Source organism: Microcebus murinus, chromosome 13 (assembly GCF_040939455.1).
Source record: "Microcebus murinus isolate Inina chromosome 13, M.murinus_Inina_mat1.0, whole genome shotgun sequence".
NCBI classification, from domain to species: domain Eukaryota; kingdom Metazoa; phylum Chordata; class Mammalia; order Primates; family Cheirogaleidae; genus Microcebus; species Microcebus murinus.
Genome location: NC_134116.1, coordinates 64,172,645 through 64,461,002, shown reverse-complemented (window position 1 = coordinate 64,461,002; position 288,358 = coordinate 64,172,645). Strand labels below are relative to the sequence as shown.

Genomic DNA, 288,358 nt, shown 5'->3' with positions numbered 1-288,358 from the left:
ACTGTCACCCTGTTTGATTCTCCATAATTGCCACTTCAGAGCCTCGCAGCTGGTGGTCATAAAAATTCTTAACTTTCTCCCTGCAGCTGGTGTCCATAAAGATTCTTAGCTGTCTCCATAGATAACATCACCTTTTGAAACCTAGAGGTAGTTTCTGAGATATCTTCCAGGTCCTGCATTCCAGTGGAATGACTGACCCATCCAGACCAGCAGTGCATACCAAGGAACTAACTCAACTGGTGTTGTGACCCCACCCAAGAACCTGGTCAGCAAAGAAGACAATTTCTCTACCCCTATGGTTCTGCCCCAAACCCAGCCAATTAGCAAATTCAGTCACCTCCAAACTGTCTTTAAAAACCCTGTCTCCCAAATCCTCAGAGAGGCAGATTTGGGAAATTTCTCCCGTCTCCCCACCTAGTGTTTTGCAGAATAAACTCTTTCTCTGCCATACATCCTGCTGATTCAGCATATTGGCTTCTTCTTGGGCAGTGGGCCAATGAACCTAGCTGGGCAGTAACAGTAACTATGTGTATTAATTAGGTAAAGTCTCAGCAGCCATAACAAAGAGACACACAATGCAAAGGCATAAATAGAATAGAAGTTTATTTCTTCTGTTAAAGGCCCAAGGTGAGCACTTCAGGTTGGCAGGTTGGCAGGGTGGCTCCATTCCATGAGATTCCTCAGGGTCCCAGTTTCCCTCCTTGTCGTTGCTCTGTTCCCTCGGGCATCCTCCTCCTCTATGGGGCTCAGCTGACTCATTAGCCACCTGTTTTCTATTTCCCAATAAGATGAAATCCCAGGCAAGTGATTTTTTAAAAAAAATTAGATAACGCTAAAGTTACCTACATCAATTTGCTCACAGTTCATTGGGGCAATTTAATCACACGGTCATACTTAGCTACAAAATTGGCTGGGAAGCCCATTCTCTAGCTAGGCAGTTACATGCACAAGAAGAAGGGGAGGAGAGATTTGGGAAGAACAACTAAGCCTCTGCCACTCTGTTATTGGGACAAACACTAGTTATCAACGGTTACTTGGGCATTAGTAACATTTACCAATGAACAGCCAGTTCAGAATGACCAAATCCTTCCCAGAAAAATATTGAGTTCTTGTCACTATGACACTCAAGTACTCTAATTTCTGAAGCACGGAATGTCCTAGAAGGGCTCTACTTATCTGTCAGGGCTCAAGGACCAGTGCAGCAAGACTGAGGGAGGCACAGGGGTCAGTAAATAATTCATAGTTAATATCTTTTGAAGGCTCAATTCTTACTGTCCTTCAGGTTGCTTAGCTGATTTTTTTAAAACGGCTCAAGATGGGAGGAAAATGTTGCCTCCCAACCAGGTTGATTTGCCAATGCTGGCGAAGCAGCCAATAGGCTGAGTCAGCAGGGTTTGTGGCAGAGAAAGAGTTAATTCTGCATAGCACCAGGTGGGGAGACAGGAGAAATTTCTCAATCTGCCTCCCCTGGAATTTGGGAGACAGAGTTTTTAAAGACAGCTTGGCAGGCAAAGGGCTAGGCTATTGAGTCTGCTGATTCACTGGGTTTAGGGCAGAACCACAGGGTTGTAGAAATTGTCTTCTTTGCTGACCAGGTTCTTGGATGGGGGTCACAAGACCAGCTGAGTCAGTTCCTCGGTATGGGTCGCTTGTCTGGGGAGGTCAGCCGTTCCACTGCAATGCAGGGCCTGGAAGATATCTCAGAAACTACCCCTAGGTTTCAAAAAGGTGATGTTATCTATGGAGACAGCTAAGAATCTTTATGGAACCACCAGCTATCGGGAGAAAGTTAAGCATCTTTATGACCGCCAGCTGCGAGGCTCCGGCCTGGCAATTATAGAGAAACAGGGAGACAGCAACTAATTTTTATCACTATTTTTAGCTAGGCCTTTACCATAGTTCTCGCCTTATACTCCATTATTCTAGGGCGGTTTCACAAACTGGCAGATCTCCTAAATTTTATGCAACTTCAACTTTAGTAATGTGTGCTGCAGAGACAAGCCCATGGGGTAAAACAACAACAACAAAAGCCCAGATAGGAATCCAATCTTTAGATAGGAAATTTTCTACTCAAACACTTCTCTTACTCCTTTTCAGGTAGAAATGCAATCAAGAGCAGGTTATACCTGCACAGCCAACGGAGAGCCTGAGAACAGACTGTCGGCCTCGGCTGCACTCCCTCCATTCCCAAGGATGCTGCCACAGGTCCTAGGTGTTTGGGGTTCTGCTCTTTTCCTTAGAGTTTCTCCCACGCAGTGGCAACACTTCCCTTTGCAAAGCCAAGGACACCCTCAAGTCTTTACAGTAAGTGGAGCCCATAAGCGGAAACAATTTGGGGTATGAAGCTCCCAAAATTATTTCTCTGATCACCTACGTCAGAAATTCTGCCATCCCGGTCTCAGTGTCTGGGGAGTTGGAAGTTTCAGAAGTCTTCAAGAGACCCCTGTTAGGTAAAACTACATCCAGGAGAGAAAAAATGTCATAAGCTGATTGTCCTAGGCCTTGGACATCACCTCCAGAGCTTTTACAAAACTACAAATTCTTGTGTCCTGCTCCTCACGTGGTGTAAGTCAGAATCTCTGGACTGGGTCCTGGAATTTTCTATCTTATTTTCAACTTTCCAGGTAATTCCATGCCCAAGTTTGGAAACCAGGGACTTATGCCATTCTCAGTTAATCATTCCTGAGCAACTGAGAGTTGTTTTGAGGGGTGATGATTCAGGTGGGGAGAAGGAGAAGGAGAGAGTAGGAATGCAAAGATCTGGAAACCCCATGGAATGGCTCAAAAGACAGACGTGGCTCCTTCTCAATTTTGCTTAGCCTTGACCTGAAAATGGCTATTTGTAAAACAATATACAGGACTTCATTAGCTCTCATCTCATGGAAATGTCTGATCTCATTCTCTTTCTAATCACCAGGAAATATTATGTTACATTTATTTTTATTTTTTGTTTTCTTCTAATTTGTAAGATCAACAGAGCATGGGTATTGGGGGTGGAATAATCTTCTGAATTCTTGGGGGAAATCCTCAAAAAGCCTTGGTCACCATCCTCATTTCAGGCTGGGGACAGGACTTCAGGCAGAGGTGATTGATTCCCCAGGGACAAGGCTGAAAGGGCAAGGCCATGTCCGGCACTCTGCAGCTCCCTTTGTCTGTGTGTATCAGACCTTCAGAGCAGGGATCTTTCCCTCACATCCAACCTCATCCTTTCTGCTTGATATTCAAGTCTGTTTTCTCTGCAGCCTGGAGAGATGAAGAACAGCTGCTTGGGGACCTCCCAATCCCCGAAGCTAAAGAATTCCCCCATTGACATTATTTTTTTCCCAAATGAAATAGCTCTGATTTCCATAACCTTTCTTATGGTCTCATTTCCTAGTCCTTTATTTTCATAGCTCTCCTTTGGATGTAATTCTTCCAACGAGAAGCAAATCAATGCCAAATATAACCAAAGAGTTCGTTCCTGTTTTTTCTATGACATTCTCCAATTAACATGACCATCTTCGTTTTTAAAAACAGCTTTGCCTGCTATTGCTGATTTACATTCAATGTGTGGTCCCCATGTTCTTGGGTTATTGGGGGAAGTTATTTGTACAGAGAAAATATTAATAGCTCCGGGGTAAAAAAAACCGCGACCTGTGTTCTAGACCCCATTTTTTTCACAATTAAACTGTAACTTCTTTTTTATTTATTAAAACATATTTGGGTCTGTTTGTTTCATCTATAAAGTGAATCAGATGGACTAGTTGACCTTTAAATTCACTCCCACTCTAAAATTCTTATTTCCATTTATTTTATTTTGATTCGTGTCTGATTTCTCAGTAACAAAGCAATCTGAACTCCCATGTAAGAGTGATACATTTCTCATAGCTGACTCACTCTCAAACCTATAATAATCATTTCTATTATATCATGCCTGCCACAGCTTTCCTACTAGATCAAAAACTTCTTAAAGGCAGGACCCAAGGAACTATATGACTGGCTTTAGCACAGTGCTTTACCAATAAACATTTGTTGAATGAGACTATGCATGAATATTTAATGTTCCTCTGCCAACTCAAGAGTAACAATTTTAGGACTAGGAAAAATGATACTAACAATTTTGTCCTCTGTGCCCCTGTAGTTCCACTTCTGCCCCCTCTGGTGAGATGCCTATTTACACTGGCCTCATGTGGATAATCTATTGTATGTAGACATGTCCACCATGGGATAGGTAACTGTGCATAAACGAGGTTGTCTTCCCCAGGAGAAATTACGAGACTTTAAAAGATTTGCAGTACAAAAAGAAACTCCAGACTGCAGGTTAGAAACAAAGAAAAGCTAGAAAAGCAGAGAAGAGTTTGAGTTAAAAAAAAAAAAGAAGTATTTGAAACAAGAAAAGAACAGATTTTACTGAGCAGCCTAAAACCAAGAGATTAAACTCTGCCCAGAAGGTTGAGAAGAGAAGTGCAATATTTGGACTCAAGGAAATTGGCGAGAAAAGTCTCCAAAGCTAGACCTTATCAGCTGTGGGCACCTGTGATTTCCCAACTTGTAAATACTTTGAACTTCTATTGACTCGCTGCTTGAGAGAGCCCATATTACTGCAGACCAGAGAACCAAAGGCCATGGTGGTGTTGCCATGGTGACAACCACGAAAAAATGGCACAAATTGGAGTCAAGGGGGTACATGTGAGAGATTGGAGGGATTGGAACCAAGAGGTCCAAGCTCTGGGGAGGAGATTAATGATGAGCTGACTGCTACTCCTACCTCCAGCCCAGAAAGAAGACTGGCTTTTGGCACAGCTAATCCACTGTTGACTGTTCTTATTATCCTCTTGCCCTGGAAGAAATCTGGTAGGCATAATTTAAAAAAAAAAATAATTTGCAGTTTATTTTTATCTTTCCTAGGTCTTTGATTCAGTGCAATAGAATCTGATTTGGACCAAGACAACCAGAACTCCATAGACACTGTAGACATGTATGTTCCTGAAGAGATCACTGCCCCCTGCCTTCCACGAGCCAGGAATCCAAGTGTGACCTCCTGGCCAAACCAATAAAGTTTTGTATATAGAATGAAAATATGTTATGAGTCCCAGAGTCACACTCCACACCCCATCCCCCTTGTTTTTACTCATATTGAAACAATTTGATGCTGCTTCTAGATGAGTTAAAAGCCAAGGACTCTAGGGAACAGAACAATAAGCACCCTTTTATCTGAAGATGATATGATTTTATTCTTACAGGCTGAGAGTGGCCTTCCAAGAAAACAGTCTTTGTGATCTGGTTACTTTCAGAAAGAATGGTCACAAATTAACTATTCTAAGACCAAGGACACCATTTCTGGTAGCCACCTCCCAACTCTGCCCAGGCTTCTGTCTAGGCAAGGAGTCAGTGGAGCCTCTTGCTATAAGTATGGTCTCTGGGGTCGCTCTGCTTGGTTCCTGCTCTTAGTAGTTGGGTGACATTTACTTAACAATTCCTGGTCTCAGTTTTTTCATCTGGAAATGGGTTAATAATAATAATAGTTCTTACCTCATAAGTTTGTTTTGAAGAATGAATGTGCTTACATGTAAAATGCTTAGAACAGTACTCAAGAAATGTTAACTATTTATGTGTGGCTACTAATCCCACCCACCAGATGATGTTGCCCATTTCCAAGATGTAGTTGTTAATCTTTCAAGAAGCAAAGTTCAATTACTCAAAGCCAAGCATTCTATAGGCATTATTACTGTGTTGTTTTTGTTTGGAGTTTTTGATTGCTGTTGTTTAATGATCAATATGGACACTTAGTTATATCTTTTTAAAGTGCTCCAAGGTTAGAATTATTGTGGCAGTGCTCAATAGTATAAAACTTGGGAATCCCTCTCATCCATTTGTCCTTGAGTTGGTGAACATCCAAAATAATTTCCTGAGGACACTCTTGGCCCTGCCTTCCTTGATTCAACTCAGAAGGGGTGGCTCCTACTTAGATATCACCCTTGTCTGGTCCCTAAATTTTTATAAAGTATACCAGTTCTACCCCAGACTAAGTTTTTAAATATATGGTTTTATATTAAACTTGTAACACAAAAGAGCTATATTCCAGATATTTGTCAGAGAGTCTAATTTCTATCATATTGCTGCAAGTTATAAAGATATCAAAGTCCTGCTGAGAAAAATAATATTCATAGAGGATTGTGTGTCTTTCCATTCTCGTAGGTCAGTGATTTCCCAGATTTTTATATTTCACAGACTGGTTTTAAAAAAGAATTTTTATGATGGTTACTGAATAGGTTGCTAACTTATTTTACCAAATAAGGATGTAACAAAAAGATAGTCTTTTAAATTGAAGTTTTATGGAAATTTAATTTTATGGAAAATTCCCGGCTCACTGCACTGGTTGTTTTTTTTTTTTCTTTTTTACCATGAATCCATGAAAATTTCATCCCTGACTGCCAGAATGTTCTTGTGGATAATTTATAACTTATCCCTAGATGAATCCTGATCATTGGAGACTTCACATCTGGGATGCATCATTGTGGATACCTACAGAAGTGCTTCTACTGGATTGTACTTTGATCTAATGCCCTTGACTAAATGAGAGTGTTATGGAAAAGGGCCTTGGAAGCTTGTCACTTCATTTAGTCCAAAGCTGTTGCATAAACGTTATTGTTTACATTATCCGATATTCTCTCTTGGAAGACCTGCTGGAGAAACCCCACTCTGGTCTTAATAACAGAAGCAATTGGACTTATCTAAGCAATGAATTTACTGTTTATCTTCTATATTAGTGAATCATTTTACTCTCCCTTTTCATACAATGCACTTGAAATTTTTAACTCAACTACATGGCTCATCTCTAATAAGAACATAGAATTTCAAGAAATGTAATTCATATACTCCTGGCTCCCTCCTATGCTCCTACCATCATTTTCCCTTTGCCTCATTTTTTTTTTTTACCTGTTTGACCTTGCTATACTACATATTTCTTTTTAAGCTATCTTGAATCCTTTCTAGAGCTACTAGGGATGTACTTAAGTATGTAAATTAGTCAACACAGGCCCTCCTGTGACCTAGATATGGCTTCATGAGGACCCCTAGCTGCCCGGGGAGGGTGGGGGCAATAACGTATTTTGAACTTGTCTGCACAGATTTCCCCATGCTGCCTGGACAGAACCTCTGCGTTATGTATCCCATGAAGATGCCAGCAGCTGCTGCTGCCCTGCTCCCTACTATGACAAGAGCCACCAAGGCCTTACCTTATGCGAGTGAAGTGAGAATTTTAAGTGCCACAGAAAAGCCAGTAGGAAGAGAAAGGCCATTAGATCAGGATTTGTTCGACTGCAGATCCTAACCAAACTGTTAGGAGGTTGTGAAATTAGGACGAAACTAATACTTTTTGAAATAAAAAATTTCAAAGTCTTATGGAAATGTGGTTTTATGGCAAATAATGAAAACAAACATCAGAGTGCATTGTATATAATAAAAGTAAGGATAAAACTTTGGTTGTGTGTGTGTGTGTGTGTGTGTGTGTGTGTGTTTGTGCTCGGTTGCAATGAAAAATATATTTCTCACTGTGGCTTATGAAAAGTGCCTTAAATGATACCACATAAGAGAGTACCTTCTATCTAGACATCAAACAGGCCTTTTTCCTGCTCATACTCAATCCTTGCTCAGAAACTGTATGACACAAAATGCCACAGAGCACATAACCACTTTCCTAGCAGAATGTCTTCTCACTGATGTCTTCTCATTAATAAGATTTTGTGTACTGTGTTGTTCAGGGTTTTTTAGAAAAACAGAACCAACAGGATGCATGTGTGTGTGTGTGTATACATTTATTTATTTGAAAGAGTGAGAGAGACTGAGATTTATTTTAAGAACTGGCTCACACAGTTATGGAAGCTTAGAAAGTGCAAAATCTCTCACCAGCAAATTGGTATTAACTGATCAACACGTAAGTGGACACATAGGAATAACATCTATCAGGTGTGGGGCAGGTGGGGGAGGGGATGGGTATATACATACATAATGAGTGTGATATGCACCAACTGGGGGATGGACACGCTTGAAGCTCTGACTCAAGGGGGGACGCGGCAAGGGAAATATACATAACCTTAACATTTATGCCCCCAAAATATGCTAGGAAAAAAAAAGAAAAGAAAAAAATAAAAATAAAAGAAGTATGAAAAAAAAAAGAAAGTGCAAAATCTGCAGGGTGGGCTGGCCCGCTGGAGACCTGGGGAAGAGCTGCAGGTCCAGCCCACGGGCAGGCTGCAGGCACAATTCCCTCTTCTTCATCAGTCTTTTTTCCACTGAGGCCTCCACCTGATTGGATGAGGCCCACTCACATCGTCACAGGTGATCTGCTTGACTCAAAGTCCAATGGCTTAAATGCTAAATGCCCCCCATTTGAGCAGCGCTGCAGAGAAAGGGCTGGCTGGTCAACCCCTTCTGGCCTTGGAAACAGGTGACAAAGAAAGAAAGAAAGAAGTGTTGATCTCATCCAAAAAATACTGGCACAGAAACATCCAGAATAATGTTTGATCAAATATCTGGCCTCAGGGCCCAGCCAAGTTGACACATGACATTACCATTATATGCCCCTTAGTTTATTTTTTTATTTTAGCATATTATGGAGATACAAATGTTAAGGTTACCTATATTGCCCATTCCCTCCCTCCCCCCTTTGAGTAAGAGCTTCAAGCATGTCCATCCCCCAAACGTTGCACATCTTACTCCTGGTTGTATATGCCCATCCCCTCCTCCCCCTCCCACCGTCCTGACACCCAATAAATGTTATTCCTATATGTCCACTTAGGTGTTTCCCCTTAGTTTAGATTCACAGAGTCGAAGAAAAATAGAGGGTTTTGCCCAAACTACTCAAGTTCCTGTGGCTGTGAAGAGCGGGTTCTGAACGGGCTGTGCTGGTGGTGCGCTGGGCTGGCCCCGAGTGACTGTTGACTGTGCTCATCTCTTCCCCAGTCTGTGTTTAGTGGCATCACGTTGGTAGCCAGAAATCAGCCACAGAGGAGTGTTTACACCACAGAGATGCTGTAAATCTGGTGTGCAGTGGGTGGGTGGGGTGTCCCTTGAAGGGCTGGCTTACCATTGACCTACTGGGCAAGTCATCTTTCCAACAATGTCCAGGGCGTAATTTGGTTTAACCGGCAGCCATCAAGTCTGAAAATGGAATATTTCTAATTCTAATAGCAAAAATAAAGTTTACAAAGTTCTGAAACATACATAAGTTTCTTTCTTTTTTTTTTTTTTTTTTTTGAGACAGAGTCTTGCTTAATTGCCCAGGCTAGAGTGAGTGCCATGGCGTCAGCCTAGCTCACAGCAACCTCAAACTCCTGGGGTCAAGCAATCCTCCTGCCTCAGCCTCCCGAGTAGCTGGGACTACAGGCATGCGCCACCATGCCTGGCTAATTTTTTCTATATATATCAGATGGCCAATTAATTTCTTTCTATTTATAGTAGAGACGGGGTCTCACTCTTGCTCAGGGTGGTTTTGAACTCCTGACCTCGAGCAATCCGCCTGCCTCGGCCTCCCATGAAACATACATAAGTTTTTTAATCATACTTTCCAGCTACCAAAACAAACATAACCAATACCGTTGATCGATAGTAATCCATCATGCTGACTTTTCAATATGTCATATAAATAAATTGATCCACACAGAGTGAGCATATACACAACTTGTTTTCTTTTAGAAATAATTATCTAATTATCATAAGGATGCAATGAACAGGATCCAGACTAATGGGAAACTGTATAGGACGTAAGATCAATTTCTTAACAAATACATTTCAAGGATGAGAGACAGAGAAAGACAAAAGGGGAAAAAGGAGGTGAACCCAAGGATTAAAGTGGTGCTTCCCAAACTTCAGTGTGTACACCAGAATCACCACAGAGGGCTGCTTGGGGAGTCCCAACCCCAGACTTTCCGAGTTGGTTGGTCTTGCTGATGCCGGAGAATTTGCATTTAGAAAGAAGTTCCCAGGGGATACTGATGCTCTTGGTCTGGGAACCACACTTTGAGAACCACTGGATTTGTGAGATTTGTGAGAAAAATTTACAAATTACAATATATGGATCCTATTTGGACTGCAAAAAACTAAATAATTGGGACAGTTTTCTGACTTTGCTGATATTAGGGATTATCTTTCTTTTCTTTTTAGGCATGGCAATTGTCATCTAGTTTCCTTTTTGTTGAAAAGCACTTATATTTTAGAGATGTATGCTAAAACATTACAGATGAAATGATGCGATGTCTGTGACTTACTGCAAAATTGCCTGCGGGGTGGTGGTGAGCGGTAATACTACAAATGAAACGAGATTGGTCAGAGTGCTAATTGTTGAAAATGGTTGATAGGTATATGGGGCTTTATTATGTTATTCTCTCTACTTTTGTGTGTTTCATAATAAAAAGTTTACAAAAATAAATAATTGAACCCAAATCCTTTAAAATGTCCCCTTCATGTCTACAGAAACAAGTCATCTTTCTTTTTTAATCACTTCCCATTATAAAAAGAAAGGCAGAGGTACCATTCATAAAAAGGGCAAAGCCTTCATTGATATGCTTTTAGCCAGAAAAAGCTCTAAATGTGATCGATTTCAGCTGTCAAGGATAAAGAATGGTTCCAGCACTGCCATCTGTCAGAGTGCACGTGGAAACATCTTCCGCCCAGTGCAGACACTGCCCTTCCTCTTCCTCACCTCTTTTCTGTCCTTCCCAGCACCCTGTCCTTCCCTATGGTAACATCTAGGAGCCAAAGAGCCTGGAGGTTGCTTCCCGCCAATTTTCAAAGCCTGTCGGAGGGAAGCACCCAAGTGTAGATGCTCCTTTGTTCTATGAATCACAGCTGAGACTGAGTCAGAGTTCCAAATACCTACCAATATATGACAAATACTCAAAACAGGAACAGGAGGACGAGATGAAAAGAAATTATATCTAAACAGACAGTGGCTTTTCTTTGTATGAGTGTGTTTCCTCCTGCCCCTGAGGTAATGCCTGATCACTGCATTTTAGAACCAGAGGAAACCTTTAGAATCTCTGTACTCCATCCCCTCCACTTAACAAAAGAGGAAATTAATACCTAGATAAGCCGGATGACTCAGCCAGAGTGAAAAAACTTGCTATTGACAGAAACTTACCTGAATTTTTAAAACATTCTGGTTAAATGAAAATAAGAAAGGAAAGAAGGGAGGGAGGGTGAGAGGACTGACTCACAGAACAGCTGATTTCAGCAAAGTTGTCCATACAGTAACATTTGTAAATAAAATTTGATGTACCTGTTGGTTTTTGTTCTAAAATTGGAAATACAGTTGGGGGGTATATTAATGAGCTCAGTTGAAAACAGTTGGTGATTCAAGAGTTAAAGAGGGAGTCTGGAATGCCTCTGCTATTGGGCTATGGTACTAGAAACCACAGGACTTGGGACACTTTTCAGCCAATAAAAAACAATGACTACATTTGTAAACACCATGCACTAGAGACTTTAAATGCCTTATTCCTCATTCCATACCTTGTCCCCATGACAACTGTGCAAGGTAAATTCTACAGATCTCCTCATTGTGTAGATGTGGAAACACAGGCTCGGAGAGGTTAATAAATCACTCAGGTTTATACAGAGGGATGGATCTAGGCTATCCTCTCCCATTCTCACTGTTAATACCTTTGCTAAGACCACTGGTACATTTCTCCAGGTTGATTCTGGCAAAGGAGCCCCAGGTGGAGGAGGTGGGGGGAGGGGAGGAAGGGAAGGCCGAAATGCAGTCTAGACCTTGCTGATTAAGTATTGGGCTGCTTCTTTCTGGAGGAGGCAGCTTCTTAAAATCCACACAAAGACACTTTTATCAGCCAGTGGTGGCCTGAAGTCCTTCCCTAGCCAGTTCCCATGGCTTGTGAATTCTTACTCCAAGGAGGCAACAGTCCCTGAATTTTGCCCTGTGTCTGAATTGCTAGTTGCCCAACAGGACCAGAAATGTCATCGTGCATGCATTTTTCCAATAGGGGCTGCTATAGACTGTGTCATAATGATCAATGTTGCCTGGGCTGGGGTGGGAATGGGCAGTAACTCTAAGTGGGCATGAAGGAACTTGTTGGGTTTATGGAAGTGTTCTAAAACTGTAATGAGGTGAAGGGTGCACAACTGCAGAAATGTCATAGAAATAATTCAACTGTTTATTTATAATGAGTGAATTGTATGTGTATATATATATATATAAATTATATTCCCATAAAGCTAATTTTAAAAATGCCGTGATCAGATCACCGACTCCTGAAGTTGTAGTCATTCTATCAAGTCACTCTACAAAGATAAAACATGCCCAAGAATGAATAAGGTCATGATATAACTACGTCGCTGTATGGGATCTAGAGGTTTAAACGTTAGAGCTGGCTTCATGGGCTTAGGAGTCCTGTGCAGTCACACAGAGCCCTGAGCTCAGGACCCTGCCCTAAGTCAATGACATGTTGCCGTCCATTTTGAAATTCTTAATGATCTCGTCTTTGAACTTGTGTTTTGTCACTGAAGACCAACAGGACAACGAGGCATGTGTATTCGCAGAAGAGACACATGCAACAGGTGTCCACATCTTGAGCATTTAGTGCTCAACATGTGTCCCAGGAGCACAGAATTCCAGTGACCCACAATGTGTGGGAGTTCAGCAAGATTCAAAGCCAGTGTAAGGTGACTGCGTTACTTCCACCACTAAGTAGGGGCAAGTTGGGGAATGACCAGCCCCCAAGAGGCCATACTTTCTATTTGAAGCAGAACTTGCTTCAAATGCAGACATAAGGCAGTGGCACTCTAGTAAACACAAATGACCAACAAGTCCTAACATTCATTTCCTTCTCGTCTCATGTTACTTTCCTGCATTAGCCAACCACTTACCATGAAAATGATGACATCAAAGGAAAGAAAAGGTAAAGCAACCTATAGTTCCTATTCCTTTCAATCTTTCCCTCCTTCTCAGTTAACTGAAGGTAGAAGTGTTGGTACAAAGTGCCCAAGAAGTGAATGAAAACAGTTGAGTCAGTTTTGTGCAGTATTTCCACTGTTCTAAGAATGAAGTACATATGCATATACGAGCTCCGAAATGCAAACTGTGTTATCAGTGATTCCACCCACGTGAGTTAAATGCTTTTACATGTGCATTTAAAGCTGATGCTGCAAGAGATAAAGATGAATGGTAAATTCATACTAATTTAAAATTTTATGTTTTTTTCTTTACTTATAATGGTATTAAATAGCAAATAAGAAAACCACCATAACAAGTTGAAAGACTATGGAAGAAAAGAAAAAATGTTATATTACAGTACCTGTAACAGCACTTTTTTCCCCCATTTTGAACAATGGGTACCACATTCTCATTTTGCACCAAGCCTCACAAATTCTGAAGCCTGTGCTTTTAATTAAAGATAACTGTTCAACCTCCTCATTTTACATATGGCAAAACTGAGGCTGGAAGAGATTGCACGGCTTGACCAAGGTCACAGCTAGAAGCAGACCCAACTCCTTCTCCCAGGCCAGTGGTCTTTCTACCCTTCTTGTAGCTGTTAAAAGTCCCAAAAAACAAGCTGGCTTAAAACCTGGAATTCCTATGCAGGATTTCCATTCAGCAAGTTCAAGGATTGACCAAATTAGACATATTTGCTGCAAATGGCTCTCAGAGGCTTTGAAAGATGGCATTATGGAATTTTGTTTTAAGCAAGGAAAATATGTTTTCTGAGCCTAGAATTTTCTCCCATCACTAGAGAGCTTAAATAGATTATAAATACAGCATAGAGAGTATTCATGAAAAAGCATTACAGCTAAATGTCTATTTGTAAAGCCAGCTGGCTACCAGTTAAATTTTTAAACGAAGGAAAAATAATAGGCTTTATTTATTTATTTATTTATTTATTTATTTAAATGAGCAGAGGAGGGCCTAGGTCCTGCCCCTTTCTGGATTATTAAAAGCTCTGGGCCTATAATGGATACAGGAATCAAATGACCACACTGGACAGCAAGATCCTAAAAACTTGCTCCTCCTTTGATGTGAGCCACAATCTCGGTAATTGTTGATAGAGAAGTAAATACAGCCTGCCCTCTAGTTTCTGAATTCACAAGTAGTAATTATTGTAAGCAAACTCTTAACCACCTTCAGAGAAATCTGTGTTTAAAATCATAAGATGTGATATGCAAAAAGATAAAATAAAAACCTAAACCAATCTGGTTTGGGTTAAAAAGAATCTTCTTGATTAAACGTGTGTCGATGATTAAATCTCCATGTCGCTCTTAATGCTTCGAGTCCCCTCCAAATGTGGTTTTCTCGTTACCTACACTCTAGTTTCCCTTCTTCCTCTACCCTCTCCTTCTGCAGGGCCACAGAACCCATCATCAGCTCCTACAAAGTGGCTGGTAAAATAAACACTAAGTTTTAGGGCCCGGGTGCAGAGAGGGAGTGACAAGCATAATTATTACAGCTAACATTAATTGAGCTCTTTCTATTTGCTGGACACTGGGCAAAGAGCTTTATGTTCATGATCTCAATGAATCTTCACGACAATTCTGTAAGGTAGGATTATCCCATTTCAGGATGAGAATACAAAATCACAGAGAGGTAGGAACTTGCTCCCTAAGTCACACCAAATCTGGAATTCAAAGCCAATCTGACATCAGATACTGAAAATGTCTGTGCATTTATTTTTCCCTTCCCCTTTGCCTTTGTCTTCTTACTCTTTTCCCCATCTTGCCCGTTCTCAAAGCATCCCGATGCTGAGACGTGGTTCATTCAGCCAGTCAACTGTGGATGGTGATAAACTGAAAGCACTTTATCTAAGGGCCACCATTGGGCAAGGTCTTTGTGGGACTTAGAAAAAGGCACCCTCCTTGGAGCTGATACAGAACAGGATGGATTTACTCCCATTCTCCACTGGGTGTCCTGCGGCTGGGCACAACCTCTTTGGTGTACACCAAGACCCTGAGCTCACCCCAGTCACTTTGAGTAATGGTCGTTTGAATGTCCGATCATTTTGTATGACAGTGATATGCTGATACTTCATGTGATTACTCATGGTCTATTATGTGTTCCCGGGAGGATAAACATGTCATTAAATGGAAATATAAGGTTATTCAGCAAATTCATAGGCTTGTTTCCACAGTCGTTTCTCTGAGCCCCAACTCCCAGGAGATCATCTGAATAAAGAAAGGAGAGTTGGGTGCTGTTGAACAGACTCATTAAGCTCAATAACCCTTAATTGGCAGACACGCAGGAGAAAGTTCCATGTGTCTTATATATTAGTGTTCCTGAGAGGGAACAAAACGCAACCATTAGGGAAATAATTCGAATCAATAACACTTTGCCTGAACACGATACAAGCCAGTGGGTAAAGATGAGAACTAAGTCTGCTTTCAAAACAATGTCCTGATTCTGACTCCGATGGTAACTTTCCCATCCCGTCAAGAACTACGCTGCATTCAACCTGCCTGAATCTCCATGTAGCCATTACCATAGGAAACTGAGTAGTTTCCTTTGTTGTGGGGGAAGCCTTCATCACTATAGAAGTCTCTAGAATTTACAGCAGGGAATCAAATATTTCCGTTCACTGAGAGGACAAAAAAAGAAGCTAGCTATTTGGTATGGCTTGAAATTCTAACATTTCCAGGCAGGCACAATACATATTCTCATTTCAAAGGCAGATTGTTGATATTCATATATTAAATTATATTAGAATCTTGATTTTTCAAGAAGTAATAGGTCAAGCTGTCTTATTACACCAACAAAATTCGGCAGACTGCCAAATCAGTGCTTCATAGTCACAGTGGACTGTAGCAAGTTTCCTACCAGCATTAGCCCTGTGAGACCAGCAGCCCTTTTGAGGCTGAATCTCAGAGGCCCACATCATAACAATGGCTGCCATTTTGAATGACATAAACTTGGACTGTGTACATCCTAGATCAGAAAAAACCCAGGTGAACCATCACAGCGTGCTAGCCTCCAGTAACTGGATAATAGAGCTGTAATTTAGTCTGAAGTGTGTATGGGGAGAGTTCCTGGTGGGAATCTGAGCCTCGGAGAATGCAAAGTCAACTCGCTCTTAATAGGAAGTCACCTCGGTGGCAGCAAATCCTCTGTAGTAGCAAGTTTCTTTCAGGATATACTGTGGTAAGATTAAAGAGAAAAGTTTGCGAGGAAAGGAAGCAAGTGTCAAACACACAGCAGATTTATTTTCAGGATTATGTAAAGCACAAAAATAAAAGGACTTCCACCGTGCAGTGTTGTCATGGTTACCTGATCTCTTATCAAAAAGCAGAATCAAGCAGGGAAGGGAAACCTAGAAAAGGCAGTAACCAGAGAGGCCTGCACCTCCACAAGGGCTTTTCATCCAATTGAGGTTGTTTATGAGGGTATAAAATAAGAGATGACATTTTGCTGTTCTAGATAATTTTTAAAGGAGGTTATTTTGCTATGCAGAATAAGGACTGCATTCTGCTGCGCTTTCTAAAACATGAAAATACGATGGCTAAAACATCATTGTTCACTAGAATTACTAAATGAACAGAAAAAAGAATGCACCTTTCAAATTTCCTTTCAATGTACTAAAAATAAAAAAAAAACAATATTTTCCCAAACTACACATTTAGTGTATAGGTTGAGTTATTTTCTTAAGAAAGCTTCATTTTTCTCCTCCCAAATATTTTAGAGGATTTTATTTGGAAGCTACCAGTGTAAAAGAGATATTGGCAAATTCTTTTTAGAGATTAAAAAGAAAATCCCCTTGGTTTCCAGTTTGTAATTAGCACAGAATGGAGGACAATTTGCCACTTCTGTCCTTCCCCCAATCACCTCCTGCCTCCACAAGTGCCACTCCCTAAGTCACCTCCCCTGACTCTCATAAACCACTGTCCCGGATAAACACTGCTGGGCAAAAGCTCTCGCTTTTCCAAATCACAGTCCTATTCTCAACCCACCTAACAACAGCTTGCAAACTGCCCTTCTCTCCAGTGACAGGTAGTCAGAATATGGACAAGGCCAGTAGCTTGAAAAGCTTCTCCCAGATTTGGAGAAGGAATGGAAATTTGACCCTATTTATTTCATCTACTTGGGAAAGAGATTTGGGGGGAGAAAGCAATAAAACTCACTCATTTCTTTAACAGCTCAGTCTCTGAATTGCTCCCACTTCTCATTTCCCCTGCTAGAAAGACACTAAGCCTAACTGGGTAAACCTTGCAAACGGGGCAAACAAGCCTTAGACACACAGTGACTTTTGACTTCCCTGGTAAAGAAAATGAGTGCTCGTTGAGATGCTACTATAAACTAGACATTATACTAGCTGCATTAGATGTAATATTTTGTGTTATAAAATAGCACCCCTGTGAAATAGTGTCCTCATTAAATATGAAAAGTCTCCGAGAAGATAATAACTTGTGCCAAGTCACAAAGAGCTTACTTCTAAACTCATTTATTGCACCGCCCAACACTAGAGAAGGCAGAGCACGAATTGGTTTTCATCCAGATTAATTCTACTCTCCATGAAATGCTTTGGAAATTTGCAGAATTTATCTTCCAGTTTTATCATTTACATATTAGAACACATTATTTTAGTTTACATCCCTTAAATTTCTATTTTGTATTGCAATTTGTATTTTCTATTTTTTGTGTGATTATGTGCATAGACAGGCTTATTAAAGAGAAAAGTTACATTACCAACAAACATCCTTTCAGAATAGTAAAGAGGTATCTCAAAATATGTGTTATATAAAGGGAGGCTTTGAGTCTAAATTGTTACTCCCGGCATAATTGAGAGTCGACTCTAATTTGTCTTTAAAATTGAGATGCAAGCATTTCTCAAGTCTAAACAAAGAAGTCCTTTTTACTAGCTTATAACTGTAAGTTTCTTAAAATAAATGAAGCATATTTCTAAACAGTCAATGACAAGGGAGAAGAAAGGAAAATCCAAATTTACTTGTAAGGTGATATCCCTGTCTTTTTGCCTGAAAATCAATTTCTTCGATACATGAACTACTCATCTCTCAAACATTTATTTAGGGCCAGGTACTGAGCCTAGGGCCCTTGGCTCAGGGAGCAAGAGGGTAGACTGTAAAGGGAGCAATGATTTCAATACTGGTGCTATGCACAGACCTAGAATATGAAATAATTGAGGCTTCATGTAGCCACTAGAGAATGGGACAAGAGGTGGCATCTCATGCTCGTTTCTGAGTCCCATGCAGCCAAAACTGTGATAGAGAGATGCCCAGGTTATATTACTTGAAGAGTCTCTAGAATGCTAGCATATTCTCTGGAATATACATTCACTTGGGAATTGCTCCTCCAGGAAAACCTGGACTTTGGCTATTTTAACTAGCAAGCATGTGCAACTAACCCACTTTTTCAGTCTTATGTGTAATACAGAGATACTGCCCCTTCCTTCAACTCTTTTGGAAAGAAGAGCTAAAGATAATACCAGAAATAATAAATTCTCCCCCATCGTTCCTTTGTTATTTTGGATCTAATATCGTTCAACAAATGCCCTTATTCAACATGTATACAATATAAGAAGAACTCACAGGATATCTCTAGAACTAAATTGACTTCTCAAAGTTTATTTCTTTTGACAAGAAACCATGTTTTAATGGAGGAAAGAAAATTTATGGGGGGAAGATGAGGTTTCAAATTTTATTCAGGCTGTATTTTTACTAGAAACAGTATTGTTTTTTCTTTGTAGAATACCAAAAGATTAAATTTCATATTTCAATTTTTGTGAAGACTTGAAGATCCAAATCCAACATTAAATGTGTGTGTTTGACCCCATATCCTCCTTATATTAACAACACAGCTTATACATAAGCGTGAAGCAATACACAACTACCCACCACCAGCACGAATGATACCTGGGACTTAAATGCTGTAGAATGGACTTCCTTAATATTTTTAGTATATTCAAATAGGAGAGAATATTAGAAATAAAATGTGGGTCACAATAAGTAGTGAGAATGAGATTAGTCTTTAATAATCTCTATTTTATCCAATTATGGATTTAGACCATTGTTCTGGGCTCTGTCCTTACTGAATAAAATCCAGGTGTTTAAAATTGAAATGTAGAGGCTGTATAATTATTTACATTTAGGAGCTTTTAAAATAAATTCATTTTCCATAAAAGAGGCAGCATGGAGTGAAAAAATTATAGATTAAACAAAAACCCTATCTGGTATGTTTTCAAGGGATTTGATTAGGATGGCCACATCAAAGAACATTTAGTTAAATGAATATAAAATCTTCTTGGGTCAACTGGACAAATTTTAGATAAGCAGTAGCAATCACAGGGTATCCCTGTGACATTATTGGAATACAGAGAAAGTTCTGTGTAGACTGAGTCATCTGAATGACTCCTTCAAGGGCACCTCTTCTTACCCTAAGAATTCTCCCCTTTGAAACTGAGAGGCCTTAAGATCAACGTGAAGTAGTCCAAATGATTTATCTTAAGTGACAAAACAAGTTATTCCCTACAGAAACCTGCTAAACACCCGGTAACCTATTGATGAATTCAGGATGGGATCTAAAAACCTCTAGAACTTTCTAAATTCACCTTAACCATGGAAAATTCATGCTTTGGTGTCCTCCAAATGTGCTCTTTTTATTTTCTAATTGTGAAAACTATGCAGACTCAAGTATATGAAGAATGACCACAAAATAATGAAACCAATTGTCATGCATGGCTCACATGCACTTAGTTCCTATAGAGATACATGGTTATGCTGATATAAAACTGAGAACAAAGAGCAGTTTAAAAATTAATATATTTATACCCTATCCTATTCCAGAAAAGATTTGAAATAGTTTATGACAATATATATATATATATATTCTTATAACTATTTTGTATAAATATATATTCAGTTGACACTCAAACAACACATGGGTTAAGGGCACCAATCCCTGATGCAGTCAAAAATCCATGTATAACTTTTGATTCCCCCCAACTTAACCTACTACTGCCTGGAAGCCTTACGGATAACATAAAGTCAACTAACACATATTTTGTATGCTATATGTATTATATACTGTATTCTTACAATAAAGTAAGCAAGAGAAAAGAAAATGTTATTAAGAAAATCATAAGGAAGAGAAAATCTATTTGCTATTCATTAAGTGGAAGTGGATCATCATGGAGGTCTTCACCCTCATCATCCTCTCATTGAGATGTCTGAGGAGGAGGAGGAGGGGTTGGTCTTTCTTCCTCAGGGATGGAGAGAGACAGACATTTAAATAAGCAATTAAATCACAACATATTGACTATTATAGAGTACCATTAATAAGGTATAGTGCCTCCATAAATGTTTCTACATGACAAAATCAAATTTTGTTTTCTTTCTCTTACTGTTTTGTGTATTTTCCAGAATCCAAGATCAACATGCAGCATGCAGTCCAACCAACATTTTTACTGTGGAATCAGTAGCACCCTTGTAACAAGTACCATTGCCCCAGGCATAGCCAAGCTTTCTGTGTTCCTGCCCACACATCTAGGCATCCTCTTCCTGGTCCTCTCCTTCTATCTCTGCCACCCCTCACCCCTGTACTTGTCCTTGAGCAGTTATATAACTGCCCACTTCAACTTGGGTGAAGTGCTAAAGACCTGAGGCCAAGGAAAATCTGTGATTTGAGGTTTGGGATTATTTACTGGGATTCTCGGCAGGAGTCTCATGTTGAAGGGAAAGAGAGAGACACTCAGGGTGGCGGGGGGTGAGGGGGTGGGAAGAGGGCTGAGTAATGTTGGCTCTGGATCCTTAGGACATGAGGAGCCTTGGGCATACGGGATGGAAGCGACACAATGGGACCAATCTTTCTAGTTCAGCATCACAAGCCAATAATAATAATAATATCTGTCTGATGCTTCATAAATGGCATGTGTTCAACAGTAAAGCAGGTTTATCTCAGGTGTAAGACAATTTCAAGGTCAAGAAGAAAGCTTCTGGGCTTTCTGAGTAAATCTCCACTGAGCTTCTTGATATCATATGCAATTCCTTTAACATAGGGACAAAGTTTTTTGGGTTTTTTTTTACCTACTGTAGCTAGAAATAAAAGTCTTAAAAATGTAAATGTGAAGGAGAGGTGACACATTGGCATTGATTTGCTTCAGTCAGCATGCAAGTGATAAGTATCAGGAGCTTTCTCAACTCCCTACTCTGTCCTGCCTCCTAAAATAAGAATGTACTAATAGTACTTTTTGCATCTGTCCACTTGCCCATGCTCCCTAGACGCCAGCCCCCTCTGAACCTTGATGCGTCAGTCACCCCTCTGCTCTCCGATGTTATCAGTCTCATTCATTCAACATCCTAAGTGCCAAGCACTGTCCCAGGCACCAGGACACTGCAGTGGATAAAACAGACAGCAATCTTTGTAGTAAGGGAAAAGATAAGGCATGGAAGAGGCAATTAAGTGTCAAGGAGAGAATGATGACATTTTAAATAGGGTGGTCAGGAAAAGTATCCCTAAGAAGGTGAAATTTAAGCAAAAACTTGAAGGAGGTGAGGGAGGACACATTCCAGGCAGAGGAGCCAGTGCAAAGGCCCTGAGGTAGGACGTGCCTGGAACAGCACGTGTGTGCCCAAGAGAGGGACATCAAGAAGGCCAGTGAAATGAAGTCAGTGAGACCACGAAAGTCATGACAACTGGCTTTTACTCTGAGCAAGATGAGAAACTACTGGAGAATTTTGACTACAGGAATGATACAATCTAAAATACATTTTAATAGGATCATCCCAGCTACTATGCCGAGAATAGATGGAAGGGCATGAGGATGGAAGCAGGGAGTCCTGTTAGTAAGCTGATGCAGCAAATCCATGTAAAACATGCTGGTGGCCTGGCCTAGGCTCTGGTCACTAAGAAGTTAGCGATGGGAGTAGTATGAAGTGATCAGATTCTGGATGTATTTTGAAGGTGGGGCCAATAATATTTGCTAATAAATCAGATGATAGGCATGAGAATAAGACAAGATTCAAGGATAACTCTGAGACTTTGTCAACAGGAAGAATGGGGCCGCTGTGTGCTTGGAGGAGGAAGGTTTTGAAAGTATCAGGCTCAGAGGTGGAACATCAGGAGCTCAGTTTTAAATGCTCTTTAGACATCCAAGTGAGATGTTCAGTAGGCAGGTGGATACATAGTCTGTAGTTCTGAGGAGTGGTGGGGACTGCCATTTGAAGTCATGATATTGGGCAAAATCACCATAGGAATGAGTATAGGTAAAAAGGACCCAGAGGGCCAAGTACTGGTCTTTGGAACAATCCAACCTTTAGAGGTTGTGAACATGGAGAGGACTCAGAGAAAGAGGAGAAGTGGCAGCCACAGAAGCAGTATAAAAACTAAGCAAGTGTGGCATCCTAGAGGCCAACTGAAGAGATTATGTCAAGAGAAGGGACTGACCACATGGGTTAAACCCTGCAGACAGGTCATGAAAAACAAGGACTGTTCACTGACTATTGAATTTAACCATCTGAAAGTCCCTGATGACCTTGACAAGGAGGTTTCAACAGAATGGTGGGCACACCCCTGTACCCCACCACCACTCACTGGGGTTAACTCAGGAGAGGATGAGAGATGAGAAATTAGAAACAACTAATAAAGAAACTTCTTTCAAGGTGTTTTGCTAAGGACCAACAACCAGGAAATGGCTCAAGAGTAAAATGTAAGTTCAAGATTTTTTGTTTGCTTGTTTGTTTTTAAGATGAAAGAGATCTTAGTGGGTTTGTATGCTGATGGGAAAGATCTAGCAGAAAGGGAAAAAACTGATGAGGCAAGAGAGAAAGAAAAGTGCCGGAGCATGGCTTGGAGCAGACACAAGTGATGGGCTTGAATGGGAAAGAAGGGACTGGCCTTAGCTAGCAGTGTGGACAGTGACCCACCCTTTCCACTGACTCTTCCCCCTACACTCTTTTAGCATCTTTTGTCTTTCCTATAGCAAAACTAAGTGCAAAGGACTGAATGTGTCCCACAAAAACTCATAGGTTAAAACCGAATACCTAATGTGATAGCATTTGGGCTGGGTCCTTAGGGAGATAATTAGGGTGGAGCCCTCATAAAATGGGATCAGTGCCCTTGTAAAAGAGACTCCAGAGATCCTTCACCCCCTCTTCCATGGGAGGACACAGCAAGAAGTGGCCATGTATGAGCCAGGAAGTGAGCCCTCACCACAGGCTGTCATAGCAGCCTGAACAGACCAGGACAGTGTTGCTATAAAGGAAAACTTGAGGTTGGGTAATTGATAAAGAAAAGAGGTTTATCTGGCTCACTGTTCTGCAGGCTGTACAAGAAACATGGTGCCAGCATCTGCTTCTGGCGAGGGCTTCAGGAAGATTCCGCTCATGGCAGAAGGCGAAGGGCAGCCAGTGTGTGCAGATCACGTGGTGAGAGAGGGAGCGAGAGGGAGGGAGAAGGTGCCAAGCTCTTTTTAACAACCAGCTCTCCGGGGAACTCTCAAGGGAACCTACAGAGCAAGAACTCACTCCTTAGGATGAGGACAGCACCAAGCCATTCAAGAGGGATCCCCCCACACACACCCAAACCCCACCTCCAACACTGGAGATCAAATTTCAAACATCCAAACCATAGCAGATAGTAAGCAATTTTCAATTGCATCTAGTTGTGCTCTATGTCTCTCCTTCCTTCTCTTAAGAGTCTGGTGTCTTTAAAACATTGTCCAAATTTGTTCTGCTCCTTTGGTTCCTTTTCAATTGTCAACTTGAGACAATCTGGCTTCTGTGCCCTGGAACTGCCATTAGTCAAGGGACTGTTTTCTATCTTTCTTCCTACTGAACCCATCTGACTATTGACTATTGTTTTCCCTTCTAGAAATCCTTTGCCCTTTACTGCATTGGGTACCTCTGTTTCTGGGCTAGCCTCTTAGACCTTTCCCCAGACTCCTGCTTCTCTGCCTGACACTTCAAATGTTGAGTGCTCTGTTGGGTTTTCTCAACCACCTTCTCATCTGACAAAAGAATATCACTGATGTCAACCCAGTGGAGACTCCAGAATTTCCATCTAGGAAGAGCTAGGAGATCTGTCTTAATGCTGAGTTTGCAGAGCAGGCTGGCCTCTTGGACTTGCATTGTCTATTTGTTTAGGGAGCCTCAGGGGGTAGTGATCCTCCCCCATCTCCAGTCACCCTTTGTTCCTGTGCTGCCAGCGCTTAAACTGACACTTACACATGTGGCTGTAAGTACTAACGGCACAGTATATTTTCAAGGGTCAAAGAAAATATTTGAGAAAGGAGGAAGGAAAAGAAAGGCAAAGGAAGGGAAGGAGGAAAAGAGAGAGAGGGAGAAAAACTGCAAAAGGAAATGAATAAATGTTTAATAACTGCCTACACATCATGTCCAATGTCAATTACAAATTAACTCATATGTAAGTCATATCTTGTACATAAAGTATTTTAATATATTTTTATTCACTGTGAGGAGGAGCCTCTGAAAGTAAGAGTGATTAGGGTCTACCAAACAGTTATTTACTGAAAATCCAACCAAAAACTTCTTCCTGAATCCCACACTCTTCCTTCCAGTTGCCTACCCAGCCACTCCAATGGCCACAGGAATCTCAAACACTACACATCCCCAAATAAAATCGCCTTTCTTCCCCAATGTGCTTCTACAGTTTATGGAATAGAAATGGCATGGGCTTGAGTGTCAGCCATTTTTTTAGCTTCAAATGTCAACTCTTTGAGTTAGCCACTTTGTGGAAAATAAGAATGTAAAACAGGGTTTTGCCATTTACTAGGAATTGCATTGCAAGAAGGCAAGGAAAAGAGTGCTCACCAGCCAGAGATGTGAGCACATGAAGGCAATAAACTCTGGTGGGGGCTGTGACAGAAGGTCATAGGATATAATGAAGAACAAGAGAAGGACAAGGTCAAAATTGTCTTTGGTGAGAGAACTGGAGGGACTTCTCCCTCCAGGGAGAAAACCCCTCCAGGGTAATAGTAGAGCTTTGTCTAGAACAAGAATGCAGCCCAGGGGAGAGAGAGGAGGAGAGGGGAAGGGGCGGAGCATTAGCAGGAATTAGCATGGTCTCCCAGGACCATCTGCAGATTTCTGGGCACAACAGAGGAGATTGGGAGAGGGGCTTGCATCTGGTCAGGGACGATGGAAGATCTTATTTACCTGGAGCCAGAATTTTTATATTATCCTGAGGCTAAAAGGGAGTCACAGAGGAAATTCAAGCAAAGAACTAAAAATGATCAGATTTGCACTTGAGAAAAATAGCTTCGGCAGCCACAAGGGGGATCAATGAAGACCGGATTGGAGGTGGAGAGAATCCTAATAGACTACTGCAAACATCTGGACCAGAGGTGATGAGACTGAATTAAGACAGAAGCAGGGAGAAGGGAAAAAAAGGGCTAGTTAGGGTGGTGTTAAAGTCTGAACCTAATGTGGGACAAGAGGAAGTTGGACAAACAGGACTCCTGGGTCCCCGGCTCAGAGGCTCATCAGGCTATTGAGAGGATGGAATGGAGTAATGTGTGCCGACACGTGGGAGAAGCTCGGTAACATGTTCCTTTCCCTCGATTTTCTCTCTGGGGCTGGCAGCATCACCTACCCAGCACCTGAAGCCAGAAATGTGGGAATAATTCTAGTCTCTTGTGCCCTTTACCCTCCACATCCAGAGTCACTCAGAATTTTAGCCACTGAGTGACAAAAGGGAGGACAGAGACCAAAAGAAGGAAATAATCCTCATGGAGTTTGCAATTCACCTGTGACCTGAGTTTATGGTTTGGAAGCATGGGCAGCCTTGGTTCCAGGTGCTTTGTGGCCTGCCCACCTCCAGGGCTTGCTCAGCAGTCAGTGCTGGGCAAGTTGCTACCCCACCAGCTGTCATGGCGGCCCCCTCCCCATCCAGCTGGTTCTCTTCCCAATTCCTCAACTCCATTCACTGGCCTCTAGGTTACCATGTGCTTGCTTGGCTAGCTGCCTAAACTAGAAATAAATCTGAAAAGGTTATCCATCCCCTTTTCCCAAGGGAAAGGGTTAACAAACCAGATTTTAAACAGAGCTGAGTACAATCTGGGGTTGTTTTTTGAGGAGGGGGTGTTTTATTTTTATAAATAGAAAAGGCAAAATTATGGGGACAGAAAACAGTTCCATAGTTGCCACGGACTAGGGTGGACAGAAGGGGGTTTGAGGGAACTTTGGGGGGTCATTGTAATGTTCTATTGCTTTGTTGCAGGGTTAGTTACGCAGTTGCCACTGTTTTTTTCAGAAGACATGAAACTGTATACTAAAAAGCATACATTTGACTGTATGTAAATTATACATCATAAACCTGACTTTAATTAAACAAAGGAACAAATATATAAATCCATAAGTAGGTAGCAAGGGCTCAGGAAATGTTTGCTAAGGTGCTAGTGAAGGGTAGTAATAAGGCATTAGCTACCGAGGCTGCAGGGAAGGTTTGCATTTTAATAAAGGAGTCTTTAAGCTGGAAAAAGCCTTTAAGGCCCCAAGAAGTTAGTCTCTAATAGGATGAATGTTTTTCAAATGCAAAGTATTTTATTACAGTCCAGAGGGAGTGTTCTAGATGAAAGGAAAGGCTAGTAGGAGAGGCAGAAGGCAGGAAGTAAGGCCACTTTACCTGTTTCTAAATGTACACACCTCAGAAAGGAGGTAGCACTCTAAGTAAAGGTGCCCTCTTCTTCCGCCATTTACCCACCATTTCCGTCATGGGCTTTCCAGGATTATTGTCCAGGCCCACAATGTTTGATTCTTATTGGAAAAACAATCGATGTGGACCAAAGGTAAAAAAGTACTACATTTCAGTTCAGATTGGAGAATGGGAATCAGTGCCTGGTGGTGCCCAGCAGCTGGAACAGGGGCTATTTAAGGTCACCCCAAGCTGAAATCCGTCCCTACTCCATCCTATATGGACCAAGCCAAATGACCAACTTTCTCCTCTCCTGTTCACCTGCCAGGCAGGTGCCAGAGAAGGAGAACTGCTGCCAGCCTCCTTCTCCCACTCAGGTCCGCTGACACCTGGGAACCACCTGGCTGTCGTGGAAAGGGATAGCCTGTCCCGAGTTTCTACACCGACCACTCTCCGATCTTACAATACCAAAGCACCTCAGTTTCCTTCTTAATTCAAATTCCTCCATCTGACAGGACAAAGATTCTCTTTTATAGGCCACTCAGGGAACTAATTTCGTTCTAAGCCATTCAAAGCCCAATATGTCAAAGTTTTTATTTTTCTCCTGTCACCTTGGACACTTTTCCCCGTCTCATTCCCCGAGAGTGCGTGTGAGCACCTGTTTGAACCGATGAGATAGCATCTGTCATCCTTGGCAGCAAAAAGTGGAGGAATGAGGAGAGTGGGCAGAGTCACTTTTCGCACCTGCCCCTGGCACTCCACCCTGGAGGGAGGTGGGGGCGGGGGTACTGCTTTTTCCTCTGGTTAACTTCATCAGCGTTGCCAGAAGTGTCCATTCCTCACCCTCCCTGGGTGGTCGTTTAGGAGAGGGAGGCGCCTGACTGCTGACCCAGGCCCCTCCACAACGGAACCCTCTCTCACAACGGAACCCTGTGAGTCTCCCTGGCACAGCCCTTCTGGGGCTTTGTGAGCCCCTTCCGCTACTCACCCCAACAGCAACAAAACACAGGACTCAGCCTGTTAATTGCTTCCTTCCGACCCAGAAGGTAGCTGGTTGACTACACCTGCTGAGATTGTTCTGCCTTCTGCCTGCAGAGTTGATGAAAGGGCTGTACTTCTTTTGAAGTTCAATAAGAGCTAACTTTTATTGAGTGCTTACTATGGGGTCAGCCAGGTTGGTGCTAACCTCAGTTGTGTCAGTTAATCCGCATGTGCAAACTAAGCAGCAGACAGGTAGCAGCTAGGGAGAGACCCAGCTGCCAGTGACACCCGTGAGGGACAGATAACCAGGACCACACTAAACTCTGCCCTGAGCAGCTTACTAGTCCTCCCCACCCTAAATCCCAGGCTGTTCTATTTGGAATTAAGTAAGACCCAATGATGGGTGACACCAAACGCACTTTACTAGTGTCCAGGATGTAGGGAACTCTTCTAGAAAGTTCTGCTGTCTGCATAGCCGTGTGATTGTATGGACCTACAAAATCAAGGAAATGAAATTGCATAGGAAGGAGTCCAGGGCAGGTTACAGACTGTGGTGCTCTGTTGCCCAAGTCTCTTATTTTCATTCTTTGAAGTTGGTAGAAGTATAATGCTTTAAATGGGCCATGATAATGCAAAAAATTGCCACTGTAATAACTGTGAATGTTGTGTTAGGCATTTCTAAAATGGTACTTTTTTGATTGTAAAATTAAAACATCCTTAATGAAGGAAATGCAAAAGAATTAAAAACAAGTCTTATGTATTTTTCTATCACCCATAGGTAACCTAATTAACATATTGGTGGGTTTCCCTTCAGTCTCCTTTCTATATAAATATGTATATATTTTCTAAGTGGGATGTCTGTGATATAAAAATACTTATACCTGGGTTTTCATTTACTTAAATGTTTTGAAAATACCATTTTTAATGGTAGCAAATTATTCAATGAACAATAATTTATTGAACCCTCTCCCCAAAGTTAGACCTTTGAGTTTTCACCAGTTTTTTACTGTTATAAGAAAAGTGATCTTTCTCATTATTTCCTCAAGATTGTTTATCAGAAATGGAATTACTGTGTCAAAAAGAACTTCTAAAAATTTTTAAAACATTTTTTCCTATATATAGTTTAATGTTTCTGAGTATTAGTATAGTTCTTTATATGATTTGATAAAGAAAATATTGACCTTATGCTATTAATAAATATTTAATATCAATACATCCTTTTTAGCTTTTGATGGCTAAAGCTCTCTTGGTACAATTATCCCATTGACTTGAATGAACAAATCTTTAAAAATATAAGAAGAGGCCGGGCGCTGTGGCTCACGCCTGTAATCCTAGCTCTTGGGAGGCTGAGGCGGGCGGATTGCTCAAGGTCAGGAGTTCAAAACCAGCCTGAGCAAGAGCGAGACCCCGTCTCTACTATAAATAGAAAGAAATTAATTGGCCAACTGATATATATATAAAAAAATTAGCCGGGCATGGTGGCGCATGCCTGTAGTCCCAGCTACTCGGGAGGCTGAGGCAGGAGGATCACTCGAGCCCAGGAGTTTGAGGTTGCTGTGAGCTAGGCTGACGCCACGGCACTCACTCTAGCCTGGGCAACAAAGTGAGACTCTGTCTCAAAAAAAAAAAAAATATATAAGAAGAAAAAAAGAAAACAGCCAGAAATCATATCCAACTTTGCATGGTATTAGATGTTTGAAGGCTTCAGAAAAACTTCAGTCAACTTTGTTATGATTGAAGATAAGGTCTTCAGGAATAGAAAAAGATTTTTCCCCCAAATTAGGAATGTCATAATAAGAAAAAATAAATGGAAGAGAATGTTGAATTTGAAGTGAATGTTAAATTTGAAGAGATTCTTGAATTCTTGATGCATTATTTTCTAAAAGCTTTTTAAGATGTCAGCTTCCTGAGGTTTTTATGTCCTCTGCTGCATTTAGCAGACCAGGTTAAATGCGGATGTTAAAGACTGCCAGGAAGAACATAGTGCTTTGATGAGTCACTGTACTTAACCTTCAATGGTTAGGGAGCCAATTATAAGCTGTGTAGACACTTTCTTTCCTCTTCCTAATAGGTACCCAGATTTATACTCATTGAACATCTCCTTAGGACTTAGAGCAAACGTGGGCAGAAGACATGAAAGAATATAAACCTCAGAGCTATCGATTTTGTTATAGTCAACACTAAATGAAGCAGGTTCTCTGCACGACATGGGCAATACTGATTAATAGCACCTACTACCCTGAAGGAACACAGCTGGGTGCTGCAGAGGCAAATCAGTTTAGGCAACAGCCAGCTGGCCCCACAGTGCTGGGAGGCCAGGCCAGGGGAGACACAGTATCAGCAGCTGACTTTGGAAATAGTAGCAATACCCTCCATATACTTCCCACTTAGGTAATGTATTCTATAAGTCTCAAAGGGTCTTCATATCCGCATGGTCATTTAGACCTCTTGACACTACAAAGAAGTAATCACCCATGTTCCACAGACAGGAACACAGACCTCAGAGAGTTTAAATGCCTTGCCCAATATCACAAAGCCTGTGAGCAGCAAGACTAAATATCAAAGCCAGATGTCCTAATTGCGATACTTGTGAGCTCCCCCACTGCCTTCTTACAACAAAATTTTATTGAATACTAACTACTGTGTGCCAGATCCTCCACTAGACAATAGAGGATGGGGGGAAAAAAGCATAGATCTTTTGTTCAACGAGCTCAAGACACATCCATGGGGACAGACACAAACTGAAGCTGTAATGCTAAATGACAAAGTCACTGCTGAGCTATAAATGGTAGGAAGGCACTCTGGACTTCAAGTGTAGCCAAACTGTTTTACGAGGAAGCAGCCACTTATGTAGTGGTAAGAAGGGACTTTAGACTTATCATGTCTTCTCCCTTCCAGTTCTTGCCTTAAACTCCATAACTATACTCTAATTTTTTTGATAGTACAACATGGTAGATTAAGAACTTGGGCTTTAGGTCAGACAGGTCTGGGTTTAAAACCTGGCTCTGCCTCTTACTAGCTCTTAAGCAAGTTGACCTTGAACAGGTGGCTAGCCCACATGTGGCCTTCTACGTCCTTAAGTGAGGCCTGCTGACGGAATCAAAATTTTACAGAATAAATCTTTTTATTCTTATTAATACATTTTTGTTCAACTTTTATATTTATCTTATTTTATTTTTAAAATGAATGTATTTTTTTTTCTAAAACCAAAGAATAAAATAAGTTTCAATAAAATAATCCTCCCAGAATGACCGGCACAATTAGAACATGAGTAAGCCACAAGGGCTAAATTGATGGCTGCTGGGCTCATGATTTTGTTCTAACTTCCCCCACCTGACTGGCGCCACTGTCGCACAGGGCTGATTGGCAAGAGTTTATGGGGGTTGAGTACACCCATCTGTTATCAGCTTTTGACAATGGTGCAGTGTTTCTGTTTGAAATGGAATTTGTAAATAGTTGCACAGCTTGACAGTATTTTTTAATTCTGTCTGCTTAACAGCCCATCATGTCAAAGAAGACCAAGAGAACACTGAAGGAAGAGAACAGATTTTTTAATGAGGATTGGGAATTGCAATATTATCTTGTTTCTGCTAAAGAGAAGATGATTTACTTGCTTTGAGATACTACAATATTAGCATTAAAGAAATTCAATGCTCATCAGCGTTATAACACTCATAAGGATCACAAATATTTTAAATTAGAGGGATAGGCACGAAAGGTTATATTTCAGAAATTAAAAGATGAAAAGCAAGGGAGGGCGGAGGGAGAAAAAAAAAAGATGAAGAGCAAAAGCAAAGATAATTCTTTCAAGCAGCAATAAAACCTGGAAATAATGCCACTGAAATAACTTAGAAAGTGGCTTATATACTTGGGAAAAAAGGGAAGCCATTTGCTGATGTATAAATTGTGAAACAATGCATTGTCAAAGTTGTAGGATGCCTAGACCCTGATAACATTTAAGTACAAACAACTGCCTCTTTCAAGGAGAACCATAACTGATTGGCAGCAAGAATTAGCCTTCAACTTAACAGAACAACTTCATGCATTACTTCAAAAGGAAGTATGTATTATTCAATCACTTTGGATGAATCAACTGATACTACTGACTCAGCACAAGTTTTATACTTCATTCTGGTCATAACAGAAGATTTTCTTTGCTACAAAGAGTTACTTGCTTTGGGGTATTCTTGCCAACAGAACATGGGGAATAGATATCTTCAACAACCTTCAAGGGAAATGTCCTGAAGTTGGACTGAATTTGGTAAATTTAGTGAGTGTATGTACAGATGGTGCACCTTCCATGACAGGAAAACATGAAGGGTTTATTGCACAGGTTTAAAAAAAAAGTATTAACAGATATAGATGCTCTTATTTCTTTTCATTACATCTTGCATCAGCAAAATCTCTGTGCTAAAGCTGCTATTTTAAGTGACACTTTGCAACATGATATAAGTGTTGTTAGCTATATTTGAGCAAATGGAACATAGCATCATCAGTTTCATAATATGCTAAAGTTGAGCAATGAGGTATTCAATGTGGATTTGTCATATCATTCTCAGGTGAATTGGCTATTGCAGGGACAGGTATTAGCCAAATTTTATCTTTGTAAGAAAAAGTAGTTAAATTTTTATGAAGAACAAAATCAACAATGTAAATTATTGAAAGAAGATATCTATAGAAATGTAGCATTTCTGTGTGATATCATGTTAAATCAAAACAATGTGAATATGTGTTTGCAAGGTAGAATAAAGTCTATATATGATATGTGGCAAAAAGTTCAAACATTTTGTAAAAAGCTATCTTTTATTCAAAAAACTCCCAGGCAGAGCACCCTGCATCTCCCAGGCCCTCCCAGCTGCAACATACATTGATGTCTATGCATTGGAAGAAGTAGGGACTATTCTAGTCTTTGCAGACTGGCTTTGGCTGGGATCACCAGTCAGAATATCCAGAGATACTGGGCAGGCCATCTGGTATGATCCACATGCAAGGCTGCTGAGTCCTTGGGTAGATTCCCTTGGATCTGTGGGGTTGAGCCTGGAGTCTGGAACCTGGGGCTTGAATTTGTTAGGATGGACCTGTTGACTAGATCTATAGGAGCTTACCTGGAGCCTATATCCACAGGAACTTGCCTGAAGCCTAGATCCACAGGGGCCAACATGGGACTGGGGTGAGCTTTGATCCTGAGTCTGCAAGGGTAGGTCTGGTGCCTGGTGCCATGGGGGCCAGCCTGGTGCTGGGATGGGCCTAGAGTCTATGTCTACAGTCCTACATCTATGAGGGCCAGTCTGAAGCCTGGGTTTGCAGAGGTAGGCCTAGAGCCTCTGTCCACTGGGCCTGGCCTGGCTCCAGGGTTCTCTGGGCTCTGGTTGAGAATGAATAAATGAGTAAACATTTTTCCTGAGACCCTAGCCAGTAAAATACAAAAAAAAAAAAAAAAAAAAAAATTTAAAAAGGCAAAGGTTTGTAAAGATAGAAATACAACCATCATTATTGGCAGATGACATGATTATGCACATATAAAATCCAAAAGAATCTACGAACCATTAGAACCAATAAGTTAACTTAACAAAGTTAAATGGATTCAAATTTAACATACAAAAATCTATTGCATTCTAGATAGCACCCAAAAGGGCTAATTATATTAAAACATAAAACCTTCTACAGTAGTGTCAACTACTGGAATCACTCTAAAAGACATATGAGACATCTATACTGAAAGCTACGAAACATTACTGAGAGAAACTTTAAAAGGTCTAAATCAATGGTAGGATAGCTCATAATTATGAACTGAAGTTGTGATTATGCCAGCTCTCCCCAAAATTGATCTTTATATTTAAAACAATCCCAATATCAATCCCTGTAGGATTACATATATATACATAAATTGACAAGCTGATTCTAAAATTTTTATGGAAATGCAAAAAATTGAGAACACAAAAATCATCCTGAAAAAGAAGAATAAAGCTAGAGGACTTATACTATTGAATAACAAATATCAAGACTTATTTTGGGGGAGGAAGCACGTGGCCTGGGAGAAAAGGCGTAGAGTTGCTGTGGGGGCGCCTCCTGCCCTTCCTGTCACTTCTAGTCCCTTCCACCTGTCTTTGAGCTGCACGAAACACCCTGCATTCCTTCAACAAATCACTTTTCTCTCTCTCTCTCTCGTTTTTATTTTTATTTATTTTTTTTGGGACAGAGTCTCACTCTGTTGCCCAGGCTAGAGTGAGTGCCGTGGCGTCAGCCTCGCTCACAGCAACCTCGGACTCCTGGGCTCGGGCGATCCTCCTGCCTCGGCCTCCCGAGTGGCTGGGACTACAGGCATGCACCACCATGCCCAGCTAATTTTTTGTATATATATTTTTGGTTGTCCAGCTAATTTCTTTCTATTTTTAGTAGAGACGGGGTCTTGCTCTCGCTCAGGCTGGTTTCGAACTCCTGACCTTGAGCAATCCACCCGCCTCGGCCTCCCAGAGTGCTGGGATGACAGGCATGAGCCACCGTGCCGGCCCTAAAAAGGTTTTTTCTTAATGGGAAGAATATTACTAACCCATTTTATTTTATTTATTTATTTATTTTTTTTGAGACAGAGTCTCACTTTGTCGCCCAGGCTAGAGTGAGTGGCGTGGCGTCAGCCTAGCTCACAGCAGCCTCAGACTCCTGGGCTCAGGCGATCCTCCTGCCTCGGCCTCCCGAGTAGCTGGGACTGCAGGCATGCGCCACCACGCCCGGCTAATTTTTTCTATATATGTATTAGTTGGCCAATTAATTTCTTTCTATTTATAGTGGAGACGGGGTCTCCCCCTTGCTCAGGCTGGTTTTGAACTCCTAACCCTGAGCGATCCTCCCGCCTCGGCCTCCCAGAGTGCTGGGATGACAGGCGTGAGCCACTGCGCCCAGCCCATTTTAAAGAATATAAATGACAGGTAAAGGTAACAAGTCAGCTAACAAGCACTCAGCCAGAAAATTCTCCAAAGCTGATACAGAGGAAATAAAGAAAGAGAAGTGGCCGGGCCCGGTGGCTCACGCCTGCAGTCCTAGCGCTGTGAGAGGCCGAGGCAGGAGGATCGCTCAAGATCAGGAGTTCGAGACCAGCCTGTGCAAGAGGAGACCAGCCTGTACTAGAAATGGAAAGAAATTATCTGGACGACTAAAAATATATATAGAAAAAATGGGCCGGGCATGGTGGCGCATGCCTGTAGTCCCAGCTACTCGGGAGGCTGAGGCAGGAGGATTGCCTGGGCCCAGGGGTTTGAGGTTGCTGTGAGCGAGGCTGATGCCAGGGCATTCTAGCCGGGGCAACAGAGCGAGACTCTGTCTCAATATAGAAAGAAAGAAAAAAAGAAAGAACGAAGCACGGGATTCTGTGTGCCTGGTACCCAGCTAGGCGCTGTAATTAGACTATGCCGCCACCCCTAGGTACTTTCCGCATTGCAGGCATTGCACCTGGGCACTTACATGTTCCCTCCCCACGATGCTCACAAGCCGTAGGTACTCTCAGCGCTCCAGTATCACAGGGGGAGCTGAGCTTAGAGAGATTGCAAATAACAACATTCATAAATATAAACAGCAGAACTAGACCCAACCCCACATCGACATACACGGCAGGCACGGCACACATGACAAAGTGACCACAGCCCACTGTCGATGATGGATCAGATGAGTGGACAGAAAAGCAAAACCAAAGCAGCATGGGGTGGGCATAAAAACTCACTTCCAAAGAGAAACCGTTTCACTCGGAAAGAGTTACAGCTGTGGAATTTGTACACGGAGAGACTCTTCCCGGAAGGCACCTATTAAACCCCCCCTTATTTCGGATACAGGGACACTAAGGAGTGGAGTCACCCAAACCCACACAGGCAGTTAATGACAGAGCTGGGGTAACAACTCAGGACTCTGACTCCCAGGCCAGAGTGCAAGAGACTCGCACGAGAGGTGACTCGGGTAATAAATACCATCTTATTCAAATAAACCTTTTCCCAACAGGTCAATTTTGTTTTACTCTTAAAAATACTTATAACAACCAAAGGGGGGGGGGAAAGATTTATTTTGAAGTTCTAGTAATTGGAACAGTGTGGTACTGAGACAAGAATAGACCAATGGAAAAGAATAAAATCTAAAAACATATAAAGTTACCAAATTTAAAACAAAGATTACTCTGTACTGCAGTGCAGAAAGGAAAAATAGTCCTGGACCAATTGGATATACATATGGAGAAGAAATTAATCTTGCCTACTGTCTCACGCCCTACCAAAAACAAGAAATCAATTTCAGATGGATTATAGACCTAAATGTCAAATGATTTAGCTTTTTAAACAACATAGAAAAATATCATCATGATAAGCAAAGATTTCTAGGTAGGGCACAGAAAGCACTAGCCATAAAGGAAAAAACTGATAAGTTGGACTAGTGGAAGAACGATAAGCCGTTGAGATCTAGAGTGTTGGACCAGAGCAGGAATGGCATGTTCGTGGCTTGATCAGAGGCAGATTTACTTGGAAGCTAAGAAAGCTCAAGTTTTAGGGCCCTTCCTTTCCACAGGCCTTTTCTAAGTCCCTGGCAATCTGTTCATATGGTAAAAAATTTTTACGAATTGTACAAATCTTAGGCTTCGTACATCCTGGTTCCCTCCCGGATGGGGAACCTGCAGGTGATGCTGGCTGCAGTCCCTGTTCCTGCTCCCTGCCATTCTGCCCCACTGAGCCTAGACCCAGCCTCCATTCACTCTGAGCTGCTTGCAGCCACTGCCAGTCAAGCAGAGTAGGCATCCCCATCTATTTGCCATCTTTGCAATTTCTTTTGCCCATAGTTGGGACTGATGCAAAGACTGCCAGCAGGTATGGGGTAAGAGGCTTGGAGAGAAGAGAACTGTGGCAGGCGAAAGAAGGGAGATAGAGGGGGATAAAGACTCTCTCCTTGACCAACTTTGGCCAGGCTCCTCTGAGCCTGCTTCTCAATCATACCCCAACCTTTGGACCCCCATTCCCATTTTTGCAATCCCCAGTTTTAGCAAAAAATCCTGCTGGGTGACTTTAGCAAGATTCCCCACCTTTGATATCTAATCAAATTCCTTACTCCTGGTATCCAGTCCCCCTAGCCTGCCTTCAATAAGGACCTTGTCATGAGTCCAGCCAGAGCCACTTGACCCCTGGTATTTCCTCTTAGTGATTTTCCGTCCACTGACCCTGCCCTGCTCCTTGGCTATAAATCCCCACTTGTCTGTGCTGTATTTGGAATTGAGCTCAGTTAGATACTGAGTCTGTTTTCCCCCTGCTGCCACAGTTTGTTTGTGTTTAATAAAATTTATCTTCACCACTTTAATGAGTGTCCAGCTCTGGTCCTCTTTGACAGGAGTCAGGCAGGACCTGACACCACCAGAATTCTAGAAATGCTTGATTTGGCTGTGACAAAACAAACTCACATGCAGGACTGAATGCCACTGATACCTAATTATCATTCAACACAATACCAATTACATATATTACTATGAAACACACGGCCAATTAACTCTGACGACAACCCTGAGCTTGCTGGAGGTGGAGTCCTCTTTGAGGTCCTGCTCACTCACTTTGGTCACCCAGTCGTAACTGTCAAAACAGAGAATGTTGCTTTCAAGCTACTTGTTTAAAGTAAGCTGTGTTACTACGTTGTCACAATTCCCACGCGGTGCTGGAAGTGATTCATTTTCTCGTTAGCGTGAGCTATATATACTCCAGAAAAATGAGTTGGCATTTCTAAGAATACCTGATAGAAAAGGACAGAAGATTTTCTTTCTCTTCCTGTCATCTGAAACTCTTAAATCATAGACAGTGCAACGTGTAGGAAGCTAAAATACATACTCATGCTAGAAGCACCTGGCACAACAGGGTTGGGTTTGGGTTTGTTTTTTTTTTTTTTCCTGGTATCAAACAGTTAGTCTAACTCTGAAAGAATTTTCTTTATAAAAATAAGACAGTGGTTGGATATCCTTCATCGTGCAAGCCAACAAAGAATTACTAAATACCTAAAACAAACACAGTTTCTTCTTTCCCTTGAAGCTTGTTTTTGATCCTTTGATTGAAAATTTGGGCCAGATAAAAAGGAAGCACCGTGCTACAAGTCATCACCCACAAAATGTTTTCTTCTCTCACCTCACAGCTGTAAATACACCTGGGAAAGATGAAGAGGAAGAGGTGGAAGAATGACTTTCTAAAAATCCATCCATTTAAGTGATCTGAGATGAACCAACAGTCACACATGTTAAAAATACAATTCCCATCTAAGAGCGTTCCCTTTGTGGAAATTGGAATTATGGGAGAATCTATGGTAAAGACTTTTGGGGTGGAGGTGGCTGATTTTTGTCTTGAATACAGCTCAGTTACTGGAGTGCAACTGGGTTTGGCTGGGGAAGAGCAGTGAAATCCAGTTCATATTCTCAGGACAGATCTCTCTAAAACAGAGGCAAGAAATGGGAGATCAGCAGGAAACATCAGAACAGCAAAATAGATTTTACAAAATACATTTACCTACTCCAAAGAAATACACCCTCACTGCTGCCAAGCTTTCTTAGAAGTTAAATCTTAATATATTCAAACAAGCTTGATGACTGTTTTCTCAGCCCAGAGATTAGAAGAAGCCAAGGAGAAGGTCAGGAAGGGAGGGATTCTCAGAGAAAACACGCGAACGATCTTAGAAAGAGAGAGCTAATCACACAACGTAAAGAGAAGAGATAGAAAAATAAAAGCAAGCAAACGGAAAAAGACAGAAGCGCTCAAAAACCCATAACAACCCAGGTTATTTGGTGTGGGGAAAAGGCCCCACCTGCTTCAATAGCTTTGCAACTGTGTCAAGGCAGAAAGCGATCGCTAATAACAACAACGTGACCCTAGATTGGTGAGATAGCAATGCCTGTTGCTAACACAAACTGTTCTTTGGTAAAGTCAGTGTGGAAAATACTACATTAAATGAAAATAAACCGGTTTCTTTACAACTTCTCCTAACCCTTAAGATGCTAAGGTATGTCATGACTTTTCAAGAGGGACATAGGAAACATAGTGTTTCCTAAACTTTTTTGACCACCAAACTTTTGTTTACTTTTGTTTGGGGAATACCTCTCAGGATTAGGTTAACGGGGAACACTCGCTGGGAAATGTTGAACTAAGTTTTCAAGAAAAGATTATAGTGTTTGTATCAGGAACAGGGATCATGAATTTTAGCAGGATTTCCACCTGTATGGGACATACTTGGCTACTATACACCAAAGTTTCATGCTCCTCCCTTCCACAGTGTAGAGTTGTCACTGAAAGTGGGTGAACAGCCAGGGAGTATATTTCTGCCTGTCTCTCTACCCAACCTTTGCAATTTGGTGCAGCCACGCATTAATAATCAAATTAATAATTAATGAGTAATCAAATTAATAATTGAATTAATAATTAAGCCAAAAGAAGGTGATGTTCACCAGTGTGAGCTTCCCAGTAACAATCCTTTGTGTTCCTTATTCCTCTGCTGCCTGAATGTTGACATTCAGGGTGACCTTGTAGCCTTGCATAGAAGATGGCAGAGCCTCCACTGGATTGAGTCCCTGCATGACTGTGTATAGCAGAGGGCTCCCCTACACACACACACACACACACACACACACACACACACGCACACACACACGCACGCACACTACCACAACCACTGCCTCTGCTTGACATACAACTGTGCTGGATTATTATGTGAGTATGAATTAAACTTCTATTATCTTAAGCCCTAAAATGGCTAAGGCAAAATGAGGTTGGTGTTGTAAATGGTAACTTGTAGTTAGAGCTATGTTTTGGGTAGGGCAAGGGCCACAGCTGCCCTAGGCCCCATGGTGATACTGCACCTTACACTTCTATTTTGGAACATCATTAAAATTCAAATTTCAAATTTCTGTCTTGAATAAAGATAACCCAAGGGATCTTATAAAAGATGCTAACATGGCGAGTCCTTTCAAGTGTGATTATCTTAGGAGCCTGTACCAACTGTGTTGCCCAAGGCGCCTCATCCTTTAGAAAGACCTTGACTTTAGTTATTTGGAAAACCCATCGCATTCTCTGGAAGTGTCAGATAAATTAAGTTTTTGGTAGATATGCCTATTAAATTTGCAGTTATGCAAACTCCTTGATCTCTGGAAATCTTGTTTTAGCAACACTCGATTCAGCAAATATTTATTGAGCACCTGCTATGTGTCCAGAGCCCCAATCATCAAACAGTCAATATGACAAGCGACTTGAAAGCCACATCCCTAGGCTAAGCTGGGAAACAGGCCACATTCACCTGTAGTGTGAGCACTAAAGCATACATCTTTGTCCTGCCACATGGCTGCCCCTCTACCCACTTCCCAACTTCAACGACCTGTAGTACAAATGTGTAGCCTCTCAAAACCGTGCCCAGCATTCCAGATCAGTGGTTCTCCAGGTGCAGTCCCAAGATGGCAGCATCAACATCACCTGGGAACTTGTTATCAATGCAGGTTCTCAGGCCTGCCTCTTTACCAGACTCCAGGCCCTCTGCATGGGGTAGTTGAATTGCAGCCTGATGCCTCCCCACAGTTGCAGAGATCATCATCTGGACTTCAGTAGGGGCAGTCCAAGGGAGCCGATGGGCTGGCGGGACCATTTCCAGGCTGTGCCTGCTCACCAGCTGAGACACACTTTTTCTACAAGAGCCACTGATGGCCTAATAGCCAGAAATGCTTAACTGTGAACCAAAATGATAATAATTTTAATAATAGTAATAATAAAACTATTTAGCATTTGTTAAGAGTTTTCTGTGTGCCGAACACTCTACAAAATGCACTTAGGTACTCATGTAAATTCTTACAACAAACTTCGCATACTGTCGCTATTTTACAAAAGAGAAAACTGAGAAGTAGAGAGAACCACAACCTGGAATCCTCAAGCCTCCTTTTTGACATGGTATCCAGTGTGGGTAACTTCGGCTGTCGCAGGTAAATAGAGTGGTATATGAAAATATCAGCAGAGTGAACCTTAAAGCAAGCTTCTCAGACCTGCATCCTGGAGGACAGTAGCCTAGCCTCTCTCCTTACTTTTGCGGGGCTTGAAGTTACATATAATGCAAATAGAGGCTCACATACCCTATGTCTAAATATTTTAAAGTTACAAAGCAAACTAGCAGACTGTTAAATAAGCATCATCCTACCCTGGCAAATATACTTTCATAATGACTTGGAAGGCCAGGTTCAAATTTAGGTTTCATAGATTTCACAGAATTCTGTATTGGAATTTGGTGGTGGGGGTGAAATTGTTCCCAGCCATTACTTTTCTCATTCTATCCTTGGTTCCAGACAATACCAAGAAAGGCACATGGGCTCATGTGTGGATACACACCCAAGTTCTGTCTCCAGACTCCTGCAAACAGCTGGCCTTTGGCCACCTCTGGGCTTGGGCATAAGGGAAGTCCTCTCTTTAGATGACAAATCAGAAGAGAAATTTAAGTAGGCCTAAAGCATGGTGCATAAAGGGACACCATGATTCTGGGTGGGAATATCCCCACGGTCCTGTGGGAAGGGGCACAGCCAGAGGAGGGCCATATTGGAGCCTCTAAAGCATCAGTCCCAGGGCAGGGGCCTTTCCTGCTTTATCTAAGGACAGTTCTGCCCACACTCTCCCTCAGATGCTCTGAGAAAAAAGGATGCCTATTCAAATACGTTTAAGAAACACTGGATATCTCACAGCCCTCTTGGAAATTTATAGTAAACAGCACAGTATCTTAGTCAGCTCAGGCTGCCATAAAAAAATACCATAGACTGGGTGACTTAAACAACAGACATTTATTTCTCACAGGTCTGGAGGCTGGGAAGTTCAAGATCAAGGTGCTGGCTGATTTGGTTTCCTGGTGAGGACTCTCTTCTTGGCTTTTAGATGGCTGCCATGTGCTCTTGCAGGGCAGAGAGAGACTGAGAGCTCTGGTCTCTCTTCCTCTTTTTTTAAAATTTTATTTTCTTTATCTTTAGGTGGGGTTATATGTGATAATTTAAAATATTCATATGATTTTTTTTACTTCAAAATGTTAAGGGGGTACAAATGTTTTTTGTTACACAGATAGCTTTTGTAATGCTTGAGTCACAACTGTAAGTGTGCCTATCACCCAAATAGTGTTCATTGTATCCATTAGGTAGGGTTTTGGCCCTCCTCTCCTCCCCCTCCCCCTGCTTGATTTCCACTGCGTTTTATGTTCCTCTGTGCACATATGTGCTCATCAGTCTCTTCCTCTTCTTATAACAACACTAAACTTGTCCTGCCCCCACCCTCACAACCTCATCCAAACCTGATCACCTCCCAAAGGCCCTAATACCGTTATATGGGAGGTGAGAACTTCAACATATGAATTTTGAATGGACACAAACATTTAGTCCATAACATACAGTAAATTCTCTGAGAAGGTCTGATGCAAAGGAATTGGTATAACTTTAACTCAGTATTATCCACACAGATTTATTTATGAAAAAAATCTTTTGCAGTTTGGTGGCTCTTTCAAGGAAAATACTAGTATTTTTGCTAAACCCCTAAGACATTAGATTAGTCACCACCTTTGGCTGACCACAGTTTATTCCACCAATATGACACCTCACTTCATTCAGTCTATAGCCTTATACCTGCATGTGATAAACACCTTTTAATAAACCCTAGATCTAGATATTCTTGTTATTCCCTGACCTGTCCTCCTAAAAGTTGTCCTAACAATTTGCACAATTCCTAGAGTACCAGTCACATTTACTGAATTAATAGCTGCCATGTCACCCTCAACAACCAAGCAGGTGATGCTGTGAACGACTTCTAAAAGCAATCAATAAGCAAGTGGCTAAGACTCCATAGAATAGATGACTCAAAACAAGTCTCTGGGTTCACTGTTCTTCTCCCCTTAGTCTCCTACTTTGTCTTTCTTTCAATTTGGAGATATATACAGCCTCCTATGTAGATTATAAATGAAAAATTCAGGAAGGCAGAATTGAAAATCAGATAAAAGCTATGTTTTCCTGTAACCTAAAACAAATTCTTTTTTTTCCCCTTTTTCCCACTTAGCATTTATAAAATCCACAAGAGGAATAAGAGGGGAAGTATTACACAAAATCCCAGAGAAGGGTTTCATGTTGAAGAACAATCATAGTGCGTACTTATGTTTACTAGGAAAAGCATAAAGGATTCCCAGCAGGCTAATCCTAAAAGTTAGTCACTATGAATTCCAGTTGAAGCCATCTCTACAGCTGCTCTTATTCCTCTGCTGAAAGCTCCCAAGGGTTTCAGCTACGCCGTTGCTGTGGCGACTGCTGCAACCACTTGCTCATTTCAGCTAAAAAACATATTCAAGTTGTCAGCCTGTGCCACCAGCTGACTTTGGCTCGGAACATTAAGGTCACTGACATTGCCTTCTCAAAGCATGTTATCAATCGAACACACTGCAGTAAGAGAAAGTGGAGACAGAGCTGCTGTCTAGGCCAGGAGCCAGTCAGGGTCTCAGGGGATGACAGTGGCCTTGGTCATCTCATTTAGAGTCTAATCCTCAACTTTATGGCCAAAAGGTCGGTTCTGTCATTATACCTAGAGACAGTTGTTGGGCTCTATGGTGCCGAGTAACATTAATCAAATTCACAAAAGAATAATATATAAAATAGAATATTTATTATTTTTCACTGAAAATATAATCAAGAGTTCTAGAATTCCCATGTACACTGGTCAGTAAATTCTCTGTGTGATGCCTGTGAAACAAATTCAAATGAGATAGTTGGCCTGTGTTCCCAGAAGTTTGGGAGACCAAGACAGGAGGATCACTTGAGGGCAGGAGTTCTCTAAACAAAAATTTAAAAACTAGCCAGGCATGGTTGTGTGCACCGGTAGTCAATCCCAGCTACTTAGGAGGCTGAAATAGGAGGATTGCTTGAGCCTGGAAGTTCAAGGCTACAGTGAGCTATGATCATGCAACTGCACTCCAGCCTGGATGACAGAATAAGACCCTGTCTCTTAAAAATAATCAAAAGCAAAGAACAGGCCGGGCGCGGTGGCTCAAGCCTGTAATCCTAGCACTCTGGGAGGCCGAGGCGGGCGGATTGCTCGAGGTCAGGAGTTCGAAACCAGCCTGAGCAAGAGCAAGACCCCGTCTCTACTATAAATAGAAAGAAATTAATTGGCCAACTAATATATATATATATATATAAAAAGAAAAATTAGCCGGGCGTGGTGGCGCATGCCTGTAGTCCCAGCTACTCGGGAGGCTGAGGCAGAAGGATTGCTTGAGCCCAGGAGTTTGAGGTTGCTGTGAGCTAGGCTGACGCCACGGCACTCACTCTAGCCTGGGCAACAAAGCGAGACTCTGTCTCAAAAAAAAAAAAAAAAAAAAAAAAAAGCAAAGAACAGAGGGGAAGGTTGTATCATTATCTAGGAACCAAAGGCAGAGGAATAAATGAGACCATTTATTCTGTGGCTGTTATCATGAAACCCAACAACTCCAACCATTTTCTACGTTTTTGCAACTACCTGCCTTTAGACAGGGCAAAAACCAACTAACTCAGCTACATTCTTAGACAGACTAATATGATATGGCCATACTCCTCTGAGTTTATAGCTTGGATGCCTTAATTTAGCTTTAGCTATTTCTCAATTTTTTCCCACTTACAAATCATTGCTTTAGGATATGTCAGTTCTATGGATGCCTGGTGTCAAATTGACTTTTCCTAATGTTCCCTTTTGTTCAATTTTGGGGACGCCTGTATCAAATACAGAAAACAGTTCAATGTTTCAAATATTAGAAGGAAAAACAGGAAGACATTAAGAAGAAAGACTTAGTACCAGTTTGATATTGGACCCCTATGAAAGACTTTATTTTTAATAGTTATTATCATATTTTAATATGTCCTAAAAGATGAACGACAGTCACGATTGTGATCAGCAGAATTCTAAGTTGGTCCCCAAGTTTCCCACCCTCTGGTGTATAGGATCTGTATGATCTCTTCCCCTTGGGTACAAGCAGGATCAGTGAAGATGATAAGATATCATTCCTATGATTACATTCCTAATTAGTTGACTTTGAGTTAATTAAAGGGAAAATTATTCCTGGTGGGCTTACCTAATCCAGTGAGCCCTTAAAAGAAAATGAAACAGCAGAGAGATGCTCTACTCCTTGCCCGGAAGAAAGCAAACAGCCTTGCTGTGAACTGCCAATGGAGAGGCCATGACACAAATCATCATTGCAACATTCATACCTCCTCGTATTTCCTCTGTGTCCATTCTTTCAAAGAACCTACACTCTATATGACACAAGAAAAATAAAAAGATTCTCATATGTCATTGGAAAGGGAACACTGAATCTGTGGTTATTCTGAAAACATTTTTTTTAAATGCTATGCTTTATCATATTTTCTTCTAGAAACTGCTAGATGCCAAGAAAGTTCAGGTTTTCCTATAGGGTTGTGTCTTTATCAATAAGCCTAGTTAAGACAGCATTCCATAAAGGATCGCTGCCTGGTATGACCCCTCTGGATAAGTAAGACGTGTACAGAGACAAGTGATTTTTCTGAAGACAAACAGAGTATTGGTTGATAATGATTAAAGCCACATTCAGAAACGAGACTGAGATACATTTCACTCTAAATATTTATATGTGTCTGTCTATGAATAACAAAGACTAGGGAAGAGATTCTGATACCGTTCTCTGGTTCCCCCAGGAATTAACTGGTTTTGGTCCAGACTGGATCCCTCCTGTTCCAACCCCAGAGGTCCCCTGGTTGTCTTGCCCCTCTGGGTGTCTTGCTCATGCCATCTTCTGTCACACATGCTGGCAGAATGCCCACTTTTTATTTCAGAGATCATGATGCTAACTTTTTAGTCTTTGCTCATGCAGTTGGCCAAGATTCCATATTTAAGTGCCAAATCTTTGTCAGTTGCTTTCTGGGGGGTCTCAGCTTCTTATCAATTATGCTTCACAAAACACTAGCTGCCTTTGTCCTTGTGTAGTGAAAATGAAAAACCACTTCTCCCTCTAAGGACATTGAGGTAGCATAATCATCCCCGAGGGAAGACAAAGTCCTACTTTTCTTCTCCCTTCCATATACAAAGACTCGTGAGAGAGGAAACCACTTGAAAGTCTTTGATCCTATGAAAATAAAGACTGTGGTGCTGCTTGGAGTAGCAGGACAGATGAGTTTAGCTGAGAAGCTTAATGAGTTATTTCCCCCAGCTCTCTGATATGGAGCCCAGAGCTGAGTTTTGGGCTAGGGGCAAGAAAGAACCAAACTCCTTAAAATACTACAGTGAGAGGGAAGTAGAACAACAAGAGTAACAAGTAGAGTAACAAGAAAAGAGCTCAGTAAGATGGTGAAAAAGAGGCCTATGGAGAACAGAGCCAATGAGAAATTTGCTTTAGGAGGAATGACCAAAGGACTCCTAAAATCAGGATTAATCAAGAAGAATATAGGAGGGAACAAATACTTTAACCAAGGTGAGTTATGAGAATCAAGCAGAAAAAAGGGAACAAATGCATGTGCTTGGAAAATAGGCCTTTTTGTGCCCATTAGACTCCAATCTTCACTGTAGAAAGTGTCCTATATTTTAGGAAATGTGAGCTATCGAGAAGAAATTTGAAAATGCAGTGCTGAGGTCATTTCATGTATTTCACCTGAAAACCTTCACCAAAATCTGAGGGATTTTTTTAAAGGGGGGGGGGGGTAATCATGAGTTACCCATTGACTATGATGATACTAAACTTATTCTCTTATCATGCCAATATTTAAATGGTAGTTAACTCATTCAACCAATAAACACATACAAAACATCCAAAAATAAATAAATAAAATCAGGATTAATCAACATGAGTTTTACATTGTTTGCTGTGATGTAACCCCCCCCCACCCCCCGACTCCACTGCCTTGGATGGGGGGAGCTCTGGAGGGTGAAGGAATCTGGCAGTTTCTAATGTGGCATAATGTTCAGAGTAGGAGACAGAAAACTCACAGAGGATAATAAGAAGAGTGGTGAAGAAGATTTCAGTCAAGGCAGAAATTTTAATTCAGAGATGACTTGAAATATAAACCCTTAAGAATCTTGGGTGATAATTCAAGGCTGCTGAGACACCCCTCATAAGCAGGATAGGAGCTTGAACTATTTTAATTTGAAAATTATAATGGAACAGATGGGCCACTAATGCTGGAGGACTTAGGAAACCCCCAGATCGTTGGTATCTGCTTAAGCAGATGGACCCACTTGTGTGATGTTGCAGCTCTCAGCCCACCGCCCTTGTCTCAGCACCTGTGGCTGCGGTTTCTCCTGCAGGTACAACACCTACAGTGGCAAGAGGCGGGGGCAGTGCAAACTTCTTTTGGCAGGAAGAACCACTTTTCTCGCTGAGAATGCCAGCTGAAAACTAAAACGTGGTGCAAGATGGAGGATGCCGTGTCGCTCCCTGTCCATCACCAGACATGACCCTGGCCGCAGAAGATCAGGAGCAGCTCTCGTGTTCAGAATCATCGTTCACTCGCTGCAAACCCAATCATCATCCAATTCAGACATCGTCAGTTGGACGAGAAGAAGCCCCTCTGAGGGCAGTGGAGAGGAGGGTCCATACCCCTGGCCTGAAAGCCCATGCAACACAATTTAAAACTCTCCCCACACTCTCATCTCAGGTAATGGATGATGCCGACGTGAACCCATTGCTCCCATTAGGCCTAGTGGGGCAAGCTCTAGAATAGCACCACCAAGCATTGCTCTTCTCTTCATACCTGTCTTAATACCCTATACACTGTCAAACTCCTTTCCTATAAGACTTCTAGGGGTGTATTCATGGAGCAGTGATTCTGAATGATCCTGTACTTAGAAAAAAAAAGACACAGATGCAGGTAATAAAATAATAGAACCTCTCTCTGAATAACCCCAAACATGCGCCAAGCAGACTAGACAGTAAACTTCACGAGGGCAGAGACCTTAGGAGTGTCTGGTTTGCCATCGTCTCCCAGGACCTAGCACAGTGCCTGGCAAAGAGTCAGGCCCATGATGACTCCATCTCTTTACCAACCCTAAATGTCAGGCTTCATTTGCGTGGTCTGATCTCCAGTCTCCTGGCTGTCTCTGTCTCCCTGAAGATGCCCAGGACAAGAGGCTACACAGCCGCCCTAGGCCACTGAGTCATCTTCCTATCAGGAAATTGTTTCTGCCTTAGCTAAATAGGTAGGCAATTTTCTTCCCATTTCAGACAGAAAACCCAAGTTTAAAAAAGATTAAGTGAATAGCTCAAGGTTATATGCAAACTCTGGCCCAGTTAGGAATAGAACCCAAGTGATTCTTAATATTCAATCCTATGGTTACTTTTGCAGAGGAACCCATCTTTGTAATTTACAGATATTGGTCCCAAATCGCTCACTGAAAATTCTACCTAAATATTGAAGGCAAAATAGCTTTATGTATCCAATAGAGAGAGTATATATAAAAAGAAATTTTTCCCACTTGAGGAATGAATCACTGTAAAGAACATTTGTTCAGTTGTTTCATTATAAAATAAGAGCATTCCTCCCGGCTGCCACAAAATCCAAATGCTCCATTTTGTTACTAAACAATCCTTTTAACATCAAGCCAAAAATAAGTCACAATGTTAACACAAATGTCTTGCTAGCCAAAGAAAAGGATTTGTGCCAAATTTATCAGAGTTAGAAGGAAATTGTGTCAGACCTATCTGTCTGTGAGAAACTTTCTATTAGATCACCAGTCAATAGGATACCAGCATCTGCTGATGCCTATTCAAAGACGTGAGTAATAACAGACAGCTTTAGAAAATACATTTTTCTTCCATAGTTAGCAATGCATGACTCACTAGAACTCTCCAGACACTATCCTGCATGAATGACTCAAAATTCTACCAAGGACAGAGCACAATCAGTTCTCTCTTCCTGCGCCAGGATTTCTCGTTTCAATTATCACTGATTCGTTAGCTTACTCCAAAGACAGAAAATCTTGGTCCGTTCTCCTTCCTCTTTCCAAAACAGTGGTACATGTTTTAATATAAAGATAATTATCGGAGTGCTGCAGAAAAATAGAGATTAAACATTATGGTGAAAAATACTGAAAGCAATCTCCAACTGGCCCAACTTTCACCATTTTGGCAATGACCTTGGTTAATTTTCTTCTGGAATATGGACCAGTGAGTAGAGGTTGTTGCAATGTAAGAAATACTGTATCACATCAACCCAAGAGCCTGCTCATCCAAATCTTCAGGAGCCAATAGCGGTAACAAGCATATTTTGAGAAACAGTTAATTACAGAGGCTTTGTTTCTGTCAAATAACTGTTCTCCTCAATAATTACAATAGTCTCCCAGTGAAGGGCCACACTTCTAGGCTCTTTCCTTTCCATTCCATTCCTGGTGTTCCATCTCCAGATTAATTTTCCTGAAGAATTGCTCTGATTATGACATTAGCTTAGCATGGTGACAAAGAGCACAGATCTCAGAATTAGACCAGCTGGCTTCAAATCCTGGGCCCATCAATTAAGTTTTTAACCTGGCCATGCCTCAGTTTTCTCATCTATGACATGGAATTTGTAAGATGCTTGTATAACTTTTCTTTTAACTCTGTGTTAAAAATGAGTATGTATGGGCAGGCGACTGTAATTCCAGCACTCTGGGAGGCTGAGCCAGGAGGATTGCTTGAGGTTGAGGTCAGGAGTTCAAGACCAGCCTGAGCAAGAGCAAGACCCCATCTCTACAAAAAATTAGCCAGGTGTGATGGCACATAGGTAGTCATAGCTGCTTGGTAGGCTGAGGCAGGACGATCGCCTAAGCCCAGGAGTTTGAGGTTGCTGTGAGCTATGATGATGCCACTGCACTCTAGCTGGGGCAACAGAGCAAGACTCTGTCTACAAAAAAAAAAAAAGAATATGTAAGAAAATGGAGCATTCATGCTTAAGAGCATAGGCTCTGGAGTAAGACCTGGAATTAAAATCCTGGTTCTGCCATTTAAATGTCTGTGAGACTATTACCAGTTATCTAATCCTGTGTAACAAATCATTCCAACACTTTCTGGCTTATGACAGCAATAATTATTTTTTATATTTCAGAGTTTCTATAGGTCAAAAAAGTTGGGAGCAGCTTGGCTAGGTGATCCTGGGCACAAAGTCTTTTATGTCGTTGCAGTCAGATATTGGTGGGAGCTGCAATTATCTGAAGGCTAGAGTGGGGCTAGATGATCTACTTTCAGGGCAGCTCACTCGCATGGCAAGCTGATGCAAGGTATTGGCAGGGAAACTCATTTCCTTTCCACGTGGGCTTCTCCACAGGCTGCATGAGTGTTCTGCTGACTCGGCAGCTGGCTTAACCCAGAGTGAGTGATCCAAGAAAGCAAGGAAGAAGCTATGATGCTTTTATGACCTTACCTTGGAAGTTACATACCATCACCTCTATCGTATCCTACTGGTCATGCCAGCCACCCCTGATTCATTGTGAGAAGGGAGTACTCAAGAGCACTAATGCCAGGAGGTGAAGATCATTGGAAAATGACTCCCACAAAGACCTTGGACAAGGTTTTTTTAACCTCTTTTTTATTTTTTAATTTTAGCATATTATGTGGGTACAAGTGTTTAGGTTACATATTTTTCCCGTGCCCCCCTCCCCCCTCGAGTAAGAGCTTCAAGAGTGTCCATCCCCCAAACATTGTACATCTTACTCGTTGTTGTGGTTGTATATACCCGTCCCTTCCTCCCCCCTCCCACCCTCCCAACATCCAATAAATGTTACTCCTAAGCCTTAGTCTCCTTATTTGCCAAATACAGACAATACCAATATACTTATTTTGCAGGGTTGTTATAAGAATTGACAAGATGATACATGTAAAGCACTTGGTACATAGTAAGCACCCAAAATATATTACTAATTATTATTGTAATCCAGTAACAGTGAAACTATTCCAGTGGCTGCCATGAGGAAGAAGGTGTTGTTTGAGGAACAGACAAAATTATAAGCCCCCCACACACACATACCTTCTGCCTGCCTCATTCTTACCTCTTCCAGTTGACTTCATTTTATCTCATATCTATTAGAGTTCCTCATAAGACTTTCATGTAAAGAAAAGATTATTCAGTTTTTTAAAAAAGTAAACCACCATTGTTGGTCATTATTTCAAGCAGTAAGAATTTTAGAATAAATATGTGTGTGTATCTATGTAATTTCCATATAGATAGCATTGCCTGGCTAATAGAGATACAGTGTAGCTGGAAAGCAGAGAACATCAGATTGCATGAGATCACCTAGTCCAGTGTTAAAAACCTTAAGGCTATCAAACCACTCATATTCCACAGCAATCAGATGGAAGCCCTGACATTTGAGATTGCTGGGTGAATGCATTAAGTAAATTCCTGCACATCCCAAAGGTTTATTCATTCACCATGGTATTTATTCAAGCATCTATTTTGTGCATGCACTGAACTAACTGCTGGGTATATAGTAGTGAGCAAGAGAGATAGAGCCCACCTTCCATCAAGCTTATATTTTTTGTAAAGGAAAAGACATAGAATAAACAAATGAGCACTGTCATTTCAGGCAGTGATAAATGCTCTAAGAACAATAAAACACAGTGATGTGGTAACATACCTGAGGAGTAGCTAACTAGGGTAGTCAAGGGAATCTATGAGGAGATGGTATTGGAGCTGAGTTGTGACTGATGAGAAGGAAGAAGCCATGGAACTGAGAGAGAAATTCATAGATGTGTAGTAACACAGCAACTTGGGAAGACTGGGCCCTCAGGAAACCTCATTCCAATGGAAATCTCACTATTTATTAAAGTCTCTGAAATTTGGTTTGAATGATATTCAGAATAGACTGGTTTCCCTTTGATTATGCATTTTCATGAAGACATTTGGCTAAAGTTGCTGGCCACAGCCAAAATTTCTGGCAAAAAAATTGATGGAATTGCTAATAGATGGTGTGGCTAAGCCCAATGCCTCCAAGCTAAAAACCAGCTCTGAATCTGGGCCACTCTGGAAATATCCTAGCATATCTAGAAGATCAAGTAAAGCCTATGAAAACAGAAGTTGGTACACTGAGAACCAAAAACAGGTAACATATACATACTTGTCTACTTTCCTTAAGACTTTTCAATCCTTATTTTCACCACCAACTAATGTACTTAGAAAGGTAAGGAGGGGAGGGTTTTGAGGGAGAGAAATAAATGGAACCCACAGGTCTTAAGGAGGAAAGAAGAGAGTTACAAAGTAAAATTAAATTATGTTAGAGGTGGAAGAGACCTTAGAGATGGTCTTGTCCAACCCTCTCATGTAATACATGAGCAAACCAAGGCTCAAAGAAATTAAGCAATTTCCAAAAAAGTATATAGTCAATGGCTGTAAGCAGCTGTCTCACACACCAAATGGGGGGATGGCTTGGGGGAGGGTATTCAATTACTTCCCAAATAGCTTGGGCTCCATGTAGGGTGAACAAGGACCTCTCCATCCTGAATTCAGGGAATGCTCCAGCCCCACTTCCCCCTCCCAGCAGGTAAGATGCCCTCATCTATGAGAAACTCCTTCTGAAACCTACTGTCCCTAGAATTGCAATGATGATAGCTTTCTTTTACAAAGCACCATTGTGGTATTATTTTATATCAGTCCTTCCTCCTTCACCCATTTCTTTCTATCTTCCTCCTTCCTTCCTCCCTCCTTCATTCTTTTTTTCCCACAAATATCTATTGAGCGCTTGAGGATATACTAATAAGAAAGACGAATACAGTCCCTGTTTTAAGAAGCTAGCGTACAGGAGGAAAATAAGCAATTAAGTCTTCCCAACACAGTTGGACAAGTGCTGTGCCGGGGAAGTACTGGGCATTACGCAACTGCCTGACCTGGTCCAGGGGAGGGTGGGAATGAGGGAACTCTCCCAAAGGCAATGGCATTTAAACAGAAGACAGAAAAGGATGGCATGTGGCCGGAGGGTTCTAGGTAAAGAGAACCACCCTTTCGAAGGCCAAGTGCAAAGCAAGTCCATGGCCCATTTCAAGGACTAAAAAGAGCTTAATGAAGCAGAAGTATAAGATATTAATACAAGAGGGCAAGTGGCAGGATATGAGAGGTTTAGACTGGCAGGTATCAGTGGAGTGGACCGTCTGGTGACAGTGGGGATGGAGAGAAATGGAGGGATAGTTAGGGGACAGCATTGATAGAACATGGTGATGAACTGAAAACAGGATAAAATCGGGGATGCCACCCTGGTGTATGGGATTGGCTGGATGGGGGGCCCATTCACCAATCTAGGAAACCAGCAGGAAGAGCAATGTTTTGGCTTGTTGAGGCTGGGGGTGGAGACGGATTTGGTTTTGGCCAAATTGAGTTTCAGTTGCCTGTGAAACACCTACATAGAGAGTGTCCAGGAAGCAATTGGACATAAGGGTAGGAAGCTTAGGAAAGAGATCTAGGCAGAAATAGATTCGTGAGTCATCAGTGTACAGCTGAAGATAGGTCCGATCACACAATCCCGCCTGTGTTTAGATGAGGGATCTGAGACAGAAATGTGGAGTAACTTGCCCCGGGCCATACCAGTAGGTGCAGAGCAGGGATTTAGAGCTTCATCTTCCTGACTCCCACACCTGTGCCCTTTCCATGGGGATTTGCAGCTTTAACTATGTGCTCTGATGAGGAGTGGTAGGAAGGTGTTGTAGTAGAACCATGCTCTTTTAATTTTCATTGCATATCTCTAGTGAGAATATATAGAGAAATACAAATACGTCTTATGTGGGTGGCTACATACATTTTACAGCTTGTGCAGCCACCAAACTGCCTGCTGACAAGCAACCAGCCATTCACCCTTGTCCTTCAGATACACCAACAAGAAATCCCTGTTAAACTGAAATAAATCTAGTAACATCTTCTAGATGTTCCCCTCTTGGTCCTGTAATCTACCCCAAACAGTGCAAGGTGCCTGCCAGGTATGCCCTTCTTTTATAGGTACCTGGAGCCCTGTGACTGTTCCCTGTGTTACCCAAGGAGTCTTTGTGGAAGGAAGCAGAAGACATCAGTGTGTTCATTGCACCAGTACTGAGAACCCAACCAGTCATTTGTGTAGCAACTTCTGAGTTTGCTGAGCAAGTAAATTAAATGCTTTTAAAATAACTCTATACTGACTACCAAACAATGACCAGAAAAACCCTAAGAGTGAATTAATCATTTAAGCTACATTATTTTATGGTCTTCAGGACATAATGGAAAACAATGAAAGTCTGTAGCTATCAATTAAAACTCTGGGAGTACCACCAGGAACTTCCCAGGCACATGGTGGTTGGCCCACTTCTTTGTTCAGTAAGCATTTCCTGAGCACTTTCTGTGATATCAGCTCCTCTACCCCTATAGTTCCTTCTGGTCTTATCATTTATGTTTCTCCATCTCAAGCCTACGGAGCTTTTCCCCAGACCTTTTAAGATCAAGACTTGAAGGGTGAGAAATTTAGCATTGTTAGCCCCTTCGTTCCTCCTACAACTCTTAGCCACACTGCTAAGCAGGGAATTGCTTTCCCTGACATTACATTCCTCTTGCTCATTCCCTGCCTTTCTGATGGTTTCTTCTCTGCCCCTGTCATTGATAGCCCTTCTTCTTTGTGTCCTCTACATAAGACAGGTTCTTGCTTTGGGTCTATAATATTTTTCTGAAGTCCTTACACTTAATTCCTTGATGATCTCATCAACTCTTCCCTTACCCCAACTCAGCTTTAACTATTTGGAGATGACTTCCAAATCCACATCCCCAGTCCTGAACTTCAGCCATATATTTTTAAATGCCTGATAAATATTTCTTCTTAGAAGTCCTACTAGCCTCTCTAAAATGATTAAAAACGTGGCTTCTTTATTCCTGATAATAGGCCACCACGCTCCAACCCATCCAGGTGGGAAACCTTGGAGCCATGGCACCATTCGTTTTAATCTTCTTAACCTCCTGAGCCCACTGTCTAGAGAGTAAAGTCTAAACTCTTTAGATGATATTCACAGGTCCTCACTATCTGGTCCCAACCTACCTTTCTCACCTTATCACTTATATTTCTCTCTTCCTACCTACCTAATCCTTTCACCCTGCTCTTCCACTTTTGTTGTACCCTGGATTATATTACTGCTGTCTCTTTCATTTCCATATCTTGTCCCTCATCTTAAAGGACATTTCTCATCACAACCTTTATCTTTAACTGTTAGGATAGAGCCCATTCTCAGACCCATCTCAGGTACCATATTCCCAGAAGGTGGTAAGTTTCCTGCAGCATGGGGCACCTGTGAGAGAGGAGCTGTCTTTCATGTCCAGATGCGCCCTCTCTCACTCCCCAGAGTAATCCACTACCTATCCTGGAAAGTCTGCCTCTGTAATAACTCGTGAGTCCATTCAATTTTCTTTACCTCCATTATAATACTTTTGTCCAAGTTACTACCATTTTTCACCCGGGCTCCTAACACAGCCTTCTACCTGACCTCCTGGGTCCTCTCCTGCCCATCTCCAGTGCGTGCCTCACCATACCTGTAGAATGACTTTTCGGAACATGGATCCAGTCAGGCCTCCCCTTCAGGGCCTTTCCACAGTGCCCGAGCACACAGCTCTTGGTGCTCTAGATTCCCCCTGCACCTCCAGCCTGTCTGACTTTTTTTCAGTGAGCACTATCCCCATTCCTGCTATGCGGCCATTACACCTTCTGTTCTCTCTGCCTAAAATTCTCTTCCCCTTCCACGCTGTTCTCGCAACCTTCAGGACACATCTCAAATGTCCCTCCTCCTGCAAAGCGTGTCCTGCCTATCTTCCCCCCCACTGTCAGTGGTGTTGTGTGTGGACTTCCCCTCTGTGGACCTTCTCCCGGTTCATGACAGGCGCTCCTCAATTTACGATGGGGTTTTGTCCCAATAAACCCATTGTAAGTTGCAAATACTGTAAGTTGAAAACATGCATTTAATACATCTAACCTATTGAACATGATAGCTTAGCCTAGCCTACTTTAAATGTGCTCACAGCAGGTTATCCTACAGTTGGGCAAAATCATCTAACACAAAGCTTTATTGTATAATAAAGTGTTGAATACCTTATGTAATTTGTTGAATACTGTACTGAAAGTGAAAACCAGAATGGTTGTGTGGATACTCAAAGTATAGTTTCTACTGAATGCCTGTCACTTTTCCACCATCATAAAGTCGAAAAATCATAAGTGGAACCATCATAAATGGGACTGTATGTATTTTACTATATATTTCTATTTTTTTATTTATGTCTGTCTTCTCCACTAGATTAAATGTTCCTTGAAGAAAGGGGCCACATCTGGTTCGCTCGCCATTTTATTTAAGCTTTTATCCTAAGTTTCCAACAATGCCTGGACACAGTAAGAGATACTTTATAGATATTTGTTCATTGAATGAGTGAATTGTTACTCTCTACCCTCAGATTTCCTAATTATTAATAAAATGGAATCCCTACTTTATACCTATTTCCCTCTAGTAATATTGACTATGGTTTTCTGAAAATAAAGGTAAGAATTTTTAATCCACTTTGGTTAACAGGTTGTGTGTATACAAAAACAGCCATAATTTCATGCTCCAGCTTTTTCTTTTTAAAAAAATTATTAATGGGCAAAGAAAACTGGCAAAGAGAGGGGAAATACAGGTGGGTGGTGCCAATGAGGTTAAGGGAGGTATATGTTTTGACTTCACAGTGGATAAAAATCATTTATATGTCTTTTCCTCATCCCACACAACACTAGGTTTCAGAAATTGGAACCAAACTAGGCACTAACAAATGTGATGTTCACAGGTCACAATGAACATTTTTTGAAGTGCTTTTTCTCTCAGTCAACCAATTTATTTCAAAGCTCTTACTGAAAATGGTGTACACTGGGTTTTAAACTAAAAAGTTTCAAAATCTTTTTACCTTGGAAATTTCCATGAAAACCAAAGATAAGAGTGAAAGTGACATTGAGTTAGGAAAAACAGTCAATGCAAATCCAAATGCATTGTTCTCCCTTGCATCTGGCTCTAATGAGCAAAGAAGGTACATGCTCAAAATTCTGCCTGTAAACTTTCCTGTTCAGCTGTATTGAATTCCACTGATTAGGACCAAGAAGATGCGAGGTGGTGAAGAAGTGGGGAGAAATGGAAAGACCATTAGATTAGGTGGCAGAAAACCAGAATTCTAGTTTTCAGTTCCACCACTCCAACAGCCATTGGACAAAGCATTTAACCTCTCTGTAAGTTTCAAGAATTATAAAATGGCAATGATGAAGCTTTGGTTCAGCAGGGCAGCCTAAGTACATGTGTTTATCTCACTCCCCTTCCAGACATCCTGTGGATTGACCATAAATATGGACGAGAGGAGACACATCCGTAACAGTCCTGAGCACTGAAGACTTTGAAATGGCTTTGTGTTAAAGGAAGAAGTCACAGCCCAGGACCCATCCAGAAGACTGCAGCAAAGATAGGAGTTGTTCTTCCTCATGGGACTCAGGAGAGCTCCAAGCCAGAGCTAACAGATATGAGAGTGGTAGTAGGCTAAGGATGGTGGTAAGTATAATTGATTAAACATGCTCTATTGAACAACTAACTACACAGATTTCCTCCCTCTTTGTGAACTCCATATACCCAGAGAGGCTGGCAGAAGTAGAGTCAGCAGAGGAAAGTTATACTAGCTCCCCATAATAATAACCTAATATTTTATTCATAAATATAAATGGAAAGACAGGATTATTCCCATTTGAGGGGGAAAAAAAAACTAACAGCCCAAAAGCAAGAGACCAAGATGAAGGTAAAATTGCAAAAACCTCCCAGAAAGTAGAACATAACTTTAAGAAATTCTTAAAAGAAACTAGGAAAACAAAAAGTTAAGAACTATGGAAGATAAATCTAGGAGAACCACTGTGCATCTAATAGGAATTTCAGAAAGAGAGGAAACACAAGAGCTTTAACAATTAAAGATATAATTCAAGAAAATTTCCTGGAGCTAAAGAAAGCCTGGAGTTGTGAGAATGAAAGAGCCCACAGAGTGCCCAAATGGATGAAATTTCGGAAAACCCAAAGAGAAAAAAAGCTAAAAACTTCTAGGGAAAAATAATACATTTCCTACCCACCCAACCCCTCAGAAGTATCAGACTGACACTGGATTTTTCATCAGCAACCTTAGAAATCAGAACACAATGCTGAATTGCCTTTGAAGGAATGAGAAGAAATTATTTTGAAGCTATAATTACATTCTTGGTCAAATTATCAAATCATAAAGTTTGTATAAACAGATTGCCATACTTGTTAGGACTCAGAAAATATGCCTCATCAACACTTCATTATACGTTGCTAACACAAAAAAGAATCCAAGAAAGAAGAAGATGTATGATACAAATATTAGGTGATCTAACCCAGGAATGAGATAATTAACCACTTCGGTACCTCGCTCATGGGCCGCAAAAACTTGCCCACAGCCGGCACTCATAGTCCACATGATAGTCTGTGCTGTGGATTGACAGCGAATCCGTTTTGCTCTTGTGTGATGAGGAAAGCTTTAAAGCACTGAAAGCTTGTTTTACTTTACAGGCAGCTTTATGAAAATAACTATGATAGCTCCTACTAAGGACTTGTTAAAAGGTCACAAATTCGTAGTAACTTAATAGCTGAACGTACACACTGCAACTGCACAACTGCAGTTGCAACTTACACAACTGCAGAGATAAAAGCAAATGCTTTTGGCTGTCGACTAAAGTGGACACTCGGCTGTGCACCTTCATATCACCGCTGTCGGCTAAAGTAGTCGCTTGCGTTCATCAGTGGCTGTCCATTATAGTCAACGCTGATACCGAAGTGGTTTAAAGAAATCCCAGTACTTTAAGTGCATCTTATACCTAGGAAGCAATTGACTTCATCAGGAAGTTAGAAGATTCTAAGAAAAATATAATTCAAGAAGAAAGTGGATTCCTTTTTAAAACACAGTGAAGTAAAAATAAAATTATATAATCATTAGTGATTTGGTGAAAACATGTGACCTTATATCTGTCAGTATCTTAGGTCGGGTTTCTTAGCAGAGGCTGAGAAGAGGATTCTTAAATAAGTGATTTATTGAGGAAGTGCTCTTTGGAAAAGGAGGATGAGGGAAATAATTAGAGCAGGAAAAAAGCTAAGCAAGAATTCGATTCAGCTGACTATGAACTGTACTCTGACTCCACAGGGCTCTAAGGATTGCAAACTGAAGCAGGGAATGGGTCCCATCTTGAGACAAGCTGGTCTATTGCACCCCACGGCAGTTATCAGCCATCAGCAGGCTTGTATGGAAAGGAGTAACTTCCCTGGTGAGGCAGCTTCAATTAGGCCAAGGGCAATATTTTGCAAAACTGGACAGCTGTGAGCTGTCAGATGCCAACAATCACTGCAGCTGAGGCATGGCTACAAAGTGAAACAACAACGTTCATTACAAGAAAAAAAAAAGTCAGGCAATTTTAAACTCCAGGAAAAACAAAAAGCTGTATGAGAAAGCCATAGATCCAAATGTGAAGCCAATTGCAACATTGCAGTGTAATTTTGAGCAATCACTGTTATGTGGGAAAAGTTGTCTAATTTGATTTTGATGCTTGAAATATTCTCCTTTGAATTACACAGGTTTAGTTACAAGACTACATTTTCTCCTTTATGAAACTAATCACTAATTAGAGTAAAAAATATTTTCATAATCATATTAACTAAGTATCATGTTTTAATTTTTTTAGAATTAACTTGTAAACAAAGCATGTAAGTCAATTATAGTTACAGGACAGAAGGCAAAATTTAAAAACCTTAACAGTACACAAGTAGTGGTAGAGCCAATACAAGTTAGAAATAAAAAGGGGAGCTACAAGGTGGAGGTAGGTATAAGAATAAAAATGTTTCATCTTCCATAAGCAGAGTTAATATTAATATGTATTTTTTCCTAGAGTTGAGATGCCAAGAAATACAGATTTAAGCACTATGTTATTTAATATTATAAAGATATCTAATAAAAGAACTACAAAATAAATATATAGGCCGGGCGCGGTGGCTCTGGGAGGCCGAGGCGGGTGGATTGCTCGAGGTCGGGAGTTCGAAACCAGCCTGAGCAAGAGCAAGAACCCGTCTCTACTATAAATAGAAAGAAACTAATTGGCCAACTAATATATATAGAAAAAATTAGCCGGGCATGGTGGCTCATGCCTGTAGTCCCAGCTACTTGGGAGGCTGAGACAGAAGGATCGCTTGAGCCCAGGAGTTTGAGGTTGCTGTGAGCTAGGCTGACGCCATGGCACTCACTCTAGCCTAGGCAACAAAGCGAGACTCTGTCTCTAAATAAATAAATAAATAAATAACCAACAAAAATTTGAAGGAGAAACATAAATAAGCTAAATTTATCATCTTTCATAGAAAGAAACCACTAAATTCTACCTGTCTAATAAATCAAGAAATAGCCACATGGTTATTATTTGATGTTATAGAGATAAATACCAGAAGAGGTGAAATAGAAACAGTTGAAAATGGTTACCACTGAAGAGTGGTGTGGAGAGGGGTATAGAAACAGTAAACTTTTCATTTTAATTTCTTAACCTTCTTATTATAGGATTTTTTTCCTGTCCACCACCATGTATTACTTTTGTAGCACTAATAAAAATGCTAGTAAGAATACTTTCCAACCTATCCCATCAAGTAATTAAGAGAACTAATTAAGATAATGTATAGGAAAGCACTTTGAAAAGTCTGAAGTGCTAAGATTAATGTGAAGTGTTAGGAAGAGGGCAATCTTAGGCAGTTCAAGATAGGGGGAAGAAATGTAGTGCTATTCTTGATCAAGCCTCTCTTTCTAAGGTGCCAAGATCCAAATTAAAAAGGAAGCTGTCCCCAAAACGCTGACTATAAAATATCTGAAGGAATAAATGTGCTGAGAGAAAGTATTTGGAAGAATGACAACAAGAAAATTTAAATAGTAAGTGTTGAGATAGAACTATTGGGTTTCCATCAAATTCTTTCTCCAAATCAAAAACACTATGAGGAACCAAACAGCAATAGTGAAGCTATCATCTTAGGAAATGCCATATCAGAAACATTTCTTGTTAAAATTTGTTATCATATTTTAACTTATTATATCCTTACATCTGAAACCATCTTCAGATACCTTTTGTAAACAGTCTCAAAATTAGCATCCCACATGTTTTAAGAATACTGTGTTCTCATAACTTCTTAATTAGACAGACAGTTCTGATCAATAGTCCTGTTAGGGCTTCGAAATAAGATTGTTGACTCATGCTTCTGTATCCTTTGCAAAAAAAGAGAATTTCTCAAACCAAGAAACCATGTGTAACACTTTGTTGTCTCTCTAGTGCCTGCTTCAGGGCCTCCTAGCACATAGTAGGTGCTCAATGAAGGTTTGGTAAATGGATGGATGGATGGATAAAAAAATATATAGAAAAATGGTTTTTTTAGTTCCTAACGCAAGCCCTTGGTTTGTCCATAATATGCAACAAAAATCTGGAACTGTCTCTGAGCCATCTTACCTGTGTTATCACGTGGCAATAGGGGAGAACGTTGACCCCTTGATAAAATTGTCCACTAGAGCATTTTGGGAGAACAACTGCATTGTCTGCCCTTACTTGAGACCTTTTGGAATATGGCCTTTAGCTGCCAATAGAGATGGGTTCAAATCCCACTCTGCCAGTCGGAACCTGTGTGACCTTCAGCAAGTTTCTTAAATGATCACAACGAGCAACCAACAGATACTCAGGGAGGATATAGTATTCACGTGCTGTGTTGGGTGCCTGCCTCCTAGAGACTCATCTGAAAGAAGAAAATAATGGTACCTACGTCAGACAGTTGTCATAGTGAGTTACTAAAATCATGTATGCAAAGATCTGGGCACGTGGTAAATTTTCACTACATGGTTATTATTGTTATTATTATTATTACTGCCAACATACAACAGCTTTCCTAAGTGACCACTATATACAGTCACTGCCTGCAGAGTGGGGTCCAAAAAGATAAGCCAAAGAAGGAGCTCACGGTCCAGTAGGGGACATCAACATACTGCTGGGCCACCTTACTGTGTGTCCCTCTCCATGTGCTCCAAGTACAAGCTCTTCTAACTTTCCATCCTGGATACCTGTTAGTCTACTGACCAGAAAGAGAAAATACATGTATGGTAGGAAGGTGAGATACAGAGGTCCTTGTACTGAATTCTCTCCCTACTAAATGTACTGAGGGGCCAAAAAAGAAAGTCACCTCTGTTCCTCCATGGTCCCTAGCATGTGTGTCCCATAGAGTACTAAGTGAATATTGGTTGCATGGCCCTAAATTAATCCAGGCAAGAGACTGAGCCATGGGGGACAATCTAGAAAGTAGCGGTAAACAGGCTCTGGTCTCAGTAATTCCCAATAGAAATGGCATGGGAATCCCGTGAGCCTGGAGAAGTCATGGTCTGACCATGGGCACAGGGGTTCTGATTCTACCAGCCCTTCCCACCCCCAGAGTTTCCCCAAACAAAGAGGCTGGAAGCAGGTTCTTATTTAAACCATCAGACTCAGGATCATGCAGCCCTTCCACCCTGGCTCTGACACACTGAACCTGGGAATCCATGGCCAAGCCTGAGGATGTGCAAGTGAGCAGGGAAGTGTGACCCTTTGGTCGCAGACTCCACCAAAGGCACCACTTTCGAGGTCTTTAAGGGGCAAAAAAGATCCACTTCTGCCCCCACAACTGTTGAATTCCCTTCTTCCTGGGTGCCATAGTCTTATATTCTTCAGAATGCGTGATATGACAAGAAGAACAGCGAGATATGGCAAGAAGAACAGCGACATCGTCCTACTGGAGTTGCCTCAGTTCTGCGCTTTTCCTAATCACATGGTAAATATTTTCTCCCACCATTTTCCTGAACTCAGACTTCGTTTTTTCAAGAAGGAAGATAGCACCAAAAATTGGCAGCAGACTGACATCATCTTATACCTAAATTCAGTTTCTTATGTCACAAATGTTTTATCTTTAGCACGTTCTTTTTATTTAGGGAAGAAAGATTGAAAGGACTCAGAAATTGAATGTGCAAAAATTTTGTGATTCTGTGAATTACAGGGAGTGCATCAGAACATCCTTCCCCTTGTGTTTATTTCTGACCTGGGCTTGGAATTAAACATGATCCACGCTTCCGCGCGGCGTGCTTCATTCCAACCCTTATCACACAAGCTCAGTAGCAATGTTCCCTGATTGTCCAGCACCTCCGCTGATTAAACAACGAGGATCATTTTTTCCTGGCCCTGTAATGATTTTGCAGTAAAGGGTAGAATTGATTTCAGGGCTATGACTCAGGGCTTGGTACAATATTGGCCAAGAAGTGGGTGGAAACAGCCTCTAGCACTCTGGAGATTTCTGTACCTTGTTAGCAGCTAAAAATACGCATGTAACCAATTATGCTAATTTAAAGAAAACATCTAAGTATTTAACTACTTAGCCTCTTCTTCTTAAGAATCTTTAAAGGATTAAGTAGCTCGCTATATTAGTATTCTTCGTTCAGCCATTTTGTGTAGAAGAAAGTGGGCTGGTATAATTAATAAGGCTTTTTCTTTGCAAGCCTACTGTGCATCCACCTCTGAAAAGGAGGGCAAACAAAAGAAGCGTAAGAACTTAGTCATGCCTTCTAGAAGTTTATAACCTAGCTCAGAGGGCTGGAAACAGATTGTTCATCAAACAAGACACTCCAAAGGAGTGGTCCAGATGGCCAGTGCCACTGGGGCTCAAGAATGAAGGTGACATGTCTGATGGGACAGAAAGGGACACCATGCTAGAGAAGGGGCATGACGCCAGTTGAGCGCAGCCCACCCTGGGTCACCCAACCACTGGGGGCTTCGGCGACAAGCCCCTGCCACTGCCCCCGCCCAGGGATGGGAGGGAGTTTGCAACAGAGCCTCTGCCACCTGGCTGTCCCTTTCTTCAGCTACGTGGAAAGAGTTGCCAGATGCAACACAGAATAGAATTCAGAAGCACCATCCTGGTTCTCCCCTGCACCTCGCTGCCTGTATGTGAAGACCTAACCTCAGCACTCAGGCGCCTCCGTGATGTCGCCTCCACCTGCCTTTCCAGATGTTCTTCCCGATAACATACCTCCCAACTCTGTGACCTTCAAAACCAGATTCTCGAAACCTTCCCTGTGCTTCCTCAACTCTGTGTGTTCAGGCTCAAAGTCCTCTCTGCCCAGAAGAGCCTTCCATGTCACCTTTCCCCGTAGAAATCATACTTCTCAAATCCCACTTTCAATCTTCACAACATCTTCCCCAACTCAACCCCTAAGCCACTGGCTTCCTGGCTAAAAATAATCTCCCTCCACCAGATACTCCAATAGGATTTTGTTTGTAGTTTATGTCACACGTTTCACATTATACCCCATACCGAATTCTCCATGAATGTCCTTCTCTCCCCACTAAATTCTTTGAGGAGCAAGAAATTGCCTTTTACAACTCTGCCCGCAGTTTCTTAGCATGTTTCTCCATAAAGGGTGCTAAGTAAATCTTTGCTGTGTGGTACTAAATTAGTCCAGACAAGGCGCTGAGCAATGAGGAACCATCTGGAAAGAGGGGATAAAGGTGGCTCTGTGCTGTCAATAATCTATAGCAAGGGTCCCCAACCTATGGTGAGTTGTATAATTATTTTGTTATATATTACAATGTAATAATAATAGAAATAAAGTGCACAATAAATGTAATGCACTTGAATCACCCCAAAACCATCCCCCCGCTCCCCGGTCCATGGAAAAATTGTCTTCCATGAAAATAGTCCCTGGTGCCAAAAAGGTTGGGCACCACTGATCTACAGGGAAAACGGCATGGAAATTTCAAGGCCTGAGGGTGGAAGTCATGGGTCAGAGTCAGCTGTGCTGCTTACCAGTTCCCTGACTGTGACCAAGTTATTTGAACTTTTGGGGTCTCTGTTTCCTCCTTGTGAAACAGACATAGCAGCACCTCCTCCAGTGTTGGGAAGACAAAACAAAGCACAATGTCTGGGGGAATCTGCCCAAGTGTGAACCTTTGTCATCTAGGACTCTAGGTTGATGGAGTAGGGTCACAGGTCCTTTGCGTCCCCCACAACTTGGTGGAATGTTTATTATATGAGAGTTCTTCAGACTCTTGTTATTTGCGGGGAAGCAATGTTGTTCTAGACTGCAGGGGCAGAGAGGTTGAGCTCACCATACTCCTTAGTCCATGGCACACACTATTATCATTGGTTGTTGCCAGGCAGCTCTCATATTCATTCATTAAGTATTTATTCATTCTCATTTATCCCCATTTCCTGTTCTCACTCTCCTCCTTGCTCCTGTATTTTGTGTACCTTCTTATAAAATTTGTCTTGTTGCTTTGTATCCACATAGCTTTAATTTACTTAAGTGGTATTGTGCTAAGGACTGCATTCTATTTCTTTTTCTCACTTAGCACCATGTTTTAAGATCAATCCATGTTGTTCTCTACACATTTGATCCGTCTCACCCACCCATTCCCCCAGGTATAGATGCCTAGATGGCTTTCAGGTTATCACAAATACTGCCACAGAGAACATCCTACACATGTTCTTTAATGGATTTATGTGAAAATTTCTCTGAGACATACCCAGAAACTTAGCACTTGGGTTTTAGATCGTATATCCCAGGTTACCCGGATCACCCTACTGATCGTTAATAACACTAATTGCTCATGTTACGTTAGATGTCATCCTAGGCAAAGGACATACTAACTAATTGGACTAAGGACAGCCAGCTTGCCCTTCAGCAGTAGTTATCAGTTTTGGCTGCACGCTGGAATCATTTTGGGGAGCTTTAAAAAAGCTACTGTGTGGGTTCCACTTCCAGAGATTTGGATGTAATTGGTCTGAGTACGGCCTGAGTGCCAGGATTTTAAAAGCTTCCGAGGATACTAACGAGCACCCAAAGTTGAGAATATCTGCTCCACTGAATGATCTTGACCAATCTACGTCTCCCATCTGCAGGGTTTTCATACACCCACATACCCACTAACGCTTGGCATTACCCACCTGAAAGCACTTTGTAAAGAGTAACTCTCTAAAGAGCAGGTTTTACTGCAACTTGTTCAGTTGGCCATGACAAGGCTTCAGTGATTCACTCTGATTTAAGACGCTGCTTGCCAGTGAGATATTTCACATTAGCAATGATTCTTTTATATAAGCAAATGGTAGTTGGGTGCAAAATAAACAGAGCTTGGAAAATGCTTTAAATTTTCATTGCAGACTTGAATGTAGATCTGTATGGTTTAGTGCAATCCTTCCACTCAAGGGAAGACACTTCTAGACAGCACCCTTGGCCCATCATTGTGTCCCCAAGCTTGGAGATGGCTCAGACAGGCAGGAACAAGGTCTGGGTGACTACACCTTTCCCTGGCCCTGCCAGCTAACTGCTTGAATTAAGAAGTAATTGCAATTAAAAGAGTATTTTTTTAAGTTGTTTTAAAATGGCAAAATATAAGTAGTAATGATTTTAAGTAATATTTTGTAACATCATAAAATCTTATAAGGAATTAACAGAGCTGGATCCTTTCAAAGGAAAGTTTCAACTACTTTAGGTGGCAATCTTTCTAAAGCTTTTCAATTCCCTGCTGTTTATGAAAAAAAGAATTTGACAGGAAAATTGATAAACTATCTTTTAGCAGCACTAAGGTCTAATAATTAAAAATAAAAAGTCACATTGTTCTATCATTTGTTTAATGTGAATAAATAGCTGGGAACAATTAATAACAAACCACCTTCTAAGAAGAGCACAATGAACTGAACTTAACCTTCTTTGCAAATGACCCATCCTCACCATTATGGACATCCATGCAATTAGTTTCTATGCAGAGCTGACTACGGTGTCCCCAACTTCTTTGCCTTTTCTCTCCATGGTCCCAGACTGCTGTGACTGGAGCTTCTAAGACCACTTCTAGTTTTTCCTAACTCCTTCCATACTGTCAGGATTCTAGCCATTACTTCATACTACTCCCAGCAAGCCTGTCTGAAAAAGCCCCAGATTCTAAAGCTTTCCCTACTAGCCCCAGATTCTAAAGCTTTCCCTACAGCCATCCCACATGGCTGCCACTGATTTGCTTTGTCATAATGATGTCTATAATACTCAGAAAGAGGCTCTGACTGAGAGGCAGGATGGATCTTCAATAAGCAGAGGAATTTTGCAATAAAACTTTTGAGTCCTCAGAGACCTCTGTTGACTTATTACCTGGTCCCCAGCTATGTTCTTAAACGATAGGACTTCTAGCTACTGGGTTCTGGATAGAAAAGGCTTACAATAGCATCTTTGGTCAGTATAATATATTTTATGACAGATAAGGAAGGAAACATTTTCTTATTTATAATTCTTGAGCATGTTCATTTAGTACTGGGAAATCTTTTTATAAGAAAAAAATAAGTTTGCATGCTGTTCTGTCTGTCTAAAAGGTCCTTCTCTCCTTCTCTACCTGACAAAATCCTACTTGTCTTGGAAGACCCAGGCCTCAGTGTCCCTTTTCTTGGGATATTGTCCCTGATACTCCCTGGCAAAATGATCTTTTCTGCCCTTCATACACCCAAAGAATGGAAGTGTCTGATCAAATAAACCATGAGCTATTTGAGAGCAGGAAATACATCTTGTTCATCCTTGGATACCCAGGGACTGACATTTAGTGCTTAAAACTTTTGTAAATGAATGTATGTATTTTGGAATATTCCATTTTATGGCCATCTTAGGGGGTGGGAAAGATGTATAAATAGTTGGGGGGGAAACAGGCAAGAAAGAGGAATAGGCAAGAGAGTGGGAAGATGGAAGAAGAGTGGGGGAAGAGAAAGAGAATTTGTGAATTTTGGAGAGGGTTATCTAGAGAGGACAGTGAGATCTGATAGGCTCTAGAGCAGAGGTCCTCAAACTTTTTAAACAGGCGCCAGTTCACTGTCCCTCAGACCGTTGGAGGGCCATTGGAGAGTGCGGTGCACACATTCTACACATGCGCACTGTGGGCCCAGGATGAGTCGGCTGCTAAACAGGACAGGCAGTGGTGGCAAAAACTCCCAGCAGGCCGGATAAATGTCCTCAGTGGGCTGCATGTGACCCACAGGCCGTAGTTTGAGGACGCCTGCTCTGGAGTGCTGGATGACCCACTCTTATGGACTTCCCTCTTTAAGCCATACATTTCAGAATCTGGTTTCCTTTCCTACCTCTGTCCTCTAGGATGCTAATTAGCTTTCAAAAAATTGTTCATAATCTTTCATTTTTCTTAACCTTAATGCTTCAAGGTTATTCACCCATCACTCCTACTCTCCTCACTTCAAACTTCAAGTCTCTTAGCCTGCTCCATCTATGCTATCATCAGAATAGCACAGTCAGAATGCAGGAAACACTTCTGTCGTCAGAATATTTCACATCGAGTGGGAGGGAGCCGTTGTTTAAGGACTTGTGATTTATCCTTGATCAGAAGAAATGTGTCGTTACCATCACCAGAGGAGATAAGTCTCACATAATTCTTCGTATTCAGTATTTAATAAGTTATGTTTCTTTGCTTGATAAAAGCATAGAAAGGAAAAGGGCAGAGAAGAGGATGCAAAGAGCTTATTTCATATCATCTCTAAAATTAAAAGGCAAACAGCAGGGAGTCACAGATAGCGATCTGGGATTTAAAGAAAGAAAATACCAAACTTCTGAATTCCATGCTTTCAAAACTGATTTATTCACCGTGAACCAATCTTGCAATTCATTAGCTTCACCCCAGAGAGAAGACTGAATGTCAAGTCTTTCCCTGACCTATAAATAATAGGTGCCACTTGCTTAGAAATGAAACTTTGTTAGAGCACAATAACAAAGCGAATCAATATGATTGTTACAAAGCTAAAAAAAATAACAGGCTAAGTCCTGGATCTTTGGGGAAAGGGAAAGATTTTCAATTCCCTGCTGTTTATGAAAAAATAAATTGACAGGAAAATTGATAAAGTATCTTTTAGCAGCACTAAGGTTGAACCAAAAAAAAAGTCTAATAATTAAAATTAAAAAGTCATATCGTTCTATCATTTGTTTAACCTGAGCGAATAGCTGGGAACAATGATACTACCCCATAGGTTAATCATGATAGTGAGCCATTAGGTATGGCAAAGTGAGTTCACGACAATGGAATGTGAGTAGAATGTGTACCGCTTCCAGGCCTGTCCCTAAAGACCTGCCATGCACAGTCTTCCATGCTCTTTCTTTATCCCTGCTGTGATTGGAATGAAGATGACCATGGTGACTTGGATGCTACTTGTTCAATACGACAGATCCTCTGCCAGCCTGAGTCCCTAGAGAAACATGCAGAGTAGAGCCACCACCAACCAACTGGAACCTACACCCTGCTCTGTTACATGGGTAAGAACTAAACCTCTATTTCTCTAAGCCACTGTATTTTGGATTTATTTGTTAGAGCAGGCTATATTATCTATCTATCTGTTTATATGTTTTATTTCTTTCTTTAAAAGTTTTCATAAAATAATATCAATTGCTTGGAGAAAAAAATTGTAAATGCAGATAAGTAAAAAGAAGAAAGAGGAAATAAAATCTCATATAATTAATGTAATGAGATGCACTATTATAAGACAGAGATCACACACTATCATTTTGCAAGACATTTTTTCACTTAAAAATGTCATGCACATCTTTCCTTCTTGTATCATTTAATACTATTGGACCACGTCATTTTTAATGGATGCATTATAAGTTACACTGATCACTGGAAAGTTGTTACAGTTGAATGAATAGCATTATTTCTGTTCATAAACTAATGAATCTAGAACATTTGCTAAGCAACAGTTATTCTTAGAATGATTAGACCCTGGACTAATAGCACAGGTGACCACATGAAAAATTGTAATTAGTGCTGGTACATGAACTGTTGGTATTATAGTAGAAGTTAAGCTGCTATAATAAAAAAAAAAAAAAAAACCTCATTGTCAGAATGCAGGAACCATTCCTGTCATCAGTACACTTCAGGTGGGGTTGGAAAGAGCACTTATTTAGGGCCTGTGACTTCTTGATCAGAAGAAATTTGGTATCATGCCCCAACAAGTCCAGCCAGCTTGGCAGTTCTGCTTTAGCCCACAGGAAGAAGAAAAGTCCAAAGTAAGCAATTTTTTTTTGGCAAAAGTTGCAGACTTCCCTTCTGCTCACATTCCAATTGGTTAGAGCTTAGTTGCCTCATCAAATGTAGCTTTAAGAGCATCTGGGAAATGGAGTTCAAACAGGGTAGCCTTGTATTCACCAAAACTGCATGATATGGAAGAAGGAAAGAAAGGATTTGGGGGGAGATGGCAATCTGCCACATGATCCAAAGTTAGCACAGTGTGCGAAGTATAAGAATAGGAGCTCGACCTCAGTGGTTCTCTAATGCTTACTCCCACCGTGGCTAAGTGTTAGCCATGTGACCTAGGACTGTGACTGATTATCAGTTTGCAAAATGGAGACATTGAAATTCACACACTTGTGATGGAAATTAAATAAGTTAATTTATACAAAGTACTTTTAAAATGTTGACTGTAACTACTTTATATCTACTGTAATTATTTTATATTCAGCATCAACAGAAAATTGATGGCATGTGGCCATAAGAGAAAAGTAAACACAATACGCCAAAGAAGCAAATCCTAAATAACACTAAATATAGCATAGTGGTCAAAAGCACATCTGTGGAGCCAGACTGCCCAGGTCTGGATCATGATCCTGCCACTTACTAGCCACTTGGGTAGATTAGGTTACTGCTCTGCTTCATCTGGAAAGTGGAGATTATAATTAATATCTACATGTAGGGTGGTTGTGAAGATTACATGAGTTAATGTAGAAAGTGTGTAGCACAGTCTAGCACATATTAATAGCAAGCACTATATAAATGTTAACTTCTACCTATCTTAAAGGTGCATTGCCAAAGAAAATTAACCAGTATTTCTACAAAATCCATATATATTCACCAGAGTCTTTGCAAGTGACTTACATTTGCACACATTGGTGATCACACTAAATAGCACACCAGTGTTGTTCCTGTTCCCCAGTACTAAGGCTCTGTGCTTTCCAAAATCAATCGATTGGTATTCTATAACATAGGAGGTGGGAATACATTCATCACCCAAATTGGACAGGAATTGCATCTGTACCCAATTTCATTTTCTTTTGGAGTGTCATGCATGTTCTCATACATCTTCCTTGGTTCCGTAATACAGGATTCTGAATGAACAGAAGTGTCCTTTCAGGTAATTAATTTGTCCATAGAATGTCCCTGGTGATTCTGCGACTTCAAGATTGAAAGCTATTCTCAGAATCCAGAACTGAATTAGGCCATGTCTTTCTTTTCTGTTATTTTAAATCAATGCATCCTTGAATGTTGATATATGCTAAAAAGCCCTTCAGTACAATGGCTACATTTTAGTTGCAATTAAATTTATCCATGTAAATCAATGATAACTTGTAATCAGAAAAAGAAATCAAAATAGTAAGAACACCTACATGAATGTCAGATTCTATCAATCTAGTCAATGTCTCTGATATATGTGATTAGCTGGTGGACTCTTCTCGCTTTTGTGGAGAATTGCTTTTCTAGAAAAGGTGCCATAAATTAAAATTATGTGAGTTGAGTATTATTTTTCTGCAGATTTAAAGTCCTATTAGGGTATTAAATTCTTAATCAAATGTTCAATGTCTAATTTTTTATTAAAATATACCTAAAGACTACATTTAGTTGATTATGGATGATATACCTATGTAATATTTAATGCCATATGTCAAGTTTTTATCTTCTGCGTAATTTCTGCCTTATTTCATTGCATAAATCTGAAGATGAGGGAATACCTTCATAGAATTCAGAAGGGCTGTTACTTTTTATTTTAAAACCTTTTGAGACTTAACAAAAAGTCACAGAAATACTTCATGGAGTTCATATGCCTTCACCCAGTTTCCTCTAACATTAACACTGTGCATAACTGTGCAATTATTAAAAACAGAAAATTGACATTCATACAATTAAATTAACTATTCTACAGATCTTATTTGAATTTCAACAGTTGTTTTACTAATGTCTTTTCTCTGGTGCAGTATCCAATCCAAGATCCTACACTACATTTAACTGTCATGTCTTCTAGTCTTTACCATTTGGGACAGTTAGTCGATTAGGTAGAACATAAGACAGTACTGTCCCTCAGTTTGGATTTTTCTGATGTTCTGTCATGACAGATTGAGGTTATGCATTTTTGGCAAGAACACCACAGAAGTAAGACCTTCCTGGATCACACTAGGAGGTAGATGATATCTACATGTCTTAGTGTGGTCATGATTTTAATTTTGATCACTTTATTAAAAGAATTTCTGCTTGATTTTCCATTATAAAGTCATAATTTTCCTTTGTAATTATGAATATCTTGAAGGGGTAGATATTTTAAAACTATACAAATACCTGTTTCTCATGATAATTTCACCTATTAATTTCAGCATCCATTGATGGTGCTCACCTAAAACAATTTGTATATTGGTGTTTGCCAAAGAGTGACTTTTCTATCATTCCTTCCATATTTTTTATTGATATTCTACTTTAAGGATGAATGGTCCCTTTTCTCCTGCTTATTGTTTATTCAATTATTTATTTATATCAATATGGACTCACATATTTATTTTATGTTATGGGTTATAGCCCACTATTATCATTATTTATTTCATTGCTCAGATTGTCCCAGAGCCACGGGGGGGGGGGGGCGGGGGGGGGGGCTCCCAAAAAGTTTGAAGCTTTCACAGTTGCTTCTAAGGAGACCTACAGGAAAGACCTAAGACCACTTGAGGGCTTTTAAGAAAACTGACCAAGGGATGTATCTTGCCATTCTCTTGCTGTAGCAAGCACAGATATTAGAGACAAAGGTTTTGGATTCTGTTCAGAGTTGCCTGAGGGACAAGACATTCATCTGTGTGTTTACTGCCATAAATCCAGAAAGTATTATCACAGGTTAATATCCTTTGGAGTTCCTCCACTCAAACAGACAAAGTCACTTTTTTCCCTTTGGGGAAGGCAGATTCTCCCATAGATGAAGGAGTGTCCAGTTGCATTTCTTATTCTTATTCCTCTTCCCTGAGTTAGAAGCTCCTCCCCAAAAGGAGCATTGTCAATCTGATCAGAGACTAAATACAGACTGGGCTGTTTCACTATTAGTCAGGCTTACCATGCCTCATAAAATACATATGGCCATGGCCTGCTTCCTTCTGCCCTTGCTGTACCCACAGTGCACTGGCCTGTCATGTTTGCCTCTGGGGCAGCCTGGCCAGGGCCTATCTCAGGTCTGTTCTTTTCTATTCCGGACAGCCACAGACTCTGCCATTTCATTTTCCAGTAGAGATGAATCAAACTCCTTGTCGGGCCTCCCAGGCTAAAACATATTCAAAAATATAGCTTTTTATTGGAGAACTCCATTTTGGAGAATATTGAGTGCTTATCCCCCCTGGACAACATAGCAAGATCCTATCTCTGGGGGAAAAAAAATTTCAAATGCTGGGAACTAAGTTATTTTCCTATTTCAGGAGTCCACAGATTTTTCTGTAAAGGGTGAGATAGTATATATTTTAAACTCAGTGGACCATAGTCTCTGTCACAACTGCACAACTCTGCTGTTATCGTGCAAAAGCATCCATAGATAATTGTATAAATAAATGGCATGGCTGTGTTCTAATTAAACTTTATTTGTAAAAACAGGCAGCAGGGTGGGTTGGCACAAAGCCTATAGTGTGCTGATTGCTGTCTTATTTTGAAGAGGAGGAGGTTGAGACCCAGGGAGGTTAAGTAGCTTGCCCAAGATCAGAGAGCTGGTTCATGGCAGAGCCATGGGTCATGGGTCCAAGCCAATTCTTGAGTCTGACTCTTAATCACAAAATGACATTGATATTTTTGAGTGAATGAATGAAATGATGACATAGAGATAAACCCAAATGATATCTTTGGTATGAATTTTCTCAGAGCCCACAGGCAGATGCTAAATGTCACAATGTACCAAGAAAACACAATTACAATCCTGAATAAGACTACATTAGTTTCCTATTGCTGCTGTAACACATTGACACAAATGCAGTGGCTTAAAACAACACAAGTTTATTATCTTAAAGTTTTGGAGGTCAGAAGTTCAAAATCACTCTCACTGAGCTAAAAGCGAGGTGCTGGCTGCATTCCTTCTGAAGGCTCTAGGTGAAAATGGTTTCCTTGCCTCTGCCACTTCCAACGGCCACCTGCATCCTTGGCTGCGGCCACCTCTCCCATCTTCAAAATCTGCAGCATAGCACCTTCAACATCTCTCTTCTGACCGAAGACAGTTTTGAAGCTGCTTTCCCTTTTACCACGCAAAGTAACATTCACAGGTTTGGGGGATCAGGATGTGTGGACATCTTGGACAGGCTAGGTTTTCTGCCTCCCACAGAGACTTGTAGGACAAAAGCACCAACTGACCTGGCACGCTTTCTCCTCTCATGTCACCTCATAACTTAACCTTCTGCAATTTGAATGAAAGCAGAGCCAACCCCATGGCCAATGGCTTTATGCATACACATGTATAGCACAAGCCACAGTCAGAGGAAAAATAAACAAAACTCTTTGGGACGTGAGATCAACCAAAAATAAAAAAGTGGGTCACCTTATCCTATTCTGGCCCCCCAAAATAAATGAAAACTTAAGACTTTCTTTTATAAAACAATATTATTAAAGTTTGATTTTCCCCACCAAAAAGTTCAGCCTTGAGGTTTTCAATGCTGGTATCGTCAGTTGGTATCGGTGCCAGTTTGGGTATTCTAGGAAATGGGTGTTAAGACAGAATTAGGGGCACAAATACCTATTGAGGCCAATGCCTGTGAAGGATTAAGGGGCAAGGGAGCAGGAGGAGGCTGAGAGAGGCTTCAGACCAAGACTCAGGTCCGGTACTTGTGAAAGGAGAGGTGGCAGGAGAGGGGACTCTATAGAAAGGGGCTCAGGCTTCAGGACAGCTCTAGGAAAGTGTTAACCAGGGCTATAGGCAGCTCCAGAGAAAAGATATCTCTTTAGAGGAGGTCTATGCTCAGTCTTTGGCCAGGAGCACTGCGGGAGAACTTGGCCTTGGTGTGAACGCAGATCCCAACGGTATGGCAGAGCCAGAGGCTATCCACCAACTACTTTATAATGACAGGTTCTCTTTTAAAGGGAGGTCTGAGCGGCACACCTCCATGACAGCCATGATGGGTCACAACTTCTGTGGCCAAATTACCATTTGTGGAGATGATAATTATGAGAGAAATTTCCAATCTTCAATCCTCAAGAGACTAACTGTAATGTATATAATCTTAGTGATACTCAGGCTTTTTTTTTTCCACTTAAATACTTGGGTTGGTTTTTTTTTTTTTTTTTTAATTGATGAGCCCATTCTTCTAGAACCTTCTTTGTGAGTTTCTTTGAAAGTAAGCTTATAGCTTTCCTAAATGGTTTTATCTCAGAATCTTCCTTTGACATTGTTATGGTGATGAAGAGGGAGGGAAGGTGGGGAAAAAAAAAACTAAGAGAAAACTATGAAAATATTGCAATAGATTAAGGAAATTTTCACTTGGTTAAATGTACTTATTTGAGGTGGGCTTGTTATAGTTCTTGTTCCTTTAATGCCATCAGCGCCATGAGGGAAATGTTCTCCCCTAAAGATCTCTGAGCTGAACAAACTGTCTTCTTCACTTTATCCCAAGACTTAAGAGGCTGCAGGTCTGCCGGGGCTCCTGGTGAATATGTATTTATGCCCAGCTTATTCTAAAGAGGACTTGACAAGAGGATGAGATAATCAGCATATGAATAACTTTTAAACTAAAAATGGTCTGCAAATGTAAGGTTTTGTGGACAATCAGTTTAAAATAATGCACTTCTGGAATGGCACGTTCAGGAAGAAGGTTGGCTAGAAGCACAGCTTGGAGGAAGCCGGAGGAGTGGTCTCCCCCACCTCTAGCACATTCTCTACAGGTAAGACACATTCCTTTCTCTGTAACCTCGCTGTACTTTGCAGACTGCCTTGCAGTTGTAGGTGCTCAGTACCATTTACCAAGTTGAGTTCTGTAGACCAGCTTCTCTTTTAAAATGGTAACCTTAAAATGATGGAAAGACTTCAGAAGAAACAGTATGAAGTACACAATGAAACATCAGAAGACAGACCAGGAAACAAACAGAAAAGAGATTAAAGGGTTGGGTTTTACTGGGGACGTCCCCATCAACTGGCAGCACCCCATTCCTTCTCCTGCATTCCAGGCTCCCAGGGCAACTTTGAAGAATGAGACAGGCCAGAGTGGCGTGGGCAGGATGGGGGCAAGAGAGGTGAATGGAGAGGTGGTAGCTTAGGTATTCAAAATAATTGGGAAGGGACAGGATGAAAAAGGATATAGAAAAAGGGGGAAAGAGGAGGGTGTGGGGAAACAAAAGAAACTGCTAACTTGACAGTTTTGCCTTTGTTAGCAACCTCCTCTCAAGTCTTAAAATATCCCTTTGCCTGTCACTCAGCTCACCTGGGCAGAACCACCTGGGTACTTAATCTTTATTGGTAAAACAGAAAAAATAGAAAAGCATAAAATACTATGTTAGTCAGAGTCCAATCAGGAAACAGATTAAAATAACTAAATTTAATGCATCAAATTTGTTAACAAGTAATGAAGGAGGCTAGGAATCTAACCAGGGAACAGTGAAGCAACCCAGAGATTAGCGATAACAGGAAGTTGCCACCACCTCTAGGCTGGAAGGACAAAGGGAAAAGACAGTGTCTTTACAGCCTGGGGCCAGTGAAACTAGAGCTGCTCCAGACCTGTCCTGTGGAAACTGGCCAGATGCAGCCACTGGTGGAGATATTGTCAAGATAGAGAGAGACATATAGGAATGACACTTATCAAGTGTGGGGCAGATGGGGGGAGGGGATGGGTATATACATACATAATGAATGTGATTCGCACCAGCTGGGGGATGGACACCCTTGAAGCTCTGACTCGAGGGGGAAGGGGGGGGAAGGGCAATATACGTAACCTTAACATTTGTACCCCTATAATATGCTGGAAAGAAAGAAAGAAAGAAAGAAAGAAAGAAAGAAAGAAAGAAAGAAAGAAAGAAAGAAAGAAAGAAAGAAAGAAAGAAAGAAAGAAAGAAAGAAAGAAAGAAAGAAAGAAGAGAAAGTAGACCTAATTTTAGGCCTTACATCATGCATGGACAAGGGTTAAGCCATAATTTAAATGGCTTGAACTCAAACAAGTCAGACTTGGAATACTAAACTCCAGTACAATAGTCCCCCTCTTGCCTTATCTGTAGCTTCTCTTTCCATGGCTCCAGTTACCAATGGTAAAAATGTTAAAGAATAAATTCCAAAAATAAACAATTCATTCATAGGTTAAAAAAAAAAAAAGACAGAGAGAGGGGGAGAAATATCCTTGCTTCTCCTTCTTGCTCTTCTATCTCCCTCCACTGTCTCCCCCAGGCCAAACCCAGTCAGAAACCAGCTGACAAGAAGCCTGGGGAATGTAGACTTCAGGAGTCAGCCACCTGTGCTACAGAGCAGGACAGAAAAAGGGCAGGACAAACAAGTCTGGTACACACCCAAGCACTTGTCCTGCCCAGCTCCCAAGAGCCATCTGTGATAGTTAATTTTATATGTCAACTGGAATGGGCTAAAGGATGCCCAGATAGCTGATAAAACTAAATTAAGAAGCTCTACCCTCATCAAGGTGAGCAGGTTTCAACCAGTCTGTTGAAGGCCTAAATAGAACAAAAAGGCAGAGGAAGGGTAAATTCATTCTCCCTTGAGCTGAGACACCCATCTTCTCCTGTCTTAGACATCAAAGCTCCAGGTTCTCAGGCTTGCAGACTCCGGTATGAACACCAGAAAACTCACACATACGCACACACGCGTGTGCACGATTCTCAGGCGCTTGGCCTCAGATTGGGAGTTACATCATCAGCTCCACTGGTTCTCAAGCCTTCAGACTCAGACTGAATTACACTACCAGCTTTCCTGGTTCTCCAGCTTGCAGACACATATCCTGGGACTTCTCAGCCTCCACAATTGCATGAGCCAATTCCCATAATAAATCTCCTCTATACATTTATATAAATCCTATTAGTTCTCTTTTCTCTGGAGAACACTGACTAATACACCATCTAAGTAGCTTATAAGGGAAGGGACTGGTTTATAGAAGAAGGGATTGTCCTGCAGACACACAAGGACACACAGGTTGGAAGTTTCTTCCTCATGTGGCATAGCTGCATTTTCAATAAACTAGCGTCAGAGGAAGCTACATAGCCTGTGAGAGGACCATAATCCATCTTCTCTCTACATGAACAGATTGTCTTTACAATGCTTCTTTGAAAGTCAGTGTGGTTCATGACTTTGTGATCATTCTTCCAAAGAAACAATATTATGTAATATTCATTTGCTGAATAAAGACTTAGAATCCCTCTTAAACCCTAATATATAGTAACTATATTTTCCAAAGCATGGGATCTTTCAAAAGAAGTAAATGCCTCTTCAGGATTTCAATCAATATAAGATACTAAAAATATTAAAAGTCTCAAGGATAATGGAATAAAATATTTGAAATTATACAGTTCTCGAAAATTTTAAATTTAAGATTATTGTACCAATATTACATTTGCTCCTGAATTCTAAGTAGATCAGGTGTCCATAGGAAAATGCATTGCAGTCCAATTCAAAACACCATAACACGTCTGTGTCCCATAGGAAATTCACCATGGGAAGTATTCATTTTTTCACTCATGATTTAACCAATTTCCTTTCTTTGCCTTTGTCTCCCTTCACTAAACCAGATTTTTTTCTATTCTGCAGTTCTTTAAACCTTTCTCTGGCAGTTGCATGAGCTAGAGATGTGGGTTTTTTTTTTTTGTTTTTTTTTTTTTTTTTGAGACAGAGTCTCGCTTTGTTGCCCAGGCTAGAGTGAGTGCCGTGGCGTCAGCCTAGCTCACAGCAACCTCAAACTCCTGGGCACGAGTGATCCTCCTGCCTCAGCCTCCCGAGTAGCTGGGACTACAGGCATGCGCCACCATGCCCAGCTAATTTTTTATATATATATCAGTTGGCCAATTAATTTCTTTCTATTTATAGTAGAGACGGGGTCTCGCTCTTGCTCAGGCTGGTTTTGAACTCCTGACCTTGAGCAATCCGCCTCGGCCTCCCAAGAGCTAGGATTACAGGCGTGAGCCACAGCGCCCGGCCGAGATGTGGGTTTTTTATGTTATTACTTTTTTATTATTTACTACTTATTAACAACCTCAATAAAGAATTTGATAGAACCTCTGGAAATCCTGTTAATGTCTCTGAAAAAATACATTAAATGATTAGCAGTAGATCAAAATGATGTGTTGGTAGATTTCTGAAAGAATCACAGAGAAATGGAAGGAGATTTTTGAGTAATGGTTTATCTTCTCCAGATTATAAAATTCAGGAGAGAAAGCCATTCTACATTGCACAGATATGCCTCAGTGTGTAACAACCTCCCTACCAGCAGGGTAGACTGGAAAACAATTCCACAATTACAGAGCTTCTGTGATATATTCAAGCTTCTATGATATATTCAAGGCTCTGTACTTAGCACAAGGAACACAAAAACGAAACAGTCTGCCATTCAGAGATCTCCACAGTGGACTCCCAATGGCTGCGTGTGAATCAATGTCCCAGGTCCTATTTTAACTTTGTAAGACATTTACCATATTGCCTTGTTCAAGACAATATTTATTGATTTTGATTGATTAGATCCATAATCCCATAATATCCAATAGAAGGCTAATTACCCTGCTTAATAAATATTGATTGCCTTAAACTATTCAATGACATCAACAGTTCATCATTCTAAAAGGCACCCAGATATGGCACTGAAATGTTTAAAAATAGGGACGGATGGCTCAACATCTTTAATGGATAAGAAGGAACTACCTTTCTCACTCTCCTTGTTGGTCCACCCTTTATCTCATCGCCAGAGGAATGTGGAAGAGTCTATGCTTGGGACCAACTCTACTCTATCCCGCAGTGCCACACTCCCAAATTCTTCACAAAAAGTTACTAACAATCAAACACTCTGGGTGTGAGCAGCGTGGTTCTGCTGGGAAGAAACTCAGAAGCCAACTGCTACCTTACTTGTGTCATTGAAAATTACTGCCATCCTAGAATTCTACACCCAGAAAAACTATCTATCAATAATGAGATCAAAATGAAGGCATTTTCATACTAATAAAAATTGAGGAGTTTGCCACTGGGGGGTTCATTAAAGGAAATTCTAAAGGCTGTACTTCAGGTCAAAAGAAACTGATTGCAAATGGAAGAAATGAAGATCAACGAAAATGGTCAATATATGGGTAAATTTAAATGAGAATCATATAAAACTATAATAATATTATCATATAATGTTTTTAAACAAAACAAGAAAGAATTAAAATATTTGCCACCAGTAACATATTGGTCAGGAGAGTTAACAAATGCAGTTTAAGAATCTAAAGTTTTCATATTACTTAGAAAGAAAGTAAAGATAATAATTTTAGATTTAGAGAAGTTAGGATTCACAGTATGATATCTGGAGTAAAAAACACTGAAAGAATAAAAGTGATCGTGTAACTGTTATTTCAAGTCCACAGAGAAGGAGATGCCAAGACAGGATTAGAAATGCAAGAGATTTGCTGGGGAAGATGCCAGTGAAGGATAAAGGGGAGGAAGTCAGAGAAAGTCGGGAGAACCTTCAGCCTGTGGTGTCGGCTGACACCTGTGGAAATGGGGGAGGGGGAGAGGGGATTGGGTGGCATCCAAGCTATTATTTGCCGGGAATGTGTCAGGACAAGAAGGAACAAATACAAAGCCAGAGATGAGAGAGAGCTCAAGAAACACTTCCTGACCTGTAAAGTTTCCAGTGTAGCAGAAAAATCATGTAGGGAGCACAGAAAGAGGTAATGAATAGTGAGTGAAGTAGGAGGAGATTGGACAGGTCGGTAAGGGCATGATCACAAAGGGCCTTGCATGCCATCCAGGAAGGAGTTTGGACTTTAGCCTGAGTGCAATGGGAAGTCATCGAGTGGGAGTTTCTGAGAAAACAGTATGTATTCAATAAATATTGGAGCAACTACAACATGCCAGGCATTCTGTAGTTATGTCAGAATGAGACAGACACAGACTCTCTCTTTCGTCAGGATTGTCAAGACCAGGGGATGTAAGTTTTTGGGTAGGCCCAATCGGTAGCTACCAATTGGGGAAGTGGGCTTACAAAAATGGACCAGTGTAAGTAAATGAAGTATAGGGCCCAACCAGTGGCAGAGGGCCACAGGGTGTCAGCAGAGCCTAGACTAGGGTAAGGCAAGCAAAGTACCCAAGGGCCCAAATTTAATGAGGCTTAATCTTACTCAGGCTCATGCAAGTGCAGGATTGACACCTGAGAATGAGACCCTCCTTACATTTTTCTTTAAATAATACCTTTATTAAGATATAATTCACATGCCATAAAGTTCATATTTTAAAAGTGTGAACTTTAATTTACAATATATTCACAAAGCTGTGCATCCATCACCACTATCTAATTCCAGAGCATTTGCATTACCCCATCCATACTCCCCCAAAATTCCTGGCAACCACTAATCTATTTTCTATCTCTATGGATTTGCATATCTAGACATTTCATACAAATGGATTTAGACAACATGTCTGGCTTCTTTTGCCAAATGTAATGTTTCCAAGATTCGTCGAGGTATCGATGCTTTATTTCTCTCTATTGCTGAATAATGTTCCATTGTATAGATATATACCTTTTGTTTATCCATTCATCAGTTAATGGACATTTGGGTTGTTTCTACCTTGTGGCTATCATAATATGAATACTGCTGCTATGAATGTTCACAGACACGTTTTTGCATGGACATTTGTTTTTAGTTCTCTTGGGTATACACCTAGGAGTAGAACTACTGGGCCACATAGTAACTCTGCTTAAGTTTTTGAGGAACTTCCAAGCTGTTTTCCAAAGCAGCTGCACCATTTGACATTACCACCAGCAATGTACGAGGGTTCCAGTTCCTCTACATCCTCACCAACACTTTTTATTTTCCTTCTTTTTTATTATAGCCAACCTAGTTGGTGTGAAGCGCTATCACATTACAGTTCTGATTTTCATTTCCCTAATGCCTAATGATGTCAAGCATTTTTTAATGTGCCCTGACCCGCACACCAACTCAACCATCACCTTGGAATGTAAATAAATGAGGGAGATAAAACATCTCCTTCCCAATTATGTAGGAGACTCTGGGCATACAAAGTCTCGTGTCTCTCCTACACCCAGGAGGGGCTTAAACTCCTCCTAGCAGAAGTTCAAAATTGATATATTTCACCAATATGAAACAAGCATTCTTAGGTTTTGGTCACAGGCTCTGGCTTATATCAAAATCATCTTATAACTTCATTTACTTTACTGGTTACCAGGAGAAGTCTCAGGATTTCGTTAATAATAGCTTGCCCAGAAAGACCCTTAGAAAGGATGCCTCTTTAACCCTTGTAACTGGAATGGTTAAACCACCTTTTGCTTGCACAGAGCCTCTTCTCAGACACAGAAGAATAAACTTGGGCTTTTGTTTTTGTTTTTCTGGGTTGAGTTTAAATGTCAAATATTCTCCATGCAGACAAAAACACTTGCCAGACTATCAGGCTAGCACGGTTAAACTTAAATGTTCACATGTGATTTATTTGGTAGCAGAGTAAATTACACAACTTGTTTATATCAGCCTTGTCAACAGCAAAATGAAGCCATTTACCAAAAAGCCATATTGATACAGGATGCTTCTGTGGCACAAGACTGAAATCTGACTGAAAGATACCAAGAAACACCATCTGTGTTATGATTTATGACAATGCTAGAGAAAGGCTGTTAGACTCCTTTGCAAATACTAAATGCATTGCAGGCTAAATGCAGTATTTGGTACTGCATTTTATTTTTGAATGCATTTTAAGTATACCTGCCTCTGAAATGCATTGCAGTTTCAGGGGGAAAATATTTTTAAGTCTGATTTGTTTTGGATGAAGACAATCATGGGAAAGTTAGACATCAGCTTATTAAAACTTAAGCCAACATTCAGAACAGTTTAATTACAGGGAATCCTTGCAATTAGATCCTGTAGAAAACTTATCCCTGACTAAAATGTTTCCATATTTTGTTCCTTATATTTAAGGTCAACTTCATGAGCTACAAATCTATTATGAATCACTACATTGGAACAAATGTATCTTAAGTTAAAAAGAAAGAGATCCACTTGTAATTAATGAGGCATCAATTAAATTTGAATTTTGCCTTTTAAAAGAGTTTTATCACTCTAAATTCCAAATTGCATTTTTCTTTACTATTTTCCCTTCTAATTAAGCTATTTAATCCTACCTCTTTCCAGATTTCATAATTTCCATCTTTGTAATATGAATTCCAGTTCTTACAAGTAGTAACCACAATTCTTTAAAGACTGTTGGTTTTTTTTTTTTTTTTTTTGAGACAGAGTCTTGCTTTGTTGCCCAGGCTAGAGTGAGTGCCATGGCGTCAGCCTAGCTCACAGCAACCTCAAACTCCTGGGCTCAAGCGATCCTCCTGCCTCAGCCTCCCAAGTAGCTGGGACTACAGGCATGAGCCACCATGCCCGGCTAATTTTTTCTATATATATTAGTTGGCCAATTAGTTTCTTTCTATTTATAGTAGAGACGGGTTCTCGCTCTTGCTCAGGCTGGTTTCGAACTCCCGACCTCGAGCAATCCGCCCGCCTCCGTCTCCCAGAGAGCTAGGATTACAGGCGTGAGCCACCGCGCCCGGCCAAGACTGTTGGTTTTTAACACTGAATTTCTGAGTCAATGGCTACCCCTACTAAGGTTATAATTATTTTTAATGGTTTGTAATTAACTTTTTCTTTAATTCTCTCATTGCTTTGCTTTTTCAGAGACTCAGAATAGTAAGAAAATTGAAGGCAAGAGAGTCAAACAGGGATCTGTGTGATTGTCCTGCATCTCCGAACCCACCCTTCCATTCCCAGCTTTGTGAAGCTGATGTCCAGATCCTGCTAACCACATTTCTGCGTTGCCAACCGGCTCCCTGGCAGACTTTGCAATAAGGTTTCGCACTAGAGGGAAACTGCAAGGCTGGAGACAAAGAAGGGACTTGCACTTTCTGTCTGCTTGTTCTTCGCTTCTTGTCTGCTTCTGGTTCCTGTGAGCATCACTCTAGCACCTTAGCAACATAGATCTCTTCCTGTAGCAGCAGTTGAATCCAGTTTGCAATTTTCCTAGTACTTGAGGGACCAGCCTCATTCCATTCCCTCAGAGACACCAGCACCTACCACTCAGTGTCCCCACCTCAGAGTTCTGGGTGTGTCAGCCCCACAGGACTTCTCCTTCAAGTTCAGACACATCACATGAGTCAAGCTAAGCCCCCTTCCTAGAGGTCTGTTTTCCAGCTCTGTGGGGGTTTCCTCCACACTTAGGTTTTAATAATTCCAACTTCTTTCCTTTGATCATCTAGCCATAGATGGTAGCTCTTCCTACTATTGGTACCTTCGTGATATATCAATATTCTCTCTTTGCCTCTTCAGTTACCTAATTAGCAATTTGATGCTTAGTTGATAAATCTTTCTGATAAATTATATCTGTTAAAATAACTGGTGTGATTTCTATCTCCTGAGTGGATACCAACTAAATATGAATTAGTGCCAGGAATAGTTCCAGGAACAAAAGAACATTTTAAACTATGACTTGGAGATTGGTATGGTTGTGTCCTTAGGCTTGAATGCAGTGCTAAACTACTTGACAGTGGAACACGGGGACTAGTAATTGGCATTACAATTAATCAAATTATACCTGTTGTTGGTTATGATGACTTTCTTAACAAATTAAGTATTTTGGGGAAACCAGACATTGCTTCCCTTGACTATTAATGAAGTAATGCTGCTGTGGCATTGAATGAATTCTTCTGAGTGCACTGGAGCACTGACAGAATGAAAATTACAAGCTCAAAACTTTACACACTCATCTTAAATTACAGATTAGCAGAGATTTTCTATTATAGCCCTAAAATAATCTCTTATTTCTTATAGCAGTGGGACCAATATTGTTGAAAGCCAAACACAAAATTTAACTATACAGGTTGCAGGATTACAATATAAATGGAATTCACAGCTTCTCTAAGTCTTTCAGGTAAGTTAGGGTATTGATTAGCTAGGAGTGAGACTTGAATGTTTGAATGCCCTGTAATAACCTCATCTGAGCCAATTACCTTACAAGGTGACACTCTCCTGAAGACTTACCTGAATACTTCTTGTTGCCACCCTGCTCACAATGAAGATCAGATCTCATCATACGCAAAGGCGGAAAGTACATAGTCTGATCTTTATAAACCAAAAGAAGTGCGAGATTTGTTAACTATATTAATATAAACCTGGAAAAAAATATGTGAGAATGCAAACCAGAAGGTGGAAGATAAGCCCCATGAAAATTCAGGGACCCATCACCTTGGTAAAATTTCTGAGTTCCGATGATCTAGAACATGTCAAGATAATCTTTCCGAGGAGAAAAATGAATTGTATGATTCACCACCCACCACCAAAGAAGTAGCACGACACTTGGTGGGCTGGCCTTTTTTTTGGGGGGGGGGGGATTTTAAAAGCAACTTATCACTTTTTGGTGTGCTACTTCAATTAATTTACCAAATACATGTAAGATTGTCAGTTTTGAGTGGAGCCCACAGCAGGAGCAGCTCTAAAGCAAATCCAGACTGATGGGCAAGCTCATCTTCCAATTGGGTTTTATGACTGAGCATTTACAAGGGAAATACTGTAAAATGAAGTTACAGGCCAATTTTATTCAAGAGTATAGATGCAGAAATTAGAAACAAGATTTAGCAAACTGAATTCAGTGATATGTAAAATGCTAGCATATATGCTCCATGAAGGTAGAGATTTCTGTTTGTTTGTTTTTTCTCATTACTGTATCCCAACACCTTAAATACTTCCTGTAACATAATGGGCATTCAGTATTATTATTTGAATGATTAACTAACCAATTTATATCTATCTCAGGAATTCAAGGGTGGTTTAACAACAGTAAATCTAGAAATGTATTTCACCAAGCTAACCAATTAAAGAAGAACACACATACAATCTCCTTATTAGATGCAGTAAAAGCATTTGATAAAATCCATTACCCCTTCATTAAAAAAGAACTTTTTGGCAAACTGCAAAACAATTTGAAAATAGAAACAATCTATGATAACAAAGAATAAGGAACTTAGGAATAAGGCTAACAAAAACTCTTTAAAAACTTTAAGGAGAAGGCCGGGCGTGGTGGCTCACGCCTGTAATCCCAGCACTCTGGGAGGCCGAGGCGGGCGGATTGCTCGAGGTCAGAAGTTTGAAACCAGCCTGAGCAAGAGCGAGACCCCGTCTCTACTATAAATAGAAAGAAATTAATTGACCAACTAATATACAGAGAAAAAAATTAGCCAGGCATGGTGGTGCATGCCTGTAGTCCCAGCTACTCGGGAGGCTGAGGCAGAAGAATTGCTTGAGCCCAGGAGTTTGAGGTTGCTGTAAGCTAGGCTGACGCCATGGCACTCACTCTAGCCTGGGCAACAAAGTGAGACTATGTCTCAAAAAAAAAAAAAAAAAAAAAACTTTAAAGAGAAATTTTAACGTGTTATTGAAGACAATGTAAAAGACCTAAGTAAAGGAAGAAGTCGTTCCCCAAGCACAATTTTAAGACTAAATATGTTGAGGGTCCCCCCCTCCACTCTATCCATCTTCGCCCCGGAGGACTGTTGGGATTCCCATAAATTTGGAGTGACATAAGCAACCCAGATTGGTAAAAATGCATTAGGGTCTATGAACACTATTCATAAGTCCTCACTGCTGCAAGTCTCAGCAGCCCCTCAAAGAGCATATATTATGCTCTCGTGGTAAGAACACAGGTTCTAGGACCAATATGGTTCTTGCAACCAAAAACATTGGAGGAACGATTAATTTGCATAATATCCCTTCTCTGCCTTTCTTCTTCTCTTTTTAAAGGTAAAAAGATCTCCCAAGCAACAAATAAATAAATAAATACATAAATAAGGGGAAGTAGTCATTCAAGTAATCACAATATTGATAAATTAGAAATTCAACCTGACCCATAAGTACCTCACCTGTAAGCACCTTACAAACCTGAAGACTAATTGTTAATATGCTTTGAGTGCATACCATGTGATAGATCTTGCACTAAGTACTTTGCATGTATTATCTCATTGAATCTTTATAATAATCCTATGAATAGGTAATATCACTCTCTTAATTTTACAGAGGTAGAAACTGAAATAGGAGAAAGAGTTATTTAACTTAAAGACACACAGGTAGTTTATTAGTTTCCTAGGGGTGTTGTGACAAATCACCAAAAATTTGGGAGATTAAAACAACAAAAAGTTACTCTCTCACAGTCCTGGAAGCTAGGAGTCCAAAAATAAAAATGTTGGCAGAATTGGTTCTTTTTGAAGGCTCTGAAGGGACAATCTATCCCATGTCTCTCCTCTAGCTTCTGGTGGCTGCCTGCAACTGGAAAATGTGTCACCCTGAACTTGTGTATTATGCTATTCCGAATAACCCTGACTTTACCACTATACAAAATATACTGTAACAGAATCCAACTTGTACCCTCCAAGTCTATTAAAATTTTAAGAAAGGAAAAAACAAAACCAAAACAACAACAAAAAACAAGTAAGGTCATACATTCTGAGGTTTTAGGTGAATATTATCTTTCAGGCAACATAATTCAATCCAGGATCGCTAATGAGTAATAAAACCAGAGATTCAAACACAAATCTGTTTGACTCTCAAATTTCAATCTCTTAGCCATAATGCTATACTTCTCTTTTTACCAAATCTTATGTATAGTAGATGCTCAATAAAAGGTTAATAGCTGAATGAGAATTAAAGAATAAATACCATACTTGGACAGTCTGTTGGAGTGGGCTTTCTGGAATTCACTTTATAGTCACTTCTCAGAAGACTACTTCTGAGTAATCACACTGTGTATAGTTACTATTCCTTCTAAGAAGATGTCACTAACTTGCCACTTCCTCCTTGTTATTATCCTCTTTGATCCTTCACAATCTGTTGTTTTAACAGCAGAAACCAAAGGCAAATTACAAATTCACTCAGGAAAGAATTAAAGAGAGAGGTGTGGTCTGAGAGCCCCACTAATGATGTGAAATCAGTCAGTCCCGGGCTCATTCCCCTGATCAAAAGGCAAAATTAGCAGTCACAGGCTTTTCTCAGTGTCCCTGTGCTTAACTCTCAAGTAAACCTTGGACTGTAACACTAATCCACTTCTCATGTTTTCCAAGAACTCTCCAGTAGAATTCCCGGTATAAGAAGGTAGCAGGGTCATAGGCGTCCGTTTCTTTGTCATTTAATGTGATTTGATCCCCCAGGGTGTTTCTGAGGTGGTTAGTCTTTCAAATGTGTGTCCCAGAAGTATAAGGGCATGGAAAAAGAAGGAGAAGGAAAAAACATTGCCATGCCAAGTATTTTTTAATTGAAAAATGTGGTAATATGAATGATGAATACAATATTTGGGATAAGATTTCCAGTGAATGCTCTCAGCTCTTTCTTTTAAAAATTATTTCTAAAATCTACATTAAGAAAGATTTATGCACAAAACCATTAATTGTGTGAGATTACTTTGGTTTTGATACATTGAATAGTGTATTTCCATAGTCAACAAGGTAAAAACGTTTAAGAGTAAATTCAGTGACTGTATGTTATTGTAAACTATCTAATTGTAATATGACAAATATGATCAGGATGACAACAGAAAATTATGTTTTAGATATATTGCATGGAATTATGTTCTTCTAAAATTATCTGTTTACCCTCCTTACTCCCACAAAAGCAGGCCTAGAAAAGGAAGTGTGGGTCAGAGTTAGGGGTGGGTTGGTTGGTTGGTTGGTTTTATCCATTATGTCAAATTTTCCAGAAACTTTCTATTTCCAACTTTCCCATTAGAAAGTAGACAGTGATACCTGAGAAGTCAAGGTCCATATGTTTTCAGGACACTTATGCAGGTATTTGCATTAGAAAAAAAGGTTATTAATTTCACAATCCCACCACTCCAGAGCATGGAAAACTGGCTATCCTGAACTGGTATGTTGTGCATGCTGAGAAAACTCTGGGTCTTATTTACCTAAGAACTTCACGCTTCCTCCTTCTAACCCTAATCATCTTAGAATGGCCTGGCCTTGGACCCTAGTTCCAGCTTCCTGTTCATCCCTATCACAAAGTGCCATGGTCTGAGGATAGCTTATATCCAAATTCACCCATACTTTAGCACATCTGACTACTCATTCTCCTTCTCCTTCACAGAATTCTCTTCCCAAGCCAACTCCTTTAAGACTGACATTCCACTGGATTCTGTCCTGGCCTTCTCAGCCTACTGTCATAGGCAATCTCATCCAATGCTATGGCTTAAATCAGGCATTAGTAAAGTATGGGTCACTGGCCACATCTGATCCACTGCCTGTTGTTGTAAAGTTTTATTCCAACATAACTGCACCCATTTATTTATGCATTTTCTATGGCTATCTCTGCTACCCAACAACAGCAGAGTCTAGTTATTAGACCATGTGGTCTGCAAAGCCTAAACTATTTACTGCCTGTGCCCTAACTTCACCTAGCTGGAAGGGAGACTGGGCAGAAGAAAAATACAGGATCAAGATAAAAAATCAACAAGCAGGCGGTGAGTTCAGTCTTTGACCTAAAAATCGAGGCTGAGGTTGAGTAATCAATGTCTATGCCAGTATGCCACTTGAAGTCACTCAGAAGATTCTCAAGTTTCTTTCTGGCCCCAAGTGATAGATAATCCTTAAAAATGAGGATGAGAATATAGGTACAGGAACAATTTTAATGGTAATGAAAGATAGAAAAATAATGTGTTTGGCTTTGGGATTTTTTTCCACTGTGGTACCAATGGGATAGCCAATTTATGTCCAGAAAAGAGTCTGATGTGCAAAACTGAAACTCAGGAGGAGTGTGAGGACACAGATTTGGGAGTCATCACTGTTCATGCGATAGCCAAGTCCTAGACTAGGAATGAGATCAACCAACAAGCATGTGTAAAGTATATTTTAGCAAGCCCAGGTAAAGAAGGCCAAGGTAAATTAATAGCTTCCCAGGTGTAACCCTAACTCACTAATTTGGTAAATGCTCATACTGCTTAAGAAAAGAGATAAGGTAATCCCCAGAAGAAGACAAGAGAACTGTGCCCTAAGTGCTCAGTGCCAGGGATCAAATGCTAAAATCTTTGTTGCTGCCGTAGCTGCTGTTGCTTTAGCCAACCAACCTTGTAACTTGAGATAGTTTGATAGGAAGATAAGTAATTCCCCGGTAAATTGAAGCTATGTAGACCATTGATTTATATAAAGTTCAACATTCATTCTCAGTAACAAATTCTTTTATTTGAATTACCTGGATAACCCTTTTGTGCCCACTAAATAATTTTCACCAGATAATTTTGTCTTGGCAAATATAGCTCAATTAAGATGTGTTGTTTACATGTATATGAATTGGGTTTATTTTGTGAAATAAACTTTTTTATTTGGGGATGATTTTAGATTTACAGTAAAAGTACAAAGACAGTATAGAAAGTTTCTGAACACCTGTCATGCAGTTTGCCCTAAGCTTAACATCTTACATTACAGTAGTACATTTGTCAAAATTCAAAAACCAACATTGGTGCATTACTAGTAACCACACTCCAGATTTTATTTGGATTGCACCAGTTTTTCCACTAATGTCCTTTTCCTGTTCCAGGATGCCCACTGCGGATGCCACGTTGCATTTATTCATCAAGTCTCCTTAGTCTCCTAGATCTGCAACAGTTTCTCAGTCTTCTCTTATTTTTTATAACCTTGATGGTTTGGAAGAGTACTAGGAAAGCATTCTGTAGAATGTCCTTCAATTTGCATTTATATGATGTTTTCTCATGATTGCACTGGGGCTGTGTGTCTTGGGGAAGAATGTCACATAGGTGAAGTGTCCTTCTCATCACATCGTACCACGCATGATACCAACATGATGTATAACTGCCAATGTTAACCTTGATCGTTTGATTAAGGCACCATTGCCAAGTTTCTCTGTAAAGGTATTATTCTTTGGAAGTGAGTCACTAAATTTAGCCCACATGCAAGGAAATTAAGCTCCACCTCCTAGATGAGGGAATATCTACTTACATTATTTGGAAGTCTTCTTTCAGGAAGATGTGTCTCTTCCATTTATTTGTTTATTTCATTATTTATTTATGTCAGGATGGACTAATGTGTATTTATTTTATACTTTGAGTTGTAATTCAATATCATGTTTGGCCAGTGGTAGCTCTTTCAGGTTGGCTCCTTTGTCCCTTCAACATGCCCCTGTCCTTTATTTACTTATTTATGTATTTAGCACTTTCTTGCTTTCTGGCATAGATGTCTCAAACTCATCTTGTATTTTCTCTCAGGAATTCCCCACATATTTTTTGCTATTTAGGATAAAGAAAACAGTTTGGCAGTTGTTTGAAATGTTAAACATATGGTTATTGTACAATCCAGCAATTCCATTGCTAAGAGAATTGAAAGCATACATCTGCACAAAAATGTGTACATGGGTAGCAGCATTATTATAATAGTCAAAAAATGGGAACAATCCAAATGTCCATCAACTGATGAATAGATAAACAAAATGTGGTATGCCTAGGCAATGGGAATATTATTCAGGCATACAAAGGAATGAAAGACTGATTCATGCTACAACACATACAAACCTTGAAAATATTATGCTAAGTGAGAGAAGTCCATCATCAAAGGCCACATATTGTCCTGATGCCATTTACATGAAATGTACAGAATGGGAAAATCCATAGACATAGAAAGTAGATTAGTAGTTGTCAGGAACTAGAGGGTGGGGGAAACAGGGGGAGACTGCTAATAGGTCCAGTGTTTGTTTTAGGGTAATGAAAATATTCTAAAATTAGATAGTGATGATAATGGCACAACTCTGTAAATATACTAAGAACCACTCCATTGTATACTTTAAAAGGATCAATTTAATGAAATATGAATTACATCTCCATGAAGCTATTATTTTAAAAAAAGGAAAGAACAAAGTACTTTATATGATCACCCTTTGGACATCTAAGGTCTTCATCAATATATAAATGTTTTTATATTTTCAAGTAAATAAATCTTTAAAATACTAAATGGACATGGCAATAATGATGGAAACTGTTAATTGAGTACCAACTATATACCAAGTTGCACCACATGAAATTGCTAATATTTGAATGACTTTAAGTTACAAAACGGTAATTTTAAGTAAATATCTAACTGAAGTTTATGGCTTTGAATATGTGTAATTTGAAATACCAGAAATGTCCCACCAACTAGGAAACAAGCCCAAGGAGATTGAGTTGCCTAAGATCAAACGATGAGTACTTGGTAGAATTTGAATTCAAATCCAAATCTGTCTACTGCAAATGCTGAGTTTATTATATTGGTCCACATGGGCTCCCACAGTAAATGAGGCTCTTGAATTTTACATGTAATGATATACCCATTATATTTTTTAAATAGCTATATGAAAGTATACTTGTTTTTAAAAGGGAAAGGGAGAATTGGAGTAAATTCTTGGTAGAGCTAAAATCAAAGCTTAGTATCCTCTGATTTAGACTTTTCAATTCAGGTGTTTCTGTATCTCTCATACTGCAAATAGTCCTATCACCTCCAGGTAAACAGGACTTCCCATTTATAAATCTTTGCCTGTTTTCTATGACAAGAGAGTGAAAGAGGGAACCCAGAAACTTTATCCAAAACAGAAACAAACAATCAATGATGCACAGGTTGATTAAGATTGTTCACTTTGAAACAGCAAAATGCTTTTAATATTACTTGATTTGTTTCTAATTTTATCTCAAGGTTTCTCTACCCCAATCTTGTCTTGCCAAAAATTCTTCAACTTTCATGTGTGAGTGCAAACATTTTAATTGCTAGAATTTTTTTCTCCTATGTCAGTTTCCTCTTTTATTTGATGCTTTCTTATCTTTCTATGCCTAATTCCTCCAATTTTCTCTATTTAAGAGTTAGCACAAGTCTCTAGCTAGTGTTAGTTGCATTAAATGTCATATGAATGCTATGAAAAAAATAAAGCTAGACCATATCAGCAAATGTATATTTAAGGTTGATTTTTTTTTTTTTGCTTGTTTGCTTTTGTTGTTTGGTTTTGGTTTGAGGTTTGGGGGATTTTTGCCATTTTTTTTCCAGGGGTAAGGATACATGGCCTTACGGAGTATGAATGTGTATGTTTGGAAGAAGATAGAAAGGAAATAATAGCTCTCCCACCCAACCCCCACATTTCAATCCTTATACTGTTTTATTTTTCTCCTTAGAACCTAACACTATCTGACATAATATTTATTATGTATTTATCTTCTCTCTCCCCACAACCAGATGAGAAGTCCATGAGGTCAGGGTTGTTTGTTTCCTATCCCTCTAGTGTTTAGAATAGAGTCTAGTCTATAGGAACCTCTCAACAAATATTTGTCAAATAAACAAATGAATTAATAACAATGGAACAAAAGAAAACAGTTATAGTAAGAAGAATTAGTGGTCTTTCCCCCTAAAACAACAACAACAAAAAACCTTTTAAAGTTATTGCACTATTGTACTTAACAGTAAATGATAATCACAAAATAAAAATGCTTCTTATTCCTCCTGAAAATTCTAAATTCTATGTTGACAGCCTTTGCAGCTGACTGGTCTGAGACATGGGAGGAGGTAGAGATTAAATGATTTACCTAAGCGAGGGGAGCAGGCGTGGGGGCTCCTGGGCAGGATGAGTGGTAAAGGGAGGCCAAGAAAAGAGGAGCTCATTTGACAAGAGCATGGAATAAATTTTCTTTCTTTTTATCCCCCCCTCTCCTTCTTTCTTTGAAGCATAGCTGATTTCTTTGTCTTCAAAGTAATGGTGATAGTTAGAAAAGACATTAATTAAGAACAAATTCTGTTTTAAACAGTGTGAGTAGATTGCAGCCCTGTTTGAAGAAATCTGTGGCCTTTGACTAGGGGAAGAAATGTTGCTGAATGGCTGAGGACGTCAGGCCACATGTTCTGAGCCAATTAGATTCACTGAATGTCCAAATTGTAGCAATCTCTAGTTAAATAATGAGCTTTTCCCCACTAAATAGCCTCACTGCCACTTAAAGACAAATTCCTTACTATTATGAGAATTTTTTTTTTTTTAGTAACTATAACCTGTCATTCACCGAAATGACATCTTAAAAAGTCAATTTCAAGAATCACCTTGGCTGTCACTCCGGCTCATAAATCTTTCCAAATCCCTTTAGAGCCAGCTTGAGAGCACAACCTCACACAATTTAGGATATGTCAGCTACACCTGTTGCCTATAAAATGTGGTTTATTACAACAAATACAATTGTAAACCTATATACCCCAATGCTGCTTTTATGGCAAGAAGCAAGCACCCTTGACTCTTGTATTCGATCCCTAATAATTGTCTTGAACAACACACAATGTTCCATAACTCTCAACATGGCTGCTCTTGATTCCGGTGGATCATAAAATATACTTTTAGGAATCGTGGCTTTCCTAAGATAAACCATACTACCCACGAAATGATTAAAAATTAAACAAAGCCATGACAACCTTTAAAAGACCTCCATTTTTCTCAAGTAAGAACACAGGTTCTCTCCCACACATGTTTCCTGACCAGATTACAAATCTACTAATTATGTCCTGACTCCATAAATCTATCTCCTTTCACTTCAGATGAATGAATTATACTCATTTCATCTTAAATGCTATAGAGATTTGCTCTACACAGTTAAATTGATGCCATCATTCTCCCCAGATAGTCACAATAATTTACTTTTGTATAACTCGTCACAGTTTGCAAATTCCTTACACATAAAAGTTTTTGCCTTAACCCATGATGGAATACCTATGAGTTCTGTTTTATTAGTCCCAGTTTTACAGAGGAGGAAATTTAGGTGCAGAGAACTTAAGTAACTTGCAAAAAGTCCACCAGTGACCAGTCTTTTATCCATTTCTGCCTCAGAAAGCGGTATCGTTTGCCAGTAACTTCAGCGCTGTCTGGTTTCTGACCAAGGCCAATAGTACACATGCATTAGGAACCACAGGCACTAACTAGTAGGGCCATGGAGGTGGTCTTGCTGCAGACCTGAGTCATTTAGTCTTGGCATTCTGATGCCTTCTGAACTGCCGCTCTTGCCTAACCTCGGTACTAGCCCTGACCCAGTCAGTGGCTTATGTCTTAGTTAGTTCTCCGTCTGGCAGTGGAGCTGTAGTGAAAGGCCAGCAATGCTTATCTTGGCTTAAGACCTATCGACACATCTAGCCTATGCCAGCTTCATGTCTGTAGCAGCTGGACCCAGTACCCATAGTACTGGCTGGAAACTTGCCCCTAACCTATAGAATTCCCTTACAACTACGACTTGCTGAGGCTGACACTTATCTGCACAGAACAAGGCAACCTCTGGAGAATCCCACCAATGTGCTCCAGATACCAGATAAGGCACGATCTAGATGAAACCTATGGAAAAAGGCCAACCACATAAATACTTCTTAGAAAGCAAGCTCCTACTGTACAATACAGAACAAGTTTAACCTGCTTAAGAATTGATTATCAAAACCCAAACTTGCTCTCAGTCATTTTGCTGGAGGAAAAAAAGCAAGCAAATAATAGAACAACATGTTCTTAAGAGATCACCACCTCTTACTGGGATCTTTCAGGCATACCTATATAGAAGAAGAAAATTCTCTGTAACAGTTAGGATTAGGTTCAGCTGTAGCATTAAGAAACTAAAATTAATTAATAGTAGCCAAAACACAAAATATGTTATTTTGTTAGAAGTTCAGAATGGGTATCACAGAACTGATATGAAATCCATAAGAATTTACTGCAAGAAATAAAAAAAAAGAAATAAAGAGGATTTCCTAAGGAACCTGAACTCCTTCCTGCTTTTCATTCTATTATCCCTAATGTATAGCTGTTGTTCACATGGATCAAAATGGCTGCTTGAGCTCCAGCCAACACTTGTACATTCCACTTAGTAGCTAGAAGGAAAGGGTCAAGAAGAGTGTATATCAAATCTTTTAAAGACTTTCCAGTTATCATGTATGATGCTTCCACTTACATCCCACTGGCTAAAATTTAGTTACATGGCCACATCTAACTGCAAAGGAGGCCAAGATTTAGTCTTTATTCTAGGTAGCTACGTGCATCACTGACAATTGGGTTCTATTACTGGATAATAAAAGATAAATGAATGTTGGAAGGCACTGTAAGGTTTTTGCCACATATTCCTTCCTCAAACAACTGTGGGAACTCTTCCTAAGGCAGGGAGATTCCTTCCTCCACCTTCCTCCAGAACTCCTTAACTTACCCCAGTATCGTCTCCCTACCCAAGTCATGCACCTGGGATCCACACAGTAGCTCGCAAATGCAACTGGGCACTCAGCTGGCTGCGAGTAAGTCTCCTGAGGATTCATTTAAAATACAGATTCTTGGACCTCAAACTTTTGAGATTCTGATTTAGTGAATCTGGGAAAGGCTCCTGAAAGCTACATCTTAAAAATAGAAACAAAAATCTCTAAATGATGTTGGTTAATGAGTATGCTCAACCTGTAAATATTCATCAAGTTTACACTTACAGTATATTTACATATTTATAATATACGCATATATTTATAATATATGCGTTTTTTCTTTACATATATTATGCTTCGATAAAAACAGTTTTTTAATGTTAAAGAAGATTTCCAGGTGATTCGCTTGCACATCAAGCGATGGGAGCAGACTCCAAGGGAAGAGGCTTGACCAGGGCTTGATGCAACCCGGTTCCTGGAGTCAGAACCTTGGGATAGGCTGTTTGCCCTCGCTGGACTGCCAGGGCAATGAAGGAAGGAAGCATTCATTTATTCATCTATCATATCAACAACTGACACATTTAGGAAAGACAATAGGAAGGTGTGAAGTGGAATGTAATTCCATAATTTTTTTTTTTTAATCTAAATTCATCCTACTACTTTTCAGCGCCTCAGAAGCATCCTAGGATACATTTTGTTTATATTTCCCTCTTGGTTTCTCCCTTTCTCTTCTGGCTTCTCCTAGCTGCTTGTTTGAGTCTACCTAACACTGGGAGAGAAACTGGTCATCATCCTAAAAAGTGAAGGAAGTAAGGGAGAGATCAGATGGATAGGAAAACCAGAGCTGTGGGAAGAGAGATCCTGTCCACCCACGCCAGTCTACCTCTGCCTGTGAGGGAAATCAATGCAGCCCTTGTCACCACAGGAAATGACAGGAAAATACAGTGGCACAGGGCATTACATCAGGAATTATGGGCTCTATTTCTACTTGAAGTGGCAAAGAAGGCACTCTAAGAAGATGCAACACAACACAGGGCTGTCTTGGAGTAAAAAATATTAGAAAACCCCTTTTAACTGCTAGTGTACTGGGCATAGACAAAAATTATCTCACATTCCACCAAGCCTTGCCTTTCCCATTAAAAATTATGGGTGGAGATGTTTTGAAATACTTGCCTATCTTATCAACCCCAGCAGTCATAACAATTTTTACCTTAGATCTATTTGAAATGTTTGCTGAGGGTGCAAATGTTCCCTCTTGGAAATGTGCTTGCTTTGAAAACAATGCCAAATGAAACAATTTTCTGTACATATAGAACATTTTATTTTGAGAATCTTTGCTGATGTATGCAGGGTCTGTGCAATGTCAAGAGGCATATTTAATCAAACATCCCTGGGAGAACAGCCTAGTACCATTAGCCTCATTATACAGATAAGAACACTGAGATCTACACAGGTTAACTAGAGGATGCAGAATGCTTCCTAACAGCAGAGTTTTCTAAAAATATTACCTGCACAAAAAGAAAAATGTGATCTCTTATAGGCAAGAGAGTAGGAAAAAACAGCCCAGAGGTGAGGAGAATTTATATTTCTGTTTTGAAACTTTTCATGGCTAATGTCAAAGAGCACATTGTTCTCCTGAGCCATGTACAATTTTCTCACCCAGTATTTTGGGGAATTACGCAATTTCATCTCCAGAATTCAAGCAAATTAGATGTACATCCGTGGCTTTCCTCTGTGGAGTATAAAATACTAAGAAAATTCTGGTTATGCTATTGCTATCTGTATCATGCATAATAAGCACACTGCTGATGGTGCCAGATCCCATACAAACTTAATAAATAAATTGCAGGAACATAGCAACTCTGGTTTCTTCATTCATCAAACATTTATTGAGTAGCAGCTCTGGATCAGTGTGCTAAGCCTGGATATAACGATAAATAAAATAGCCCTACCTTCCAGTAGTTTACAATATAGAAAATAAAAATAAAATGTAATTGAATAATTAAAAGATAAAATGATTAATTAGATCAATTAGAAACACACACAAAGTACCCCAGAAGCACAACAAAGAGTGTAATGTGCTGTACCTGGAGAAAACAGCCAAATAATTAGAGGGTATGAAGTATGAACATCTTAAAGCAAAACAAGGTGAAAGGTATTTCATGCAAATAAAGTCACACATGGAAGGGCAGAGAAGTACAAAGAACATATTATATTAATCTGAGTATGTTGAGTACAGGCAAGAAATGAAAATGGACAGAATGAGATGGGTTTGTGAAGGGCTACATTCTACAATCAATGAGAACCAAGGGAGGGTCCAAAACAGGGAAGGGACATGATCACATTTGTGTTTTAGAAAGACAAATCTGTGTGGAGAATGGGCTAAAGGCCCATTTATGGACATAATGGGGTCAATGAGGAAATCCTAAGGTTGTGCAGTGGTGCAGGACAGAGACGACAAAGACCCAAACCACCACAATTGTAGTGAGGGTAGAAAGGAGCCAACAGAGTCAAAAGATGTTTGGGTAGTGGAATCAACAAGCCTAGAAAACCAAGCCTAGTGACACCAACATGATGTTGGTGTCACTATCTAAGTTAGGATCATGGGAGAATGAAGGTTTGGGAGAAGATAATGACTTGGAAGTTCACATGTATATGATTCTCTTTCTGAATAAATAGAATACAGGAAATATAATTGAATCATTCATTGATTGTCTTGCAATGCCTTACAATCATCATCTTGAGATGAAGAGTTTTCCAAATCCATCAGTCATTTGTAAGTTTATGAGTTCAGTGGTACTTTTTTTGAAGTCTCCTTTTGCTTGCTTTAAGAGAGAATGGCTTCCCTCTTCATCCCAGGCATCAGCCTTGCATTCCTATTTCTTCATTTTATAAACCCTGTTGGAAGTCACGTTAGCAAAGTGGCATGTAAAATATGTAACCTTAACATTTGTGATATATATGCTAACATATATGATATATATGCATAATATGCTGAAATAAAAAAATTAAAAATAAATAAATAAAATGTAAATGCAAAAAACAAAAAGTAACTGAAACTGTCTGTACTCTGACCCCACCTACCTCTCCAAGCAACCAAGGGTGAATCCAGGATTTGAGGAATCCTGAAGCATATACAATTTGAAGAGCCCTGTTAATGAAAAGAAAATAAATAAAAGAACAAAATAAAAAAAATTTAAAAATTAAAAAAATAAAATGGGACTTGAAAGAGACAACTCAAGGCATGCCTTTCTATCTTTGGGTTCCCAGTTTCTGGAACAGAATACAGCATGTAGACATTGTTCAGATTTAATAAGTGAATAAAATTTAAATCTCATTATCATCTGCAAAGACGTAAGCATAGTAAGTCAGTGTGGGAGGTCCTGGTGCTGACCATTACAAGCAACTAATAACACAGATGTAGAGATATTATAAGTTAGAATATGTCTTTAAAAAGAAAGATTCTTAACATGCTAACCTGGTAAGAGACATTGGCCATGAAAGGGTTTAACAATAGGTGTCCCTGGGTAACCACCATGGTGTTTAATAATCCGCCCCCAAAGTTGCTGTGGCACCCTTGTTTCTCCCTAATGGAAAAACTGTTTTCAATTCAGACCCCAATCAAGGAATTATTCTACCCATCCCCACAATGCAGCAGATCACAGCAGCTGGCCAGAGCAATCAGATTAAAGATAGAAAAAGTAGAAAGGCATACAGAGAAGGAAACGATTCCCAGGTAGCAACAAATAGTAGTGGAAGGCATTTTCTAGAGCAAAATAAAGGAAAGCAACTTCATTTACTTATCATTGAAATGATATACTTAAACTCTGAGCAATCACATAAGCAAAAATGGAGAATTTTTGGCAAATAGTAAGAGTTCAATTTTAGAATAGAGCCATCTTAATTGCTGATTTGATTAAAATGTTAACGTTAAATGGAATGTACACTGAAGACTTCTGTCACTCAGAACCATCCAAAGCCTGCTCTAATGAGTGTACTGTAAATACTTAGCTACCTGTTACTCAACTACCTTCACCAGTATAATCTCATATGTAAGGATGCAAATGTGGTCTCTGCTTTCTTCAAAGGGGAAATTTTTTATTCTCCCCCAAATTCAAGTCTATTAGTTTGTTAGTCATTCTATCAAAATGTTAGTCATTCTATCTTAGACCAGCTTCCATTCTCAAACTACAGGGCTGGATTTCTCAGTTCATTATTTTGTTCAAGGAGCAAAAGGATTCAGGTATAATTAGGCACTTATGGATTATTGTTATGTTATTTATCTCCTGGTGGAATCTGTCAAAAATAGCATAAATCTATAAACCTTTTGTTGGCTTTACTTTGCATCAGTTTGAGAAATGAAAGCTGATTAGGGACAATGCAACAGGGACACAATTCCAGTTATTGATCCTTACAGGTAGCATGCATTTTAATACGATTGGTCAAATTGAAAATCCTCTTACAGTTTATACAAAAGTATTCAATTTATATTTCAATTATTTTGGATGCCTCTGTTCTCTCCCTATCTCCACATAATAAAACAAAATTATCCTCCAATGCAAATGATATTTTGTTTTGTTTTATTCTGCTTGTCTACTTGGTTTTTTAACTTAAATGTTCCTAGTACCTAATTGTCTTCAGGGGGAAAAATGACTTCATATAAGTCTTTGAAAGTAAAATTATCTTTAAAATGTGTCCCCCAAAAGAAAACTGGCTCATATTTTCTAATTCCAAACAAAACATTAATCTTTTTAGTACCTTGAATTACATTGTGAGTTCATCAGAAAGCCATTTTGTCTTTAAAAAAATATTCCATGGGAGAATTCTTGAGATTTTTCTTGGCCCAAATCATTTCAGTCATGTTTGATGGGGTAAAACTTAAGGAATTCAATCGTGTATTTGTTCATGGGCCAAAGAGGACACATTCTTCCTTGAGGAAAACTTTCTCTCTGGAAGTTGTTTTTAATACTAAGTCACTAACATCAGAAGCTTTTTCTGTAACTGGTCAGTTTTTCCTAACTACAGACTGCAATAAATACATTTCAGGTTAACTGATGTTTCTAAGCAATTACATTCTTCTTATTATAAATTATTAATAACTTTCAGCATAGATTCCATTTATTGAATGTGACTTTAAATATGCCTTTTTAAAAATAGTTTGTCCCATTTCAAATGAATAATGTCATCACAGACCACCTCAAGGATTATGGCAAGACCAAAGTAAAAAGGGAGCTACAAACATAAGTGCTTTAACCTTTTAGAAAAAGATCATTATTTGGTTCAATATTACACCTATTCACATTTACATTTATTTAGGCAGTCATATGCTAAAGGATTAAGCTCATAGGTTTCATTTCATGAATACATCCAAAATGATTTTAATATTTTTAGTTAGATATTCGATTTGGAGGAAGGAGTAACTATGGCATGTCCTTAATAAGCATCAGCTAAAGAAGAAATTACCTTTCCTGGAAAAGTGGAGTGTGGTAAAAGGAAATGGTCATTATCCTCATTTCAAACTATTCCTAGAAATGTTTTACCTGAATATTTTGGTCAATGGGATTAAGGGGAAGAAAGGAATGTACCAAGACTTTGTCTGAGAGAAATAAGAGCCTTGTTATTTCATCTGGAAATGGAGTCATTTTTCAGCCAGTTAGGCCTCTGAACACAGGAGTGCTCTGCAGTCTGTATCTTTGTTCTCTGTGACAAGGCAGAACCCTGTGTTTGGCGGGGGGGGGGCTTGCTTCTGTAACTTGGCTCTCTGCACAAAAAGAAGCCATTTGTGGCTCAGAGTTTACATAACACATGTAACCATCCACTAGGTCTCTTTGCTCTCCCTGAGCTATGATATGTACTGAAATTGCATGAAGCCTATTATCTCGTAACAAAATAGTCAAGACACTGGCAATTTGGGATTATAAATTCCATCTCGAAAATGTCATTTGGGTTCAGCTGACATAAAAATATATCTATGCATTGCTTCCCCTAAAAAACATTGTGTTCAATCCCATGTTTTAAATGGTTTATGAAACCATGGATTTAGAATCTTTCAATCCCCAGTGCTTTTTCTTTTCTAACTTGGTATTCCTTCTATCTTACATTTACCTAGTCATTCATTCATTCATTCAACAAGTACTTACCGAATCCCTATTATGTGCATAGTTTTGTGTGAGAACTATGAGGCATTCAAAAGAAACATGAGAAAAGACATGCACCTGTCAAAAACTTAAATGACATATGACAAAATCAGATTTAGCACCAAAATGAGTGGGGAAAGGCATTCAGAAGAGGAAAGTATCTGCGTGGGGAGTGATGGTCTAGAATGGCTTCATTTTAGAGTCCTCTTAAAGCAAAAATTATCAAGTAGCTCCTTTCCAAAGGTACCCACTGACTCCAGGTACCCACTGAAGCCTATTCCTCCCTCAGCCACATACAAATACAACACCAGCTAGCTCAAGGAACTCCACTATGAACTTCTCCCAGTCAGACCACATAAGGTCTTTTCCTCCCTTCTCTTTTTCCTATAGCTCATCCAATCTTACCTACACAGCAGAATATCCTCTTCTATCTTGTTTTCTACTGGGAAATTCATATATTTAATTAAAGGTGTAAACTTTCTTACATATCATACGTTTTCAGGACTAATTCAAAGAAATGGTTTGGCGATGGCAATACTGAAAATCCCTTAGGGCAGGGTGGTGGTAGTAGTATTTTTGACCAGAAAGCCAATCTACGTAGCCATATGATCTGCCAATACAGTAAGCCAGCCCATGATGACAATCTCTGTTTTCAGTTGCTTTCCTGAAAATGGGGTAGATGAAATGTTAACTGAAATAGATGAGGTGCTGACTGTAAAATGTTCACATAGGGAGTGCTGGCAGGACATACACCTGTAAGGAAGTAAGGAATGCAGTTGGCAGCAGAAGAGTTGACCTTCAGCCAATCTTTCAAGGAGCTCTTGGGGCGGGATGACCCTTCAGAGTTGCTGCAAATTGAGGTAAGAGGGCTGGACCTTCTACCTTATATCAGCCAGTGATTAGCCATAAGCTGCCTCTTAGAGGGAGTGGTTCTTTGGTCAAGGAGGTTCTCTGTGGCAGAGGACTATTTCTAGTGAAAAATACCACATGAACTGACAGCAGCCAACATTCCCAGAAGCTGGGGAATCCAAGTGTTATTTCTGAAAAGAGAATCTGAGAAAGGACCAAAGCATGGGGGCAAGATCAGGAGAGTGCCTGTTAATATAAGTAGCCCTTAACTCCCAAGTTATTTTTAAGACTAGGCCACTCATACTAACACAGAGGACATTGATATTATTCCATTATACTTAGCCTGCATTTATATTCCATGATCAATAAATTAAGTTTGATAACTGAAGATGGTTGTCCCAAACATCTTAATAGGGCTCCTAGGTGAGAGTAACATAGTGTAGTGGACTCTCTAGTTAAGCTCAGTGATGTCATCATGTTTTGCATCATCCTTCCGGAGGGATGCAATAAACACTTAATTTGAGGCTGCTATATTACAACTGCAAAAATACCAGCATACAATGAGTTCAGGCTTTCAACTTAAATTCCTGATTTATCAGCTCACACATATTCAGAAGGAAATTATATTTTGAACTGCAACTCTACCTTTGTAATGAGGTAAGAAGAATTTTGATCTTATGGAATCTATGCATTTACACAGATGGAGACAAAATAGCCATCTAAATAACCATAATTCTGCAAATCCTGATTCTCCAAGTAATTAAAGATAAGATTTTATACTTTCAATTTACTACATAATCTAAATTTCAATTTTTCACACTGTACCTCTGAAAGATAATATCATGAAGAGAAAGAGGTTCTCATTTTAGAACAGGTAATTTAACATGGTGCCATTTCATTTGAAATATTCAGACTCTACCCTCTACCAACAATAAGTGGTGTTGAATTCAAAACACATCCCACTGGGCCAAAAATTATATCCTCTAATTTTCCAGTCTAAATTTATCATAGTCTTAGTTGAGCCTCTAATCTGTTTAGACATACTCTTTTTTGAATCATTGTACTTGTGACAGATATTCAAAGTTGTTATTTGGGACTTCTTAATATCATTTGGAAATTCAATTTGAACCCCTCAAAAATATCAGTTATACCTAATCATAAGTTCTGTGGCCAGCTTAAAGCTAGATGACTGTGGAATTGTAACTTGGGAGGTCGAAAAGCTGTGGGAGATAGCTGGGTCCCCATAAGTATCAAGCATACAAATCATAAAAATTGACTTCATGCAAAGGTTCTAATAATTAAATTAACTGGCAATTATATTAAGACAGATGCTAATTCCCTGAAAAAGAATAAAAAATTTCCCAGTAACTAATCTCTAAAGGTATCTTTGACAACTCTTCCAGTAATGATTATTATACTCAGGCAAATCTACACTATCATATCACAGTTAAAGGACTTGGCACAATGCTTTATTAAGACCCGAACTGAACAGCCACATGTCCTTGTTTGTCTGCTTATTTTGGGGGGCAAGTAGCACTGCTTATGACAATAGTGTTAAACTTCAATAGCAAAAGCAGACCAATTCCTCCAAGGTTGTATACAAATATTTAGGAAAACCCTGTAATAAACGTGTTTATTAGCACTAAAAGGAAAATTAAGAGGTTGGATTCACGTCCCTCTCCTAATGTAGATTTGACTGAGATCAAGTCCAAGGTGGAGGCAGTGGGAGCATGTAAGGAGAATTAGATAGTTTGAAAATAATTTATCCTTTCCAGTTTAATTTGAAATACTAATAAAGACAGGTTCTTTTGTCTTCCCTTTGAGCTTTTAAAAGACAGGATGTTCATAACAATGCTTACCACTTAAATAACACCTTTCTTCTTCAAAGAGTTTTAAATAGAGTAACTACCTATTATAATCTGTTCCTAGCAGGGCAGGAGAGCCCCTTACCTCCAACCCTACTAAATTGTTAAATGTCCATGTTAAAGTACAGTGACCCTGGAAAATAAGGAGAAAAAAATTGGTCTACAATCACCCTGAACCATGTATAGTGAATGCCTGGTTAAAATCATGAACCTTTTCACATCCCTTAAGACATATTATTTCAATAACATTTAATGTTCTTTTTTCCCTATTACAAAAGGAATATGAGTCCATTGCAAAAAAAAAAAAAAAAAAAAACCTTAGAAAATAAAGACAAGGAAAAGAAAAAATTTAGTGAATTATAAATCCACTTTACAGGTTGTGGCAGTGGCCTCATAATTTTATCAGTTGTTTTTAAAAAGTGCAATGAGTCACAGTGAAACATTGGAAGTTTAAACCTGAAAGCACTTCTAGCTTAAATAGAGAAATGTAATGAATCTACCAAAAAATGGAAAATAGCAAGGTACATGTAAGTCATGCAACTTGATTTTTAAAAATTAAAGTCATTTATTCATAAACAAAATGGTTTGGTTTCAATTTTAGCATAATTTTACTAGAATGTGATAACCAGATTTTACTATTTTTTCCTCTGAATCTTCCTTGTTCTTTCTTCATGTATTTATTCATTCAGCAACTATGGATTGAGAATATGATGTCTGAATAGCCCTGTGCTGGGAGCTGAAGAGGTACTTCATCAAAAAAAACAAAACAAAAGCCTGAGAACCCTGCTTCTTGTTCCCTGAGTTGGACTCATTTAAACTCTAACATTATAAGAAATTAATACTAAGATATGGAAGAAAGATTTAAATAAGTTCTTAGAAAATAAAAACTTTAAAAGATTTCAGATTTCTTGTTTCATTTTATAAATGTAATATTTCACAACAGATTGTAAATCAAGTTGATATAAGGATTTATTTTTCATACTATTTGAGCCTTTCTACTCTCTTGAGAAGCTAATTACAATACTTCATATATAATACTTCATATAATGTAAGTTTTGCCTCTAAGAGAAAGTGCTGGCAACTTCATTTCAACAAGCATTTTTAAACTAAGGATTCTCTAAACACTTTTCTAATGAGAAGAAAAAAGAAGGAAACAATTCCATATCATTTATTGTGCTGGCCCAAAATAAACTTCTGTCTAGTTTCTGGAACATATAAAGCTTTAGATAAATCTTCTTACTTTTTAACAAATGGGAGAACATCCTTTTTATAAAGTGATTAAAAAGCCGTAGGACAATTCCTAAGGTAACACAAATCTGTAATGACAATGCTATACTAACAATGTATTTAGCATGCCACTGAATTGTGTTTTTTTCAAAAATTTAAAATTTATTTTACAATCTCTGACAGTACTGAAATATCAGATTCCAATCTATCTAAGTCCCTAAAATTAATTATTCATCTTAGCATTGAAAATACTCATTTAAAATATCATTAAATAGGAGACTTACATATGTTAAACTGACAACATTTAAGAGTAAATTTTAGCATACTTATGAGGAAAACCAAGTATAAATACAAATTACTATAAGATAAATTTCCTGTAGTCACTAAATATATCATACTTAATGGCATTATGATAGAAAGTATTCAGGATTTTATATTTGACTAAAAATAAGGTAATATTTGTTTTCCTTCTGTGCAAAAAGAAGAAAAAAAGAAAATATTTAAATGACGAGGTAGGAAAAAATCTTAAAGGGCATCATAGATGTCCTTTAAGGAAAGGCATTTTTCCCTGTTGTACGCCCATAAGACTCCCTCCCTAACTGCAAGGATCAAATGGATGTCGCCCTTTCCAGGAACTTTCTAAGTCACACTGGCCTACAGTGAAATGTCTCGCATTTTTTAACTCCTATGGCACCTGTACTTGTAAATAAGACATGCATATGAGACAGAATTCTTACTGATTATCTTGCTGTCTGACTATATTTGCCCTCCCAAGCTAGACTATAAATGCTTTAAGGGAAGGCTATAGCCCTTACATTTCATTACATTTTCCCAAACTTGTCTTCCAAGCCACTGTTGTTATATAACTACAGGGAATTCCATTTCCATAAGACCCAAAGAAGCTGCAATGGAGTAGCACTGGTCATCTTCACAGTGATGATTGTTTATTTTAGTACATGTTCTCTTTAGAACTACATTAAATCCTATATTCTTTAATCAATGTCCCTTTCTTCTTAAACCTATTCATAATATTGTGACTTTCTATGTTCAGCAGAAGAAAAATTTTAAGAAAGCCAGTTGTAAATAGGCAAAACAAAGCAGAGAAACCTTGACAGGAGATTCCCCTTAGTCTCAGAGAGGCTCTAGATGATGCAAAAGGGCCATCCTAAAGCACCAGCCTTAGCAGTGGGAAGCTTCACTATACCAAGAGAGGGAAATGGTGAGAATTTAAGTTCATTTTTTCCCTTACAATAATCATTTTAATATATATCATGATGGCATAAGTTAGGGCTCAGCTGGGTGATTCTTCTGTTCCGTGTAGAGTTGACAGATCATTTGATGGCATTCTGTTGGATCCAAGATGGCTTTCATTACTGTCTTGTGCCTTGGTGGGGATGGCTGGAAGGCTGGACTCAGGTAGGGTGAACATCTACATGTGGCCTTTGCAGCATTGTAGTCCATGACTCTACCATGGCAATGCAGAGCTCTGGTGCAAGAGCTAAAGTTCTTTCTCATGACTTACCCTTTGCTTTATCCCCTCAAAGTGTTGTTTAATTAAATAACATTTTTAGGGGAAAATTTTTTATTTTTAAAAAGTACATGCTTACTATTGCACTTTACATTTTTAATAAAAAGTATTATTTTTGGTATTGTAAACATCATACGTCCACAGTCATGTAATAAATGCAAGCAATCCATTATATGATATAAAGTAAAAATCATCTTAAATCCCACCACTGTTAATTATTGGAGACTATAGTAAACATCTTTTTAGGTAGCTGACTATATACATATATATATATAAATATATATATATACATATATATGTCTCATACATATACATACTTATGACTTTTATGAGTGACACATTGATATATATGCTACTTTATAAACATTTTCACTTGACAGTATGTCATGACATTCTCCTGATGTCAATGAATATATATAGCATCCTTTTAAATAATTGTATATTATATTACTATATAATATAGAATTATTTAATCAATCTCCTATTGCAGACATAAGACATACAATTTCTTACCTTTAATGAAATATTTTTGGTTATCAACTATTTCAGAGAAAGCCCAGTCAAAATATAGCCATTTATATTATGTTATCAAATAAGTCACATGGCAATTCAAGCGTGGGGAGATTTTAAATAGGTAAGTTAAGAGGTGGAGAAGTCAGATAGAATATATGTTTGTTCTCTATTTTGGTCAAATAAACAGCCAAATAATGGCTATTTCTTTAGTTTGTTTTCCGCTGCATTAACATAGGTTAACCTATGTTGACACTAATATAATGCATTAGTCATTGATGAGGCTAAATAACTATCAAAGTTTGCATTCTACTCCAGAAATCCAAAAAAGAGAGAGAGAAAGGGAGAAAGAGAGAGAAAAAAAGAGAAAGAGGAGGTAAAGGAAGGAAGGAAGGAAGGAAATGAGAGAGGGAAGCTTAAATAAATTAGGGTTTCATCTTTGCCTAGTTATAAGAAACCTAGAAGTAGAAAACCCAGGTTAGTGATTTCACAGTCCAATCAGGACCCAAGTTTCTTGTATATTTCCGCTCAACCAGCCTAGTGTGCTCATCACCTTGGGGGCCCAATGTGGTGCCCCACCTCCCAACATGTTATCCATGTTCCAGATAAGAAGAAGGGGAATGTCAAAGGAGAAGGATAAAAATGTTCAAATCAGCTAAATCAGCAATCCTTTTAAGGGTTTTTCCTGGAAGTCTTGCCCAATAATTTCTATTCACACCTCAGAATTGGGTAAGATGATTTACTGTTTTCTGCAAGGAAGATTGAGAAATATAGATTTTTGTTTTGTTTTGTTTTGATGGTTTGTATGTAAAAAGGGGGAAATGCACATTGGGGAGGCAACTATCTCTGCTATTAATACAATAATGAATATATTAATATATATACACACATACATGAATATGCATATGTACACACATATATACATGCACACATTCCCCAAGAAACTTGATCTAAGAGAGGAAAATATATATAAGTAAAACTTTCATTTAAATAATAAATCTGAATATATAAGAGATTGATTTTAAAATAAGTCTGTGAGAATTCTCAGTGAAAAGAGAATATCTTCATTTTCAATTCAAGTTAACAAATACCTAAGATGTGGGAAGCAAAAAAAAAAACCACAATGGATAGAATAGTCCTTGTCCTTTAAAATCTCAATGTAGTGACATCTTTGTTTGAATAAATAATTTTAATATAATATAAATATCCTTATTACATTGAGAAACGCATAAAGGACTAACGAAGGAGCAGGAAGGCTATGGGAAGGAATAAATGTAGAGGCGTCTACCTGTGCTCTAGGCTTAACAGATAAGAAAAAGTACACCAAGGGGATGAAATAAGGAAAGGACTTTTCAGAACAAAGGAGCTGTAAAATGCAAGTGCTGACTGGTCCCTATAAAGCATTGTGCAAGAGGTGCATGTGCATTCCATGTTTTTCAGTTTGCTGTAGGAATAACATGCATCACAAGTATGATACTCTACCCCCTGTGATTCTGATTCACTTCAAGCAGTGTCTCCCAACAAACTCTTCAGAATTTATATACATACCAAAATTTGAGAACCCAGGGTCTAGCCTGGTGGAAGAGAAAATGGATCAAAGAGACGGTATCTGATACCCTATCAATACTTTCTTCCATTCTTGTCTTGTGCCAGTCTCGTTATAATTCTACAGAAATACACTCTTACTATAGCTCTGAATTATGTTTTCATTTCATTACTTCTCAGACACTTCTCTTAGACACTCAGTCCTCAATGAGGTCCTGGTTCTGATCCATGACCATACCTCCTTAATTTAACCCTATCCCAAGGAGCCAACTTGGGCAGAACAATACAAAGATGTTGAAGTACTAGCTCAGAAATTTTAGACTTTTTTGTATGATAGACCCCTTTGACAATCTAGTAAAGCCTATGGACCCCACTTCTAAAAATAACGTTTTCAAATGTATAAAATAATATATATAAAATAAAGCAAAACAATTATATTGAAATACAGTTAATATTTTTAAAAAGAAATAAACTTGTGCTATTATGTACTTCTTTATTAATGCACTAAGTAACAAACAAATGCATATAAATTATAGGCAAAGATACATTAATGTGAGGGTTGCTGTTGTTTAGCTTGAATAAGAGCATTAACCAGTAGTCTTTGACAAAGCAACATGTATTTCATATTGAACATGAAAGCTCATGTTTTGTTTTTTTCCTTCCAAGTTCATGAACCTCCTGAAATCGCATGGTCTCTGTGGACCCCACATTAAGAACCCCAATTAGGAGATTATCTAGTTGAGTACCCCATAAAATGGGCAGTGTTGAAATGTGAGGGGGCAATTTTGATAATCAAAATAATTGAGGGGATGCTATTGGGCATTAGAGGCCAGGAGGTATAGAGTACCTCCCAAACCTATCAGCTCTGAATTTAATGAGCTAAAGTCTTCAATAAAGTATCAGGTGATGGAAGAGAGAGATATTTCTTACTATCTATTATTCTTATTTTCTATCTGTATCTATTTCAATTATTCTCTTCTTAAAGAGGAAATAAGAAGTTATCTGAAAGAGTAAAATTAACCGGAAATCCAATCAAATGTTTTATAACCTTTTCCTGATCAATAAGCATTTCACACTCTTGAAAAGAGACCATTTTTAACACCAGGCATCATTTATAGGTCTTTGCCTACAACTTTCTGTGTATTGTTCAATGGAAAATTACTACAACAATCTTTACAATTCTATTCTAGAAAAAATTTCACCTACAGTATCCAAATGTCATTATTAAGACAAGTATTAGGCAGGAATTTTAAGAATAATCAACTTAATACTTTTCATTACCTTTGCATTGTAGAGACAAACTGTATGCAAAAAAGAGTATAAACAAATCCTGTCTTCCATTATATAATGTTATAAGTCTCAGGTGCTTTTAAACTGTTATAGACAAAATGTTTGCTTCCTTATAATTAGGCTCTTAATGGGAAAAAGTTATTGGATATTCCTTGTCTTCACACCAGGTAGGTTACTTTCTTTAATCCCTTTTCACAAATAACGTATTGGATTTGAAAGAAAGATACTAACTAGTTTGAAATTCTCTGAGATTCAGTGGAGTTAAAGTTCTGGTTATAATAGACAATCTACATTCAAAGCACAGGCAGTCCCCAAGTTGCAAATGGGTTATATTCCAAAAGTTAATTTGAAAGTCTGCTGTTTAGAACTTGCAAAGGCATTTTGCCATGGAAACAAAGTTATAAATGACAGTTGAATTTCTAGGCTAGCCCACAAAAGTCTATCTAACCCATAATGTGTCTGAAACCAATTGCTTCAAGATGAGGTTTGTAATGCAACATAATAGTCCGCTGACAGGCTGATTGGTGGCCCACTTCATCAGTATCTCTCAATCTAGTGTTAGTTGGCTTGTTGCTTTACTATTTCTTCATTTTATCTCCTAAAGATGCATTAGTCGAATAACACCTTCCTATAATAACTTATTTAATTTCTCATAGTCGTGTAAATTATTTCAGGACTTTGATTTATCTTAAAGTAAGGAATAAATATTCCTTTTTTTCCTGTGACAAAAATCAGTTTTTTTCTTTATAAGGTTTTTTGTTGGTTTGATGTCTATTTTTAATTTTTTTTTAAAAAATTGTCCAAAGTTAAAATTTCTTTACTCATCACTTGGTTTGATGGCAGTAATTTATAAAGCATTTTTTCTTGTTTTAATGAATTGGTTATTTAAAATGCTTTTGATAACAGTGGCTTGACAAAGATCAATGAAAAGGGCCATGAATCAACAATACCAAAAAGCTTTTAACTTTTGCTATTTCATTTCCCTGACCCCTCCCCCTCATGAAAAATAAGTAATTCCTAAATTCCTCATTCGCAATCAAAGTTCTTCTTAATCTGGCCCAAACTTCTTTCGCTGCCCTGTACCTTTATACCTTCCATCCCAGATTTTTGTCCTGGCTTATTTCTTACTCCCCAGGTATACTTGGCATTTCTCACTTTCATGCCTTTGTTAGCTATCTTTCCTACCAGAGTGCTCTACTGTGACCATTCTATTCCAAGCCTAGTCTTCAAGATTCACCTCAAATTTCACCCTTGCTGAACTCACATAGAATAGCATAAAGAGTATGTTAGAGTTGTTAAAGAAAAAAATTATTCGATGATATTTGTTAAAGTATGGTGAGAAAGACTTTATTCAGGACAATCACTGTAGATACCAGGATCACTGCAACAGGATCTTGCAGTGGAGCAGAGAGATTGGGCTCAATTCCAAATACAGCCTGGGCAAGTAGGAATTTATAGCCAAGGAGCAGTGTGAGGGGTCAGCGGATAAAAAATTGCTAAGAAGAACCATCAGGGGAAAGGGGGATTCTGGCTAACCAGACCTAACAGAATCTTTCCTGAGGATAGGCCAAGGTGACCAGACATCACCCAGGTGATGGTGGAGGATGAGGAACCCAATCAGATTATCAAGGATGATCAGATATCAAGCACAGGGGTTCTTGCTAAACAGAATTAGCAGAGTTCTTTGCTAAAACCAGATTTTATAAGGAAGTGCACAGGCGAGTCTAGCAGAAGATTCAGAAGCCTAGGTAAAGTTTGGCCAAGCAAAGAATCTTCGTCAGAGTCACAGGTACCTAAGTATGAATTCCAGCTCTACCACTTTCTTAGCTGTATGGATGTGAGTATAAATTACTCAGAGCAGTGTTTCTCATCTACAGAACACGACTAATAGTACTTTGATAACAATGTTGTTTTGATAATTATATAAAATAAGTTAAATTTTAAAAGCACAATGCCTGTCTTTGATCATCCCATAGCAACTGATCGTGTGCCCTTTTGAGCCTATAGAGCAAATTTTGTCTGAGCTGTTCATTTCAAATGTTATATCCCTGAATATTTATTTTTTTTGCATGAGTGTATTTTGTCTCCCTAACCAGGTATTTAAAATATATCTGGTTAAAATCTATTAGTCAGAATCCTGGCTAGGACCAGAGAGATCAGAAACCATGCTAGGTATTTCATTTAAGGAATTAGTCACATAGATGTTGCAAGATTGAAAGAGCAAATGAGGGGTGCTGAAGGAAGCAGCTACCACCTGCAGGGCTGGAGGGCCAGGGGACTAAATAGAAAAACCTAGGAGTTTGGAGAGAGGCCTTGTATAGTCAGTACTCAGGTCTCAGAGGGAGATGTCATATGGTTGGTGGTTATGCCAACAAGGGCGCTTAGCTGACTGGTCCTGATAGCCATGAAGGGATGTAGCACTGGGTTTTTGCCCTAGAATTTGAGCATGTTTGAGCACCTTTATAGAGCTGGTAGAGCAGGTCTACTTACAGAGGAAGAAAAAAATCTCATCCTAAATGAAGGGTGATATGAAAAGTTTGCTTCAAGATAAATTGCCTAATATTAGAGGAAAAGGCTTAGTGGAACACGTTGTCTATTCCATGAAATCATGCTTGAATCCTGGAGCTTCAAACAAATTATATAACTAAATGCTTTGCTACGATGTATGTGGGACTTTCAGAGCAGAGGACAATCGCAACGGGAAATGATGCCTGTTGAAAACAGTATCTTGATACAGGCATTAAAATCAGGGGTGGGTAGCCTTAGTATGAACAGCACTGCAATGGGGAAGCTGTGTTGGCTTTGGAGGCAGTAAGAGAAAACAATTCAATAAGCCAGAGAAAGAAGACAATGAATGAATTAGAGGACTAATTCTTGGTATGCTCCTTTCCTAAAAGCAGAGGAAACAAGGCACAGAATAGGAAGCAAATCCCTGGGGATTCTTAGAATAACCAGGAAGAAATGCGAGTATGGACAGGGGAACAGTATGAGAATACTCTTTGAGACTTCTACTACGAACCTATTTTTTACTCTTAGTCTGCTGTAACTTGAGAAAATGGGCTGTATTTAAATTTCTAATGTCTTAAGTAATTAGCTTCTCTAATCTGAAATTAAATGTTTATTTGGTAAAGTCATATTTCATAATTTTTAAAGTAAGAGTCTTTTTATTTTACCTTCTTTTAGTAATGGTAATTATTAGTAGTAATTTATTTCAGTTTTTATCTTTTCAGTAGAATAGTACTAGACTTATCCCTTATATGAACAGAGTAAAGAGAAAATAAGATCAAAGTTCAGCTGTGCCTTTATTTTTAAATATTTTATACATAAAAATTTGACATAAGAAATAAAATTAGTATTTCATTTTATTTCATTCAAGTCTTTGATTTATAAATGACTTTCCTAGATTTTCCCACAACTATACATCATTGTCCTTATTTAAGACATGCCTGTTTCATTTTTCCATTATATTTTAAAATAATAAAAACAATTTATTGTATAAAGATATTTACCTACCATGTGTAGATAGATAATTTGTCTAGTAGCTATAAAATGCAATTTTTTAAAAATATCTACCTCTGAAACTTAAGGAAGAGCTTTCCCAAGTTTGGTAAATTACAACTGAATTTATATCTGAATTTTCATTTCTTAATTCATTTAAATTTTACTTTTATTTTGTACAGATTAAAATCTCATTGTTATCTTAGAAAGGAGTGCTCTGGGTTTTTTTTCCAGCATATTACGGGGGAACAAATGTTTAGATCACATGTGTTGCCTTTGCCCCACCAGAGTCAGTGCTTCAAATGTGTCCATCCCCCAGACAGTGTGCACCACACCCATTAGGTGTGAATATACCCATCCCCCCTACCCCTCCCACCTGCCTGACACCTAACTCAGGTGCACCCAGATTCATAAAGCAAACCCTACTTTATCTAAACAAAATGATAAACAGCAACGTCCCTCTGACAGAACAGGACAGATCCTCCAAACAGAAAATAAACAAAGAAACAATGGACTTAAACAGAACTCCAGAAAAAATGGACCTGATTGACATTTATAGAACATTCTACCCAAAAACCACTGAATATACATTTTTCTCATCAGCTCATGGGACACTCTCTAATATTGACCGTATCCTAGGCCACAAAGCATGTCTCAACAAATTAAAAAAAATAGAAATTATACCATGTATCTCTACAGTGAACCACAGTGAAATAAAATTAGAAATCAACTCCAACAGAAACTCTCATCTCTACACAAAGTCATGGAAACTAAACAATCTTCTGCTGTACAATTAATGCATTAAGATGGTTTTGAAATTTTCTTTTTTGAGGGAAAAAAGCCAGATAGTTCAGGGATAATTTTTTTAAATCCCAAGTCATCTGTCTCATTATCCTTATAGAGATGCCTATCTCCTTCTTCTGTCTTTAAAATTGATTCATATGTCATCTGGTTATGCTGGATAATGATCACAGTGTGTTCAACCCCAGGGCTGTTATCAAAGCCTCCTAAAATGGTACAGAACATCAAAGAGCTGTTGACAGTCTAAAAGACAAATATAGGAACTTAATTTTTTCAACCTAGAGAAAATCCTTATAATCTATTATTGTATAGCCCCTTCACAGGGGGAAGCTATTCAATAATTCCTGGCCAGTAGCCACATAAGTCTTTTCTCTTTTTGGAAGTAAGACTGTCCCAATAGCATTCCTTTGAAACCATATCATTAACATTGACAAATTTGGACTATTAGGATTATCATTTTTATGATTAAGGAATTCCTTGGTCTTTCCTAATTGGTTTCTTTATAAAGAAGAAACAGTATAAAAGACATGAAACATACATTAGTTTTCTTGAACACTTGAGTCAATCCTAGTTTAACTTTATGTCACAGAAAGAAAAAAAACTTGTTTGTGAAAGTGGACTGCTGTTTGAGCTGGTTGCTCTAAGATGCTCAAAGTCTGGTCCATGGACTACCTTCATCAGAATCTCTAGGATATAAAATGCAAGATTCCTGAATCCAAATATTAGGGTAAGTAGGGGGCATATATTAGAACCACTGTATCTTAAACAAGCACCACAGGTGATTTTTATTCATACCAAAGCTTAAGAACTACTTCTCTAGCATAGAGTTACTCTTTAGGTTAAGAAATCACCTTAAGGGACCTTCTTGGTTTTGAAATAAAGCTAAGGCTTCCAAGACTGTTAGTGCATAAAAGTGGGGACAGAAAACAAGGAGCCAAATTGCTTTGAGTAGTAATAAGTTTACAAAATTTTGGAAAGTTTCCTTGGTGGCTTTAAAGGGAGGAGGTTTTAGGGATTCCAGAAATTCAGCAAAATGTGGAGAAGGTCCTTGTTAGAGTGAGGGACCATAGCAACAAAGAAGCAAGGTTGGGTCTGAGGAGAATGATGGCTTTGAGAAATTCTCTGTGGTAGGAATGTCCAACATTCAATGTAAAGTTGCTTCCTATTCTGCGTCTTGTTTCTTTTGCTTTTCTGGAATGAGCTGTTCCATCCACAGGAAAGTACAGTAAGCAATGGAGATGGAACCACCATCAGGAATTCGGAGCAAGTGTTGACCCAGCTAAGTTCCTTGCCAAGTATCCCTGGAAATGTGGAGGAAGGTTCTGGGTTTCCTAACCTCACCAAGTCACAATTAATCAGGACATCCTACTCATGTACCTATCATTTATTTATTGAACATAAATGCATGCACCAGGCATTTTCAGGCATTACACTATTTAAACCTGCAAAATAGATATTTTATCCTTAGTTTACAGATGAGGAACTGAGGCTCAGAAAGACGGGATAACATACCCAAGATCAATAAATCAATCAGTTAGTAATAGAGCTGGGATTCCAGCCCAGATTTATGTAACTCCAAAGCCCGTCTCTCCTCCCCCTACACTTCTTCTCAGAAACAAACAAAAGCTTCTGGCTGCTTTAACCGGTACCTCCAGGTCACCCACTTCCACCTCCCTCTCCTCTTCCAGACTTGCACCTGTTCCCCAATCAAAGAGAGGGGCAATAGCAATTATCTTCTCTGTAGCTCTGGTCAAAGTTAGGACAGCCAATGTTGTCCACAGAATTCAGCCAGGACACCCCTCCCACTTCAATCTGCCATCCCATTTCTCTCCTTCTCTTCATCACCAAACTTGTCTTCCTAAACTTCCTAAATGGTCTCCACTTGCTGTTTGACTTCTTAATCTTTTCCCCTCTCTTCAATTCATTATATTCTTTCAACAATTGTGGAGGGTCTAAGATTTTATCCTCCTTGCAAGCTAATAATTTAACATGCTACAGTTTCATGGATGCTGGCAGAAGACATGGGTCGTTTCGGTGAAAAGGATTATATCACTCACGGCACAGCAAGCGGCACCAATGTAATGTTCAGTCAGTTCTCTTGCTGCCCAGGTCTCACCTGGAATAACATGGAGAGGCTCAGGTAGATGCTGTACCTGCGGTGGGTTTGTGTCACCACTGAGGAACTCAAAGCTTAGGAAATCCCCAGTCTTTTATAATGGGCTGCAAGAAAACCTGCTTAACCTTTGTTCCAGAAGAAGACATATCTTTATTATATTGGATAGTAAACAAATGTGCCCTTTGCTCTGATGCTGGAGACTATCACTATTTTCCAAGGCTGTTTACTAAATAAACATCCTTGAAAAGATAGTCTAGAACAAAAGGTGTTAATGCCTCTGTTCACAAGATGTACAGAAATACTTGAGTACAGAAATACTTGACGTACAGAAGTACTTGAGTCTCATGAAGAATAATCTCCCAAAACATTCCTGTATCTTTTTCCAGCAGTCATACAGAAGATTGAGCTCTCGAAAATCATCAGTAATCTCCTAATTTCACAATCCAACAACTTTCGAGAGTCCTGGAAATGACGTAAAAGAACAACATTCAATTATTCAGCAAATATTTATTGAGAACCTTCTATCTATGTGCCAGGCCAAAATAGGCATGGTCTTCATCCTAATGTAGGGCACAACAGATATTAACCTAGTATTTACACCTACTACAATGTAATTAATCTAATGCGGTAAGTCAAAAGAGGGGAAGGTACATAGTGGCAGGAGAGCTGACATCAACAAGGGATCTTGAACTTATCTGAGAGGTCAGAAGTGTTTTCCCAAGAATGTCCCTTTCAAGCTGAAATCTGAAGGACAAGTTAGAGATAAGATAGCTAAAAGAGAGAAGGGCATGTGCAGAGAGCCTGTGACTATTGAGGTCACAGTACTTTTGAGAAACTAAAAGAAGGATAGGAAGTCTTCTGTCCAGGAAGCAAGGAGAATGTGGTGTGAGATGAGACTGGAAAAGGCAAGCAGGGCTATACTTCATATAGTCTTGTAGTGACACAGGCCACCTTAACAGCTCTAGTCTTACCCTAGAGCAATGTAAAGCTATTAAAGGGTTTTTATGGGAGAAGTGACCTAGTCTTACTTGCTTTTCAAAAGATCATTTTGGCTGCAAAATGGAGAATAAATGGAAGTGTCCAGAATGCATGTGGTGAGACCAAACTAGATTGGTGGTGATTGAATGAATAGGAGTAGACAAATTAAAGAGATTTTAGAAACAAATTTTCCAGGGGTTAATGCTGCAACAAATATGGGGAATGGAGGTGCGGGAGATGTTAGGGATGACTACTAGATGTTTGATTTGAACAATTGGATAGATGAGGGAAAAGGAAAACAAGAAGAGTTCATAAACACAGACTAAATTTTGTAACTGCGAGACATTAAGTGGATAAGTCAGTGAAGCACCTGGCTTCAGATTTGGAATTTAGGAGAAGGGTCTGGCCTAGAGGCACATATATGGAAATCACTGACATATAGATGATAACTAAAGCCAATGGTCTGAGTGATGCTGCTTAGGCCAAGAGATTATAATGAAAATAATCTAAAAGGAAAGAACCTAAAACTGATTTTTTAGCTACTTTTAATAGCTTAGGGAGGGAGGAGGAGGGGATGAGTGTATACAACCACAACGAGTAAGATGTGCAACATTTGGGGGATGGACATGCTTGAAGCTCTTACTCGAGGAGGGAGGGGGGCATGGGCAATATAAGTAACCTTAACGCTTGTACCCCCATAATACGTTAAAATAAAAAAAAAAAATTTAAAAAAAATAGCTTAGGGAAAGAGCAAGAATCTACAAAGGAATCAGAGAAGCAGTGTCCAGCAATGTAAGAAAACCGAGAAAATGTAGCGCCAAAGAAGGAAGAAGAAATGTTTAAGAAAGAATAGTCTAGGACAAACTAGGATGGAAAAAAAAAGAAAAAAAAAAAAAGAAAGAAAGAATAGTGATCAAAGTGTTGAATATTGTTGAGAGGTCAAGAAAGATGAGGAGTAAAAATGGTCTTTATTTAATTGATAAGGAAAATGAAGCACTGAGAAGTAATAACTTGTTCAAAGCCAACATAAATTCTTGTCCCTCTCTTTGTTCCCAGAGAACTCGTACTGGTGCACATGCTAGGATCATTTATTAATATATGTGTGTTTTACTCTCTCCACAGGACATAAATTCCTGTCTTTACTTGACTCAGCCTTACAGCACTGCATGTTGTTGACCACAATCTCTAGGTCTACTTCAATGACATTCTTAAATTATGTGTTAGTCTCTTTCAAAATAGTTGTTCTTCCTCATTCTGCCTGTACATGTATGTATGCCCCAAACATACTTTTTTAATATATGGTTTTTTAAAAAATGATATTTCTTGGCCTCCACTCAGAACAAAGGAATCAGAATCTTGAGGGGTAGATTGCAAGAAATTACTAGCTTAAAGTCTGGAAACCCCGAGTTTAGTCTCAGACCAAACAGAGTTGAACAACAATATGGAGAAGCCACCCAATTTACCCATATTCTGATAAAATCTGATGAAATCCTTACATTTTAAAACAATACACAGTTATAATTCAGTTATTCCAAGACCAGCTTGCTAGTAGTTTTGTCGGGAAGAGGGCCAAATCTGGAAGTTACTGAAAGCAAACATCTCTCACAGGGAAAGAAATTTTGATAGTGAAGAGCAATGAAAATATCTCAAGATATTACTTGATACAGAGTCACTATCCTATTTACTGACCAAAGAAACGGAACCTCTCATTAGCTGTGGGTATAAAACATCTGATCAATCATCACCCGGAGCCACAAGAAAAGCAGCAGAGAGAGAAAAGAGTAAAAAATAAACAGTAAAGCAGAAAGAGTAAGAGGATCAGAGTGGATAAAGAGGCAAATGAGAAGATGAGAAGCAGTGACAGACGTTAGAAAAGGTGATGAGAACATTCCAAAGAGAAAAAAAGAGAGCGCCCAAATAAGGATTCTATATACTTCGACAATCCTCTGGGACCTAAACTATGGCCAGGGTATCTGATGGTCAGTCAGCAACAAAGGAGTTCATTAACCATTGTATTCTTTAAGAATGTAGTAGAGAGTAAGTTCATTTTAAAGGGATTCCTGTAAAATGGTTTTGTAAATCGCTATTTTAAAATGCCACACAATTAATAATCAGAAATAAAGTTCAGACATGGAGCTTAGTTACATCCGTCACCATTTTTGAAAGGACAGTTACTGGGGTAGGACTCCCCTTCCCAGGACTACCCTCTCTCTCCTCAACTCTTCAGGAGGGAACTGTAGACGCAGCCCCGGGCCAGCCCATAGGCATTATTGCAGCGCCCCCAATTGCTTGAGGTTTGAGGAAATCTCTGCTGCGTTCACTGGTAAGTCTTCGTGCTGTTGTTAGAAATTAAGGTAATGGGTTTCCACACGATTTGGCTACCGAAAAGACCATGAAATTAATCCCCCTACCCCCGTTTTCAACTGAAGTAAAACTCTAGATGTTTGTGCTTGCTATCCAGATCCCGGGCTCTAAATGTTTGGGATTGGAAATACCCAAGCCCACTTCAGTTGGCTTCCTAGTCCTTGGGGGAGTGTCTTTAAAAGCACCTGCTAGCGTTAAGTTCTGGTGCTTTCGGAAATGGGCTGACTCGGAGCGTCTCAGGGGAATCTTTTAAAATGTGGATTGAGAATTGTGTGGGTGACCCTAAGAGGGTGAATTAACTCCACTTTTCCCGAGTGGGCTCAGAGCCTGGCCGTGGCGGATGCTACGACCAGGCAGGCGCAGCCAGGCCTCGGGAGACAGCCGGAAGCCCGGGAGGGCTCTGAGCGCTCGGGGAATCGGACCAGGGCGTTCGGACGCCAAGCGCCGGCGGCTGCGCTGGGACTCGCGCTCCGGGGAGAGACCCGGGGCGCGGAGAGGGGGCTCCGGGTCCCGGCCGGCCGGGGGCGCCGTCGGCGGGGCTCGCGCAGCCGCACTCGGCGCGCCGACTGCGGGCTCCTCCTCCCGGCTCCGTAGTAAGCATGGCGGCGGCGGCGTTCGTGGTCCCTCGGGTGAAACAGAAAGCGGGAGCTACACGGAGAGGGAGCGAAGAGCGGGGCTGAGGCGGCGCCGTCACTGCCGGGAAACAACCTCAACAGTCAGCGCGCCAACGGCCGCGGCGACCCCGAGAGCTGGCTCTGCCGCTGAGGTAGAGAGAGAACGATCAGGAACCCGAAGAAGAGGCGCTAAGGGAGCCGCCTTCCTCCGCCTCAGAACGGCGTGAGTCGGAGGTGAGAGCGCGGGCACTCCCTCCGCAAAAGGCGGGGGACATCGAGCTGCCCCAGCCGCGTCCCGCCCGGGAGCAGGCTCCGCGAAAACCGTTAGGCTGGGGCTGGGGGCCGGGGCACCGGGCAGGGCTCGGCCCCGTCGAGGGGCCCGGCCCACCCCGCTGTGGGCAGAGGGGGAGTGGGACCCGGGCCGGGACCCGTCAAGTTGTCTGGCACCTGCCGGGCCGAGCCTCGCCGGGACGCGCTTGCGGGGGCGCGGCCGGGGGCGCCATCCAGCCCGAGGGAGGCGGTGGCGGGGGGGTGGGGACGTGCGGCGCTCCCTCTTGTCCTCCGCCTCCCACCTGGCGGCCGGCGGCGAGCCGCGTCGCTCCGGAGGGCTCGGGGGCGGGCGCGGAGTCCTCCCGGGAGGATCGCCGGGCGCCCGCCGCGCCTTCGGCTTCGGCCACCAGGCAGCTGCAGAACTTGAACGCTTTTCTGGAGGGAGTTCCCCCCCCCCCCCCAGCTCATCCTGGGGTTAAAACCTCGAAAACCCGCCCTTCTGTTTGATCCTGTGTAGCTGCTGCCACTACCTGGCAGTTCCTCTCCCCGGGTGAATTAACCACCTGTTCAGTCGGGAGGTGGACTGGAGGCTGCAGTCCTCGCCCTGTTTAACAACCTAGATCATCGAACTTTTGACACGGCTTTGGAAGGACGTCATGTGTTAGGTAAAGGAAAATGGACAAATAATTTCGTCGTCAAATTGTGATTAGAAAGGGGGCTGTTTTAATGAATAGGGCCATATAATTGTTCTTTTGTTAAACTGTTAGCGTTACAAGCCTTGGGATATTTTAGAGGGGGGAATGTAATGGTTGCCGGGGGTGCTGGGGTTGTGAATTGGACATTTTCTTTTGTGAGATTTTACGTAGGTTCCTTTGGACACCTTTGTGTCTGACCATCTATTAACTAAGAATCACAGGCTATTTGGGGGGGGGGGGTGGGAGTGTAATCCTCATTGTTGACTATGGACTTCAAAAACTGAACAGCGTAATTATTTTGCTTCTTACTGTGGTGTGTTTTTAGTTCTTGAAACCAAAGTGTATGTGTTTCTGTATCATAGAAATGAAATAACAGTTGAACTCTTACTATAATATTTTATCATCATGCTGTTACCAGCACCAGTACTAAACATATGCCACTCTGGAGTTGGAGCCATATGTTAGGCAGAAACGAATTGAGTTGTGTGGCTCTGATCATGTGTTTGGGTAAATGTTTAGTTTTTGTGTATTTGCTAACTATGTAATTCTTGGCCATCTTGTACGTTTTCTTTAAATCACCCAAAAATGTTCAAATGAAATGAGTCCTTTGCCTTTTTGATACCTTCTTGGTTGAATTAATTTTTCTCAAGTAATGAGATAAAGTGCTCACTGAAACAGATGGTGGGCCTAAGAGAAAACAGTGATGAGGGATTTTTAACACCTATTTTATAAAATACCTAAAATTTTGCTTTTAGATTTTTAGTCCACTAATTCTTGCTATCACTAATAATACCAGTTAGTGGGGAAGAAGGGTTGATGACTTGACAGGAAAAATCATGTTAAAATTTTTATATTAAATTTTATATTTAAGATTTTTTAGCCCTATTACATTTAATTGTACTGTGTTTCTTCTTTCCCTTCATAGATTATGTGTCACTTTTCTGTGTGTAGGTTAACTGGAAAATTCCTTATCCCAGGCTGTCTACCTTTAGCCACCTGTATGCTTCTGAATTAACTCCATATTCCCTTTTGTCTGAATCCTCCAAATCATTGAATGTTCAGGAAAAATAAAATTCTGAACATTTAACATTGGCCCAGTCAAGCATAATTATAAGGGTAATTTGCTTCTCCCAAATGAATGATATATATTTGAAAAAACAGATTCTGTGATAATCTTTTTTTGGTGACATCTGTGTCATCACTTCCTCTCTTCATGTGAGTAATTGAGAGCTGATTTATTTTATTTTACCACGCATTTAATGATTACATTTTACTTGTCAAATTTCTACCAAATAATACTAAGCATATTTTATTGCTAATTAAGGAAAAAATTGTCCCTCTGCCCTGACCAGCCAAACATAGGTAAGGGTTGAGAGATTGTATTAAACCTACAAAAAAAGAGGAAATGTGTGATTAGTATTCTCATTATCTTTTGTAGTTTTACTTAGGTAAAGAGCTTTTATTTTATAATTTGTCCATTTTTAGTTTAGACTCATGGGTAATATATATATATGCTTGTTTTAGAACATTTTTTTTAATGTTCATACATCCAAAGCTGTGTACCTTTTAAAATACAATTTGATGAAGTAACCAAAAGGGTTTTTTTCTTTAAACGTTCTTGGTGCATTTTTTTATAAAAATAGTCTAGATGGTATCTTTGAGAGTGATATAGGGGTATGCACATGATTTCCAATTTTATTAGCCAGGTAATCAATAAATGATTGGTGTTTTTGTTTTCCTTCTTTTTTTTAACAATCTCTAGCAGACTTCAAATAAATTTACAATCTTATAAATCCAAAGATTTAGAATACTGTACATGTCTATTCCATTGTCTTTTACTGCTTCAGTTTATCACATTGCAAAACAAGAAATATAGCCCCCATGTGTATCAATGTCGAGAGCTGCTTGTTAAAAGAAAATTAGTGGCCAATAGTGTTGAAAGGTAAATTTTGTTCTTTTACGTGTATTATAAGCTATGATAATTGTCTATTATTTTTGTCTTATTTCAGATAATTATTTTGCAGTCTATTTTTATCTCTTTATTCTTATCTTTCTATCATCCCACTATTTTGATTTTGCTTGTCTTTAATATATACTTTCTAAGTTTGCAGTGTAGCCTATGATCTACAAGTTCCTTCATGGGCATCATCTTTTGATATTTCTAATCACTTATCACCCATTACCAGTCCTCAGGCTATTTTTTTCTCTAAGATAGAGAAGCGTACTTGAGAGATGGCATGTGCCTACAAGATGATGACATATTGTTAAAGTGGGGATATAAACACAGTTTAATGTGTTCCTTCCTTCAAGTAGTTTACAAACTAGTTAGAGATACTAGACTAATACAAAGGGGGGAAATCATTAGCAAAAATATGAGATGGCATTATTAAATTTTGTGGTACCAATTGTAATTTAAAGGAAAGTGATGCCAGTGAGGGCTAGAACAACCCTGCAAGGCACTTGGAGGAAGTCAGACTTGAAACTTAGGAAGGATTTAGATAGCAAAGGGAAAGACATTCCAAAAGAGGTTGATAGAGTTGGAAGCAGTAGGAAAGAGACTAGTTTGAGAGCATCCAAAGACAAGTGTTAGGAGGAAGGAAGAAAGACGGTTAGGTAGATATTTTAGCTAAGCCCCAGGGTATGGTCAAAAGAAAAGAAGAATAGACAGGACTGGGCAAGACAGTTTGGCTGTATCATTAGGAACCTATCACTGAAAGAACTATACATCTACTATGACATATTAATAGTATAAGCTTTATGTATAATGGATAGATTATTTTTATTGGTTTATATAGCTTAGATTAGGGGTCAGCAAACTTTTTCTGTAGAGAACTAAATGATAAATATTTTAGGCCTTGCAGGCCATTTACAGTCTCTGTTGAATATTCTTTATTGTTTGTTTTTTACATTCTTTTAAAAATATAAAAACCATTCTTAGCTCAAGGGCCAAACAAAAACAAGCCATCTGTGAACTAAATTTGGCCGGCGGGCCTAGTTTGCTGACTCCTGGCTAATAATTAGCTAAGTAATTGTCCATATAGCACATACTGTGAAGTATCTTCTAGCATTTTGTCTATGTGGTTGTTTGGTGTATTTTGTGACTATCACATTTATTTTTTGTTATGTTATACTAAAAGTAAAGAATATGCAGAAATAAGTACTGCTGTAATTGTTATTTTGTGACCAAACCTCTAGCAAAAGCCTAGAATAGGGCTCAGAACTAGGAAGTGAAAGAAGAAAAGCCTTTGAGCCAGGCCTTACAGGAGTGAAAATAGCTACACAGTGGCTTGATTTAGAATTTGTGTAAGGTTTGGTATAGCAACTGCCTATGCTGGTTTTACATTTTTTTAAACTACAGCTGGCACCTTGGCTAGGGTGCTCTGTCAACCAGGGAACAGGCAGTAGGAAATCTTGTTTTTCAGAGCAGTCTAGGATGAGTTAGCAAAGGGACAGTGGAATCTCCTGCAGTAACTCCAGGAAGAATCACTGTATTACAAAGCAGTCTAATAATTGATATTTGCATTAATGAACTTGGGTTGTGCAGATTAAGATAGGGAAAAAGGACCTAGGAATAGAAATCTCTTTAAAATATTTCCACTAAGATTATCAGTTATTTTGAAAATTTATTTATATGAAGCATCTCTTTTATGTTTTTAAATTTATAGATATTTATTTCTAAGGCAATTCTTTTTCCTTCAGCACACTGTAGTTCATGTACCATTACCAGGTGAATAGTGGTGCCTCAGGTTATGACTGCATGAATCGGTTGGCTAGGTTTACTCTATATGGCATCAAAAAAGCAAGAATATTGCATAAGATCGTTCTTTGATTCAGCTGGCATTAGTAAATATGTTCTTTATATCAGGGTTAGTAGTAAGTGCTAAAATAAGTAAAGATGTTTAAGATAGGGAGTTGCCTGCATAGAATCAATGGTGTTTCCTTTTTCCTGTTATAAACATTAAAACCAAACAAAAAAAACAAAACCACAAAACTTTTGTACTTTTGTTTATTATTAGCATTTTTCATACTTTGTAATTATATATATATAATCTTAAATTTTAAGGCAATATAAACCTTTGGAACTAAATCTCAGCCTTCATAAATTGCTACCTACTAAAATTTTGACTTTTTAAATTTTGCTTTAAGGAGAAATTCATGCCCTCCCCCTCCTTTTGTCAGTGCTTGAAACAGCCTCACCATTCCAGTTGTTTCTGTTTGCAAAATAGGAGGTAAAGTACCTTGGATGATGACTCAAAAGTCTAGATCTTAGTTCCAGCTTCATCACTTGTTAGCCATATGATTTCAGGTTAGTTTTTTTCAATCTTGGTTTTCTAGTCCTTAAAAGAAGAATAATATCTATCCTGTTTTCCTCACAAATATTGTGAGAACCCAAAGAGATGTTGGAAATCATAAGGATTAAAGTATATACTTTGTTAATACTACTATATTGGAAGCAATACAGCCTTTTTAAAAAAATGAATATGACCAGAAATCTTGAGTTCAAGCGTTATCCTCCAAAGTTCTGTAAACATAGTATGTTTCCAATAAACAGTTAGGTTACCCAAAAGTTTTAACTGCTTTCCTGGCAAACAGAATGCGTATAAAAACTTCCATTCTTGTTAATCTTTCAGTATAGTTCATATCCAATGCCTCTGTCCCTTTTTGCAAGGGAAACTGATCTATTTCAAACAACTTCAGCTGTTCTTTCCATAGTGGGGTAAAAATATGCAAAACATGCATTCCTTATGGTTTTCTTTTTTTCAAGGGGAAGACTATTTCTGTATCTATAGTAATAAGATCTACTTGAACTCTCATTGGATTTTAGGTCCTATACTTGGTGGTTTTTAAAATCCTACATAAACCTGTCAAATAGATGGTGGTACTCTCATTTTACAGATGAAACTATACTTCTGATTGACTTCCAAATCTTCTGATTGACTTCCAAATCCTCCCTCACTTCTTGCAGTATTATGTATACTTAGAAATAAAACTTGGTGTAAATTCATCTAAATTTGATAAATCAGATTGTGTGTTAATCAGGCTGTATCAGAAATACTGAAATTCACATTTTTTGTTTTTCTCAGAATCCACATTTTAATATATATTTGGACAGAATTCTTTTAAAAAGTTACATGATTGCTTCACTATCTAATCCCCCAATGAGAAGTTACTTCAATTGATTTTTATATATAGTTTTCTTTAGTAAACCTACCACCATATAATTTGGGAGGCAAAAAAAAATCTTCCTACCTCTCTAAGGGTTCTAAACAGATGTATAGTTTAGTACATTTTAAAGCAGAGCTTAGACTTTTCTTTAAAAACTTATATGCTTTGTTTTACAGAAATATATAACAATGACTTTTGTTGAGAACTAGCTTGAAGGGATAGTCATTTCATTTATACTGAAATCAGTTTTCTTAATATTTGCTAAATAAAAAGAAAAGTGAAACCACTGTATAATTTGTGATTTCACAATGTTTAAATTTTCTAGATTTTGTGGTTTTCTTAAGACAGACATTCTCATTATGGCTTTATTCTTACGACTTGATTTTTCCAAGTACTATTTTCATTTGCAATATATACTTTTAAAAAACATTTTAGTGTAACAGTTTGTGAAGTACCATTTTGTTTCTTTAGTAACTTTCAGAACCAGCTGTTTCTGATACTTCAGTATTCCTTAAATGCTATAGTATGCCACCAGTTTTTTTATCATTCAAACCTTACTAAAACTGGCCTAATGTATGTGATAGAGTAGACTTTAGGTAAAACGTAGGGGCGACTGTCCTTCTAACCATCTTTTAGGCTGCTTCCAGGCTAATATCCCAATTCTAGAAATTAAAATCACACCACAATTACTATTGCATCAATTATAATCTCCTTTGTCTGTCTTTGAGAGTCCATACCCTGTTGGTGTCCTGTTACTATATCAATTCCTACTACTTTCCAACTTTGTAGTATAGTGTAAAAAGCATATGTTTTACATTTGACAGAGATAGATTTGTTTGTTGGCTTCTTCCCAATACTGGCTGTATATAAACATGAGCATACTAGTTTACCTGTATGAGCCTTAGTTTCTTCATTTTACAGTAGAGTAATAATAGTTGCTGCCTCTTAGAATAGTCTGTTGTTAATACGAGGATTAAAAGATAGAGCCCATTTATATTTCACATGACAGGTAAAATGCTTACCATAGGATATTTATATCTAGAACTTTGACAGACATCTCTAATCATTTTTACTCAGGTATCCTATTCTTATTCTCATTGTTCATTTGTCCATCATTTGTTGAAACCTCCTAGATACTTAGAATGTCACAAAAATGAATGTCATATTCCCTTCCCTCTAGTAATTCACAGACTAGGATGAGAGATGACTTGTAAATAAACACATGTTTTTAAATAAAAAGTCAATAAAATACCTCATCTCTTGCCTCTCTTCACTTGTGCGAATCCTTCTTGTCTTTTAGTACTTAACTGCCATATGTTTCCATAATACTCACAGATTATCTGGATAGTATATATAATGTTGTAGTGTAAATATATATATATATATATATTTTTTTTTATTTACCTATCTCACTATTGGACTGTGAACTCCTTAAATTTGAACAGTACTGCTGGGGTTGGCAATTTTTTTGATATAGGAACAGATAGTAAATATTTTAGTCATTTTGGGTCACATGGGCTCTGTTGCAGCTACTTAAACTGTGCTATAGGACCAAAAAACTGCCATAAATAAATTATAAACAATGGGAGTGACTGTGTTCTAATTAAGCTTCATTTACAATATAGGCAGCAGGCCAGATTTGGTCTGTAGGCCTTAGTTTGCCAACCGCTGCAATGCTGTATTCTGTGTGCTTGGCAAATACAAGACACTCAGTAAATAATATAATTAATGTGTATTAAACACTTTTTATCTCCTAGGTGCTGTTCCAAACAACTTGACATGTATCAGTTTACCTTAAAACAACCCTCTGAGGCAGATACTATTGTCACCATTTCCAAAACGAAACTGAAGCACAGATTAGTTAAATAACATGCCTAAGATCATACAACTAGTTAGTGAAAGATCTGGGATTTGAGCCCATGCATTCTGACTCCGGAGCCTAGGCTTCTAATTGTTAAATCATACCAGTTCTAATATGTTGAATCCAGGAATGTAATGATGCTAGGAAACATATTAATGTAATTCACTATACTAGTAGATTAAAGAGGAAAAATACATAATTAGGGTGCCATGGCATCAGCCTAGCTCACAGCAACCTCAAACTCCTGGGCCCAAGAGATCCTCCTGCCTCAGCCTCCCAAGTAGCTGGGACTACAGGCGTGCACCAGGACACCGGGCTAATTTTTCTGTTTTTAGTAGAGATGGGGTCTCACTCTTGATAAGGCTGGTCTCAAACTCCTAAGCTCAAGCGATCCTCCCACCTCTGTCTCCCAGAGTGCTAGGATTATAGGCATAAGCCACCATGCCCGTCCCCTGATAACCCTTAATCAATAATAACTTTATAAAGGGTCACTACCAGAAATCTATATCAAATGTCAGTGAAATATTAGAAGTGGTTTCATTAAAAATAGGAACATTAGTCCAAAAGTCTTAGCCAGTGCATTAAGAAACAAAAATGATAATTTGCCTCCAAATATGGGGGATGAAATATATCATTGTTATTATTTACAGTTGATATGATTGCTTACTTAGAAAATACAGGGTAGTCAACTGAAATGATTTGAGTTAAAAAAATGATTTCAGCCTGGGCACAGAGCCTCATGCCTATAATCCCAGCACTTTGAGAGGCTGAGCCAAGAGGATCAGTTGAGCCTAGAAATTCAAGGTTGTATTGAGCTATTATGGCACCATTGCACTCTAGCCCTGGGCAACAGAGTGAGACCTTGACCCAAAAAAAAAAAAGGTAAAAAAAAAAAAAAGATTTCAGTGAACCAACAGGCTATAAGATAAACTTAGAAAATTCATTAGCTTTCTTACACAGTAGTAATAACTACTATGAAATACAATGCGAAAAACCAGAAGCCTAAATTATAAAATACTTAGAAATTTTTAAAATGTGTATTATTAATAGCTATATGAATAAAACCACAAGAAGATGTGAATGGATAGAGGAGTATTATGTTCCTGAATATATCAACTTGATACTATAGAAATGACACTTTTCATTAAATTAGTCTATAAAGTGAAAGTAGTTCTATTGAGAAATTCAACAGGATTTAAAAAAATGGAATTTGACAAATTGGTGGCTCAAATTTTGAGAAAGGGGCATACAAAAATAGCCAAGTAAATTTCAAAAAGAAGTATAACAAAGGGGAACATACCCATTAAAGATCAAAACATATTGTAAAATTGCAATTATTAAAATAATAAGAATTTGAAGGAGTAGGCGTGTTCATCAAAGGAATAGAATAAAGAATTCAGGAGAAGATCCAAGGATAAAGAAGAATTATGTGATAAACTAGTGAGTAATGGAAGAACTAGCCTATAAATGATGTGGGATAATTGTCTTACCTAGTTGGAGTAAAAATAATTAGGTACCTACTTCATGATACTTTCAAAACTAAGTTCCAGATGAACTAAATTATCAATAAATAAAAACCAAAATGACAGAAGATTTAAAAGTAAAGTTAAAAAAATTTAGAGCAAAGAAGGTCTTTTAAGTGAGACATCAAACTTAGATGCTATTTTAAAAGGCAAACAGTAGACTGGGACAAAATATTGGACATGTAATAATAGATAAAATTAATATTCAAAGTATATAGTGTGCCTACAAATCAATATGAAAAGGATAACCTGGTAGAAAATGGGAAAGAATGTAAGCAGAAAATTGTTAGAAATAAAAATATAGGTAGCCTATAAAGCTTTGAAAAGGTATTTAACCACACCAGTAATCTGAGAAGTTTAAAACATCAATGAGATATGACTTACAAGAAATCTTTGCTAGTAAAATTGGAAAACCTTAATAATAGTGTGAAACTGGAAAGTAGGCATTCATATACTATTGAACAAATTATAGATAGCTTCATATTCTTAGAAAAGTTTGACAATATCAACTTAAAATGTGCATACTTCTGAATCAGAAGTTTTATTTCTATATATCTCTAATATAGAGATATATAGAAATACTATTATAGGTTCATACAGAATATTAAATGATTATTCCCTGCAAAGGAAGAAATGTATAGAGGAAAACTGGAAGTAATCTGAGCATTCATCATTAGAATAAATAATTTTGGTATGTCCTTACCCTGGAGTATTAGGCACCCATGAAAAAGCATGAAATAGCTATAGATGTACTTCTTTAGGAAATTCTCAAGATATTTTATGTAAACAAGCAACACCCAATACCATACAATGCACAAAAGGAATATATGTGATTTCATTTATGTAACAACTACTTCCAGAAAACCTAATACACAGGTAAGTGCAGAGAAAAAAAACTGTGGTACACACCACAGTTGTTAGCTGTGGAAATGGAAGTTGGGGACAGGAAAGAGTTAAAAATAAAGTTTGTATATTTTTAAGTATAAGCAAGTACAACTTTTGTGATGTAACAAATGTGATAAAACATAAGAGGGTTTGTCATTACTGGTCCTTATTAGGACCATACCTTTGGTTGGACAGCTTTGAATTATGTCTATTTTCCCTGTTTAATTTTTAATGGCACCTTCCACTTGCAGAAGCTTCCCAGTTGGTGTCTGAAGTTATTGTTGGTGCTTTTAGAAATAGCAATTCAATATATTTATTGGGTCTGAAGCTGTGTTAGAATAGGTTAAAGAAGTGGGAATTGTACTGGTGATTCAAAGCCTTTGTAACCGTAACTGCCAGCCAAGGCAATTTTAGTGCACTTTATTTTCTGAGTTTCTGTTATAAAAGTATTTGTCTTTTTTAAATATAAAATTATAGTTTTTAATGTAGTTGTTTTCAAGTCCCATATGTCTTGACATTTTGATCCCCACCTTTAATATTAGAACCTAATATTTTAAGATAGTTGGTGATAGACATCAGGAGAGGAGTCAACAGCTTGAGAGGAAGACTGTAAATAGAAGGAAGATTAAAAAAAATATGATGGGGGAAGATGAGTATGTTTAAAGGCAATAATTTTTAACCCAGGTATAGTCGTATACTTATAAACAATCTGCTTGGCTCAGAAAAAGATGGGTTTAAAATACAGACAGATTTCTTAAGGAAAATAAATGTTTCTTGACTTTCTTATGATAAAATTCTCTATTTGGAAGGAATTAATGAAGGAAACATGTTAAATATGGTAAATTTATAGTAATATAGTAGCATTTACACAGGAATTCAAACCCTTCTGTTGTGAACTTAGATGCCACAGTGTTACTGTGGCCAGAAAATATACAGATACTGCTGGTTTGGCCTTCAGTAAAATCACTGATGGATGTAACCAGGAATTTGAAATTGTAAAAGAGCAAAGTTAACAATCTATAGTATAAAAACTAGTACTTCTAAAAAGGGCAATGAAATATTTAGAGATGAAAATAGAATTTTTCCAGATATAATTACATTTTGGCTCTAAGTGTAGCATATGTGCTTTGAAGACATCAAACACCTAGAGCTGTATATGGGGTTTAAGAAGATGTTACTTTTTTAAAAATCAATCTTGTGCATACTATCAATCCTTTAATGCATTTGGGTTGATTTCTTGAAAGCAATTCCTTCTCTTTTGTTTCTATAGTTTCCTGACTGCGTGTATCTTTGTGACGTATTTTTGATCAAGATTTCCTTTGAAATCTGTTTTAACAAAATTTTCGTGTTAGTATTAAGGTGTAATTTCTTAGCAGGGAATCGGGGGTTGTAGCTTTTAAATGCTTAATTAAATTAAGTTATATTTAGTGTATCTGACTAAGGAGGGTAATGACAGTGGCTCTCAATGCCCCCTGCCTTTTAAAACCTCCTTTTACTTAGGGAGCATACAAGAGTGAAGACTACACATCCTACTCATATTACCCCTTCTGCCTTTCCAGAGAACAATGGTATTGGAGAAGAATAAGATAAATAACTTATAGTAATTTGTCGCTAGCAATGTATGTATATTATTGTTTCCCTTATAAGACTGTGAATATGTATACTTGCTTTTATTAGGTTAAACCTTATGACATTGCTGATATTGTAAATTTTTTACCTTCAATGGCAATTTCTTATGTTTCAACCTATTATATTACAAAACTATGGCTATAATAACTGCCCTATATATAAAAATATATGACTGCACTTTCATGAAAATACATTGTAAGTTATTTAAATAGTATCAATTCATAAACAGCACATCACTGATGAAATGTCACCATACAAACCAAATTGGAGCATTTATAAATACACCTACTTTATCAACAAAGCTAAAAGTAAAACCAAAAATATTGTTAGTCTAAGTTATGTATCATTGTACACTGTAGGAATGAGTAAACAAACTTCTCCAGAATCTAAATTGAATATGAGAATAAAACTAAAATGTGGTAATTTATAATTGAAAAGCTTGTAATAATTTATATCTAAGAGCTATCAGACTTGAAAACCATGAGTTCACAGCACGAAAACCAGGACCATTTGAAGAGAACAGTGATGATAGAGCTACAGATAGCAAAAGTATTCTTACAAATTGTAGGAATCCTGTGTTGCATGGCAGCCAGATGTCTTAGTAAACTCCTGAATTAGAGGCCTTAGTATACTCCAGAAATGTATTAATTTTAGTTTATAGATGATACATTCAAATAAGAACTCACTCTACAAGTTGCTAGTAAGTAACTCATAGTCTTAACACAAAAATAAAAGCCAAGGAATTGTGTGTGTCATTTGCCCAATATAAATAACTTCAATTTTTCTGTTAATTCAGGACATATCAAAAGCACACTACACTGGCTTCTAGTGGTGAACCCTGTACCATACTTTCAAATAAATCATACTTTTAAAGCATAGCCATTTGAGTCCTACTCCTGATACATTTATTCATCTTTCTACTGTCCATTTGGTACATTAAAAATTAAAAGTAGTGAATTCAGGTCCCTGTCAAGATGGAGTATAAGGGACTAGATTTACTTTTCTGCCTGAAACAACTAAAAAAATTTTACGCAATACATGAAACAGTGGTACTAAATACATTAGACATCAGGCAACAGAAGGAGGAAAACAAGGCAAGCCTTATGACTGGCCCAGCTTACTGCCTGGAGAAAGTTTCCAGGACACATAGAGGAAGAGGGAACCCATTTAAGTTCCAATGGATTTCCTGATTTGAGGAAATAGAGCTGGCAGTCCAGGAAATCCAAGGCAATTAAAGTTTGCAGGGCAGAGTATCAGAGAAAGAGGAAGAGCTGCACAGAAAAAGGACTTTAGAGATCTGGAGCAGGTTCCCATTAAGTATTCAATCAAGTACTCATAAATGCCTACACATAAGGGTGCTACCCAGGGCTAAGGAAAGAGTTACCTAAAAGGATTGTATAGAACAGTATTCAGGCTCACACAGGGCCAGAAAAAGTACCTATTCTTGCTTGCCAGAGTAGAAAAGCCTCATAATTCACAAGGCATTTGATAGAGTATTCGGGAGAATCTTGCCTTAGTAATGGGGGAAAATTGACTAGAGACTAAATGTAACTCTGGTTCTGCCTAACTCATCTTAAAAGCACATCTCAAGAGGATCCAACTATTTCCTAGTCACTTAGCTACATCTCAGAACAAAACTCAAGATTATTTATAGGAATACAAAAATATCCAGCAGCCAAGAAAGTGATGTTTATAATGTCTTACATTCAGTTCAAATTACTAAGTCTGCAAAGAAGGAAAATACAAACCATAATGAGGAGAAAAACCAATCACTTGAAAGTAGCCTTCACATGACACACAAGATGAATTAATAATCGTTAAAATAGTTGTGACTGTTGGAGAAGCCAAAGGAAACATTGAACATGTTAAGTAGAGATGTCTTTTAGATAAATATTAGTGTCAGAGATAACACACACGAGATGGACTTACTGGTATATTAGACATTGACCTAGCAATAGAAACTGTATAAAATAAAAGAGAATTTTTTTAAAAGATGAATCAGGCCGGGCGCAGTGGCTCACGCCTGTAATCCTAGCTCTCTGGGAGGCTGAGGTGGGCGGATTGCTCGAGTTCAGGAGTTTGAAACCAGCCTGAGCAAGAGCGAGACCCCGTCTCTACTATAAATGGAAAGAAATTAATTGGCCAACTAAAAATATATACAAAAAATTAGCCAGGCATGGTGTCGCATGCCTGTAGTCCCAGCTACTTGGGAGGCTGAGGCAGGAGGATCACTTGAGCCCAGGAGTTTGAGGTTGCTGTGAGCTAGGCTGACACCATGGCACTCACTCTAGCCTGGACAACAAAGTGAGACTCTGTCTCAAAAACAAAAAAAGATGAATCAGCAAAGCATTTGAAGAAATAATGATCCAAAATTTTCCAAATTAAAGTTATAAACCAAGAAGCACAAAAAGCACAATAAGCATAAGAAAGATGAATAAAACTGTATTAAGGAACATCATAATCAAATCACTTAAGTGATAAAGAGAAAAAAAAAATCCTAAAAGCAGCCAAAGGAAAACAACGAAGATAAGGGTAACATTAGACCTCGCATCAGAAACTATGTAAGCTAGAAGACAATGGAGCAATATCTTTAAAACATTTTTTTTTAAACTGTCAACCTAGGATTTTTTGCCCAGTGAAACTGTCTTTCAAAAACAAAGGCAAAATAAAGATTTCAAACATATAAAAGCTGAAAGAATCCATCACTTTTGGTACTCCACTATAAGACATGTTAAGTGGAGTCCTTCAAGCAGAAGGAAAATTAAACCACGTGGGAACCTTGACCTATACAAGGAATTCAGAGTACCAGCAATGATTAACTACATGGGCAAATATATGTACAATATTTTTCTTATTTAAACACCTTTAAAAGACAGTTGACTGTTTAACATAAAAATAATGGCAATGAAGCCGGGCGCGGTGGCTCACGCCTGTAATCCTAGCTCTTGGGAGGCTGAGGCGGGCGGATTGCTCAAGGTCAGGAGTTCAAAACCAGCCTGAGCAAGAGCGAGACCCCGTCTCTAGTATAAATAGAAAGAAATTAATTGGCCAACTGATATATATATAAAAAAAAAATTAGCCGGGCATGGTGGCTCATGCCTGTAGTCCCAGCTACTCGGGAGGCTGAGGCAGAAGGATCGCTCGAGCCCAGGAGTTTGAGGTTGCTGTGAGCTAGGCTGACACCATGGCACTCACTCTAGTCTGGACAACAAAGCGAGACTCTGTCTCAAAAAAAAAAAAAAATGCAATGATTGTAGGTTTTACAACATATGTAAAAGTTAGATGTACAGTAAGAGCAAAAAGCCCAAAAGGGGAGAAATTGCAGATTTATTGTTGTAAGGCTCTAATACTTGAAGTAATGTAATGTTACTTGAACATAGACTGATAAGTAAAAGACGTGCTTTATAAACCATAAAGGAAACACTAGAGTAACAAAACAGAGAATTATAGCCTATAACCAAATAAGACAGATGAAATAGTATAGTAAGAAATAATCCAAAACAAAGCTAATAAAGCAGGAAAAGGGAACAAAGAATACTCGGTGCATCACCACCAGAACTCTACCTCCCCCAACCCCATGGAAAAATTGTCTCCATAAAACTGGTCCCTGGTGCCAAAAAGGTTGGGTAGCACTGACATATGGAATAAATAGCAAGATGGTAGATATAAACCCAACCATATCAACAGTCACATTACATATGAATGGTATAAACACCACAATTAAAAGGCAGGGATTATTGGATTAGATTTTTAAAAATCAAGACCCAAGTATATCACATCTACAAGAAATCCACTTTAAACATAGAGACACATGTAAGTTAAAAGGGTGAATAAAGATATACCAACACTTAGAGAAAGCTGGGATCAGTATATTAGATCAACATATTAGTTAGGTGACAGAACAAATAATATTACCAAGGATAAAGAGGACATACAATCCTAAATTTTTATGCATCTAATAAAAGAGCTTCAAAGACATGATAGAACTGCGAAGAGAAATACAGAAGCTCTTTGACTTATGATGGGTGTATGTCCCAATAAACCCATAATAAGTTAAAAATTTCATAAGTCAAAAATGCATTTAATATACCTAACTTGCTTAACGTCATAACTTAGGCTACCCTACCTTAAATGTGCTTATATCACTTAACATTATCCTACAGTTGGGCAAAATCATCTAACACAAAGCTTAATTTATAATAAAGTGCTGCATATTTCATTTAATTTATTGAATATTATACTGAAAGTAAAAATCAGAATGGTTGAATACTCAAATGTATGGTTCCCACTAAATGCATATTGCTTTTGCACTATCATTAAGGTCAAAAAATTGTAAGTTGAACCATAAATCAAAGACTGTATACACAAATATGCAATTTTAGCAACAATCTTAATACTGTTCTGTCAGTAATAAATAGAACAAGTAGAATGTAAAGCCTGAAATTAAAAATTTCTTAAAGAAAACATAGGAGAAAATCTTTGTGACCTTGGATTAGGTAGTTTTCCTAGGTACAACACCAAAAACGCCATTCATAAAATAGCAAATTGATAAACTGAATATCATCATTTAAAACTTCAACATTGGTAAGAGAATGTAAAAATAGGCACAGACTGGTAAAAAAATATTTACAAATCACTTATCTGATAAAGGACTTATATCCAGAATGTATAAAGCACTATCAAAACTCAGTAATAAGAAGAAAACTAACAAAATGAGCAAAAGAATTGAACAGATTATCGAAAAGATATGTGGATGGCAAATTATCACATCATTAGTCATTATGGAAATGCAAAGGCATTTTACAAATGGATAATAGGAAAATTTGGAGGGTGATGGGTAGGTTCATTGTCTTGATTGTGCTAATAGTTTCACAAGTGTATTCAAGTGTCAAAATTTATCAAATTGTACACTTTAAACATGTGCAATTTGATGTATGTCTCTTATACCTCAATAAAGTTACTTTAAAAATCAAAAGTAGTTGACACATTGTAAATGTGTGATGCATGTTTTTTTTATTACATTTAACTCATTACTCTGTCATTTCCCAAGAACATTTTGAAATTCCAATTTTTTTAACTTATAAGAAATAGCAGTTTCAATCTGAGTATAGTATAGCATACTCTCTTAGTATATTGATTTGGCTGAAATATCCAAAGGTAATTTCAAATCCTTGATTATGGACACTTTCTTCTCCTCCGGACAACTATTTTTATCTGTTTAGGACTAGAATGTGTTCACATTTGGAATGGGGCCTTCAAGAATGAAGTATAACTTACATTGTTATCAACTTGGACATTTTCTTTATCAGTTAATACTTACATAAAAATTAGTCTTAGATTTGTATGGTCCTGGGACTAGCAGCACAGTATAGCCTGGGAACTTACTAGAAATAAAAATTACTGTGCTGTACCACACACCTATTGAATCAGAACTCCAGGTGGGTGGCCTAGCAGTCTGTCATTTAATAAGCCTTATGAATGATTCTGATGCAAGACAGTGTTTGAAGACCATGGTCTTAGAGCAACAATAGGACTTTAGATACTTTGATACTGGTAGTGGTAGAATTCATTTCAAAAACTCTCACATGGTAGCACACTTAAGTTTTGGACATTTCATCATATGTACATTTTATTTCTTTAAAAAAAAAACAATTCCAGTTACTGACACATGGAGAAGTGTTTAAGGCTGAAGTGTACTGACATCTGCAACTTTGAAGTGTATCAAAAAAAAGTTGGGTGGAAGAATACATGTGATAAGAAAAATGTCAATTTTAGAAACTAGATGGCAAGTATATGGGTGTTTACTGTTCAATTATTTCAGCTTTCCTGTATGTTCGAAAATTTTCATAATACATAAATTCCTTACATGACCCCTTTCTAAATTTTTGTACAAGGAAGTGAAATGTGCCCAGAATGTCCTCTCAGATGAAATAATAGTGGATGGAAGGAAATTTTAGTATCTTAATAGCAATTATGAATAAAGATGTAGAAGACTATGTTGATACTACATTTGTTAATCTTAGAAATTGGTTATTTGAGATTTTTCCAGTCAAATTAAAATAGAGTATTAAAATGTGATCTTGCTAATGTTCTCAAGTTACCTCCATTGATTAACTCATGAAATCTCAAGATGCAAAGATTTGTCAGTTCTACATGATGTTTATGTCACTTTTTAAGGACAGACACAAATTAGTGGTTTTTAAAACATTTTATTATATAAGTCATAATCAAATGGATAATTCTTACATTAAGAGATTTTAAAAGACATGGCAAACAGTGATGTGTGCATCTAATATGAATCCTGATTCAAACAAATTTTAATAAAAGTAAGATAAAAGTTGAACACTTGATTGCATATTTGATGATTTAAGTAATCATTAATTTTTATGTATGATAATACTTTGTGGTTGTATTAAAAAATAAGTCCTTATCTTTCAGAGATACATATTGAAATATTTGCAAACGTAATTATGGAATGGCCTGCATATGTTTCAGAAAGAAACAGAAAGAAGTGGGAGCAAAACAGAAAAACAGAATGAAGTGGGAGCTAGTATAGATGAAACTAGACTAGCCATGAGTTGAAATGGTTGAAGTGGGGTGATAAGTACATTGGGTTCATTATACTGTTATGTTTATTTTGGTGTATGTTTGAGATTTTCTACAATAAAATTTTAAGAAAAAGATACAGGTTAAATTTAACTTTTACAGCATGCTCTGAGAACCTAATTATTACTTATTACAATGTTTCTATGAGGAAATATTTTCCAGATGTATCTAACGTCTAATGACATCTTAGAAGGCAGCCTATTTCTTAGTTGAGGACTGCCTCTATTTCTTTTTTAAGCATAATATTCTTAGTTGCAGTCTTTTCTTGTACGAAATCTTGTACCAGTGTTTCTTTAGTACTTCCAATGTCCAAAGAAATGAAAAAGCACTGGGGACAGAAAGAAAAACAAAGAGCAGGATAATTATAAGTCTTTTGAATGATAAAGTCTTATCTTATTTTTTAGTCTATTTTATATCATTTAAATGATTGATAACACTCTCTCTTTACCATCCTTCTCTTCCCTTCTTACTTTCTCTGTGAATATAAATTTCTTTTATAAATATAGAAGAAAAAAGGAAAATTGCCTATTATATCTTCATAAAAATTCAAATTAAGATGTGGAAATTTAAGGTGAACTGAAACAATGCATTTAATAAGAGCCATTTTTCTGGAGTACAATTAATGTCAAAGAGTGTAATTCAAAGAATTAATTAGTCTTGCAAAAAATATAAAATAATCTAATATCCTTTTCTTACTGTTATATAAAATCTGTGAAATATTTGTTTTAGGTTTCCGATAAGAAATGATAGGATGATTTTGCAGAGTGACTCCCGTGACTTTCATCTCAGGAAATTCCACTACAGGTGATTTAAAATGCCTTTTTTTAATCTAATATAGTCAAGTTTAGAAGATAAAAAATCCAAAAAATGAAAAAGAGAGAAATAGAAAAATACATTTTAGGGTATCAGTTCATGAGATGAATTAGGTAATTTGGATATAGTCCAACTTCAAGCAAAATTTATTGAAATTTTACTTAAAGAGTACTTAGATGGTTGATAAGCCAAATGTGTCTGGTTAACAATGGCTCTTCAACACTGTTAATTTTTAAATCAAAATTTGGATGATAGTAGTTATCTATGTCCATACCCCAGTCTCATCTGATCTTGGAAGCTAAGCAGGGTTGGGCCTGGTTAGTATCTGGATGGGAGACAGTGGTATACCCATATCCACATTACAAAAAACCTTGGAAAATAAAGAAAATTTAAAAATCCACATAATCCTACCATCTTGATATAATCGCTCTTATAATTTTAATATTTCTACTTCATATTTTATTCATATGTGTATTTTTAAATACTCCTAATTCTAGAGTTAAATGCAATACTCTTTGGAGAAAAGTCAGCCTTCCATATATGTGCAGTTCCACATCTATGGAGTCAGTCAAGAATGAATCAGAAATATGCGAACAAAAAAAAAATGGATGATTGCATCTGTAATAAACATGTACAGACCTTTTTTGTGTCATTATTCCCTGAACAATACAGTATAACAACTATTTATGTAGCATTTACATTGTATTAGGTATTATAAGTAAACTTAAAATATGATTTAAAGTATACAGGAGGATATATGTAAATTATATGCAAATACTATACTATTTTATATGAAAGACTTGAGCTTCTATGGATTTTGGTATTCAAAATACCAAAATTTGGCAGGGAGAGGCCTGGAACCAATTCCCCAGGGCCAAGGGACAACTGGATATGATAGTCTTTTGGTTTCAGACAGGGCCTTGGAGTCCTTTAATTTTTAGCTTCATTGATTAGACCTATCAATAGACTGGAAAGATACATTGGATTTATCAACCTAAATGTACATATTTTTCCTATGGATTCCCTGCATTATGCTATGGCTGTTATCCAAGGAGTAATCCTGCTTTGCATTTTCCCATATGCTTTTTAGGCAAGAAAAGCTGAAATTTCAAACCCCGGGCCAAGCTCATTCTCATGAGCTGTCTATCTTAGATTCTAGGTCTAAGCTATTGTCATTATAACAGAAGCATTCTTAGAATAGGACAGATTTAGGTAGAATGGATGGATATAAATGACAAATTTAAGGAAGAAAAACTGGCAGAATACATGAGTAAGGAAACTAGAACAGATTCAGAACTACGGCATTGACAAAGTGAGAAAACACAGTACTCTTTCTATACCTAATAGTGTTATGGACTGAATGTTTCTATCCCATCAAACTTGATATGTTGAGCCCTAATCCCCAATGCGATGGTACTTGGATGAGGAGGGTCTTTGGGAGATACTTTGATATAGATCAAGATCACAACAGTGGGCCCCATGATGGGATTAGTGTCCTTATAAGAAGAAGAAACAGGAGCTTACTTGCTCTTCACCATGTGAGAATACAAGGAGATGGTGGCCATTTGAAAGCCAGAAAGAGGGCTCTCACCAAGAACCCAACCATGCTGGCATCCTGATCTTGTACTTCTTTGACCTCTAGAACTGTTGGAAATAATTTCTATAGTTTAAGCCACCTACAATATAGTATTTTGTTATAATAGCCCAAGCTGAGTAAGACAGTAATTGGTACCAAGAAATGGGGGATTGCAGTAACAAATACCTAAAAATTGAAGTGACTTTCAAACTGGGTAATGAATAGGAGCTGCAAAAATGTTGAGGTATGCATGCTAGAAAAAGCTGAGATTGCTATGAAGGGACTGTGAAAGGCAGTTCTGGTGAGGGCTCACAAAAAAAAGAGTTGAAGAGAAAGCCTCCGTTTTCTTCAAGGACACATAAATAGTCAAGAACAAACAGCATGTTGGTATAAACATGGGCAGTAAAGGCCATTCTGATGAGGTCTTAGATGGAAATAAGGAAAATGTCTTTGAACACTGGAGAAAAGGTGATTCTTGTTATAAAGTGCCAAAGAACTTGGCTGAATTGTGTTCATGGTTTAGTATTTTGTAGAAAGTAGAACTTGAACTATGAAATTGAATATTTTGCTAAGGAGATTTCTAAGCAAAGTGTTGAGTGGAAGTGGCTTGGTTTCTCTTCACTGCTTATACAGGTTGAGCATCCCTAATCTGAAAACTCAGAATCAAAAATGCTCCAAAATTTAACACTTTTGAATGCCTACATGATACCACAAGTGGAAAATTCTAAATCTGATTTCATGTAATGGATCACAGTTAAAACACTCAAACCTTCGATGCACAAAATTATTTAAAATATTGCATACAATTACCTCAAGCAATGTGCATACAGTATATGTGAAACATAAATGAATTTTGTGTTTATACTTGGGTTCCATCCCCAAGATACTTCACTATGTCTATGCAAATATTCTGAAATCCAAAACACTTCTGGTCCCAAGCATTTCTGATAAGGGATCTTATCCTGTAGTAAAATGTGAGAAGAGAGAAATGAATAGGAGAAAGAATTATTAAACAAAAAGGAATCAGAATTTAAAGATTTGAAATATTATCAACTTGTTCATATTCCAAAAATGAGAAAGAATGTTTGGAAGAGAACACAAGGGTGTGGCTGATTGACCATTTGATAAAGAGATTAGTGTGAATGTGAACCATGGACCTAATTAGCCATCTCAACAGAAGCCAGGAATAGAGAAGGAATTAATACTAGCAGAAATACTGCCGGCTGGTATTAAAAAAGAACATAGGATGGAATGAAGAAAGGCTGTGCCTTATCCTTTAAGAAAAGGGAAGAGGGATTCCAAAAGCAATTCAGAGATCATCAGAGCTGCTATTCTCATTACAGGCCTAAAGTGACCGGGCCCAGGGAGGAAGGCTGCCTCCACCTTGGTTTTAAAAGGCAGGCAGGCCCCCCAGCAGGGAGCTACCTGGGCAGGCCTCCACCAAGCAAAGAGAATGGTCCACATCACTGACTCATGGGTGATACTGCCTTTCCAATGTTTCTGGAAGGTGGGACTTCTGCCCTAGTAGGTCTGGAAAGCAGAGCATTGAATCAAGAATGATTATTCTAGAACCTTAAGATCTAATGGTATTTGCCTTGTATATTTGCCTTGCTAGGTTTGGGACTTGCTGGGGACTTGTCACCCTTTTCTTAATTGTGATTTCTCCCCTTTGGAATGGAAGTATCTATCCTATGCCTGTCCCACCATTGTATTAATATTTTGTAAGCACATAACTTACCTGGTTTCACAGGTTCAAAGCTGGAGAAGAATTTTGCCTAAGGATGAAACATACCTAAAGTTTCACCCATATCTAATTTAGATTATATTTAGCTAAGATTTTGGACTTTTAGAGTTGATGCTGGAATGAGCTAAGACTTTGGGGGCTGTGGGATAGAATGAAAAGGACATTAATTTTGGGAGGCTGGGATGTAATGTTATGGACTAAATATTTGTGTCTCTCCAAAATTGATATGTTGAAGCCCTAACCCTCAATATGACAATATTAGGAGGTAGGGACTTTGGAAGATAATTATGGGAAATAAGTAGGCTTAGATGAGGTCATGAAGGTGAATACTCCATGATTAAGGTTTTTTAAGATGAGCAAGAGATATCAGAGCATTCTCTCCCTGTCATGTGAGGATACAGTGAGAAGACAGCCATCTGAAAGACAAGAAGAGGGTCCTCACCAAGAACCAAATCTGCTACCACCTAGATCTTATACTTCCTAGCCTCCAGAAAGAACTATGACAAATAAATAGCTATTGTTTAAACCACCCAGTGAGTGTTGTGGGTTTTTTTAAATAGCAGCCCAATCTAACACAGTTTGCAAATGTTTTCTGCCACTCCTTAGGTTGCTTTTCTACTCTGTTGAATTGTGTACTCTGATTCTTCCTAAAAATTTCTAAGTTTGATGAAGTCCCATTTATCTATTTGTTTTGTGTACTTTGCTGTCATATCCAAGAAATCATTGCCAAGTCTGATGACATGAAGCTTTTCCTCCATGTTTTCTTTCTTTTTATTTTTCTTCTGATACCTTTGGTGCTAACCCCTATGCTTTCTTCTAGGAGTTGTATAATTTTAGTTTTTATGTTTGGATCTTTAATCTATTTTGAGTTAATTTTTATGTGCAGTGTAAGATAAGTCCAACTTCATTCTTTTGCATGAGGATGCTGATTTCCATTTGTTGAAGAGACTGTCCCCATTGAGTGGTCTTGGCACCCTTGTCAAAGATCATTTGGCATTATATGTTAAGGATATATTTCTGGCCTCTCTAGTCTATTTCACTGGTCTATTTGTCTCCCTTTATGCAAGTACCACACTGTTTTGATTACTGTAGCTTTGTAATACGTTTTGAAATCAGGAGGTGTGAGCTCTTAAACTTCGTTCTCTGTTAAAATTGTTTTGGCTATTTGGGGTCCCTTGAAATATCATGAATTTTAGGATAAATTTTTCTATTTTTGTAAAAAATGTTATTGGGATTTTAATAGGAATTGTGTTGAACCTGTAGATCACTTTGGGTAGTACAGACATCTTAACAATATGTAGTTTTTCAATAAACCAACAAAGGATACTTTGCATTTATTTGTGTCTTTAATTTCTTTCAGTAGTATTTTGTAGTTTTCAATGTACAAGTCTTTCACCTCCTTGATTAGGGTTATTCCTAAATATTTTATTCTTTTTGATGCTATTATAAATGGAATTGTTTTCTTAATTTCTTTTTCAGATTGTTCATTGTTAGTGTATAGAAACCCAACTGATTTTTGTGTTTTGGTTTTGTGTCCTGGAACTTTGCTGAATTTGTTTATTAGTTCTAACAGGGTTTTTGTTTTAAATCTTTAGGGTCTTCTATGTATAAGATTATATCATCTGTGAATAGAGATAATTTTACTTCTTTCTTTCTAATATAGATGATTTTTATTTCTTTTTCTTGCCCCGTTACTCTAACTAGAACTTCCAGTACTGTGTTGAATACAAGTGGCAAAAGTAGGCATCCTTGCCTAGTTCCTGATCTTGGAGAAAAAGCTTTCAGTTTTTCACTGTTGAGTATGATCTTCCCTGTGGGTTTTTCGTATATGTCCTTTATTATGTTGAGGCAGACTCTTTCCATTTCTAATTTATTGACTGTTTTTATTTGAAGGGTTGTTGAATTTGTCAGGTGTTTTTCTGCATCAGTTGAAATAATCGTGGTAATTTTAACTTTAAAAATAATTTTAGGCTGGGCATGGTAGCTCACATCTATAGTCCCAGCACTTTAGGGAGGAGGCTGAGGCAGGAGGATCCCATGAGCCCCGGAGTTTTGAGACCAGCCTGGGAAACCTAACTAGACTCTGTCTCTACAAAAAATAAATAAAAATTAGGCAGGAGGATCACTTGAGCCCAGGTGTTCAAGGTTACAGTGAGCTATGATTGTGCCACTGCACTCCAGCGTAGGCAATGGAGCAAGAACCTGTTTTTAAAAAAAAAAATTGAAGTATCTTATACACAGAGAAGTGCATATATAATCATTATACAGCTATACAGCTCAGTGAATAATTTAATGATGGTAGTCATCATATAATAGTCTCTCTGGTCAAGTCATAGAACAGTACCATCACCCCAGAAACTCCCTTCATGCCTCTCCCATGTCCCCATCCATTGCTCATTCCCAAAGGCAACCTCTGTTCTGATTTTCAAATACTGTACGTTGGTTTTATGTTTTTGAACTTTCTATAAATAAAATTGTGGTAGTATGTATTCTTCTGTTTGTTTTTCACTAACATTGTATTTGTGAGATTTATTCATGTTCCCTGTATCACTACTTCATTAATTTTCATTGCTATATATAGTCCAATGAGTGAACCAGCCAAAATTTATTTACAAGGGACATTTAAGTTGTTTACACTTTGGGGTAATTAACAAGTAATGTTGTTATGAACCTTCTTGTACTTGTCTTTTGGTCCATATGTGTATGTATTTCTTTTGGTATTACTATATTCTGAGAGTCTACTAGCTGGATCATAATCGGATCATAGAATATGCCTATGTTCAACTTTGGTAGATAAAATCAAACTTTTTCTAAGTGATTTTATGAGTTTGCATTCTCATTCCATGTATTTGCCAGTTACTCTGCAGCATCACTACCATTTGATTTTGTCAGTCTTTTTCATTTTTATCAAGTCAGTGGGTGTGTGGTGATATATCATCATGATTTTTAATTAGCTTTTTCCTAGTGATTAATGAGTTTGAGAATCTTTTTATGTGTTTATTGGCCTTTTGAATTGCTACTTCTGTGAAGAGTATATCCAAGTCTCTTGTCATTTTTCTATTTTTTTAAATCAGTATATAGGAGGCCTATATATTTTCTAAATCTGTGTTCTTGTTAGTTATGTATGCTGTAAATTTCTCTCAGTTTGTGACTTACCTTTTCATTATCTTAAGGATTTTTTAAATAAATTATAGTTCTTAATTTTAATGAAGTCCAATATATTGTTTTTTTCTTTTCTGGTTTACAAGTATTTTATACCCTGTTTAAAAATTCTGTATCTGTCTCAGGGTTATAAAGATATTCTTCAGTATTATCCTTTAGAAGTTTTTTATTTTACTTTTTATATTCAGATCTCCAATGTATCTGGCATTTTTACAAATATTGTTTAATTTGACAATCTTACAAATCCTAATTTGTAAGATTTCAGACTTATAAAAAAAGTTGCAAAAATAGTACAAAGATATCTAGGATTTCTTCATCCAGATTCCCCAAATGTTTCTATTACTACATAAATAATTTAATGTTGCTATATAGATAGCGATATGCTAGAAGCCATCTTGTATATAAAAGTTGGGTGTTGAAAATTCAGGAATTTGCAGGTCCATTTTTAAACCACTGGTAGCTTGAAATGGGCCATAAAGGGAGAAGAGGAGGTTCTTACTCCACCAACATTCACAAATGCTACAAATCATTTCTACCCTCTTTTTCTGTATATATCAAATATTACATCATAAAAAACAAAAGTATATGCATAGCTAAAACCAAGAGGCTGTTTGTGGTCACAAGATAAGATGAGAATAGAAAGTAGAAAGTGAGTAGTAATAAAATTAAAAGAAATTGATTTAAAGAAGAAGCTGGTAGTATTCTCTACATAAGAAATGAAAGGAATTTCTAGGTTCCTAAGTGCAACATTTGAGTTGCAGGGCAGAACTTTGCAATTTACAAGCTTAAATAAAACCAACCACTTTGCATATAGTGTGATGAATATGGCCAAACAGGAAACCAATTCATACATGAAACTTTGGTGTTTTAAAAACAATAAAATTAAAGATAATGCTGTAAGTGGAATAGTAATATTAATAGCATGTGGCTCCACACCCAACCTTTAAATTAATTTGAAATTTCAGAAGAAATCTGTATTTCTATTTGTAAAGCTTTCAGTCCATCTCTTGAAATCAAACTGAGGTTATGTCCTCAGTGTTACATTCTAAAATTTAAGTAATGGTTGTCTATATTTTTAGCTAAATATCTTATATAGAATATTACAAATGGAATACAATGATAAAATTTAAGTGGCTCAAAACTAAGAATATTGACTGACTTATAAGTCTCTTCTTATTAATCTCAAATTAGTTTCCTGGAAATGTTTCTTTTTAGACTAACTTAAGTTACATACAAGAATGATAGATAATACATTGACTCTTTCCTTTCTTATAATTCTTTGTATATTCCACAAACAACATTATTTGACACGATTTAAAGTACTCAGTGATTTTATTGGACTTTAAGGAATTTAGCAATACAGATTATGCCAGAAGCTAGATTTGCCTCTATATATTTTATATAATAAACATGATGTGTAAATGGCATGCATTTTCATGAGACAGTTAAACAATATAGAATATTTCATACTGTGATCTTAAGTAGGAAATATTGAAGTAGATGCCTGTGTTGAATATTTTTTAAAATCTTATAGCAGAGGCCGGGTGCGGTGGCTCACGCCTATAATCCTAGCACTATGAGAGGCCGAGGTGAGTGGATTGCTTGAGGTCAGGAGTTGGAAACCAGCCTGAGCAAGAGCGAGACCCCGTCTCTACTATAAAATAGAAAGAAGTTAATTGGCCAACTAATATATATAGAAAAAATCAGCCGGGCACGGTGGCACATGCCTGTAGTCCTGCTACTCAGGAGGCTGAGGCAGTAGGATTGCTTGAACCCAGGGGTTTGAGGTTACTGTGAGCTAGGCTGACGCCAGGGCACTCATTCAAGCCTGGGAAACAAAGCGAGACTCTGTCTCAAAAAAAAAAAAAAGAAATAAAAATCTTATAGCAGGTTTTATATATCAAAATGAAAAATTATTTTTGAGTCAAATCAACTTGTGAGTTTCTGCAGATTCAAGATTTTTAAATAAATGAATTTAATCTTTTATAAAAGTTAGATATCTTGACACTACTGAATTATAGAATGCTGTAAGCATCCAAAAATGTTTATTTTACTTTTCAGTATAGATTCAGTAAAATTTATGATTGTGCCAGTTTACTCATCTTAAATTGTAATTTGCTGATATTTTATTAGTTGATGTTATATATGATACAAACTAATGTTGCCTATATCAAGTCTTGTCTTTTTATGTAAATGTCTAGAGTTAAAGACTTCTATATATATGGGCTTTATCACTGAAATGATTTGATTTATTGTAAAGTGTAGGTATCACTTAGAAAAGAGTAATAAAAGCAGAATAGACAAGTAAGATAAGAACTTAAAACTTGAAGGTTCTTATCCTAATTCTGAGCAAATTTTTCTACCATTGTGTCTGAGTAATGTAGTTCCTAGAGACAGGGTGATGAGGGGGATTAGATCTTGATAATTACCTTGTCTGCTCATAGAAAAAAAAATCAATGATAGGGTTGCCTTGCTCAATCATTTTATTTCCTAGTGCCTATCAAGGTGTTCAGATTAAGTAGCAGTGGTTAAATAATTATATAGAGATGGAAGGGTGGAAAGGCAGATAGACATGGAATTTAAATAGAGGCTGCTGATACATTAATATTAGCTTTAATATATCTTAATTTATTGACTACTTAGGTGGTTAGGTTACAAGAAATATGTTTCCTTCAATAGTCTGTTGACTGAAAAAAAGTAGTCAATAGAATATTGCAGAACTTCCTTTGACAGGAATATCTCTTTAGGTTAAAGAATGAGTCAAATCTTGAATGTATTATATTTTAATATAATTTAGGGATGTGTACACAAATGGCTATATATTCTTATTTTTCAGAGTTGGAGCGTTATCCGGTATATTAATGTCTTATTGATAATGGCAGAACATCCACCACTACTGGATACAACTCAGATTTTAAGTAGTGATATTTCTCTTCTGTCTGCCCCTATTGTAAGTGCAGATGGAACACAACAGGTAAGGAAAATGAAATCTTTATTTATTTATGTCTGTTACATATATATTTCTTTCAGAAGAATGCAGAATTTAAAACAATTAAACTTCATAATAGTAGGCTTCTGTTAATTTGTGTTTTAAGATCCAGTTGAAAATGTTTTGGGTTTATAAGATGATAAAATAGTGATGATGATACTGTTTTTGAAGTTGCTTCTAAAATGTCTACCTAGTTATGGTCAAATTTCTGTATATATTTAGTTGCCATTGTTTTTGTTTTCTTTTAGACAAATAATGTACTAGTCCTTGAGTGTTTTTTTTAACTAAGTTTAACCTTGTACCTTAAAGGTTAATGTAAAATATTACTTCAGATCATTATGAAATTGAGTTAATTATGCAGTTAAATGACTAACTACATTATACAGTAATAAAACTTTATTTTCTTTTCTTCCCACTCTCCTCTCCTCACAAGACTCTCCCTTTCAAAAGCAAATGCACAATTCTTGAAAAGCTAATATATTTTTCTTCAACCCAGGGTCTTAAAAAGGTTGTTCCTTGGTTGCACTGACTCATCATTCCCCCAGTAATTCTAAAGGGATGGGAATAATGGGCTTTCTTAAGTACCTCTTATGTTCAAGGCAATGTGTTTAATTCTCACAGCTGTCCTATACTGTAGGTATTTTGGTAAGGTAGGTGAGGAAACAAAGACTAAGGACTTAATGAAGGATAATGAGGAGGAAAAGGAACAGTTTGGGTGCTCAAATTGTACCAGACATTGTTATAAGAACTTGATGATCTCATTTAATTCTCCCAAAAATCCTGTGTCCTTATTTTGCAGATGAAACAAAATGAGTTTCAGAAAGGCTAAATAACATGTTTAAGATCACAAAAAATTTCTGCTTCTAACCATTAGTCATACTGCCTCCTTGGGAAACTAAAAAAAAAAAAAAAGCATGTTTTGTTACTTTACAAACAATATCTATAGTGAATAATTATGACTTGCTTCCAAGATAAGGGGCTATTACTATTGAAAAAATCAGTAGCAATTGGCTTAGGTTCTAAGTTTTTCTGTTTTATATAGATGTGGCGTAAAAACTATTGTGTCCTGGTTTTAATTTTTATATGTGCTCAGATAGCTTTTAGCAGCAACTACATTTTACTAACTTGCTTGTCATCATCAAATTTAAGTCTGTTAAGACTTTTTTTACCCACAAAAATAATAGCTGTGGCAGGTATATATTTACTTTACAAGGCTCTCACAGTGTCTTCGGTTATCATTTGTCACTAGTTTCATACAGTCTAATGCATAAAAGAATCTATTATGCAGTTAATTATAGTACATTGATGTAGTTGCTATAGTCATATATTCTGTTAAGGGGACGACAACAGACTGAAACAACACAATAATGCCCTCTCAAAACTTATTTCTCTCCTTCCCCCATAAAGGAGAGTCTGTTGGCAGAATTTTCTTGAAATCTTGAGAGTACCATGGCTGTCATGTAGTAGTAGTGTTATAGATGGATATAGAGAAAGTATATGGGAATAGAAGAACCTGCTGGCAAGGTTTGAAGGATCAGGTAGGGTCAGTAGGTATAGAGGATGGGCTTTTTGGCAGGGTAAAAAAAAAACATTTCAGAAGGTGGTATAAAGCCTTAAATTCTAACTGGAAAAGTGCCTTGTAGTTTGACAGGGAGAGAGCTATAGATCAGTGGAAAAAGCACTGAACTTGGTAGATATGTTTGGATTTGATTTCAGTGGCCTAAAACAAGTTATTTAAATATGCTGAGTATGTTTGCTTCTCTAGAAAATGGAGGTAAGAATATCTTCTTAGAGCAGCTAGCTATGGGGATGAAATAAGCCAGAAGGAGCTCAGTAAATGTTTGCTGAATCTGAATTGAAGCACTCAATAAATGTTTAAAAGACTGAAGAAACTGTAGCTATCCCAGTCAGGATTTAAATCAATAGAGATTGTTACAGTAAGCAGTGGATCAGAAAACTCAGAAGACAGTTGTGAGGGATGCATATTAAAGTGTAATTCTAAGAGCATAGACTAATAGCTGTGGTAGAATGTAAGGACTATACAAAGTACGTAACATTTAGAGGTGAGAGGGCAGTGAACCTGACAGCAGACATGTCTTTGTCTTAACTCAAGAACTTATTGGTATGCCAAGCTAGTGCTTGCCTATGGAGATATAACGCCACCTGGTTGGTGCCTGGAGTAAGCAGCAAACTAAAAGAGTGTTCCCAACAGGAGGGAAGTGTCACATACAAGCATAATGTTAAAAATTCAGGATAGCAGATATTTTATCCCTTGTCTTGACTTTCTTGGGAATATTATCCTATATGGGATGATTTCTGTTCTACCTCTTGGGATCAAATTAATTTCCTTGTAGTTGGCTATTAAGATTACCTATCTGCTCATAAATATTTTCGGGTTTAATGCAGTAAATATATTTGCTACTATATCGTATTATACATAGTGGGTCTTTTGGCTTATGAATTGTACTAGAGAAAATCCCTCCAAGCATCACTTTTGCTCTTAGGAAAGCTATAGTAAACCATTCATTATTCCTTTCAACTGGCAGCTTTTGAACCTTTTTTGTGTTTGTGGAATTCCTGTCCCCCTCCTTTTTAATTAATAAACTAATTTTAGAGATGTTTTAGGCTTATAAGAAAAATTGAGGCTGGGAATGGTGGCTCATGCCAGTAATCCTAGGACTCTGGGAGACCGAGGTGGGAGGATTGCTTGAAGCCAGGAGTTTGAGACCAGCCTGAACTGAGAGCAAGAGCCCATCTCTACAAAAAAATAGAAAAAATTAGCCAGCCAATGGTGGTGTGCACCTGTAGTCCCAGCTACTTGGGAGGCTGAGGCAGGAGGATCATTTGAGTCCAGGAGTTTGAGGTTGCAGTGAACCACAATGATGCCACTACACTCTAGCTCAGGTGACAGAGTGAGACCCTGTCTTAAAAAAAAACCAAAAAAACAGTTGAGTAGACAGTACAGGGGTTTCATATACCACCTCTTTGACATAGTTTCTCCTATCATTACTTTAACACCTTATATTAGTATAATACATTTATTAAAACCAATGAACCAATATTGATTCATTATTATTAAGTAAGATCCATAGTTTATATTAATGTGCACTCTTGGTGATGTACAACAGTTCTATGGGTTTTGACAAATGCATAATGTTATCACCATTACAGTATCATTCAGAATAATTTTAGTGCCCTAAAGATCCCCTCTGCTTTACCTTTTCATTCTTCCTTCATTCCTCCCAAATCCCTAATACCCACTGATCTTTTTACTGTCTCTCTGTAGTTTTTTTAATCTTTTCCAAAATGCCATACAGCATACCCCTTTCAGACTGGCTTTTATCATTTAGCAGCCTACCTAGATAATTTTTTTCTATGGCTTAATAGCTCCTTTTTTTTATTATTGAATAATAACTTCATCATATGTACCAGTTCATTTATCCATTCATTTACTGAAGGACATCTTGGTTACTTCTAGTTTGGGGCTATTATAAATAAAGCTGCTTTAAACATTAAAGTGCAGAATTTTGGGTGGACATAAGTTTTAACTCATGTAGGTAAAAATACCTCTAGGAACATGACTACTGGGTTGTATCTTAAGACTATGTTTAGCCTTGTAAGAAACTACCAAACTGTCTTTCAGGGTGGCTCTACCATTGTGTGTTCTCAGTCATATGATTGAATTGAGATTATATCCTTTCCTGATAGAAGTAGTAGGTATATATGAGTGCCTAGACCCTGTTAGACCCTCCAGATCAGCTTTAGGAAATAGGAGCTTCAAGCACAAGTGGAATGCCCAGCTTTAGTCACTATTGTCGCTGTCCAAACTTTCAGTCATTTTGGTTTTTGTATGTTCAGCACTTTCCTAATTTAATGTCACCTTCTCTAATTTCTGTGCATTTACCTTCAGAAAGGATTGAATGCCTTTAAACTTTTGGTTAAGATCTTTAAAAACTCAGCCTGCCTATCAAGCTTTTTAATCAGAATCTTTTCCATTTCATTAATATTATTATCATTATTTGTACCGACAGGATTTTAGTGTATAGAGGTAACCTAAGAGACAGCACAAAGGGGCTAATGTCATTGAAATAAGACTTTTGTTACTTAAGGTTTCCTAAAGAAGGAGGCATGCCATACCATGCAGACAGGGCCACAGAGAAAGCATCACATTTTGGTCAAGAGGCAGAAGCAGGAGTGAAGGGAAAGCCTGGGCCAAAACCTTTATTGGGGTTTCCACAGGAAAGGCAAGGCAGGGCAGAGTAAATAGTTTAGGATTGGTCAGTGTTAATAATTCCAGTAGCCTTTGGGCTGTTGAAGTAGTTTCTGGTGCAGCATGGTAGCTGCCCTTGGGGATGATTTAGGGCAGGATGAATATTAGCTTGGTCTGTGAGAGTTAGGTAAGGTAATTGGCATGATAGACTTGGGATTGATTGCTTTGCATATGAGAAGTGTACTAAGAGTACCTATAAGGGGCAGTCTCTCCCCAGCCAGCAAGGCCACAAATGCAAGAGCATCAAGAATACAAAAATAGGCTGGGCGCGGTGGCTCAAGCCTGTAATCCTAGCACTCTGGGAGGCCGATGCGGGCGGATTACTTGAGGTCAGGAGTTCGAAACCAACCTGAGCAAGAGCGAGACCCCGTCTCTACTATAAATAGAAAGAAATTAATTGGACAACTAATATATATATATATAAATTAGCCGGGCATGGTGGCACATGCCTGTAGTCCCAGCTACTCGGGAGGCTGAGGCAGAAGGATCACTTGAGCCCAGGAGTTTGAGGTTGCTGTGAGCTAGGCTGACGCCACGGCACTCACTCTAGCCTGGGCAACAAGCGAGACTCTGTCTCAAAAAAAAAAAAAAAATAGAAATAAAAAAAAAAAAAGAATACAAAAATAAGAAAACATAATGGCCCTGTGATGAATGGATGCAAAATTCATAAATATGGAATATAAGAAGACAAAACTTATCCTTAGCTTCCTTTATTTAAAAACTGTTTTAAATATTTTCCTATGTTTTCTTCTAAAAACTATGGTTTTGCCTTGAACATTTTATTCTAAAATCCACTAGAACTGATTTTTGTGAATTATGTCAAACATAGTTCAGTTTGATTGCCTTTCCATATGTATTTACCCAGTTATTTCACCACCGTTTATTGAAAAGACTGTCATTTTCCTGTTGCTCTATAATGATGCTTTGTCATATATTTGTGATAACATTGTTAGAGATCTTGTCAAATTTGTGGAATTGCTTCTAAATTCTTAATTTCATTCTGTTGATCTGTTTGATTATCTCTATGCCAAGAATACAACAAGACTTTAAGTCTTGATATTTGGTAGGGCAAACCATCCTAACTTGTTCTTTGAGAGTGTCTTTGTATTCTATGTTTTTGTGTTTACATATAAATTTTAGAATTAATTTACCAATACACACACACACACACACACCCTCTCTGCTGAAATTTTCTTGAATCTGTGGATCAATTTAAGAGAGAAATGACACCTTTACAATATTGAAACTTTCAATCCTTGGAGTCAGCATATTCATCCATTTATTTAAGTCTTTAATGTTACAGTTAAGTTTTATAACTTTTGCCATAAAGGTCTTGAACATCTCTTGTTAGATTTATTTCTGGGCACTTGGTTTTTTATATGTTATTATAAATTGTGTGTGTGAAATTTCATTTTCTGTTACTAGTGAATAGAAACACAGTTCATTTTTATATATTGCTTTAATATCCAGCAACCTTGCTAAACGCTTACTTGTTCTGAGACTTAGTCTCAAAAAGAATGTTTTCAGCATTTGTCTTTAAGCATGATTATATAGATTTTTACAGATATTCTTTATAAGATTGAAGTATTTTTCTATTCCTTGTGTGCTAAGAATTTTTTACTGTGAGTGTTGAGAAAGTTTCCTTTTCTACATATCTTGAAATAATCATGTATTTCTCCTTTAAATTTTGATATGATAATTTACATTGAGTAGTGAATGTTTAACTGATACTGTATTCCTAGATAAACATAACTTGGTCTGTAATATGTTATCCTTTTTATATATTGCTGGATTTGAGTATGCTAATATTTTTCTAGGATTTTATTATTAGTCTATGCTCATGAGTGAGATTGGCCTATAATTTGGCTTTTTCCTAATATATTCTGGTTTTTGGTATCAAAGATATGCCAGCCTCATAAAAGGAGTTCACCCCTTTTTCCTACCCTATAATCTGGCTCAGTTTGTATAAGCTTAAAATTATTTCATTTTTGGTTATTTGATAGAACTTGTTCAGTGAAACCTTCTGGGCCTAGAGTTTCTTTGACTTAAGTGTAGAAATGAAGTAAATCAGACTTAGCTAATAATACTATTATGTGTTAAGTTTGGAAATAAGTTTTGATAATACTGAGATAACCTGTGTATATTTGGTATTTGTGCAGTATTAAAATGTCTAAGAAAATTTGAGTTCTGTTTTAAGTTTAATGGGAACTGTTTAAGCACTTAGGATTATGATTAGGGATTTTAAGCATTTAAAAGAAAATACATTAATCTTATTAATGCAGATTAAAATGTTTAAGAGGAGCAAAGCTAGTTGAACAAATTATTATAATAGATGAAGAAAATAAAAACCTGAATTAAGGTTATTTTAATGATGCACGATTTGAGAAATATTAAGGAGGCAAAACTGGTGAACAATTCATAGAACGAAGCTAAGAGAGGATAAAAATTTCCGTAGGCTTTTTCTTTGAATGGTGTGAATAGGTAGCAAGGCCATTCCCTAAGGTAAGTCTTATCAGTTAGTATAGGCAAAATTATTTTATGGTAATAATCTCTTAATCTCAGTAGTTTATCAGAAATTTTATTGTTCAAACTACATGTCCTTCACAGGTTAGCTGTGGCTATGTGTCATAAAGCTGTCACTGGAGACCCAGCCTCCATGTAGAAAATTGCTGGTATCCTACTGAACTACATGCTGACCTCCATTCACATTTCATTGACCAACACAAGGCACATGGCCAAACCTTTCATCAGTGGAGTGGGGATAATCTTACTTTAGGGAGAGGCAGCAAATATTTGGGGAAAACAATAGAGCCTTCTACAATAAGGAAAACAGAAGTAGCAGTCTGGGATTTGAGGGAGTAGGAGAACCTTCATTCGATTTTAAGATATTTGGGGTTATTTATATAAAGATATAAAGATAATAAAAGGAATGGCGGCTACCATTTGAACCCTTACCATGTGTCAGATACTGAGCTGAGCCCTTTACATGCATTATTTTAGTTAATCTTTATAACAGTCCTAGGAAATAACTTTTATATTTCCAATTTTATAGAAACAAAGAATTAGAAAGGTATTAAAATTGTTACTAGGTTGAGTAACAGCTTCTGAAAGGAAAAAACCAGGATTCAAAGCTAAGTCTATAGGATTCTTAATCATGCATTAAAGTAAATCTCTATAAAAATTGATAAATGAAAGGATTAGATTTCAGGACAAAGATCTGACTTGAGCCAGACATACAGAAATTATCAAAATATTAAAGGTAATGAAACCATAGGAATAAATGAGGTTATCTGTACTCCTCAGTACAAATTTTGATTTGTTGTGGGGGGAAAAATGTTGTAATTTCTGATATAGCATCCTAGTAAGTAGGCCTATAATGCCAAAATGAAACTAGGTTTATACTGCACCTTAACTTGAACATGTTAGAGCTTTTCAAAGCCCCCTATGGACATCTTATTCCCCAGATTTTCCTTTCCAAGTTTTTGGTCACCTTCTTGTTTTCCTAATTGTTATCATCACCACAGGCAACTGTCATATTAACCAAGTGCCACAGGTTGTTTTAGACATATTCCCCTGGGAGAAAGCTATTTGGAGTAAGGGAGCTCTGAGTCAAGTCAAATAAAAACAAACCCTGAGACTGGGTGTTTCCAGGGAACTGTCAGACAGGTCAATGTGACAATTCTCTGAGATGGGATTTTTATGGTGCTCCATACTATTCTGTCCCTTCTAGTGGTGGTTTATCTGCTGGTTTTCACTGCTACTATGAAATTAAGACGGTTTTTCAAGTCTACCATGAAGCTGGGGAGCAGGAAAAGGGAAGAGAGGAAATTAACATGGTGCAAAGCTCACTGTCCAAACCAGGATTCAGTCATTTTCCTTGAACAGAGTGTTGCAACCTTTTGGTTAATTTCCAGAGTTCTGAAAAAGTTACTTTTGATAGTTTTTTCTCTGTTCTCATTGCTCTTATGAAAGAATGGATTTTCAGAGATTCATACTCTGTGATTCCTATTGGCACCATCCAAAATGAGTTTTTAATGGAATAAAAATATAAAATGAGAGAGTAAAAAAAATAAAAAAATAAAGTGAGAGAGTAGGTCTTATTCTGTATGGAATATAACATTTTTTTAGTGTCATTTTGGATTTTTTTTATTGACATCTTTACTTTGGAAAACAGTGTTTATTATTTACCAACATGTACAATGTAATCAATGTATACATTATATAAATGCATGACTGCATATGTAGAATAAAACTATGTTCAAAGCCTGCTGGATGAATAATTGTAAAAAGAAAGTATGTTTTCATCTGATTCATATCTTTACTTCAGAAGTTTGGAATAAATAAACCACTTCACCGATCACTAAATTTCTTTACCTGGGGGCCCTCATCGTTTTTGTTGATAAGCAGTAAGCTTTCATGTATAGCAGGCTCTTTGGACACTGTATAGAATTTCTTAAACATATTTGGAGGCTTTTTGTCTAGAGGAAACTAGAGACAAACTGAAAAAGCAGAGCAAGAGTAAAGATGCTTCTCCTTTTCTACACAACCTAAAACAAATTCTGAAATGTTCGTTTCTGAGATTATCTCTTTTATAATGCTACTTTGGATTAAACTTTATCTCCATGGAAGTTGAGTTTGGTTTAACCAGAAATAAGAAGGAAAACTTGCACTAATAACCAAAAATCAGCTATAAGAACTCTAAAGTGATCACACTTTTAAGTTTAAAAATGTATAAATTTGGACGGGCGCAGTGGCTCACACCTGTAATCCTAGTTCTCTAGGAGGCCGAGGCGGGTGGATCACTCCAGGTCAGGAGTTCGAAACCAACCTGAGCAAGAGCGAGACCCCGTCTCTACTATAAATAGAAAGAAATTAATTGGACAACTAATAAATATAGAAACAATTAGCCTGGCATGGTGGCGCATGCCTGTAGTCCCAGCTAGTCGGGAGGCTGAGGCAAGAGGATCGCTTGAGCCCAGGAGTTTGAGGTTGCTGTGAGCTAGGCTGACGCCATGGCACTCACTCTAGCCTGGGCAACAAAGCGAGACTCTGTCTCAAAATGTAGAAATTTGTAAATATATGCATTAAAAAGTCTAATAGTTTATACACCAAACTATACATATCTATTAAACCTTAGGAATAAGATCACTGAGACTCTAAAATAATAGCTCACACCTTTGTGACAATAATTTTGTGCCTCAGAATTCTAATCCAGACCCTAAATCATAGATTTGACAGCCTAAATTGTCATCTTCTAACCAACTTTGCCTTGCAAATAAATAGCTTTGCCTGGCAAATAAATAGCTGTCAGCTAAGTTTCTCATTCATAGAATCTTTAGGAAAGGTGATAATTTAAACATTAAACCAGTATCCTCTTTCCCATTAGAGTTCGTTTCTCCTGCACAACTATATCATGCCACTTTTTATGACATTTCATGAGAAAATCAAATACTTTTTAGAAATTTTAGTACTATTATCCATTAACTTTTCCTTAGACATAAAAAGCTTTACATACTAGATTCAGATGTGAAAATCTACATGTTTTCACATTTTTATAAGCACATATTTTTAAAAATTAATTTTATGATAAAGATTCAACTATGCTGCCCTGAAAAAAATTAACTTTACACATTGAAGTACTGTCTATGTATAAAATACTACACTAGTTCTTTTTTTAAGAAATAATAAAATCAAACTTATAAATTTAATGTAAATTTTAAGGTAGTCTAAAGGGGAAAAAGCTTCTTTAAAATATTAAGAAGAAAGTTCCAAACAACGTAAACTAGATTTTAATTTTATGTTTGGCACAAAACAATAAAATAGTATTCTTATTGAGTGAGACCAATACCGTTTCATTTGTTTGTTGCTAAAGTACACAGTTCCAAGAAAATAAAAATTGGCAAATTATTTTAAGTGTTTAATTGACAGAATATTTCATTTGAAAAGTGAACAGTGAAATATTATATAATTCAAGCTAATAATTATTTTTGGCATTTTAATAAAATATATATTATATATTTAAAACTATTATGAAAGAAAATCATCAGATGCTAAAAGAAACATCTTAAAGAAATGAAACATAATGCTCATGGAATTTTGATAGATTCTTGGTCTAAAAAGCACTGATGTTCTATTAAATTAACTCCTAGATATTCTATGGTTAGTATAATTCCTAACTCTCTGGTTAAGTGACTCTCTAGTTAGCCAACTCCTGTGCCCCAGAATCTTGTAGAAATTGTTGACTTCTAAGAAATAGTTTGGGCTAAAGTGAAAAAATTAAGAATAACTTGTAAGCAGCACTGTATAAATAGAAAAATGTAATTATTTTAAAAAGATAATTTTTCTCCTTTTTTTTGGTGTGTTCTTAATATAAAGCAAGATTTTTGTGAAAAATTATACAGATATTTGTAGAGCTAGAGATTGAGTTCGGCTTTTTCAACTCAAAACATTCTCCTTTCATTAATAAACTCTTGATTATATATTCAAAACACTGATGTATATATTCTTAATATCATATAGAAGCTTAAGATTCAGATTCCTGAAATGCTACATTTGTATGATTTTCAAAAAAGGAACATTTTGAAAACAGCACAAACATGCACATTCATATAAACACATGACAGAAAAGCACATAAGAAATAATAAACAGAGACCAATCCCAGAAAGAAGAGTGTATGTTCTACTATATACCCTTTTGTACTTTTGAATAGTTTTTAATCTTGTGAATTTATTCTCTTTAAATTTTAAAAAGCTGTAACAATTGAAAAAAGAAAAAAAACCCATGCAATTCCAAATGTACATATAGTATCTCACAGAAGAAAAAGTTCTCAGCAGATATATACTAATCTGTTAACAGTGCTTGTTCTGAAGAAGGACTAATTGGCTAGTAAGAGATATAAAGATAGATTTTGCTTTATCTGAACTGTTTAAAATTTTAAGAATGTTTTTATTTAAGGCCAATGCACATAGGAAAATATAGTATATATTTCCATACCCCCAATAAAAACAAATAAAGTGAACACAGTCCTTATAACCATCCACAAGACAAGAGGTAGAACTTTACTAATACCCCCAAAAAGATTCCTGCCCTGTGCTCCTTCCCAAGAAGTATCCCATCCCTCCCAAGCATTATCCAGTTCTTCCTATTCAAACCAATGATTCATTTTTTTCTGTTTTTGCATTTTTTATAAATAGAATTATACAATATTATTTTGTATCTAGCTTCTTTTGGTTGACATTGTGTGTATGAGATTCATTATGTTACTACCTGTAGTGTAGTATTTGTTGTATAATATTCCATTACATGAATATACTTTAATTTCTTTATTCATCTATTGATGGAAATTTTGGTTATTTCCAGGTTTTTGCTATCATAAATAATTCTTCAAGAAATTCTTGTAAATGGCTTTCATTATCCATGTGTATGCATTTCTTTGGGGTATATGAGTCATAGGGAGTATGTTTATTCAAATAACTGCTTTTATTTTTATTTTCTCTACATAAACATCCCCAAATACCTCAAATTCAGTTGAACTCCTTTCATACTCCCTCAAACACCAAATTTGTTACATTTTTTCCCTTATTATAGAAAACTATTTTTCCCCCAAACATCTGCTGCCTATCTCTATGGTGAGATTATTTTTCCCCATCCCACTGATGGCAAAACTGATTTCTAAAGAGGCTGTACCAATTTGCAGTCCAACCAGCACTATATAGTTGGCAGTTGCTCCACAGTCAGACCAACATTAGAATTGTCTTTTTCATGTAGCTATCATGATGGGTGTTTGCACCATTTGAATTTTAAAGGAATATTTATGTATCTCCTGTATGAACAAAATAAATTTTTAAAATGATTGGATAAATTTTTTGGTTTTGTTTTGATTTTTTTTGCTTTGTGTTTGTGAGGGACATGTGGAGAGTTATCTTCCTTAAGAGGCACTTTTGACCAGTAGGTGAAGGAAGAAATTAAGAATGAAATTTAAAGATTGGTTGAAACAAATGAAATCAGAAACACAACATATCAGATCCTATGGGGTACATCAAAAGCAGTATTAAGAAGCAAGTTAAAGCCTACATCAAAAAACCAGAAAGAATGCAAATACACAACTTAACAATGCATCTCAAGGAACTAGAAAAGCAAGAACAAACCAAACCCAAACTTTGTAGAAGGAAATAAATCCTAAAGATCAAAGTAGAAATAAGCAATATTGAAACTAAAAAAAAATTACAAAAGATCAATGAAACAAAAAAATGGATTTTCTGAAAAGATAAATAAAATCGGTAAACCATTAGCTAGACTGCCTAAGGAAAAAAGAGAGAAGATCCAAATAAATAAAATCAGAAATGAAAAAGGACCATCACAACAGATACCACAGAAGTACAAAGGATCATTAGAGAATACTCTGAGCAACTATACACCAGTAAATTAAAAAACCTATGGGAAATAGATAAATTCCTGGACACATACAACCTACCAAGATTGAACCAAAAAGAAATAGTAAGACCAATAATAAGATTCAATCAATAATAAAAAGTCTCCCAACAAAGAAAATTCTAGGACCAGATGGCTTCACTGCTGAATTCTACAGAACCTGTGAAGAAGAATTAATAGCAATTCTTCTCAAATTATCCCAAAAAATTGAAGCATAGGGAACTTTTCCTAATTTATGCCATGAGGCCAGCATAACCCTGATAACCAAAACCAAACAACAATACAAGAAGACAAGAAAAACTACAGGATAATATCTCAGATGAATGCAAACATCCTCAGCAAAATGCCAACAAATCCAGGCTGGATGTGGTGGCTCACACTTGTGATCCTAGCACTTTGGGAGCCAAGGCAGGAAGATTGCTTGAGGTCAGGAGTTTAAGTCTAGCCTAAGCAACATAGTGAGACCTTGACTTTACAAAAAAATAGAAAATTGGTAGGACATGGTGATATGCACCTGTGGTCCCAGCTATCCATGCCCAGACATCAGAGCAAGACCTTGTCTCAAAAAAAAAGCAAATAAAATCCAACAATACCTCAAAAAGAGAATATACCATGATCAAGTGGGATTTATCCCAGGAATGCAAGGATGGTTCAACACAATGAAGGACAAAAAAAATGATCTTCTCAACAGATGCAAAGAAAGCACTTGATAAAATTTAATACCCCTTCATGATACAAATTCTAAATAAATTAGGTGTAGAAGGAAAGTACCTCAACACAATAAAGGCCGTACATGACAAACCCACAGCTAATTATCATACTGAACAGGGAAAAGCTGAAAGCTTTTACTCTTAAAAACTGGAAAATAATTGGTTAATCCAAAATTAGCTAACCTACTTATACTGTTATGTTTTGTTTTTTAGTAATCATTATTTTTAAGTAGAAGTAGTTCACGTTTTCCCCATTTCCTCCCTGTCTCTAAATGTGATTAGAAAAAAATATGGCCACCATTAATATTCTCTTCAATATTTTAAATTGTCTCCTAAATATCTTCCTTGTTCCTGCTCCATATACATAGGCAGGAATCATGACTATGTGACAAATCATAAATCATAAGATTTTAAATTGGTTAGATATAGTTAGTTCTCAAATAGTACCTTTTTAGGAATTGAAATACAATTTCATTTCATAAGCATTTACTAAAGTAACTACTACTAGGTTAAGTTATAAAGAATACTAGGGGCCGGGCGCAGTGGCTCATGCCTGTAATCCTAGCACTCTGGGAGGCCGAGGGGGGCAGATTGCCCGAGGTCAGGAGTTCGAAACCAGCCTGAGCAAGAGCGAGACCCCGTCTCTACTATAAATGGAAAAGAAATTAATTGGCCAACTAATATATATAGAAAAAACATTAGACATGCATGGTGGCACATGCCTCTGTAGTCCCAGCTACTCGGGAGGCTGAGGCAGTAGGATTGCTTGAGCCCAGGAGTTTGACGTTGCTCTGAGCTGGGCTGATGCCATGGCACTCACTCTAGCCTGGGCAACAAAGCGAGACTCTGTCTCAAAAAAAAAAGAATACTAGGTACAAAGTAAAATTCCTATCTCTAAAGCTTTACAGTTAAGTGTATGAGTTTATAATATTAACCAGTATATGAATTAAGGACCAAAAGTGATTTGGAAGGCTTTTCTCATCACTATTGCCTTGGTAATACTAGAATATACTTGAAAAAAATTACTTTCTTTTTCCAAGATTTAGGCATGACTTTGAATTATCCAGTAGGCCTTCCTTTTGGGGAATCTCTGAATAAAATACGTATTCTTTAACTACTAATAAGCATCAATCCAAGTGTCTAATATCTACATGTATTGACCACTTAATCGTCTGTGTACCTATATATTAATAATAATACAGACATTAACATGTTAAAGGTAAAACAGCTGATAAAGTTAACTAACACATTAATGAGTACATACTGTATAAAGAAAGAATTTCACATTAGCCACAAAGGTGGCCGCAGAGTACCTTTATAGGAAATACCATATCTTCTTGGAGTGATGCACTGGACTTTTAAAGGTTTGGAGGAAGAAGGAGATTGGAGCTATGTTTTAAAACAAAGAAATGCAAATTAAAACCTCATTGAGAATGTAAATTTTTAGAAATCTGACTATAGTGAGGCTTGTGGAATTCTTCATACACTGCTGGCACAGCGATTTTGGAGAATGATACCACAGTATTTAATAAAGCCAGAAAAGTGCATACCCAAAATATAACATACACTTCTAGATTTTTTCTTCTATAGAAAAATCTTATACATAGATACAAGGCCATGCGTGAAAAACTGTTCATTGCATCATTTTGTAATAGTGAAAGAACTGGAAACAATAAACTCAAAATTTGAAAACACTTGATCTAGGTAAATAGTGATATAGTTGATATATTAATAAAGCAATTTAGAAATGGCAGCACTTAATTTATAGGAATGGCTAGTCAATCCTTTTTCAACACTGTCTCCTTGCTATTCAATTGGATTTTTTATACAAGGCAGTAACTGAATCCATATGAAGAAGTAAAAAGCATCTGTAAAAGTAACTAGGTAAATATAAAAGGCAGTATAAATGTATTTTTAAATTCTTTTCTTCTGTCTGATTTAGAAGAAATTTATAGAAAGCAATAATTATACACTGTTGATTGGCTTATAATATATTCAAATGTAATTAGCATTACAATAATAGCACAGAGGATAGAAGACAGAACTGAGCTATAGAGGAACAGTGTTTTTACACAAAATTAGACTAAATTGAAACTACTTATTATAAGTTAAGAGGTTAATTATAAACTCCAGGGTACCTACTAAGAAAATAACTCAACAGAATATAGTAAAAGAAAAAATTAGGAGAATTAAAATGGAACATTCAAAAATATTTATGGCAAAAAAGGCAGTAATGGATGAGTTGAGGAACAAAAAAAGACATAGTCCATGTTTCCTCAAAAATAAGACAGAGTCTTATATTTATTTTTCCTCAAGAAGACACCCTAGGGCTTATTTTCAGGGGATGTATTATTTTTTTAAGTATGGTACAACAATCTACATTTATTCAAATATAGTTAAGTCGTTGTCTTCTAGAACATCATCATGACTCTCAAAACCCTGGATTCCATCCTGAATTTCTTGTGACTCTATTTCCTTTAGAACCATTGGCCCCAATCTCTCATGTCAAACAATAGAGCTCTCATGGGGCAGATGAGAAGGGCTGCTGCTTGTCTTCTTTACTCCTCCACGATGAAATGCATGGGTTGTGTAGATACCCTGAGACTAGGTCTTACTTTTGGGGTAGGGTTTATATTGCACAATGCTTAGAAATCTTGCTAGGGCTTATTTTATGGTTAGGTCTTATTTTCAGAGTAACACCGGTACATACAGACAACAAAAAGCAAAATGGCAAATGTAAATCCTACCTTATCAGTAATTAAATTAAATGTAAATGGATTAAACATGACAGCGAAAAGACAGTGATTGACAGAATGGCTAAAAATTGGTAAATCCACTTTGGAAAACAGTCTGGCAGTTCCTCAAACAGTTAAACATAAAGTTACCATATGAGCCAACAATTTCACTCCTGGGTGGTATATACCCAAGAGAAACAAAAAACATATGTTCATGCAGAAAATTATACAGCATTATTTATAATAGCCTTAAAGGGTGGAAACAATCCAAATGTCCAATAGACGTCCAATAGACGAATGAATAAACAAAATATGGGTATATCAGTACAATGAAATATTATTTGGCCTTAACTGGAATGAAGTATATACTATGACCTAGGTGAACCTCAAAAACATTATTTTAAATGAAAGAAGCCAGGCACAAAAGTTTTAAAAATTTTCTTTTTGAGGTGATGAAAATATTATAAAACTTACTGTAGGTAGCAATGGTTGTACAACTCTTTGTATACTAAAAATCACTGAATTGTAATCTTTAAAGGATAAATTTTATGGTATATAGATTATATCAATAAAATATTTTTCAAACCAATTTGCATGTTTGGATGTGTGTTTATAAAACTTAAATATTTTATTGCTAATATTCCAGAAATAAATTATTATTATAAAAGTAGGCATTAACAGTCTGTCTTTGATAAATGGGTTAACTTTGTAGAGTCAATTTCAAAATCACAGCATAAATAGGTTATTTCTTGGTATATGGTATCAAATAGTTTGCACAGTGATGCTGTCTGCTTCTTTATATATACATAAACTGTAAATATACTGACAGGATCCAGGAACAGAGGGCAAAAATAAATAAAATAACTAAAAATATGCCTTTAAAATGAAGTATATTTGGAAACAGCATACTCTTTAAATTCTCACTTAACTGACATTGGCTGATCCAGAAGCAGATGCTACTGCAGCTCTTTGTTGATTTAGTGGCTATGGTGACTGGATACATACGTGGACAACAGAAAGCTTACTGTACATTGGCTAATTTGTTAGAAAGCAAGCTTTGTGGTAGGTATCAATGAGTATACTGATAATCAGTTGTACCTTTAACATCCTACCTCTAAATATATTTTCACCTGACAGCTATAATGACATAAGGTACTACCAGAATGGAATTTGTAAAGGTTGACTTATTAGACTAAGGGCAATCAGAGCTTCAACTTGCCAGTGAAGATTACCTCAGTATTTAGTAAATTGAAACAGATTGGAACATCTGGAGCAGAAACTGTTAAATCTTACAGCAGTTATTGGTGGCTTAGGTAGCAGCAGTTAAATGAGAAAATTAAAGAGGATGCAAGCAATGGTAAGTGCTACAGTGTTGGAGGTGGCTCTACTAGATAAACATGTTTATGATTTAGCACTTAAATTTTATAATTTATATCTAAATCTTATATATTTATGTGTCAGGGAGTAAGATCATGGTATGTTTTTAATGTAGGCTCTGATAAGGAATAAGAACTACAATATGTCAGTTTTAGGGTAAACTTAAAACTATTGACTTTTTACCATAGAATAATTTTATTACATTTATAAATATCTGTATTTTGAAGAAATACTATATGATTTAAATGAAATATCTTAGAAACCACTTTGTAGTAAAAACTATTAGGTTTTGTGTGACTTATACAGATGTAAAAAATAAAACTATTAGTATATTAATACTGTGTGCAAATTATTTATAAATGAAGTCATTTTAGCCTATAGCTTACAATTATTGCTAAGATAATTCTAGCATTTTATCATGAAGTTGAACTGTGTGGAGTCTTTATAACTGCTGTATTTTCTAGTCTATTTAAAGTCTTTATAATTTGAGTATAGAATTTCAGAGTTTATGAATCTATTAAATGATCATTCTAGCTGCAGTCTTTGTGAAATTTTAAATGTGGAAATTTTCAGAAGCTATATTAGGAGAAAAGAAAAACTATGACAGACTGCTATAAGATACCTGAAAGAAACAACTTTTTACAGTCACTAATTAAAGAGTGCTATCAGTAATTATATTTTAGTTTTCTTTGTTAATATGGTTGAAATGACTGTTTCATACATGTACATACACTTGTCATTTGGATCATTTATTGCAAAGTTCAAAATAACTTAATAGTATTTGTTATCCATATAACATTGTCATCATAAAACTTTAGAAAATTAGAATTACATCAGTAACTTATTTTGACATAATCCTATTATGGTTGTGAGATGTTACCTAGTCTAAGTATTCCTCATTGTTTTGATTCTTAATCTCAATATAAAAACTTGTATGTTTGAGGTTTAATGAGCATAATGACTTGATTTTGGTATATTGATACAATTTTTATAAGAAAATGTATTCTTCTGTGAGGAGACTGTCAGACGGTCAGCATTTAGGATAAACTTTTACTTTACATAAGACAAATTTTATTTAAAAGATACATTAGTTTATTTTCAAATATAGGTAGTTCATACTGGGATTGTTACATGTTAAGAGGGTCCAAGTTATTGCTCAAATATGATCTATATGAATAGTGAATTAGTATTCTGAACTTGATCTTAAAATGAACAAAATAAATGAGGAGTATGAAAATGCCTCAATAACAATAAAATGAAATACAACTTTAAGCTGATGGTATTGTAATCATCCCTTGGGTAATCTTGATAACCCTGGACTTATTTTGAATGCTAGTTTTTTAAAAATAGTATAATGGTTAAAAAACATAGAAACCCAAATGACACCTGGAAATTTAAATTAATGTTGATATTCTAATTATTGTAAAGTCCATACATTTTTCTTTAAAATAATTTTTTAAATGGAAAACATTTTAAATATGACCTGTAATAGAACTGACTTTAGAAAATAAAGGTTTAATTGTTGCCAACCTTCACATGTATATATAATAAATGGGATACATGGCACACTTGTGCAGGTATAACCCTTTTTAGTAGGATTAGTAAGGGAATGAAGAACAAATCTACTTATAAGCCATTCTAAAATAGGTGAGGACACAAATCCTTAGTAGTATATGTACATATACAGACATGCATTCAGGCACATACACAGTATATATATGTATATCTTGTCTACATATTTATATATGTGGGATAAAACCTCATTTTTCTACCATTATCAGGAACTGAAGCATTCCACATAGTCTAGATGATTAATTAGGATCCTCTTAGACTGGGTTGGAAGGAAATATTATCAATAATTTTTTCAGGGTCTATTATACGTCAGGCAGTGGGCTGAGGTTTTACGTAATATTTGCATTTATCCTTCAAAAACACGATCTTGTAAATATTGTTATTTCCATTTTAGCAAAGAAGACAGTAAAGTTTACAGAGTTTAAATAATTCGCCTGAAAATTGCACATTTATTAATAGAGTAGCATTTGAATATAGAATGATCTGACTTAAAATCTTTATTTTTCTTTTCTGTCATTATGACTTTATTTCTATAAAAGCAATGAAAACAGATGAGCCTAAACAGAAAAAATTATTTTCTAATTATCACATATTATACCCTATATTCTTCTATCTTCGTATTGTAATTGGCTGTAACTATCCCCCTTACCGATTCATCCTTGTATCCCTAGCTCCTCAAAGTGTGCCTAACACATGGTAGTTGCTCATTAATTATTTGTCAGGTAAATGAATTAAATGGGAGAATGGTTAACTGGTCTCAGTTGTTTGTCTATATGTGGTGATATCAAACATAGTTTAGTTATTATCCTTCATGGGACAAAAAATCAAATTCAAATTTATTAGTTTGATAATTTTCCTTTTATTTACAAATCTTAATCTCTGTTTGGACTTTAGCTGAAATATGTTACATCAGCCAGCCCATCTTTAGATTGACAAGATACAGATAAAACTTACTTCAAAGTTTATATGATTAAGCCAATTTAAAAACACTTTAATGTACAAATAATTCAGACATATTTATGAATTTATAGTATTTTCAAATGAAATTAATTTCCCAGCTTGATTTCTCAGGAACCTCAGATAATGAGTTTAAATTTAAACATAGTAAGATTGAGGTAGCTGCAGTCTATCAAGATGAATAAATCCAGAAAGTAGAAAGTAGTTCAAAATAAATTTTGAAGCTTGGGGCTTCCCAAGCTACATTGTCTAATACAGTAGCCATTAACCACATGTGGCTATTTGAACTATTAAAGTTAAATAAAATTACAAATTCAGTTCCTAATTTTCACTAGTCACATTTCAAGTGCTCAATAGCCACATATACCTAGTGGCTATCACATCACATCAGCCAGCACAAATACCACAGAACACTTCTATCATCATGCACAGTTCTATCACCACTGGTGTTGAAGCCAGAGGAAAAGATTTAGGAGTGATTTGAAAATGGACAGTAGTTAATTCAGCAAACATTTGTTCAGCTTCTGTTTTTGTAAATGTACTACTCTAGTCTCTGTAGGTACAAAATTAGATTGAAGTCTTATGAAGGGCTCGTGTCCGTAGTGGAGGTGACAACATGTAAACAACTAAAGTAAGTGCTAAGTGCTAAACAACACAAGTAAGTGCTAAGAGATATTATAGAAAGATACACAGAGCACTGTGGACCTTAAAGTAGGACTGATCTAACTCTGCTTTAGGATATCAGAATCTTGAAAAATAAATAGAATTTTCTGAAGAAGAAATTCTTTGTTCATAGGCTATGTCCTCAGTCATAGAAGTTGAGAATCCCTTTTCAGCATAGGAAAGTATCAGCAGAAATCAAGTTCAAAATAATTGTCATACTAGAGAATAGGAAATAAGTCACAGACCAGGATATGAAGGTAAAGCTGTTGGCCATTGGAACACTAGAGTGAAAGGAATAGAAGAGATGGTTAGCTGGAAAACTAAAGGATCAGTACAAGAAAATGTGGAATATAAGGGGCATGAAGATCCTGGACCAGTTCAGGAGAAATCTCTCTCATCTGTGTGCACTTCTGTGAGGCTAGGGGCAATTCCTTAAAGTGACAAATCTGCACTGATAAAAATGATAATACTAAGAGCTATTCATACAGTGTTTATTATAACAGTTAAAATGTACATAGATAGGTACTTACTATATGCCAGCCACTGTCCTAAGCACTTGACATAGGTTAACTTGTTTAATCATCACAACACCCCTATGAATGCTGAATAATTTGAAGGCCTTAGAAGGAATGAGCAGTTTGGTTTAGCTAACCATTGCTAAAGATATGTTATCAACTGTTATTCAGGAATACAAAACCCAAAGGATTTTCCCCTTTATTATTGCTCTCAACCTCATTAAGTTGGCACCCTCCAGCAGGCATAAAGAAGCATTTGGATAAGGAAGAGGTAAAAGGATTAGGCATTCCAAATGTTTATATGCTTTCTATAACTTGAGAGTTGTCATTATGGGCTGAGTTGCTATCCCCCCACCCTAAATGTCATATGGTGAAGTCCTTACCTTCAGTACCTTGGAATGTGACTGTATTTGAAGATAGAGTCTTCAAAGAAATAATTAAGTTAAAATGAGGTCATAAGGGTGAGTCCTAATGCAGTATAACTGGTGTCCTAATAAGAAAAGGAAATTAGGACACAGACACGTACAGAGAGAAGACCACGTGAAGACACAGGGAGATGATGCCATCTACAAGCCATGGAGAGAGGCCTTAAAAGAAACCAATCTTACCACGCCTTAATCTCAGACATACAGCCTTCACAATTGTGAGAAAAGAAATTTCTGTGGTTCTTTGTTATGGAAACCCTAGCAAACTAATATGGTAGGCAAAATCATTCATTTATAAATATTATAAACATGAATATATGTTTTTGAATTCTAGGTTGATTTTCTTACTGTATCTGCTAAACCATCTGCTGAGTTTCAAAATAGAGATGTGAGGCATTTACTTTTTTCTCCTTAGACCTAACTTAATGTCAGTGTAGAATGCAAGTTTGTGTCCTTTGGAGTAGAAAGGAGAAAATTAAATTATATGTGTAAAACTGATAACATTCATAAATAATTTTCCTTTAATTTTTTCAATAATTTTATAGATTATTTTTTACTAAAATACAGGTGAACACTTTTAGGAATTAATATATCCTTAAATATTTGATAATTAGATAAACATCTCTCAAATAATTTAAACTGTTAGAATATTGTAGAAATAAGCTTTAAAATTACTTCCTACATTCAAAAAGTTAAATTTTTGTAAATTGTGCAGAACAAATTACTTGAATTTTTCTGTTGTTTCCTTTAGAGATTCTAAAAACTAGCACTGATGTTGTATTGCTTACTAAATAAGTAATAGCATGGTTTTTCTGATTGCCATCCAGCAACTTATTAGTAATTATATTAGAAAGACATTGTTTCCCTGGAATTCAGCTTAGGGGAAAAATACCAGATGCCTCACCCTCTAAAGAGGGACCTAACTATAGAGTGTTTTGAAAAAGTCCCAGGATGTTTCTAAGACGTCTTCCCTTCCATCTGGTGCACATCTTCTCATCTGATAGACTTTGGTGGTGATGTGGGGCAGATATAAGGTTGTTATCTTGGATAAGTGATAGTCATCCTGTAATATCCTATTTTCATCTGTCAAGGCAACAAAGATTTTACAACTGTAATTTTCAGGGTTGCAGAGGATGTAGTAAAAGGGTGTTCTGGACTATGAGAGGGAATATGAAGTAGTAAAACCCTTTTAAAAGGCAGTATGGCAGCAGGCACCAGAATTCTGTTTCTTGGAATCCATCAGAATGAAACAATACTAGCTATAGAGAGGGGAAACTACATAACAAAATGCTCACTTTGGCATTGTTAATAATGAAAAAATTAAAAACTACTTCTTACATTAAGGGAATGGTTAAGTAGTTTCTGGTATAATCATTTGATGAAATATTTTGAGTAATAACATGGAAGTCTTATTTGTTATATTAAACTTAAGAAAAGATACAGAATATCATATATCTAGAATTTAGGGGAAAAATCAATCCTGTGAAGAACAAGACTAAGAAATTTATCAGAATGTTAACCCTTCTTTGGATAGTAGGACTTATTTTTTCCCCCAGTTTCCTATTTTTCTCTGTTTTCAAATGTCATGAAATTATGTATCCCTGTATAATAAAAATAAAACTACTTAAAATAGTGTGTTTAGTTTAATACATTCTCAGATATGACTTATAAGATGTAATGCCAATTCAAATATGCTCAGCTCATGCTCTGCCTATTAATTTATACTTTATCTTTAGAAAAACACAATACTTAGCCACTGATGAACTCACTTAGATGATCCAGATATTCTGTGGTTTGACTCCATATTTGTTTCAGAGTGAAGTTTATTGACTTTTCTTTCCCATGAAAGTTTGCCACATAGCAAAGAAAGTCTCTATGGGGAAAAAAAAAAGTTTGCCACTATCTTCTTTTTCTGTTCCCTTTACTTTTGGCTTAAGTCTGACCTTCAGAAAAATTAAGTAATACCTTTTGAAGAAACCCACATCATAAGTGTATAATCCCCATTTTTCTTCCCAGTTTTATAAGGATAAATAGTTCACATATGCTCTGTTACTTGCAACGTTTAATATTTTTATATTCTGATTTAGTCTCTTGTTGTTTTGATTAATATTTCTTCCCCTCATTTTAAGGTTATTCTGGTACAAGTTAACCCAGGGGAAGCATTTACAATAAGAAGAGAAGATGGACAGTTTCAGTGCATTACAGGTAAGACTGGTAATCAATAATAATCATTGGAGACCAAATAAACAAAAACTTATAGTACATAATAGTGTATATGTTTATGATTTCTTCCTTTGTCACTACCACCACGCAAAAGTATTGTAGTAGCATTCTGACTAGCCTCTTTGCCCCAGTTTCTTAATTAAACTTACTGTAACATTATATTGTTCATGTCACTTCCCTGCTCAGAAATCTTCAATGAATCTAGCCCAGGGTCCTCAATATTTCAAAAAGATCATTTCAGCTTTGTAGTTGTTCCCACTTGCCCTTTGATATTGTTTTCCTTCCGTCTTTCTCATTGGCTTATTTGCTGTGTCTTGAACCTGTCTTGTGCTGTCTGTACTATTTCCCTTATCTAGAATTCACCCTTATTACTACCACCCCCAGCCTATCCAAATCCTACCTGTGCTCTAAGACTAAGTTCAGATCTTAACTTTAACAGGTTTTTGGTAAAGTCTATTTTTAGTGAGCATCTTAACACGATTGACTTTTGGGCCAGGTAATATTTTGCTCTGGGAGATTGTTCTGTGAACTGTAGGGTGTTTAGCAGACCCCCTGGCTTCTACCCCTTTGTGAGTCCCTTTCACCCACTCATTTATGACAAAGAGACATGTCTCCAGACATTACCAAATATCCTCTAGAGGGGCAAAATTGCCCCCAGTTGAGAACCACCTTTATATATGAACATGATAGCAATAAAAAGGTCACTGGCTTTGGAATTAGAGAACCTAGGTTTAAATCCTGACTCTACCACTTATTAGCTATGTAATCTTGCAATATTACTTAACCTCTATAAGTACATTTCTAATTCATAAAATTTCCATCTCCATCAATAATAGTATATATCTAATAGGATAATTGTGAATATTTGCTAATATGTGTATAATGCACTCTAAACCAGACCTGGCACATATAAGGTATTCAATAAATGGTGAGTGCTGTAGTGTTATTGTTAATAGAAGGTGATTCCCATCTCCTGTGAAACCCTGTAATACAAATTATTGTGCCGTTCATTTACCAAATAACCATGTATTATCTTGTAATATTTCTTCTAGCTGTATTTTTAAAGTCATTTAAATTTTGTATTGTTTATCTTAAAATATTCATTCAGTCTCTCTGAATAAGGTCTAAGCACTTTGAGGACAGTTACATTTCTTACATTCCTTAGTATCTCCTTCAATTCTTGGCCTTCTATATATTGGGTACTTAATAATAGATGTTGTTTTAATGTTTAAAAAAAAAAAAAAAAGAGCAGGCGGCCAGGTACTTTATCATCAAACAAACTGGAATACTTTTGAGAGTGAAAGGACCCAGCAGTTACTCCAAGACATCTGCTATACACCAAGACTATCCTGGGCAAACCAGGACTTATGATCCTCTTCTCTTCTCCCATTTTATCTAGGCTATCTCCTCTATTTAATCAAGGAAGAAATCAACCTAACTCAATTAAAGAAGTAATTAGCTCAATAATTAAAATTAAAGATTTTAGCCTGCTGTTTAAACTTTACATATCTCAGACTTTTAAAATTCTAATTTAAATCATTTGTGCAGTAGTTAAGGCAGCTTCACAAATAGAAAGAATCTGTGTATTATAGGATTAAAAGAAACCAGGCAGTAGAATTTATAAGCAATATGATAAACCTGGCCTGTCTTCATTTGTCAGTTAGATTTATATGAAAATAATATTGTTTTTTAATACTATACCCTTTAGAATGTAAGTTTCTAATAGATCACACAGATTTATTAGTACATCTTTTTTCAAATGATTTTCAATATCTTATTTATAATGCATCTATTTTAACTAATGTAGCATTGATCTTTTCAAACACATTTGTAGATGAAGATACTCATTATTATTTTAGTGCGACTTAAAATACAAAAACTGCTCATCTCGGTTGGATAACCAGACCCTGTATTATAAATAGCGTGTATTTCAGAAGTTAATTTGTAACTCTGTTCTGTAAACCACACCCCACATAAACCAATTGAATTTATTTTATATGTGGCAGCGACCCCTTTGTTAAGGACCAAAAAAAAAAAAGCCTATGTAACTTATGATGTGCCTGTCGTACTAATAGTATTCTAACATTAGAAACTAACTACCATGTAAAGATATTTTTAGGTAGGGACACATTTCTCTGCTTCAGTGGAAAACAGAGCTTCCTTTCTCTATATGACAGATTCTAAGATTAGAGACTTTGTTTTAAAATTACTAGGCAGAGGTTTTAAAAACACAGGAAAGGATATAGGGAACTAGAAGGAAAATAAAAATATTCTCCCCTCTTTATGTTTTTGCCTGTCCAAAATTACAAAATTACATGGGATATAGGTGGAAGGAATAGTAGTGAGCAAGGACTGGAGTTGAAGTTGGAGTCTTTGTAAAGACCAATATGCCTTCACTCCAATCAAGAGAAGGCAGGAAGAGAAAAGACTAGTGACTCCTGGAGTTTACCTCCTCCCTTTTCTTCCCCTTCACCATAACTACTTTCTATCATGTGTCAGTCCCCTTCCTAGAGTAGTTCTGGAGTTAGGTAAAAAAAAGAATATGAATAAAAGTGGAGGCAACAGATAAAGAGGAGAAAGAGAAAGTCTCAGGGAGGGAAATCATATGCTAGTGAAGCTGAGTAAAAATAGATCATTATGGTCCTAAGGTAATCAAGTTAGGAAAGCTGTTCTCTGACAACTTTCTTTTACTAATAAAAGAAAATCTCTATAGTAAAACCTAAAGAATTGAGATAAATCCATTATAAATTAATAAGCATTTTAATTAAAGACTATTCTTTTAAAAATAGTTTTATTATTTGTTCATATTTTATAGAAACAAAAACAGGTTAACAGAATCACAGAGAACTTAGAGAAATAATCACCTTATTGGAGGTTCAAGATTTGTGAGTTACAGCTAGTTATGGGTAGAGCTCTGTATGGTACGTTTTCTACTATAGCATACTTTCCAGAAAGACAAATTGTTAATCATTTTTTTCTGTGAATTTGCTAAGTATCTACTGAGGCAACTGTACTAGCTGCTGAGCGTTCAAAGAAAACTAAGACTAAAACTAAGTTCCTGCCATTCAAGAATATAGTGTATGTAGTAGAGAAGAAAAAGGGAAAATTAACAACTGTATTACAGGTTAAAAACTGCCATTGGAGATATCCATAGGATGTTATCAGAGCATAGAAGGAGGGATTCTGTAACACAGAGTGATATGTAAGGAAAAAAAACCCTCCATGAGAAAGTGACACATGAGCTGTATTTAAGGACCATAGCAGTTGGCCAGATGGACAAAGGATCTCAAGGCATTTTAGACAAAGGGGACAATGTTGGAAAGCAACAGAAGGAAAGAATGACCTGATTTATTTGAATAACCACAAAGAGACTGGAATAGCTAAAAAGTTTTATCAAATGTGATATCCAAAAGTCTTCCTACTATAAATATCCAGAAATGTTCAATAAAATTTAACAAGTAATCTTTTAAATGCATTGTTCAGCTTCTCTTTCTTCCTCCCCCCCCCCAAAAGGGAAAGAAGTCACTGTGGGACACAAACAAGGGCTTTTCAGTATTTGTTTTTAAAAATATATTTTCATACTTACAATGAAAAAATTCAAAATATATACTTTGTTTATTTGATTCAATCATTTTTATTGTCCCATGCCATTCTTTCTGAGTCCTCATCAGGATTTGATGTCTGTCTTCCCTTAGTTCTTTACCTTCTTTCATGCACTTTTTGACCACGCTCTACTCTTAAATATCTAAAAGTATAGTCCCTGTTTTACCACTTTCCCATTCTGCTCATTGATTAGGTTTATTTATACTGCCTGATTTGGCCCATACCTAATTTTTTCCACTATTCATTAGGTTCAGCACAAATATTTAATACATCATTACTTTTGAGATGAGAATACTATCTTGAATCTCTGGGTTTTTTTCTATGAAGAGGTATTTTCACCACCTGAGGGTTGGACACGCTTGAAGCTCTGGCACAGTGAGGGGAGAGGGGTAGCAGGGGCAATATATGTAATCCTAACAATATCTGTACCCCCATAATATAATGAAATAAAAGAAAAAAAAGAGGTATTTTGAAACTGATCTAACAACTTGGTGTTTTTATGTTTTTGTAGTGAAGAGCTTTGATAGCATGTCAACAAATTGTGCACTGAAATACTGTGAAAATTAAATCATTTTTGCCTAGTAACTTGTACACAGGAATATAAAAATTTATTGAAGGAGTAAATTTTTAGGTTTAGTATTAATAGATCTTTGAAACATGTTAAAGATTTCCCTTCTTAGTTTTATATTGTGGAGAAATATGCAGAATAAGGAGTTAGACAAGGTTTCTAAATTTGGGTTACTGGGAAGTTCATAGAAGCATATTTCATAGAGAATATGTGGTAAACCTTTAAGATCCCTATTGCAGAGCTGACTCTCATGATGGTAAATTGGTACCCTCCTTTAGATATCATCTGTTCTGCAAATCTCTTTAATTTCTCTCTTCTCTTAGTCCTGGATACACATATAAAAATATTAATAATTGAAGGCAGATATTAAGTTTTACTGTGTAGACCTGGTGCCTTGCGTAACATCCAGCACATAGAGAACTCCCAATAGATATTTAAGTTGAATGGGGAAGAAAAAAAATCTAACACTCTTGAGCATCTCTGTGTGTCAAGCAAATGGATTTTATATAGACAAACAATTTTAGCTAAAAAACCACCCTTATTGACAGGGAGGTATGGCTTTTTTTTTTCTCTTTTCTTCCATGACACCTCAAAGTGAATAAATGGGACTAAAGAATAAGAATTTATTAATTAAATATCTATTGGTTTTGCCTTGTTATGGCAATTCTACTTTGATGTGATTCCATGCCACCACATGCAAGAGAGAAAATTATAAAAAGTATAAAGAATATATAGACCCACTGTGCCTGAAAAGTTTTTATATGCTTTAGCCCCTTCAAATTATACATTTTAGGAAGATAGCAAAAATACTGAATAGAGAGTCCTCATGCAAGTTCATTGCCTCGTGATCTGCTCTGATATCCTGGAATCTCTGAGACACCTCAGCCCCCATGACTCTTATTAGATAGATTAGTGCTTTGAAACTAAAAATACCTCTGAAATTTATCAGAAATTAAGTGGTCAGTATAATTTTTTGCTGCAAGTTACTATAACTAGAGCCGTGAAATTATACATATAAATTTTCTTCCTAAATTCATAATAATAAAACTTTAAAGAAATAACAGAAAATTCATGATTGAATTAATGGTACATTGCTAAAGACATAGATCTGGTATTAAGTTGACCCATGTTCTAAAAACAATGGGTGGGAGTTATAGGAAAACAGATTTTAGCTTAGCATGAGGAAGAACTTTGTAATAAGCAATAAACTTTATCAAAGAGGGTTAGGAGTGATCAGTTTTCCATCCATCTTTGCAGATGGTAATCCCTATGCTGGCTTTTCACATGATGGTGCTGTTATTGAGGATGGTTAATTTCTTTTGAGGGGATGGTTAGAGTTGATGCCTTTTAAGGTTCTTAACAAGCCTAAAATGCTGTGATTCTATAGCCTTGGGTAAATTACTTAAATTCTGGCCATTAATTTGCACATACTGAAGTGAGGATGGGCTAGTGCAAATTAGATTCTACAAGTTTCTGCCAGTTTCCAAATGTTTGTGTATTTATAACTGTGCTAATTATACTATATCTTAAATTTATATTAATAATATGGAGATATGATATTCTAAGAATTTTTTATAAGACCACTGATTATCTTTTGCCCACCTACTTTGTGTTACAATAAATCTGACTGAATTTAACTAAGTTTTTTAAGTTCTACTGAAATTATAAATAAATAACTCAAGCCAAAACAATGTGTAGTATATTCTCATTCCTGTATGAGTAGGCATTTGTACTTTTTTCCATAATTAGCAAACTAAACCATGGAGAAGTCATGGCTTTTATACATTGCTTAGAAAATCTTGACTGCCCTTAGAAAATGCTTTAAAGCCTAGGTAACTATTTTTCATACTGGTGAAAACCTCATTATTGTAATAAAAAGTTTGCCCTTTATACTTCCCCTTCTAAGATAAAAACAGAGTTCCATTACAGTGGCTAAGAATATACTCATTTTGAAACATTAATGAGTCTTGTTTGTGAAAATGAATCATAACAGATCATCCATTCATAAATTCAGTCCATTTCACTTTAAGTGAATGACTGTGACTCATTCCAAGTACATTATCTAATAGTCTCAAGTTGTCCCTAAAAGCTATTAAATGTTACTTTTTAAGAGAAAGTATGTTATATAAGACTTAGTTAAGGGAAAATTACAGTATTTATGTTAAAAAGGAAAATTCAGTTGTCATTAATTGTTTCTGTTCCTAATGAATAAAATAATCACTGTTAAAGTTATTTTCTTGGAAGTAGAAAATCTACGCCTGTTTAGTAAGTTCTGTTAAAATAAATGACAAAGGCTGGGCATAATGGCTCACACTTGTAATTAGAAGGATTGCTTGAGGCCAGGAGTTCAAGATCAGGCTGGGTAACATAGTGAGAGCCCCATCTCTACAAAAAATTTTAAAAGGTGAGTGCATGTTAGAGTCCAAGTTTCTCAGGAGGCTGAGGCGGGAGGATCACTTGAGTCCAGGAGTTGCTACAGTGAACTATGAATACACCACTGTATTCCAGCCTGGGTGACAGAGTAGGACCCTGTCTCTTAAAAAGAAGTGACAAAAATCTCTATTAAAAATTTTTTAATGAGTAATGGCAAAAGGAAATTAAGATCCAGAAAGATGATTATGTGAAATAGCTTATATTAGTTTTTCAATAAATGTTTATAAATCTCTTGCATTCCAGCACTTTTTATATTAGTAACTAAAATGGACATATCAAGATCTAAGCCTTCTTTAGAAATGGCCTCACAAAATGCCATTTTATTAAATAGGCAGAAATATGAATGTAATCTCTTCTCAGCCTTTTGGCTAAGATCAAGTGTAGAAATATGAATATAAAATATGTACTTTGGGTGCAATTCTCTCTCCCTTTCAAGTGACCCTGTTTTCCTTTTTAGGAAAGAAGCCACTTATTAAAGCTAGGTAAGAGCTGGGAAATGAGGATTATAGGAAAGCAGATCATCTTAGAATGGGGAAAAAATGGAAAGATAATTTTAAAGGCAAGAAAAATATATGTTTTAAAAGAGTCAAAAATAAAAGCTAGAGAAGATCTTTCTTTTAAACAGATTTTAAGCTAGTAATTCTTAAGAACTACATATATATCTAGAGCAGTTTCTGTTTGCTTTTAAAAGCTGCCTTTTAAATATATAATACTAAACCATTATAAACTAAACATGTATAAGTAAAAGAAGATGGGGCTAGGCATGGTAGCTCATGCCTGTAATCCCAGCATTTTGGAAGGCCAGTGTGGGAGGATCGCTTGAGGCTAGGAGTTTGAGACCAGCGTAGGCAACATAGCAAGACCCCTGTCTCTACAAAAAAAATTTTTTAATTATCTGGGTGTTTTCGTGTGCACCTGTAGTCCCAGATACTCAGGAGACACAGGAGGATCACTTGAGCCCAAGAGTTGGAGGCTGTAGAGAACTATGATTGGGCCACTGTACTCCAGCCAGGGAGAGAGAGTAAGGCCCTGTCTCTAAAAATAAAAACACAAAGAAAATGGTGCTGTTTTTTATGAGGGGGAAGTTGGTTGGTTTTTAAAATTAAATTACCATTCATGTGGTCAGCCATTTTTATGTAAAAATAGTTGTTACATTCTAGGTAATGGTTAGAAATTTGGAAATGCTGTTTTCTATAGAAGAAAGATTTTGCTAACTGCTCTTGATTTCTCAGACATTTGTTTTTCCTTAGATTGCTATGCTCAGATTTTATTAGAAAAAATTTTCTAAAGGCTTTGATTGGAGTTAGCATCATTATTTATTTGCTTAGGTTAAGATTAGCCCATACTATCTTCATGGACTATAGCAAATTTCTCTAATACCTTAACATTTTAAACCTTTTATATATGAACAATTAAGGAAATGTGCAGTTATAATGAAATCTGTTCTTGGCACTCAGTAAATATTTGTTAATGGAAAAAAATCTCAGCATAGTTATGTACAACATCTAGGTAATCTCTTATTTTTTCTACTACCTGTGTTTTTCCCTGTACTATTTCTTATAACATCCTATTTAGTCATAAAATGACTTGGAAACTGAGGCCAAAGAGATTACGTTTAGGCTCTATTGATTTTTACGCAGCTTTACATCACTCAGCTTGACTCCAAAATTTTCAAACCTTGGGAAAATAATCCATAACAGCAATAAACATTACAATTATTTAAGACTATTACTTCTAGAGAATGATTGTGTTATACTCTTATCAAGGTCACCAATAACCTCTATGTTGCCAAAATGAATGTTCAAGTCTCCTGTCTTAGCATACTTGGTGTATTATCTGACCAGCAGCATTTGACCCAATGTATTATTTCTTTCTGTTGGACACTCTTCTCTTGACCTTTCATCTATAGTTTACATATTCTCATTGTTTTTCTCCTACCAAACTGCCAGCTCCTTCTCAGTCTTTTTTGATGTGTATTAACATTTAGGTTTAAACATATGTAGAATTAAGTGAAATAAGTCAGTCACAAAATGACAAATATTTTATGATTCCATTTATAGCAGGTACCTAGAATAGTTAAATTCATAGAGACACAAAGTAGAACAGTGGTTACTAGGGGCTGGGGTAGGGAAGAATGGGGAGTTATTAATTTAACGGGAGCAGAGTTTTAGTTTTAAAAGATGAAAAAAGTTTTGGAGATGGATAGTGATGGTTGCACAACAATATAAATGTACTTAATACTGAACTATACACTTAAAATGGTTTAAATGGTAAATTTTGTTATGTATATTTTACCACCATTTAAAAAATAAACTTAATAAATTTATTTTCATTTTTATCAAAAGATTTTTAAATAGCAGAGACCTGAAGCCAGGTTAAATAATATGGTAGGCAGAATTCTAAGATGGCCTTCAAGATCATTGCCCCTTGTTATACACACCCTACATAATTTCCAGGACTATGAATATGATGAATTTTACTTCCACAGTTGAGTTATATTACATTGTACAGTTGTGCTTTTAAGAAAGAGAGATTGTCTGGGACAAACTTCACCTAATCAAGTAAGCCCTTAAAAGGGACAGGATACCTCTGGAAGAAAGAGATCTGAAGCATGAGAAGGAAGTCTTTAGGTAGAAGAGTTTCCTTGCTGGCTTTGAAGATGGATTAAAATATGACCTGGAAGCCGGGCGCGGTGGCTCACGCCTGTAATCCTAGCACTCTGGGAGGCTGAGGCGGGCGGATTGCTCAAGGTCAGGAGTTCAAAACCAGCCTGAGCGAGACCCTGTCTCTACCATAAAAATAGAAAGAAATTAATTGGCCAACTAATATATATAATATAAAAATCAGCCGGGCATGGTGGCTCGTGCCTGTAGTCCCAGCTACTCGGGAGGCTGAGGCAGGAGGATCACTTGAGCCCAGGAGTTTGAGGTTGCTGTGAGCTAGGCTGATGCCACGGCACTCACTCTAGCCTAGGCAAGAAAGCGAGACTCTGTCTCAAAAAAAAAAAAAAAAAAAATATGACCTGGAGATTGCTGTTTAAACCTATTCTTTTATTTAAATAAATTACCATTAACTTGATATGTGCATTCACTATTCCAAAAACAATGTAAATTTAGTGATAAGCCACATAACTCTGTCCCTGCCCGCTATGAAGTTTACAGTCTCCTGGGAAAGACAGAAGATTAAGGAATTCAGTGAAGTGAGAGAAGGGCTGTGATTGAGAAGCTACAGGAAGGGCACTGTGGAAATATATATATATAGCAGGAGCGTCCAAACCAGTCCAGGGCTTAGAAAATACTTCCAAGAGGATCCTCATAGGAGGATTCCTGGTCTAGCCTTTTTTTCTTAAAAATAGACGATTAAAAAGCTTTCTTAGTTAGGTATTTGATTTAATCAGGGCTATTTATTTGATTATATATTATTAAGGATATAAACAGAATTAAGTGTTCTTTGATAAGAAAAAATATTACTTTTAATGAATACAGATACATAGAAAATAATTTTGGTACCTTTCCTTCAAGTTTATGGTAGGATTACAGTTTTTTTTTCCTTCTTCATACTTTCTATATAATTTTCTAATTTTGACAAATATGATAGTATTGGGGTTTTTTGGTTTTTTTTTTTTTTTTGATTGAGGCCTTGAACTCATTTCAGGAAAATAGTACACCATACAGTGTTTTGGGTACAGAAAAGTAGATTATTAAACTAGTAAAAACTAAAATACCTGATATACCAAGCTTATAAATAAATAACAGTCATCCGTCAATTTTCTGAAAATCAAGTGAGTGGAAGAAAAGAAATGTCTAAATTTTATATCATAACACAGAACTGGCTTAAAGAATTCTGACACTCAGAAGGACAGATAAGAAACCCTAGGTAGAGAATCTTCAGACATTGAGGATTTATTTCTTAACCCTATGAAAGAATGTCTAGAAAGATAATCTTCCTTATTAAAAATAAAAACTATATTCTCCAAAGTTTGCTTCAGTAGGATATCCTGGTGAGAAGGACAACTGAATCATAAATACAGAAATTTACCTTAGGTTAGCTTTGTATTTAATAGTAACTGCTACCACATTTTTAGACTCAGGGAAATACTAATTAAGCATTCTAGCCTACACATAAATCTTTCTATTTTTTCCTAAAAGCATAGCTGGGATAAGTCTAGGGTGTTCAGGGAATATTTATATAAAGTCATAAAGAAACTACCATGAATTTATATAACCTGATTTACATACCTTTGTATCATCTACAGAGAATATCCTAAGAAACAGAAAAGATCTTTCCTGGTTCTTTCTTTATGTGGCAACATGATGGATGTGATTTTTAATACCTACGTAGATATGTAGAGATGGAAAAAACATTCTCCAACTTAATCTAGGATTCATACTCAACGATGTCATTGTTCACTATCATGGCAACAAACACTAGGCATAATTTCATTTCTTAGAAAGTTCCTTCCTATATCTATATAAGTGGGACTTGTGTGTGGGTATGGTCTTATATTAAATAACATCCAAACATGCCACCATTAACCATAAGAGTCACAAAATAACATTATGCTAACAAGAGGAGATTTCTTGCTGGCATGTATTCTTCTCTCTATAGCTCCAGAGGTTAAATAATTCTCTCCCAGAGTCATAATTTAACATTGGACTCTCTGATCTCAAAATCTGTGTGATAAAATATTTGAAGATGTTGATTCACTTTTAGAAAGTACATTTTAATTAAATTCAGTTTCCATTCTTTATGGTTTAAGAAAGTTCTCTTGTCTTTGATATCCCCTTCTGCTTCATTATATAATCCTTCAACATTTTTGGAAAATCTTCCCATCATTATAGTGAAATACCATCATATTCCAATATTTTAATATTATTTTTAGTCTTAATGTGATGAAATTCCTCACCTCATTGTACCCAGTCTCCTATGCTCAAGTGCTTGCCAAAACACAGAGCATATGCTTTTTCCTGGAGAGAGAATTTGTTCTAAATTTTTTTTCCTGTCCTGAGGGACATCTCATTCTTGACAGTTATTTGAAAGACTTAGGCCTTGCCTCACAGCCTCTTGTGAGAGACAGGCAAGTAACCCACAGTTAGAACAGAGAGGGCAATGATAAGTGCTATAATTGAATTATGTATATCCAGATACATGTGGGAGGCCAGAGTTAGGAACACCTTAGCCAGCAAGAAGAGTCCTCGAGTGTTGTAGAAAAAGCTAATGCTTAAAGAAGTAGAAGTTAACTAGGAGGAAAAAGAAAAATATCTTAGAGGCAAAAAGAGTAGAAATTGCATGTGTAAAGGCTGAGCACACAGATTAGAGGAACTGAAAAGTTATGATTAGAGAGGTAGTTTGAAGAAGAAAGTGCATCAAGGAGTGTCTGAAAATGAGACTAAAATGGGAAATACAGGTTATTTTACAAATACTGTTATATGCTTATTTATTCTAAAAGCAGGGAACCACTGAAAGATTATAATCGGGGAGATAACCAAAGCAGTTGTAATAAGGGTGAGACCAGGGGCCTCAAGGTAGGTGACAAAAAACTAGGATGATTTACAAATTTCACAGTCAGAAAGAACTGTGAGGACAACTGCCTCAGCAATTTTTATCTTTGCAAATATTTCTTTTAGATCATTAGAAGAAAAAAAAGATCCTTAGAATGAGGGAAAGCTCTTGCTTTTTTAACAATTTTTTTAAAATTTTTCATAAGATACAACACTAGTTGAAGAAACAACACTAAAGCAACTGCCTGAGAGTATGGGAAAGGGTCCAGAGCATGTTTTCATGTTAGTCTATGTTAGATTAATAATGATAGGACAAAAGGTTAGTAAACACCTCCATCTCTGATCTCCCTTTGGCTTTTTAGTTCTCCTGGGAAATGGTAATCTTTGAGGAGAACATAAGCTAAATGGAAGGTTTCTTTGTATTGGGTATTCATTTTCTCTTGCATATTATGGATTGAAGTAATCTGGTTCCATTCTTTTGGCAAGATTCAAGATGTAAAGTCTAAACAAAAGATGTTGCCGCTTTTATAATTTCAAAAATGCTCACAAGACCCCACAACATAAATAAAACATTTAAAAATATTCCAACAATCTAGAATTACAAATGAGTTATGAAGGGGATATACAGATTCGAACTTGAACCTTTTTAAGGTTCTATAAGAGATGAATTAATTTTAAATGGAGCTTATTAAGTTTGTGCTTTTGGGTTTTTTGTTTATTTTTGGTGTAGGAAAAAATAGATATATGTATGTATTTTGTGGTTTTTGATTTTTCATTTACATCTCTATAAATTGTCATAACTGTCTGTGGATCTGTGCCTAAGCCTTATATTAAAGGAAAAACAAGTTTCAGGCTCACTAAAAAATAAAAATAAATAAATGGAAGGGTCATGCTTTAAATATACAGGCCTACTTTTTTTTTCAGGAGAACCAACAGCAGGATGTGGACATTCTGTAGCAAGCCTCCAGGGGTAGGTTTTGTTCTTATTATAGGAAAGGAGATTTCTGATTCTGTGTGGGTACATTTAATTCAGGGAGAACGTTTTGAAACCTTTTGTATATATGATTACTCATAATAATAATAAATACTTATCTTCTCCAATCTAGCTGTAGCATTAAAAAATATTTTGATGTCCAGAAATACTAACAAAATTTAAAAAACTAAAGGCCCAAAGAAAAAGGGAACAGTGGCAAGAAGACTCTGAAACTGCAGTGAATTGTGAGACTACGGTATAGTACTCCAAATCTGAATCTAAATGTTATTTGCCAAGCACGGCATATTATATAAAATGCTTAATAAATGGTAACATATTCTGCAGAGTACTGTCTAAGAAGTCTGGCTACAGAGGCAGTTCCCCAGAAAACTCAAGACATGGTTTTAAAGGTCCAGACCTTAAACCACAGAAGCTGTGAGGAAACTTAAATATAGAGTCTGTTACATGGGAAATCTATAATTAAAATTAAAAAGCTTAGCGATTATATAAAAAGAGAACCTAGCATAACCCTTTTCAACATTAGCATTACTGACTTGATGCATTCTGATGGTGGATGACTGGTCTGCCCTGTAACTTGGGCACTTTTTTTCAGCCTCTGTGGCCTTAATGTTTGATCCTGACAGAATCTGCGTCACTGATGCATATCACTGCCGGTGTGATGTCAAAGTGTGGGTGTTCAGTTATTGAGAGTTAGTTAACCTAATGTGCTGCAGTAAATCCCAAGTACTGTTTCCTACTAGAATAACAAAGAATGATTCATCATTGTTCAGATTAGACTGATTCTAAAAATAGTAGTGTTCACAACTGTTCACAACCCGCTGCATCCATGCACGTTAATATCACAGCCTTTATAGCTTTCTAAACAAGAGCACTAAAAATAACTTCTTGTTTATAAACAGGTGTTTGGTAAACACATCCCATACTTCAGGTTTTCCATTTATATACAGTTCAATTTAGTGCTAAAGGTAGATTCTAATCATAATATGATAGTCATTCTCCAAACTTATTCTACTTAATGTGTTTATCATTGATACATCTAAATGCATAGCAAATCTAATTATAGAACTTTTCAGTCACCTGCACACAGATAAATAAAATTATAATTCTGAATCATACTTAGGCCCCTAATTTAACCATTCTACTTTATCTAAACTGTAAAAATAATAATAAATTCCCAAGGAAAAGAAAAGTCTCTAAATATCTAAGCCTGAATAATGATCCTTTCTCTTTCTTCTGTAACTCCCTGCTTCATTCTTTTCCCAAATTATGATCACCAACTTGTTACATTCCTAGACTCAAAGCCTGTGCTAATTGCCTGCTTCATGTAAATAAATGTTATACCAGGTGTTTTATAGCCTTAATAAACAAGCATTCCCTATTAATAAGGTGACCTTATGTCCCAGTTTGTCTAGGACAATCCTGGTTTATGCCTCTCATCGTAGAATCTAACTGGTTCAGCATTTGTCTCAGATTTATTATTTCTTAACAGAATATTAGTAATTCCATTAAGAAAATTGTGATGGACTTGGTTGACCACCATTTTGTATTTCCAGCTTCTGCCTTGATTTCTAGGACGCAATTCATTCATCTCTTGAGTTTATACTTTAATTTGTGCTTAAATCTTAAAGACAACCAAAATAAACAACTCTCTTTTCCTGACCCTTGCCAGAAGCAAATCAAGGAGAGCAGTTAAAATATTTAATAGTAAAACAAAGCATGCTTAGATATAAAAGGCTAAGTACTAACTCCTTTCAGTCTCCTGGTAATAGTGACAGAAATATTTGATGTGCTGCCCCTGCTGGCCACTTGGTGTCACTAGGCCACCAGTTGGAGAGATCAGTGGGAAGCATATAGGAATGTGGTATGTTTGCAGGAAGTAAAATCTAAATATTCCTGCCGTAGGTTCTATTTTTAAAAAGTCTGAATGTTTTTTTTTTTTTTTTTTTTTTGAGACAGAGTCTCACTTTGTTGTCCAGGCTAGAGTGAGTGCCGTGGCGTCAGCCTAGCTCACAGCAACCTCAAACTCCTGGGCTTGAGTGATCCTTCTGCCTCAGCCTCCCGAGTAGCTGGGACTACAGGCATGCGCCACCATGCCCGGCTAATTTTTTATATATATATCAGTTGGCCAATTAATTTCTTTCTATTTATAGTAGAGACGGGGTCTCACTCTTGCTCAGGCTGGTTTTGAACTCCTGACCTTGAGCAATCCGCCCGCCTCGGCCTCCCAAGAGCTAGGATTACAGGCGTGAGCCACAGCGCCCGGCCAAAAAAGTCTGAATGTTTTTGTCATTTATTGTGTAAATCTATAACTACTTATTACTTGGCAATGCTTTTTGTTTTGCAATAAGCCCTTTTAGCAATAATGAGCTCAAAAAAAAAGGTCTAAATGTGGTGAAACATTCAAGAGAATCATAAATAGAGATAATTCAGTGAGATTTGTTTGTAAAAATATTTGAAGTTATTATAGTACCAAATGTGTGAACTGAAATATTTACACATTTCAATAAGAAAAAAAGTAGAACTAAGAATATCCTCCACTTAGCAGAATTTGATCCCAGCTTACCAGATGGCAACTCAGAAACAGTTTTTCTTAATATAAATATTAGTCTTAAAATATTATAGGAAAGAGTTACTTGAAGGTATCTATAGCTTCAAATTTATTAACCATAAAATACAATGGTAGGCAATTTTATTTAAAAAATAAAAATAAGACTACATTTGAAAGAACTTTTTTAGTTAAATATCAATGATAAGGAATTAAGGACAAATATAGCTAAGAAATTGATTAAAGTACACGAATATGTACTAAGAATACTTATTCTACTTATGTTACTCTTTAATATTCAGATACCAATATAAAGAAAACCTTTAAATGCTTTTTAATGTATTTGCATATGGGGTTTTTAATAAAGCATTATATTTTTTAAAAATATTTTTAGGCCAAGCACAGTGGCTCACTCCTACAATTCCAACAGTTTGGGAGGCTGAGGTGGGAGGATCACTTGAGGCCAGGAGTTCAAGACCAACATGGGCAATCTAGCAAGACCCTGTCTCTGCACACAAAAATTTAAAAATTAGCCAGGTGTGGTAGTGCCTGCCTGTGTAGTCCTAGCTACTCAGGAGCCTGAGGCAGAAGGATTGCTTGAGCCCAGGAGTTGGAGGCTACAGTGAACTATGATTGTGCCACTGTACTCTAACCTGGGCGACAGAGCAAGACCTTGTCTCAAAAAATATATATATTTTTAAATAAAACTTATTTTCACATCCCTCAATATAATAAATACATATTGATCAATAAAGAAATTATTAAATTATATAATTTTAATGATTTTTAGCTCCTTTTGCTTTCAAAAGCATCCCTGATTGAATGATAATAATATGATTATCCTACCTCTGCTCTGTTTCCTCCCTCCCCCCCATCACCAGAGCTCAGCCAACCTGGAGGATAAATCTCTCTCTCTGTCACAACTAAAGGTTATTCCCAAATCCTAGTTCATAGATTGGGGAAATTTCATCAGTCTAGGAAATAGGAAAAATAAGGATAATGTAGTAGTTTTTCATTAAGTTAAATTTATTCAACTTAAAAGACTTTTTTAAATTCTGAAGTTAAATCCCTCCTGTTTTTAAGTTATAATATCCTCTCTTTATGAAGTGATATGATAATATAGGATAGACTTCCTTCTGTCCTTAATTTCTACTTTCCTTTTAGTATCTGTACATGAACTAATAAAAAAAGCTGGTTAACGAGTCCCCAGAATTGGTTTTGAATTTTACTGGCACATAAATCCAAATGCTTGGGAAATACTACATTAAAACACAGATATCTGTTTGTATTGACCATTCTGTGGTTACTATCTAGCCTCCTAACCTCATCCAGCCACCTCACCCCCCCCCCCCAGTCAATCTAAATCATATCTGGCCTTAGATTGATCCTCACATTTGCTTCCTATTGTCATGCATCATATAAGGTAAACCTTCTGTTAAATTGATACCTTAGTATAATATAAGTTAAGGGGAAAATTATAGAGAAAGAAAACAGTAACCATGTGGCCAGTTCTGCAAGGTAACTAAGGCCACCAAAGGGCTAAAGAGGAAAAACAGGGCAAGCAAATGAGAAAGACTTAAAAAGAAATAAGGTTTGATTTATGCCCAAGGACAAAATTATAGGTACTGATTTTTCACCACCCTTTTATCTTCGTTAGATAATTCGCATATATCATTGTTTTGTCCAGGCGTCTTCAAACTATGGCCCACGGGCCACATGCAGATGTTTTTGCCCGTTTGTTTTTTTACTTCAAAATAAGATATGTGCAGTGTGCATAGGAATTTGTTCATAGTTTTTTTAAAACTATAGTCTGGCTCTCCAACGGTCTGAGGGACAGTGAACTGGCCCCCTGTATAAAACGTTTGAGAAAGTTTGAGGACCCCTGGTCTTGTCACTCACCAGCAATAGACTCCATCCCATGGAGCACTTGGTTAGTTGCAGATTTCATTGATCTCTCCTTGGTCTCTTAACTCATGAACATGCATAGGTTATGCTCTAAGCTGTATGAGTTTAACTCATGTTATTTTGATGCTTATTCAGAACCTGCACCTTAATACTGCCACAAGAATCAAGGTCATGGTCAGAGTCAGTCTTTTGAAGAATCAGATAAAATTTTATAGAGGAGTAGAAGAGGGATGCATTTCACATATTTGCCCTTTTGTATCTGAATGATCTAAAACCACTCTTTGTTGAGCTGAATGAGTCTGCCTCTTAAATTTTTGACATGCAAGTGTCCCAGACTCATTACAATCTGAGAACAGTGTTAATAAACAGCTTATCTGCTATACTTACTGCCAGAAAAAAAAAATCAAAATCAACTCCTCCAACTTTTAATTTGCCTCATAGCTAACAGTCCCTTTCTGCAAGTCAACTGATTCAGCTGCCTTAGCTATTCATTTTGCAACTATTTTGGAGGGTACATTGCTTAAATAAAGTTAGACATTTATTGACCCTTTACTGAAATTTACACATGTTAGAAGCCATCGCTGGACTATAACCTCCTTTAGTTTTTTTTTTCCAAGCTAAATCACTGGGGTCTTGCTATATGGCAAGTGTGAGCCATACTTGATCTGTGGAAGATAAAGACTAGCTTGCCTAACTTGATGGTCCTTGGTGTCTAATTGTATCATGTTTCAGCTCACACAACCCGGAGTGCTTTTGTGGCTCATCTCTAGTTAAAGCATAAGACTAGGGTATCACGCCTTCTTATATCAATATTATTTTTTCTATGTTAATTTTCCCTTTGCTTCAATTTGTCACCAATTATGTTTTGTGTTTTTGTTGTTTTTTGATCTCAATCCTGTGTGAATCTCTTAAACCACCTTAAATTATCTTTTGGAATAGGTTTGGCTATTAAATAAATCACTGTTTTTCATATAATATCCTTTAGTTACTACAAACTTTTTAGGATCTTTCTTCACAACAGTTTCAGTGAGATACGTTTAGGTACATTTTGCTTTGTTATATGTAATTAGCAGATTATTTGGGATGTATTGTGGCGGATTTCCACCCAAATGTCTGTGCTTTTTGTGTGCTTTAGGACTTATTGACTCCTACCTTCAGTACCCTTCTAACAAGACTTAACTCCTTACCCTTACTATTCTCACAGTTGACACAGGGTTCTAATGCTCAGCATTAGTGACATGGGCCCTATTTTCAAGGACCTTTCCATTAAAGTAAGGAAAATACAGGATATTTTTTATGTTTCCTAAAGACCTTGTTAATTTGAGAATGTGCATCAGTCTATTAATTTTCCTATAGAAATAAATATATAAGATCACTTTAATGTCTAAAAAAAAGAAAAAATAAATAAATATAAAGGATACATTGTGAACATTATAGTTTATAGGAAAGTATTATGCATTGACAAGCATTTTTCATTTTCATTTTCCCATTCTTGTCTCATATGACAATTTTAGCAAACTTAAAAATGTACCTGTTTATTTTTATAACATTGTCTCAAATATTTTGTAGAGAGCTCTCTACACACAGTATTGACAGGGATAGGCTGGTATTTTGCCAGCTTAAGTGGCACCACCCAGTTCATGGGGAGCATGGTTAGGAACTTGGACTTCATCTCATAAATAATAAAGGATTGCTTATGGGTTTTAACCAGAGGAGGAACAATTAGATTTCTTTTTTAGATCATTTAGCATTAGTATGAGAGATGTATTGATTGCCAGGAACTGGAGGCAGGGAGACCCATTAGAATACTGGAATAGTCCTAGAAGGAACTGAGTATTGCTAAGGCAGTAGCAATGGAGTAGAAGAGAACATGGATTTGAGCGATATTTGGGAGATAAAATTGTCACAATTTCCAGAACTTCCTACAGAACTTCCCAACTGATGTGGGAAATGAGGGCGAAATAGAGTCTAGGATTTTTCTCAAGTTTCTATCTTCAGATTATTATGGGAAATACAGAAGATGAAGTGAGTATTGATGGAAATATCACTAGTTTTGAGTTTCACGTTGATTATTATAGGTCTAGTAAAGCTTGAGAGTAAGGTCTGGATGAGATACAGAATTATAAGCTTTTGTGAGAATAAATAAGATCATTTTGTGTGAATAGATGCTCTGGGTATCATCCTCTTATAAAACAAGATCTTCCATAAGACAGTTGCATTGCTGTGCTCACAAGAAGTTAAGAGACATATCCTAGGGCATGGAGAGCAGGAAACAATTGATGGGACAATTGGTTATCCATTTGGATTAAAATGGAATCAGATCCTTTCCTCATACCTTACCCAGAAATAAATTATTAAAGATTTAAAGACTTAAATGTGAAAGGATAAACTTAATAATAAAGGAGATTATGACAATGGAGTAGAGAAAGAATTCTTACAACACATAAAATCTGCTATCAAAACATTAGTACATTTGACTTTATTACAATTAAGAACTTCTAAACATTATCATAAAATATATTAAAAACAAGTCATAAACTAGAAAAAGGATCTTTGCAACCAATTTAACCATAAAAACCCAGTAGAAAAATGGATGAAAAACATGTACTAGGTAATAAAAAATAAGACCAAAGTGATATTGGCAAAAATTTTAAATCTAAATACCAAATAATGCTGAAAATGTGAATCAGTGGAAGCTCTCATACATGGCTGGCTGGTAGGAATGTAAATTAATATACTCAGGAAGCTCAGCATTTCCTCTCCTTGGTATATACCTTAAAGAAATTTTGCACATGTGGGCCAAAAGATGTATAGAAATACTTTTATAGCAATGATATTCTGTTCCATGCTCCTATCTAAAACATTAGATTTTCTTCTCTATCTACTTTCACTCCTTTGGTGATGTCATCTGACTCATGGATTTAAAGCCTATTTACCAAAAACTCTAGAATTTATATCTAGACTAGGTGTTTCCTTGAATTCCAGAATAGTAAAACTAACTGCCTGCTACATGAGGTCTCCCTTCGAATGCCTAATAGACATTACAAATATAACATATCCAAATCTGAATATTTGATTGTCCCCAAATATGCTTCATCCACTTTGGTGCTATTATAATTGGTACTTCTGTGAACATTCTAAATCATATCCTTTGGTCAGTGATATATGTAAGCATTTCCATTGCCCATATACTTAGAAATGGAATTACTGGATCATAGAATGTACATATTTTCAACTTGAATAGATACTGCCAGTTTTGCAAAGTGGTTGTACCATATTCCTACCAACAGTGTGTATGAGTCAGATGAATTCTTTTAAAATACGATTAAGATCATGTTTTAAAATCCAGCAGTGGCTCCCCATTTCACTCTAAGTAAAAGCCAAACAGTGACCTACAAGGCCCAAGAGGAGCTAACTCATTTCCCTCTTAATCACTCTAATGTCACTCCTTTTCTCCCCTTCACTCATGCTGCTCTGGTGACACTAGTGTCCTTGTTATGTCTTTAACATACTAGTCGTCGTCCACATTAAGGCCTTTGCACTGATTACTCTCACTGTGTAAAATGTTCTTCCCTCAGATATCCACATGGCTCACTCCCATACTTCTTTCAAGTCTTTACTCAAATGTCACCTTCTCAATGAAACCTAAACTGATTTCAATTGTAATCCTCAAATATCCCCCCCACAACCAGCCTATCTCAGTACTCACAATCCTCTTTTTTCCTCTTATTTTATAGCACTTATCACCTTTAAACATACTTTGTGATTTACTTGAATACGATGTACTTATTTATCATGCTATTATATTCTTCCCCCAATGTAAACTCTACAAGAGATGGGATATTTATCCATTTTCACTTATTGATATATCCCAAGTGCCCAGAACGGTATCTGGTACATTGTCGTCAATATGTCTGTTGAGTGAATGACAAATGAATGATAGCAAAAACACAAAGCAAAACAAAACAACAATAACAGCGGCAAAAAAACTGGAAAGAGCCCAAGAATTAGTGACAGAATAACAAATTAGTTATTTACATGAAAGAATAAATGAAAGTGAGGAAGCTACAATTATATGAAACTATATGATAAATCTTAGAAATAATATTGCATAATACAAGTTACTGAAGACTATTACAAAATTTTAATAAAACTTAAAAGCAAGCAAATAAACATTATTTAGGAATATATGTGATTTGTTTTTAGAAAACTATTTTTAAAATAAACTCGAAATTCAGAGTAGAGGAGATATGAGTGGTGCAAAGTGATGGATTGGATGGGGAGGGAGTATATGGACGCAACAGTGTTGGTGTGGTCTGTTTTTTGGCTTGGATGGTGAGTTTGAAGTAGTCACTTTAATATTTTTAATGACTTGCATTATTCTTTCGTGTGCATCAAATATTGCCATAATAATAATTTTATTAAAAACTTAAAAGTGAGTGTAACAGAAAATAGAGTCTGTTAATGTTAAATTTGAGAAGGTTGGCTGAGAAAAGAGTGGAAGCTGGATGGTGTCACAGGGCAGACAAAAAGTGTTATGTATATAGGAGATGAATGGTATGTGTGGTTTATGTTTGAAACCTTACATGTTTATGAGCACAGAAGGAACAGTTCAGAGAGGGTGAACAGAAGGAGAAGGTGAAAATATGGGACAGGACAGAAATAACCAATGAAACCAAGACCTAGTGGAGGATCGGATCAAGAGTATAAAAGGAAAGATACCTTTGATCTGGGGAAGCAGGCAATGCTTCTTCTACAAATAGAGGAAAGAGGTGAGAAAGTTTGTAACTAACATAGAAAGAGCTCAGTTTCCTGTTGAAAAATAAGGTTGAAGTCAGGTTGGCTGGGGAGAGCTCTTAAAGAGTGAGGATCTCTAATAATCACTCTGGAAAACAGGGTAGGTTATTAACCAGGGGTAGATTCATGAAGGGATTCCTGAGCAGTGCTGACAGGTGAGTTAAGGTTGGAGATACTGAATTTATAAGCATGCCGGTCTGAGTGTACCTTTGATTTCTACAGTTCAGGTCTAAGAGAAGAGAAGACAATTATCTAATTGATTAAAATTGGATATTTTCAGGGGAAGAAAAGTAAAAGGAAGATGGATGGGAAAGGAAATCAGTGAAGGCCGCATTGGATCAAGAGAAAAGGGACATCAGGATAAGGGACAGCAAATGTTGTAGAAGAAAGAGAACTGGAGAGATGAAAGGTAGATATTGTGGCCAGGGACTAAAACATCGACGTTTAAGATTTCAAAGATCAGAGAGTGGGGTTCTAAGTAGTAAGTTCCAGCATGTATCTTTGAACATGGGTTACTAAAAACAGAATGAAAGAAAAGAGTTCAAGAAATTTTAAGCCTCAGTTCAGGACATTAAAGTTGTGCTGAGGGACAAGAGTTGAGTTATAGAAGAAAACTGAATACAGTGCCTAAGTTCTCAATAAATATGGACTGAGGGTGACAGCAGTGAGAAGGGTAGAGGGTGGTACACACGTATGCCATGACTTCAAAGAAAAAGTTTAGCATGAAACAGGAACAACAGTGTAATGGGAAGAAGCCTTTGAGTATCCAGAGATACCAAGACAGCTTCAGGAGAGAATGGGAAGTCTCTGCTTCCAGGGAGCTGCTGGGAAAAGTGTGCTAGGGGATAGCCAGGTGTCCTTTAAAGGCAGCACAGGACAGGTGCTCTCTAAAGAGGTTGAGGATATAGGGGAATGTATTTATAACAGGAGGGAAAAAACGTTCTAGTGAGCACAATGCAAATGATTGAGAAGAAGATCATCAGTTACAGTCAAGAAATGGAAACAGCTGTGTTGCAAATGTGAGCCAAAATATGAAGGTGAGCTGCAGAAGCTTGCGCTTTGTTCAGAGGCACAGTGAGATTTACGGGGAGGCTGGGTCTAGCATTTGTGAGCAGGTTCTGTTGAGACCAGGAGATTCTTTGCTCTTCAATCTTGTTCTTCAGAGCAGCCCTGTCTTTTAATAGGAATTTAGAAGCTAACAGTTACCCTTCCCCACTTGTAAGAATAGTTCCTTGTTGTCTTACTTTCTCTAGGGTATATTTTGAGACCAATTGCTCTAGGTTATTCCTTGCTAGTAATAGTTCTTTTCCACCTGTTGGGGGCCTTTGAACTTTTGAAAGAAAATACAGCCTTATCATTAAATAATCCTGCTTTTGCCTCACTATGTGGTATTGGCAAGTTACCTAAGTATTCTCTTCAGTTTCCTTACCTGTAAATGATGCCTGCTTTAGTTGTGAGGATTGAGTTAACACAAGTAAAACCCTGAATGATGCCTGGCACATACTCTACACTATATAATTATTTCTGAAAACATATGGTGATCATACTTTTACTTATAATAACATGCATTGAGTAACATCAACCTGTGTACTTGTTACTTTAAATTTATCTGCGGTTGATTAACCTTTTTACAGGAAGAAACTGAAACCAAAGAGCAGTAAATTGCCTTGCTAATAAATACTGAAGCTGTTATTAAAACATATCTTTTGATACCAAAATTTATTTTCTTTCCACTGTGCAACTTGTTACAAATTACATTCACTACCATTACCTGTATATTTGTGTTAGCTGTTAATAAATTTCCTCCGAACTTACCACCATAAAGTAATGAAAGATCTCCAAAAGTTCTTAACAGTCTTATGTTGTAAGTGGACATCTTTAGTCTCCTTTCTGGCCTCTATTTGTTTTTGGATAGAGAGGTCTGAACCCAAACCTGAGCCTGTCTTTACAGGTTTATGACTATAAGTGAGAATGCTGTCCACGAAGCACCTGTATTAATGTCCAGGTTAAATCTTAAAAAAAAAAAAATCAGAATAAAATAGCAACAATTCAAGCAGTAGCCTGTATTAATGTGAGAGGCAAATACCAGGCTGAAACACAAATCTCACCTTTAAGGAACATGCCTATCAAGACTGTGTGTATTGTGGGCATTCCTTAAGGATTGAGTATGGATAGTGGATTAAGTTATAACGTGACATTTTGGACTGAATATTTTAAAATAATGTTATATTTATTCCACTCTTTCTAAATGAAAATCAGCAGTGCGCTGGATGAATAAAATATTAAATTATTAGATAGTGTGGTGTTACTGGAGGAAAGTGAACACAAAGAGAATCGTTTTACATCAAGTATATATTTTGTAGGGTATACTTTGATAAGATTTGGGATTGGTTCATAAGGAAGTCTGCAAGATGGTCAAATTCAGGGCAGCAGTAATAGAAATCATTTAATCGTTTTTTTCCTATGGCAGAAACGCAGCAAGCAGGAACACTGCTTTTTTTCCCCCTTTCCCCGGTTCACTGCAGGTCACGTGATAATCACGTGACTCGGTCAAAGGATCTTTTCCTCTTACAGCTTTCCAAAAAAAAAGAAAGAAAGAAAGAAAGAAACCGTTCTCCAATTAAAGCTGTTAACGTGTACTACGCTGTTTCCTTGTTGGATTTTCTTGTTCACTGCTGCTACTGTAAAAACAAAATGAGTGGTAAGATTTGCTGGTTGTTGTTTTTTTACATTCTGTTTTTATTTGAAAACATAGAAGGCAGTGTATTAGTCTAAAGTCATGCCGTGTGTCTTTTTAAATAGATACCAAATATAATCGCTATAAATATATTTTAAATTATTGCCATGTAGTTATAAAAAGATTAGACTTCATGTAGAGTTAGGCTGATTTTGTATTCTACAGAATGTTCCATTTTAGGACCTTTATTTTACTAGGTTTTTCTTTTTAAAGCTAAAATCCGAAAATTGGCATCAGATTATTTGGAAGCCATTGTGAAAGCTTGCTTATAAAGAGAATGTGTAGCACGTCAGCAGCACGTTGCATTTTCAGAATTAAAACTTTTGGATAAATTTGCAGTTTTGTTTTTTGTTTTAAAGTATTAAATATGAATGTATATTAACATGGAAAAATGAAGAAGATTTTAACTTTCACTAGATGAAATATCTTTAAATCATTGGCGCTTTTTAAGGAACTGGGGTGGGGAGCTTCTGAAATTTCTTAAGACAGTTGGTTAGAATTATTTCCTCTTCTGCAGGTTTTTGGAATAGGAAATATGCCCTTAAAAAATAATGAATAGCTCTATGATTTGGGGTGGATTTTGCTCAAATCATGTGGATTATGAAGGAGCTACTAGGTGTTGTTCAGATGCTCACACAGTTGTTCAGATATTGCTTTTCTTGTGCCAGGTATGCATTTATTGGTACAACCTGTAAAAGATTTTCCTTGGGGCAAAATCTCTCTCACTGCATACAAATTTAAGTCAAGTTTGTAGCCAATCTGTTAGTAATTCCTCAATTAAAAGGTATTGTTGGAACTAAGTAGGTAAGCATACACTTTCATCATTAAGTAGGCAAGGCTTTAGGGTTTTGCTACTGTAGACACAGGAATAGCAACAGAAATGATGCTGTAAACATTGTAGTTCTAAACATCAATACTTGTATTTACTGTGTTTATACAATAAATAGGGGTTTATGTCTTAGTGTTGAATGTTACTTCACACCAATATGTTATGTATTAAATATGGTACCAATGAATTGTCTTTAAAAAAAATAATAATCTAACAATGTACCATTTCCACCTCGGGATAAAAAAATTTACTTGCTAGAGTGAAATGATTAATTCACAGGGAAATAAGTTATTGATGAGTATTATTCCTAGACTACAGCTAGTAATATATTCACTGCTGGTTTATCTTAGGTTACGTTTGGGTTTTTTTGTTTTCAGTATCACACTTAAATATAATTAAAGGATAAAGTAGAATTTTGTATTAGCAAATTATAAACTATTTAGCAGCTATTAAAGTATAGTATGATTTGAACTGTAACTACATAGTGTTTATAGTTTCATATTTCTCATAAAAGAAGGGTAACCTAAAACAGTTTTGTAGTTTTACAAATTTAAATGTAATCAGCAATAACTTAGTGCTCTGTTGGCAAAACAAAAACACCTGTTCTTATGACTTGATATAAAGGTTAAATTTGACAACATGTGAAAGGACCCACAGTCCCCAAGACATATGGTGAAAGTGCAATAAATGTTAATTTCCTTTATAAAGATTACAAATATGATTTTCCGTGAATTCTCTTTCTGGTTCTCAGCTAAATTTTGCATGTTATGAATAATACATAAGCCAGCTCTAAGTATTTAAAAGGCTAGTTTACTGTAGTTTATACAAATTGTCTAATGGAAGTAAGCCAGCATTACTTTAAAACTTTTCCCATTTCTCTTGAGTTGAGAATATTAAAGTTAAAAGGTGAGTTTTCAATAAAGCCTTTCTGCAGCTCACCAGTTTTATTTAGTAAATTAATAGGTAATGTTTGCTTAAACTTAGGAAAATTTTGTTCTTTCTTTCTCTCATGTTTTTCAGGGATATAAAGACAACAAAGGCCTTAATTTTCCTTAGAGGTATTAGAACATAGTTTTTAAGCCTAATATTACATCATTTGCCAATAACGCGTAGTATTTTAATATTCACTAAAAATGTAGGGATATATCCTTGAAATGAAACTACCTTGTTTTGAATCCCAGTTCTACCACCACTTGGGCAAGCTTAACTTCTCTGTGCCTCCATTTCCACATCTAGAAAATGGAGATGTTGATGATGATACTTACCTGAATGATTATGATGAGAAATATATATATAAAAGGCCTGGTACATAGTAAGTTAGTATTAGCTATGTGTAATTAAGATAATATTCTGAACAACTTCGTGTATTTGCTGGGCTTGTTTTGTATGAGAAGAATATTTAGTTGAAAAGTTATATTTATAGCCAGATATTATATAGTGTAATTCAGTAGTCTGCACACACACATTCACTCCTTACTTTCTCTCAATCCTACTCACTTCTCTTCCTCCCCTCATCATTCCTCTCCTCCTCCCCTCCTTCCCATTCCTACCCCTTTCCTCTTTACTTTCTCCTCTTCACCCTCCCCCCTCTTCACTCACCTCCTGTCTCTTCCCCATCCTCCTCCTTTCCCCCTTCCTCTCTTTCCGCTCCCTGCCTTTTCTTAATACTAGTTAGTATTTCCCCTCCTGCACCCCATTCTCTTCCCTAGGTCTCTCATCTCCCCCATCCTCCCCCCATCACCACTCTGTGGTTCTGTCCTCACCCCTCACCTTCCCTAGAAAGGGCAGAGTGGCTATAATCGTTTTGTTGTGACCTTCATGCTTTTCATTCTGGTTTTCTGAAGTATGCATAATGTTACCAGTGAAAGTTGTTTGTTTTCTGCCCTACAATTAAGCTTTTCCTCCTTCATTTCTTTTATAACTGAGAGCCATTATGTAATGGTAGATTGTAATTCTGCATATAAAAGAGATCCTTCCCAATTGCATTCTTCATCAGACTACTGTACTTTATTTCCCTAGAAATAAGTAATTTCTTTGAAAAGATTTCATTTCAACTTATTAAAAACTTGTGGGTGTGAGGCAACACTGCAGTCTGAAGTTACAGGAAGAAAGGATCTGAAGTGAGGAGTTACATAAAGCAAATTAAGATTTTAGTTCCTAGAAAGAATCACATCTTCAAAAGTGCTTATTTTATTCACTTCGAAAGGTTAAAAGAGAAGGTAAACTAGAGATAATATTTTTACAAGTTATCTGGAAAGCATAACACTATAAAAGTGAAAGGAAGTATAGAATTAGAGAAACTGAATTTTCATTTTTAGAACTTTTCAGCGTAAGAAACCAAAAAATTTTTCCTTGGACAAATATATATGCGTGGCATTTCACTTTGTTCTTAAGCCCCCACAGACATGACTCACCCGTCATTACACAAGAATCTTTTAACCCTAAAAAACAAGTTCCAAATTCTAACTATTCTTCCTCTTTCTGCTTTTCCTCTTGCCTTTATTTCTTTCCTGTTACTTTTGAAAATTTTGCCTTTTGTAGTTTTTGTTGATTTTGTGTGCAAAGTTTAGTTTGATTTTCCTCTGGGTCAATGTTTCTACACTTGCACAATCATAAGAGTCACCTGGGATATTTGCAAAGTAAATATAATGATTCAAGACCCCATTGTAACCATACCAAATAAGAATCTCTCAGCTTGTAAAAAGCTCCCCCTTCCCCACGTGACTACTGTTACCAGGAAAGTTTAAGAAACACCACTATAGGTAAAGTGTAATCAATACACTTTACAAGATAAACTTTTATAACAAGTGAATCATCTGAATATCTTTTCAAGGTAATAATAATCACTGTTGGCTTGAGTGTTTACTTTAGATGAAGCATTCAAAGTAAATTTAAATTGTTTTCAACTTCAACTCAATAAGCAATCATGGATTAATACAAAATTTCTGTGATCCATTCAGGTCCTGCTCAGGTTCCAATGATGTCCCCAAATGGTTCTGTGCCTCCTATTTATGTGCCTCCTGGATACGCCCCACAGGTATGTTTTTATGTTTTTTCTTTTTATATTTATATGGGGGTTTTCCCCTTTTTTTTTTGAGACAGAGTCTCGCTTTGTTGCCCAGGCTAGATAGAGCGAGTGCCATGGTGTCAGCCTAGCTCACAGCAACCTCAAATCCCTGGGCTCAAGCAATCCTGCTACCTCAGCCTCCTGAGTAGCTGGGACTACAGGCATGTGCCACTATGCTTGACTAATTTTTTGTATATATATTTTTAGTTGGTCAATTAATTTCTTTCTATTTATAGTAGAGACGGGGTCTCGCTCTTGCTCAGGCTGGTCTCAAACTCCTGAGCTCAAGTAATCCTCCCACTTCAGCCTCCCAGAGTGCTAGGATTACAGGCATGAGCCACCATGCCTGGCCTCTTTTTATATTTATATGATAGGTATAATGGTATTCTCTTTAACTTTGGTTCTGATGAAAAATGCTATTTAAATGCTGAGGCTTACCCAGTATGGTATATCTTTGATAAGTCTGTTTATTTCAAGTATCTTAATACATTTGGAAAGAAGGAATAAATTATATTGGCAGCACTCATTTGGCCATGTCGTTGGGTATTGAATTAAAAAAGGATTCACACTCTACAGTTTTATCTCCCTGAATATGTGACTAATGTAAACAATATCCTAAGTTATAAAGGTGCCCGCACTGACTTTTTAATTAACCATTTGCTTAAAAGTAACCCAGTACAATGCTTCTAAGTTTATTTATACAATGGCTCTCAGACACTGAGAATAATTCTATGGCATATTGTAGTAAAGAGAATAGAATTTAGACCTGCAGCCCTAAGGGCTGACGGATCAATATCACTGTACAACTGTAACCCTTTCTGCGCTGTGGTTGGGAAGTCAGACTTCCCAACCACAGTAAGCTCTGACTTCCCAACCACAGTAAGAGTAAGGTATAGCTAACTTATGTACACAGGCAAATTGAATTAAATTGTAAGGTCTGCACGTGTTTAATATCTTCCACTACTGAGATAATCTATGTAGTCTGCACTTACTGCCTTAAATCCCTTTAGGGAAATAATTCATTTTCTCTTCCTAGCACTGAATTTACTCTTGAAGTTTTGTTCAAGCCCTCGCTTTCTTCCTTTCTGATTATGTCAGAATATTGGTGGGATATTATGGTGGATTCTCTGCCAACTTTATGAAGCATACTACCATATGAATGACAGCAAAAGAAGAATGTGCTGGGAGGGGGAGAATGGAATGAGATTTAGAATCAGAAAACCTGGATCCCTATCTTATTTCAAACCCTTGCTGACTGATGGCCTTGGACAAATTAATTTCCTAAGTCTCAGTACTCTCACTGTAAGATGAGATGATATCACATGAGATACCATATTTGAAAATACCTTCTAAGCTTTACAGAAGAATAGTCTCTGCTTACTGTGTCTACTTTTGTTTGATATACTGACTCCTTAATGTAGTCTGCATTCTGCCTATATTAACCTACTAAAAACTGCTCTGCTATGTACCAAGTCCAGAGGCCTTTTTTCCAGCTTGATCCTCTTTGACTGCTAAAAATTTGACACCACTGATAATGATTTACTGCAGTTTTCTTTGACTTAATGCTGCCCTGATTTTTTTCTTCTATTGTTCCTTCTCAGAACTTTCTTCACTTACATAAAGACAGCTCTCTAACTTAGTTCAATTCAACAAACATTTATTGAGTGGCACCATGCACCAAGCTCTATATTACGAGGTACTGACATAAAGGTGATTAAGCCAAGTTCTTTCAATGCAATTATAGTTTATTCTGTTGTTCTCTCAGCTTATAATCTTTCTTTTTATTTTTACTGCAAACTCCTACCCTTCTAATTTCACTCCATTATTAGCTTCTAAAATCAATTTTCCCAGAGCCTTTCCAGGTGCCTCTCCTTTTGGGCTTTCATGGCATACTATATATCCCTCTTTTAATGAATTTATTACAGTTTGTTAATTCTCTTTCTTGAGAAGATTATGAATTCTTACAGTTCCTCTATTCAACAGTATTCCACAAATACGTATTGAGTGCTCATATATGTCAGGCACTCATGAGTGCTTGGAATATATATCCATGAATAAAATACATAAAGACTCCAGTCCCTCCGTAGTTTACATTCTTGTTGGGAGAAGCAAACAAAAAGCATAATAAATGAATAAATTACATAGTGTGGTAGGTGGTGAGTGAATGGAAAAAGAAGAAAGAAAAAAGAGCTGGTTACATTTTAAAATAGAGTGGTCAGAATAGGCTTCACTGGAAAGGTGACTTTTGAGCCAAATCTTAAAGGACAGGTAGAGTTACCTGTGCATTTATCTGAGGAAAGGATTCTGGGAACAGAAACAGCCAGTGCAAATGGCCTAAGATGACAGCATGCCAGGGAACAGCAAGGAGGCCAGTATGTCAGAATAACAGGGAATGACGTCAGAAAAGTAAGGAGTCTAAATCATATAGAACTCTTATTCATCTTTGTGTCTTCTATGCTGAGTAAAGTGACAGTGCCTATCATATAGTAGGGGCTCAGTAAACATTTATAAATCAATCAAATCATCCAAGTTGAGCTTCTATATCTTTAGCCAAGAGCCACTACAATAACCTTCTTATGGAACTTTTTTGATCAGAAAGAGCCTTTAGTTGGCTTGTCCACTCAATGAAGTCTAGATTTCCTGATATTTAAGGCCTACACAGTCTGTTCTACCTTGTCTTTGCACCATTCTCTTAAATACTTCCAATCATATATCCATTTTTGCAGCCAAACATGACTCCTCACAAACTCACTTGGTGTTTTCCGTTCTCCATGGTTTTGTTAAGGCCGTTGTTTAGGGAATGTTACTCATTTTTCCATTTCTGCCTTTTGAAATTCTGTCTGTTCTTGAGGGCCTTGATCAAGTTATTGTACCACTTCTTGGTTATAAGACATACCACCTAATATTATAATTGTATGTACAGTCAGCCCATTTCTATCTGTGGATTCTGCATTTGTGGGTTTAACCAACTACAGATCAAATATTTGGAAAAAAAATCTCTGTTGAACATGTACAGACATTTCTTTTCTTATTATTCCTTAAACAATACAACTATTTCCCCAGCATTTACATTGTATTCAGTATTATAAGTAATCTAAAGATGATTTAAAATATACTAAAGGATGTTTGTAGGTTATATGCAAATACTACACTATTTTATATCAGGGACTTGAGATTTCAAGGATTTTAATATCCATGGGAGATCTTAGAACCATTCCCCCATTTATACCAAGGGACATCTGTGGATACATCTTTACTCCTATAGGATTTTAGGTTCCTCCAGGATAGGAGCTGCCTCTTAATTATTTTTATGTTCTTATGGTAACTCAAATTTAGTAGGTGTCCCATAAATAGTTGTCACATAAAGTAACGAACTTTAAAAATAACCTGGCTGGAAGGATTGTGTAAGGCTAGGGGGCTATACTATTATCAGTCTTAAAATCAAGATTATCTCTAGGAAATGTTATCATTTTCAAGCATACCAGGTAATCCAAAGGAAAAAATCTATCTCTTTTTTTTTTTTTTTAAGACAGAGTCTCACTCTGCTGCCCAAGCTAGAGTGCTGTGGCATCAGCCTAGCTCATAGCAACCTCAAACTCCTGGGCTCAAGCAATCCTTCTGCCTCAGCCTCCCCAGTAGCTGGGACTACAGGCATGCACCACCATGTCTGGCTAATTTTTTTTTCTATATATCTTTAGTTGGCCAATTAATTTCTTTCTATTTTTTAGTAGAGATGGGATCTTGCTCTTGCTCAGGCTGGCCTCGAACTCCTGACCTTGAGGGATCTGCCCTTCTGTCCTTCTTGGCCTCCCAGAGTGCTAGGATTACAGGCATGAGCCACCTCGCCCAGCCTATCTCATTATTTTTGAAATAATTTAAGTACCCAGCATATAAGATTATATTCTTGCATTTTCACATCACTATTGAAACATCCCCATTCCTTGACATACACAGTTCCTGATGTTAGAAAACACTTATAAGAGACAGGTTGTAGGTACAACTAAGTACTCAGTGATGGTTCAAAACTTGACACATAAGCAAATATAATGTTAGCAAAAGCTGGGAGTTCAAGTATGAAAACACATCCATAGTTATAATGTACAGGTCTCAACAGGAACCAAGTAGCACACACATGAATAGCTATCATATAGAGTCTCCTTTTAGACTTTCATATGCTGATCTCCCCTCGTGGCAACATCTTTTATCACCTCCATATCTTCCTTCTGGGTATCTGTCATTTAAGGACAGTGGTACAGAGAGGTCAAATAATGTTTTTGCTGTATCACCCTATTTCTAGTAATTCAGTACATACTAATAGGATTCTGCAATTTATGCATCCTAAAAAGTTTGGTCAGCCAAACAAGGACTGCAGAAATTAAAATCCAGTGTTGAGCTTGCTTAGATCCTTCCATCACTGAGGAAATAGCAATGCTGCCTAAGAGCATGTTGGGACAGAAAAGTGAAAGGTCCAAAAGATAGACTTCAATTTAAGCTAAAGGTTTAGTGAAAGTACTTATAGGAGAAACACATGAAGAAAACATGATTTACGCAGGATATATCAACCTTCAAATTTGTGATGTTTGTACCAATTTTTTTGTCCTTATTAAGTTTAGAAACACTTCAAATGTGAACTCATCATTATTTTATGTGTATTTTTTAACTTTATTTTTCAGAGCAACATTAGATAGCCAGGGCATCAGACATTGAGTAACTTTGGGAGTAATTGGTTCTATTTTTCTCATTTGACATTTCTAAAGCACATACCAGCTACCTGTTGTATTATACTTCCTTTACATTCTTATTCAAGAATTCTACAATGTTATTTATTTTGTAATCTTTGTACCTTATTGCTCTGATACTTTAGCATTATACTCAATAGTAATGAGAACCTAGATTATGTTATTCTGTTGACCTTAAGTTTTGAAGAAAAAGTTAATATTACAGAGGTATTAAATGCCCCTGTCACCAGAAGGGTAGAGTTCCTAAGGACAGTTTTTCCCCTTTCCATTTGTGAACAACAGCTCTTAAATGGGAAAAATAAACTTAATTTTTCAGTTATACCCACAACTTTAGTTATTGATCAGACTTTAGTTATTCATCAGAAAAATGAATCATCTTTTTTAAAGTCATTTTTAAAAAAAACAACACATTAACCATGATACTATATGATGCTGTCCAGTATGGTAAGGAGACCTAAAGCTAATTAAAATGATATGCAGAAAGTAAAATGAAATTATTCACCAGAATCTTAACTATAAATGAATATTAATTTTGCAAATAAAATATGAAAAATATACTCAGTGATAAAGAACAAATATAGTGGTGTATTTTTACCTATTGTTCTGATCATGATTATGTAGAAAACTTGGAAAATTTAGAAAAGGGTAGGGAAAAAATTGCATTGAGTGATACAACCAGAGATACTCTCTGTAAATATTTAGTATATTTCCCTTTAGACTTTTTCTATAAAACTATAAACATTATTAAATATATACAGTGTTGATACTTAATATGATTATTTCCCTGGTCCATTAAATATATTTCAAAAATATATTAGTTACATATATTTAAAGTTTTAGCGGCTATATAATCTGTAATGTCAATATATCTCAATTTGTTTAATTATTCCCATTTTGTGATTATTTAGGCTCCTTCCAGTTTTTCTTTTGCAATTATAAAGATACAGATAATATCTTCACAAATCATAGTTTTGTTTCTTATTTCCTTAGGATAAGTTTTTGGATATGGAATTATTAATTCAAAGGGTCTGAATGTTTTTTAGGCTCTGGATACATACTTTAAGTTTTTTCCCAGTGATGTTCACATCAATCACATTCCCACTAACTATACGTGACAGTTAGCTGCACCTTCCCTAACACTGATTATTAGAATACCCATTAGTTTTCACTTTCTTTTAAACATCTTTTCTTCTTTATGGTAGAGTTTCTCACATGTATACAAAAGTAGAATAAGTAGTATAATTAAGCACCTTGTACTCATAACCAGGCTTCAACAATTATCAACATGGGGTTGCTCATTTTTTTAATCATACTAACACATTTTTAAATTACTGGAATATTTGTAGACCCATTCCTAAATATCATTTCACCTATATTTAATACTTTTTTCCTACTTAACCAGCAACTTCAGCTGTTACATACCGGGTAAGCTTATACTTCAAAATAGAAAAAAGCCTCAGAAAAGGCAAACTGTTTGAAAGGATGATACATAGTCCATACACCAAGATTACATACTTTACTCATAGATAAGCTTTGTTGCCGTTTCTGGGGCCTCGTCCTTATTTTAGAAAGGGAAGATTTTGAGAAACTGACATACTGCATAGAGGCAGAAATATATGCCAACTGAACTAAGGTAACAAATGGGGAAACAAAACAAAAAACTGTAAACTTTAAACACAAAGCAAATGGTGACAGGAGTAGAAGGAACTTAATTCACTGGCAAATAGTACTAATTTATAGTCCCTAAGAGCATTGCACTGCAGGACAGAATAACACTTGATATTTTAGTGATGAAGTTAATTACTTACCAAGAAAAGTTTATAAACTGCCTGAATGGGAGTCCTAAAAGAAAACATCAAGTTTTTCTGCCTTCTGTCATGGCTCCCCTAACTGTTTTTTATGGAATGTCTGTTGTTATGGTGATGAGAGAGTACATAATGGGGAGGGGTTTGTAGATCTCATAATGTAGGGAAAGGGCCTATATCAACTTCAGGAAAAGTTTCAGTTTACTCCTTTGAGCTGTGCTTGCTATTTCACTTTGGCTGTATGTCAGCATGCAGCAGTAAGGTCAGTACTTTTTACAAAGATTCTGCAAACCAGTTTGATCTGTCTTCTCTTCTGTCTCTCCTAGGGAGAATAGCCAAAGGGTATGGGCAAGGGGGTGTGGGAGACTGGAAAGTAGGAGGACCTAGAGGTTTAGATGAGGACAAAGAGGTATAGTGAGACCTGGAGAGAAAGGAAACTATGGTCTCTTACTGACCTATGTATGTGTTTGGAGATACATGAGATAAATGTTTGTTGAATAAATGGTTAGAAATAGCCATATTATTGGTTAAGAGCTTAAAGTCAGAGTAGTTCTGGGTTCAGGGTGAGACCATAACAGTAGGCTGCTAAAAGTGGAGGGGAAGTAAAGGTTGTAGGAATTGAGGAAATCACAGAACCCTAATAGCTTGGTGGTGTTTACAGGGGAGAAGGTAATGTAGCATTCTAGTAGAACTAATAGAATACATATATTTCTTATCATAGTATTCATTCAGCAAACACTTTTAGAGGATCTGCCTGTGTGCTAGGTACTATTCCAGGTCCTGGGGAAAAAACAGTAAGCAAATCAGATTTATCATAAAACTTATATTCTGGTGAGGAAGACACATACACAATGTAAAATGTCAGATGGTCTATACAACTCCTTTCTCTACAGCCCTTCTCAATTATGTCTGTGTTCAGTAAAGGAAAGAAAGCAGGTCGTTGCCTAATTAAAAATTAGCTGGCATCTGTAGTTAAGTGGTCAGACTATGCTGATAGCCCCATTTAATTATGTTTTATTGTCTTATCTATGTTTTAATTTTTTTAATGTAGATTAATTTGAATATTTTATCTTTTCCTTTTTACAACTTTTTGATTTTATTTTAATCATCACCATCAGTGTACTCTGTGAAATTTGACATCTACATGGTTGGCCATTTCACAGCAGCTAGGTCTCTGGAAACTTAACAGATAGTTTTGAGGTCTTTGAGGTCTCTGGCCTCCCTCCGAAGTTACTGACTGCTTAGATCAATGGTCCCCAACTTTTTTGGCACCAGGTACCAGTTTCATGGAAGACAGTTTTTCCATGGACAGGGGTGGAGGGTGGATGATTCAAGTGTATTACATTAATTGTGCACTCAAACATCTTATTTGCAGCCATTTCTCAGCACTCGCATCACCACTTCAGCTTCGCCCCAGATCATCAGGCATTAGATTCTCATAAGGAGTGTGCAACCTAGATCCCCTGCATGTGCAGTTTACAGTAGGGTTCATGCTCCTATGAGAATCTAACGCTGCTGCTGATCTGCCAGGAGGCAGAGCTCTGGCAGTAATGTGAGCAAGGGGGAGTGGCTGTAAATGCAGATGAAGCTACGCCCCCTTGACTGCTGCTCACCTCCTGCTGTCTGCTCTGCAGCTCAGTTCCTAACAGGCCACAGACCGGTACTGGTCCACAGCCCAGGGGTTGGGGACCACAGGCTTAGATCATTACTTGAAGTGGTGGAGTTTTCCATGCTCTTTTGGTCTGGCTCTATTTTGCCTCTTCCATCTACACGTTGGATTTTTGGTGGGATTTTGTTGCTATTTTTTTTTACAGTAAAATACACATAAAATTACCATCTTAACCATTTTTAAGTGTACAATTCAGTGACATTAAGTACATTTATATTGTTGCACTACCATCACCCCCTTTCATCTATAGAACTCTTTATCTTGCTGAAAACTGAAGCTCTGAAGCTGTTACAATAACTCCTTATTGCCCCCCCAAGCTTATCTTTATATTTTAAATGTTCTTTCTCACCAGAACAGTGATTTTAATTTCATAAGTAATTTAGCCATTTCTTTTTTAACCAAATGAGATCTTACATGTGTTGTGAAACAAAAAAAGACACTAAAAGATCTACGAATTTGCCGGGCGCGGTGGCTCACGCCTGTAATCCTAGCACTTTGGGAGGCTGAGGCGGGCGGATTGCTCAAGGTCAGAAGTTCGAAACCAGCCTGAGCGAGACCCCGTCTCTACCAAAAATAGAAATAAATTAATTGACCAACTAAAAATATATATACAAAAAATTAGCCGGGCATGGTGGCTCATGCCTGTAGTCCCAGCTACTCGGGAGGCTGAGGCAGTAGGATCGCTGAGCCCCGGAGATTGAGGTTGCTGTGAGCCAGGCTGATGCCACGGCACTCACTCTAGCCTGGGCAACAAAGTGAGACTCTGTCTCAGAAAATAAAAAAAAAAATAAAAAAAAAAAAAAAAAGATCTACGAATTCTATGCCCATGAAAACATGGGTAAGAACATGGAATCTAAAGCCAAATCACCTGAGTTCAAATATTATCTCCTCCTCTTACTACCTGTGTGACCCCGGGCAAGTTATTTAACATCTCTGTGCCTCAGTTTCCCCATCTAAAAAATTGAGCTAGTAATAGTAACCCACTTAAAGCATTGTTATGAAGATTAAATAATGTACATCTCTTGAGAAACTTAAGTTATAGAGTAAGCGATATGCATCTAGAAAACAAACATTACAGTATTATAAATATCAAATAATAATATGTTTAGTAGAATAAACACAATAGAAATTCATAGGAGTGAGAGGTCACTGGGATTGTAGTGCCTACATATGGATTCATGGAGGAGCAATCGAAAGAAATTTTCCGCAGACTCCTAGCCCCACATCTCTACCAGCATCTGCAGTTACGTGCTCTGCCTTCTCATCCACACTCATAAACTACTTCCTTGTCTGTAATACAGACAAACTTTCCTGCTTCTGTCCAGACCCAGTGCCCCCACCGAAGTACAGTAACCCATCTCCTTTTGCCTGTTCAAGGACATTACTCTAACATTTTTCTTCTGTCTCTTCTACATCATTAGTTTCTTTTTCTCTGCTGGATCATTCTCATTAGTACATCAGCATGTTGTAATTGCTCTCACTAAAAATAACAAAACACTAACACAGTTTCTTGACTTCACTATTCTTACTAGCCACAACTATTTCTATATTCCCTTTTGCAGCAAAACTTTACAAAACTGTGCTAGTAACTCTGTTTCTTCTTACTTTCTCTCTTAAACCCATTACAATGAGGCTTTGACCCTATAATTACACTGAAACTGCTCTTATCAAGGTCACAGTAATGTCTGTATTTCTATATTTCTTAGTCTTCATCTTACTTGACCTGTCAGTAGCATTTGACTCAATTGGTGCTTCCTCCTTGATACAGTTCACCAGACTTTCAAATTACACTGTCTTAGTTTTCCTTCTGCCTTACTTAGTTGTCCTTTCCCAATCTTTCTGAAACCACAGACTAGTATATCTTAACAGTCTACTTGACATTTCCACTTAGATGTCTCATAAACCAAACTCACAAGTTCAAAACCTGAAATTCCAAATCTTTTCCACTCCAAAAAAAACTTGTTCTACCCCACAGCCTTCTCCATCACAGTTAATGGAACACCATCTTTCCATAACTTCTTTTTCTTACTTCCCACATGGAATCATTAGCTAATCTTATTGTTCTACCTTTAAGTATATGCAGAATTGTGAGTCACTTCTCACTACCTCTACTACTACCACCGTAGTCCAAGCCACCATCATCTCTTGCCTAGATTACTGCAATAACTATCTGAATGGTTTCCCTACTTTTGTCCTTGCCTTCCTCCATTCTATTCCTATCAAACAGGATAATCTTTTATTCTATGAAGTTGTCTGCTGTGTTGTAAAATGTTTAGCAGCGTCCTTGACCACTTTACCCACTAGATGCCAGTAGCACCTTCTGATATGACAACCAAAAATGTCACCAGACACTACCAAATGGCAATAATCACCCCTGGCTGTGAAACACTAGGTTATGTCACTCTTCTGCCCAAAACTCTGTGATGATTTCTCATTCCACTAAGAGTAAATACACAAGTCCATGTCCTTAATAGTAGTCTATATGGTGCTACCTGACCTAGCCACCCCATGCACCCTTCATTTCTTTAACTTGATCAGCTTCTACTGTTTCTCCTTCTTTATACTCATCCAGTCACACTGGCTTCCTTCCATTCATTGGGTATAGTCAGCCCCACTTCTACCTTAGGGACTTTGTTCTGTTTCCTCTGCTCAGAACAATCTTCCAGGTTTCATTGCATGATTAATTCCTTTACTTCCTTCAAGTTTCTGCTTAAATTTCACTTTGCGAATAAGGCCTACCCTTCTCACTCTATTTTATTCTGCAGCCTGTTCCCCTCCCACAATATTTCTCATCCTCCTCTCCTGCTCTGCTTTTTCTATGCTCACGCCTGTAATCCTAGCTCTTGGGAGGCCGAGGCGGGCGGATTGCTCAAGGTCAGGAGTTCAAAACCAGCCTGAGCAAGAGCGAGACCCCGTCTCTACTATAAATAGAAAGAAATTAATTGGCCAACTGATATATATATAAAAAATTAGCCGGGCATGGTGGCGCATGCCTGTAGTCCCAGCTACTCGGGAGGCTGAGGCAGAAGGATCGCTCGAGCCCAGGAGTTTGAGGTTGCTGTGAGCTAGGCTGACGCCACGGCACTCACTGTAGCCTGGACAACAAACCGAGACTCTGTCTCAAAAATAATAATAATAATAATAATAATTTACTTTTGTTGGGTTTTCCTGTCCCTGTTAGTATCTGTTCGCCCCCAAATATATCACTCTGAGATTCTTCCTCTCATAAGTTATCAATTTCTTTGTTTTGTTCAAAAACAATTTTTTTTTAGTGAGTGGAGTATGTAAAGTTAGATCTAGATTTGAGAGGATAGATAGGATTATAGACTAAGAGGAAGCAAAATGAAGAAGAAAAATTGCATAAACAAAAGTACAAGATACTGAAAGGTAAAGGTCATTGTGAAGATGGGTTTTAGTATACCAGCCTGATCCAGTTAAGGGTTTAGGATTTGGTACAAAACAACAATATAACTAAAAAGGTAGTTTGAAACCAGGTTGGATAAATATAAGATATAATCCTATCAGAAGTAGGGCGTCTTTAAAGATTTGTGAATCAGAAAATAATAAAGGTAAAAGTGGTATTGTGACAGATACTGTGGTTTTGCTCACTCAGAATCCATTCCAAACTCTTTCTAATGTACCTTATTGTAAAGGGACATTAGGAGCTAAATAGCTATAAACCGCTCCCAGATTCCCTTCAACTAGGGTTCTAGATATGATTTAGTTTCCATCACTCTCATGCACTTGCCTGAGACTTAAATTCAGAACTGAATTAAATAGGGAGAAAAAGGGCTGAGGAATCTGTTTGGCAAGAAGGAAGGTTCTAGACCTAGCACATAAAAAATAGTTCATTTGGTCTTCTAGTCCTGTATTAGAAAAATCATATCATATTCCAATAATGAGAATACTTTAATAGTCTATTTAATATTTATAATTTAGGCTTATCTTTACCCAAAGTGTGTTTTCTAGTGTGTGTATATATATATACACACACACACATACACACATATACATACTTATTAAGCACATATGTGTTTATATACAAAATTTTCTATCCTTCAGCACTTCAAGTTGTAATCATTTTCTGTTTCCTAAGGAAAGGTATTATAAGCCATTTATTTGTTATACCTTGATAGTTAGCATTTAAGTCTAAAAGGGTAAGGGCCTTATTTTAGTGAAGGGATTCCTAATCTTGAGATAAAATCTTATAGTTTTTCAGGGTTTCTTGTGTATATTTGCAGCTCTAGTGAGGTTCAAAGGTAATAGATCTTAACATTTTTAATAATCTAGTCCCACAATGTGATTCCTATTTTTAAAATGTGTAATTTCTAAGCCCCAAAGCCACAGATATTTTTCTTAACTGGGAGTTAATATATTTGGCATTTTTCTCCCCTGAAATGATCACCTGTTAAAATTGTCCTGGTCATAGTCATAAGAATTTTTTATCTAAATTCTAACAAGATTTTTAGGAGTCTGAATCTAGGTTTTTGTTGTTGTTGTTTTTTTTTTCCTATTTGGTCTTTCCACAATTTGTTTCCCCTAACTCCAGTCATAATATAGAAAAGGAAATGAATTCCTGATCTTCTTATGTTTAAACCAAAATTATTACATCATTAAATGCACATAACACATAGGATAAATACCTACTATCATAGTTTGTTGTTTGAATTATTATTTAGCTAGTTTCCTTAGTGTTTTAAAATGTATATTGAATTGTATAGCAAAAACTACTTCATGTTATTTAATGCTAATTCATATATACCCAATGTATTTAATAAATTCTTTTCATGGTAACCTCTAAAATTTTTTAATTAACTTCTAATGGTATAAAAATTCTTCCTCTAACATTTCAAAAATTGCTTCTATCCTATGGAAAAAACTTTTAATCTCATGTTCATTTTGTAGGTTATTGAAGACAATGGTGTTCGAAGAGTAGTTGTGGTTCCCCAGGCACCAGAGTTTCACCCTGGCGGTCACACGGTCATCCACCGTTCTCCACACCCTCCCCTGCCTGGTTTCATTCCTGTCCCAACCATGATGCCCCCTCCACCACGTCATATGTACTCACCAGTCACTGGAGCTGGAGATATGGCAACACAGTATATGCCACAGTATCAGTCTTCACAAGTATATGGAGATGTAGGTAAGACATCTAAAAATACTCATATTTTATTGAGTTGGATATTCTTTGCTTAGAGATAATAGATTCTATCATCATACCACATAAAAGACAACAAATGGTAATGATACCACAGTCAGTTTTCTGCTACCCAAGCACTGTGTCAGGTGCTTCATCCTCATGATCACTTTTCAAGGTAGGTGAGTAAACAAAAAATCAAAGAGGGAAAGTAACTTATATCATGCAGCAGTATTTAGTGAGGCCACATTCAAACAAGAGGTTTTTTTCTCTTTCCTGTAGTCCAGGCTCTGAGGAAATTTTCAGCCAGTAGTAACCATGCCATTGTTAAATCCTGAAGGTTATGGTGTCACAACCCAAAGTTGCTAGTAATAGGTTCTGTGAGGGATTGGGAAAAAAACCCAAAGAAACAAAAAACAGAATAAGCCATAGCTCTGCCCTTACAGAGTTAATAAATTTGGGGGAAGAATAGATTACCATACTCACACAAAATAATCATCTTATTCTTTCACATGGCTTTAAACACTACCTACATAATGACAGCTCTCAAATTTATGTCTTTAGCCAAAATGTCCCCTCTGAGCCCCAGACTTATTTCTAACTACCTTCTTGATAACTCCACATAGATGTCTCATCCATCACAATAAGAACATTTCTGAAACAGAAATCTCAACTGTGGTTCCCCAGAACCTGCTTTTTTTTCTGTCTTCTTCCTCTCAGTAGGTGGTACCCTAGCCACTCAGTTTGCTCACATGAAAGCCAGACAGTCAAATTTGATTCCTCCTCTTTCAACCCCCACATCAATCAGTATCAGTTTTATTTTCGGAAGTTTCCTAGTTTTATCTATTACTCTCCACTGCTACTCAAATTCAGCTCACCGTCAGCTCTTGCCAGGACAACTTCAACAGCAGAACTTCCAGCTGTTTTTCTGCCTCCATTCTTGTCCCTATTAATACATTCTCAGCCACAGTAATTATTTTAAAATATTAATCAGACTGTTAAGATTTTGGTGGCTTCCCATTGCATTTAGAATAAAATCTTAAATCCTTCCCAGAGTTTCTCAAACATGTCACTGTTGATGTTTTGGGACAGATACGTCTTTATTGTGGAGGACAGAACTGCATTTAGGATGTTTAGCAGCATCCCTGGCCTCTACCCACTAGATGCCAGTAGCACACAAGTCCAACTCCTAACAACATCTAAAAATATCCAGACATTCCCAAATGACCCCTAGGAGCCAAAATTAGCCCCTTGCAAATCATTGCCCTGGTGAGCCCCTGCCCTGTGGCCTCTAACTGCCTTGTCCTACTGCTTTTCCCTATTCTTTCAGTTTTTTGAAACTCCTAGGCTCTTCCTTACCTCATTGTCTCTGTACATGGTATTCTCTCTGCCATGAATGTTCTTCCCCCTTTTCCATAGAAGATTTCCTTTATTCTTTAGACTTCAGCTTTCAAAGAGACCTTCCCTGACTTACTGTATCAATCTGTAGAACTGAACCATCTTTGTTTCTTTCACAGAACTTAACACAATTTCTTCTTTGTTGTTATTTGTATATCTATCTGCCTTATTAACTATAAACTCCCTAAGAACTGAATCTGTTTATTCTTCATTGTTTTTGTGGCACTTTTGTGCCTGTCAGTTATGCTTAGTAAATTTACAGAAGAAATAACCTGAAACACAAACTTAAATTATGTAGCACAGCCTGTAAATAGTGGCTATATAATTTATATCATATATATTTTTTAACTAATTTCTATTATTCAAGTAATGCAGATTGGTTAGGTCTGGGTGTGGCTTGACTGTCTTTCTAACAAGCTCCTAGGTGATGCTCATGCAATGGCTCAGCACACACTGTTTTGAGTAGCAAGAGTTATACTGCAAATTAGTTTCATCCTATTTTGTTTACTGCTAATTGTGACTTTAAAATGTGTTTGAGGAAACTGTAAGTAAAAACTAGATATTACAAATATTACTACTATTTTGTGTTGTTAAAACCCATTGTTCTTCAGTGAGGATATGCATAAGAATACATGGATGTGATTCACAATGATGTGAAGGGCACAAATCCATAAACTAGCTACCCAGTAGCAGAAGACAAGAATCATCTTGTATTTGAGATTATAAGCCAGAGAATCTACCACTGGATCCTAATACCTGCCAGTGCTGATTTTCTAACCAGTAGCTGCCTCCATGACCCCTTTTCCATGCACATATTATATGAATTCCCAGAGTGGGACCTGATGCAACATTTTACTGTTAGCAATACCATTGTGGAGCCTGAACCTTGCTAGACACTGTGTTCATATATGTATTCTCTTACTTAATCCTTAATAAAATTATGCAAAATACAGATGAGGAAACTGAAGCTCAGAAATGTTAAGTAATTTCTGCAAGGTCCTACGGCTAGTTGCTAAGGATTTTAACCCTCTCAGTTCTGTTTGATAAAAAATGTCCTGCTCTTTCTGCTACAACATATTCTTTATTTTAAGTGCTAATTGATTATAGTTGCTATCATTTTTATCTTTTTTATGGGGATATAATTCACATAACAACATTCATCATTTTAAACTGTACATTTTAGGGATTTTTAGTATAACAAAAGTGTACAATTTAATGGTTTTTAGTATATTCACTATATCTTAAATACTGTGTGCACTACCACTATCTAATTCTAGAACATTTCTGTTATCCCAAAAAAGAAACTCTGTCCTATTAATAGCCATTCCTAATCCTCGCTTCCTCTGCCCCCATACCGTAATCTACTTTCTGTCTCTATGGAATTTGCCTATTCTGGACATTTCAGATAAATGTTCATACAATATATGGCCTTTTGTGTCTAGGTTTTTTGGTTTTTTGGTTTTTTTTTTTTACTTAATGTAATATGTTCAGAGTTCATCTATGTTGTCACATGTAGCACTCTTCATTCCTTTTTGTGGCTGAATATTGTTGCATTCTGTGGATAACACCACATTTTGTTTATCTGTTTATTAGTTGATGGATTTTTTGGTTGCTTTAACTTTTTGTCAATAAATAATGCTGCTGTGAACATTTGTGTACAAGTTTTTATGTTAACATATATTTTCACTTCTTCTGGATATATACCTGCCAATGAAATTCAGGGTCATATGTTGATTCATGTTTAATTTACTAAGGAGCTCCCAAACTGTTGTCCACAGTGACTACACCATGCATTTCCACCAGCAATGTGTAAGGGTTCCAGTTTCTCCACATCTTTGCCAAAACTTGTCATTGTCTGTCTTTTGATGATAGCTGTCCTGAATGAATTTTGGTCTCACTGTGGTTTTGATTTGCTTTTCCCTAATGACTGCTGATGTTGAGCATCTTTCGATAAGTTTATTTGGCCATTTGTATATTTTCTTTAGAGAAGTGTCTATTCAGATACTTGACCCATTTTTAATTGGGTTCTTTGTCCCTTTTTTTGATGAGTTCTAAGAGTGTTTTATGTATTCTGGATACAAGCTTCTTATCAGCTGATATGATTTGCAGATATTTTCTCCTGTGTTATTTTTTTATTTTACTCATGGTATCCTTTGATGCAGGAAAGTTTTAATTTTGATGAAGTCCAGTTTAGTTTTTTTATTATTATTGGGTCTGTGATTCATTTGAGTTCATTTCTGTATATGGTGCAAGGTAGAGTTCCACATTCTTTTTCCTTTTACATGTAGATATCCAGATGCCTGTGTTTTTTACTCTTTAAGTTATTATACCTATCCTTATAATAATCACTTAAAGAATATTGTACTAGTTTTCTTAAAACACTGCTAAATTAAAACTATTTCCTTTACTGAGACTTTTAAAAAATATTTTTCTCATTACAGATTTTAAATTTAAATAAAAATAAACTTTGGGGACAAGCGAATTAATATTTATTGAGCTCATTGACTTTATTATATTGCTGTGCAACTTTTATGACAATGAATGTATTCTTCTAAATCACAACCTTGAGTATACAGTATCTGAAGATTTAATAGTTTATGTGTAAATTCTGTTATTATTAAACAATCCAACTCCTTTCTTTTTGCTAAGTCCTAAAACTCTTTTTTGCTGATGATTTGCTTTTTAGAGTCATAAGGGAATTTAGGCAGGCAGTAGTTTTCTTTTTACCTGTTTTATATATATAAATTGAAAGAGATGTGAAAAGTAATGGCTATAAAAGAATAAAAGAAAAAGAACTGTGGACAGTTTCGTTCAAGTCTCATTCCTCACCTACAGTAATCATCATATACCACCAAGTTGTTTCCACAGAGATTAATAGTTAGTTGGTGAAAGAAGGAGGAAATAAATATCTCTATAAATTTATTTGATATGTGTAATTATAATTAAGTCACAAAGCTTTGTTCTGTCAGTGGTGACACAAATATAACTTTGTTTTGCAAAAATCTTCAAAATATTTTGTAATTTTTATATGATAGATTTATTTTCTATTCTTTTTTCCTGCCATAAACTTATTTGGAGAAAGTGATCTTTTTAACATTTGTTTTTTATTTTTTCCTAGATGCTCACTCTACACATGGAAGGTCCAACTTTAGAGATGAAAGATCTAGTAAAACATATGAACGGTTGCAGAAAAAATTAAAGGATCGCCAAGGAACACAGAAAGATAAAATGAGTAGTCCGCCATCTTCGCCCCAGAAATGCCCTTCTCCCATAAATGAACATAATGGACTTATAAAAGGGCAGAATGCTAGTGGTATAAACGCAGGATCAGCAAGAAACAAATCAGGGAAGGGGAAAGGTGGTGCACAAATTGATACAGAAATTGAAGGTAACTATCTAAAATAAAATGCTAAACTATTCTCACTGATGCTTTTTTTAGTCTACTAAAAGTATATTTTAACCTTTTAGTCATTTTTGTCATGGTCCAAATGAACTGTAGATTCATAGCCTAACACTTTCTAAATGTGAAAAAACATTTTATGCTTTCTGAGTTAGGGGTTAGTTGAAAAAATAGACAAAAGAAAAAAACATTTAGAATCTAAATTATTACCAGGCTCCTGCTTTTGATGTTTTGGGAAACCTCAAGTAGTAATTTCATCTATAGCATAAATTTTACTGATTGAGAGGAATTTCTATTTGATAGGAAAACTCAAGATAACATTAATCCAGATTCCTTTTCTTATAATTCTGAGCCTTTATGCTGTTTTTTATCAGAAGTCTTTATTTCTCCCAGCTTTTTGAGTAAATCCTGATAGCAACTAGTTATGTCATTCACCAATCTCTGTATATACTCTATAATTAGGAGAGGTTATTCTCCATTCCTTTCTTCAAAAGCTCTTTTCTCTTAAAATCCCCATTTCCCTTAGATCCTTCCCCTGACTTGTGACTTTCACCATGTGAACTCTGAGCAGTACTATTTGTATGTCCTAGACTCAATCTCTGTAAGGTAAATATAAGCTGGGTTTAACAACCTGTCTTTTATGTCTACTGTGTGGAGTTAGTACCCAGATACTTTTAACTATAATGTCAAGCCTGTTACTACTGCTTATCTTTACTTCTGTAGTTTCCATATATATGTTCTTTTGGGTTTCTTGGATATTGACCCTATCTGTTTTAACTTCTCAAGTAGACCAAATCAGATTTTAAGTTTCATCAAAAGTGACTATAAAGCATAAATGCCATTTCATAACCACCAATAACCACAACTCTCTCAGTCCTTGAATGTGCTATATAAATTGATACTCTTCATTCTTATTATATTGAATTATCAAATAATGCAGCTAATTAATATATGACTAGGAACTAAAATGCTTCTAGCTTTGAGGGAAATATAAAAATGCAGGCCCTGTTAATACTTCCCACCTTCCTTTTCCTTAAAATTTTCATTCCTCACCAACCAATCTCAAATAATGCTTCAAAGTCTTCAAGACATGTACAGTAAGGACATGCAAAAATGTTCTTCCATATATTTGAGACCACCTGATCATTTTTTTCAGCATTGATGTTTCAGAAGAATTAAGCTAAAGTTTTATGTGTATCAATGGTGGCTATAAATTATGGTCAAGCCAATTATATTCCTATTTTAGAATCCATGATTAAGACATGTCATGAAAAAACGCTTCATTAACTTATAAAGAGATATGAGATTATATTCCTATTTTAGAATCCATGATTAAGGCATGTCATGAAAAAACATTTCATTAACTTATTAAGTGGTATGAGATTGGCAGATAACTTTTCAAAGAGAGAACACTTTTACAACTATGAATAAGAAAAACTCTATAAGAAAAACTTACTGATTAATTCATATATATATAAGAGATAGCATAACTAGTAACCACAGTTAAAATGGAAATAAAAACTGAATCAAAAGAATACTGAAGGACCACAAACTGCTGAGTATGAACAAAGGAGTAATAATTGGAAAACAAAAGTCTCAAATACCAACCTAGCGTCAGAAGACAAATGTGGGGGGACGTGGGGGTTGCATTTAAGTTCATTTTTTAAATATTCAATTTTTTTTTTTATAAGAAAAAGATGAAGAAACTAAAGCATTTGAAGCCCTTCTTTCCAACATTGTCAAACCAGTGGTAAGTATCTCATGTATTTTCTTGACATTTATATTTAGTATATTCATATAGGACTCCTATGTTTTTATTCAGGCTTTATTTAACACTTAACTATATTTTAGAAATGTGAAGTCAGTGACACACCATAGTGGATCTGACATTAGGAGAAATACATTGATCAGTGAAACAGAATATTCAGGCAATCCATTTTTTAAACAAGAATGTGATATATAATGATGTTACAGATCATTGGAACAAGCAGAGATCTAATAGTGTGGCTATAAGTGATTATCAATTCTTTTTAAATCCATTTATGTTATTTCCACATAAAATATATCCAGTTAACTCAGAAGTAAAAAGAGTTAAAGGTCAAATGATAGAAATATATTAGAAAATTAGTATTTCCTAGTCCTTTATAATTAGATATAATAGAGTAAATCAGAAAAGATATGGCAGCACAATTAGCTACATAAAATTTTCTGCATATTTTTAGAATAGCCTATGTAAAGGCTGTAAACTACTGGGAAAAAATATTTACATCAGGTATGAAAAAGTTAGTATTTAGTGTTCATACAAGTGAATTTTTTAAGCCCACTAAGACCACAAAGGGTTCTTCACTAGTAATCAAAAGAAATATAAATTAAACTTCTCTGAAACTGTGAGATCCCATTTCTTAATAAAAACTACACAAGCACGAATGTTTGTTACAGCATTAATATTAACAAAAAATAAAACAGTTGAATGTGTAGATAAATCTTGATATTTTTACTGGACAAAATAACCAATAAAAAATGTGGTTATGAAGAATGCAGAAATAACTCAGATGCTTTTGACAGAAGTAGGGGGAAATGCTGAAGACAAAACTATTTGGACACCATCTAATTACAGCTTTGCATAGAAAAGACTTTAAGAAAAGACTAGAAAGAAAAGTACCAAAATATCACAGTAACTGTTCCTATTAGTCTTTTTCTTTCTCTGCCTTTTATAAGAGCTATAACTTCATTTTAAAAGAAAGCTAACAAGCAAGCTAATAAGATTGAATCTCTCATATGCAATATCATTAGTATGTGAACTCTTATGGTAAAAAGATGTAAGTAATACATAAATATATAGAGTAGAAATAAATTTATTTTTATCTACTCCTACTTCATGCTTAGCAGTTTGGATTTTCATCCAGTCCTATTTCAGTTCATTTGTGTGTGTCCATCCATCGAAATGTAGACAAAAATTCCTTTTGTCTTTATATGAAAATGGGTCATACTGTACATTGTTATTCTGTGGCAAGCTTTTCCAACTCACTATGTTATACCTTAGCAATCTCTCTATATCATTACATTAGTCTTTGAACTACAACATAGTTCATTCATATTCAGGAAGTATTTATTTGAGCCCTTATTATATGCTAGTAAATGAAAAACAAATGTACAAACAAAATCATATGTGATAATAAAGAGTGCCATTATAGAAATAGTGATACCATGAGAGTTACAGAGAAGTGGGAGTTATGTTAAAAAGAGAGATCAGGAAAGCCTTCCCTGAGTTTCTAAAGAGTGAAAAAAAAGTACAAAACTTAGAAAGAATGGGAGAGAAGAGCAGGAAGAAGTAAACATGGGGAGTTGGACAGATAAAAAGAACCATTTTCATTGGAGTGTAGTAAATAGGGGGACGATATAGTGGAAGAAGTAGGCTGTAGGGCTTTTTCAGCCAGAATAAGGCCATTTAACATTGATAAGAACATTTTTTGGTTTATAAAACAAACTCTCCTTCCCACCCTCAAAAAAAAAAAAAAATCCATGGTAAAATATTTTATGCTGACTTACCAAAAAAATACTTTGCTCTGTTTTTTGTAGGAAAACAGATTAGAAAAATTGTTATTCTTAATACCATCTCCAGAAAGCCTTATTTTTTAATTTTGCCACGTTTAGGAAATTTGAATAAGCCAATTCCTTATCTGATAGACTAGTATGATCCTACTATCTCTTAAAACGCAGATATAATAGATTTGGTTGCTCTAGCTCTCTTCATTCTAATTTGTTTTGTCTAAAGGATGGAGCATATACATGTAAAAAAAATGTAAATATATACAGAATTATTCCATAATAATATAATAGCTAACGCAAGTTGATTAATGGTCAGGCCCTATTCAAAGTGCTTCAAATGCACATATGCATTTATTTTCTTTAATCCTTGTGATAACCATGTAAGTACTATTTTCCCTATTTTACAGATGAGGAACCTAAAGCAACAGTGAGGTTTAGTAAATAGCAATAGCCCTAGGATTAAAATTCAGGCATTGTCCTTCCAGGAGTTCTTTATGTACAAGTGTATACCACCAGATTTACTAAAAAAGGAAATTAGTAGCTTTACTAGGATTAATGTTTGAGTGACATAATAGCCAATGCTAGCAGCATTTACTTATTATAGTATATATTAAAAGTATAATTTTCAGAAACAAAAAGTAAATCTTAAAACAATTCTTCTAAAGAATTTCTTGCCCACCATTATGAGGAAGATGTAATTTAGTAAGATAATAAGTTCTATATCCTAAAACTCAAAGTAACGCTGATGGTTTTATTTTGCTTTGTTTTATTGTAGTTTGTGTTTACAGTTTGGGTGACTATGCCTCTTTGATTAAATTACTTGTGAGCTGCAAAGTACAGGTCAGGGTTATTGTTTGCTTGTTTTTGTGTGTTTGGTTGTTTTTGCATGCTCTAGTTAACTTAGAGCACTAAATTAAATGTACTCATTTACTTTTTCATTCCATAAATATTTGAGCACTTAGAAAATGCCAGATGCTGTGCTAAAAGCTGGAGATAGAATGGAAAGCAAAGAACAGACATGGGCCTTGCTCCAGAGCTTAGTTTAGTAGACTAAGCATCAGGCAATAAGTGTAAAACTATGACTGTGAAGTGCCAAAACAAAGAGAATACAAAGTGTAATAAGGAGACTAAACCTTAACAGGAATATCAGGGATATTTCCCTAAGGAAAGAGATTGAACTGAAATTTAGAGGAAAAGTAGTAGTTGGGCATTGTGGACAGGGGAGGAGAGTGTGGGGACAATATTACAAACATAATGATCAGCATTCGAAAAGCATTGAACATGGCATGTTTGAGGAGCAGAAAGAAAAGGAAAGGAAAAAAGTTCACTGGTGACTGCAGTGCAGTATGTAGGAGAGAACATGGTGCATGCGCTAGTCTCATAATCTCACCTCTTCACTCAGGAGTTGAATGACCTGGGACAAGTCTCTTAACTTTTCTGAATCTACTTATTCTTTCATAAAATGGAGAATAATGGCATTGTATACCCTCGCATGCATGCATTAATTAACTGTATTGGAAGTGTTTGTCATTTGTGCTTCTTTGAAATTTTTCTGAATCTCATTTCTGTCAAAATCTACTGACATCTTTATTTCAAGAATGCTTAAAATTAAATGTCTTTTCCCCCATTACCTTCTTATTTTGGAATCATTACCCCTTCTCTTTCCCTTTTTATGGTTACTAGACGTACTATCTGACTCCAAGTATCCTTAGGCTCACCCTTTGAATTATTCTCTTACTTCCTAATCCCCATATTTAGAAAAAGACCAAGCATTGTTATTTCTTCTATGTTAGTATTTCTAGAAATCCAGAAATGAGATATTCTCATGTCTCATTTCTACAATCTTTATCAAAATTCATACTATATATGAGGTTTTGAACTCTTTAAACAGCTTCCTAGCTATATATTTAATTTATCCCAACAGATAGCTTTTCTCAAGGGTGGTTTTGATCACTACCTGACAAAGATCACAATCTGCCTCAGAGATTAAAATATACATAATCCAGCCACTTCTTAAAAGAGAGCTATTTTCATTTTTGCCTATTACCATCTAGTATTTGTCAGTTCTTACACATACTTTTATATGTTCATATATATTTTCAGCTACTACTTAAAAGTGGGTTCAGGATGAGAGCATTGTTTCATGGGGAAAGAACTGAATTATTCAGGTCTAGAAACTAGTTGAGTGACCTCAGAAAAGTTAATTACCCTTTCTGAATATGTATCTTCTATAAAATGAAGATAGTCATTTCTGTTTTACCTACTTCAGGGGTTAGTTACAAGCATCAGGTAAGATGGATATAAAAGCAAATTTTACTTCCAAAGTTACCATATGAATAGAAGACATTTCAGATGATTTCCAGGTCTTTGTTTTTAACCCTTGTTACTCACCTCTTCCTCCATAACTACAAAAATAACCAAGTATGGATATTTTGCCAAGAACTCTATAAAACCAAATTCTTTATTTTCTTTTCTAGATTATTTTATCTTCTTTGTTCCTCTAAATCCTCTTGGATTAGGACCCTTTTGTTTTCTGTTTCCTTTCAGTATTTCCGTCAAAACACCCATTCAGATATCCCTGGGTTACAGTATCATCTTATATTTCTTCCTTACCTTTAATCTCCCCATGCCAAATTGAACTCCAGCCTTTATTAATTCTGTAAATTTCTAGGATCTACTCTGCTGCTGCCCCCCGTTGCCGCTGCTGCCCCACCCCATAAGACACACGCACTTGTGCGCACACACACACAGTTACTGCCTCAGTCTTCATACAGGAATTTCACAGTATCTGTGTGGGAGTCCACCTCTCTTCTATACAACTCTTTCATAATCCACCTGAAACCAGCAACAACAAACATTTTAGGCATTATTTAGATTGCATTCATTCTCTTTGATCTCCCTACAGTATTTGACATTGTTGATCACTTATTATTTCAGAACACTGTTACTCTTGTCTTTTAGGACACGATTGTTTTTGTCTCTTATGATCATTTTAATGGTCCTTTATCTCTCCCTCACCCCCACCTTAATCTGTAGTTCACATGGGAGTAAAATTACTAGGGACATTTTTAAAATACACACTCATGCACATGCCTTGGACAGGCATCTTTCAAGTAATAAGCTTGTGAATATAAAATACTCATTCCTATATTAGTCACCCGCCTCTTTCTACCAAATTATATTCCATGCAAGTCCTTTAAATTTCTATTCAAAATTCACTTCTTATGAAGTTTTCCATAGCTAACCCTAGTGTAAGCTATGTAATTGCTCCCTTTGTGCTGTAACATTTATGTGCAAGTAATAAGATAGTTTTTCAATAGAATGAGTTGGGAACAAGAGTTTTTCTATAAAAAGAGATTGGGAATGTTGAAATTAGCATTTTTAACCATATTTGCTAAATTTAACCTAGTATCCTGGAAGTCTGTTTACTTAATAATTACAAGTATAGTTTAGTTAAAAGCTTAGTTAATATTTACCAATGTTAATTCCTTAGTTTTGACAAAAGTACATGGTCACATAAGATGTTAACATTAGGGGATGCTAGGTGAAAGATAGGCAAGAACTCTGTATACTGTTATATCTTTGCAACTTTTCTAGAAATCTAAATTTATTCTAAAATAAAAAAACTTTTTAAAAATACTGTATTTGAGTAACTATGGTAAACAGTTCATCTTACTCAGCCATTCATTTTGCAGATGAGGCCTAGAACCCTAAGAAGTTGAAAATTCAATATTGCCAAGCAAATTAGCGACAAGTCTTTTGCCTACCTACTTAATGTTTTCTCCACTGCCTGTACTTTTGATGATGTAGTCAGAACCCACAGAGCCTGATAAAATAAGCTTCATAAAGTAGATGCCAGTTAGTGCTATTAACTGACCCTTCATAGTCCTATTCATGTTCCCACAGCTGTGATTATCCCATAAAATCAGGAGACACTTAAGAGTATACATATGGTAATAGTTTGTTTTAAAAAAAAAAGAAAGAAAGAAAGAAAACCTATTCAGTTACAGGTTAATAGCCAGGTGAATACTGGTTAATGCAGGGAATCATTTTTAAGTCCATTGTAAATGAAATGTAATACCAAGACTTCAAGACAGTATTATTGAAACTTTGAAAAGGAAAGAATGTTAGACTTGTGTAGAGTTTATTTATTCTACGTAATTCAAAATAGGGATAGTCCTAATTCTATTGCTTATTGGTTTGGCTTTATGTTTAAAAACACTAAGATGGCCGGGCGCGGTGGCTCAAGCCTGTAATCCTAACACTCTGGGAGGCCGAGGCGGGCGGATTGCTCGAGGTCAGGAGTTCAAAACCAGCCTGAGCAAGAGCAAGACCCCGTCTCTACTATAAATAGAAAGAAATTAATTGGCCAACTAATATATATATATATATAAAATTAGCTGGGCATGGTGGTGCATGCCTGTAGTCCCAGCTACTCGGGAGGCTGAGGCAGAAGGATTGCTTGAGCCCACGAGTTTGAGGTTGCTGTGAGCTAGGCTGACGCCACGGCACTCACTCTAGCCTGGGCAACAAGCGAGACTCTGTCTCAAAAAAAAAAAAACAAAAAAAAAAAACACTAAGATAGTTATTAGATGTATATAATTTTAAAGCAAGCGTTTATATAAATGCCTGCATATAATCTGATACTTTTCTTACCAATCTTTAAACCTTACCTAATTGCTCAATTTTTTTATTATAAAAGTAATACTCATAAAACTATTCCAGTAGTATAAAAATATATAAAACACACTCAAAAGTACCTATTTTTTCCTATCACAACTCTCCCTACATCCCATCATACACATATACAAAATCCCCAAAGATAACAATTAGTATGTTTTTGTACAGTACATTCTCAGACATTTTTGTGCATTTTTTAAAAATTTAATACAACTGCAATCATACCATGTATACTGCTTTCCGGCTTTTTTCCCCATTATTATATAGCACCAATATATTGAAGAAAGCTTTAGATGTCAGCACATACATGTCTATCTCATTCTTTTTTGAACACCTGCATAATAATGTGTTAAGAGGCTGTATTGTTTACAGTTATGATACCATTATTTAGGTAGTCAGTGCTCTATCTTTCAATTTTTTTGCCATTAATAATGCCACAATGAACATTCCTAAGTACATATATATTTGTATACTTATGATATAGGATATTATCCTGAAAAAAAAATACTTCTGGAAGTAGAATTCCTGCATCAAAAAGTAAACACAATTGAAATTTTTATAATGGCTCCCAAGTTGCTGTACACAAGGATTATACCAGTATATACTCACAGCTGCATTTAAGAGAGTGCTATTTCTCTAAATCTTCAATACCCTAGATATTACTAGCTTTTTAATCTTCCTGTATCTGGTAGATAAAGAGTGGTTTCTTATTTTAATTAACATTTATTTAATTATGAATGCAGTTACATATTATGTTATATGTTGTCCATTTATATTTATTAATATGTTTCTTTGGACTGTCAGTGTCCTTTGCTCATTTTTCTCTTCAGTTTTTTTGTCATCTTCTATAACACTTTCCAAGCTGAGGAAATGAACCTATTCAAATGCTATAAACAGTTTATTTCTCCTATTCTTTACATTTGACTATATATGGTATCTACACTAATAGTTTTGAATGGCCCAAACTTGTCTTTAAACTTTTGATGAACCCATCTACCCTTTCACAACAAATTATATCTCATCTACAAATTGGTAGGTTTCCATTTGTGAGCCATTTTATGTAAGTATATACAGATACATTTTATTTAATCTAGAAACTCTGTTAGATATTCCACTGTTTGTTGTGCACATTATAGTTGTTTCAAAGAGCTTTTAAATGTTATGTTTTTGCAGGCATCAGACATCCAGGCAAGAACAGTAGTACTTACCTGGTCCCCACCTTCCAGCTTCGTTAATGGCGAAACAGATGAGACTACCATACCAGAGTTCTACAGTTATGAAGTTCTGGTCTCAAGTACTGGAAAAGATGGGAAGTACAAAAGTGTACACATGTAGGTATTTGTTATGTTTTGCTCTCTTCCATTATATAGGTTAACGGTTTATCATAAGAGCTTATTACTAATTTTGTTCTATTTTTTCTTCTTCATGCTTTTATTTTAAATCTGTAAGTTGGCCAGTGACAGTGATTTCCATATAAATAGTCCCAATGCAGTCTGGTACACATTTCTGCCCATGTTCCATCAGAATTATCACTGGCCACATGCAGCTTTTTCTTCTCAATAGCCTCCCTAGTTGATGTTTTAATATTCATGTATTCTCGATGCATTAAATATAAATTACAGTATGCAGAACCCAAGACCAAAAATGGAGAATTCTTGATTTTGTATTAATGAAGTATAGCATTGCTCCTTTAAGGACTTGAATTTAGTTCTTTTGTGTACAAGCTCGTGTCCTATTGTAAAATGAATTTAGTAACAGAGTTCCTCATTTGTGTGTTGGTATGTTAGTAATCATGTTTTGGAAACCTATCATAATTTTCTTTCCTTGGTTAAAAAGTATATTGCACACCACAAAGCCTTAGAAAGATTCAGTAGCTAACTGTGAAATTTATGACTGACAGTTTTTGAAATAAGTTTATTTTTCTGTCCTTATTCATAAGGAAGTTGATTATTCTAATGAAAAAATAGAAGGTAATGCTGAATGCACCAGGAAGATTGTAAAGGAGGTGGTTAATCATTGAATGAACATAATTATCACAGAACACCAGCTACATTATCCTTCTTGGTTTCTTTTTTCCAAAAAGTAGCTGGTAAGGAGAAGAAAGGAAAATGAAACTGCCCTAGTTACTCTCATCTAGTCACATAAGGTTATAAAAATTTCTTGCTTCCTCTCTATTGATATTTCCTTATGTTTATTCATTTTTCTTAAAGGGGACAAATAAACCTACCTACTTAAGTTAAAATACCATCAACATAAAAGTTTATTTTTGTGTTAATGGCTATTTCTAGTTAGAAATGGCTGCTTGGTAAGAGAAACAATTTATTTCCATTTGCAGCCTGACCAGGGAGCACAAGAGGGACATTAGTCACCTCCCCATATTCTACAGCAGTTAAGGTCTCTCTATGAGGATGCTGCTGCACCTGCCCAGTTCATTAAAGTATACTTTCATCGATGAGACATATTTATTTTTCACATTTACTGGCTTCGATTTGAGAAACAGAGTAGCTCAGAGGCAAGGGGTGGGGAATGGGGAAAGAAGTCCATAAAGTGGAGAGGAGAGAGAGTTGGTGGAAGGAAACGGAATAGGGAACAGTGATTTAAAAGAAAAGAAAGAAAGAAAAAGTAGAGAATAGGCTGGTTTGTGGTTACAGACCCAAATAATATTTGTATCAGGTGATTATTTTAATATGTGTACTATTGTACTTGAAAACGTGATAGTGGCCATGAGATATGCTGTAATTTAAATTATGATTCACTTTTTTATCTAAACTGTAATCTTTTTGATCCAAATATTGGTACATATTTATAGGTTATGTGTGATATTTTGTTACTTGCATAGACTGTGTAATCATCAAGTCAGAGTATTTGGGGTGTCCATCACCTTGAGTATTTATCTATTCTATGTATTAGGAACATTTCAAGTCCTCTCTTCTAGCTATTCTGAAATAATACAATACATTATTGTTAACTATAGTCACCCACTCTGCTATCAAACATTAGAACTTATTCCTTCTATCCAACTCTGTTTGTACCCATTAACCAACCTCTTTTTATCCCCCTACCCACCGACTCTTCCCAGCCTCTAGTATCTTTATTCTATTCTCTCCACTCATGAGATCAACTTGTTTAGCTTCCACATATGAGTGATATCATATAATATTTGGGTTTCTGAACCTAGTTTATTTTACTAATGACCTCCAGTTCCATCCATGTTGCTGCAAATGACATGATTTCATTCCTTTTTATGGCCAAATATTATCCCATGTGTATATATACCACATTTTCTTACTCATTCGTCAGTTGAGAGACACTTAAGTTGATTACATATCTTTGCTTTTGTGTATAGTGCTACAGTAAACACGAGAGTGTAGATATCCCTTGGATAGACTGATTTCCTTACATATTCAGTAATGGGATTGCTGATTTGTATGATAGCTCTATTTTTAGCTTTTTGGGAAATCTCTATACAGTTTCCCATAGTGGCTGTACTAATTTACATTCCCACCAGCATTGTATAAGAGTTCCCTTTTCTCTGCATCCTTGCTAGTATCTGTTACTTTTTATCTTTTTAGTAGCCATACTGGGGTGAGATGATAACTCATTGTGGTTTTGATTTGCATTTCCCTGATGATTAGCAGTGTTAAAAATTATTTCACACAACTGTTGGCCACTTGTATGTCTTCTTCTGAGAAATGTCTGCTCATATCCTTTGCCCACTTTTTACTGAGTTTTTGTTTGTTTGTTTTTACTGTTGTTTGAGTTCCTTATATATTCTGGATATTAGTCCTTTCTGGATGAGTAGTTTGCAGATTGTTCTCCCATTCAACAGGTTGTGTCTTCACTCTGTTGTTTCCTTTGCTGTGAAGAAGCATTTTAGTTTAATGTAGTCCCATTTGTCTATTTTTATTTTTGTTGTCTATGCTTTTGAGGTCTTAACCATAGTCTTTTCTTAGCCAGTGTCCTGAAGTGTTTCTCTCCCCTGTGTTTTCTTCTAGTAATTTTATAGTTTCTATAGTTTCAGGTCTTACATTTAAGCCTTTAATCCCATCTTGAGTTGATTTTTATATATAGTGAGAGATAGGGATCCAGTTTCATTTTTTTGCTATGAATATTCAGGTTTCCTAGCACCATTTATTGAAGATGATATCTTTTTCCCAATGTACGTTCTTGGTGTCTTTGTCGAAAATCAGTTGGCTATAAATACATGGATTTATTTCTGGATTCTCTATTCCATTGATCTATATGTCTGTGTTTATACCAATATCATGCTGTTATGGTTACTATAGCCTTGCAATTTCTTTTCTTTTCTTTTTTCTTTTTTTTTCTGAAACAGAGTCTCACTCTGTCACCCCAAGTAGAGTGCAGTGGCTTCATCATAGCTCACTGTAACCACAAACTCCTCATCTTAAGCAATCCTCCTGCCTCAGCTTCCCTAGTAGCTGGGACTACAGGCACATGCCATCACACCTGGCTAATTTTTTCTATTTTTAGTAGAGACGAGGTCTCACTCTTGCTCAGGCTTATCTCAAACTCCTGAGCTCCTCCCACGTTAACCTCCCAGAGTGCTAGGATATATATTTTGAAGTCAGGTAGTGTGATGCCTCCAGCTGCATTCTTTTCATTCAGGATTACTTTGGCTATTCAGGCTCTTTGTGGCTCCATATGAATTTTATGATTGTTTTTTCTATTTCTGTGAAAACTGGCATCAGTATTTTGATAGGGATTATATTGAAACTATGGATTGCTTTGGGTAGTATGGTGATTTTAATGATATTAAAATTTCTTTTCATTTGTGGACATGGGATGTCTTTCCATTTGTGTCTTCTTCAGTTTCTTTCATTAGTATTTTGTTGTTTTCCTTATAGGGATCTTTTACCTCCATGTTTAAATTTATTCCTAGAGTTTTGTGGTTGGTTGGTTGGTTAGTTGGTTGGTTTGTTATTATTGTAGCTATTGCAAATGGGATTCTCTTCTTGATTTCTTTTCCAGCTAGTTCATCACTAGTGTATTGAAATGGCTACTGATTTTTGTGTGTTGTTTTTGTGTCCTGTAACTTAACTGAATTTATTTATCAGATCTACGAGTCTTTTGGTGCGGTGTTTAGGTTTTCATAGATACAAGATCATGTCATCTGCAGAGAGGGACAATTTGACTTCCTCTTTTTTAATTTGTATGCCTTTTATTTCCTTCTCTTGCTTGATTGCTTTGGCTAGGAATTCCAGTACTATGTTGAATAGGAGTGATGAAAGTGGACATCCTGGTCTTGTTCCAGTTCTTAGAGAAAAGGTTTTCAGCTTTTCCACATCAGTTTGATGTTAGCTGTGGGTTTGTCATATATGGACCTATGTTTAGGTATGTTCCTTCAGTGCCTAGTTTGTTGAGTTTTTATCATGAAAGGATGTTGATTTTTTTTAAGAGACAGCATCTTGCTCTGTCACCCAGGCTGTAGTGGCATTCTCTTTGTAAAGTAAGAGTACATATTATTGATTTTAATAGTACATGTTTTACTTAGTATTTTAACTATATGCAAAATGGATTTTTAAATAATTGAAAATGGTTTTAGTTCATTAGTAAGCTAAATATCTTCCCTAACTGCACTCTAATAAAAAAGTCTGGCTTACACACTTTATTTGCTTAGCACAACTTTTTGTTGTAAAGTAGTATGCAGGTACATACTTAAGTTTGGCACACTCCCCAGTTGCACAAATTCTATTAATATATTCATGGATGAATATGGATATAATTGGTTAAGAAAGAAGTAGTATAATTTCAATAAAATACCCAAAACTATAGTGTATAATAATGCATATACTTTAGAAATGCCTTATCAGACACTGAAATATTAACCTTTTTTCCCTCCAGAGGAGAAGAAACGAGTGTCACTTTAAATGATCTCAAGCCAGCTACGGATTACCATGCAAAGTAAGGAACTACTATAGGTTGCTTTTATATGATACAGCATGGGTTTAGGATTTTTTTAGTAATTATTTCCTTAAAAATCTAGAATCTAATTTAAATATTAATTTTGGATGAAAAACATGGACTTTGTAAACTTTGATTCTTTTCTTGATACAATTATCAACATTTTCCAAAAAACCAAAAACATTTAACTCAAATGTTATAGTGAAGGGTTTAATCACCCTGTTTATAAGACCCAGAGATTGGAATGAATCTGTAGAATATTTCTACAGTATTTAGTTTAGCACTGGAAACTTGTCCCAGCTTTGAAATTCTTATAAAATAATCATAAATAATATTTGGCTTATACTTATGTATTTTTACAACATCTTATTTTGGAAAGAGTTTGGGATATTAAAACTCTTAAAATTTTACAACACATAAGAGGAATAATTTAGTTACTTACTATTTTACTCTGTGAAGTTCTTCTAGTATAACTTACCAAAATTTTATAGACTCTTAAGGCCTCCCCAGTTGGGCCCTAATATAACACATTTAGTTAATCATTTAGTTAATCCGTTCTTAAAAGAGCATTTGTGGTTGTGATTATTTCTGTTTAGCTATTAAGTGTTCAAGTGTACTTCCTATGGTTAAACCCAAAGTAACGTACAACCTAATCTTTTTCAAACTATGGGTTATAATTATTATTGGATGATGAATTTAATTGTGTGGGTTATATTCAGCATGTTTCAAGAAAATGAAATAGAATCAAATGGAATAGAAAACATCAGTATATTACTCCTAGTTAAGAGTATTGTTTCAGGAAACTCATGTTGTATGTATGTATAAATGCATATGTGCACAGACACAGTTATGTCACAACTTAAAATGTATTCCTTACATTGGCTTCCAGTAAAAAAGAAAAAGAAAACCACCAGTCTTCTGTTTTTAAGGGTCACCTTTTATTTCTAATAGTCATCTTTTCTGGATAGAACTTTCAGAGGGCACTGCAAGGTGATACTATTAAAAGGTAGGATACAAGGTGATGCTATTAAAAGGTAGGAGACAGTGATTCTGAAGGGTAAAACTATTTATTTTATCACCATAGAGTCCAGGCAGAATACAATTCTATAAAGGGAACACCTTCAGAAGCTGAAAGCTTTACTACCTTGAGCTGTGAACCTGATACACCTAATCCACCAAGGATAGCCAATCGGACCAAAAATTCACTCACTTTGCAATGGAAGGTAAGAATATTCTATAGAGTATTTCCAGCTGGATGTTTCTTTGTTTCCCCTGTAATATTGTTTTAATTGTTTTCAAAGACCAAAAGAGCTTTAAGCTAACTAATTTGCTCTTGCTCTTTACAAACATGAAACAAATACCTACTTACTATATCTTAAAATAATGCTTTTACTAGTTTTTCTTACTATATGTACATACAGCAAAAAAGACTCACTTATAATTCAGTCCTAATTATATTGCACTTGTGATGACATTGAGATTTCAACTGTGATTCTCAACCTACAATTACAAAAAGTTCCTTTGTGTAATACTTTGTGATGACACCTTTATGTCCTGAATTTTACCCTAAAATCAAATTTATACCTTAACTGGATGCATAATTTTAAAAATATACCACCTAAAAGGAGGAATAAAGTTATTCTTAACAGAGTACGTATTTTAATGTATAAGTGATTGGGCCCAGCGACACCAGAAGATATAATGAAGTAGGCAAACACCATACATAGCACTGGTAATTCAGATGCCACAGATGGTGATGTGATTTTCTGAAATGGTGTATAGGTCTTGGTAAATTTCTGAGCAAATTAAATACAGTCTTTCCCAAATTGCATAGTAGTTTCATTTTGGGAAAATGCAGGATCTGTTAAAACCATACAAAATATACCTTGTAAAGTGGGATTAGGTTCTAGGCTCTGATAATTATAAAGAGATATTTCACCTACATGGATTTTCAGGAAAACATTCAAGAGTACCAGAAGAAGAGAACAATTCTTCATGGTACTGATTGTCCTGCACTCTGCAGGGCTGTCAGCACCCTTGACCTTAACCTCATGACCATCAGGCCCTCCTTGCCCTGCATTATTGTGATCAGGTCAGAAATACCCCGACAGGATTTCAAAGCATCCCCTATAAGGGAGTACCATCCCTGTTAACATTGATTTGCAGTTATATAACTACTCATCTTGATTTAATTATCTACTACCTCAAGAACAAAAACCAGGGCTAGCTTTCCTTCTAAAAGCTTTTGAAAATGAGGGGCTTACTGCTTGCTTGGGAGCTGTTTGTCTCCAGTTCTTCTGAGGATATTGGGTGCTAAAGTACTATCAGCATATGTAAATCAAACAAATGTGTATATATACACATTTTCATGTGTGATAAAAAGGATGACTATTTTTATTTCAGGTCACTTACAGTAGCATTTTATTTATGAATGTGCCCAGATCCTGTCTTTGATAGGGCAGTTGAAGTAGTGCCTTTTATGTAAGTTGGTATTTCTGTAGGTATCTGTTCTTTGTTCTGAAGATAATTAAAATTTAATTTTGAAATTTCTGCCTTTAATAATATCCCAACAGCCCTATATAAGATGTAGGCAGTTACCTCTTCAGGTTGCCCAGGCTTGGACCCTTCTCGAAATGGCCCTTTATACATACACAATAATCAGCAGAGTTGGAGAAAGATACCATTGTCACTGTTATTGGGGCTAGTGTTGTATACCTACATAGAGTTGTTGGGAGGATTAAACAGTTAATATCTGTATAGCCCATGTCACAATGCCTGAAACATAACAAGCACTATGACTATTGTTATTATTTAATTTTAAAGATGAAGAAAACTCAAGAGTAGTTTAGTAACTTGAATATCCAGCCTTTTGACTCTGATGCCTGACATAATATAAAAGTATTCCTAATGGGGTAAACATAGGAGGTAGCAGTTGAGAGAAATATTTTATCAACTGACATTGTTTAGAATTGCCAGTGTATGGTAATGATAGAAAGCTGACTGAAACTGGGCTCCTACTCTTTTATTGCACTGGCAATAAGAGACCTATTGTTCAAGCCCAGGAATACTACTGGGTAGGAATGCTGGTTTTGTGGTCAGATAGACCAAATGCAGCTCTCCTCCACTCTTAATGACTAGTAATCTAGGGTAGCTTTTGGGGGTTCTTTGAAGCCCCCATTTCCTCTTTTGTAAAGTTCAGGCAATGGTACTTCATTGAGGTGATGTGAGGATTAGATGAGATAAGGTAAAACACTTTACACATAGTAGTTTCCCCTCTAACTTGAAGAAAACTAGAAGATATGTCTCAGGTTGTTAAGGTAGACAACAGCCTCACCAAAAAACAACAACAAAAAAAAATTAGCAAAGTGAATGTGAGACATCAGCAACTAGACTAGAGCAATCTATAATGATAAACACTTGGGAAATATGTTTCTATACCACACATTTTATGATGAGACTTGTAATCATCTCTCTTTGGATTCTCATGCAGTATAAGAGTTGGAGTTTCCCAAGGATCCTTTCCCTACCTGCTTCTCATTACATTCTCTTTAACCTGCTGCCATTATGCCAATCAGTGAGCTATTACTATGGTTTACAAGCAAATTCTGACCATATTAACTAGTTAAAAATTACAATTAAAAAAATTTTTTTAGGCCGGGCGCGGTGGCTCACGCCTGTAATCCTAGCTCTCTGGGAGGCCGAGGCGGGCGGATTGCTCGAGGTCAGGAGTTCGAAACCAGCCTGAGCAAGAGCGAGACCCCGTCTCTACTATAAATAGAAAGAAATTAATTGGCCAACTAATATATACAAAAAATTAGCCGGGCATGGTGGCACATGCCTGTAGTCCCAGCTACTTGGGAGGCTGAGGCAGGAGGATCCCTTGAGCCCAGGAGTTTGAGGTTGCTGTGAGCTAGGCTGACGCCACGGCACTCACTCTAGCCTGGGCAACAAAGCGAGACTCTGTCTCAAAAAAAAAAAAAATTTTTAAATATAATACCTATGTCATTGTTCAAATAATTTAGGCTTCTGGGTTCCTTTTTATTAAAAACTTAATAAATAAAAAAAATAAACTTAATGGCCCCTCTTGCCATTTGCATAGTTAGCAATGCTATATAAAAACTGGATAGTTCTACCCTCTACCTTGTTCTAAAAATAAAAAAATAAAAAAAAAAAACTGGATAGGGGCCAGGCTTGGTGTCTAACGCCTATAATCCTAGCACTCTGGGAGGCTGAGGCGGGTGGATTGCTTCAGCTCAGGAGTTTGCAACCAACCTGAGCAAGAGTGAGACCCTGTTTCTCCTAAAATAGAAAGAAATTTGGCCAAGCAACTAAAAATATAAAAAATTAGCTGGGCATGGTGGCACATTCTTATAGTCCCAGCTACTCTGGAGGCTGAGTCAGGATTGCTTGAGCCTAGAGTTTGAGGTTGCTGTGAGCTAAACTGATGCCATGGCACTCTACCAAGCAACAGGGTGAGACTCTGTCTCAAAAAAAAAACACCTGTATAGGGTCAAGAAAATCATTTCAAAGGTTAAAATTATTTAATTTTGACAGGAGGAGTCTTAAAATCAATTATCTTCAACTATATGAAGTTAAAGTAAGGATGGTGATCATTTGTTCTGCGAAGAGGAAATGGGCTGAAATTGTCGGAAGAAAATTCAGTTAGAAATAGGCTGAAATTCTTGATTTCAAGAATGATTAAATACTGAAATAAAACGGCAAGGGAGACTGCATTTCTCATCCCTAAATATGAACAGATTACAGAGTTAGCAGTCTCAGGTAATCAGCACATTGAGGCTAGAAGCAGAAATTCACACAGTGCCCTCTCAGTTTCTTTTAGCATTCTGAGTTCTTCACTCTTTGGTATTTCATACAATATTCCATTTATATTATAAGGCGAGTTTTAATAAAAAAGACAGGATTGATTCTAACAGCTTATAGCTGATAAAGTCTTCTGAAAGAAAGGCAAAGTGATTATTTTAAAGAATTTTAAAAGTTAAGATCTTACTAAAAGAGATTGTTCATTTTCAGAAAACCATGAGTAGCCTCTTGCTTCCCCCCCCCCGCCCCCCCGCCCCTTACATTTAAAAGGATTGTGGGATATACAACATATATAGTTCTGTATTTTCTGTGCATACTTTTCTAGGACCAGGTCACAAAGAACATCTGCAACATGAAATAGAGATTAGATCATCACAATATCATTTATGAAAGTACTAATTTGTATTCATTTTGTTTGTTTTTTGGTATTTGTTTTAGGCACCTAGTGACAATGGTTCTAAAATCCAAAGCTTTATTTTAGAATGGGATGAGGTAAGTAAATTGAATTGTTTTATTTTTAGATGGTTAAAATAATATGCATATCTTCAGGCAGAAATAATTTTTTTGTCTGTTTTAATTTTTCTTCTTTCAAAAACAGTATGAATGATTTTGTGTGGTGCATGAGTAGATTGATGGTGTTTTAGAAAACGTTGATGACTGAACTTCCATATGTTCTGTTTTGGTTTTTTTCTCCAACTGAACCACCAACAAAACTGTTACTTAGGCCGGGCGCTGTGGCTCACGCCTGTAATCCTAGCTCTTGGGAGGCCGAGGCGGGCGGATTGCTCAAGGTCAGGAGTTCAAAACCAGCCTGAGCAAGAGCGAGACCCCGTCTCTACTATAAATAGAAAGAAATTAATTGGCCAACTGATATATATATAAAAAATTAGCCGGGCATGGTGGCGCATGCCTGTAGTCCCAGCTACTCGGGAGGCTGAGGCAGGAGGATCCCTTGAGCCCAGGAGTTTGAGGTTGCTGTGAGCTAGGCTGACGCCACGGCACTCACTCTAGCCTGGACAACAAAGTGAGACTCTGTCTCAAAAAAAAAAAAAAACTGTTACTTAGGGAGTTCAAGGCCAGCCTTAGCAAAAATGAGACCCTGTCTCTTCTAAAAATAGAAAAATTAGCCAGGCGCAGTGGCATACTCCTATAGTCCCAGCTACTCAGGAGGCTGAGGCAGGAGGATTGCTTGAGCCCAGGACTTTGAGGTTGCTGTGAGCTAGGCTGACGCCACTGCACTCTACCTAGGGTGGCATAGTGAGACTCTGTCTTAAAAAAAAACTTTCTCTAAGGTAATTACCTTGATGAAGGAACTGTTTTTTCATATCAGCCTTAAAGGCAAGTGTTTTCATTTCCTATGTCTGCTGTAACAAATTACCCCAAACCTGATATTAAAACATCACATCTGTTCTCATACTGTTCTGGAGGCCAGAAATCTGAAATGCATTTCACTGGGCCAAAATCAAGGTGTCAGCATGGCCATGCTCCCTCTGGGGGCTCTAGGGGAGAATTTGTTTCCTTGCCTTGACCAGCTTTTTGTGGGCTGTCCTTATCACTTGGTTCATGGCCACATCACTTTGCCTTTTATCTCCTTGCTTCCATCGTCAAGTCTTCTTCCTCTCCTGTCTCCAAATCTCTCTGTCTCCCTATTTTAAGGACACTTGATTCCATTTAGGGTCCGCCCAGATAATCCAGGATAATCTTCCATCACAAGATCCTTAACTTAGTTGCATTGTATAGTCCCTCTTACCATATAAGATAACATTCACAGGTTCAGGGGATTAGGACCTGGATATATTTAGGGCCATTATTCAGCCAGCCACAGCAAGCATACTAGGCTTTATTGTGTAATATGTTGTTTTACTGTTAGTTATCACGGTCTTTCTTGCCCTGCTGCTTACATCAAGCTAAGAGGAGGGGCCAGAGGAATAGAAGAAATTTCATTGATAATTTAGGAATTAGTAGTATATTAAAAGAATAATAAAACACAACCAGGTAGATTTTATTCCAGAAGTTCTAAGATAATTAAGAATTAGAAAATCTATTAATATATCACATAACATAGAAGAAAAGCCATATCATCTTTATAAATCAATAAAAGGTATTTGATAAAATTTAACATCCATCCCAGTTAAAACTTAAAACAAATTAGGAAGAGAAAGGCAATTCCTTATTTAATAGTTATTTTGGAGCCATGACTAAACAAATACAGACATTTTTATGCAAAGCAGTAACCAAAGTTGCCAGTTTTCCCCACCTTTATTTAACATTATTTAGGAAGTTAGTTAGGTCAGTATGACTTGAAATCAAAACAAGAAGTATAGTCACGGTGTCTAGGCTGGGGAGCAAAGTTGTCATTATTTAGAGATACTGTGAGTTTGTACATACATAGTAGAATCAACTAAACAGCATTAAAACTAACAAGAGAAGTCAGTAAAGCAGCCAGATACAGACTAAAGTTTTTCTTTGAAGCAGAAGTCACCCTAACCACCCTTTACTTCTAATAACACAATAAAGAAAAATGGTGGAGAATGAGAAACTTGTCCGTTTTATCTGACACCCTAAATTTCTAAAACTCTTTTGTTGTCCTGAGCTGTCCTTACTTTACTCTCTCCCTTTAATTGTCTGTGATTGAGCTGTCTCTCTGCTAGAACTCTTTCAGTGTTAAATCTAAGTAGTAGCAGCTCTAAAACCTTTAAAGAAGCTTAGCAGCTATATAGGTGGAGGTTTGGGGATGGGTTGAAACCTTTTCTTACAACTGTTGTCTTAGAACTTTCCATAGATTGAGGAAAACTGCCAGTTGTCCATATCAAAGATCACCTGTTTCCACCACTAACAGTCCCCCAAGGAGATTGTGGGGTCCATACCTGGAAAGAGTTTCTTTTATTAAAGCCAGAAATTTAGCATTGGCTAAAACACAGTACTTAATCCAAGAAGCTATACAAAGATACCTATTCTCTAGTTTTCGAATTCTGCATTTGATGAACTGTATCATATAAAAGATGCGTAGTATCTCAGCCTTCTCTTGAGATCCATGACTTTTAATGTATGCTTGCTAATATGTAACTATCAAAAAGGAGTTGATGTGGCTTTATCTTTTTACAGTAATGTGCATGATATATAATAATCAGCTATTTCTTATAGGGAAAAGGAAATGGAGAATTTTATCAGTGTTACATGGGCTCACAGAAACAATTTAAAATTACGAAACTGTCACCAGCAATGGGTTGTAAATTTAGACTATCAGCCAAAAATGACTATGGTACAAGGTAAGAAATATTTTATAAAATAATGTAGTTATTTTAGATTATCTAGTCAACTTCAATTGTATAATTATTTACAGTCCAAATTATTCACTGAAACTTCCACTTAGTTTATCCCTTTGTCGATGTGGTTAAAATATATTACCAAGCCTAGCAAAAGCTGTAAGAGAATATCTTAGGGATATTCTTACATAGGGACCACAGGAAAGATTAAAACTAGCAGCTTTACCAAGATTTTCACATATAAATTAAATCTTCATATGTGACCTAGATATTTCTCTATTAATCCTCAGCATATGTAATTTTATTATTTTGTTTAAAGTCTGGTGAATTTTAATAACATCTAAGATACCTAATTTAAATAGAAAGGGCAAGTCATACTGAAATTATTTTTATTCTAGAGATACCTCTGCTCGCCTTTATGGGGGCAGGTAGCCTTAATTACATAACTGAGAACTGAATATTTTCTAATTTATATAAATGGCATTATATGAAAGTGTGTTTAAAAGGTACATTTATACCAAGAAAAGAGTGTTACTGCTTCTAAAAGGTAATGTGTATTTTCTTTTATTGACTGGATGAATTATGATATAAAGGCTTTAAAAATCTGTACTTTTAAAAGAATACTAATTCAGTTTTTGGTATCTGGCCTAGTTACCATAAAGATATTATCAAATACAAATATATTATTTGGATTATAATTTATGAAAAATAACATTTTCAAAAATGATGTTTGTCAAAACATTTATTCTTTAGCTGTAAAAATATTTTTTTCTCATTCCTTCTTAAAAACTGTTTGTTTCAACAGTGGTTTTAGTGAAGAAGTCTTATATTACACCTCAGGTTGTGCCCCTTCTACACCAGCAAGTCCTGTATTGGCTAAGGCTGGAGTTACTTGGTTATCCTTACAATGGAGTAAACCCTCAGGAACACCATCAGATGAAGGAATTTCTTACATTTTAGAGATGGAAGAAGAAACTTCAGTAAGTATGAATACGTATTTTAAACAGGGTATTTAAAACATTTTAGTGTGGCATTAATCCTAGTACAATAAATACTGCCACAGAGTTAACTCCTTTCCCAAATCCTTTGGTTTGTTACAGTTTGGGAGGAATTGGAAGTGACTTGAGAACTCAGTCTTTTGTTTTCTTGATGTGTAGAAGGATGTTTTGAGTTTTGTGTATGTTTCTATGTCTATGCCTGGGAACAACAAAGATTGCACTTTATATCTGCTTTGGAGGAGATAGGGAGAGAAGATCACCACAGCCTTCTAGAATAAGCAGCTCTAAAAGATGAGGAACTATGGTGTCTATCTTCTCCAGCTATTAATATATTCATATACTGCTTCCCGAAGTGTCACAGATGATTTTAAGAGTATCCCATGAAACTATGTAGTGCAATCTGAAGCTAGTTAGCCATCACTTATCGCCCAGTCACAAAAGACCACATACTATATGATTCTGTTTTTATGGATATAGACAAATCCATAGAGACTAGAAGTAAGTTAGTAAATAGGAGGAGGGAAGAAGTGACTGCTAACCAAAAAGTACAGTCCTATTCTGAAATTAGGAATTAAGTGAGGGTTGCACAACCTTGTGAATATACCATAAGCCATTGAATTTCATACTTTAAAATGGTGAATTTTATGATACATGAATTGTATCCCAATTTTTAAAAGTTTTAGAAATGATAACATTGGGAAAGTAGTAAAGCATTGTCGCTGGTGCTGTAAGTAGCAATCCCAAACCTCAGTGACATCCTCACCTGCCAGCACAACTAACTATTCGTTTATTCACTTAAACACAACTGTGTGTTCAGGGCAAGTTAAATATACCAAATACTTATAGTTTTTGTTTAGCTCTTGCAACATGTCTCTGGGAAATTCCTATTCATTGTGGCATAGCTTACTGATGGTGATGTTACCACTGGCTCTATCCTTTCTTCCCTCAAAGAGGAAAGATCTTCTCATGGCTACTTTCTTTACTGAGAATTAGTGGTCTCCTACCTACAAATGTTCAGTAGCATTTCTGGGTCCATCCACTTATAACAGAAGCATAAGGGTGAGGGTTATAGTAACAGTATTAATCACATTCCACATAGTATTATAGAAGATGAAGAGAAACCAGGGTCTTTTCACATATTCATTATTGCCCTTATTTCTGCTATTAGACATCTAATGAAGACTTTGTTTTGCAGGGATATGGGTTTAAGCCTAAATATGATGGAGAAGATCTTGCTTACACAGTCAAAAATCTCAGACGTAGTACTAAGTATAAATTTAAGGTAAGTTTTAAAAACCCTTAAAAGTGTGTTTCTTGTTCCTATTCTTCTTGTTTTAAAGCCTCATTTCTTTGGTTTTAAATCTCAAATAATTTTAACCAAACAGTGTTTCTCAAACTTTATATATTTAAATTCAAAATCAGTTAAATATTTTATGTGATTCTTATTTGCATAATGTGAACAAACATCTTCTAAAATATGGCTGTTAGAATATACTTAGAGTATGCTTTTTGGCAGGAAAATCAGAGAAAGTAATGCTATATTTTTGTCAGTGTATCATATCGAGTGGTGCATAATTTCAATTTGTCCCATTATTGGTAGTCACATGATAAAGGTAATATCTACTGTTTCTTCACTGTTATTCTTTCTTCCTTTATAATTAATAAGCATTTTGTAAATACTGTGCACTATGTAAGCATCTTGTTCTTAATCAAACTTCCATCCATAGCTTTAACAACCATTGATGATTCTTGCCTACATCAATTATTACTACAATTGTTGGTGCCAAGTAGTGGTTTTTTAATTTTAACATTTCTTCTACATTCATTAGTTGGCATTACACTATAAAGAAAGATACTGAAAGAAAAGAGAAGCCTTAAAAAAAATTCATGGATTTCTATTTATTCAGTGGGTTATATTTTGTTACCATGGTTATTGTGAGACTCAAATTGTCCCAGATTTGGGACTGCCCTACAAACTGGCTCCTGAATCCTTTTGACATGTCTCTCATCATTCTTTGAGAACTTCCGTACTGGCACAAGATATTCTAGTCTTATACTTTCCCTTCAACTCTGGAATTGGCCATTTCTAAAAGCACCAGTGTCCTTTCAGTGGACAGTGGTATTTAGAAGTCAAGATCTGGGTACTAGGTGTACCTCTTGCTACTGTTCCATAAAAAAATATATGTGTGTGTGTGTATGCATATATATATATATATATATACATACATACACACATACACACATGTATTTTGCTTATAAATAAATATATACACAGTTTACATGTACAAACACATTTATATATCTGTTTTTGTATTTTTTTAAGTCATGAGTTCACACCAAATACCTTCATTTTTTAAATCCAACACCATAGGTTAATTATAGATTTCTCCTTTTCCTTATTTCTAACTCCCTTCATTATCACTGAGAATCTTTGACCCAGTTATGTTCAATATATTTACTTACTGGATCAAACCCCTCCCTGTCGCCCTATATTCTTCCTTAAAGTCTATTCAGGGTGCTTGAGTTTGTACAAGGTACATGCTGCTGCCTCCACTCAACCCACCCCCACCCCCCAGTGCAAATGCTTGCCTTGCTCAGCCCACCTACTGGCCTTTGCACTGAATGATTCCAGGAGGAGGATGGGGAGATTACAGGTCATTTTTGCTCACTTGAGACAGGGGGGCTCTACATCTCATTTTTGCTTAATTGAGGCAGTGGCAAACTTTGAAGATTCTCCTACTGTAGAAACTCCTGAAATTCTGTGTCTTTCCTAGTATAGTCTCATTCTGGGATATGTTTTGGCTCTTTGATATTTGGTCAATATATACATTGCTATTTCTTGAAAACAATGCTTGAATTACTTAATATACCAATTAACATAAGCATGCCTAAATATTTGTGCAGAAGTTTTCCCAAGAATATAATAGGATGCTTATTAGTTGATAAATTCCACATTTAAATATTCCTACCAGTGCTTGTTTAATCAAATCATTTCAAATAAATGATAGAAGTCACTGTAAATTATTTTCACTATTAAAAAACAAAGATAAATTTTATTATTCCTTGAGAACCTTCAAAGAAAATTTTAATAGGAAATTTAATTATATACTGCATAATAATTACATTTGTTATGCTTTATTTTATAATATTAGCTTCATTTTAAAAACTTCTAATAACTCTAGGTCATTTTCATTTCCAAATATAGTTTTCATATTTACCAGATTTATAAAATACCTAAAAATATGCCTATTCATTCCAGTTTTCCTCTTATAATATTGGATTATATTTTTGTTTCAGTAATGATTATCATACTGACAGGTCTTCAAAAGAGAAAATTATTAATATCTGTATAATTTAAATCCTGTAAATTTAAATCTGTTTATTAAATCCTTAGAATTCTACATGTAACACCATGGTGTTGTTGCCATATAAGTACTAAAATGCATACACATCATACAAATATGTGTTAAATTTCTTACTGATCTACTATAAGCAAATCAAATTTCCATTTAAAACTATTTCACTATGGCAGTCACTCAAATACCAGGAGTAGGGAAGTATACAGTCAGAATCTCCAACAAGACAGCAGGCTGTTGCAAAAAACACTCCCAAATAACTGGGTTAGCAGTGGGAAAACATGTCCATAAGCCACTTCTTTACACATCACTGGATTGTAGGAAGTAGAGTTATATACCAACTCCACAATTTCTAGTCGTTCTCCTTCAACATCTTGGCCAACAAACTTCAAGCCTTGCTCTTCGTAACAGTTTTTCAAGGATGGATTTACCCCAAATCTGCCTTGGTACTTCACTTCCAAGTAGTCTGGGTCTCCATAGAGTTTCCTCATGACCAAGTTCTTGGTCTGGAACAGGGTTCTCCTCTTGCCCAGCCTCATGGTTCTGCCCATTTGCCCAGGATTGTGTTCTGGCATGTCTGGCATGTAACCACAGGATGACTGGTCTTAGGGTCAAAATCTGTGGAATTAGCACCTTGCCCCAGCACTTTTCTTGAGAATTCAACCACTGCCAACTGCATTCCTAGGCACACACCCAAAAAGGGCTTTTTCTGTTTCCGAGCCCAGGTGATTGCTTGGATTTTTCCTTCTTTGCCTCAAACACCAAATCCTCCTGGAACTAGCACTTCATGAGCACTACAGAGCTTCTGAAACTTCATGGTAACACATAGGCTCTTCTTCCGAGGTGCTTGGCTCCAAGTCCATTGAAATCTATACTTGATTTCCAATTGTGGTTGATGGCCAGTGCAGAATGCTCCAGAGCTTTAATGACGGAGGCATAGGAGTCTGAGAACTTGGTATATTTGCCCACAAGGGCAATAGAGCAGGTCTCTAGCAAGTGATCATATCTATCAGTCATCTCTTTCCAGGTCATCAGCATTTTTCACGGCTGCCTCTCAATAGGAAGGTCAAGTCTTCAAAGAAAATAATCTACGACCCCTTGCTCCTCTAATAAGGGCACTCAGTAGATGGATGAGAAATCATGGTCACAGATCACTTGCTCAGGTTCAACATGGCACAACATCGATATTTTCTCGGCATCTATGATGTGAGGGGCAACTTTTCATTCTTTGTCCTTTACATTTTTAGTATTTTGAGTGTCCTAGAATTTTTTTCAGTGTAGAGCCTAGAGCTCTAGCATTGGTAAACTTGGTCATATTATACTTCATTTTATGTTAATCATATCCTTATTGTTTCTTAAGAACAATAACATGCTAGTCATCACTTCCTGGATTATAATATTTTTATTATTTTTGCTTAGTGTTCTAAGATATTTTTAAAATTTAAAATTTTATTTTGATATGATTATTTGAAAGAAGAATCTACAATGTAAAGTTATAAAAGGAAGAATGACTGACTGGCTGCCAGGGTCTGTGGACTCTGGACGGTTTTCCCCAAGTAATCTCCTTTATGTTCCTTGTTGTTGATGTACTGATATATCTTTCCAGTGGTCATATTATTGTCCTTGGTGAGGTGAATGTCAATGAACCATCCATAGTTACCCAGGTCAAGGTGTACTTCCCACCATCATCCAGCACAAAAACTTCACCATGCTCATAAGGAGAAAATGTTCTGCATCGTTGTTAGTGTAGGGGTCAATTTTAATTGAAGTTACATGTAAACCATGACTTCAGTATTGTGCCCACACTGCTGGTGATGATTCCTTTTCCAATTCCTGATATAACACCACCAATAACTAGAATGAACTTAATTTTACTTTCTGACCTGAGGCCAGCTTCAGATCCTTCTGTCAGTAACAGAGCTGAGTGGCAGTGCACACGGAGACACTGGCAGCCAGTCAGTCATTCTACCTTTTATAACTTTACATTGTAGATTCTTCTTTCAAATAATCCTATCAAAATAAATTTTAATATTTTAAAGAAATCTTGGCTGGGCATGGTGGCTCACACCTGTAATCCTAGCACTCTGAGAGGCCGAGGCGGGCAGATTACTTGAGGTCAGGAATTCGAAACCAGCCTGAGCAAGAGCGAGACCCCGTCTCTACTATAAATAGAAAGAAATTAATTGACCAACTAAAAATATATATACAAAAAATTAGTCAGGCATAGTGGCACATGCCTGTAGTCCCAGCTACTCGGGAGGCTGAGGCAGGGAGGATCGCTTGAGCCCAGGAGTTTGAGGTTGCTGTGAGCTAGGCTGACGCCACGGCACTCACTCTAGCCTGGGCAACAAAGTGAGACTCTGTCTCAAAAAATAAAATAAAATAAAAAATAAAGAAATCTTTAAAAAAATGCAAAAGAAAAAAAGAAATCTTACAACACTAAGCAAAAATAATGAAAATGTTATAATCCAGGAAGTGATGACTAGCATGTTATTGTTCTTAAGAAACAATAAGGATATGATTATCATAAAATGAACTGTAATATGACCAAGTTTACCAAATGCTAGAGCTCTAGGTTCTACACTGAAAAAAATTCTAGGACACTCAAAATATTAAAAATGTAAAGGACAAAGAATGAAAATAACATTTTAAAGCATAACAAAACAGTATTCTTAAAATTATTTAAAGAGTGATAAAGAAGTAAACAATTCTAATTTTATCCAGTGGTTCACTGGTGGCTGGGCTAGGACTTGCTGTCCAAATTTTTTAAGAAAGGATGAAAGGCTACAGAGGCTAGTAGCCAGTTCCTATAACTCTGGGCCACTGGAGAGCTGATGCCTTGTTTCCTGAATTTCCTGAAAAATAGTTTTTCAAGTAGCAAGGTCAAGGTCTGAGCACCTTGAGCTAGGAACCTTTAGATACTGTGACTTCTTTTATTCCTTGTTTTTGAGGCCTTTTCATAGATGGAGAGAAATCAGAACAGCTAGTATCTGGATTTGTCAACTACTCTTTTGTTACATCCTTGACATTTACTTATATGTTAGCATCTGTAACAGTACATAGTCATGCTTGTACTTCTCATCTTGTCTAGTGTCATTTTATGATCTGTCTTCCTTTCTCCTCTGCCCTAAGTGTGCCCTAGCTAAGTCCTTAACTCTTCTTGGTGTATCCATCTCTCACTTGAATATGTCATCTCTTTGCCTTATATCAGCTGTCCTTTCTGTACTGAAGAATACTAAATCTCCAAACATGTTCTGTATATAACTGCTTTCAGACTCTTTTCTCAGCTTCCAAGCCAAGGTCTATTCTGTACCTAAAAATATGTCTGAAAAATAGCTTTCCCTCTAAGAAACAATTTCCTTAGTTTGGTATATCCTCTTTATATTCCCATTCAGTTTTTGAAACTTACTGCCTTTTACTGCATACTTGAACTGGCTACCTCACCAGAAGGATTTTTCTGAGCACAGCTCATTGTTTACTATTCACTTCTGTTCTTAAGCTCAGGGCTTCCTGTTTTCTCTCTTACCAAGCTTCCCCTTTCATTACTATTGCTCGAGAAGACACCACATCACTTCCATTTGCCATTTCAAAGCCTTCCTGAACCATTTCAGGTCTTAGTAATCTCCTGCCCAATTCTTTTGATGTTATATTATCTGTCTTCTACATAAAAATTCTAAACTCCTTGAAGGTAAGAACTGCATTATACCTAGAGTTCCTAGCACTGTTCCCCCTGTGTGATAGGCACTGAATCAGTGTTTTTATTACTTATAAATTTGGGGAGTAAAAGATTATCTTTATGGCTTTATACTTTTAATTACCTTTATGGCTAACTGAAGAAGATACTCTACAGTACAAGGAGACAGTGCTGAAGTATATAGCCTTAAAAACATAAGCGAATTTTTATGGGCTTTAAAGAGACTATTATTGTAGTTATAAGGTTTAAGTAGATGCTATGCACAACATTGAGAAGTATTTTAAACCTTTTGTAGTCTCATTTGTAAAGCAGCAGAGTGAGAAAAGATATCCTGAAAATCCATCTGAATATGTGAGAGGACTAAGGAAGCTTAAGCAAAATTGAACAATTGGACTATATTTTACAGAGGTCCCATGGGCTGCATAAATTATTTGCGGTGGTAGATTTACTCAGTTCCTCATCCTAGTGTTATGTAGTGTCATAGTTCCCGTCTATGAGTCATTCATTCACCCAGTAATTGTTGAGCATCTACTCTATGCTAAGCATTATTCTAAATGCTAAGAATACAACAGTGACCAAAACAGGTGATTCTAATGGGGTGAATAGACAATAAACAAAAACGAATATCAGATAGTGCTCAATTCATTGCAGGCAAATTAAAATAAGGTGAGGTGATAGGGAATGGGTAATCAAGGAAGTCTTCTTAGAAATCAAGTTTAAACAGATCTGAATAACAAGGAGGGTTGCATGTCAAGATCAGAAAGAAAAACATTCCAGGCAGAGGAAATAACTGCTAGCACAAAGATTCTAGAGTATAGTTTCAAGAGGTAATTAGGGGTGAAATCACATAGGGCCTTGTGGGCCATGATGCAGAATTTAAATTTTATTCTGAGTAAGAGAGGATGCCATTTGCAATTTCTGAGCTGAGAAGTAATAAAGTCCCTATGGCTGCTATTGCAATCAAGATGTCAACTGGGGTTGCAGTCATCTGAAAGCTTTATGGGACTGGAAGGTCTGCTCCCAAGCTCACTCACATGGTTGTTGCCAGGAGCCCTCAGTTCAGTACCATGTGGTCTTCTCCTTGGTAGGGTAGGGAAGTTACACACAGTCATTCTGCTACATTGTATTTGTTAGAGTGAGTCATTAAGTAAAACTCACATGTCAGGGAAGGGGGGTATTAAGCTTTGCTTTTTGAAGAAAGGAGATTCAATGAATGTATAAACATCTTTTTAAACCCCAAAAGAATATTAAAAGAATAAGTAAAGCAAGCCTAAATTAAACCCATCAAGAATCACCGGATTATAGCTTATTCCTTTAATGATTCCTGTTTAGTATCAAAATCTTAGACTTGTATTCCTAGGACTGACTCTAAAAGCAGAGTACACTTTTGCATACTTTTCATGTGTGCCAAGTCCCTATGGAAGACAGGCAATTCTCGAAGAAACAAGCCATCACAGTCTGAAACCATTTTATCATTAGATTGCATCTGTTTGTTTCTCATTACTTTGTCATTAAGCCAATATCATTAAGTATCAAACATTTTATTTCTTTGTGTTCTCATCACAGGTTATTGCTTACAATTCAGAAGGCAAAAGTAATCCAAGTGAAATAGTAGAATTTACTACCTGCCCTGATAAACCAGGAGTACCTGTAAAGCCTTCAGTTAAAGGAAAGATACATTCACACAGTTTTAAAGTAACTTGGGGTAAGATATTATACATATTTATGTATTATTACTTTTGTATTTGATTAAAATAATTTGAATATGAGGGTAATTTTTAAGATATTTGAGTATATTTGTTAAGCCAGTCCAATAAGAAGTAGGAGAGTCATTCATTGGGATTCTTTTTTGTACTCATACATACTAGGTTCAGATTTGATATATGAGGAGCTTGTGATCCACTAAGATTATGAGCAGGGAGAGACAGCACTGTATGAAATGTTGTGAGATTATTAAACTGGGTCATCTGGCTTTCATGAGAAATGAAAATCAGTCATTCATTTAGTGAACACACCTGCTTATATACTAGTTAATGAAAAAGATCATATAAATTTGATTCTTGCTTGAAGAATTCAGACCAATAAAAATACTTCAGTGGTATTTATAAAATATCCAAAAGTTTCAAATAACCTTAAAGTCTAAAATGAATAGAATGTTGTACAGCCATTAAAAATTATTATGGAGGCTATGCACAGTGACTCATGCCTGTAATCCCACTACTTCGGGAGGCTGAGGTGGGAGGATTGCTTGAGGCCAGGAGATTGAGACCAGCCTGGAAAGCATATTGAGACCCCATCTCTACAGAGACAAAAAGTTAGCGTGGCTTGGTGGTGCATACCTGTAGTCCAGCTACTCAGGAGGCAGAGGTGGGAGGATCCTTTGAGCCCAGGAGTTCAAGACTGCATTGAGCTATGATCATACTACTGCACTCCACCCTGGGCTACAGAGCAAGACATCGTCACTTTAAAAAAACAAAAAAATGGTTATAGACAGCCATATTTACAAACATGGAAAAATAGTAAATTAAGTGAAAAGCAGATGACAACAGCATAGAGTAATTAGGTACTGGTATTAATAAGAAAGAGTTGCAGGTAATTCCTTTTTCTTGTTAAACAATCCTAGTTTGGTATTCTGTTTATAGAATTTTCTGCCATTTTTATGTTGTGTGTACTTTGCCTAATACCACTTTTTGCTTCTTTGAATAGACCCACCAAAAGACAATGGAGGGGCAGCCATCAATAAATATGTAGTGGAGATAGCAGAAGGTTCTAATGGTAAAAATTAATTTTTATTTAATTTTTTAATTAAATTAAAAATTGTTAGATTTATTCCAGTCAGTCTGGTTCTACTCTTCATTTCTGTACATTTTACATTATATCTTTTCTTTCCTCTTTCCATATGCTACCATAAAAAGATGTTTACTTCACTTTGGGCTGTCGTTGATTTTTTTTTCCTTTGTTTGTAGCAGTTAGGATTTTGCCTGTTATGACCCACTTTAAATTATTTCCATAAATACAGTTAATCAAATGTTAAACTGCTATACACCTATATTATTACATTCGCATGGTTTTTTTCTCATTTGTTTACATTGCTCAGTCCCTGTGTACCTAGACTAAGTCATTAGATACTATGAAGTCTTCTGAAGGTTGGTTTTATTGTTAGATTTATACTCACATGTATCAGAGAGATATTATCTTCTAAAATATAACTCACATTTTACTAGTTTTTATAATAAATTTATGACTAACGAACTTTATTCCTGAATCCTACATTTACTAGTCTTGTCTTTATTTCTATCAAATGACCTATGTACTGCAAAAAAATAAGGATGTCTTTTAATTAAGACTAAACTTCCTAAAGTATTAGTTCTTTCTATTCTTTCTGTATTATAATGTTATTATTGGACCAGTAAACACATTTAAAATGCTTAATTAAAAGCAAATTATCAATTTAGGCCAAGGTCTGTTACAGAGATATTTCGCTTCCACAAAGCCATGCAGATTTGTCTAGAAAACTGCCCACATAAAGAAAATTAGATCATTTCCAGGAAACCGAAACAAGCTTAAATTGTTTCTGACAAATTACATAAATACTTATTTAGTGAAGCCAGGATACCTGCCGTGTCCATGATACCAGAACGTTAAACATTACCTTGTGGATGATTGAACATGATTCCTAACCTTACAGGAAACAAATGGGATATGATATACAGTGGCGCTACCAGAGAACATCTCTGTGATCGACTGAATCCGGGCTGTTTCTATCGTTTACGAGTTTACTGCATCAGTGATGGAGGACAGAGTGCGGTAATGCTTATATGTAGATTCTCTTTTTTTTTTTTTTTTTAACTTGGCTAAATGAGATGAGATCACCAGATGCCACTTCAAATATTGAAATATATCCACAAATGTAGAAAAGTAATTTCTATAACCTGGGTGGTTAATTTTATAGTGACCAGAATATTCTAATATGATTCTCAGGTCTTAGTGTTCAGTGAATAGCTGTTGTCTGACTGGTATTTAGTTTTAGTTTTAGAAAAACAAATATATGAAAACATTGAAGAATATACTATAAAGATTAATTTTAGGATGATGCTTAATAACCATACTAAGCAGAAATAGAAATAAAATAATTATAGACTGATTTACTATTCCATAAATTGTGTGTCAGGACAAACTAAGAAATACCACTTACTGTTTAAACCTAGTTTCTGATATTTACTTATTTCAGAAAAGTTGGCCATTATTTTATTATTAGAGACCCAATAACCAAAATGGACTTAAAATGTGCCATCTTTATATATAAGACATTTATAATGTTCTAGAGACGTATGTTTTTTAATAGGAGTGATTTTTTTAATAAATTTAATCAAGACTGGTTTCTTGGAGCATTCATAATATTATTTTTCAAAATGGAAATTAATACAATGAAAGTATTCTTTTTTAAAAAATGAAATGTAAACAATTTGCTGAAAATATGAGTATGGTGAAACTGAATGTGAATCTTGCTCAACTGGCTTGTGATTCAGTTCCTTTATTTTATCCTGTAAAAAAATCTGCCTGGATTTAAGAAAAGCAACTACACACAAACACACACACACACACACACACACACACACACACACAAATCCTATTATTCTAATATAGCATTCTAGTATATTATACCTTTCTGAATAAAATGATGACCACATATTTTATTAGTGTTTAAAAATAATTTTAAGTGTAAACCTTAATACCATGCAGGTAGGGAATACGGCACTGGGTTTGATGTCAGTGTTTTTAAGAGAATGTCTAAAATAAAACTAAAAGACTTTTTAAAAAAAATAATAGCATAGAAACTTAAAAGCAATATCATATACCTACAAAGATACCAGATACCTGGAAAAGCTTATGTAGTTTTAGAATTATTTTTAGGTGGAAAAGAAGAAGAAAAGATTATTTTGGAGTAAATAAATTAGCCAGGCATGGTGATACGTACCTATAGTCCCAGCCACTTGGGAGGCTGAGGCAAGAGGATCAGTTGAGCCCAGGAGTTTGAGGCTCTAGTGTACTTGATCGCACCTATGAATAGCCACTGCACTTCAGCTTGGGCAACATAGTGAGACCTCATCTTTAAAAATAAATAAGTAAATCAGTGTTTAGTTTAAAAATATAATACAGTAGCCAAAATACTCTAAACCTCCTGAAAATAAGGCAGACAACGTTTAAAGAATGTTAAAACATCACTCCTTAGAAGAGATTTGTTGATCCCTTTGGACAAGATCAAAAGTATTACCCATTAAGTTGTATTGGAAGTTGTTTTTTTGTTTTTTAATTACAGAAAGAAAAGGAAGAGTTTGTTGGGGTTCCTTTTGCAGTAACTTGCTTTATGTATATAGTAGTTGCATAGTATATTATTTGTCTATGAAAATTTTGAGTTTTAATGATTTGAGTAGGTTTTGATTTTATTCAGAACCTTTTTCCTTTTCAGTTGATAATCAAGTACAATTTCAAATTATTGGCGCAATGTTTGTGTTTTGTATTATTTTTCTTTACTAAAAGCAATCTGATTATTTGGTTTGGGGGCATTTTTGTTTTGCTTTTGCTTTTGTTTTGGCAGGTCTCTGAATCTTTGCTTGTGCAGACTCCAGCTGTGCCTCCTGGCCCATGCCTCCCTCCCAGATTACAGGGTAGACCCAAAGCTAAAGAAATACAGTTACGATGGGGTAATTTCCATTTTGGTAATAAATTATAATTAAATTAGAACTAAAAGTATTCAGCTTGTTAAATTGCATAAATCTTTCTATCTTTAGTACCCCCTCTGGCTGATGGTGGATCACCTATTTCCTGTTATGGTGTGGAAATGTCTCCTGTAGAAAAAGATGAACCCAGAGATGTTTACCAAGGTACTGAAGTAGAATGTACAGTGAGCAACCTTCTTCCTGGAAAGACATACAGCTTCAGACTGCGTGCAGCTAACAAAATGGGGGTAAGAAGACCATGCTGATTGAATTATTATCGCAGTAGTTTTTCATTTTAAAATGTCGTCACACCCATTATGTGATCATTTGGCTTTCGACATGTGACTCCAAATTTCATTCATTCATTCATTCATTCATTCATTCATTCTGAGACAGAGTCTTACTCTGTTGCCCGGGCTAGAGTGCCGTGACATCAGCCTAGCTCACAGCAACTTGAAACTCCTGAGCTTAAGCGATCCTCCTGCGTTGGCCTCCCAAGTAGCTGGGACTACAGGCATGCACCACCATGCCCAGCTAATTTCTTCTATATTTTTAGTTGTCCAGCTAATTTCTTTCTATTTTTAGTAGAGACGGGGTCTCGCTCTTGCTCAGACTGATCTCAAACTCCTGAGCTCAAACGATCCGCCTGCCTCAGCCTCCCAGAGTGCTAGGATTACAGGCATGAGCCACCGCCACAAATTTTGTAATTTTTGATAAGCCTATATTTATAAATAGGAGAGAAGTCAATATATCCCATAATTTAACTGTTATGGAATCTCAGTATTTTCAAATTCCACTTAGAATTTGTGATACTTTGGATTTGGACTTCATCTGAGCCAAAGTTTATCCTTTAGGCAGTGCTAATAGGGTCTACTTAGTCATTTTAAGAGTAGAAGCAAGATCATAAGTACTTAAGTTTTTTGAGCCTGATTATGTGCTGCATTTACTTTCAGTTGGCAACTAATTATAATTCATTTTTTCCCAAGAAAAAAACTTATATTTCAAGCATTTCTTGTTTTGTATGGGTTTTTAAATAATATTATCTATGCTTTCATACTTCTCCATAAAATGGACAAAATAGATGATATATCTGTTTTACAACGGAGGAAACTAGGGCTCAGAAAAGCTAAATATTAGTATCTTGCCCTCAGTCACACAAACTAATAAGTGGTAGAGATAAGCCACAAGCCCCAGTGTGCCACACTCAAGAGCCAAAGTTCTTTCCACTCAGCTATGACACCTCTCGTCTCTCTGCATTAAAGCAGGTTCCCTAAGGACAAAGCAATAATTCCTTACCTCAATTGAGTAACATTCTGTTTTTTTGAACTCTTCTATAATTAAAATTTCACAAAATTAAACTGACAAGTTTGCCCTCCACATTATTTCAGATTTTAGTGAATTGTACCATATTTCAAATCCCGTTGTCCAAGTGAGTTTTGTATTTATATCTATAAACTTATTTTTAAATTCCTGATATGTCAAATTTATATACTTTTTTGGCAGTTCTCACACAAGTCGTTCTTTTCTATGTGAAGTCATCTTGTCAGCCTTATAAGGCTACAATAACCTGACATAGCTGGGATAGCTTTTTTTTGGGGGGGGGGAGACAGGCTGGAGTATAGTCATACTATTCATAGCTCACTGCAACCTCAAACTCCTAGGCTTAAGTGATGTGATAGCACCTTTAATTACTGATACCTTAATTTATATTTTCAGGTTTGTGATAATTTGTCAAAATCACCTTAAGTAAATATTTGCTTTCTATATTTCCAGAGAATATACATTTTAGACCCTTCTAAAGCTATTCTATAATAGATTTTAAGATATAATTTGTGCCTACTATAGACAACTACTATAAACATACCATTTGCAGTTTTATTTTAAATGGGAAGCCATCAAGCATGCTAGAATTGTGAAGCTTTTCCTTATTTTTTTTCTTGTTGACATGAATTAACTTGGCCCCACAATAAAGGGGGGAAAAGCCACGACATTTGTAATGTAAAATTTTTTTTTACCCCTATGGAATTTGAGGAACAGATCAATACTTCAGTTATTATAAATAGTTGAGCTATACCTCAAGTTTCTACCACCCAGTTGCCCTTTCTATGAACTAAATAGAATTATCTATGTGATCGATACGTTTTACCAGGTTGTATTTATTATTGTAAATCATTTGCTGCCACTGACAGTCTGTAAGTCTAAACTATTAAATGATACACTTTTATTTGAAATTTTAATTTTTAACTAAGTGATCAAGTTTTTAAAACTGTTCTATTGTTTTAAATTAAGAACATTTTGAACTAAAACTAGAAACTCTGCCATAGTTCATTGATTATTTTTTTTTACATGAAACAATTATTTACAAGATTATCTCAATATTACTTTTCACAGAGTAGGCACATTATTATTAGCATTTTGCTCTGATTTGTAAATTTGCTGTCCAGTATTTTTAGGTGATATTCATGTGAAATTAAAGCAGATTGTCTAGCACTTTCCTGTAGCTAGTTTTTTTTTTTTTTTCCATTGCTTCTACTTGGATATAGTTACTGTGAGTCCATGAAATATAATAGAAGTGTGAATAAAAAGATATTAAACACTTGGTATTTTTTTAAAAATTCGTCGCAAATGTGATAGAAACTAATATTATGAGGCAGTATAAAATATTTGAAGTGGTGATTTATGAAATAGCCCAGTGTTACCTTAAATGAAATGACATTTCTTGTTTTATATGTGTGATCTTATTAAGTTTTTTTTGCCATTTTCTGAGATTTATAGATTAGCATATAGTTTTAAGCTATATAGATTTTGTGGAAGGATTTTTTAAACATTATTATATAAATTTTAAAATCAGTGTTATCAAAGTGAACCCATCTTGTGTTAATAAAATGTAAGAGTCCTTAATATTTATAATTACCTAGATGAAACAGTTTCTAGAAGTTGGATGTTTTGATTTTGCTGTTTATAGATGTTAGATTAGTACAGATTTGCCTATATTTTTTCACCATATCTAATGATAACTTTTTTCATTAGATTAGTCTTCAAGAGTAGTAGTAGTTGTTGTTATAATTGATTATTATGATTATTTAGTATATAGTTTAGCTATATTCACCACATTTACCCTGTAGATTCATGGCCAAGTTCAAGGTTATTTCAGGAGAGTTGATAACCTTCATTTAAAATCCAACTAAAATTAGTACTGAAAACAAAAGGAAACATCCTTTCAAAATTTACTTTTGTTTCTCTTTGCCGTAAATAGTAGTGTTGATTTTTTTTTTTTACTTTGTGTTTGTTATAAAGCAGTTGCATTCACAATATTATTAGCCTGAGATACTGATAAAAACTTGTATAAATTCCCTGTGCAACATCAGATTTGCAGGTAAAATGAAGCAATTATTAAACTCAAATCCCTGGTACTCTGAATAAATAAACATGATCAAGGAGTGCACTACTTCATTTGGAAAATTCTTTTAAATTTCATTATTAAAATATTATAGTTTTATTTTTAGGGCCTAATGGGTTATTAAATAGTTGATTTCATTTTCTTAAGGTTTATCAACAATATGTATAAAAACTTGATACATTAACATCCCTACCCTTTGGTAAGCCCACTGTTATTTATTAAAATAAAAGTTGTTTTTATGGGTGATTAATACATGTCTTCGTTTCTAAATGAACAATAATTTAATTAACTTTGACTAATTTTAATATTAAATTTCTGTTATCAACTGAATGTTCCCATATAGTTTTCTTAGAAGTCAACATAGCTCTTAAAGATGGGCATTTGACAAAACCACCTAATATAGTGCAGTAATGAGTAGGTTTATTTCTGATAATTGTAGTGATAAGTGTAGTGATAACTGGTAAGTGAAAATACCAATGTGTTGGAGTTTTTGTTTTGTTCGTCAGCTTAAACCACTTCTGTACAGCACTCACCGGCCTCGAAACCTTGCCCACAGCCGGCACTCATAGTCAACGCTCAGCTGTGCGTGTTCATCTGTGGCTATCGACTATAGTCGATGCTTTGTACCAAAGTGGTTAAGAAAATTGACCACTAGACATTTCTGTAATTCTTCTGTATCTCAGGGGAAAGAGTTTGCCAACATTGAATGAAATTTTTTATATTCCAGGTAATATATGCTAAAAGTAATTAGGAGAGAGTGGGCTTTTTGGCATAAAACAGAGAAATCTAATTATGGTATAAAATAAATATAAATTTATAGAGCAGCATATTGGTAAAATTTGATATGGAATGTAATGCCTAAGTATTAAGAAAGAATTATAAAACATAAAAAAATAATAATTTATGCCTACCATCTCCCATACCTTTAATTGGTGTCCATTTTTTTCACTCCTCACATTTCTTCTGACTTATTTCACCTACCTAATTCCCTGATTTCCTGCCCTTCTTACAAAAACCAGTTCATGAAGGAATAAGGGACAGAAGAAACTGTAGTAAACAAAACTTTAAAATTTCTCACACCTTCACTTCCATGATTATTAAATATTTTCACTTTCTATGAATGCTTATAGAAATATATCTTGACCAAATTAATCTTGAAGTACAGGGAAAATATACTTAATTATTAATGAATCTGTAAATATAAAGTTATCTGCAATCAGTTGGCATTTAAGGGTGAGAAATGGAAACACTGGATATATTTCTTTTTCTAGTTTGGACCATTTTCAGAAAAATATGATGTTACTACAGCTCCTGGGCCACCAGATCAGTGCAAGCCCCCTCAAGTGACATGCAGATCTGCAACTTGTGCACAAGTGAATTGGGAGGTATTGTAATTTCCATTGACTTACATTTACTTCCTTAAGTGATTAGAATTATTTATATAAAAGAGTAAAGATACTATTCATTTTTGCTTCCTAAATTATACAAAGAGTAAGTCCTAGTTAAATTCACGTGGTAAAAAGTGAATTCTTTTTTATCTTTGAAGCATTTAAGTAAAGTATATTTGCATTACAAGTATTTAGACTCATGTTCATGATGTGCTTTGTATTTTTATCAAAAGCTTTGTCTCAGTACTGAGATTTCAGCCACTGGTAAGCTTAATGTTCAGAGCAAACATCCATGAGAATTAGTATAATACGGTTTCTCTTATATTTATTATCTCCAGTGTACTTACTATGTATAATAATAATGATGTACTGACTATGTATAATCAGTAATGATAATTACATTTTCAGTTTCCTTTGAAATTTAACAAAGAAAATGTCCTTGTGTGGTTTAACATTTTATATTACTTAATAGAATTATTTTGAAGTATATTTACCTTAAAATACAAAAAGTTATTCTTAGTCATATTTCTACCTCTGATTCAAAAGTTTTTGACCAATCTTAAATTCAGATAGTCTTAATGAGTAAAAATGTAAGATTGAAACATTTTGATTGTGCTTAAATGTTTTAAAGACATTCAAAAGCAATCTGTTTTTAATGTGCTCAGATAAAGAACATTTTTGCCCAAAAGCCACTTGCTCAATGTCAAGACTAAGACCTTTATCCTTGTCTTAATTTAAAGGTTCCTTTGAGTAATGGAACAGACGTCACTGAGTATCGATTAGAGTGGGGAGGAGTTGAAGGAAGTATGCAGATATGTTACTGTGGGCCTGGCCTCAGTTATGAATTAAAAGGACTTTCACCAGCAACTACCTATTATTGCAGAGTCCAGGTAAAGGCGATCAGTCCCTCGTCACCTAAAATGTTTCATTAGCATTTTCATGGTCATGTCTTTGTTAACTTGGAGGCTCTGTTAATTTATAGGCTCTGAGTATTGTGGGTGCAGGCCCTTTCAGTGAAGTGGTAGCCTGTGTGACTCCACCATCAGTTCCTGCTGTTGTGACTTGTCTTCAAGAAATAAGTGATGATGATATAGAAAATCCTTATTATTCACCTTCTACATGCCTTGCAATAAGCTGGGAAAAGCCTTGTGACCATGGCTCAGAAATCCTTGCCTACAGCATAGACTTTGGAGATAAACAGCCCTTGACAGTGGGAAAGGTCACAAGCTATATTATAGACAATTTGCAACCAGATACAACATACAGGTACACTCTAAAAACTATGTTAATTTTTGCCTAGACCAGAAAGACACTTTAATAAAATAGTCATCAACTAAACCTAAGCTTTTTTTTTTTTTTTAATATGGCACTTAGAATACGAATTCAAGCCTTGAATAGCCTTGGAGCTGGTCCTTTCAGCCATATGATAAAATTAAAAACTAAGCCTTTCCCTCCTGATCCACCTCGTCTGGAATGTGTTGCCTTTAGCCACCAGAACCTTAAGCTGAAATGGGGAGAAGGAACCCCAAAGACATTGTCAACAGATTCTATTCAGTACCACCTTCAAATGGAGGATAAAAACGGAAGGTAGGTTTTTTGAATTTTTTAATTGCTTCTTTATGTATTTTCCTAGGTCTTCAGTATTATATATAGATTACTATAGAAGTAAATAAGTTTTTAAAAATAGTGAAGATTGTCATCAGAAATGATTTTTAAGCATACTGTTTTTTAAACATCAGACAATGTCAGTCTGTTTATAATTTGTGAAATGCCAAGAGAAAAAATTAAATGGGCTATACTTTGGTTCTCTTCTCTAACCCATCTCTGTATGATAGTAAAAGAGACTTACTCATTTCTAAAAATTAACTCTTAAGTGTTTATTCCCAGGCAGACAAAATTTTACAGCAAATGATTGTGATTGCCTTAAGGCCTCTGAGATTCTTGAGAGCAGGGATTGTCTCAGTCTCCTCCACACCCCAACACAGGACCTGCACTCTCAGTGAATACAGTTCAGTCCCTCACTTTCAGATCTCATTAGATTCTGATTAATTATGTAGTCCCTTTGCTAATGTCCCTGTCATTCAAATTCTTTTCTTTGCCTCTATCTTTAACATTTTCATACATATGTTGTACATTTCCTATATACCATGCCATATACTGCCCCACTAAATCATGCATTTGAATTATAGTGTCACTCAGAATATTTATAACACTAATTATTTAAATGCCAACTTGTGCTTTTTATTCACATTATGTCCCATATAAACAATACTTTCATAGCTCTTAATCTTCTAATATTATAAGAATTTGAATTTGAATTTTCTCCTTTTCACTCAATTTATTAGAAACAATTTGCATATCTGATCGATTCAGAAATACTAGTAACAGTTTTTCCCAAGGTTTACTTTGTTTTTTGTGTTAGGTTTGTATCTTAGCCAAGTATTCCACAATGGCATATTCATGATGCTTGTACATAAGTACTCTAATCAGAAGTACTTACACATTTAAAATAACATACAGAATAGTTTTGCATACTGTATCACCAGTAAGAACATTCCACAGAACAAACAGCATTGATCATTTCCTGAACTCTGTGTGTCTGTGAATGTTAGCCTTTGTTCTTGGGAGAATTTTATGTACTCTTTGTAGCCTTATCTCTAGAAGGAGGTTCTTTACTTTGCCATGGGTTTTTGGTGTAGCCATTTATCTTTAATATGTTATTATTACTGGGTAAATTTCAATCTTTTCATTCCCTTTCTAGCATTTACATTTTGGGTAGTGCAAGAAGGCTTACTGGAGAAAACAGGTCTAATTAGTGTTTGGTTGAAAGATAATAGAATAAAAATTCTATTAGATATAAATTCTATTACAGAACTTCAAACTTAATACTAGCATCTAGAGAATTATTATAGAGTATGAGTAAGGCTTATGGCCTTTGGCTGTGAAAATAAATTAAAACCTTTTATGATGTTGTAAATTTAATAAATTAAATCAAATTAATATCTTTGGTTACATTCCTTTTCTTTGATTTTTCACAACTATTTACACTTGCTGTGGGGGTATCAGAATGCTCTTTTAGCTGTTCCCTGACCATGGATTTTGTCATTGTTCCAGCTTTTTTCAACAGTGGTGTTACCACTGGTTTTTTTCTTATCACTTAAAAAAAAAATATTTCAGAGATTAAAAAGGCAAGACTTATCCAATTACTGCTTCTTGGAAATACTGTTACTTCGGGTCATTAAAACGGTCAATCAGAAATATTGGGAAGCATTCAACTTATGGATAATATATTAAGAGAAAAGTTTATGATGTTAAACTTCATTGACCAGTTCAGGTGAATAATTTATTGGAAATTATATATTCTCTCATAGTGCTTTATAAATTTCTAGGAAACATCACCAAGTCAGCTAAAATTATGCCTGGGAATTAAGAATTCTCTTTTCCAGTTAAGACAAAATTAAAATGGAAATTTAATCTCTTAGCTCAGCCCATGCTATAATTGGCAAATTATATGAATGTGACTTTTGTTAGGAATAATTCATAATGAAAATTGTGACATTCAGAATATCTTTAAAGATGTATACATTAAGCCAGGCACAGTGGCTCACGCCTATATTCCTAGCACTCTGGGAGGCTGAGGGGGGAGAATCACTTGAGCTCAGGAGTTTGAGACCAGGCTGAGCAAGAGGGAGACCCCATGTTTACTAAAAATAGAAAACATTAGCCAGGCATGGTGGCACACGCTATAGTCCCAGCTACTCGGGAGGCTAAGGCAGAAAGATTGCTGGAGCCCAGGATTTGGAGGTTGCAGTGACCTACGATGATACCACTCCACTCTAGCCGGGACAACAGAGTAAGACCTTGTCTCAAAAAAAAAAAGTGTACATTAAAAGACAGCATTCATAAACAAAGCCGTACCAGAAGGCTGAGAAGAAACAATTATGAGGGTTGGACACAAAATTTAGCAACAGTCTTTCAGGAAACCATATCAATTTAGGAAATTTACCAAATCTGTGATTTTCATCATCTGATGAAAAACATTTTTATTTGAAGTAACATATAGTTCCTGCATTAAATTTTGGGGGTGACTTATTACTCCCAAATAATGTCCCCAACTATATTTTTTTAGTAGTTTCTTAAAACATTTTTCATAAAGTAATCTGAGGTTTATTTACTAAAGAGTTATTTCCATTTTAGGTTTGTATCCTTATACAGAGGACCATGTCATACATACAAAGTACAAAGACTTAATGAATCAACATCCTATAAATTCTGTATTCAAGCTTGTAATGAAGCTGGGGAGGGTCCCCTCTCCCAAGAATATATTTTCACTACTCCAAAATCTGTCCCAGCTGCCTTGAAAGGTAAGTTATACATCCTGAAATTATTTTTTTAATAAAATATTTTAAATGCATTTTCATAATTTTTTGTTTACTGTTATTAAATTTTAGCATGCAATGTATGTCCAACAGTTATAAAAAATCATACAGGCAAGACCACCTCTTGAGAGTTTCATTCAATAATAAAGGCTATTTTATCTAGCAAATTGATACTCAGACAAATTAATGGTTTTGTCACTTATCTTTTTAATAATCTAACATAAAAATACTAAATAGAATAGGTATGCTGATTTTCTAATAAATTGATTTGCTGTTTCTGTTGTTACTTAACCAGTTTGGATGGCGCTCACCGGCCGCAAAACCTTGCCCACGGCTGGCACTCATGGTCTGCACGATAGTTTGTGCTGTGCATTGATGACAAATCCATTTTGCTCTTGTGTGATGAGGAAAGCTTTAAAGCACTGAAAGCTTGTTTTACTTTACAGGCAGCTTTACTTGTAATGTAAATCAGAATAGGTAACATATATATATATGTTTTCATTACATTATTTTTAAATGTTCACAGTTTTATTTTGATAAATGAAAAATTAGAAACATATCACGGCTCTCAGCTAAAGTCGACGTACGCGTTCATCTGTGGCTATCGACCCTAGTTGACACTGGTATCGAAGTGGTTAAAGAAAAAACCTCACAAACTCTAATTATTTAAATATTTTGAGTTACTGGTATCTCATTCGAATTTCAAGGGGAGAGCCTAGTTGTTAAGTGAAACAAATTCTTAGTTACCTTGGATTTTTCAATCAAATTTACACACATGTACATATATGTACATAGATTTGTGTATTTTTTTAAATTATTTAATAACTTTAGAGGGACTCTTATTTAAATGACCCTAGTAGGGATTATATATTTAGCCAAAAAGAATGAAGTTCATTTCACTCTGAGGACTAATCACAAAGACTTCTAGAACCATATCCTGGATCACGTACTTGAATGTATCATTTGTTAAGCAGATCCATAGTTAGCTGAACTCTTCGAGTAGTCTTTCTAATAATATTGATGAGTTTCACTGAGTTATTTTTCTGTTTCCTCATCCAGTTTAGTGTCTTTTGGCTTTAAGAAGAGTGCTGATTTTAATCTCTTTGTATGCAAATTTCAAAAATTCACTGATATTTATGTCAAGTTTATAACTGGATTTTAAAGGTTTATTGATTTTGATTTATGCATAATGTGCCAAGATAAAAATTAAGTGAGCAGATTTTATTTATGTTTGTTCCCTACAGCCCCCAAAATAGAGAAAGTAAATGATCATATTTGTGAAATTACATGGGAGTGTTTACAGCCAATGAAAGGTGATCCAGTTATTTACAGTCTTCAAGTTATGGTGGGAAAAGATTCAGAATTCAAACAGGTATGTCCAAAGATACAATTTTGTGGTACCCTTATTTATATATTTTTACCCTTTTTAAAATTATGTATGTTTTCAATGCAAGATGGTCAACATCTTTACCTTTCTAATTCAAAAACATTTGTTCAGTATGTACTATGTTCCATACATCTCAGGATTCAAAATCTTGTGGCTGTAAACTACACTTAAACTAGATTTAGTCATTTATTTGACAAGTATTCGTTGAACTCTGTGCTGGGCACTCAGGATACAGCACTGAACAAAAAGTCCTTACCTTCGAGGAGCTTACATTCTAGTGGAAAAAGAGACACTAAAAGCAAATAAATACACTGATATATTGTCAGATAGTTATAAATGCAATAGAGAAAAAATAAAACTGGGTAAAAGGAATAGGGAATACTGTAGGAGAAAGGCAGCGAGTATTATTTCATTTAAAGTAGTCAGATGGCATGTGAACAGAGACCCAAAGGAAGTAAATATGGGGAAAAGAGTGTTCCATGAGACCTGAGGCAGAAGGATGCTTGTTAAATTTAATTAACATTAAGGAGGCCAGTATGGCTGGGATGCAGGGAGCAAGGGGAATAGTTGATGGGGTCAGGTGGTTGATGGTGTAGGTGGTATGGAGATCATGTAGGGCAGTACAGGCCATACTGTGGCTTTTGCTCCATGTGGAATGAGATCCCAGTGGGGGATTTTGACCAGAGTAGTCATGTGATCAGACACAAGGTCATTTTGGCTACAGTGTTGAAACTAAAGTGGGACAACGGCAGAAGCAGAAAGACCAATAAGGCAGATTTTTCAATAATAATTATAGTCACAATTATAATACAGTGCTGTAATATGGCAGTAGATGCAGTTACTATGAAAACCTAGAGGTATCACTTTCTTGGCTGAGAGATTTCAGAGATAGCTTCCTAGTAGAGGATGAATAACAGTCAGATGGAGTGGGGAGTTGTCGGTTTGATACAACTTTTGTAAAGAATAATATGATTCCAAAGCCTAATGTCTGTACATTTCATGTGGTTTTTCCTTTTCATTATAACCTTCTTGATTTTGAGGGCTTTTAAGGTGGGTTGTTCTCATTATATCTTATTTTAAATTTTCCTTTCCCACTAGAAAATCAATCATTTATCTGTTTTATTCCAGTATTGAGATGAATATTTTATAATTTTTTCTTCCAAGTTTTAAGTATAGAAATGTAATATCTTAACTGAAATTACAAAAAGTCCTAAGAGGCAGATTAAATTTGGTATGTGATTGTTTTTCTTTATTAAGCCATCTGCAAATTGACATGATAATTAGATTTGAAATGTAATTTACAGATAAGCAGGTTTCCTTCTGAGGAAGCAAAATTAATATTAAAGAAAATGTAATTATATTACATATTTAAAGGAAATAGGGATCCCACATTTGAGTAGTATATGAATTTTAATAAGCTTATGTCACTACATGAAACAGCAATACTAACTCTAATTTAACTTAAAAGCTAAATTAGCCTGATCGTCACTTACACTTACTTTAGATTGTAAGCATACTGTAAAACTTAAAATACTGATATCCTTAGAACTTCATCCTACATATACTCATCTAAATTTCTTAAAAATTCTATGACTTACTGGCAAGTTATGTTCAAAAAGTTTGAAGGCCATTTAAGAGTTCAGTTTCATTCGTGGAATTTGATGTTTTATTTATAATTTATTTGCTATTCAGTAAACATGTATTTAATACTTTTATAAAGAATTATGAGGAGACTACTAATAAGTTGCTATTCTAATTTCAAGAAAATTGTTTAGAATCTAGTAAGCAAGCAGAAATTTTACAATCATGACATTTTGTATAGCCAAACAGAAAATCATAATAAAGATAAAACCTACTTTATAAAACATGAATAATTAATTCCAGCAGGATTTGGGGACATTTTCCAAAAAGAAGGAGTGTCATTTAAATAAGTCTTTTTGGGAGCTGGGGAGCTTAAACCATGAACTCTCAAGTATGTCTTGAGTAAGGCTCAAGAATGGAGTATGGACAAGGCTCGGTGGCTTACACCTATAATCGTAGCACTCTGGTAGGCAGAGGTGGGAGGATGACTTGAGCTCAGGAGTTCAAGACCAGCCTGAGCCAGAGCGAGACCCCTTCTCTACCAAAAGTAGAAAAAATTAGCCAGGCATGGTGGCATGCACCTATAGTCCCAGCTACTCAGGAGGCTGAGGCAGGAGGATTGCTTGAGCCCAGGAGTTTGAGTTTGCAGTGAGCTATGATGACACCACCTCACTCTACCCAGGGTAACAGAATGAGACCCTGTCTCAAAAAAAAAGAATGGACTATGCAGTGGGAGAAGGAAGAAGCCATCTTGATGGTCTTTATTCTATAGCAGTAGGAACTGTTGTTGTTTTTAAGAAGGGGAATATTATATAAAAACTGGTGGTTGAGTTTCTAGCTTATAAAAACCTGTTTAACCTATAATATTGCTAGGATTGGAGACCATGAAGCAAATTAGCCTGGCAGCAGCAAGTACCTAAGACCCTGGGCCAAGCTTAGCAACAAATTGATTTCTTCACATTCTTCCCTGGCTTCATCCCTATTTCATCAGTGGTTTTGCCCAGACCCTTAGTGTCTTCTTGCTGTCCTGTGCCTCACTCAGTAGCACCTCACCTAGAATTGCCTCCGTGCTTTACAGTTATTCACCCCTTGTGACTCTCACCTTCCTCTCATACATACATTCTAACTCCTATGAACACTGTATAGCTGACTTACTAGGCATTAGAAGGAAAACTATTTGCTTGGGAAAATTCATACCAAAAGTCAAGTGTCTGCTGGCTTTTTAGTTCTCTCAGGAGTGTATATGTTTTTAAAAAGCAAGGGCTATTTAACCAAAAATAGCATTTCATGTGGTATCATAATGTGAAGTGAAAATATTGGGGGACAGTAGAGTCACTCACAAAGGAGATCAACCCCTCCTGGGAGTCTGTACTTAAGGCAGTTCTTGTGTCAGAATTTATTATGTCACAAGCACCAGGAAAACCAACTCGAGCTGCCTTGTAAACAATTAAGTGTAAATCCTCTTAGGGAGAAACATGAAGGTAGGCAGGCTTCAGGACTGGTTGATCCAGTCACTTATTAGAGTCATCAGGGACACGGTTTCTCTCACAGTGTTCAATAGCTGTCCTTAGCAGTGGGGAATTTACTCACTCACACTGAGGGAAAAGAAAGTGCTTGGATTTCAAAGACATTGCTGAAATCAGTGAGTGTGCCAGGGCTTAAGCCCACCAGGACCCACCTTTGGAGCTGAGAGATTCTCCTGGTACACGGGCTGCATAAGGAGGAAGGGTTTAACACCCCATCTAAAATCAGAGTACTGTTTGGCAATGCCAGGTATGTTAGTTAGGGTTCTCCATGGAAATAGAACCAATAAGATATATAGATGTAAAAATATAGAAAGATTTCTTATGACCAATTGGCTTATTCAGTTATGTAGGCTAAGAAGTCCCACGATCTGCTATCTGCAAGCTTGAGGCCAAGGAGAGCCAGTGGTGTAGTTCCCGTGCAAACAGAGAAAAGGCCTGAGGACCAGGAGTGTCAGTGGTTTAAGTCCCAATCTGAGCCCAGAGGCCCGAGAACCAGGAGCACCAATGTACAAGGGCAGGAAAAGATGGGATATCCCAGCTCAAACAGAGGGCTTGCCCCTTCCTCTGCCTTTTTCTGTCTCGTCAGGCTCTCAGCAGACTGGAGAATGCCTGCCTGTATTGGTGAGGGCTGTCTTTACTCAGTCTGCTGATTCAAATGCCAGTCTTTTTAGAAGCACCTTCACAGACACAACCAGAAGTAATTTTTACCAGTTATCCCTTAGCCCAATCAAGTTGACACATAAAATTACCCAGTGACTGCCACACTAGAAAAATATTTTTTTCCCTGGGACCATAGTGTTTTATTATGAAAATAGAATAAAAACTTCGACAATAATACGATCCTTTCTAATTTAATGAAAATTTTGTTGTTTTTAATTTTCTGTGCATGAGTTATGTGCAATATGAAAAATACTTCTCATGGCTCTCAAGGTGAAGAGACGTGTGAGTTATGTATGCTTCTAGAGGCCCCGAGTTCAAAACTAATGTGAGTTAAATACAACTCACGTGGCAGTGAATGTGTTAAGCATCACAACAAGGAGTGGGTACTGGAACAGTGGCCCATTGGATTCTATACAATTTCTTCTTTACTTAAACTTCTGAACTCACATTCTAAAGAGCAGTGTTCGTGGAGTGGCCTGCAGACCTAATGGCCAATTCTAGTATATATCTTCTTAATCATTAGCACATTCCCTTAAAAATCCATGTAATTTCATTCTTTTTATTTCCCTTGTAAGGCATGGCAGAAGAGTCAGGGTTTAAGATCCTATTCTATGATTCTAAGTAATCTCCACTCTCTGAAGTTAATGAAGTGATTTGCCGTAGACACTTATAGAAAGCTCTCCTTATTCACCAACCTGTTTCATTCAACAGATATGTTTGAAACTATATGGAAATTTGTCATACAAAGATATAATTCGGGGAGTAAGACGAGACACTGTCCCTGCTTTCATGGACTGATTTCATAAAACATTGACTTCTTACATTTGAGGAAAGCAAGGAAATGCCTGAGGGCTGATTGTGCTTGTTTTCTAGCTGCCGTGGGGCATATCTGCACTCCTTAACTTGTCTGTAAGTTCTCTGAGGGTAGATCTCACATTTCAAATGTCTCCTGCTCTTATGCAGCAGACAGATAAGTACTTTAATGAATAGATATTGTTTAAATGTCATTTAAAAGGTAAAATAAATGGCATTAACTTTCACATCAAAAACAATTCTAAAACCAGCCAATTTTAACACATTTCCATCCAACCTTCACACATAATTCTTCCTTCTCATACTTTATTAACAGATTTACAAAGGTCCTGAGTCTTCATTCCGGTATTCCAGCCTCCAGCTGAACTGTGAATATCGCTTCCGTGTATGTGCCATTCGCCAGTGCCAAGACCCTGTGGGGCACCAGGACCTAGTAGGGCCCTACAGCACCACAGTGCTCTTCATCTCTCAGAGGACTGAACCACCAGCCAGCACCAACAGAGACACTGTGGAAAGCACAAGGACCCGGCGGGCACTCAGTGATGAGCAGTGTGCCGCCGTCATCCTTGTGCTGTTCGCTTTCTTTTCCATTTTGATTGCCTTTATCATTCAGTACTTTGTAATCAAGTGAAAATATAACTTTATTTTTTAATGCTGTATTACATTTTATTTTGTCATGTACTAAAATTATTTCTGTATTGCTTTTACAAAAACAGTGGCATTTAGCACCGGCATTGAGACTATAGCACATCATTTTTGCCATTTTCAGTGCTTATATCATTAGGTAGAGGCTGGCACTTTATTAGAATGCAGGCCACAGAAGTATCAAATTTTGATTTTTTGTTTGGTTAGGGCTTTTTTTCTTCCCCTCTCTTTTTTTTTTTTTTTTTTTTTTTTGTTTTGACATGCCTTCTTGTAGAACAGACTTTCTAAGAGGCAACAATTTATAATTGATATTTTGACCAGTCAGCGTGAGTGTAACAGTAATAACCTGATCTGTTTTGAAGATTATTAGCAAGTGAAAAATTCAGAACGACTAGAATTTACACTAACATACTATATAAAAATGTTAAAGTCTGATGCTGTGAAAGCAATCTAGTGCTATATTTCTACCTCCTCATTTGTCTTAATTATTTGGTAAGTGGGATTATGATGAGTAACTGGAGGGGCTTAACAAACAAAAACTGGATGAAAGGATATGTATGGAAAAAAGCTTCTTGTTTGATAAATGTGGAGTTCTTCATTACAAGTATATATTCATGACTTCACAGATAAGTCACTTAAAGAAAGCACAGGCAGTTTACTTGGCCTAAAAATACTTTAATGTTTACTCAAAAAGTACCTCTTTAGGTCTTGAGAACATGGAAAAGAACACAGGGCTTTTAGATAGTTACTTTTTAAAAAGTAATCATAAAAATCAACTGAATTTCAAGCCTATTTGGCCTGTTTTGTGAGCCTTTGAACTATATGTATGTGTAAAAGGGCATTCACGTACATATATGGCATATATATAAACTATACAGTACCAAGTGTAGAAATATGTATCACACACATCCGCTCACTCCATCTATCTGGTATAGGCTAATTCTGAAGAACTCCCACAAGTGTTTGCTGCTTCTCCCATAACTACTGCCATCACCATCCAAGTCTATAATCAAACCTAACCTTTTTGTTTGGGGCACCAAATCTGAAGACAAAATTAATTTGCACCAGTAAACTTCAAGCTGCTTTCTTTCTTGAAAAACTAATGTTTAATGTATAATGTCTGTTTGGATACTGTTCCAAATTGTTGATTGCATGTGGTTAATGTTGCATTAGAGCACTTTGCAATTGCATAATCATTAATGTTTTGTGAGCTTGCATTTGTGAGTTATTGGATGATCAGACTGAATTTTGTCAAGTATCACAATGTACATCTTGCTTAGATGTCGATGACTGCCAGTAATAATAGTTTGTAATGAAAACTATCTAAAATTCTTGTTTTATCACATCTGTTATCTGTAAAACACCTGTAACTAGCTTTTTTAATTTATTATTTGAATTTTAGGATAGTGAATCACTAATTTTTAGTTGCTGAGGTTAGCATTTTAGTGATTACTGAGCACTTCTGTCAATCTTTGAAAAAAGGAACGTATGTTTTGTGCTTTGAAGATCTCTGAAGAATTTCCCTTATAATAGAATGGGCATGTATTGTAATTGTTTTATGTCAAATGATCTGTGCTATAGAAAAAACATTAACCTTTGTTCAAAAAAGAAGTGGATAAACTTGGCCTTTCTGAGTGGTAAGAATGACCTGTCACTATAATATACTGTATGTTTACATTTTATTTAAATCTGATCTCTTATGTATAGGGTAATGACCTGACCCTCCCCCAAAACAACAGTGATTGCGTTTGTTTTCTAGAAACTTCTTTAAAGTGCCACATTTGGCAGTACAAATGAGTTTGAGTGTAATAGCCCAGAGATTTCTATATAGTCGAATGTCTAAAATGGTAAAATGTGCCACTGTGTCAAGTTACAGTGGCTTATGTTTTTCATAGTAATTAAAATGAACCTCCTATTTTTGATAGTAAATGTCATTTAATAGTGTACTTGCCATTTGAGCCTCACTGCAAAATTAGTGCAGAGGAGAAAACAATTTTTAATGTAATCTTGATTTTACCTCATATACTGTACATTCCAAAAACTCTAAACTTTTTAAAGATTATAGATACACTACCAAACATATCACCTTGAAATTGTATAAGGTTGAACTTCATACAAATGAAAAAATATCTCATAGAATACATAAACTATGTAGCAAAAGTATCTTTAAAATCCATGGAAAATAAAAGTTGTATCATTTTTTTGAGATTGTTTATTGTATTCATATACATTCATTATTTGCTGCCTGTTTGAGAAAATGAAATGTTAAGGCCTCCCTCTTGCAATGGGCTTAAAACGGTTTTCCCAATAGCATTCAAACCTTCCACATGAGAGGACCCATTTTCATTATATAAAGTCCAGTAGACTAAATGAAATTAGAAATTTTATCCTAGTGACTTGATTTTGTGCAATTCATTAAATATCTCACTTCCTATGTAAAGAATAAGATGAGTCTGAGGTCAACTTCCCAATGGGAAGACAATCCCTAACCTCTCCTCCCCTTTCATGCATTCCTCCTTTTCCTAGTAACTTTTCCCACCTCTGGGGGCCCAGAACCTTCCTGTTACTGGCACTCCTGGGTCTGCCTTCCACCAGAAGGTCCAGCATTCTTTCTCACTCTTCCCCCACTAAAATTTCCATTTCACAAACCTCCTCCTAGGGATTCATCGCTTTTAAAATCCATGTGGATCTCTAATTGCCACAACTGCAGGAACTATAATAAAAATTTTAAATTTCGGTCTGGGAAAGGGGATACATTTTGGATATAGGAGCATCACTTCACTCCACAGAAGCAACTGAATATGAGTCCCGCCTTGAGAAAGGGTATAATACTGATCAACAGTATTGCACCTCATCTCTTCTTTTCTGTGGATTGGAAATAGGAATTTTATGCACCATGTTTGAACATCCCATGGGTTAGTTTCCAACACAAACACCATGTTTCTCACCATTTTGAACAATGATTCTCTTTCTGCTAGAGGATCCTATGTGTATGGTGTCTCAAGGAGACAGACTTCAAAAGAAAATGGTTCCCCCAAACTTGAGCAGTGATTCTGTAATCTAACCCCCTACCACCAAAAAATGTTGCCTCACATCTTCAGAGTTTTTTAAATATTAAGTTTTTATATATATATTTTTTAAGACAATGTATATGCCCTTGAGAGTATCCCTTTTGTTTACTTATCATTTTCTCCTTAATGCTCTTAATGGGGAGAAAAGACTCAGGGAAAAAAATGTTGACGAAAGAACCAATCGGTGAAGAGTGGTGCCTTCAAATGTTTAGATGCTATAATTGCTAACTTTCGTCTCATGAGCTGGGTGATTTTGTCATTTCTACCTACTGTGAGAAATTGGCCAAAAGAAAGAGTTTTGAAACTAGGGGTTATAAAGCCACACAACCCATTCAAATCATGATGGCTAGTATCAACTGACCACCCAGTGTGCCCTGGGCATTGTGTTCAGTATTTTATCTTGGATACCTCATAATCCTCTTAATTGCTCTATTAAATATAAACTGCAGCACAGAGAAGTCAAGATCCCTGCTCAAGTTCTCACAGCTAATACATGATGCAGGCAGGACTTGAATCCAGGTGGTTGGTCTGGTGCGCCCACACTCGCGCACTCTCCTCTGCTGTCTCCCCAAAGAGTTCTAAGAAGGAAATCAATATTAATTGACTTTAACAGTACATTTATGATAGCATTTACTTATCACCACCAGTTTGCCAGGCATTGTGCTAAGCACTTCCTTATATCCAAAACAAGCCACAGCCCTCTAAGGATCAAACAGAAAGGAAGCAGACTAGGAGAATCTGCTGTCAGGCTCAATGAGAAACAGCTACAATGTGGATGAGCCTTGAAAACATGCTAAGTGAGAGAAGCCAGACACATAGTGTATGATTCCATTTATTCAATACATGAAATACCCAACATAGGTAAAGTCACAGAGACAAAAAGGAGACGAGTGGTTGCCACGGGCTGAGGGAGAAGAAGACGGAGTAATTGCTCAGTGGGTGTTGGGGTGACGGAAATGTTTTGGAACTAGGTAGAGGTGGTAGTTGCACGACATGGTAATAAGCGCACTAAATGCCGATGAATTGTTCACTTTAGAATGGTTGATTTTATGTGAATTTCATGTCAGTTTTTTAAAAAAGGGACTACAAGGCAGAACTAAAAACTGATACACAGAGAAGACCAGAGAATCCTGGGCATTGTGGAGTCAAAAAATTGATCTGGTCATTAAGTCCATTTTGCTGAGGACACAGGCCAACTTCTTCCCTCCTTTGCAAACTCCCACACCTCCCTGGGTATGTTCCCACTCCTTCAGTCTGTGGCATGTGCCTAGTTTATAACAGAATATTTCATGGATGTCCTTGATAGCTACTAAATAATTTGGCCTCCCCAGGCCTAAGTTATCAGCTCTGTCCCACTCTTAATATTTCTAGGATGACTTAGAGAAGAAATTACCTTTTACAGCTAGGTTCCCGGTTTACCAACGGCAGCGCTGTGCAGTAAGAATGTTCATATCAAGCAGTATAAGACCTATACCCTCTTCCCAGCCACCCTCGTGGGGGCTTGCTCCCTCTCCACCACCCTTGATCGTCATTGCCACGCTGATGAGCCTGTCTGTCTCCTCGCAGGAGAACCTGGGACCAACAGAAAATTGCTAAAGTGACGGCCACAGGGTGGCAGGAATTTTTGCAGTCCACGGTCTTGCCTGAATTTTCCCTGCCATGTCCCTACTGTACAAAGGGAAAACCTGGGAAAGCCCGAGTCCCCGGGCCACTGTGATGGTCAGGTCCTGGGGGTGAGGCTGGGAAAGAGCTGGCCTTGGTCTTCCCTGCCAGGGGTCTCCTTCCATGGCCAGCTTTGCCATCTTTGCAGTTTATTAAGTTAGATGCCATTTCCCAGTGCCCAGGCTCTTAGAGGCAGCGAGTCAGGAGAATGAGGCAGGGGCTAGGTGTGAAGCCACAGCCGCTGCATGGGTGGTGACAGCTGTCGAGTGCACAAAGGCTCAGCTCCAGTCTACAGGGGCAGCCCTGGGGAACGTGGGCCCACAGATGCCACATCTTCTCATTTTGCAAGACAGTGCTGAAAATCTGGAACTTTAGGTGAAATTTCCCAGTTGTAAAAGGTTAGTTCAAAATGTTGTGAAATGTGTGTCAATGGCTGTGGGTGCTCACTTTCCAACCTCTGCTCTTCCATGCCCTGCTCTTCTGTGGAGAAAAGAGCATGAAACCTGTGGAGCATTTACACGTTTTAACAGGTAAACTGCAAGTGATGAACATATCCTAATGCTCCTTAAGACTTTCCAGATCCTTCCATTTGCCTACAAAATCTGGTTTCTGGAAGACACTTCCCTAGCAGAATCTGGATCATACGTAGCACTCCCCACAGCTGGTGCTGCTATGGTTTCTACAGCAAGAGGCCACACAGCACAGCGGGTATGCTCATGGATTCTGGGGGTGGACAGCACCCTTGTCAGCTGCTCCAGTGACCGGGGGTAACTTCTCTGTGCTTGGTCTTCTCATCTGTAACATGGAGCTACTAAGAGAAGCCCCCTTATGACGCTGTCAAGGATTAAATGAGTTGAGAGACAAGTACGTGGAACAGCACCTTGCACACGGCAAGCATTGCTTTCGTCTTTATCCAGGCCCTGTCAGCCTGCTGAAGGCCAACCTGGGAGGCCTCCAGCCAGGGGCCAGCAGCTCCTGAAGACACCAACCTCTTCCTTCTGGGGACGCACGACCATAGCCAGGCCAGACCTAGACCCACTCTTACCCACACTAGTGGGGAGAGGTACCCCTGGGATGGAGGGAGGGATGTCCTCACTCCTGGTCTACTGAGAACTTCCTCTTCCTCCCACCAGACGAAACACCAAGTCAGGAAGCTGGTGAATGACTACAGAAATGCAAAGCAGAAAACAGATAGTCAGTTCTCCAGATATCTAGTCCCATTTCTTCCCCAAAACGCGAGTGCCAACCCAGTATAATAAGGGCTTAGATACACTCTAAAAGGCCAAGACCTGCTTGTATCTCAGCGTAGGAAGGTTATCAAGAAGCCCGCTGCGAATCCATCTCTCCCTATCATACTCCATCTTTAAACTAGATTATCCATGAATACTTGCTGGGCACCCACTAGAATCAGGCTACTGTTCTTAACTGCTAGCAATTGTAAAGGAAATAATGGTATCTGGTTCTGCAGAAGCTTATCCATTCCCTGAGTTAACAAATATTTATTAAATTCTCACTTTGTGCCGGGTACTGAGCCAAGCACTAGGAACAGCAGTGAACACAATGGAGTATAAAGCTTGCCTTCTGGTGCATAATGTTGGGAGAGAGAGAATAAATAGCTAAGTAAATTAAATAGTGTCAATTGATAATAAGCTATAGAGAAAAGATACGACTGAGAAAGGGAGTGTCTGAATGGAAGGTGAGTCACACAGAAGAGCCAGAGAGGGAGTAGGTCTGGTTGGCTGGGTGGATGCCAGCTGGAGACACAGTCGGGCCTGCGCTCAGAGCCACCGTGTGTGTGAGGAGGAGGAGGAGAGCCTTCAGCAGAGACTGGGTCGCCCATCAGGTCATGGAGCAGATTGAAAAGAATGAAAGTGACTCAGGGGTCCCCAGCCTGTGAGAGCCAAGGGGAAGATGTCAGGTGCTCCCGGGAGCATCAGCTGAGTCAGAAAGAAACCACACAGTCACGAGCCACAGGCCTTGGCCTCCAAGGCCAGCCGAGCAGCTGGTGACCAGGCAGGAAGGGGACATAGAACTGGAGTCCAGCAAATGCCAGCCCAGGTACCTTAGAAACAAGCACGAAGCTAGGTGCCCTTCTGTGCTCTACCTTCCTGGGGACCTCTAAGCCACTGCCACCCCTGACCCCGTATACCTGGGCCACCTTGGGGACAAACATGTCATCCAAGAAAACTGAGCACTACCTGGAGGGTCTGTTCAACTGGTCAAACTGCACCACGCTTTAGTCAGGCTACATCATTCATTTTCTCTTGCTGAGAGTTCAAAATCAGATCAACTGTAGGTAAAGGAATTGCATGTTCTCTGCCTAGAAAGAGAAGGGAGAGGGAGAAAAAGTAGGGACAGTGAGTGTGGAAACCCTTTTGAGAAGTTCTGCATGAAAACGATCCAGAAGAAAGAGTAAAATGGATGGTGTAGGAGAGCCAGGTGAGCGGGGAGGGAGAATGATGCAGTCCATGTCCTTGAGGAGGTGAGCGGAGTGCTTAAGGGGCAGGGCTGACTCCAGCTACAAGTGCCACCAACTCATTGTCTGGGGGAAGAATAGGGGAGGTGTCAGGTGGTAGTGGGAGGGTGTGAAGTTCTCTTCAGATTGCTTCTATGTTTCAGAGAAACAGGGCGCCAGGGCGCCAGCTGAGAGTGAGGGTCGGGAGGAGGTGTTGGGGTTCGAGGAGGCGACTAGCCTGGAGGGTGAGACAGTGAACGGGGCAGGGTGAGTAGGGATCCAGGAAACCAAGCACCCCACTAAAGGCCGTGCGTTTCCAGTGAAGCGACTCAACAGCAATTTGAGAGCATGCAAGGCAGAGAACCCAACTTAACCAGGGTGGCGGCTGTGCTCTGGTCGAGCAGACACTGGAGAATGTGACACAACACGGTGTGCCCACGGACAGATGAGCCGGACGCTGTGGGCAGGATGGAAGGCAGGTGAAGCAAGAACATGAGGACAAGGGGCAGGCGAGGGATGAGGCAAAGGTAGGAAGAGCGATGCATGGAGGGTGGGGGTTGTCGAAGGGTCCCCAGGGAGGACACCCAGGGAGGGGGAGCTAGAAAGAGAGGGTGCAGGTCGGGAAGAGGGAAGACTGAAATGGAGTTGGAGGGCTCCCAGGCCCTGGCAATGGTGAGGAGTCAGGAGTGGCTGGGTTGGGGAGGACGTGGCCATGGGTAGAAAGGAGGCCGAGGCACTGCGGGACTGAGAGTGGGTGGGAGCGCTGCGGGGTGCAGGGCTGGAGGCAGACGGGCAGGCTCTAGAGACTGGGGGTGAGTCGTGAGGGAGCAGCCGGAGAGGGCAGGCTTGGTCGCAGTCCAAGCCCGCCCCAGTCCACACTGGCAGTCACATTCGCAGCCGTTTTAGGACGGCTGGAAACAGCAGTGATGAGGGAGGCGACAGGCTCCCCTCCTGCAAGCCCACAGCTCCTGCACCTGAGGGGAACTGCAGGGTGACCATGTTCTTAGGGTGTCCCGCTAGCGGGTCCAGAAAGGAGGGGGGCACTCGGGAGAAGAGGTTGAGCATTGAAGACACAACAGGATGGGTGAGGAAACTGCCAGACCTGTGTTCACCCAGGCACAGAGAGGTGGGACTTGGTAGAAAAGCTCAAGAGCACTGTGGGAAGCTCTGGGTGAGGACAGACTGAGGGGACAGTGCCTGAGGGCGTGGAGTGGGCAGCGTGGTGAGACCCAGCCCTGCAGGCTCTGGGACAGGGCCAACAGTGCACCCGGGTCCCCCTAACTGCCTGTTCCATCTCGGAGACCCGCTTGGTTCACCAGGAGCAGGAGCTCCGGAGGACATGAAGACGAACGGGAAGGCACAGGGCCACACCATCCTAAGCGCTCAGTGTCACCTATTGTCATTAAGACCACAATGAACTGACTCACACATCAGATTTTGTCCTTTTCCCCAATTTTCATTCTTTCTGGTGTTGACAAGTAGTCTGGATTTTTAAGTTCATAAACCATTTACATAAGAACAACATGTCACATGCGAAAGTACTCTACTGTCCACGAAATGCTCGTCTCGTTCCTTACAATGAGCAAACATGTTCACGTGTCTAGGTTGCAGGGATCCCTGAAACGATGTGGTCAATTTTGTGGTCAACACCATCCACCGCCGCTGGCCAAGGTACGTAAGGGGAGAGCCGGGACGGGCGAGCACGGACCGGGGCAAGATCACACGGCCACACGCTCAGGTGAGGGGCCAGGGCTAGAAGCGGAGGGGCGCTAGGTTCTGGTCTATGCTCTCCTAGTATTTAGCATTGCAGCTTCCTGGCGACCACAGCGAGCCTTCCCCAGCCCTCAGGACGCAGCCAGCTGCAGAGACCCGGCAGAAGGTCCCCAGTGTACCCGACAGACACACGCGCCCGCCTCGCGCTGGGTCCAGAACCCAGCCTCCGTGGAGTTCGGAAACCGCTCGCAGGGTCGGGCATTCCAGGTGGAGGCGGGGGAGGCGCCGGGAGCACCAGGGGCCTGAGAGCGGGAACCCGAGCCGGGGACGCGCGGGGCGGGCCTCGGCCGGGGGCGGAGACTGAGCGCAGCCCGCTCGGGAGCGCCTCGGAGCGGCCCCGCAGAGCTGGTTCCAGCGCCCGGCGCCACCGGGCTCCGCCGTCTGGCCGCGAGAAAGGAAGCGCCCTCCAGCGGGGCCACGCGCTCGGCTCCCGGGCCGGCCCGGGGCGCGGCGGCCGCGCGGGGCGCCCATGGGCAGCTCCTGGAACGGCAGCGACGCCCCCGAGGGCGCGCGGGAGTCGCCGTGGGCCGCGCTGCCGCCGTGCGACGAGCGCCGCTGCTCGCCCTTTCCCCTGGGGGCGCTGGTGCCGGTGACCGCCGTGTGCCTGGGCCTGTTCGCCGTCGGGGTGAGCGGCAACGTGGTGACCGTGCTGCTGATCGGACGCTACCGGGACATGCGGACCACCACCAACTTGTACCTGGGCAGCATGGCCGTGTCCGACCTGCTCATCCTGCTCGGGCTCCCCTTCGACCTGTACCGCCTCTGGCGCTCGCGGCCCTGGGTGTTCGGGCCGCTGCTCTGCCGCCTGTCGCTCTACGTGGGCGAGGGCTGCACCTACGCCACGCTGCTGCACATGACGGCGCTCAGCGTCGAGCGCTACCTGGCCATCTGTCGCCCGCTGCGCGCCCGCGTCCTCGTCACCCGGCGCCGCGTCCGCGCGCTCATCGCGGCGCTCTGGGTCGTGGCGCTGCTCTCCGCCGGGCCCTTCTTCTTTCTTGTGGGCGTCGAGCAGGACCCCGGCGTCTACTTGCTCTCGGACCTTAATGGCACCGCGCGGGTCACGCCCTCGGCCCCCGCCTCGCCGCCGCCCCTCTGGCCTTCGGGGCCGCCCTCGCTGTCGCCCTCCCTGTCCCCCTCGCTGTCCCCGCCGTCGGGGCCCGAGGCTGCGGCGGCCGCGGCGCTGTTCAGCCGCGAGTGCCGGCCGAGCAGCGCGCAGCTGGGTGCGCTGCGCGTCATGCTGTGGGTCACCACCGCCTACTTCTTCCTGCCCTTCCTGTGCCTCAGCGTCCTCTACGGGCTCATCGGGCGCGAGCTGTGGAGGAGCCGCGGGCCGCTGCGAGGCCCGGCCGTGTCGGGGCGGGAGCGGGGCCACCGGCAGACCGTCCGCGTCCTGCGTAAGTGGCGCCCCCTCTGCTCCAAACTCGCCAGCCCGCGGTCGGCGCTGCCGGGGTCGCCGCGCAAACTCCGGGTCCCCTTCCCCGGCTCGCCCCGCTTCTAGCTACGTTAGCGTTTGCATTTCTACCCCAGCCTCCATCCACACGTACTTCCAGAGAAAACCATCTCCTGGGGACCTCAGGAGGTCCCTACGGGTAGGATCCCCGGATTCAGTGAACAGCAATGCTTTTCCAAAGCCGCTGAGATGCAGGATGGGTCGTTGGAAGCTCTTGATCCAACCACCTGTCTCTGTTAGATGCTACAGATGTGATTGCTCGCAGTCCCCTTGAGAAGATGGGGTAGATTACATTAAGCTGAAAATTTTAATTTAATATTAAGTTATCCTGAAGGCTAAAGTGAGCCTTGCCCACATCAGAAAGTAAAAGATTGTGCAGACCTGTTGCAGAACTCTTTTCAACGGAGAGCAGAGAACGTGTCTCAAGGGGCTTTGTGGAAGGAAGCCTGCCAAAACGCCTCCTTAGGAGAATTCGCTCCTCTGGTTTGTGTCCAGTCTTAACGTATATATGAACTTAGCATGCAGTTTTAAAGCAAATAGCGGTGCAGTCTGCAGCCTGCTAGTTTTTCTGGGATTGAGATACAGCTAGGTATAGTCTTATCTGATTTATTTTGCTGTTATTTATTACTGTAGATGGTTTCATTTGATCCTCGATGCTTTTTTTCTTTTTTTTTTTAATCTGGTGCCTGTGTTTTGTTTTGCAGTGGTCGTGGTTCTGGCGTTTATAGTGTGCTGGTTGCCTTTCCACGTTGGCAGGATTATTTACATCAACACGGAAGATTCCCGGATGATGCACTTCTCGCAGTACTTTAACATCGTTGCCCTGCAACTGTTCTATCTGAGCGCATCCATCAATCCCATCCTCTACAACCTCATTTCTAAGAAGTATAGGGCGGCGGCCTGGAAACTGCTGCTGTCGAGACAGTCCAGGCAGAGAGGTTTGTGCAGAAGCAGGGACACTGCGGGGGACGCTGCAGGGAATGCTGTGGGGGACACAGGGGGCGACACAGCGGGCTACACCGAGACCAGCGCTAACGTAAAGACGACGGCGTAACCAGCACCTTCTCCCACAGTTCTGGGACTTCAGGGAAAACAGGTGTGTAGGGAAGTAAAGATTGAAAGGGAGGAATGGATGCTGTTAAGAAGAATGGAAAGAGGGGTTGCATTTGTGCGAGTTGGTTAAGAAATTGTCAGCATGACTTTTTTTTTTTAAACCAAAGTATGGAATGTCACTGTACCACCCTTTCCAGTTTCCCTTTCATGTACCTCCTAAGGGACATTCATTTTAGCATCATGAGATCCCAGGTCACAAAATGTGCTCTGGGGAGCTTTTGGAAGTCTTTGTCGTCCTACTCTTTGGAAATACGATTGTTCGTTTTACAGCTGACACAGAGAGATGCTACCCGAAAACTGTGGTCTCTGAAATGAGGGGTGTTTGGGGTGATATACCTACAGTGATGCATATGCAAGGAGCCGGGATAGTCAGAGTGTTCATCCAAGAAATTATTTAATGCCTATGACTGCAAAAACTTGTAGAAGTAAGCAAAAGGAAATCCAGGTAGGCACCAATGTTCAAGGGTCCCCGCCCCTCTCCAGGCTCAGAGGAAATGACAAAGTTTAGGGGCAATACCCTCTTTCAGAAGTACTGTGCGTGCACAACTGTCACGACCGCTTCTCCCTGAGAATGCCCAGGGGGCTGTCACAGGGCCCTGGGCCACCAGGTAGCAAACCTTGGGCATTGGAGCGGAAGGGCAGAGGGCTGCAGCACTACTGGGCTTTGCCAGGTGACTACTAATGACATTTGTAAAGAGCTTTACTATGCTTTATCTTGCCTCAGCTCTGTGGGATGAGTTTTGCCATCATCATTCCTGTTTTACTCGTGATGGAACTGAGTCTCACATTTCCCAAACAGGAACTGGTGGGCCTGAATCTGACTCCCGTGATGGGATCTTCACTCACTGCCATGCCGAGATGTTGCTCTTGCTGAGAAACACAAGAGTCAATGGATTTAGTCAGGGTGAGAGAGAACATTGATCAACTACTCTGAAACTTTGTGTTGTCTTTTACAGTTTAAAACATAAACTTGTTTTCAGAAAGCAGCTCCAACCGGCCTTCTGTGTGACTGGCGCCCCCTGGAGATGTGCAGGGTACAACTTGCTCAGTCGGACAGGGGACCCTTACTGGGGTTCTCAGATTGATAAAGTTCAAACCTAAATTCCAGTAGATTGTTGATATTTATGAGGAATTTGTCATGAAATCTTCAAGTGCACAAATACCAGAAAAGCGACAAATGCAACTTCATCAGAGTTGCAATGACAAATAGAAGTAAGGTCACAAGGAGACTTAGAAGCTGGAGTCAGCCCAGTTTATTCAGTGACTCTCATTGCCTGGCAGCTCCCAGTTTGGGCGGCCTCGGTGAATATCTAAATTACTTCATGCCACGGACCACTGTTTCTTTTGGATAGTTAAATCTACAAGTGACAAGTACATAAACAACAAGGATCTGCTCAACATGCTGACAATATGGCTTTTTCATTTTATTAGCCAAATCCCTGGCTAACTCCCTGGCCCCGTCCTCAACCTGTGCGAGAGTGAAGTCTCTCATCTGCCTTTTCTCCCAGCGAGTGGAAGAAGCAGGTCACAATCACTTGGGGAAGCAGTCCCTACACTGTGTTCTACATATTGTTCTACATATTGGGGATTATTTGAAAAAAGAAATGGTTCTGTGGTCAAATATGGTAGGAAAACAAAACAATGTGTAACCCCTTCCCCGGCCCCTGAGTCACAACACAACCTGTCAGAGGCTCTGAGAAGGTGTTGTTCTACCCAGCATTTCCTTATTTTATCACAGAAGCAGCTCCCTATCCTCCCTCCCCAAGAACGCTTACTAAAACCTAATGGAGTGAGGAACACTTTGGGGACAGTGACGTAGGGATTCTGACAGCGGAGCTGCCAGCCTCGTGCCTCTGCTCATCTCTGCTTGGTAGCTCGAGATCTAGCTGCTGCCACAGCCTTACCGCTCACAGGAGTCCCTCTCTGGCCACCTCTGCAGGGCAGGTCATAGTAAGGAACCTTACTAAGAAGTGTTTAATATTTAGATATGGAAGCAAAGATCTCTCCTTTGAGCTTTTTTGTTCAGATTCTAGAAAACGGATTTACATCACACCTTCCTGGGACCTCCACGTGTTTCCAGGTGTGGGAGTGGGGAGTCACCCTGCCCTTTGCCACAGGGTCTCTGAGACCGAGAGTCTGAGGACCACCCCTTCCTGCGGGATCCCCGTGCCATCTCAGCTCATTCGTGGACTGTGAAATCAGCATAGTGTGTCACAGTTTTCTTTAATGGGACACAGAGTGGACAAGAATAGAATAGAAACCATCAGTGCATCCCATGTAGTAAGGTAACTACTGTGCTGTGAAACTTTTGTTTCCATTATGTTTTTGGTTGGTGTCTTTCCTGGTTCACAAAATAAAATGTATTTTTACCCTGGGTCATGGTCAAAAATATTTTGAAAAGTTGTTCTAAGATCTAAAATGGTTCTCCACCCTTGCCCTCTAAAAACAGGCCAAGCAGAGAGTGGCCTGTTTTTGAACTGGCAGCTGGCTATGAAATGGCAGGTCCTGAGAAGACCTGGGTGGCTGAGTTCGGGTCACTGGAGAGGGACAGGCAGACTATGGTTTTTGGTCCTCGGTCCCCCCTCTACTCCCTAGGGGAGTATCATGGAGGCCATAGCCTGGCCATGCTCTAACCTCCACCCCGACCTAGACGCATGCTGGCATTCCAGCAACTTCTCTGAGCCTCCCTCTCTTCTGCAGGCCACACTGCTTTTGTTAAGTGACCTGCCAACATTGGGGGAGAATTTGTATTTCATCCATTCACATGACAAATATTTACCTAGCAACTAAGGGCCAGGGGTGTATAACAAAATACACTAGAAAAATTAGTCCATGTCATAGTGTCAAAATCAATCAACTTTTCAATGGCATTTTTTGTTTGAAATGTGTAATTAATTGTGTCATCTACACTCACACAGATTCAGCTCACAGATTAATAAAAGCACTTAGATCAGATGGAAGTGCAGAATCTCAGGATCGTGCCATCTGTACGGACGTTCCTCTTCTTTTTCATATGAGGCATTTCCACTTCTGAAGGCAATGTTCAAAGAGCTATTGCACAACACCTGCTAGGATCCAAGAGTTCACGGTGCCAGATTCTTAAGGAGACACACGCGCACTGTGTTGATGGTGTTTAAAAGTTTGAACACGCCCTCTCCTGACTCTTTCTTCTCATGTCATAATAACATTTGCCAGTATATGAAAGCATTTTGTATTTAAGGTCTAGTGTTTTAAAAGTGGCTTTACGTAAACATAGATGTGATGCCATTTTTTATTGTGAGCCCACTTTCTGAAGATCCCAAGCTCCAAATGTTACAGAGCCCCTGCTCAGCTCTGAGCAGTCTTCGAAATCAGCATTTCTTCTTCTCAGAGCAAAGGAACGTCCACCCTCGCTGGGCAAGCTCGCCCCCCATGGGAATGCGTTGTGGCCGATCGCTCAACACGTCCCTTGTTCTGTGTAGGCTATGGCAGGTGAGAGAGGCAACTCTGCTCACCGCCTTCTTAGGAAAACAACACGCGCTTTTTAAAGAACAGTGGGCACCTGTATAATAAGGTTTCAAAGACATCCCCGCCAGACCGGAAGAACTGAGTGTGAGTGGGTAGTTGGGGGCTGTGCTGTGTGTGACTCTCTTCCATGGCACTTAACATGGCACACCACAGGTGGCTGGTCCCACTGGATGTAACCTGCTCCCTGAGGACAGAGAGAGTGTTTTCTTCTGCTTTGCGTGTCTCTTGCCCAGGTAAACGAATGTTGAACTCAACTGGCTTTGAAGGAGGGGATGGGGGGTCTTCACCTCAATGGATGGAAAGAAATAGAAGCTGAGT

The 288,358-nt window shown here is 37.4% G+C and overlaps 2 protein-coding genes, 1 long non-coding RNA gene and 1 pseudogene across 5 annotated transcripts; 2 read left to right on the top strand and 2 right to left on the bottom strand.

The window, feature by feature from the left end:
* Positions 1-121,394: 121,394 nt before the first annotated feature.
* On the top strand, positions 121,395-275,215 carry FNDC3A (fibronectin type III domain containing 3A). 3 transcript variants are annotated; one of them, XM_076009458.1, is made up of 27 exons: positions 122,038-122,235; positions 140,665-140,739; positions 150,067-150,204; positions 174,004-174,079; positions 202,970-203,046; positions 216,195-216,432; positions 220,943-221,212; positions 222,916-222,974; positions 230,627-230,784; positions 235,316-235,375; positions 236,460-236,598; positions 240,635-240,688; positions 243,341-243,465; positions 244,268-244,442; positions 245,656-245,742; positions 253,077-253,215; positions 254,217-254,285; positions 255,199-255,317; positions 257,110-257,215; positions 257,303-257,478; positions 261,902-262,015; positions 262,759-262,908; positions 263,001-263,284; positions 263,393-263,605; positions 266,216-266,382; positions 267,642-267,769; positions 272,681-275,215. In XM_076009458.1, the coding sequence occupies exons 3-27, from the start codon at positions 150,106-150,108 to the stop codon at positions 272,993-272,995; spliced, it is 3,597 nt and encodes a 1,198-aa protein (XP_075865573.1). In that variant the 5' UTR covers positions 122,038-122,235; positions 140,665-140,739; positions 150,067-150,105; the 3' UTR covers positions 272,996-275,215. The 3 variants fall into 3 exon arrangements, with proteins under 3 accessions (XP_075865572.1, XP_075865573.1, XP_075865571.1); XM_076009457.1 differs by lacking the exons at positions 122,038-122,235; positions 140,665-140,739 and adding an exon at positions 121,395-121,534; XM_076009456.1 differs by lacking the exons at positions 122,038-122,235; positions 140,665-140,739; positions 150,067-150,204; positions 174,004-174,079 and adding an exon at positions 198,072-199,144.
* On the bottom strand, positions 140,179-209,707 carry LOC109731362 (uncharacterized). Its single transcript, XR_012922464.1, has 3 exons — positions 209,624-209,707; positions 164,944-165,019; positions 140,179-140,263 (listed from the first exon to the last, which is right to left on the bottom strand). It is a non-coding gene; the product is annotated as an uncharacterized LOC109731362 (long non-coding RNA).
* Positions 248,026-248,998, bottom strand: LOC105855974 (CTP synthase 1 pseudogene; annotated as a pseudogene).
* A 7,136-nt stretch (positions 275,216-282,351) lies between the features above and the next one.
* MLNR (motilin receptor) lies at positions 282,352-286,492 on the top strand. The gene is made up of 2 exons (XM_012737299.3): positions 282,352-283,364; positions 284,125-286,492. The coding sequence occupies exons 1-2, from the start codon at positions 282,440-282,442 to the stop codon at positions 284,472-284,474; spliced, it is 1,275 nt and encodes a 424-aa protein (XP_012592753.2). The 5' UTR covers positions 282,352-282,439; the 3' UTR covers positions 284,475-286,492.
* The last annotated feature ends 1,866 nt before the right edge of the window (positions 286,493-288,358 follow it).

What these genes read in the sequence shown, in the direction of transcription:
- FNDC3A (XM_076009456.1), top strand. Translation starts at nt 198,907, where the DNA reads ATGGCAGAAACGCAGCAAGCAGGAACACTGCTTTTTTTCCCCCTTTCC. An exon ending in GTACTAAGTATAAATTTAAG is followed by an intron (nt 245,743 to 253,076) that starts GTAAGTTTTAAA and finishes TTCTCATCACAG; the next exon opens with GTTATTGCTTACAATTCAGA. An exon ending in AGAAATACAGTTACGATGGG is followed by an intron (nt 257,216 to 257,302) that starts GTAATTTCCATT and finishes TTCTATCTTTAG; the next exon opens with TACCCCCTCTGGCTGATGGT.
- MLNR (XM_012737299.3), top strand. Translation starts at nt 282,440, where the DNA reads ATGGGCAGCTCCTGGAACGGCAGCGACGCCCCCGAGGGCGCGCGGGAG. An exon ending in GCAGACCGTCCGCGTCCTGC is followed by an intron (nt 283,365 to 284,124) that starts GTAAGTGGCGCC and finishes TTTGTTTTGCAG; the next exon opens with TGGTCGTGGTTCTGGCGTTT.